The sequence below is a fragment of the Rhineura floridana genome, chromosome 8 (assembly GCF_030035675.1).
Source record: "Rhineura floridana isolate rRhiFlo1 chromosome 8, rRhiFlo1.hap2, whole genome shotgun sequence".
NCBI classification, from domain to species: Eukaryota; Metazoa; Chordata; class Lepidosauria; order Squamata; family Rhineuridae; genus Rhineura; species Rhineura floridana.
The window spans coordinates 68456296-68710171 of NC_084487.1; the positions used below are offsets into that span (position 1 = coordinate 68456296).

Here is a 253876-nt window from a genome sequence, read left to right on the forward strand (position 1 = left end):
TCTGGAAGGGCTGTAATGTAACAAAAACAGGATAAAAACCAAACCAGAACACTTGTGGTATAAGAGTTATGGGTTTTCAATAGGATATGCACTGATTAGAGATGAAGCATTGTGACCACCCCAAAATCTTTTCAGGTGCAAACAGTATTGAAAGCAGCAGCACATATGAGTGTCCTGACAGCATCATCAGCACAAATAATCATGAATGTACAATAAAAAGGAGATGTCCTCTGTTCCTAAATTTCTTTCTTTAGTCCTCTTGTGAAAGCCACAGGTAGATGTCATCAGCACAGACGTAAGGATTGCATCAAAGCATTGGAGAATATGTTCAAGTCTTCCTATTGCCGTTCCAGGGTAGTATTTATTTAGATTTATAGTCTGACCTATGAAAAGGCTTAAGACAGTTACCCAAAGCATAAACTTTCTGCTTAAAACAGAATGTTCCTGTGATGTTCCTATATATTAGTGTATATATGGTAAGTGCTGGTTGTTTAGAGTATACGTGGTAAGTAGTGAAAGAGGAGGGGGAGTGAATGGGCAATAGAATGCTTGATGATTGGCTGAATGTTTAAAATGGCTGACAGTATAAATGAAAGGATGACAGGTAAATCTGGGGGAATGTGAGGTGGTGAATTGTGGAATCTGGGGGGAGAAGAGAAAGAGTGGATTGCTTGGTGGGGTTTAGAGAGTTGTTTACCAGGAGGGAGGTGGAGTTCGGATTAGTATTGAGTAAAACCATATGCTTATGTGCCTTAAGAAGAAATCTTGTTAATCTTGTTAGCTTTGTTATCTGTAATAAATACTTAATTTGGTTTACCAAAGGCCTGATCCTTGGCTGGGGTTTCACAGACCAGAAGGGAGGGTAAGGTAATGACCAAGGCTGAAGGGGAACTGTAACAAATGGTGGCAGCGGTGAAGAGAATAACAATACCAGTATTCAGAGTCTCTGGGAATACTAGTATTGGGACGTTACTGGTGGTTGCCTAGCAGGGGGATCTGTTGAGATCTGTGCTAGAGCGGGGAGAGAAATCATAAGAGAGAGCAGTCCGGACTGGTGGAGTCCCTGGTGGTGCCTAGAGACAGGCAGTAACCACGAGCAGGTAGGAACCTGACAGGGAGAGCCAGGGAAGGACGCATCACCAGTGGTGTCAGTAGCGGTGGGATACGAACAACAGAGAATCCAGATACGAACCAAAGAGAGTCCCAAAGACACGTGGTGACAAAGGAGACTACGTCACAGGTGTTGGCTGTAGCAGTGAGATACGAATACTAGACAATCCCTAATAGTTGTGTGGCAAACAGAAATAACAAAACAAGATTTCTTGTGAGAGTGACTGGCAAAGAGTGTGTGGCAAAGAGTGAGTGAACTCAAACACCATGGCTGAATACATAAAAATGAAAAGAGAGGAGCTGGTGGAGAAGTGCATAACATTCAATTTACCTCATGAGGGTAAAGGGGTAGATGAATTGAGGGTAGCACTTATAGGATTTGCAACTGCCCAGCAAAAACAACCTGTCAGAGAAGAGACCCCAGAAGGATATTTAAGCAATCCCGCTTATATAGAGTACTTGAGAGAGAAGTTGAGGATGGAAGGTGCAGAGAAGGAAAAACAGAGAGAGTTGGAAGCTGAGAGATTGAGGATGGAGGCTGAGGAAAAAGACAAGCAGAGAGAGTTGGAAGCTGAGAGATTGAGGATGGAGGCTGAGGAAAAAGATAAACAGCGGGAGTTGGAAGCTGAGAGATTGAGGATGGAAGGTGCAGAGAAGGAAAAACAGAGGGAGTTGGAAATTGAGAGAATGAGATTGGGGTTTGAGGAGAGGGAGAAGCAACGAGCATTGGATGCTGAATTACAAGTAGAAAAGTTAAAATTTGATAGAGAGAAATTTCACTCTGAGGAGACAAGGAAAGAGAGAGATGGAGCAAAAATAAAAATTACTCCAAAGGACTTTGCTGTCTATGAGCCTGGTCAAGATCCTCAAATTTACCTCAGAACCTTTGAAAAAGCAGCTCAGTTGTGGGGGCTACCTGAAGATAAATACATGCAGTATTTATCAAACCTGATTAAAGGGGAATTGGCTGAGGTATACCAATATTTCCCCTCAGACAGGCCCGTCACCTATGCTGAATTCAAAGAAGCAGTGTTTAAAAGATTCAGACTGGGGCCTGATTATTTTAGAAAGCTTTTCAGAAACTGCCAGATACAGACAGGGAGGTCTTTTGTGGAACTGGGAGCAAAGTTGATGGATATATTTGGAAAGTGGATGAGTAGTGCCAAAGCTCAGTCAGTGGAAGAGGTGAAAAGCCTCATGATACTGGATCAATTATACCATCAGTTACCACCAGAAATAAGGCTCCTGGTCAAAGACCGTTCCCCTACATCTGTGCAGGAGGCCGCCGAGATGGCGGATCACTTCGCCTCCAATAGAACTGGCTGGGTGAGGAAAACATCAAGAGAGTTTAAACCCAGACCATATAGTGCTGGCAGAAGGGATGTGGTACCACAGCGAGTGAGTCCTCCAGTAAAATCTGAAGGGCACAGGACACCCCAGAGTGGATCTGTGTACCCTAAAAGTGAGGAGAAATTATGCTACAAATGTGGTAGACCAGGGCACCTACGTTTTCAATGTGAGGTTGCCAACCCCAGTAGTAATCCTGCTCAGACAAGGGCAGTGAAAACAGAGCCCAAGGCTTTAGAAACAGCGAAAAAGGTTCAGTTCTGCCAGATAAACTGGACAGAAGTAACAGACCTTGATTCAAGTCTGAGAGAGGAAGTGAGAGTACAAGGGGCAAATTATTGGGCATTGCTTGATACTGGTGCCGCTCAGACATTACTGAGGCCAGATTTAATAAAATCTGAGGTAATATTACCTCAGGAAACTGTGACTATCCAAGGAGCGAGGGGTCAACCAGAAAGTTTGCCTGTGGCCCTGGTGGAAATGACTTGGAGAGGCCGAGAGGGCCGATATAAAGTAGGCATTAATGCCCAGCAACAAGAACCAGTAATACTGGGAAGGGATGTAATGGGCGCCCAAGGAAAGATCTATGTAGTGACCAGACAGCAAATTGGCAGAGAAAAAGAAGCCATATTAAGGGGGGCTGAAACAAACAGGGTGGAATCTGTTAACCAGCCTCAGGTCACCATAGCAACCACTAGCAGGCCTGCTGAAGAAGACAAACTGTATCAAGTGGTCTCTGGGGAAGAAGCAGAGCAATTCAGGGAAGAGCTGCATAAAGATATAAGTTTGAAGCAGGTAAAGGAACAAGCCCTGACCCAACAGATTCCTTTCACTGACAAACTGAGGAATCAAGTTGTGTGGGAGAATGGGATTTTATATAGACTGTGGATGCCTGCTGAAAGAAAGGATGAATGTGAACCAGTGAAGCAATTGATAGTACCTAGCAAATACAGAACCAGATTGCTAGAGGTAGCCCACGATGTCCCATGTGCAGGACATCTGGGAATAAAAAAGACCAAGAGGAGATTGGCTGCACATTATTATTGGCCAAATATCTCCAAGGATGTAAAACAACATTGTCTATCTTGTGGAATATGCCAAAAGGTGGGAAAGAGTGGAGTAAAGACCAAGGCACCCTTAAAGCCCCTTCCTATAATTGGACAACCCTTTTATAGAGTGGGAATAGATTTGGTGGGCCCTTTTTCCAAACCCACAAGGCATGGCAAGAAATATCTAGTGGTGGTGGTGGATTTTGCCACCAGGTACCCAGACGCAGACGCACTGAGATCTGTAGAAGCCCCTGTAGTGGCAGAGGCTTTATTAAAAATCTTTATGAGGCTGGGTTTCCCTCATGAAGTGCTGACAGATCAAGGCAGTGTATTCATGGGAGAAGTGATGCAATGTATGTGGAAATGTTGTGGTCTAAAACATCTAAAGACCACTACTTACCATCCCGCCACTAATGGGCTAACTGAGAGATTCAATGGAGTTTTGAAGGGCATGATAAGAAGTTATGTTCAAGATCACCCACAAGACTGGGATGAACGTTTGGGATGCTTCTTATTTGCATACAGAGAAGTCCCTCAGGAGTCAACAGGCTTCTCACCCTTTGAACTAATGTTTACTAGAAAAGTGAGGGGACCTTTGGAACTGCTAAAAAATTCATGGGAAGGAACTCTGGGAGAGTACAAAACTTCTGTAGTAGATTTTGTATTGGAATTCCGCAATAAATTAACATCAATGATGGAAGTAGTGAAAGAGAATTTGAGTCATGCACAGGAGAAGCAAAGTTACTGGTATGACAGAACAGCCAGAGAACGTGTGTATGATATGGGAGATATGGTTATGGCGTTCATACCCAGGAAACATGACAAATTACAGGCTAACTGGGAAGGACCATATACCATCAGAGAAAGGCTTGACACAGTGACATATGTAATCACCACAGACCAATTAAACAAAAGCAAAGTGGTTCATGTAAATATGTTGAAGCCTTACCATACCAGGGGTGCACAGGTGTTGCAAGTTACCTTATTCCCTGAGGGAAGTGGGCCTGAACTTCCAGATTTGGTACAGGAAAGCAAAGACAAAGGAGGGGTAGATCAAGTGGAATGGTCAGAGGAGGTAGAGGAGGAAGTAAAAGAAGAGATTCTGAGAGTTTTGAAAACCTATAGGAATCTCTTTAGCAACAAACCTGGCCGAACCAGTATAGTTATACATTCCATTGATACTGGAGATCATGCCCCAATCAGATCTGTTCCGTACCGTGCGAGTGGGAAAGTTTTGAATGAGATCAAAAAGGAGGTGGAAGATATGCTGGAATTAGGAGTGATCAGGGAATCCATCAGTCCCTGGGCCTCAAGTATTGTCCTGGTTCCGAAAAAAGATGGAACGACAAGGTTTTGCATTGATTATCGGCTAATCAATAAAATTACTGTCCCAGATGCGTATCCTATGCCTAGGGTAGACGCTATGTTAGAGTTATTGGGGGCAGCAACTATTATCTCTACACTAGATCTCTGTAAAGGATTTTGGCAAATGGAACTAGACGAGCAATCCAGAGCCAAAACTGCCTTCAGTACACCAGATGGGTTATATGAGTTTGTGACCTTACCCATGGGACTAAGGAACTCACCAAGTTAATTTCAGAGGCTAATCAATACTGTGTTGCGAGGCATGTCAGATTTTGCAGTGGCCTATATCGATGACGTGGCCATTTTTAGCAAGTCGGTGCCTGAGCATGTCCAACACCTGACAACAGCATTGGAGGCCTTAAGAAAAGCAGGCCTCACAATAAAAGCTAAGAAATGCCAGTTTGGACTAAAGGAAGTAATCTATTTAGGACATAAGGTGGGGAGTGGGAAAATCACCCCCTTATGGAGCAAGGTGGAGGCAATACAAGCGTGGCCGATCCCCTTAACCAAAAAACAAGTAAGGGCATTTCTGGGTGTGGCTGGTTTTTATAGGAAGTTTGTGAGAAATTTTGGGGAAATAGCAACCCCCTTGCATGAATTGACCAAGAAGAAGTGTTCTGAGCGTGTGGTATGGACGGATGAATGTCAGAAGGCTTTTGATCTGCTGAAGCAAGCCTTGTGCCAAGGACCCATATTAATAGCACCAGACTATGAGCAACCATTCATCGTGGCTACAGATGCGTCAGACCTCGCGTTGGGAGTTGTCTTGCTGCAGGAGAGAGAAGGCACCAGACATCCAGTGGCGTATCTGAGTCGCAAGCTGACGCCGAGGGAGAAAAACTATTCGTCGGTCCAGAAGGAGTGCCTAGCGGTCGTGTGGGGACTGAACAAGTTGCGCCCATACGTGTGGGGACGAAGATTCACAGTGACTACGGATCATTGGGCCTTGTTATGGTTGCAGACTATGAAAAACCATAACACTATGCTGCAGAGGTGGTCCTGGGCCCTACAGGACTATCAAGTGGACTTCCAGTTCATCAAAGGCAAGGACAATGTACTGGCCGATGGACTTTCCAGGCAAGTGGCTGGGACTGCAGTGACGTGACCAGACAGAGGAACAAAGAAAGACATTTTCCCCATAGAGACTTTTATTTGTTAACGCGATGTATAAATCCTGGAACAGGAATAATACTCTGCCATTGTTTAAGGGGGGGAAATGTGATGTTTCTATATATTAGTGTATATATGGTAAGTGCTGGTTGTTTAGAGTATACATGGTAAGTAGTGAAAGAGGAGGGGGAGTGAATGGCAATAGAATGCTTGATGATTGGCTGAATGTTTAAAATGGCTGACAGTATAAATGAAAGGATGACAGGTAAATCTGGGGGAATGTGAGGTGGTGAATTGTGGAATCTGGGGGGAGAAGAGAAAGAGTGGATTGCTTGGTGGGGTTTAGAGAGTTGTTTACCAGGAGGGAGGTGGAGTTCGGATTAGTATTGAGTAAAACCATATGCTTATGTGCCTTAAGAAGAAATCTTGTTAATCTTGTTAGCTTTGTTATCTGTAATAAATACTTAATTTGGTTTACCAAAGGCCTGATCCTTGGCTGGGGTTTCACAGACCAGAAGGGAGGGTAAGGTAATGACCAAGGCTGAAGGGGAACTGTAACAAATGGTGGCAGCGGTGAAGAGAATAACAATACCAGTATTCAGAGTCTCTGGGAATACTAGTATTGGGACGTTACTGGTGGTTGCCTAGCAGGGGGATCTGTTGAGATCTGTGCTAGAGCGGGGAGAGAAATCATAAGAGAGAGCAGTCCGGACTGGTGGAGTCCCTGGTGGTGCCTAGAGACAGGCAGTAACCACGAGCAGGTAGGAACCTGACAGGGAGAGCCAAGGAAGGACGCCTCACAGTTCCCCCCTCAACATTTACTAGAAGTTAATTTACGCTTTTGCTGTTTAACCCTGTGCCCCAAGGCCAGCCCAGTCAGCCAGGCTAACAATGCTTCTAAAAGACCTTTAGGCTGGGACTTGGGTAAGAGGAGTTTTCTAAACCAGGAACCTCTTGTATCAAAGTAGATGAGAGGTGATATGTATTGTGGGAGATCTTAAGTGCCTCCTTCATATCACATGGCCTACTGACTGACTCATTAAAAGGAGCTGCACATTTATCCGCATCCATTGGGGTTGGCTCAAATGCAATACCTGATTTTAGTCAATTAAATGATGATGATGAATTAGACTTCTTAGCCACTTCTTACCGAAAGGTCTAATGAACAGATGAAGAGTAAGACAGGTTCTCAGCTAGCAACTACAAAGATGTCAGGATACCTCTGCACATACTCTAGCAATTCTGTTGTACATCTTAGTGATTAGACTAATTTGCCAGACAATAATTTATTGTCACTGTCACTTGTAAAGTATTGCACTATATCACATAGTTCAGTGTTGTTTAATAGCTGGCTATGATTCTAGACATCCCAAGACACAGACAAGCAATTATTGAATTATATATTTAGCCACTGTGGTTAAAAAGGTAAAGGTGTCCCCGCACTTATAGTGCGAGTTGTTTCCGACTCTTAGGGTGACGTCTTGCGATGTTTACTAGGCAGACCGTATATGGGGTGGGATTGCCAGTTCCTTCCCCAACCTTTCTTTACCCCCCAGCATATGCCGGGTACTCATTTTACCGACCACAGATGGATGGAAGGCTGAGTGGACCTCGACCCCTTTTACCGGAGATTCAACTTCCTCCTTCCATTGGAATCAAACTCCGGCCACGAGCATTGCTTTGGCTGTGTTACTGCCGCTTACCACTCTGTGCCACGGAGGATCTTGGACCACTGTGGTTAAATGGATATAAACCTGTCACAAAGTGGTTAAGGAAAAGTGATTAAAGGAAGACAGGTCAGTGGTAGCACATGCTTTTAAATGTATAAAATCTCATTTATAGGGCCAGCCCTACGGTTAGACAGAATCAGAATGAGGCAGTGCCTAAGCTAGCAGATGCTGGGAGTGAGCAGTGGCAATGGACTGGAGAACAGAGCCACGTGTACCACGAGTCCTGTCCTGTGTCCCCTAAGCTACCCTGCTGCCTCCAGGTAGAAGATGTTGCCAATTTCTGGTTGGCTTCTGTACATGGAACGCTATCTTGTTCTTCACCTCAAGCAGCAAATTGTTTCAGATCAACCTTCATGTTCAACTTTGACATTAGGGAGGCATCATCACTACTCTTTTAGATGCAGGCTGAAAACTTTTCTGTTTCAGCAGGCCTATCCAGATTTGGTTATCTCTCTTTTTAATTTTTGTTTAGACATTTATTGTGTTTTATTGCTTTTAGATGTGTTTAAATAAATGTTAAAACACTTAAATGTTTTAACTTTTTAAAACTTAAAAACATCTAAAAAGAATGCAATTTTTAATGTTTTTATCTTTAATGTATCTTTTATCACAGAAGTGTTTGCTGCCCTGGGCAAGCTCCTCTGGGAGGAAGGGCAGGATATTAAATAAATAAATAACTTCCAGATACTCCAGATAAAAGGAACTTTGTAAAAGACTGAGAAAGACTTTTGTATTGACACTATGGAGAACCAAGTCAGGTAAGGCTTTCTGCCAACCCCAGCTGGCTTTTTACTGTTTTACTCCTTTTAGGCACTAAGCCAACAGGAGTCCAAATTAGTGTTTTATTTGCTCATGTTACATTTCTTTCCTAGGGAATTAGGGAGCAGTCCTAACTTCTGGCCAGGAGTAGTGAGGCTGAACACAGCAGTGGAGCCACATCTGAGGCCTTGCTGCTTGTACTGAACATGGTGAAAGGGATGGGAGTGAAGTTTTCCCATTTGTTTTGCTCCAAGTTGGTGCAGCAAAGAGGACTGGATCAGGTCCATCACTGGTAGCTGGGATTGGCTTATGATCCAGTGGATCCTTGGCTGGACCAGATTCACTCCGTCCCATTAATCCTGTTTTGGGATTTTCACTGGCTGCTGCTTCTGGCAGCACAGCAGGGACTTCCACCTCCGAGGCAGTGGAGACTCGGGCTTTGGACCACTCTGTTAGCCAAGTAACAGTGTGCAATATTGTGCAAACCTATGCTACCCAACATATTTATAATTTTGTGTAGTCCCAGGTCTGGCTGCAATTGTTTGTTAATATTAATTTTACCATCACTATTTAAGCAGTAGTTCATAGGCAAAAATATCTTGCAGTACTTAATGAGTGACATTATCAAACCATCATGGAAACATGACAGAAATAGGATAACTGAAAATAATGGCCCAGATCCAGACACAGCCTATCAGGGTTAAGTTCCACTGATATTGATATGACAAGTTAGTTGTGACAAATTTATGGCCCATTAATTTCAGTGGGACTTCCAGAATTAACTTTCTCTGGATTTGAACCAACAATTCTAGCACTGTCTTCTGCTGTTATATTCAATACCGACAAATCTGTACCTTTTTTTAAACATGGCACTTAATGATCTCATCTTAGACATCCTCTACAACAATGGCAATGAAGAAAGAATACTTTTCCTCTACCATTGCATCCATGCAGCGCTGTCAAGCTGAGCTGTTCTGAGATGCCAGGGCTCTATTTCATCTTGGCTCATAGGGAATTAGAGGATCCTTCAGTGGCTCGTTGTGCTTTGAACTTTGTGGTTAAAATTGCTCGTATCTGTTCTGTCTTGGGTGCCGTATTAATTATAGATATAGATATGGATGTGACTTAAGTTTCTGCTTATCCTGTTTCTTTGGATACCATTCAGTTAGTACAACCTGATTATGTGGACAACATCCTTGGAGAGGTGAGACACACAGCTAGCATTCTAAATCTCTGTCTTGATTATTACATCTGGCAGAGGTAGTTGGTCGGTTGATTAGTGGAGGTGGTAAATGCATCTATGGGGGTGGAGACAGGGAGCCACGAAAGAAGCTAAGATGTGACCACTCCTTTAAAAAGGCCTCATATGATCCTGCTTATTTGTTAAAAATAGACCATTCTTCAATCTTACATACTTAGGTAATATATAGGTAATATATGGAGCTTGCTCCACAGATTTTTGGATGATACTGATTATCTAGATCCCTTTCAATCTGGAATTCAACAGTTTTTGGTTAGGGGCTTCCTTCATTGCCTGTGAATGACCTGAACTGAGAAAAGGACAAGGGAAGTACATCCTTCTTGGTTTCCCCCCCTGAAACTCTTGATGGCTTTCAGTACCATTGCTCATGGTAAACCAATGGGTCACAATTCCTGATTAGCACTAGGAGCTGTTGTTTTGTGTTTCTAGTGCTTCCTAGAAAGAAGGCCTGAGAAGGCAGTGGTAGGGAACTGCTGCTCTACCTTGTTGTCCATTGGCTTTCTAAGTACCACAGTGTTCCATATTGCTTTCCATGCTGTTTAACATTTACAGGAAATTTTTTGGTAAGAGCACCATAAGACTTGCAGTGTGATGTCATCTGTATATTGATGATACTCCTTTTTCTCCTAGGAAGTTAGTAGAAGTTCTGAATAAGTGTCTTAGTGGTAGTCTAGATGTGAGTGAACAAACTGAAAATGAATCCAGACAAGATGGCCGTACTGTCTGTTGGAAATATGTTCAAATCTGGGGTAGGTACTTTCATTCCCTTTGTGGACACTCCTCTTGGGTGACCAGGTGGTGGCCATGAGTCCCTTCTATCACCTTCTGTTTTAATCTGTACTGTACTGTTTTTGTTTAGAACAGCTTTTACTTTTTTTTATATAATTGACGTATTATATTGATGTAACCTGCCATGGGACCTTATGGTGAAGAGAAGAGAAGAAATCTTATAAATAACAAATAAATATTACGCTCATATGCTAGCTGTGCTCTTCCCTAGATTCATGCCACAGTGACATCCATATTAGATTACTGCTGTGTGCTTATGCCTTTGAAGAGTTCTTGAAAACTACAACTGGTCCAGAATATGGCTTTATAGGATGTTGACTGAGGTGGGGTAAAGAAAAATATGCCAATTTGAAAGCAATTTGAGTGGCACCCAGTTGGTTCCCAAGCTCAATTCAATGGGCAGGGTTTGACTTTTAAAGATATCTTAGGCCAAGATTATCTAAGGATTGCCTTCTCCCATTATGACTACCTATATTCTAAGAACATAAGAAGAGCCTGCTGGATCAGGCCAGTGGCCCATCTAGTCCAGCATCCTGTCCTCACACGGCCAATTAGATGCCCATGGGAAGCCCACAAGCAGGACCCGAGTGCAAGAACACTCTTCCCTCCTGAGGCTTCCGGCAACTGGTTTTCAGAAGCTTACTACCTCTGACTAGGGTGGCTGAGCACAGACATCACGGCTAGTAGCCATGGTTAGCCCTGTCCTCCATGAATTTGTCTAATCATCTTCTAAAGCCATCCAAGCTGGTGGCCATTACTGCATCTTGTGGGAGCAAATTCCATGGTAAAGAAGTACTTCCTGAGTAAAGAAGTACTTCCTTTTGTCTGTCCTGAATCTTCCAACATTCAGCTTCTTTGAATGTCCACGAGTTCTAGTATTAGGAGAGAGGGAGAAGAACTTTTCTCTATCCACTTTCTCAATGCCATGCATAATTTTATACACTTCTATCATGTCTCCTCTGACCCGCCTTTTCTCTAAACTAAAAAGCCCCAAATGCTGCAACCTTTCCTCGTAAGGTAGTCGCTCCATCCCCTTGATCATTCTGGTTGCCCTCTTCTGAACCTTTTCCAACTCTGTAATATCTTTTTTGAGATGAGGCGACCAGAACTGTACACAGTATTCCAAATGCGGCTGCACCATAGATTTATACAACGGCATTATGATATCAGCTGTTTTATTTTCCGTACCTTTCCTAATTACACCTAGCATGGAATTTGCCTTTTTCACAGCTGCCGCACACTGGGTTGACATTTTAATCGTGCTGTCCACTACAACCCCGAGGTCTCTCTCCTGGTTTGTCACCGCCAGTTCAGACCCCATGAGCATATATGTGAAATTAAGATTTTTTGCTCCAATATGCATAATTTTACACTTGTTTATCTTGAATTGCATTTGCCATTTTTCTGCCCATTCGCTCAGTTTGGAGAGATCTTTTTGGAGCTCTTCGCAATCCCTTTTTGTTTTAACAACCCTGAACAATTTAGTATCGTCAGCAAACTTGGCCACTTCACTGCTCACTCCTAATTCTAGGTCATTAATGAACAAGTTGAAAAGTACAGGTCCCAATACCGATCCTTGAGGGACTCCACTTTCTACAGCCCTCCATTGGGAGAACTGCCCATTTATTCCTACTCTCTGCTTTCTGCTTCTTAACCAATGCCTTATCCACAAGAGGACCTCTCCTCTTATTCCATGACTGCTAAGCTTCCTCAGAAGTCTTTGGTGAGGTACCTTGTCAAACGCTTTTTGAAAGTCTAAGTACACTATGTCCACTGGATCACCTCTGTCTATATGCTTGCTGACACTCTCAAAGAATTCTAATAGGTTACTGAGACAGGACTTTCCCTTGCAGAAGCCATGCTGGCTCTGCTTCAGCAAGGCTTGTTCTTCTATGTGCTTAGTTACTCTAGCTTTAATCATACTTTCTACCAGTTTTCAAGGGACAGAAGTTAAGCTAACTGGCCTGTAATTTCCGGGATCCCCTCTGGATACCTTTTTGAAGATTGGCGTTACATTTGCCACTTTCCAGTCCTCAGGCACAGAGGAGGACCTGAGGGACAAGTTACATATTTTAGTTAGCAGATCAGCAATTTCACATTTGAGTTCTTTGAGAACTCTCAGGTGGATGCCATCCGGGTTCGGTGATTTGTCAGTTTTTATATTAAGCCTAGAACTTCCTCTCTCGTTACCACTATTTCTCTCAGTTCCTTAGAATCCCTTCCTGCAAATGTTAGTTCAGGTTCAGGGATCTGCCCTATATCTTCCACTGTGAAGACAGATGCAAAAAATTCATTTAGCTTCTCTGCAATCTCCTTATCGTTCTTTAGTACACATTTGACTCCCTTATCATGCAAGGGTTCAATCGCCTCCCTAGATGGTCTCCTGCTTTGAATGTATTTATAGATTTTTTGTTGTTGGTTTTTATGTTCTTAGCAATGTGCTCCTCAAATTCTTTTTTAGCATCCCTTATTTTCTTCTTGCATTTCTTTTGCCAGAGTTTGTGTTCCTTTTTATTTTCTTCATTCGGACAAGACTTCCATTTTCTGCAGGAAGACTTTTTGCCTCTAAGAGCTTCCTTGACTTTGCTCGTTAACCATGCTGGCATCTTCTTGGCCCTGGCAGTACCATTTCTGATCTGCGGTATGCACTCCAGTTGAGCTTCTGATATAGTGTTTTTAAACAACCTCCAAGCATTTTCGAGTGATGTGACCCTTTGGACTTTTTTTTCAGCTTTCTTTTTACCAATCCCCTCATTTTTGTGAAGTTTCCTCTTTTGAAGTCAAATGTGACCGTGTTGGATTTTCTTGGCAATTGGCCATTTACATGTATGTTTAATTTGATAGCACTATGGTCACTGCTCCCAACTGGTTCAACAACACTTACATCTCGCACCAGGTCCCTGTCCCCACTGAGGATTAAGTCCAGGATTGCCGTCCCTCTGGTCGGTTCCATGACGAACTGGTCTAGGGCATAGTCATTTAGAATATCTAGAAATTTTGCTTCTTTGTCATGACTGGAACACATATGCGGCCAGTCTATGTCCGGGTAGTTTAAGTCACCCATTACTACCACATTTCCTAGTTTGGATGCTTCCTCAATTTCATATCTCATCTCATGGTCTTCCTGAGCATTTTGATCAGGGGACAATAGATCGTTCCCAGTATTAAGTCACTCTTGGGGCATGGTATCACCACCCACAACGATTCTGTGGAGGAGTCCGCCTCTTTTGGGGTTTTGAGCTTGCTGGATTCAATGCCTTTTTTCACGTATAGAGTGACACCGCCACCAATACATTCTTGTCCTTCTGATATAGTTTATATCCAGGGATAACCGTATCCCACTGGTTTTCTCCATTCCACCAGGTCTCCGTTATGCTCACTATATCAATACTCTCCTCTAAGACCAAGCACTCCAGTTCTCCCATCTTGGTTCGGAGGCTCCTAGCATTAGCGTACAGGTACTTGTAAGCAGTGTCTCTCTTCAAGTCTCTTTGGCACTTTTGGTTTGGCCTGTGGTAATTTTGCCCTTCTGAATTGATATCCTGTGCCCCTGTTCTCACAATGCCTACTTCTAGGCCAACCCCTTTTAAAATTTCCTCATTTCTTTGGTCTTTATCCCAGGGGGGAGGTTTATTCCAAACCGGACCTTCCTCAGCTCCTGTCAGGTTTCCCCCCTCAGTCAGTTTAAAAACTGCTCTGCTACCTTTTTAATTTTAAGTGCCAGCAGTCTGGTTCCATTCTGGTTCAAGTGGAGCCCGTCCCTTTTGTACAGGCCCGGCTTGTCCCAAAATGTTCCCCAGTGCCTAACAAATCCAAACCCCTCCTCCCGACACCATCGTCTCATCCACACATTGAGACTGCAAAGCTGTGCCCGTCTGGCTGGTCCTGCGCGTGGAACCGGTAGCATTTCAGAGAAAGCCACCTTGGAGGTCCTGGCTTTCAGCATCTTACCTAGCAGCCTAAATTTTGCTTCCAAGACCTCCCGGCTGCATTTCCCAATGTCATTGGTGCCAACATCCCCTAAGGCCCTGCTGCAAGATCTTCCACTTTCTATGTTTGGTAAATGGTTAGTGGGGTCAGCACCTTTTCAACTCTAAGTAGGAATTTATTATATTAGGTAGGTATTTAGGTAGGTATTTATTACATTTATATCCCAGCTTTCCTTTAAGGAGCTTAAGGTGGTGTACATGTTCTCCCCCTCCATATCTTATTCTCACTGTGAGGTAGGTCAGACTGAGAAACTGTGACTGGCCTAAGGTCACCCAGTTATGTTCATGGCTGAGTGGGGATTTGAACCCTGGTCTCCCAGGTTCTAGTCCCAGGCTCTAACCACTGCACCATACTGGCTTTCTTTACTCCTGGTTTCCAGATGCTGGGCTGACAGGTTTTTTTCAGAGAGACTTTGGAGCTCTCTGATTATCTGTTTGAGAGAAATTGTTCTTGCTCTGGGTGGTTGGTTTTGTTTTATTTTTGCTTATGTTGGGCCAAAAGACAGGGTAAAAATGTTTAAATAAATAAAGATTTTGAGAAGAAATACATGGATTGGCATTGTGCTGTTTGGCTGTTAAAATATGACCATATATACTTTGTATACAGTTTATTGGAGACATGGATGGTAGCATGATCAGCAACTGACAACAGAACTGCTTCTTTCATAGCCTGATCAACTAGTGCTGCTAACCAATGTTTCTGTCACTTTGGAAAGTAATTGCTGAACAAGTTTTCCTTATCATTCAGACCTATAATGTATTAAACCTTTTTTTCTGGAGCAAAATAACTCCCCTTATGTTAAATGTACTCACTGAAACCTAGATAAATGTCCAGATCCTTTGAGGATGTACCCATGTAGGATTTATTCCACATAAGATGAGTAAAAACAAACCCCAAAACCAAACAAAAACCACAGCAGTACCCTGAGGCCAATGTCAGTGATTCATTTAACTCTTGAAATACATAGATTAGCTGTGTCAGTAATCTTTCTAATGGTGCATATATTTTTTTGTTCACCGAAATATAAACTTAACAGCACAACAATGTTAATCTTGTCACATTTAATGCAGAATATTACTAATTCAGTCTAAGCCACAGCTTTTAACTCTCAATTTGAGTATGCCACAGGTAAATAAAGATACAAGTATTTAATATGAATATCATCGTAAGTCTCTGTTCAACACAGCTAAACACTGGTTGTAATAATTCTGATAAAACTTGTTTTAAAGCATACGCACTTGAGCCCAGCAGTTGGAACAGTAGGAGAAGCAGGTGCACTTGTAATCTTTTGCTGCCAAGCAGTTTCTTCTTATCAAGGCTCTCAAATTAATAATCTCATGTGACAGCTAAAAATAATCTGATGGAAATGTAGCATGCTGTGAGCAAAGCTCTGCCAGTGCAGGTGGAGGTGCTCTCTTAAAAGTTTACAGTATTTTATTAGGGAAATGGAGAATGTGGCATGATTAATGTTGTAAGTGAGAAACTAAGTTGTTGATTTTTTTATTTTAGTTGCTGCTAAAATAGGTTGTAGATGAGGAAATCAAGAATAAGAACGTTTGGAGAAACTGCTTCTCTTTGGTACTTGATAATGGAAATTATTTCAGCACAATTGTGAGAAAAGATAACAGTGTCAAAGTCAAATCATGTTCATGACAGAATTCAAATGTGAGCCCCTGAACTTTTTTTAAACAACATAATGACATTATATTCAGTTTTCTGAAGCACATAAAATGAAGGCAATGTTCTAGAATAATATTTTCATTATGATAAGACAATATGTTTACAGCAGCTGAGCACAAATGAGTCCTAAATTACATGTTAAAACTCAAGGATATTCAGATTTAACAATTGCTCTACAGATCTTAGGTTAATCATTTGATTGATGCACAACTACAATGATGAATTTGTACCCGGGGTGTAGGTGTCTGGGGTCGCAGGGTCATAGACCTGTTTCTTTTTTGGGAGCAGGGTCCCAGCCAGGTCCCTATGTATGAGCTAATGAGCATGAAAGGAGAGCATGTTAGCCACTGAGAAGGGCCCTTGTCCTTTCACGCTGATTGAAACCAACCTGCGTGAAAGGAAGTGAGTCAGACACTAAGAAGACTCTTCTCAGTAGCCAACACATAGCCTCCCTTTTCATGCTGATTGGCTCGTAGGGGCACCTGTTGTAATAGAGTATGGACTTGGTAGATGACAGCGAGAGGAAAGGAGACAAGGGAAAATGGAAAAGGGGGTGTGGCTGTGAGGGAGTGTGGTGTGACTATCATGAAGGGACCTTGCACTTCTGAATTTGCCACTACACTACTGTTTGTACTCTTCCCTAATCTTGTGAAATTGTTTCAGAAATTTTTAGCGTACCAAGCTGGCATACCCTAGTAGTGAGATTTATATTATATATAATGGTGGCAATATTAAGGTCCCTGTTCAGCACAAACAAAAGAATTGTGCACACCTGTTTGTATTGAATTGAGAAATCCTTGATGTGTACTATTGTGCAATTCCTGGGTGGACACAACTGTTAAAAAGGTCCATGCACTGCTCAGCTGATTCCTGCATGCATGCCCCACTTGTGCAAAATTAATACATTTGAATCAACAAACTGGACAGGTGGGGACAAAAGGAGATGGCTGTCCTGCCCGAAGTTGAGAGACTCAGACTCGACAGTGGTGTTTTCTCATTTTATTAAAGTAATAGACAGTTGCAATGCAGAGCGCCTCATGAAACTAGCTACTCTTTCAAGGAACTTGAGTTTCTCTCTAGCACTAGCTAAGCATGACTTTGTGACTACAGACATTGACTCAGCCACTGGGTCGCCCGAGTCTGCTTAAGTAGGTTGGGAGTGTGTGCGCAAACAGAGGCTCCTTAGTGGAGTCTGTTGAATTTCCTGTTTCACACATCTTTGAGAGTGGGGCAAAGGTGGAGCCTCAGCCAGTCTTTCGTCTTCCCTTCTGATGGAGGGGGGCTGCTAACTGACAGTGCAGGCATGGGAAGTGGAGGTGCTCCCAGCTGGTAAGTGTCTAACAGGCCTGCAGGGGCTGTGGAGTCCAAAACGGGTTGGGGCGCTCTCTGCTGCTAGCCCCCTCCCCAAGTGATTCATCCCAGTCCATGTCCTTATCTTGTGACTTGCCCCCGCCTGTCCACCCTCGCTCAGTGGGGGTTACAACAATGGCTACTGGTATGGAAGGGAACAAGTCTTCGGCTGCAAACGTGTGTGTGGATTGATGAGGTCGTATTCGAACGAAGAAAATATGGATTCCAAGCAAGATACAGAGCAAATGTGGATACTTCCTTGGTCCCAGCTCTTAGACCTAAGAGCCCCAGCTCATCATAGGGTATGACAGAGGACATTGTCTCCCTTCCCCCTTCCTCCTACCATTAACCATACTCAAAACCTTCTATAGAGCTAGGCTTCTGCTTCTCTGACCTTCATCCTCCTCTGGCTTATAAAGTATAAAGACAATCCTTCTGGTTGTGTTCTTTGAACCGCACCCAACTTCATTACATCTGGGCTTAATTCCCAACTGCTGGTGTGAATGGGAAGGCAAGCAACCTCAGCAGCTCCTATAGCCTCATCATAAATACTATTAGCAACTAAACAAAATAACTGAAATAGAAGTTACACCCCCACCATATATTTAACATTATTTTGTGAGAGGTTTTTTAAAATAAAAATGTGTTAAGGTTATAGCCCACAAACTCATACCATTAGTGCAAGAACTAGATTTGGGAACACAGGAAGAGGGAGAGGAGGTCCCATTGCACAGGCGGAAGTCTGTTTTTTGAATTGACATTTTTTCAAAACAAATGTTTCAAATAAACAATGAGTAAGGGTTAGACCAGTTATTTTTTTTACCTTCATCAATACTAACCAGGTTTTGCTAACCACTTTACTTCATGACTAAGAAGGACCCTGTGAATAGTATTGTTGGTGATTGATCAAAAAAGGGAAGGACTAGCATTTGAGGGAAAGGTTAAAGGATGGGGAAGAGTCAGCCACCTGTTGATCTCTTTGCCATGGTTAAGAGAGAAGTTGTGTCGCATCTGCACTGACTTAGTACATTATTCTGTCAGTGGTATTCAGTTTCTGCTAGGAAGGAATTACAAGGTTTGTGAGTTGCTCACTAGCCCACAGCTACATATTTTCAGGGGCACGCTGGATCAAAGGTTATTCAGATTATTCATTTGTCTAAAATGTACTCAGTTTCCTCAAGTAAAGGCCTAGAGGTATGACTGTTCCTTCTGTGAAAGAAGTCCCCAGTTCAGTTCAAGAGAATCCCATGTTCTCAGAGAAAGGGATATTGTACCTTTAGAAAATGTTGGGCTACCAAGAGCTACTCATCCTAAAGCGAGAGCTTCATTTTCAGAGGCAATATGCTGCTGAATATCAGATACTGGGGGATATAATCTTAGGGAATAAGCATATCCATAATGCACTGCTTATGAGCTTTCCATGAACATGTGTTTCTAAAAATGGCTAGTCAAAGTAGTGGACTAGATGGCTCCTTATTCTGATTTAGTAAGGCAGTTCTTGTGTTTTCTTGTTTGCCATTATCTTGTAGCATGTTTAGCATGTCCACACCTTCTTCATGTGGTGAAGAAGAAAAGTAGAATGCTTTGTGCTGAGCTCTGAAATATGAGAAGAATTTAACATGTTTTGGGAAACAATTTTTGTTTAAGCAGCCATTTTGCTTGGGTTAATGGGGTAAAGCTTATGAGTTTGTCTCTCAGCTGTGGGAGTCAAAGCAGCATGCTGTGCAACTGAGCAGTCATGAGACAGTAAGTTAGGCATTGTTTCTTTTTTTGCTCAAACATTTATTCGGTAGATGATTTGGCCTGAAAATAAATGTTTTTATGTTACTACAAGCCTCCTAGTCTCTCTGCTTATTGTGAGAGCGGCTGCATCCTGGGCTTGTTATGAAGCTGCAGTTTGCTGCCTAGCCAAAAAGATGTAAATGTCTTCATGGAATTTCTCTTTGCTATTTGGTTGTTAATTGACTATATTTATCAGCATACAAATCCTGCTCTCTTCCAGGTATTGACTGCAAAGTAGAGCTCCTTGCTTTGGGGTATCAAGAATGGATGACATATACAGGGCTGTGGAGTCGGTACACCAAACCTTTGACTCCGATTCCTCTATTTTTCTACTCTCCGACTCCTTCATAAATGGCAAATGTATATTAACTAGTAATAACAAATTTACTGTAGTAAAATGGTAGCACAAGGCATTTCATCACCACCACATGAATCATCAGGCTAGATTGATAGAACACAAAATACATTTATTTGATTAAAATTTCTGAACAAGAAAACTTTCCTAAATTCCTATGAAAGTGAATGCAACAAACTATGCATTTAATAATTTAAAAAAAAGGTTTCTAACAGAAACATAAGATATACCTTAAAACTAAAGAATATATAAAATTATGACTAACAGAACACAATAACAAGCTGTCCTCTATTTACAAACTTTTAATAATTACATTACCAAATGCTTTCCTATAATTTCTTTAATAAACATATGTACAAAACTAGGTCTAATAGACCACAAAATTATTTATTTGAGCAAAGAATCTGAACAAAAAAATGCTGTGAGATGAAAATATGCAAGACACTGTTACGCACTTAATATTTTTAATAAATCTATGAAGAATTTGTCCTCAGAAAAAGAATCGCCTCAGTCAGATCCTCCTTCATGGATGCCCTCAAATCTGATCTAATTATTCTAAGAGCAGAGAACAACCTCTCAACATTAACTTGGGTCGGCGGCAAAGCAGTAACCACCAGGGCAACATCTCTGACAATTTCAGGATATAAGGGAATGGCTTCTTGCACTGTTAGTTTTGAACGATCAAATTTTTCTACTTCTTTTAGTGCAAGTGAGAAATTTTGCTGAAATTTACTCAGTTTGTTTTGCGTGGGTTCGGAGGAATCCTTTTCTATGAGGCGATGCTTTGCACGCTCCTTGTGATCCAAACATTTTTCAAAATCAAATTAATCCTCATTTGATGAGGCTGAAGACATGGCAACACTAACTTCTTCTTCCTCCTGACATTTCTGTAACCCATTCATCCTAACTGCTACCTCACACAGAGCATCTTTCCCTTTAGTCAGCTGTTCATCATCCAGCAGAATCCGGTGTATTGGGTCTACATAAATAGCTGCCAAAAGAATCTTGGGGAGGGGCGTTGAAGCCATGCCAGGTCTTCCCCAGCATGACCGCAAAGGCCCGCCATTGCCAGAGCTCTTGGGTCTGACAATGGTGGGAATTGTTATATTATAAGTTTTTATTTTGAAGTCGGAGTCGGTACATTTCTACTGACTCTGACTCCACCCAAAATTGCTTCTGACTCCACAGCCCTGGACATATATACATAGAATTTCCTTGCACATAGTTAATAGCATATGGGATTCCTTTTTGGATTGCCACAAAGCATGACTTACTGCCCAATTGACACATGACAATTTTTTGTTCTTACATTTTTGCTTTCCTGGATAAAACAGAAGGCTTGATTTTCAATAATTGCAAAGAAGCCCAAGGCATCTTAATTATTAGACTCTCCAATCGTTTATGTACCATCCAAAGGTGTGATACATTATTATTAAAAGTTCTTGTATATAGCCTTTATTTCTTTTTGATTTATTTGTTATTGTAAACAATGAAAAAATCTTACTGATAAAATACAATAGCTTCCTTGCTCATTTAGCAATCGATTCCTTCCTATCACAGGAGTGGATGTTCCACATGAAGCCCATGGCTGAACAGCACGGAATGCCGGAGGCCACCAGCTTGGCCTGTGCGTGCTTTGTGGTTTACCAGCAGCGGGTAAAACGACGATGGCGCAGGCGCTGAGCCAGTTCCTAAGGAAGTGCAAAGAGTGGCAGTGCGTTCTTCTCACTTACGACGATCTCATACCTCGAAAGAAAGCTCAGGACAGGAGAGAAAGCAGTCATTGATGTCATGCTGGAGATTGTACCGTCAGGAATTATTGTTGTATCTTGAACGCATCCTTCAGGCTTTTACTAAAGGATGCCATTATTCTCCTCCTCCCAACAGAACTCAAACAACATGGAAAAAGTTTGCCTGGTATTTGAAAGAACAAGGATTAATATCTCCAGGAGCACAAACAGAAGACTCTGCATCTTGTCAATATTTGATAGACTTTAATCCTCTCAGACCAAAATATATTATTTTAGATGATAACTTTTATTATCGGAGTATGAGATATGAAGTGTACTAGTTAGCTCGCCAGTATACACTGGGCTTCTGTCAGTTGTTCCTAGACTGTCAGGCTGATGTTTGTTTAGAGAGAAATGGTCGGAGAAAACAACCGTTACCTGAAGAAACCATATAGGCAATGGTACAAAAAACTGAAATTCCAAATCCAGAGAAATACTCATGGGAACAGAACAGTCTCATTCTGAAGAGTGGAGAGTGTTCATTAGAAGATAATCTTCAGGTGCTCTGTTTGTTATCTACTGCTTTGGAAAATCCAGTGAAACCTCTGGACGAGAATACAGACAAAAAGGAAATTGATCGAGCTATTTGTGCAGCTAGTATTCTTCATCAAGCTGACCAGGCTATCAGGCGAGCTGTCTCTCAAACCATGAAAGATGTTAAAGGCAATAACCTTACCCCAAATGAGATGAAGAGCTTGGCAGACGAACTAAATAAGCTGAAAGTAGAATTGTTGGAAGATTTAAGATACAAGTCTAATGAGAAAAATAACCAATCGGATATAAATATAACTTCTTCATTCAGCCAACAGGCACATGACATTGTTAAGAAGTATTTAAGGAAGGAGTCTTAGCATTTTCTTTTGCTCAGTGAAGTGGCATCTCAGTTTGACAACACTAGATATTGCACTCTTGAGATTTGGCATTTCCAATGCCAACCATCTGAAACAGGTCTGGCTTATAATATTTATTTATTTATTTATTTTATTTTATTTTATTTATAAACTGCCCATAGCGAGTAGCTCTCTGGGCGGTGAACAAAACAAGATTAAAATACAGTATTACAATACAATCAATAACAAACAGCAGCAAATTAAACGAAAAACATTAAATATAAATCATTGAACATTAAAATGCCTGGGAGTATAGCCAGGTCTTAACCTGGCGCCTAAAAGAAAGTACCGTAGGCGCCAGGCGTATCTCCTCAGGTAGGCTGTTCCACAGTTCGGGGGCCACCACAGAAAAGGCCCTAGATCTAATAACAATCCTCCGGGCATCCTGGTGAGTTGGTACCCGGAGGAGGGCCTTGGATACTGAACGGGTAGGTTCATAGCGGGAGAGGCGTTCCACAAGGTATTGCGGTCCCACACCGTGTAAGGCTTTATAGGTCAAAACCAGCACCTTGAATCTGGCTCGGAAACAGATAGGCAGCCAGTGCAAACGGGCCAGGAGAGGTGTTATATGCGCGGACCAATGGGTCCTCATCAACAACCTGGCTGCCGCGTTTTGCACTAGTTGAAGTTTCCGAACGGTCTTCAAGGGCAGCCCTACGTAGAGCGCATTACAGTAGTCCAGTCTAGAAGTTACCAGAGCGTGAACAACTGAGGCGAGATCGTCACCGTCCAGATAGGGGCGTAGTTGGGCTACTAAGCGAAGATGGTAAAACGCATTCCGTGCCACCGAGGCCACTTGAGCCTCAAGCAACAAGGAAGGGTCAAAAAGGACCCCCAAACTACGAACCTGTTCCTTCAAGGGGAGTGTAACCCCATCTAGAACAGGATGAACATCCACCATCTGGGCAGGTAAAGAGCTCACCAACAGTGTCTCAGTCTTGTCTGGATTGAGTTTCAGTTTATTAGCTCTCATCCAGTCCATTATCGCGGTCAGGCAACGGTTCAGCACATCAACAGCCTCAACTGACCAATACTTGAAGAGACATGTTAGTAAGGAAACTTAAACGTAGACCATTTTTGTATTTAACTTTTGTAAATTGTATTTTGTAAATTGTATTGTTTTATTGTTGTATTTTATATTGTATTTTTATATTTGTGTTTTTTGTAAGCTGCCTTGAAGGCCTTTGGCCGAAAGGTGGGGTATAAATAAATGATAATATAATAATAATATAATTTATGAAGTTTTACTGACTTAGATTTGTGATAGTATGAAGCTTTAACATCTAATATTTCAACAGTTATTTGCATTAAACATGCACTAGAAGCTGTACTGCATGCTAAAGCTGCAAATCTAGTAGTAATTTTGTCAGAAATCATTATTTTCTGACTGAAGCACTTTTACTCACATTGTTACTGGTTTCCTTAAAACAGTGTTATAGATTTGTTAGATATAACCACAGCTGCCAACAGATGGGTAGAAAGGGTAGGTTTCTAGCAGGCCCAGGGCCCATTTTTTTTAAAAAAAGCAAATTTCTCCCTGCTCTAGAAAGAAAACTAGATACCAAAATGTGAGCCATCCCTTCCCCACAATTTCTATAAAATGAGCTCATCTGCTGTTCCAAGGCCCTGCCCCTTCAGGTTTTAACCCAATGAGTGAGGTCAGAGCAGTGACTGAAAATTGGACACCAGCGAATCAAAAGCTGCTGTTTTCTCCTGTCTGGCTAGTGACTTGTGTCTTTGTAATCTTCTTTGATCATCAGGTACTATGAGTTATTTTCTATACATGAGTGGATGTCAGATAGGATATTCTCCATGCTAACATTTTCCAGAACGCACTTTCTATTTTTCTCTCTATTTTTCTAGTGTTGTCACATAGGAAATGAGTAAATCTTCCCACTCCCCTCTTTGTTGGTAGCTTCCCTGCAGATCCTTTCCCTGTTGCTTTTGCCCATAGATTTTTTTCTGATTCCCCCATGTCACTTGTGCCGTCTGGGTTGATCTCCTGCGAGGTCTGCTCTTGGGGAGGGGCCCTTCCTCTTCCTCTGACTTTGCCCAGAGTTATGAGTATTTTGCACTAATTTAAAATAAAATATGACAATAAAATGCTCCCTTGTGAGCAAGGCTATGGTTTCCATCCCCCACCTTCTCCATTTGGTCCCCCCCACACCCAATAACCAGGGAAGCAAGCAGAGCCACATGTCCAGCTGTGGGCTCCAGCAGGAGTTAGCACACACAAAAGTACTCTAAGCATGTGCAGCTTGACTGAACCCACCCACCCACAGCCTAACCTATCTCACAGGGTTGTTGGAAAGACTTCATACACACACTGGAGATGTAAAAATACATACACTTCATATAATATTTATTTATTATTTATTTATTTAGTTGCATTTCTAAACCGCCCTATAGCTAGCAGCTCCCAGGGCGGTGTACAACATGATAAAACCACAATATTTAAAATACAGCAAGTGTGTATTGCGCAAACAATATAAAACATTAAATAAACAAAGTAAAAGAAAACTAGAAATAAAATAAGTAAGATTAAAAGCATAAAATACATTAAAATGCCTGGGTGAAGAGGTGGGTTTTTACCTGGTGCCGGAAAGATGACAGGGAAGGCGCCAGGCGTATCTCATCTGGGAGGGCATTCCATAATTCGGGGGCCACCACCGAAAAGGCCCTAGATCTTGTTACTGTTCTCCGGGCCTCTGTATGGGTTGGGACCCGGAGAACGGCCTTAGACGTCGAATGGAGTGAACGGGTAGGAACATAGCGAGAGAGGCGTTCCATCAGATATTGCGGTCCAGTGCCGTTAAGGGCTTTATAGGTAAGGACCAACACTTTGAATCTGGCCCGGAAACATATTGGAAGCCAGTGCAGTTGGGCCAGAATAGGTGTTATGTGGTCGAATTTCTTCATCCCAGTAAGAACTCTGGCCGCAGCATTCTGCACTAGCTGAAGTTTCCGAATCGTTTTCAAAGGTAACCCTACGTAGAGAGCATTACAGTAATCCAATCTAGAGGTTACCAGAGCAGTAATAGTTTATTGTCAGGCATTGCAGAACATTTTTTTAAAAAAAACAGTAGTAATTTCCTGCCAAATAACAGCAGTGACACCTAAGTAAACCTGTCTAATTGCTTAAAAAACAGGATTTTAAACATTTGTCTGAATGGGCAGTAGCAATGCAGGGGAGTCCCAGTGCAGGGGAGTGCTGAGGCTGTATTTCAGGAGTGGGGAAAATGGCTTGGCAGGGCAAATTGGACCCTCTGGTGGGTCAAGATTGCTCTGCAAGCTGGAGGTTCCCCACTCCTGCTGTATTTGATACAAAGGGTTTAGTAATTGGTAAACGTTTGTTTAGAGTTTATGGTTTTGTTGTCCTGGTATTTTTGTTTTGTAAGGATGAGTAGAACAAAAGTCAGTGTGTGAAAATCAGTGGGAACTATTTGCATAAGGTAAAGAGCCATGTTCATTTTCCAAGGCAAAGGCCAGTCTTCAGACAACTCTAGTGTTTCTTTAATTTAATATTAAATTGGAGTGGTTTATAAAATAGTTTGTAGGGGGCCCCTCTTGGTAGTTCCTTCCCCACTCAGAAGTTCATCTGGTGGTGACCTAGGAAAGAACATTCTCTGTGGCAGCCCTAAAGTTATGGAATTCCCTCATATTGGTACATCTGGCACCTTCACTATACAGTTTTCAGCAAATACTAAAGATGCACCTCTTTAGTTTGGCTTTTGACACCTGAAATAGGTGTTTTTAGGATGTTCCCTATGCAGCAATTTGTTTTAATTGTTTAATACTGAATTTTAAATTGTAACTCACCCTGGAACCTGCTGGTGAAGGGTGGGTAACAAATTTAATAAATAATAATGCTCCCAACCTACACTTCAGTGTATTGCTGAAATACTTTATATGATCTTTCACTTAATCTGCACATATCAGGTGCAGAAAAGTCCCGCACTTTCCCTGTAGTGTGTATCTTGACTCGCTTGCATGACTTATCCGGGGCTTCTTGACTTTGGATGCTCCTCCACAAGCACCTTTCTGCAGTCTATCTTTTCTGTACTTATGGACCGCTGCAATCTGGTTGATGGGTGGGTAACCCTGATATTGTCCAGGGTTGGAGGGGACATGCGTGGCCTTTGGGTCCTCCCCAAAACTAAGATCGTAACTGGGATACATAAACACACCCGTGTGTGCAAATGAATGGGGCCCAGTGGAATCCCCACAAGCGGACCTATAATCTGCCGGTGATATTTAGGGCTTCGGATTCCTGCTGCCTTCTCATCAGATCTCTTCCTACCTCCTTCCCGCTCGCTTGCGTGATACAGCCCGCCTCGGTCTGGTTTATCCGCTCTATCGCTCCCCCCCCCCCGGGCTCAGAGAGAGTGAGAGAGAGCGTGAGGGAGAGCGTTACCCGGCATGCAGCGGGAGATGCGTTCGCACCAAGATGACGGCGCCTCTAGATGAGTACGAGAGAGAAGCAGGCTGCGTCCCTATCCTGCACCCTGAGGTGAGGCCCTGCTGGCTTTCGGTCACCTTTGCAGCCGCATTAGCGAGAGAAGAAACTGGTAGAGCGGAGGCGGGGAGGATGAGCAGAAAGTGGTGCCCACTGCCGCCGCCCTCCTTAGCACTCCCCGGGCGGGGGCGGAGGTTGGCCCGGAGGCGCAGGGAGGGTTGTCAGGGAGGGATAAGGCGGCGGCTACGAGTGCGCCTGGTTTGCCTTGCTGGGTTAGACGAAGAAGATGAGGGAAGAGGCTGTCGAAACTGCTTTTCGAGGGGGACGTTTCCCCGACTCATTCTCCTTTCGTTCTTCTGATTCCCTCACAAGGAGAGGGGGGAGGAACCGAGTTGTGAGGTCTTTCTGGCCAATCGTAGCCCTTAAGCCGCCTTCTCTTAATCATGCCAAACGAGTGAGGGACTTCAGATGCCTTGAGGTTACTAAGAAAAGAAAAAGAGAGGGTGCTTGCTGTGGAAACCTTCAGGTCGTGAAACTCAAGCGCTCCGGAGAAGTACCACAGTGACACGCATCTCTTGTTAAACGCCATCCCTCACTTAATAATGCCTGGTAAAAGGCTTTAACCTCATTGTCACCCAAGCACGCCATTGCCTAATTTATTGGAGCTCGCCTTATTTATGGGTTGGGTGTTTCACAGATTGTAGTTCTCTGCCTGCTAGGAAAAATGGTTCAGCCCTACATTTAAACAAGAGCAACACTCTGGTCTTGTGGGGTTATTGATCTCTTTCCCCCTTATGTTGTACAGATTGGGGCCTAATGTGGCTTACATCTTGGTCTTACTTATTTATAGATGTAGAAAATAAGTAGAAATAATGGAACAATAGAGGGTTGTAATTCCTTAAAGACTTGCACATTTATTATGGCATAAACTTTTGTGGAGTGCATCATAATAAATCCTTTAGTGTATAAGGTGCCACAAGGCTCCATTTTTGCTGTAACATTAACACAGTTACCCTTCTGGAAGTTGTAGTAGTCAAACAGATTTCTTTGAAAGACTGCATTGAATTGCAGCCTTCCTGCAGTTTAGGTAAATACAGTAGTTGCTTCCCCGTAATCAGTTGCAGGGATACTGTCAATAAACATGACTGTCAGTAAAAATGAGTGTAGTGGTGTTGTGTGCACTAAAGAATGGTGCTCTGTTTTATCAATAGGCGCTTTAATTGTTTCTTAATTGCCACTCAAAAAACAAACTCCAACTGTTTCTGTTTTTTAACTGTTCTTCAGAGTATTGCATGTCTCCTTATTTTTTTTAAGTCTAGTCTTTCCTACCTCAGAAAGTTAAGCCCCCCTTTCCAGTGGGGGCAGATTATATTTTACTATGTAGATAGTGGTGGTAGAGCAGTAGCAGTGATAACCTGTGAATGTCTGAAAAATCCCTTGGTATTTTGAAATTTTCTCTTTTTTAGTCCTCAAAATATTAGCACTTCATAGGGCTCCAGAAGTTATTTGAAGTAAATGATCACTAAGAAAATGTTTGTAGGTTTTTAACTGCTGCCCACCAAGTATAAATGAAGGGCATGCTTTGGTGTGTTGCTAAAGCTTCTGTCAAAGACGTGCCAAATATCAGGGGATGTTTGGGTTTGCTCATTTTTTATTAACGGTATGTTTCTTAGTCAACCCCTTGAGTTTGAGGCAGTATGTTAAATTTGGTAAGCTTTTTCCTTCCTTATTGTTTCATCGGTGAAAATACTGTAATTAAAGCTATTCAACAAAGCATTTATTGTAAAATGCAAGTAAAATGGTACCAGGACATGGCTAGAAGAATACAATGAACTTGGAATATTTTACTTAATCCTATATTCTAGTTGGCGGAAGGAGCAGGGGAGATCACCACTTTGCTAGTGTAATGGCTGCCATAGTCTGTCTAGGCATTGTCAGACCTAGAGGTGAGTGGGAGAAAAACACATTCCCAAAATACAAAAAGTGGCATATAAATGGCAGATATGTCCCCAGTCTGTCTAGAAACACTATCACAATCTACCGGCCAGGAATTGTGCCAGCAAAGACACCAACATGCTGCCTACACACAAAGGAGTCAACGAACTCTGTTTGACGTTGGCTTGTTTCAAACAAATAGTTAACGTTAATCACAGTTTCTTGATTTGGGAATAAGCAAGCTGTGGTTAAATAAAATGGAAGCAAAAGCTTCAAGCGCAGCTGTGCTGGAGGAGGAACAGAGTTAGCGGAGCATGTGAGCCCTCATTCTCATCATGCTAAACTAGGGTTTAGCGTGACCTCCAAACACAGTCAGATAATGACATGCCTATGGCTTTTCAGTGAATTCATGGTTTGATAACTTCTGTGTTAGATGTGGCACCTTCTTTTTGGAATTAATCATTGTCTCACGGATATGTATTTGAAACCAAAACCTGGTTGTTTATATTGTTGTGCACCACCCCTATCTCTGAGTGGTGTGAGATTTCCAGGGGTCCCTGTGCTCACCCAGGAGGTTGGTTTCCTTGGAAAGAAGGTCAGTGGAGGCTGTGGTGTCTTTTTCAAATACTGTTCATTTACACACATTGCAACCTGAGTTTAAGATGGAGGAATTCAAAGCATTAGCGGTCCAAAGGATCTTTTCCATCAGGCTTACAGGAGGCACCCTAAAGCCATGGTGCAGAGAGCCAGCCTCTCTGCCTGCCTCCAGCTCCCAGCTTTTCCTTAGACTCAACTCAAAACACAAGCCAGTGTGGTGTAGTGGTTAAGGTATTGGACTACGACCTGGGAGACCAGGGTTCGAATCCCCACACAGCCATGAAGCTCACTGGTGACCTTGGGCCAGTCACTGCCTCTCAGCCTCATGAAAACCCTATTCATAGGGTCGCCATAAGTCAGAATCAACTTGAAGGCAGTACATTTACATTTTAGGATCTTCCTGCCTCATTCGCCAGTTAATGGGCACTTGATAGGCCCATTAACTCACCTGGCCACACTATTAGACTAACAAAGGGAGATGTGGCCAGCAGAGCAGATTTCTCACCTCTAGGTGCTGGGTTCCAAATCAGAGACTGGAAGTGGACTCATAGAAATCATCCATCTCAACCCCAAACCCATAAAAATAGTATGAGTCAAGGTAAAATGCTGAGTAGTTATTAAAGAATAGGAAAAGGGTTGAAGGTAGTAGGCTGGCTCTTACAGCTTTTATGAAGATATGTTGTAGTACAAAGGTCTGGAGGAAGGAAGGTAAAAAGTTGCTACTTCACACTAACTTGTACCTGAAACCTTCTTAGATAATCTGTTGGCAATTTATGGAATTATGCCCCTGTGCTCTTCTGTCTAGAAGATTCTGCCTATGTTCTAGGTGTATTGATAGAGGAAGGAAAGAGGACTTTCTGATGGGTGGGTATAAGGTGCTGCTGTGCCTGTTCAGTGAATGTGAAAAAAATATGTAGGACCGTTTATGGTTGTAGTATTGGGGCCTGTGCTCCCAGTGACATACCTTGGTCACATGGTGTAGCAGAGCAACAAAATTTAAGCATGTACAGTTAATGAATGCTGATGAAAGTTAAGAGGAAAGCACAAAAGCAGAACTACAGCTGAACGTCAATAAGACTAAAGTAATGACAACAGAAGATTTATGTAACTTTAAAGTTGACAATGAGGACATTAAACTTATCAAGGATCAATACCTTGGCATAGTCATTAACCAAAATGGAGACAATAGTCAAGAAGTTAGAAGAAAGCTAGGACTAGCGAGGGCAGCTGTGAGAGAACTAGAAAAAGGTCCGCAAATGCAAAGATGTATCATTGAACACTAAAGTCAGGACCATTCAGACCATGGTATTCCCAATCTCTATGTATGGGTGTGAAAGCTGGGCAGTGAAGAAAGCGGATAAGAGAAAAATCCACCCATTTGAAATGTGGTGTTGGAGGAGAGCTTTGCGGATACCATGGACTGCAAAAAAGACAAATAATTGGGTGTTAGAACAAATTAAACCAGAACTATCACTAGAAGCTAAAATGATGAAACTTAGGTTATCATATGTTGGACACATAATGAGAAGACATGATTCACTAGAAAAGACCATAATGCTGCGGAAAACAGAAGGGCGTAGAAAAAGAGGAAGGCCAAATGGGATGGATTGATTCCATAAAGGAAGCCACAGACCTGAACTTAGAAGATCTGAACAGGGTGGTTCATGACAGATGCTCTTGGAGGTCGCTGATTCATAGGGTCGCCATAAGTCAAAATCAAGTTGAAGGCACATAACAGTTAATGAAAAACATAGTACTTTTCCTTTTTATTTTTTTTCATGCTGTACTGCAATTACTTCTATGATAAGAAAATGGCACAAGAAACATTTAAAGAGGTCTCCAGTCTGAATTTGACATTGAATGTTGAATCATTCAAATGAGATAATGGTCATTAAAGGATTAATTTAATATATGATAAAGGAAATTTAAGATAATGGTGAAAGGTGGAGTGGAGTAGGGGTCGGATCTGAGAATGTTCAATTTCATGTGCTTTTTAGATCACACTCAAGCTTAAAAGAGATGGTGGAGCTGGAAGGTTGATGGTTGGTTTAGGCAGACTTTCTGTAAAATGTGGTTTTGATTCTAAATAAGACTTACCAAGAGCCTATTATGTATGTTTTACTATTACTGAGTCCGTGAGACTATAGCACTCTTAACATTCTCTAGATTGCTTCTGTGGGCAGAAGTGTGTGTCCTTGGCTTTCTTCAAAACACAGTTTCTTAAAATATCAAGATTTTCTTTAGGTAGGAGACATGCTGCTGATGGCCATCCAATGATTTTGAATGTTGGTTGATTCCGGTCAGACAAAAGAAAGTACTTTTTCACACTGCACATAGTTAAACTATGGTATTTGGTCCCAAAAGATGTAGTGGCAGCCACCTACTTGAATGGTTTTAGACAGGGCTGTGGAGTAGGTACGACAAACCTTCGACTCCGACTCCTCTATTTTTCTACTCTCCGACTCCGACTCCACCCAAAATTGCTTCCAATTCCACAGCCCTGGAAAGGGCTGTAAATGTCTTTTTAAATTGGAAGCTCTCATAGGAGCATTTTTATCGCTGCCTGAATATGCGCTGATCTTGGCATCACAGCATTTGTCTTCATCTGGGTCCTGTGTCATACACTGACACACAAAATGTTTTCCATCTTGAGTTATGGTGAAATGCTCAACTACAGCTGACTTCAGGGGAAGCTTCTTTGAGATTTTGAATTTATATTTTAAAAAAATTGTCAATCAAAATTTATTTTGAAGTCGGAGTCGGTACATTTCTACCAACTCCACCCAAAATTGCTTCCGACTCCACGACTCCGACTCCACAGCCTGGTTTTATTTTTTTTTTATATAATAATTTTTATTATTCAAATTTTTATAAAACAAAATACAAATACAACAAAAACAATACAACAAAAAAAAAATAAAAAGAAGAACTTGACTTCCGATTTGTTACAGATCAGCTATAAGTTTATAATATATATCAAACCTGTCTCCTGAAACATACAAAATTCACTTTTTTCCATAGTCTATCTTAATTAATCGTCAAATCCCATTTTCATCATTTCATTTTTTTCTTTCAACAAATAGTCCAAAAGAGGCTTCCATTCCTTAAGAAATGTATCTGTCGTTTTTTCTCTGATAAGGCATGTCAATTTGTCCATCTCAACTAAATCCATTAATTTCAATAGCCATTCTTCCATTGTTGGTATTGATTCCATTTTCCACTTTTGAGCATATAATAATCTTGCTGCCGTGATCATATATAATATTATTCTTCCATATTTCTTTTCCTTTTGTTTATCCATAAAACCCAATAAAAAGAATTCTGGTTTTGACTGAATATTTATCTTTAAGATTTTTTGCATCATCCTACCTATCTGTGCCCAAAATAATTTTGCCTGTTTACACGACCACCACATATGATAAAAAGATCCTTCTTGTTGCTTACATTTCCAACATACATTAGAAACATTACTATACATTTTTGACAACTTTTCTGGAGTCATGTACCAACGATACATCATTTTATAAAAATTTTCTTTAAGATTATAGCATAATGTAAATTTCAAGCCTTTTTTCCACATATTTTCCCATTGATCCATTTGTATATTATAACCAAATTTTTTTGCCCACTTAACCATACACTCTTTTACTTGTTCTTCTTCCATATCCATTTTCAATAAAAGTTTATACATTTTTGCAATTATACATTCATCATTTGTACACAAACCTATTTCAAATTCAGATTTATTTATTTCAAATCCATACATTTTCTTATCCATTTTGTATCTTTCTAACAATTGTAAATAGGCAAACCATTGAGAACTATATCCTTCCTTTATTAGTTGTTCTCTCTCTTTCATTATATATTCTCCATGCACATTTTCTAATAGTTCTTGATAAGTTAACCATTTCTCTTTTCCAGCCATTTCTCTTCTATAAAATGCTTCTTGACTTGAAACACATAGTGGTATTTTCGAAAAAAGCCTTGTTTTGTATTTATTCCATATTTTCAACAAAGGACGTCTTATAAAATGATTATTAAAATCCACATTAACTTTTACTTTGTCATACCATAGATATCCATGCCATCCCCACTTCAGGTTGTGGCCCTCCAAATCCAATAATCTTTTGTTTCTCAATACAATCCATTCCTTTATCCAGACTAAGCAACAAGCAGCAAAATAAAGTCTCAAATTTGGTAATCCCAGTCCTCCTCTTTCTTTGGCGTCTTGTAATAATTTAAATTTAACTCTTGGTTTTTTCCCCTGCCAAACAAATGTAGAAATATCTTTTTGCCATTGTTTAAAAGGTAAATCAGAGGATATGACAGGTATTGTTTGAAATAGAAACATCATTCTCGGCAGTACATTCATTTTTATTACAGATATTCTACCCATTAATGACAACTGTAATTTATTCCATTTTAACAAATCTTTCTTAATTTCTGTCCATAATTTTTCATAATTATTATGAAACAACTTTGAATGTTTATTTGTCATAATGATACCTAAATATTTCATCTTTTCTTCTATTTTAAAATCTATCTTCTCCATTAACTCTTTTTGACCTCTTAAAGATAAATTTTTCACCAACATCTTCGTTTTTTGATTATTGATCTTAAATCCTGCTAATGATCCAAATTCTTCTAGTTTATCCATCAATACTTTGATTCCTTCCAAGGGATTTTCTAATACAATTATCAAGTTGTCAGCAAAAGCTCTCAATTTATATTCCTCTTTTTTTATCTTTATTCCCGAAATCCTTTTGTCTTGCCTTATGTCTCTAAGCAGCACTTCTAGAACCAAAATAAATAAAAGAGGGGACAATGGACATCCCTGTCTTGTACCCTTTTGTATTTCACATGAATCCGTTAGATTCCCATTGACAATTATCTGTGCCTTCTGTGATGTATAAATCGATCTGATCCATTTTATAAAATTATCTCCAAAATCCATTTGCTCTAAAACCTTAAACATAAATTTCCAATTCAAATTATCAAATGCTTTCTCAGCGTCCAAGAAAATCAAAGCAGCTTGTATGTCATTTCGTTGTTCTAGATATTCCAACACATTCAAAACATTCCTGACATTATCACGTAATTGTCTTTTAGGTAAAAACCCCGCTTGATCTTCCTGAATAAATTGTTGCAATATTATTTTCATTCTTTCAGCCAAAATCATTGTAAAAATTTTGTAATCATTATTCAATAAAGATATTGGCCGATAATTTTTTGTTTTGGTTAGATCCTGCTCCTCTTTAGGTGTTAATGTTATATTGGAATTTTCCCAACTATCCGGTATCTTCCCCTCTTGTAAAATAGAGTTCATTGTATACTGTAAAGGTAATAAAAGTTCATCCTCCAAGCATTTGTAATACATAGCTGATGGTCCATCCGGTCCTGGCGCCTTTCCTAGTTTAATTTTACTTATAGCCTCAGATATTTCTCTTACCGTAATAGGACCATTAATAGCTTGTCTCTGAAAATCTGTAATTTTAGACAAATTCTGTTTAGATATATACTCTTCTATTTTTTCAGAGGGAATTTCCTGACACTTGTACAAAGTTGAATAATATTGATGGAAAACCCTTTGGATTTTTACATTGTCTGTCAACATCTCATCTCCTTCTTGTATCTTTAAAATAATATTTTTTTGTCGTTCTTTTCTTAATTTATATGCTAACAATTTCCCCGGTTTATTTGCAAATTCAAAAGTCCTTTGTTTAGCAAAATTTAATTTCCTTTCAATTTCTCTAACTGTCAACATTGACACTTGTTTCTGTAACATTTTAATTTGATTTACAGTAGAAGCTTTAGTTGGATTCTTTTTCAATTCTTCCTCTTTTTGTTTTATTTCTTCCAAAATTAATTGCATTTTCTGTTGTTTCTTCTTTTTTAATTCAGAGTTACATTTAATAAAATATCCCCTCATAAATTCTTTACTTGTATCCCAAACAATATTTTCATCTGTTCCTTTATATAAATTGTGTTCAAAAAACTCTTTTAATTTCTTCTTACATTCCTGCACTATTTTATCATTCTGTAATAAAGATTCATTTAGTCTCCATCTAAATCCAAGATTTTTTTTTTTTAAAGTCAGTATCACTGGGTTGTGATCCGAAAAAGTTTTTGGTATTACATCCATCTTGAAAATATCTTTCACTAAACTTTTAGACATCCAAATCATATCAATCCTCGAAAATGTTTTATGCCTTTCTGAAAAATAGGTAAATTCCTTTGCATTATTATTTATATGTCTCCAAGCGTCCACCAATTCCAAATTTTCCATCAATTCAAAACAGATCTTCGGCAATTTGCCCTGTGTCTCTTTAATATTTTTCTCAGAAAGTCTATCCAGTTTTGGTGAAATTACCCCATTCCAATCACCCATGACACACCATATACAAACTCTGATAATTTTTCCATAAGTCCAGTATAAAACCTTGTTTTATCTTCATTGGGAGCATAAATGCCCACTATCAAAATTTTTGTACCCTGTATGGTAATTTCAACTCCCACAAATCTACCACTATCATCCAATAATATCAGTTTAGGAGACAATTGTGAATTAATATAAAGGACCACACCATTTTTTTTTTTTGATCCTGCTGAAATAAATTCTTCACCCAAATTTTTACAGATTAAATATTTGGAGTCTTTCTTCTTAATATGAGTTTCTTGTAAACAAATTATATCCAATTTTAATTTTTTCAAATAATGAAATACTTTCTCTTCTGCGCCGAATTAGCTCCATTTATATTCCAAGTCAAATATTTGTAATCCATTTTTAAGCATGTATTTTGGAAAAGTCTGTACCTGTTGCTCCCTTTGATTCATCATCATCCTTTTCTTCTTCTACCTGTTTCTGTTGACTTTGTTTCCCAGGAATTGTATCCATGTCTTTGAGTTTATCTTCTTCCATATCTTTTGAAGCTTTTCTCAAGAAATCCCTTGCTTTTTGAACAGTATTTAATCGATACTTCTGTTGTCTGAATATAAAAATCACTCCCTCTGGAACATCCCACCTAAATTGAATTTTACATTGTTTAAGTTTTTCTGTGAAGAAAGCATATTCTTTTCTCTTTCGTAAAAGTCTAATAGGAATTTCCTTCATCACCAGTATTTCTTTACCGTCAATTTTGAAACCATTGTTGAAATGATATTGCAATACCATATTTCTAGTCTTTTTTTAAAAGAAATTAACAAGTACATCTCTTGGGATTTTTTTCATTGTTGCATATCTGGAATTAATTCTGTAAACTGTATCTATTTCAAATTCCATCCGGTCTTCATTCATTTCCAAGGATTTTGCTAAGACAGTAACAATTTTCTCTCTGATATCTCCACCTGTTTCCTCAGGAATTGCACGGAATCTCAAACAATATTCTTTATCTCTAAGTTCCATAACAGCAAAATAGTCCAAATTTTTTTCTAATTCCACATTTACACTATCAATTCTATTCTCTAAGGTTTGCACCTTATCTTTAACATTTTTTACTTCCTGTGTTAATTGCCCAATATTATTTTTAATCTCACCCACTTCTGTTTTGATATGATCTTGTAAATCTTTATAATCCTTTTTCATATTGTAAAATTCATCTTTAAATTGTTGTCTGTCCTGTTTCATCTCTTGTTTCATCTCTTGTTTAAAGTCATTAAACCCCTCCATAATTTTCTGAAACATGTCTATTCCTTCCTGTGTATCAGTTGAAACTCTTCGCTCTAAAACTTTGGCTGTTTTCCTGGTTGTCATTTCAAAAAGGTAAAACTTTTTCTATTATTAACCAATGTTCCCAAACTTAGTGGCAAGCTGTTTCTTACTTTTCCTCAACAACAAAAGAGTTAATATAATCAGGCTTGTTAGTATGATCTTAGCCAACACAGTTCTTATCTCCGGCACGTTCAAGAATGTAAAACAAATCCAGTTCTCAGCATCCAGCAGTTAATGACATACACCAACAGCAGATTCGTTAAAAAAAAAACATAATCCGAAATAGAAAGGAATAAAAAATAGTCTCAGATGTATTTCCTTCAAATAATCAAATTATCTTGTCCAATAGGTTGCCTCTTACTCGTTTTGATCTTTATAATTCCAAATTTAAGCCAGCTTTTTGTCATATAAAAAAAAGTAAAACAAGTTCTTTGTATTGCTCCCTTCTTCCTTAACTTTATGCAAAAAAAAAGTGTGATTCACCCAAGTTTCTTAATTAGCTGATTCGTAAACAATCCTCTTTTACGGTAGTAATTTAAGTCCAAGATAAGATTTAGACAGATGGAGGCTAGCTCGTTAAAAACATTTTTAAAGAGAAAACAAAGTCTGCTTACTTTCAGCACAGCATGTTGGAAATCCAAGCTCCGTCTTCCGTTGCCAGGTAGCCTTCTTATCTCAGGGGATTCCTGATCAAATCCAGCTATCTGCATTCAACGAAGTTACGTGGATAATCTTCGGTTCTCCTTTTATCTTGGAGAACATTTGCGCCAGTCATAGATTCCTCTTGACTGACTTTAAACTGAAAAAAGCTTTCTCTGAGATAGAGCTCCCTCAGAGACAGCCACCAGCCAGCACTCCTTCCGGGAAGTCTCCACAGCCTGGTTTTAGAAGAGGGTTAGACAAATTCATGTAGGATTGGGCTATTAATAACTATTAGCCATGATGGCTATATTCTGCCTCCACAGTCAGAGGCAGTAAGTTCAATATTCCAGTTGCTGGGAATAACAAGTGGAGAGAGTGCTATTGTACTCATGCTTGCCGGCTTCCCATAGGAATCTAGTTGGCCACTGAGAACAGGATGTTGGATTGAATAGGCCTTTGGTTTGATCGAGCAAGGCTCTTTTTAAGTCCTTCTTCTGGCATGAGACCTAGCAGATAAGAATAATCATAACTTCAGAGTAATCATAGAGGTAGATGTGGAAGGTGAGGAAGTGTGAGATGTCTAAGGTAGCAAATAGAAATATGAGTAGAGGTTATAATGAAAGGAGTGGGTCTCAGCTGACATCAGGATAATACTTCTTGCTAACATGGTTACTAACATCATAGTACTTGACTGTGGTAGTACTGGTGTCACAAGTAACTGACATGTCAGAAATGTACACATTCAGGGAAAAGGTTCTTAAATGCAGAATTAAGACATAAGGTTACACAGTTTTAAGGTCACTAACATGGAAGCCCTAACTCTGTGCTACAAGTTATTGTTTGTAAGCCACGATGGTATTTAAAAGTCCCAGACAGCGATAAATGAAGGTCACTGGTTTTGGAAAGTGATCCCCCATCTTTATGTATTTACAGTATCACGTGCCTCTCCTAATCAGTCATTACAAGGAAAGGGGGACAAATCATATAGATAATCCTCTCCCTTACCATTTAATATTTAGTGAAGAGCAATAGCTATGTGAGGGGAGTGCAGGGTAATCACAACAATGGCCTTGAACTTGTGGAATGAACTATCTGTGGAACTATAAAAATATATACCTTGCTACTGACCTCCTGGAAGAAGGGCAGAGCAATCTAAATGCTGGGGAGCAGTGAAAGAGGGGCTGGCAGAGGAGGAGTCAGCTGAAAGTTCCACAGGATCCTCCTCCTGCTTGGGAACTGCCGGCCTCACTGAGCGCTGGCTCCATTGGGAGCTATGTGCAAGAGCCAGCCAGGAAGCGCTAGCTTCCACGAATCGGCCTCCCATAGAGTAAGCACTCCCTGTAGGCCATCATGGAAATTGTTTTATGGCACCAGCCTTTGTCCTGGTGGAATTTCCAGGTGGAGCGGGACCCAGGGGAGGGCTCTGAACGTGAGGAGGATCTCACATAAGTCCCCCCCATGGCATCTCCCGCACCACGCCCTCAGAATGCCCCATTTTCAGGGCTTCTGTCAGCCCTCCATCCTCCTGGCGGTGCCATGGCTCAGCCACGGTGGAGGGCTGCTGTCAGCAGAGCCCTGCGCAGCCAGGGATCTGCAGCATCTAACTCACCCAGCCCAGCAGAAAGTTGACTTGGAGTTTTGTATTTCATCTGGCCTTTGAAGGTGGTTAGCAGTGTCAATTTGCTCTCTTCCTATTTTTTTTGTGTGATATCAATATATAGTTACTGAAATTCACATTTTAAATTGTGTATTTATTTATGAAAGTATTGCATATTACAATCTGTCTCAAGATGGTATAAAAATTAAAATAATAAAATGATAAAACGGTAAAATCAAAGTAATATACATTACTACTTCAACTGATAACCCAAGGTCACACCAGTGATTAATTCCTGGTATTAAACACCAAAGAACGCTTAAGTGTGCAGGTTTGTTTTTAACAAACACTGAAATAATATCATCATTTGCACTTACTAGAACTCCATAACGAAGTGATTACATAGGAAGTGCCTCCCTAATAAGAACTAACCAAAATTGTGGCAGCGCTAAAAGGACCTCTGCTGGCGAGTGCAATGCTTGAACAGGACAGTAGGGATAGAGGCAATCCTGAAGGTTTCCTGGTCCCAAGTTGTTCAGGGCTTCATAGGTTAAAACCAAAAGCTTGAATTTGTCCCAGTAGCTTATTGGCAGCCACTGCAACTCCTTTAGGAATGGTGTAATATGAGCACAATATTTTCTTTCTTTCTTTCTTTCTTTCTTTCTTTCTTTCTTTCTTTCTTTCTTTCTTTCTTTCTTTCTTTCTTTCTTTCTTTCTTTCTTTCTTTCTTTCTTACATTTACCACCTGGTTGCTAGAGCCCACATCTGCAATGCAGGAACTGCATGCCTACAAGATCTGTTCACACTGTTCAGTTGGTGTAGGTATTAATATGGCACATCTCTAGTGTACAGTATATTTTTTGAAGTAGAAATTCACAAGTGTTGGCTTCTCAACATTAATAAGCCCATTGCAAAAAACACCAGTGGCCTTCCTTCTCATCTGCTTCACATCCCTGCTAGACAGTTGGGTGAAAATAGTCTGCACTGTTTTCAAGTTAATGTGATGAATGCTAGAATGATGGCCAGGTTCTCTGTTGGAACAAAACAACAGAGGGCTGTATCCAAAGATGTTCTTCCACACCTCAAACGGACTATGGGGAACAAAGTTTGGGAACCACTGTGCTAGAGGGTTGCACTAGAAAAGTGAAACTAAAACCCTGTATAACACTATTTGTTATATTTTCCTCCATTCCAATGTATACTACCTGAACAAATTCTGTTTTTAGAAATTTTATGAAATGCATATGCTATTAAAGGGATGTCCTCAGTAAATATACGTGTTTGAAGATGTTATATAAGTATGGAAAAACAGTCTGATGAGGATTAGAGATGTGAAGGCCCAGAGAAAACCTGAAAAAAATTTGGGGGAAACCCCCTGAGTTTTTTCTGAAGTCGTCTTTGTTTTTTTTTCTGAAAAATTGAAAAAAATGCAGAAAAAATGGATTATGGAATGTTTTATTTTAGCATGATGAATAAAATGGTTCATTGAATCTTGACACACACACCCCTTTTCTCCATTCTTTTTATGGGAATGGATGCTTTATATCTGCTTGACACTGTGGAGGACTAGTGGAGACATAAATAATTTTCTTTGTGATTAATGTTGATGGTGTCTAAATTGTTTTTGCCTGCTCCTCATAAACTGGCAAAACGAAAGAGGTTCCTTACATTTCAGGTGTTGCTTACAGTTCAGGATCTTGTAGATCCATTTGTTACAAAAAGGTAAAAATTTAAAAATGTAAATTCAATTTGTAATAATTGTTTGAATAAAGTGTACTTTTAATATACCAAATGAGATAATTTTATGCCCAACCAACTTGTACATAATTACAGTTGATGTTCCTGAAGTAAAGTGACTTCAAATCTGTAAAAAGTGCTAATATTGCATTTTTAAAATTTTTCCAAAAAGTTCCATTTTTTCTGAAAATAATGGAAAACCGGTTTTTTCCATGGCTTCAAAATTTCTGGAAATTTTACATCTCTAATGGGGATACTTTGACCTTTTTACTAAATATTTAAAATGTAACACAGCAGAGTCTACAGCAGTGATTCTCAAATGGTGCACCCAGGCACACTGGTGCGCCCTAAGAGGTGGTAAATATTATGAAAGTATATTTTAAAAATGAGAAGAAACCCATTTGTATAGGGTAAGTAATAGTTTTCTATAGTTTAAGTTATTTTTATTCATAGTTTAAAATATATTATTTTTAATTTTGTACACTAAGTGCGCCAGAAAATTTTTGTATGTTCTACAGTGCGCCGCGAACCAAAAACTTTTGAGAACCACTGGTCTACAGGCTAGTGAAGTCAATGGAATATCTCCCATTGATTTTAAGGCATGAGTATTTCAGCTTGAATGAGTAAAACTCGGTGTGGTCCTTTTTAAAAAAATAAGTGACAGCTTATTCCATGCCAGCTGTGCATGAAATCACATGATGTTTCTGACCTCCCAATAAATTGTTTGGATTGAAAGCTCTGATCATACATCTGTGCATCCCTTTGTTATGCAAAAACTGCATAAGCATATTGGAGAATGTGCAGGCTTAATCAGTTAAATGACTCATTCTTGCTGAATAAAATCCCCCTATTGTTTTCTTCTGAATTATTTTTGAGTATCTTAAAACGTACAATTTTAGTGATGTTTGTTTTAACAAAATTGTATCAAATATTGTGTTTCTCCCAACTTCTGTAGTTAGTGGTTTAAAGTATTGTTTCCCTTAAAAATAAATAAATAATCCCATATGTAGTAAAACTTGTAAAAGCTTTGATCCACATACAGCAGGGGAATATGATGCAATTTCTGAGGAAATGAGCCACAGAAACGTAATTTAATATTGTAGCCTTTGTTTCGAATTCCACTGCAAAATCGTGTATGCCCATGCGGAGATGGTAGCGAAACAGTAGCCCATGTAATGCTATTCTGCTCTTTCTATAGAGATCTGAGAAGTGAGCTGATTACTCCACTTCTGTCATCTTTCGCAAGGCGTTCAACTAACTTCTATGTGGTTTTTCTTCTTGCAGAGCAAGAGCAAAGGGTGACAGAAATGTCATCAATTTTTTTAGCAGGTGCCGTTAGAACAAGATCTACAGTGATACCTTGAGTTTTAATCTGATATAGATTTTTTTAGTTGATAGTTTCACTTGTCCATTTCTGTTATGATGATGGATTTTGGATATATCAATTTTATTGATCAGTATCCTACACAAATGCTAGAATTTTAGTAGGATAATTTGATTAAGCTGTATATCTGCTTTTTATTGTTTTTATATATTCCAATTGCAAGAGATGGGTTGATTCCATAAAAAATCGTTGTGAAGGCACATAACAACAACAAAATTTGCACGGAAAATTATGTCCTCATACTGATGAGGCTGAAGTTTTTAATGAATTCCAATTCCAAATATAAACTAATGAATTCTAATTCCTAATACAATTTTGTCATGCTTGTAGTACTCAGTGGCATATAAAGTGAGCGACTGTTTTTTCAAAAGTTATTCTCTGGTTCAGATCTTAATCCAAGCTGGTCAGCATCTCACTCTACCTCTCTCATTACTGAATGTTGCCATGGAAGAATTCCAGGTACCTTAGGAGCCTGGTACATAATTTCCAGGGTGCCTAACAAGACTTCTTGTGCTTTGGATGCACCTAAATTGCTAGATTAGATGGAGGCAAGGGAGAATGCAGTTTAATTCTGAACTGAGGTGACTACACCCTGACTAGTTATAACAGTTATCCTCAGAATAAACAAGATTTTCCTTCCAGCTTATATAAAAAATCATTATATGGCCCAGGGCAGGGGTAACCAATATTGTGCTCTCCAGATATTTTGGACTACAACTCCCATCAGCCTCAGCTAGCATAGTCAATGGTGAGCAATGATGTGAGTTGTAGTCCAAAACATCTGGAGGGCAACACTTTGGCTACCCCAGCCCTAGGGACATATCCCAAATTACCCATATGCCTATGTATCTCTGATCATCAGCAAGTGTTTAAAAGCTTTGTTAACTTTCATGGAAATATTTTGAGTTGTCAAACAAAAGAAACTGAGATCTAAATCTGATGTAATTCTTATCTATCTTGGGAATATTGGTGTTATGTGTTAATTATTAATTCACAAAGGCAAGATCAATCTGTATTCATAGAAGAATGTTTGTACTAGCTAGAAAACTACAATAAAACAAGAATACAGGTTTTATTCCTGTTTCATTTTAGAAAGGATATTGGAGGGGAGGAGCAAACAGACTTTATGCTTCCCTTGAGTAAACATAAACTCGGTTACTTACAGTAGGACGAATGAGGGAGTGAGCAGGGGTGGGGGTGGCATGGCGAATGAGCGAGCGGGGGGCTGGTGGGGCAGAGGGGGGAAGGATGAGTGAATGGGGGCAGGCGGGGAGAGGGTGGCTGAGCAATTGAGCGAATGGGGCAGGCGGGGCCATGAGAGGGGTGGGGGGCGGCAGGACAATTGGTGTGAGCGAGTGGTGGTGAGGGGGTGGCAGGGTGAGTGGGGGCAGGTGGGTGCAGAGAGAGGGAGCGGCAGGATGAGTGAGTGAGCAGGGGGGCAGGTGGGGGAGAGAGCAGGGGTGGGGGAGGCAGGGTGAGTGAGTGGTGGCAGGGTGAGCGGGGGGTGCCAGGGTGAGTGGGGGGTGGGTGAGCAGGTGGGGCAGACAGGGCAGCAGGATGAGTGAGCGAGTGGGGGTCAGGCAGGGGGAGAGAGTGGGGTAGGGGGTGGCAGGGTGAGCGGAGGGGGTGGCAAGTTCAGTGGGGGGCAGGCGAGCAGGCAGGGGAGAGAATGGGGCAGGCAGGGGGGCAAAAGAGCAGGAGTGGGGTGCAGTAGAGCGAGTGAGCAAGCAGGTGGGCGGGCGGGCAGGTGGGGGCAAGGGAGGGCGAGCGGAGATGCACCATTCAGAATGAATCCGGAGTTCACTCCTCAAAGCCGGAAAGAGTAACACACACACACACGCACACACACACACATACATACACACACATCATTGTCACTCACCTCCATAGCTCTTCACCTCCATTCTGTTGCTGCCTTTTCCTACTCCTTCTTTAATTGAAAGCCACCATACTAGTGGAACTGAAAAATGGGACCCTACAGATTATGCTTGCACATTTACTTGGAAATAAGCCCCCATGAATATAGTAGGACTTCCAAGAAAGCATGCATAAGGTTGTGCTATAAATCATTAGTTTAAATACAGTAATACCTCAGTTAACAACGTACATGCATTCCTGAACATTACTTCTTTTACAGACACTTTGATACCAGAGGTAAGAATAACATGGAAAGAATAGGAAGAATAGGCTCCTACACCACAAAAAAGAGCAGTTCAGCATATTTCAGCAAACTTTTTATTTCCATCATCATCATCATTTTATTGTATTTGACTAAAAGCCATTACAAACCAAGTAGGAAAATATGTATACAATAACGAAGTACAGACAAATACAATTTAACAATCACCTGTACAATCCATTGCAGTCGCAGTCAAAGTAATTGCAGGAATATGTTTTGCTCCCTTAGCAAACAAAGCTGTTTTGTATGTAACATATGGATCACAATCTGACAGTAATCAACATACTTTCACAAAGATATTCTCACCCTGTAGAGATGTCAAAATCTGCCCCAGGAATCTCCCTGGGAATTTGATATAAATGACAGTACAGTAGGTAGTGTGAAATATCCCCTCTCTCCCCCCCCACCACAAATACAGAGTCATAGATTTCCTGGATCCTTCCATCCGAAAAGGTTGAGGGCATAGTCTGAAATCATAACTCTGAATGTGATTGCAGTTGAGGGGCGAAATAAGACACAGAGACATCAGCTTGGGTTGAACAAGGGCCGCTTTATTAAATTACAGCAAACAAAACCCAATTTAAAGTGACCTGCAGAGGGAAACCTAGGTGCGTGAACTGTCTATAACAAGTAGCTTGCCACACAGCTCTTAGGCGACCAGCCCCTGCTGGGGCAAGGGCAAGCCCATCTGCTTACCCTTTACCCCGGCCGCACCTTGTAGGTGAGTAGGGGGGCCTTCCCACGTCATCCCCACCCGGGGCTGTATAACCCCTGGGTAGATGAGGATAAGTTGGCCCCAGAAGCAGCCCATATCCTGCCCTCGAGCCGTAAAGCCCTGACAGACAGTCCTCCGGAACCGCCAATCACCTCCAAAGGTGCCTAAGGGGGCCACCTAGCTGTCCTTACCTATTTACCTTCCCACACCTTCCCGCACCTTCCCGCACCAGTGCAAGATGCATAGCCTGGTAGGTCATTGACCTGTCTAATACATTCAAGTTAGCCAAATAAGCCAAAACCACCTATTAAACACAACGCCCCCTAACCCAATTCCATCCCACTCCCATGGTGTGGAGTAGGCAAAAAACCTGCCCGCCAACGAGGGTGGGCAGGATAAAAATTCCTACTCAGCCCTGAAGCAACCCCTAGGCACACCATAAAAGAGGGAGGGCGGGGTGGGCGTCATGCTGGCAAAGAGGAAGGTAGGAGGGGCGGCTGGACTTAAATAAGCCCCAAAGCCCCGCCCCTCCACACTGCACATCGCATGCACACAATAGGTGCGACGCGCGACATTGCCCCAAACAAAGATGGAGGCGGCAGCTTCGCCCCCATCTGCAACCATGCCCCACTCGTCAGCTGCGAGGCGAGCGGGGCATCATTTCCAGTCGAGGGGCGAAATAAGACACAGAGACATCAGCTTGGGTTGAACAAGGGCCACTTTATTAAATTACAGCAAACAAAACCCAATTTAAAGTGACCTGCAGAGGGAAACCTAGGTGCGGGAACTGTCTATAAGAGCTTGCCACACAGCTCTTGGGCGACCAGCCCCTGCTGGGGCAAGGGCAAGCCCATCTGCTTACCCTTTACCCCGGCCACACCTTGTAGGTGAGTAGGGGGGCCTTCCCACATCATCCCCACCCGGGGCCGTATAACCCCTGGGTAGATGAGGATAAGTTGGCCCCAGAAGCAGCCCATATCCTGCCCTCGAGCCATAAAGCCCTGACAGACAGTCCTCCGGAACCACCAATCACCTCCAAAGGTGCCTAAGGGGGCCACCTAGCTGTCCTTACCTATTTCCCTTCCAGCACCTTCCCGCCACAAAAGGGGGACAAATCTCTATTTAGTCCCTCTTTACCCCACTGCCGAGAAGCACCTCTCGCAGACACCTCTGCAGGTCTCCCAAATATGTCGTTACCTGCATCTGACAGGTGAATGCCATCGGTCCTGTATCGTTCACCCTTCTAATGCTGAATGGGGATGCGGAATGGCTAACCCCCCATGCCCAAGAAGAGCCAACCGAATCTGCTGGTTAGCCTTCGTTCGCCAAACCCTGCGTGGGAGCATGCCCATAAGTAACTGAGGCCGTCGTAGCCTCTCCGCTGCATGTCACACATGCTCACCAACTGAGGGCCTTGCCCTGAGTAACTGAGGCCGTCGTAGCCTCTCCGCTGCATGTCACACATGCTCACCAACTGAGGGCCTTGCCCTGAGTAACTGAGGCCGTTGTAGCCTCTCCGCTGCATGTCACACATGCTCACCAACTGAGGGCCTTGCCCTGAGTAACTGAGGCTGTCGTAGCCTCTCCGCTGCATGTCACACATGCTCACCAACTGAGGGCCTTGCCCTGAGTAACTGAGGCCGTTGTAGCCTTTCTGCTGCATGTCACACATACTTGCCAACTGAGGGCCTTGCCCAGCACAACCGAGGCCGTTGTAGCCTCTCCGCTGCATGTCACACATGCTTGCCAACTGAGGGACTTGGCTTTAAGTAACTGAGGCCGTCGTAGCCTCTCCGTTGCATGTCACACATGCTTGCCAACTGAGGGACTTGGCTTTAAGTAACAGGCTGTCGTAGCCTCTCCGTTGCATGTCACACATGCTTGCCAACTGAGGGACTGGGCTTTAAGTAACTGAGGCCGTCGCAGCCTCTCCGCTGCATGTCACACATGCTTGCCAACTGAGGGACTTGGCTTTAAGTAACTGAGGCCGTTGTAGCCTCTCCGTTGCATGTCACACATGCTTGCCAACTGAGGGACTTGGCTTTAAGTAACTGAGGCCGTCGCAGCCTCTCCGCTGCATGTCACACATGCTTGCCAACTGAGGGACTTGGCTTTAAGTAACTGAGGCCGTTGTAGCCTCTCTGTTGCATGTCACACGTGCTTGCCAACTGAGGGACATGGCTTTAAGTAACTGAGGCCGTCGCAGCCTCTCCGCTGCACGTCACACATGCCAGCCAACTGAGGGCCTTGCCCTTACGTAACCGAGGCCGTCGTAGCCTCTCAAGCTGCATGTTGTCCCATGCCTGCCAACTGAGGGTCTTGCCCTTAAATAACAGAGGCTGTCGTAGCCTCTCAAACTGCATGTCGTCACCTGCCAGCGATCTGTGGGTCTTGCCTCAAGCAACTGAGGTCATTGCCACCCGGGGGAAGGACCACCATTTGTGAAACCGTCTGTACTGAATTATGCTGGAATAAAGTGGGTAGGAGCCTATCCAAACGCATTCCTCTCCGGCCACGCCACTGTATTGCAGCCCATCGACTGAGGCCCAACTGTGAGCCCATGCTTGATTTCAAGGCCCTCCTGGCTGCCCAGAAGACTATGCTGAGGCCGCCTATTAGGATACGCGTCTGCTCCGTCCCCGTCCAGCAGCCTGTCAAAATAATTATAACTTGTTAGGCTTCTGAATTCCCAGGCCCTCTAAAAGGGGTGAATATAGCCCTTATAAACCTGAGGACGAGCGTCCAACAGCCTGCACCTTTGCCTGGGAAAACCCAAGACCTGCTGCCGTAGAAGCAGCTGTAAAAGCCCACTTTGTGAGCACCCAAAACTGGTATTTTGTGAGGGGGTCCTCGCTTGCATTGGGGAATAAATATCCTTCTCCAGATCCCCCTGGCCAATTTACAGTCTGCCCCATACATCTCTGGTCCGTCTGAGACCTTCACAATTGTATATTGGCACAACCCCCCCATCCACGGAGACATCTGATAGCTGGAGGGCACGTCGAGACAGGTCTCACTTGGATCCAGCCATCACCTTACCTATCCTAAAAGCTCCAAAAAAGCCCAGCATAAGGGCTACTGCCTGAAAAGTCTGGCTTCATAGCCGGAGGAGCATACTGTATTTCCACTGGCTCACCATACCCAATAAAATGTCCAGTGAGAAAGGGCGATGGGGATAGGGGAAAAACCACCAGCCTGGCTATGAAGGAAAGTCCCGCCAGCTTACCTTGAAGTGCTTGGACTAACAGGCCCCTACTCCTGCCATCCACTGGGAATTTCAGCTGGTGACACAACGGAAAAAGCCATTCTGGCACATAGTCCTTGCCGGCCCAGAATTCCTGAATTGCCCTACCTGCTCTGTGGTAGCTGGCGAGCGTACTGTGGGCAATGGAATCTACAGGAAGTCCAGCGCGCAGTTCACAAGAATAGGCCATGTTTGCACAGCCCCTACAGCCCTTTCAGCATTCTGAGAGCTGGTGATCACACTAGGGCAATGGATAGGCTTATGGCCATCTCCGACTGGGGTAGATCATCCCTACTCCCAGCTGTCAAGGGAATCCCCAGGTACATAGCCATACTATAAGCTGTGACCTCAGGTGCTAACATGCATCCCAAAATCTGCCATACCCCTGAACAGCCAATCACACAGATAGTGCCCCACTACTTCTGGGCCCACACGTCTCCTGATTGCTCCCTCCCAGAAGAATCTGAAGCACTCCATGTAAGAAATATAGCAGTCCATAGGCAATGTTCTGCCGCATAAATGCATAAGGCACCTCTGCCACATGCGCACACCATGTTAAATGAAGTGTAGTGCATGGTACCTAGACTATCAGGTATGAACCACTTACAGCCGAACCCGTTCAATAAGACTGGTGGTGAATCAGGTGTAATTTGCATCTTTACACTCTGTCCCTGGCAAATTACTGCCATAACGAAAACAGATCAAAGATTGTAGGCCATGAAGGCCAGCCTGGAGTTGGAGGCCACGAAGGCCAGTCGGGAGTTGGAGTATGGGACTAGGAAATCAAAAGGAAAACACCATAACAGACAAACCTTCCCTTAAACCGGGTAGCCAGCAAGCAAAGTTCGTAGTAAATTGAGTCTAACCGGGGAGGGACACATGTCCTTGAGCAGCTTATGCTGGGGGCTTCTACTTACCCCTTTGAAGGGCTCTTGCCTCCTATCTCACTGTTGCATATATCCTTCTGCAAAAGGGAAGGAAATCATTTATGAGTAAGTACACTTTACCAACTACTAGTTCATTGCAGCTAACCCAGTTCCCTTAAAGCAGAGACTTCAGGTAATTGTTATCAAAAATCCCAACAAAGAAAGGTTTTGTTATTGTTGTAAAGTCATCAGGAAAGGGTGAAGAGTCTGCCTGTATCTTAAAATGCAGCCTCTGTGTCAAAAACAGAGTCTAAGCTTGCATCAAGGCAGCCCTTGTTTCAGTAAAGTCCAAGATCTTGGAAATGAGGATAAGATCCTGATAAGTGATCTGTCTTTCCTCTTTATTGCTATCCACCCATTCAGCCACGCTATCATCTGCAAGACCTGCAATTCCCTGCAGAAGTTTGCATGTCCTTCTGTAAATATAACAAATGCCATATGCCTTGTTTTTGATATGAGACCAAATTCAAATAAATGCAACTTCTCAGAGTTAACAAGGAATGTGTAACTGACACTTGGAAAAGGATCACTGTCACCTAAGTAGTGGTTGTGATTTATACATTTCCCAGCAAACCCTGTCATCTGTGCACACCATTAGTATCCAAATATGAAAGGCCCAAAGGCTCACCTGGCCCCTCAAAGGCCACATGTAATATAATAATAGAATTAACTACCTCAACCTGCTATATTCCTGGGCCTAGCAGGAAGTCAGAAGCCTAACCAAAGAGCTCCACCCACCCCCCAAGCAACCACGATGTAATAAAATTAATAGAATAAAGTACCTTGAACCTAATATAGGCCTGAGTCAAGCAAAGGCCGCAAGCCTAACCAAAGAACTCTTCACAACGGCCAAGAGAGGCTGCCAAGGCCTCACCCACATCCTTCACTGTCTTGCGCCCCCTACCTAGGCTGAACTCACACCCAGCCTTGGCAACCAAAGGGGGGTAAATTGGGCCTGTTGAGACTCGAAAGGCTTGTGCAGCCTCCTCTCCCGTAATTAGTTCTGAGCCTGCAGCCCATGGCTGTTGGGGAGATTTCAACCCCAATCTCCCGGATCGCAGTCCAAACACCTCAACCACTATCATCCTGCCATGTACGTTCTGCTACGAAGGCCCTCCTCCGGGTTCCAACTCACAGGGAGGCCCGGAGGGTGATGACAAGATCTAGGGCCTTCTCAGTGGTGGCCCCCGAACTATGGAACAGTCTCCCTGAGGAAGTACGCCTGGCGCCGACTCTGCTTTCCTTCCGGCGCCAGGTCAAAACCTTCCTATTCTCTGAAGCATTTTAAGTTACATTGATCTAGTTTTAATAATGTTTATTGTATTGTTGATTGTATTTTAATATTATTTTGTTATTCATTGTATTTTTATACTATTTTATGTTCACCGCCCAGAGAGCTATTGCTAGTCGGGCGGTATATATAAATTTAATAAATAATAATAAAAATAATAAATATCAAAACCTATCCCATGCGTATGGGGTGGTGGTGGTTTAAAATTGCCCAAAGACCTGCATTTTATGAGGGGACCTTTCACACACACCTCTTTTCCTTGCTTGGTTGGCATGACTACTTAAATCCTCCCTGGCCTATAATAAGAATTATGAGACCAATTATAGTAATAATAATTATTATTATAAGCCACCAACTGCAGAAACACCAGCACAAATACCAGTATTGTAAGCTGCTAACTGTAGTAAGTCACTGTCTGCAAGGTCTGATCCTTTTATTCAAAACCCTGCAGCTCTTTTGCTCTAATTTATTTTAATTACTGATTTATTCCAATTACTTTATATTATATCGCTGCTCTTATACAATATTAAATGTGTGTGTGATCTTGTTTAACTGGCTAGCAATAGCCCTAAGGCGGTGCTGCTGGAGGACACTGAGTGCCTACCCCCCCCCAGCCAAGGGGGAGGGGGTTTCCACAGCATTCAGCCCAGCAAGCCCTTAATAAAAGACCCGCTCCAGCCGCCGCCACTCCTCCAGGCTCATGACCGCCTGCCTCCTCAAACTACCTCCACCAAGGAAAATAACTGAGGCCTAATCGGCCCACAAACATGGCCTAACTGGCCTGTAAATGCGGCCTGTGCCGCTGCAAACAAGCGCCTCCGAAATGGCACCAACCACGCGGCCGAGCCAGAATGGCCGCTGCCGCTCTTCTCCTTGCTCTGCTTCGGCCCTCGTCGTCCTTCAACATCACGCTGGCAAAGAGGAAGGTAGGAGGGGCGGCTGGACTTAAATAAGCCCCAAAGCCCCGCCCCTCCACACTGCACATTGCATGCACACAATAGGTGCGACGCGCGATATTGCCCCAAACAAAGATGGAGGCAGCAGCTTTGCCCCCATCTGCAACCATGCCCCACTCGTTAGCTGCGTGGCGAGCGGGGCATCATTTCTTAGAGAAGCAAAGGTAAGCATTTGTAGATATTGAGCTCTTTCATGGTTTGTCTTCAACAAACAATATCAATAAGAAAAAATTGAGGATTTGATTAAATCTAAATCCTGATTATTATCCATTCTGTATATCCAGTCTCTCAATTTATTTTTGATTCCTGGGATGATAAAAATATCCAGTGGGAGGTTTTTAGAGATCAATGACTCTTGGCATAACTTGACCCATCCACGCATCTTCCATTGTTCTCTCAAGCATTGCTTAGGAAGGTGGTCTTCTGTCATATCCAAACCCCTCTTATAATACAGAAGGGCTGCCTTCTGAGCCCTAGCTTTAACCGATACCACACCTGTCTCTGTCCTAAGAAAAGGGGCTGGGGTCCCTGGGGGTACTGCTAATAAGTATCTTAGAAACTTATTTTGGCAGAGCTCCAACTCCTTCAAGTTGTTCTGCCTTATCCCCCAGATCTTGATGCCATATTGGATTTGAGCGGCCACTTTCCTGAGGAACACTTTCAGTGCTGGATTTACCAATCTGCCTCCCCTAGAATAATTTTTTTTTAGAATAGCTCAGATTGTTTTCTGTGCTGTTATTTTAGCATTTTGTAGGTGAATATTCCAAGAATTTTTCTCATCAAAATATATTCCAAGGTACTTAAAGGGGGAAACCTGTTCTATCTTGTTCCCACCTAGACTCCAGTTATTCTGGGGGAGAGGGGTGTCTGCCAAAAGCCGTCACTTTAGATTTAGCATAATTAATTACAAGCTGTTCTATTTGACAATAATCATAATGTTTATTCAAACTTCTCTTCAGCCCAATTTTGTTCGTAGATAACAGTACCAAATCATCTGCATATATTAATATAGCAGTTTTTGATGGAGGGAAATGCTCTGGGCAGTTTAAATCCGTTACCATGTCATTAAATACAAAGATTAAACAGGAGGGGTGCTAGCAAACAGCCTTGTTTAACTCCATACAAATTCTGTCAGTTTTCTGTCTGTGCTGATTCTTACCCTCGTAATTGTATTTGTGTAAAGTTCCCAAATCAGAAACAACAGTCTCTTATCAATATTAGTTCCTGCAAGCTTATCCCACAATCAGTTCCTGCTGATTGAGTCAATCAATAGGAAGTCAATAAAAGCAGCACAAAGCCTCCTAGAAGGACTGCTGGTATATTTATGAATTAAATTCTGTAACACAAAGATCTGGTCTAGTAAGCTATGGCCTTTCCTAAATCCAGCTAGTTCCTGATGAAGAATATTATATTAATCTGCCCAGCCTGTCAACTTCTGGAGGAAGTGACTATAAATCTAATTGCTCAGTAGTTCTGAGGTTCAGATTTATCTCCTTTCTTATAAATTAGAAGTATTATACTCAATTTCCATCCCTCGGGGAAAACCTCTGTGGTATTAATACAGGAAAATATTTTAGCCAAGAGAGGAGCCCACCATTCAGAATTACTCTTACAAACCTCAGGTGGGATCATATCCTCACTAGATGCTTTACCTGCTGCTAGGGCATGAATAAGTTTGCTCACTTCTTGTTCTGTAACTGGGGCCATTCTGGAAGTGCTGCCAGCAAATCCAAATTAGGACTTGGACCGTTAGTACCATTGTTTTTATCACTTCCAAAGATGTTACTGTAGTAAGTATGCTAAGCGTTTGCTGAAATACATGACTCCAATATTGGATTTAATCACTTATCTGATGTTGAGATCATATCCCAAAACTTTCTCTCATTCCTTTCCTGGGCTGCCATCCCTAACTCTTTCCATTGAACCACCATGTATCTTCTTTTTGTCTTTCTGAGAAGGTCCTTATAGGCTAAGCGGCAAAAAGCCGGTACCTCCAGGTCCACTTGCAGCTTCACCTGCCTTACCCTCCTAGTTAATTGAGCAAGATTCTTGCTTGCTTGTCTGCATTCAGTATCATACCACCTTTCTTTATGGGAGGCCATTCTAGACTGGTGAGCTGTTCTTGTTAAGAGCAGCCTTAAAGCATTAGAAATAATCAAAATACCTTTTATTGGTTCTAAATGTCCTTCTACAATATTATGATGCACTTCCAAAAAATAAGAGCTATTCAAATGATCCTGGACTGACTGACAGAGAAAGACCATCTTAATTGTTTCCCACTATTAATTGTTCCCACTGTTATGTCAATGAGTATAGGACACAATAGGGGAACTTGTATAAAAATGGACCAGAGTACAGGTATAGGTGGATGATCACTTTCTGGGCTATCTAAGATGTTATAATTTGCTTTGTAGGACAGTAGTTTAGATAAACAAAAAATATAGTCAATAACACTGCCTGACCTACTATTAAGAAGTGTGAAATATCCATTAGACTTATCCTGCGGACTACCATGAAGGCATATCAGCTGGAAGCAGGACATTAGCTCTGGCCTTCTGCATTAGCTGCTTTATCCTGTGAAAGACAGTCATATGGAAAAACGTCACTACGGTCCAAGTCAAAAACATTTTCCTTTTCATTAGGTCCTGTACCAACACAGGCATTAAAATCTCCACAGACCACTGTACTTGCTTCCAGATACTGTACTTCACAGAGGTTCAAAATGCCTGCCAGTTCTTCCCAAAGTATCTTTGAGCTCACAGTTTTATCAGGTGGAAAATATACATTAAGACAAATTAAAGCGCCCAGCTCACACACACACACACCCCATTTCCTCTTACCAATACTGATAGTATAAAGTTAGATTTGGATTGGTAAATTACCTCAGCCACAACATTGAGTTTCACCGAGACTAATGTGGCCAAGCTTCCCCTAGTTCTCCCTTTCTGATGAAATATTATTGCAGGTAGCAGAAAAGAACTATAAACCCTTGCAGCAAAAAAGTTGATGTATCCAATAACCAAGTTCCTTGGAGACAAAAAAAGAATTTACTAAACTCTTGATCTACACACTTGTTCTGCCACCCAGCAATATTCCATGATATCACAGAAAGGGAAGAGTGTAGCACCATTCTATCTAGTCAGGGGGATTGTCAAAACACACTGGGTATTAAAGGGGGGAACTCAAATTTTCTTCCTGCTTTTCTTAAACCCATGTCCATCTCCTGGGTCTGGGAGATTATTTGATCTTTTACTTGTGTCATATCTAGCTCTATCCAAGTTATAATTAGCTTGGGTACTCCTAACATAATTTCTGGGTGGAATAAAAGTATTATAAGGGGTGGACATAAGAGGTACATCTTCTCTGAGAACAGGGCTGTCCCCATGACTCTGCCATAAAACAGAGATGTTATTTGGATAAATTACATATGAGGGTATGCCTTCCTTAGATATACTGCATTTATGGGGGGGGCTCTTTAAGAGAATGAGCCCTTTTGTGTCGATTGGAGAAATGGCTAGGGACTTTCTTTTGTTGAACAACTTCTTGGTATGAATACATAAATTTAGATCTTTGTCCCAATGTATCCTTACCCCACGTAAAAGACATATTACTATTTTTAAAATAAGAGAAGAGTCCAAAAGGTTTGGCAATGCTCCAAACAAGTGAAAGTCAGTTCAATTATACCCCTTATTCTCCCATGTCCCTGGGGGTACAGATATGTACAAGTCATTTTCCCTACATCCTCCCTTAAGATCCCAGCTGCAGGTAATAGTTCTGATAACGCCTCTGCACCTTTTTTCTGTGAGCCATCCATCTGCTTCAGTGGCCAATTAAATATAGAAATACAGAAATTGGTCTTATCCTGGGGCTCTTTTATCTGCAGAGTCCCTATTAATTCATTATCTGCCTGTTTTGGCTTCTTCCTCAATTCCTCACTCTCACCTTCAAATCCATTCTGCCCCGTAACTTTGTCTAACCTATTGAATTCTATTAGTGAGTCCTCTTGCCACTCATCTAATACAATAAGGTTAGGGTCAGAAAGAGTAAGGTGGGAAAATTCAATAATGTCATCCTGGATTTCTTCCACATCTGCCATGTCTGGCCATATCGTACCCTGTCTTTCCCGGTCCATCAGGAAGCAGGGCTGTGGAGTCGGAGTCGTGGAGTCGGAGTTGGAAGCAATTTTGGGTGGAGTCGGAGTCAGTAGAAATGTACCGACTCCGGCTTCAAAATAAATTTTGATTGACAAATTTTTTAAAATATAAATTCAAAATGTCAAAGAAGCTTCCCATGAAGTCAGCTGTAGTTGAGCATTTCACCATAACTCAAGATGGAAAACATTTTGGACCCAGATGAAGACAAATGCTGTGATGCCAAGATGAGCGCATATTCAGGCAGCGATAAAAATGCTCCTATGAGAGCTTCCAATTTAAAAAGACATTTACAGCCCTTTCCAGGGCTGTGGAGTTGGAAGCAATTTTGGGTGGAGTTGGAGTCGGAGAGTAGAAAAATAGAGGAGTCGGAGTCGAAGGTTTGTCGTACCGACTCCACAGCCCTGTCAGGAAGTCACACATGATCCCCAAGATCCTGGTCATCAATGTGGGAAATATCAACCTGCACCTCTGTTAAGACAAAGTTTTTATCGGCTTCTTGACTAGGCGGTACTGGAGCAGGAGCTGTTGTTAGGATCCCAATCTCTATTAAGCCCACTGTGACCTACATATTGGCCTTAAGACCAGAGAGCTCCTTCCTTAGATTGTCTAGCCTCTGGAATATTCTCTCATTAACTTGGGCTGTGAGAAATCACTGGTCCCTGAGATATTTATATACTTCAGCAAGGGCTACCTGACTTTCCTTTTCTATGCCCTTAACCAGTGAATTGTCCTGCTGTACAGTACCAAAATTATACAAAGATGCGCCAGACAATAAATAAGAATTTCTACATATGAATTCTGGGTCAAGAAATCAATTGCCCATCTGTTCTTGATCACAAATATGTGGAAACTCTCCCAGGTGGGGATCTCTACTATCTTCATCATTCACCGAGGAAATAAAGTTCAGTGAGTCTGCAATAACTGGGGTAGAGTTGTCCTTACTTAAATTTCTTTCATTAAATGTTCCTTCAATTTCGACTTGTAAGAAAACTCACAAAATACTCCAAATTGGAACATGAGAGGGGCCAATCGGTCTCACCTCAGGTTGTAAACTTTAAACTTTAGACTCCTTAATCACAAAACACTAACCAAAATGTTAAAATGCTAAAACCATAAAACCATAAAATAAAAATTTAGAACAATAAAACCAGTAAATTAGGAGGGAGCCATGGAGCTCACAACAAAGCAACCTCCTCTGTCCATAAACTTCTTATTAAAAACTTAAGTATGCATGTCTGAAATGAACAACTAGGTTCAGTAAGCTTTGCATACAGACCACTTGAAGACTTCTTCCAAAGTGCATCCAGGATGCCTGCCTTGCCTTTTTTCTCTTATCATGTAGCATCTTGCTATAGCAATCTACAGCTTTGAGCACAGTTCTCTCCATACACTGGAGCAGGCAGGCAAGGGGCATCCACCACCACCCTGTGCTTTCTTGCTCTCTCTCGCTCTCTCTGTGCCATCCTCCCCTGCACTCGAGCAAACATGTCTTCAGTAAACAGTACTTCCAAGGCATCCAAAGTACTGTTTACTGTGGAGATGCCTGCGCCACCTGGCAAGGAGCATCACTCCAGTTTCGTGTGAGAGTGCTGCCTGCAGCAGCCTCAGTCCAGTACACAAGGAGCCACATTCTGACTATATCAGAATGTGTGCCCCCCATGCCCCCTCCACCCAAAAAAGACTTTGTTAAAAGGAGCTTCTTTCCTGGAGGATTTGTTAACTGAGGTATTAATGTATATATCTCTGAGAAAGAAATACCTACTCTTCCCTAGCACGTTTACCTTGGTAAGCAGGGTGGTGTTTGTTCATCAAAACATGCTGTTCTTTAAGGCCTTCGTAATTATTATACATGCCAAAAGACCATATTTGCATATAAACAGCAAACTGCAGAAAAAAGTTTGGTAAGCAAATAGTCACATTCATTTCACAATAAGAAGTGAAATCAACTCTTTCAACAAAATGATTTGCTGTTAATCTATTCTGATAGCTCATTTGCTCCATGTTAAATATATGCTTAAATATCAGACAGAGAGAAACAAAGTCTATTTAGTTTTTAAAAAATAAATATGAAAGTTGAGTGCTGCTTCAGATATTTGCTCAATTACTTATTCAAATAAAATATGGAAGATTGTGGATGATGAAGCAACTTTTGCTTGAAAACGATTCTGAGTAAATGAGCTTATACGTCTGATATGAGTGACTATAAAAAGCAATGTAATTATGCAATTTTCCTTAGTATTAAATGGATGAGATGACAGTGCAAGTTTAAAAAATGTCAACAGTTTTGTTGCCATGGACTTCACAGTAAATACAAATTGCTAAATATTGTAATTGCTGTGACATTAGAAATTTGTCTGATTCAGAAGTAGGTAAGTTTTATGAACAATGAAGCAGCTTTATTGAGTTTGTTTGTAAAAATGATGGGGCTTGCAAGCCTCCAGCTTCGCATGGTCAGGTTTGGCGGTCCTTATTGGGATAATCTCTGTAAAATAATACACGACAATAATGAATTTAATTCATACTTACCTCCTCTTACTGATTTCTGTACTATTTTTTCTCACTGTTGTATAAGTTATGTTACATTTGTTTTGTATTCTGTTTTATTCAAAACCAATTAAAACCTTATTTTTTAAGAAAGAAATTTGCCTGATAGTTAGGTATGCGAGGAATAGGGAAAGAATTCAAATATCTGTTCCCCTACCCTTGAAGATGCAATATTCACTGATACTTTGCATTTTCGTGTTTTGGGATTGAATGATTATGAAGGTTAGTTTATAAACAGTATTTAGAATAGCAGTTGCATGTTGAAAGCGTTGGAAGTGCTACTTTGTTTTCTTCTCACTTAAGCCTTAATTGCTGAATGAGGAAAATACTTACAAATGCCCATCTGTTGGATGGGTGAATTACATATAACTATTTTTTCATGTATAAGCTTGAATTTTACATTTTTATCTAATGAGGTTAAGTATAAATATGTTTTGCCAAGACAGCATGTATTATTTAGAAATGCCTTTATTTTTTAATATATATCCCATACTAGCTTTCAGAGTTTTCTCTTTCATTGACTAGGAGAGGAAATATCAGTTACAATATGACCAAGCAATGACTATTCTGAAGCCCTTTGCTAGGGACAGGGGAGACTTTTGTTTGATTTGCATTTTAAGCAAACTGAACTAATTCACACCTCCTGGACTAATACACAGATTGGATCATCATTATCTTTCAGATTTTGCCATTCTTCAAATTTTGTGATACATTTCTCAGCTCAAAGTGTCAAATGGCTTTTTAAAATGCGTATTTTGGGATAAAATATGTTTAGAAATGCATACATTGAGATAAAATACATATTAAAATACAAATTTTGTATATACTTTTTAAAAGTTGCAGATTATTCATAAGATTGTTCCACTCCTGCATTTAAACACATATGAAACTGTTACATATTGGAAATAGACTGATCTGTCTATCCCTATCCTTTGCTGTCTCCATGTGTGCAAGTCCTGTGTCCTAAGCAGGTGACTTAACTTGGAAACAACGTGAAATTTGGCTATTATACTTCTAATATGTAGATTTTAATTAAAATTTCATTTTAGTGACCAAAACATTATCCACCATATAACTTTGACATGTGCCTGGAGAAAACATCAAAAATCAATCGCTTCATTTTTACATATAGAACATACAGGATTCAGATAATATTCAGGATAATATTTGCATCCTATGGTCTAAACTGTGGTGGAGGTATAGAAAATAGGTAGACTTACAGCTTGACACATTGAGGGCAAAGTTTCTAACATTGCTTTATCCCTCCATGGGCATTGCAGTTTGGAGCAAGTGACCTGGGCTGTGCCTATGGAATGCAGTGAGTATGAGGCTACAGTCTAGTCTCAAAAAAGAAAATACAGCTGCTTTCTTTATGCCCAGTGGAAAGACAGCAGCTTGGTCTGATAACAGATTATCAGGCTAGGAACAAGCAGTGTGCCTGCAGATTTATAATAATAATAATAATAATAATAATTTAATTTGTGGGTCGCCTATCTGGCCAATGGCCACTCTAGGCGACGTACAATTTAACAACAATACATTACATCATAATAAAATACATCGTAAAATACAATATAACAATAAAACAATAAAACAGTTCCAGTACAGAGTAGTAGGCTATTCGTCGTAAAAATTTAACCCTCCCCGTAAGTCCCAAAGGCCTGTCTGAAGAGCCAGGTCTTCAAAGCTTGGCGGAATACATTCAGGGAAGGGGCATGTCGAAGGTCATACGGGAGGGAGTTCCAGAGAGTGGGGGCCACCACTGAAAATGCCCTCTCTCTTGTCCCCGCCAACCTAGCTGTTTTAGTTGGCGGGATTGAGAGAAGGTCCTGTGTGGCTGATCTTGTTGGGCGGCATGGTTGGTGGCGCTGGAGGCGCTCCATCAGATAAACTGGGCCGAGACCGTATAGGGATTTAAAAGTTAATACCAACACCTTGAATTGGGCCCGGAAAATAACTGGGAGCCAGTGTAGGTCGAACAACACTGGGGTGATGTGTTCCCGGCGGCGACAGTTTGTAAGTCGTCGAGCCGCAGCATTTTGTATAAGTTGTAATTTCCGGACCGTTTTCAAGGGTAACCCCACGTACAGCGCATTACAGTAATCCAACCGAGAGGTGACCAGGGCATGTACCACCAGTGGGAGCTGATGAGCAGGAAGGTAGGGCTGCAGTCTACGAATGAGATGCAATTGATACCAAGCTGCCCGGCTCACTGCCGAAATCTGAGCCTCCATGGACAGCTTGGAATCAAGAACAACCCCAAGGCTGCGGACCTGGTCCTTCAGGGGCAATTTCACCCCGTCGAACACCAGGTCAACATCTCCCAGCCTTCCCTTGTCTCCCACGAGTAGCACCTCAGTCTTATCAGGATTCAACTTCAGCCTGTTCCTGCCCATCCATCCACTCATGGATTCCAGGCACTTGGACATGGTCTCCACAGCAGACTCTGGTGAAGATTTAAACGAGAGATAGAGCTGAGTGTCATCTGCATATTGGTGACATTGCAGGCCAAATCTCCTGATGATTGTCCCCAGCGGCTTCATATAGATATTAAATAGCATGGGAGAGAGGATAGAGCCCTGTGGCACACCACAATTGAGAGGCCAAGGGTCTGAAACCTCCTCCCCCAATGCTACCTGTTGATGCCTGTCGGAAAGAAAGGAATGGAACCACCGTACACCTTACTCTTTCCTTTTCCCTTGTGTGTCCACCTTTGGTGACAATAGATCCTGGTTTGGAGAGAGCCCTTAAAACTACCGTTGCTTGGTTCAGACAACACAGGAAACTGTTGTTTAAGAAACCAGTATACTGTCATTAGAGTTGTGCGTGTGAGGGAAGGTGTGAAAGGGAAGGACAAGGAGTAACTAGACCAACACACAGTTTGTTCCTGAACTGATAAACAATGGTTTATTGGACTGAGATCCCTACATCACAACCGAGCCTCAATCTGCAGTGCTATGTGCACTTTCACTTGGGAAGTAAATTACTTCTGAGTAACTATACATAGGATTAGACTATTGGCTGTATACGATTTTATTGATCTGCTTTTGTCCTGGCATTACTTAAAGACACTAAAACAAATAGCCTTTTGATTTATTTTTTTGAGGGGGATGTAGAAGTTTATGTGTGTTAGCAGCAGTAGTAGAAGAAATGTTTCCTGAAGTGATGTATGTTTTTTCATGCTTCCTTGAACTCAAAATTTTAAAAAAATCTACAATGCCATTTTTGAGGTGTTGATAACAACAACATTATTTTGGTTTCTTTTATAGAGGAGAGATGAAATTATAAGCTTTTCCCAGCATTGGTCACTGTCAATGGTTCTTTCACAATGGCAGTTTTTTTCATTATGTAGCACATTAAATACGTTGGATAGTACTATTTATATCTAATACAGAATTTAGTGAATGTCACAGCTTCTGTGCTTTGTTTACAAAATGGCTGTAGATCATGTAGCTCAGTTGTTGAGGTTGGCATACAGAATTTTTGGAATTTCATTAGCACTGGAATTTCTCAAACAGAAGTGATTTATTTGAAATTTGGTTACAGCAGGCATGGGTCATCTTTTTCAGCCTGAGGGCCACATGCATATAAACTGTCTGGGGGCCCATGCCAGTTGTGTGTGGGGCAGTACTCTCATATATACATACGTATGCATTCATACACATAACACCCCCTCACTTGCCCGCCCACCCCGTCTATTGGGCTTTGGCTTTTTTCAAACATAATTACTGGAGGTAATTACTGGAAGGGTATTCTATCTTCATGGAGACTGCAGCTGGGGAGGGAAGGGTTACCCTTTCCTTCCTCAGCTGCGACCACCTCTCTCTCCCATTGTACAAATTAGACTTGAAAACTGTCTTCCCTTGGCTTCTGCCCCTGCTTCTCTTCCAGTTTTTGCTGCCATTGATTTCTTTTGGTGGGGATGTCCTCTTATGATTTACTAAAAGTTAGTAACATCAACTGCTAGGAATTCTGAAATTTAATATAGTTTGTTTATTACATCATCAGCTCATATTCCTCTTTTTTAAAACATTTATTTTCTGCTTATTGATCTAAAATCAAATAATATTCTCAGTTTGTTACAAAGCCTGTTATTGAACAGTGAACTGTATTCTGTGAGTTCTCATGAAGATTCTTTTTTGGGATACAAAATTTGTCAATCTCATCTGCTTTTTCTTTTGCAGCCAAGGCAGCAGTACATTTTCTGTAAATGCTGCTTATTTACATGTTTAGAAATAAATTGTATTGGTGTTGAATGATTTGTCTTGCTGTGCTGGTTTTCATAGGTAATTAGTTCCGTTACAATTTATTGCCTATATCCAATAACTCACAATTAATTTTTAGGTGTGGTTTTTTTTCTTGGTAGATTCCAGAATGGAAGAACTCTAAGTGAAAGACAAGCTCTGTTTCAGTATGGAGATAACTTCCTTTGAAGGGGAGCCTGATCAAGCTTTGGTGAGTAATTTTTGTACATAATGACTGGCAATGGTTAAAACCTAAACAAAGGGAATTTCCTCAAACATTCATGTAGCCAATCCTACACAGGTCTACTCTGAAATAAAATATATTGAGGTCAGTGGGATTTAATTCCAGGTAAGTGGGAATAGGATTGCAGCTGAGGGATTTTTATGCCCTTTCCTTTTTGCAATAAACATCAACAATCTATCCTACTGGAACAGTGTGGGAAGGAATGCTAGAGGGAAGGAAAAGATTGAGCACAGATCCAAATCACCAGAAGTCCCCCCATCAAAAGGGCTTAAATTTGCACATAATGTAAGCCACAAAAGAGGAGGCATTTTAGTAAAAAGTGTAGACTGGATTATTATTTTTTTCTTGTTAAAGAAGATGATAGTGACCTGAATATCATTTCAAGAGGCAATTGGTAAATAGGAGGAACTGGGCCAACTCTGTTTCAGTCTTTTCAAATAAGAGATGTTGTATGAGCTTTTTTTTTTTTTGGTAAATATACATTTATATGTGAAGAAGCAGGGTCTGAATATCTATTTACATCTCCTAAATTGAAAAACCTAGTGGGGGGGAATATATTCATAGTTAAAATTAGATTTGATGGAACCTAGATATAGCAAAATTGCAAGAGACATGGGGACTAATGTTTAATTCCTGAAAAGAATGATCCTGGATATTAAACAATGTTGCAAAAAATAAAATAAATTATTACTATTAACTTTTTATAAAATTACATTCTACTAGTATTTACTATCTAAACTGAAGCACACATGCAGCCTCTCCCAGGATAATTGTCAGCATTATCAGTCTTCTCATACTGACAAGTTTTGTATTATCTGGTTATCTAATATGAAGATTTCTGGAAAGAGATACTTTGATGTGCTTAAGAATGACAGAATATATTGTCTAACAAATAGTTTTGTATCATAGTTCTGTATAAATCATAACCAGGGCCCTTGACCCTGGTTAAGAATCTTCAGCTGGTGCAAAATGCTGTGGCCAGACTGCTGATGGGGGCACATGGCTGCCAACATGTGACGCCACTCTTAAAACATCTGTAGTGGCTGCCCGTTCACTACCAAGCAAGGGTATTGCATTAATTTACAAAGCCCTGAACAACTAGGTCCAGGGTATCTTAGGGACCACTTGAAACCTTGTATCCCAGCTCAGTCATTGAGACCCTGTGCAGGAGTGGCTTTGGTCATCCCCCGAACTGGCAAGGCTCATTTAACATCAATATGAAAATGAGCCTTCTGTGTCATCGGCCCATTTCTCTGGAATGCTCTGCCAACAAAGATTCAGCAGATGCCTTCTGTTTTACCTTTTAAATGTCTGCTGAAAACCTTTTTGTTTCATCAGGCTTATGCAGGCAATTAAGAAAATGTCTTTTTGCATTATTATTATTATTATTATTACATTTTATTTATACCCCGCCTTTTGGCCAAAGGTCTTCAAGGTGGCTTACAAGGAAAAATAAACATAGGTATAAAAATACAATAAAATACAATAAAAATACAATAATAGCAATACAATTCACAGAAATTAAATTAAATAACAAATAACGTTATCATTATCGGCATCGCCAAAAAAAGAGGTGGTGTTAGTGGGGGCAGCAGCTCCCGAGAGGCAGAAGGGCGACAGGCATTTGTTACAGCGAAGCTGTTTGCTGTTTCAATGTTGTCTTCCTCTCCATGTCCTTGAGCTCACTCAGCTGCTGCTCTCCAGGCTTCTGTTGATGCTGGTGGTCTATGTCGGGGGGTGACTGCGGGAGCTTGGGCTCAAAGACCTGGGCCTTGCCTGGAGCAAGAGAAAGAGAAGGACGTGGCGGTGGCGGCTGTTGTTGAGCAGGAGACACCAGGCTGTTGTTGAGGAGGAGGCCCCCGCACCAGTAGGCCCCGTGCAGGAGGCCTCTGTTTTTACGATATTTTTAATGGTTTTTACTGTACAGGTTTTTTAAAACTTGCTTTGATGTATTTAAATGACATAGCAGTATACAAATATATTTATAAATAAATAAAAGTCCTGTAGGAGTACTACTTTTTTGTGTAGTACTTACATGACTTGGCAGCTTTTTTATAAGAAGCTATAGTGCAGGGGTTGAGTAATTGTAAGGTCAGTACCCTGCCTTAGATTAACATTTCCCACCCAGTGATGTGGAGAAAGCTTGCATACCACAAATACGGAGCCAGAGTCCTGCATCACTCATTTGTCACTGTCTTTTGAACAGTCTTGAAATGTAGCTGCCTATTGCTGCTCTAGAGTCTCCTTGAAGACTCCTGCTTGTACTGCAGCATTTTGATCTCTGTTATCTCCTAAAAAAGAGCAATTGGCCTTGAGCCTAAGATTTTTTTCCTAGCCAAATGAACATTTGAATAAGGGTGGTTGTGGAGCAGAGAACTTTACAGTGGTTCACAACTAGAATACCTACATTTTAAAAAACTTCGTAACAAATTGAATATAAATTGTACTATTATAGACTCTTATCCTGATTCAGCAATAGCAATTTCATGTGGCAACATGGCTGTATGCTACAGATTTGCTGCTGTGAAGATGATGAAATGCTGACATCCACTGATGCACAAGTACCCTATTAAGATTCATGATATAATTGCCTGTCCTGGATAGTTACAGGCACAATTGTTTGTTCTTTTATATCTTTTATATATTTGCAAGTCTTCTTGAGCTGGCTAACAATGTAAGAACCATAACTAACAAATATTTTAGAGATTAAAACAAGTAATGAATTCAGCACTAGTGGCAGAGTTGAACCTTATTAAAAGCGAAAGGAAAAAGCAGTATATTCTAATTTTGTTTAATCATTGTTACCTGTTGCCTTCCACCTCTGAAGACAGTTCTAAATAGTCAGGTTCATGTGGGAACAGGTAGTGTGTCAAATGCTTTTGTCCCAAACCATTTTAGCCCCGATAATTTCAACTGAGCTAGGAAATAAATTTGTTAGCCAATATAGTTCTTTTTGTACTGACAAAATGTTTTCTGTTATTAGCAGGCAGCCTAGCTGCTATATTTGCACTGGTTACTTTTGCAGTGTGCACATAGCCTTCTGCTGTGGTTGTGGATTGCTTGATCAGGATATCCAAATGTGCAACTCTTAAGTGTGGTGATATACTATACAGTATGAAAAATTAGTTCTATCAAGTGGAAGACTATTGTACATCACATGATTTTTGGACAGAACAGCTTTTGATCATCTGTGCAAAACTGCTTTCCCCAAACCCCTTCAAATTTTGAAAGTGGACCTTGTCAGAGTAAAATTTGACTCACTTGCTGATTTTTCAGGGCACAGTAGCCACATATGGACATCACAGTAACCATAGCTTAGTGTGACATGAACAAACCAAGGCAGGCTTCAGCTTTCCATGCTCTCCCCATGGGGCCATGGGGAATTCAGAATTCAGAATCTTTCACTTCCATTTTTGCTTAATCACATTCAGTTTTGTCTGAACCAGTCACTATTAATTATACTTTATTTGAAAAAGCCAATTTAAAATGGTGGTCGACTTTTTTGAAACAAAACACAGCTAAACATTCGGCACAGTTTGTTGGTTCTGACAAAACAAGCTGTGTGCAGTTAAGCAAAAACCTTACCATGGCTAAGCATGATGTCCAAATGTTGCCTTTGTGTGACCATAGTATATACTAAGCATAAAATATTTCTCTTTCTTGTGTTTGTATTGTTTTAGTTAAACTTGCTTATTTGAATCTAGTATATGTTTCTGTATTAATACTGCCAAACTTCTGTGCACAGCTGAACAATGTGTTAAAACTGCTGATTTTAGATGTGTCATCTTGGCTTGGAAGCAATGAGCTGTAATAGTAAAATTATAATAATTCTTATTCCTGATGGGTTTTGATCGCAAACCATTCACTGAGTGCTACTATTTGGACCTTTTGGCTGTCTGATACAGTTGTAAATCTAATTTGAAACCTTGATACAACAAATTCCTCTATGTAGGTTTACTCAGGATAACCCACAAATAATATATACTTACTTGGGCACTTTGCTGGTTTTTTTCCTTTTTCACGTTTAAAAAAGACCTTCTGATGTGATTTAAACCAGCAGTTGCCAGCCTGGTGCCCTCCAGATCTGTTGGACTACAACTCCCATAAGCAGGGCCGGCTCCAGGCATGCGGGGGCCCTTGGGCATCACCCTTGCCCCCCCGGTGGGTGGGTGGGTGTGCGCCCGCGTACATGCGCCCGCGCCCCCTCACGGCCCCCCTACCTATCTAGTCTTTACCATTGCCCTTAATGAAGATAGTGACTGTGGTTTCCCTAAGGGGAATGAAGCCTCCGCCGCCATCTTTGTTGATGGCACACGTGCGTGCTACATGCACACATCTCTGCCATCAACTAAGATGGCGGCAGCGGCTTCAGTACCTTATGGAAGCTGCGTCTGCCATCTTCATTAAGGGCAATGCTAAAAAGCCGGCTGACAGGTAAGTGGGGGGGTGGGGATCGTGGAAGGGGAGCGGAGGGCCCCTCAGGTGCTCCTGTAGCTCTAGGGCCCTCGGGCCAGTGCCCAAGCTGGCTGCCCTTTAGAACCGGCCTGCCCCTAAGCATGGCTGTGCTTGGGTGGGGCTGATGGAACTGAAGTCCAAAACTTCTGAAGGGCACCAGATTGCTGATAGCTGGTTTAAATTGATCCAGTAGCAAACTGTTGTTGGACTTTGTAGGAAATAACAAATAATAGGGTTATACAAGAAGTTGATAATCTAGTAGCTGTAACAGGAAATTGTAGTGGCAGATAAACAGATGTGAAAGCAATTGCCTTCCATCACGTAGTAGTTTGCAAACTTTTGGGATATTGGTTAATAGAAAAACCATAGAAGAGTTCAGCGTTCGGTTCAATTGTCATTCTGAAAATTGGGCTGCTTTGCTTGAGCTATATGAAAAGTAAGATTGAGATAGCACAACCAAATTGGAATATACTTCTAGATTTTTTCAGAACCTACGCTATTCTTGTGATTGAAATGTGTTTTAATTATTTTTAATACTGTATTTTAGATTTTGTAACCTTCTCTGGGAAAGGCAGACAATAAATATAATTAAATAATAATATATTTAAAGCTTCAGTTCAATTTAATGATATTGTGGAAGGACAAAAAAAATCAAAGGCAAATATCTTTGGCTAGGGGAATTATTTCTTCTTTTCTTCACAAATAGATATGGTTGTATTCCTGGCTCACTTGTAATCAATCTGAGATTTAGACAAATGTAACAAGTGAAAGAAATAGCTAAGTCTCCAGTTAGACATGACAGAAGATAACTGTTGAAACCCAGTTCTGGAAGAAGGCATTTTGTTCTACATAATTTGTATTATTTAACTAGTAAACTGATAAATTGTAAAAGTTTGAAAAACTAAATGCTTGCTTATATTCTGCATTAATATGAAATGAGACATTTACATTGTCAACATCAAATAGTAGGCTAGGTTTCTTTTTTTTTTTTTTCAGGCAGTCCAATATACATAGACTTCTGTGTTAGCCTGTTGCTTAGGAGCTCATTGAAAATGATTAGCTATGCAATGCTGAAATATTTACATACTGGACATTATAATAATCTTGAGTGATCAGCTTTTATCTGCTTTACTCAGCTTTCCTCTTTCAGTGCTTCTGTTGCTGGCATTTGTTCAATTGTACAGGCTTGTGGAGGTCTTAGTGCCTAGACTATTCTCTGTTCTATTTCATCATGTAAGTACTGATAATAGTATAGTGGCTGCATTGAAAAACTCATCTGAGTCATTTATGCTTAAGATGCTATTTCTGTCTTCTCCTTTTTCCTTCAGACCATTGCATGAGAGATGACATGTAGTTATAATGATGAGCTTGGAAAGGCTTCATTTAGTCAGTGATCGTGTTGGTTGATTTGTGACAATCTATTGTTTCATGCCATTTTGAGTTGCCATTTTTTAAAAAAAGCTGTAAAATCTTTAAAAAGGCCATTAAAATGTGTAATGTTACTCTCAAATATGTTATGCAAACTTCAAACAGTGCCTCCCTAGCTTTACTAGTGTCTAAAATTTCAAGATTGTGGAAGATACATCTGGTTAAGCTATAGCCAACACAAGGCAAAAGTTCTCTTGTAACCAGTTGATTTTCAGCCTCTTTACCTGCCTTTAACCTGTCTGCAACATGGGCAACATGGATGATTTTTATTTTTATTTTTGACTGTGTACAGATCTTCTCCTTTTCTCAGCAAAAGGTATTGATGTTGCTGCTGTTACCCACTTCAAATTGTGAGTGATCAAGCTGTGGAACATGGGAAGCTGCCTTATACAGAATCAGGTTGGGACCCATCTAGCTCAGGGTAGCCAGTGGTGGTATTCTCCAGATATTGTTGGACTTCAGCTTGCACCATACCTGACCAACAGCTGGTTGGCTACCGCAATCTAGTTCACTATTGTCTGTGCTGATTGACAGTAGCTGTCCAGGGTTCCCTATCTGGAGGAGTTGGGGATTGATCCTGGAACCAAAGCACATGGTCTACCACTGAGCAGTGGCCCTTCCCCTAAAATTTCATTTAAATTGTCACATTTTAATTTCCTTCACTAAAGATAACAGACAGGAAGTATTTTGACTATTTACTAGATTTGAGGTAAGGTTTTGGTTAATACTGTAGCTTGAGCACAATAACTTTTTCATAGGCATGTTAAATACTATACGTTAGCATAAATGTCATAGTGATACGTCTTTATGCATTCATTGCTTCATAGAACATGTAAGTATTCAGCCATGTAACTATTTAGACAATGACCTATTAAGACAGGTACAAGGCAAGTGTAGACTAAAGTAGCAGATTTTTTACTTTTGACAAAAGAACACCCCAAAAGAAAGGTAGTATTTAAAAATCACACATTTCTGATTGCAACATTTTTTTTCTGTCATCACTGAAGCACTGGATAATGATGAACTGCTAGTGACAGGTGTATTTTGCCTTTCCATCTCTACAAGGGCCAAAAGAGATGTGTAATGGTCTGTGCATATTTTAAAATTAACCACAGAAGAGAGACTACTTCCCCTTCCTCTAGACATTTCTGTTCAGAATCCCTCATAAGAGTAAAAAAACAGGCTTTCATCTCTTCTTACCCTTACCCTCCAGCAATTGGTGTAAACGCCCCCATGCGGTACATTTGAGTAAGAGGGTGGGGAGGCTAAACTAGAAAAAGCTGATCAGCTTTTCCTGTGTTTATACTGAGAGCCTCACTGTATAGTTCAAGAAAGGGAGTTGTTAACCTTGCAGAATATTCCCCAATCCTTATTCTCACCTGCTTCTCCAAGCATACTTAGGGACTTGAGCAGGCTATTTTCTTTCCCCCTTGCTCCCTCTTTTTGGCTGACCTTGTTTTGCTTCCAAGCCAATTGACATTCAACTATCTCAGTTTGCTATTGAAAGAAATTATTATACCTAGTTAAAAATCCAGTTTTTCAATATATCTTACAATATTGTATACAGTAGTGTAGTGGCAAATTCAGAAGTGCAAGGTCTCTTCATGATAGTCATTCTGTGCCCCCTCACTCGCTTGTTTGCTGCCTGTCCTCATCACCACACTCCTCGGTCCTTCCCATGCATGCCTTTTTTCACACCAATAGCTGTTCCTAGGAGCCAGTCAGCATGAAAGGGAAGTGTGTTAGCTGCTGAGAAGAGTCTACTTTGTGGCTGACTCACCTCTTTTAACTGATTGACTTTTCCTGCTGATTGGAGCCAAAGAAGTATGATAGAAGACTCTTCTCAGTGGTTAACACACTTTCATGCTGATTGGCTTGTAGGACTTTGGAGTCATTGGACCCTGCTCCCAAGAAAGTGAGGGGTCTAGGACCCCCTGAGGCCCTGGACGACTACACCCCTGATCATATACATCTCTTGAATTGCTTCCATTTTTTAGAGTAAGATTCCATTCTTTCCTCACTGAATTTGATGCAGTATTATACAGCAACATTTAATGAGCTATTGAAGGTAACGGCTTGATTTCCAATTCTGCTGCTACTTGCTATAATTAATATACTGGAAAAAAAGTTTAAATTCATCTCTTGTTCATTTTCAAGTTTCTGATTTGAGTTCTAGCAGACAATTGGAGTTGGCATATTATGTGATAGATAAATGAAAAATAATTTTGAAAAGTATTTGTACTTCTGGAGGAATTTGCCATTCATTAACTGTAGCAAAACTAACAATGGCCTTTGCTAAGCATACTTGCTTCATTTTTTTCTGTTTTGGAGCAGTGGTGTTCTTCAGAAAATTCTGTCATCAGGACTGATGTGCATGTTGTTGTTTTTATTTCAAATTAACACGCTGTTTCCCTTGTTCTTTCCTTGTGTTGTGGCTGCCTCCTATGCTGTGCTCTCCCTCTCCATTTTTGGCCTTACTGCCTTTGTTTGCTGTTCTGCGTACTCAATTGCACGCCACCTCAAGCATCATGATGAAATCAAAGACTGCCAGGGACCCTCAAGTAAGTAAATGATTTCTGCCGCAACATGTGAAGAGCTATATTCTCATGAGGTCAAATTGTGACGTGATTAGCCTCTTCCATTAGACTAATACTAGTGCCAAGCTTTTAAGAATGAACAGATGCAAAGTAACAGGATGGTAGAATAATTTAATCTGTGCGTGTGCACGCACATGCATGTGTATAAGCCTAAGGCTGATGTGACATAAGAAGGTACATAGCAGGTGCCCTGCGGTTTTTGGAAAATTAAATTTAAATCATATGCTGATCTTGAGCACATTTACATGGTTCCAGTGATTAGAGGAGAATTTAGTTCATAGTTACTTTTTTCTAGAGTCTGTTTTAACACCGCAGTGGAAGTTACTAGCCAGCAAAGAGACAGTACAAAAATAAAGGATTTGGGAAGTTGATTATTTTAAAGCACAGCATTGGGTTGTTTTACGTTGACAGTTGGTTGTCAGTAACTGTTCTGTATTTAATTAGTAAATTTAAATAATAAATCAAAAATAGCAAAAGTTCTGTTTGGATTATGTATCAGTATATTATTGGTATTATTGTATTGATATCACTTGATTAAGGGAATCTTAGTCAATTTAACATAAGTTTGCTATAAATCTGCATATGTTTGGATATGAATAAAGCAATAGCTTTGAAGAAAAATGCATTGGCCTTCTTTGCATGAATGGTAGGGCAAACTTATGGATATGCGACTGTGCGGGCTTCCAGAGAATTGCACACAGCTACTTTGCTCCTCCCCAGTCTTCTTTACTCCTGCACTGAGCTCAGCCAACATTTGGCTTAGCATGTCATCCAAACCCAGGTTTGTGCTGAAGTTTTCTCATCAGTACCCATGAGCTTGTAGCCAAGGTTTGTTCTTGGCTACAACACATAGTTCATGAGGAAACAGCTTAATCAAAAGCCCAGGTTGGGGTGACACATACAACTAAACACATAGCTCAGTGTTGTGTAGTAGTAAAAAAGACTGGGGATGAGCAAAGAGTCTGTGAATTCTTCTTCAGGCCCCGAAACAGTTCCAGTAAGCTATAATTGGGGTGTATTATGCCGTGTGAGTCATGCCATTCTCTTTGAGCCAAACTATGTGTTACTTTAGTCAAGCTTTTTAAAGGGTGTTCTTAGTGCTGCTACTCCTATTTTGAAGGAAAAGCAACTGAGGGGCCATGATTCAGTACCATGTTCCTAATGCAGACCTGGGATTCTTGCTGGTTTCCCTCCCCAAATTGTGGGTGGTCTGGCTTTAATGCTGCACTGGGGATAAAACCTGATAATGGGAAGATAAATGAAAAATATAGAGAGAGATCTCAATTTTTTCTCTTGGAACTATAAATAAACAACGTTTTGCTGTTCCTGTTGGAAGATTGCTAAAAGGGACTGTTAAAGACTTCTCAGATAGCTGATACCATCCTGCTGAAGAGCTCTTCTCTTACCTAATTGTAACATGTTACTATAGTTAGCAAGGGTTGGCAAGATCCTTGGTTATACATTAGTTCATACTGGAAATTTGTCTTGAAACATCTTCTGTAGATACTGGGATCCAAAGAATCGCACAGCTAGTTCTATTGTGTGAATTTCTGCTTTGAACTTGTACTACTAAAATATATTAGGCACTCTGTAGTCATTTTTTAAAACATGCACAGTTGTGGAAATCAAAGTTTCTGCCCTAAAATGCAATATTCCCATAACAGAAATTATTCATCTTCCCAGCATTCAAACACCAATATTTCGTCACTGGTCCCCCGATTCCAGTGTGTTTGTTGATACTGCTGTGCAAGTGATGAATGGAATGTGGTCATAAGTGTTTCATGGGACTCTTGTTGGATAGCATCTGGTCATTTGGTGATAGATACAACTCCTCTGCCTCCATGCATGTACTTGCTTCATGACATAACCTTTTGTACTGTTTCTAGTGTTCAGGAGAGAGTATCTACATTTACATAGCAAAACAGCAGCATCTACATGCAAGAGGGGAGGTATCAACAGATTCAGGGTAGGGAGAACTCAGAGGTGTTTAGAAATACAAAAATCTTTGTAGGGAAAAAATCTTAAGAGCCCCACCCAGAAAACAATGCGGTATATGAATACATCCAAAAAATTCATAGGGTCACCATAAGTCATAATCGACTTGAAGGCATATAACAACAAAGGGACTGAGCATGCTTAGTTGGTATAGAATGCTGACTGAAGGGGGCGGGGAGACTAGGTGGAAAGGGAAAGGGAATGGAGTGGCTGGAAAAGAAGAATGGAGGAAAAAATGAGAGAAAATGCATAGAAATGGAGAAAAGGAACCATTTCATTGTCTGGGTATGACATTTCCTGCTTCACTACTGAAAAACTATATTTAAATCTCCCCTGGGACAGAAGTTAATAGAGAATATTTTAATGCAGCTCAGACTGGGCAGCAGTATGTCCACTCCTCTGCCTCCCTCCAGAATTGCAAAAGATAGCGGCTAAGAGAAGAGTTCCTGTTCTTTCTAACTCAGTTCTTATTTAGTGTGAAACATTTAAAAATCAACTCTGATAATCCAAATTCCAAGGGAAATGCAGTTCATTGTCCATATTAGAGTTCGAACATGCTTTGTTGAGAAAGGGTGACGCTGGGCCGTTTAGTTCATGCTGAATACTGCAGATTGGCATCTTAAGTGATTTACAACAGCCCTGCAGTATTGTCCAGCAGCATTAGACCACATTGGGAATTGGGCTGAAGTAGAGAGAGTAGCTTACAACAAACCAGCAATATAATCAGTAACTTTTATCCCCATATTGCATGGTGTGAAGCAAGTTGTTGTATACTACTCAGAGTCTAATATATAGCAACCCTGTTGTCATTGTTATGCACCTATTGCAGGTTGGAGGATGTGCGAGAGAGAGTAGCTGCCAACTGGCCTGCAGTATAATCCAGTGTTAATATTGCAGGCCAGAGGTGAGGCTGATTGGATTCCAGTCAAAAATCCCCCAATTCTCTCAAGTTGCTGCAAACATCAATCAAATTAAATTGCCCTCTCAGGCAGAGCATGCTCAGTTTGGGAGTGGAGAATGCAATGGAGCATCCTGAAAGAAGATGTGGTTGGCTGGCTAGAATACTGAGCAAGAGCACTCAGAATTGCAACATTTGTTGCAGGTCCCACTTACTTTTAAGAACTTGATCTTTCTCTATTTTTTACAAAATTATTTAGAGGTCAAAGCTGCTGACCCAATCATTATGTGAAGATAGGATATGGCAGTAACAGGAAAAAAAATTACTTGTTTGGACAGCCCCCTGCTCTTAAACATAACTAGATAAATGCTTTATTGTGTGTGTGTGTGTTATTTTCCTTCAAGTCAATTAAGACTTATGACTGCCCTATGCATCAGCGACCTCCAGTAGCATCTGTTGTAAACCACCCTGTTCAGATCTTGTAAGTTCAAGTCTGTGGCTTCCTAGTGTCATGGCCCCATCAGAGGACTCCTTCGATGAGGATGACTCGGGAGTAACAGCAGCAGACCCAGGAGCAGCAGACCCAGAAGGAGACACGGAAGAGACTCCTGAGAATCCTGCTCCTTCTCCCCCTCAGCTGCAGAGCACCCCAGATACAGCGGAAGCCCGGCAGCCAGGCGCAGACAGTGAACAGGATACTCGCCCCTCACCTGCAGAACGTAGACAGCAGAAGGTCAGGCAGAAGAGAGGCAGGCCTGTCCCTTTAAGGCCCAAACGCTGAGGGCTCACACCTGCTCTTTATAAGGCACACGGCTGCAGCTTGTTGCTGACTGCAACGTCAGGCGTGGCTTCGTGTATTCCTAGTTTCCCTGCAGCATCTCTTGGACTGACCCCTTGGCAATTGATCCCGGACCTCTACTGACCTTGCTTCTGGACTTGTGACATGGCAAGTAAGCTTCAGACAGGCCTGGCCCTTATCAGGTTCCCTCCTCGTTGGCCTGGCAGATTTACAACCAGTCTGCCGGCTAAGGACTTCCCTTCCCTGCTAACGACCCAGGAATTTCCAACCCCCACTGCTGACTCAGTGCAGAGCTGACACCTATACGGAATCAATCCATCTCTTGTTTGGCCTTCCTCTTTTTCTACTCCCTTCTGTTTTCCCCAGCATTATTGTCTTTTCTAGTGAATCATGTCTTCTCATTATGTGTCCAAAGTATGATAACCTAAGTTTCATCATTTTAGCTTCTAGTGATAGCTGTGGTTTAATTTGTTCTAACACCCAATTATTTGTCTTTTTCACAGCCCATGGTATTCTCAAAACTGTCCTCTAATACCACTTTTCAAATGAAAATCTTAATTAATACAGTTTAAAAACAATTATTTTAAAGTCCCATCAGGGAATAGGTTTATGATTGTGAATTTTAATCTTATTTGAGTACAGTTGCCAACTGACAAATGCTCATGAAGTTCTGCTCATAGCAAATTCATCCCTAACTCCCCCCCCCCCAATGTATTTAGCAGGAAAGTCAGAAGGAGGCTTCTAAGCATGTTCAGCCAATTTGTTTATCCTTCAGGCCTTCCCACTTAGTGTGTGAAGATTGGGAGTGGAGCAGATATGCCCAGGAACTTTTGGGGCGGGGATGACCCACTCTCCCTATGTACTTTATGCCCTTACATATTCCTTTGAATGCATGAACCCTCTTGTCATGCTGTCTAGTCTTGATTGTATATTCTTGTTGACAATGAGGAACCACAAGTTTTTTTGCATGTGGTTTTTATTTTGTTGTCTAATTTATGTTATATAATGCTATTCATATGCAGTAGCTATTTTCATGTGATGCTTCTATATGGAAACTCTATGATTCTATATTTTGAATACAAAGTAAAATATCTAGATGTATTGTTTACATGTGGCTTTGAGCAAGTTCCAGTCTGAGCCTGAACTGCATCCATTATGGAAATGGAAATAACATTGGCATACAAAAGTAACAAATAAAAGCAGTTGTGGTTTATTTTAGCTGCTTAATTTTATCTCTAAAAGCGCTCCTATCCAAGGCTCCACCTCATAACTCAATACTGAATCCTTCCAGCTGGTTAATCGCATGCCTTTTAAGTATGAGACCAAACTAGTTGTACTGCTTGTTAAAAAATAGTGCCCTTACTAGACTTGTTTTAGAGCTGTGGGAGTTATTCCGGAATTAAGGTGTAAGGCATTCTTTATTAGAACCACAAATTATGTTCCTTTATAAAAAGCAATATGACTCATAATATCAGTATGAAATTTGGAATGGAGGATCCCTTGGGTAAGAGATGCAAGCTCTTCAAGTTCAGAATAAAAATGACCATACTATAACTGTTTAGAAAGTGGAGGCTGCAGCTGTTCGTGCTGGGTATGTTTCACTGTTTTTATGTTGAATGAGGAAACATTGTTCAAACTTGCCAGTCATGGGGGTGTTTTCAAAAAATTAAATATGCCTTTTAACTTTTTTTAAAAAAACGTCTTGCGTTCTTAATGTTGTTAGATTTTTCAGTTTCCATGTTAAATCAATGAAGAAAAGTACAGGTGTGGTTTGTGTCATATATGCAGGATGGCAGCTGCCACTAGGAGGTGCAGTGGGTATACATAACTGAGTTTGTAACTGGGAGGGGAGAGAGTAATTTGGTTAAGAAGAGTTCCACTCACAGAAAGGAGCGCTGTGCTTAAGTGCAAAAATGGTATTTGGTGACTGCTTCTTTTTTCTGGATTCTCAAACACAAAATGCAGAGCTATATTTCCAGGGGAGCATAAGAAGAATTGGGTGAGTGGCCATGGGCCATGCAGAAGCTCTCCTTCAGTTCAACCTGCCCCTTTTCTTAGTTCAGGAAGAGTATTGATCAATTCAGGAAGAGTACTGAGAACCCTTAAAATTATGGAGTTTGCTCTGCTTTGGCCACTTTGTAGTGAGCATGGGGTTAGGCTAAAAAGAAAAAGTAAAGGAGGTACAAGGTGGACAAATGACACATACTTTTGCTACCATGGTCTGAGTTGCTAGTTTCAGTAATATATGGTACTTTCTATGATGGTGGTGCTCAACTTCTAAACTTCAAGTAACTGCTCTTTTTTCCTACAAGGAAATGGACATAATTTGTATAGTTGTTTTGGGAGAGGTATTACACGATTTTAATATCCTCATGAAGTTATTTCGGTCAACAGATCAGAAATAAAATAAAAAATAAAACCAACAACACACCATAATCTTTAATACAGAGCAAATTAGAAAGCAAAGTATAATATACATAGCCTTAGGTTTACATGTATACTGGATAATTAATGACCTAAGCAGTCCCAAAACAATCCTTCAACTTCAGATGGTTAATTCCTCCTTGTCCCCACATCCAGTGATTAAACTTTGGCCTCTTCCAATGATGCCCATCAGATTTTTATCTCCCAGTAAGTATTTAACATAAAATTGAGCTGACCTTCCTAGAAGTTTTGCCAGTAAAGGAGCAATTATTTGCTGATGAGCTTCAGCATAAAAATTACAAAACAAAAGAATATATTCCACAGATTTTACCTCCTGGTTCTTATAAGGACAGACCTATAAGGTGAGAGGAACACTGATATACTACCCAAAAGTAACTGAGAAGGCAGCACATTAAATCTGGCCAGACTAAAAGTCCTACAATATTTAAATATAGGCAAATTCCTAAAATAAGCAGCTAACTGAAAAGCATCATAATAAGAAATGCCCAAGGAACAAGGTGAGCTGGCTCTGCACAAGGCAGCCAAAAGGTCATGAAAGAAATATCCCATAGACTTTGCTTTACAAAACCTGTTGCTTTGAGTAGTTTGCTCTGCAATTAAGGTTATCGTGCATTGTAGGTTTTATTTTTGGTCTTATCTGTGGTCAGTTGACCATAATAAATTTATGATGAATATTTGAATATTGAGAGCTGTGATATTTTCCAAGGAAAGAGTAGGATCTTTAATGTTTGAAGATCTGAGGTAATTTGCACTACCATAATGAAGTCTCTAGATGGCAGTGTAACAATGTTGAAAGATTGAAAGGGGGGAAGCCACTAAACAATTATTTTGATGAGAAGACATGACATTAGAATATGCAATTCTCATTAACAAGTGGTACAAAAAGGCAACAATATTACAAAAAAACTTTTTTTAAAAAAATTAGATTTTAAGTTGATGCTCTACAAACTCTGTATGTGTAGTTAAACTGTAGAATTCACTCTCAGAAGAGGAAGTTCTGGCCGTGAATTTCGATGGCTTTAAAAGAAGCTTAGTCAAGTTCATGGAGGATAAGGCTATCAGTGGCTACTAGTCATAGTGGCCATCCTCTGTCTCCATGATTGGAGGCAGTATGCTTCTGCATACCAGTTGCTAGAAACCTCGGGACCGGTGGGTGCTGCTGTGCTCAGGTCCCGATTGTGTATTTTGTATAGGCATCTGTTCGGCCACTGTAAGAACAGGATGCTGGAGTTTATGGGACACTGGCCTGATCCAGCAGGCTCTTCTTATGTTCTATAAGTGATGGTAGGAAGTTTTGAGTATTAACTAGGCTGTTAATCAAAAGGTGCATGACTCTAGGGGAGAAAAGTTTGATTTTTTAAAACATGCTGGTAGCTGCCCTATTTTTAGATGCAACTATTTCATAAGCTTTAGAAATTTAATATTGGGAAGATGCAGTCTGAATAGTTATACTAAGATGTGATTCAAGATATAAGCAGGACTCAAAATGTTTTACTAAAATAATTCTGAAATTCATGGAGGAGGACATTTTATTGTGAAATTATTTCATGGGCAATCTTTTTCACAGAATGTAGAATACTGTGAAGAAGTAAGGGCTCTTTCTGAACAACTGAAGTAGGAAGCAGCTGTGTTCATAGGCTTGTGTCATATGGCCTGACATGATCTTGTAATGTTATCAGAGTGGCATGGGAGGGGCACATGGTGCAGCAGCTCCCATATTTCCTTTAACTGGAAGAGATGGTTAGCTCTTTACCCTTAGAATGCTTTAGGGAATGAGGAATAACTTATGCATTATGAAGGGGGAAAGCCTCTTTTTTTCTAAAGAGACCTACTCTCTGTCTAAGAGGAAAAGAAGGGTAAGTTTGGCAGTGCATGCCTTGTGTGTGCAGTCTGCTGGATATGCCTCTAGTCTGGCCTTTACCCTGGCTTTTGACACTTGAGAGTTATTTTTAGGATCCACCCTATTCGTGTGACTAATTTGTTTTAAATTATTTTAATGTTGTATTTTAAATTGTTGTGACATGCCCTGGGACCTTATGGTGAAGGGCATAAGAATGGTGGAGGATCTCGGGGTCATTTAAAAGAAATTATGAACAAGCACTTACAAGTGAAGTAATAAGTCCCTAATCTGGCTTCCTGTCCGCTCCCAGATCCAGCACAAGTCCTTCTCTTTGCATTCAAAGCCCTCCATGGCCTTGCACCCCTTATCTCTCTTCTCTTATATCCCAGTGAATCTCTGCCAATGATCTTGACTTACCCAGTTGTGCCACCTGTTCTCTCAAAAGATGCTACCGTTTCTCCAATGCTATCCCATAAATTTGGAGCTATTTTCCAGAACAGCTGTGTGATCATGCCACCTATTTTACTTCCTTCAAATTCCCCCTCAAAACCCACCATTTCTGTGAAGCCTTTGGTGCACCCCTCTAGCTCCCATGCTGTATACTCAACCTGAGCATGTGCTGCTGAAACTATGCTGTATAAAATGCCATCTTTGGTGAATAATTAATTAAATAAATTATAATCTCTTTGTTTTCCAGCTGTTGTAACAAACAATGATGAATCTCATATTCGGACTTCAGGAAAGATGAGCCAGCGTCAGGGGAAAGAAGGGTATCTTACTCCAACCAAAGATCTACACCAGCCATCATTCAGTCCAGGAGCAGTTCATGGACATGGTAAGAAGCATTCAGTTATATGAATGGAATGTCAAACCAGATGTTAGTGCTTTCAATAGTTACTTCAGCACTTGCACCAAATGTATTCATTTCCATGTCAGTAAAAAATTTTTTTTTTGTAAATATGGAAACCTTTGGGTGAGCCAAAATAGTTTTTGGCTCTTTGCCATTGGCCTGGTTCAGTTATCATTTCTTGCCTTAATAAGTATGTAAGTTTATGTCTTCCTTTTAAGTCTCCTTTTTCAGGTTGCACTCATATGCATGTTAAAAGCATTTCTATTACAATTTTGAACATGAGTTTACATTTCTTACCAATTACTAAAATTCCGGAATTTTGTAAATAGTATGAAGAGTCTAAAGTGTAAAACTGGGACTTTATGCCCTTGTACTGTTTTAAATCCCTTGCAGTTTATGAACACTTTCCACGTCTAGAATTCAATTCAGAATTGAATTGAAATGATTTTGATTAATGTGCGGGAGGGAACAAATTTGTTTATTGAATTAATACCCTCTACATAAGTTTAGGGATGGGGAGTGAGATGTTGGTGGACAACTATCATCATCCCTGACCTTTGGCATACTGGCTGCAGTGATGGGAGTTGGAGTCCAGTAACATCTGGAGGGGCACAGATTAGCCCACCCTTACATAAGTAGTAGTAATCCAAGGCTGTAATCCTATGCAAGCCTACCTGAGAGTTCTATTGAAGGTCATGGGAGTAAAACATGCTTAGGATTGTGTTGTGAAGTTGCTATCCTATGCACAGTTATCTAGGAATAAGCCCCATAACCCACAATAGGACAATACTTCTGAGTAAACATGCATAGGACTGGACTGTAAGTGTTCCATGGACATATACTTGGGTCTTCAAGTCATATGGCTTGGGGGGAAATGAAAAAATAATGAAAAAAGCATACAGTATTTAAATATATGCAAATTAAGTGAACAATATTTAGCTATTTCCAGTCAGCTCTGAACTCTTTTTTAGAAAGAGGAAGAGTAATTCTACCTTTGAGGAATATTTTCTCATTCTTTCTGATGCAAGGACTGATCAAGAGAGAGAAACTTTAACTTGCACTGTTGGAGAAATGTGCTGCTCATTTTTTGTAGCAAGGATTATACTTACTGTGTCTCCAGGCAAAATGCAAACTACCAAGTATATGGAAGTATTTAAAAATAATTTTCAAATGCCAGATGGCGATTGTGTATTTTTCAAACTGTTGTGAAGAGGTATTATTATTATTTTAGACAATATTCAGCTCACATGTTTCCATTTGGGTACCCTTAGTTTCCCTTTCTTTCCTTTGTCTTTATTTCTCTCCCATTGTCACTGTTTAGACTGCAAGCTCCTATGGATAGTGTCCTATGGTTTTTTTATTATAACAATCTGTAAAATAATCTAAGTGTGTGCATAATGTAAACATTTACATCTGTGGACTTGTTTTTGGACAAAACTTGAGAAGATTGAGCAGGCAAAGCAAGTTGCAAATAGTGTCTTGCCTTTCTCCAGCATTTCAGATAATTTAGAATAGTGATAACCAAAATTGTGCTCTCCAGCTTCCATTAGCAGCAGCCAGCATGGCTAGTGGACTGGGATGATGTGAGTTGTAGTCCAATAACATCTGGAGGGTGCCAGATAGGCTAACCTTAATACAGAATATTATTTCTTCAGAGGTAGTGAATACATGCTATAGTGGGTTATAGCGCCCTCTCGTGGCCAGAGACAGGAAAACACAGACTGGACTTTGTCCCTGGGGAACGCAACCCCCTAGTCCATTTTCCTATCTTGGTTTGGAGCAGACATGTGGGTTTTTTGTTCCCTGTCTGTCCCTACCTCAGACTTGTATTTATAATTTCTTTGTTTTAGGGGGTGAATGTCTGTGTGTTTGGTCTTTGTCCTGTTTATCTCTGCTGTAAGGTTTCTGTTTTGTTTTTTATTCATCCCTTAAAATCCATGTGTGGTAAAACTTTTCCCCATCATCATCTCTTCAAACCTGTGTGTACTAAACTTTTCCTTCTAAATCTTTGTGTTGTGTTACCATCCTGACCTTTGTGTGTGTGTAGTATTTTTTAAAAATATCTTTTGTCTCCATGCCTGTGGTATGAGTGTTTGTGTCCTTCTCATTCATGGTAGGCTACGGGCTGAGACATGGAACAAAAGTAATCATTGTTCAGTGGTTGTCACAGCTGTTGCTTCACCCGCTTCTCAGCAGACTATAGAGAAAGTTTCAAAGAAGCCTAAGTGCCACATTGCTAGGCGTTGTTGAGTCCCTTAAGTCCAGCTCATACTTCACACATGTTGGTGAGTGTTGGGGGTGGGCAAAGGACAAAATGGCAGGCACAATCGTTATAACTGAAACTACTTCCAACACTGTTAGTTTTCAAAGTGCTGCAGGGATCCCCTCCTCAGTGCTGCAGTCAGCTGCAGCTAGTAAGACTCCAGCAGCATTATTAAACTCAAGAAAAGCACTTTACATGGGGGAGGAGATTATTAAGCACCCTGACTTCACACAGTGAAGTTCCTCAGGCAGCATGGAGATTGCTGACAGGAGTGCAATGGAGCTTCTGTCTGAGGAGGAGAGTACCATGCAAACAAGTGTCATGCTGTTTTGTGCACTTCATAATCATCTGGAGATGAATTTGAGGGTTTCCATGTCTCCCTACTTAAAAACAAACAAACTGGTGTGGCTCCTGGGGGGAAGCCATCGGAGACTGTTGAGCACACAGAAGCTATTTGCTCAAATTGTCAAGCAGGGCATGGGCACTGCTAGTTGTTGAGCACCTGCAGTTCAATGATAATCTGCTACAGCAGAGGCTTTTTTAGGAGATATATCTCAATAGCTAAGAGGTCTGGCTGCTATGGAAATATCATCGGCACCAGTGCCTGGGTCTCAGTCAGCTAATTCTGTGCCCCCAGAAATACAGTTACATTCTGTACAGCCTGCAGTAGCCCAATCTTCTAATAGGTAAGCTGATCACACAGTCACAAGTCACTGCTTCCAAGCCATCTCAGAAAACAAGACACCTAAAGAGTGGGTGCAGTCACGCAAGGTTTTTAATTCTTATCAAGTCTATAATTCTTCAGATGATGAGGATAAGGAGTCCCCAGACCCACATGCTGTCCCATGGGGTTGGGCTCCAGAGTGCAGACAGAATACTGATATTGGAACAGATCCCATTGATTCATTTATGACACCAGATATTGAGAAAGGAGAATAGAGTGTTGGGGTAGAGGTTGAAAAGAAATTTTTTCACAGACTGTTTAAACACTTTATCCCATTTTTCTGTAAAACATTAGTAGCATTAGATCTCAGTTACAAAAATCCTGATCCTGTACCTACCACTTCTAAAAGTGCAGCGGTGCTGAAAGAGCCTGCTTCGAATGAGAAGGCTATTTTAGTACCAGCACCATTCCGAATGGTGACCAAGGCTGAGTGGGATTCTCCATTACAGTCCAAGAGGCTCATATCTTTGGGAATAAGTACTACTTATTGGATTCATAGTTGCTGGCACAGCTCTGCCTTCCTCTGATTGATTCTCCAGTTGCTGTGTTTGTTTCCAAAGTTCTTCTGCCAAAAGGTGAGGCTCAGCCAAAGGATATAACTGATAAGAGGATATACTTTATATTATGCAGGGTGCATGAGGCTGCTGCATTATCAATTTGCTCTGCATGTGCAGCTTCTGTGTTTGCTAGGGCCCCTTTAGTGTGGATTGATGAATTATTGGATGATCCTGAGCAAAGTCAAAAGAGAAGGTGGTAGACATTATTGAAGATCTCTAGAGCTGCAGCCTTTGTGGCAGATACTGCAGTAGACATTACCCAATTTGTGGCTAGGCCACTGTAGTGGTAGCCCATTACTCCCTGTGGCTGAGGATGTGGGATGCAGATCAGTTAAGGTTAAATTTGGCTACAGCTCCATGTGTAAGTGGTAAGCCATTTGGAGAGGAAGCTTCGAAAATGGACTGGTGGTTCCAAAAGAGAAATGTAGATGTTTGGTGTCCTTTTCCAGAAGGGATGATCAGTGTGGTACCCATTGGTACTCCCTTCACCAGCAGTCCTTTTGTCTGTATTGGTACTAAGAAAGAGGTGCTAAATCAGGCCCCACAGGTTGGTCTGAACTCTGGTTCCAAGGAAGTGATCAGCTGAACAACTACACCAAAGTTGGAGCTGAAACCACGGAAAGGGAGCTCATACGTTACAATTCTGATGTCATTGTGTTGCCAGTGGGAGATCACCTGCAACATTTTCATCTGGTGTAGAATTCAATCACCACTGGCAAGTAGGTCCTGAACTTGGTCCAACACGGATTGCTTATAGAAATGAGGTCAATACCACCTCATTGCTTTCTCTCATCTACAGTATCGAGGTCTCACAAGAAGCAGACAATAGTCATGGAAGTCATTCAACACCTACTACAGATCGAGGCTATTGAACCAGTTCCATCAGGGGATCATTACTTCAATATTCTATCTTCTTTGTGGTCCAAAGAGAAATGGCTCTTGGTGGGCTGTGTGAGACCTCAAATTCCTGAATCAGTTTGTGGTTTACAGGAAGTTCAGGCTGGAGATGTTAGTTTCTATCAGATTCTACATATAGGGAACCATTTGACTTCAATAGACTTACAAGAGGCGTACCTCTACATTCCAATACGTCCCCATCACAGATGTTACTTTTGATTTTCATACAACCACAAACATTACCAGTTGCAGGCAATGCCCTTTGGGATGGCTTTTGCACCAAGAATTTTACCAAAGTCATAGTGACCCCAGGGTCTCCATATGTACCAGCAACATGTCCTCTCGACCCTTGCCCTTCTTGGCTTATTAAAGCTTGCCAAGGGGGTTTGACCGAGTGGATCCAGGATGTGGTCAACGCATCATTGTGGGATGGAATGGTTCCAGCCACCCTGAAAGAGGTGGTGATCTGACTGCTCCTGAAAAAGCCCACCCTAGACCCATTGGTCTGCAACAATTACTGACCGGTCGCAAATACCCCTTCTTAGGGAAGGTGATTGAGAGGGTTGTGGTGCAACAATTGCAAGTACTTTTGGATGAAACAGGTTATCTTGACCCATTCCATTCTGGGTTCAGGCCTCATTATGGGACTAAATCAGCCTTGGTTGCCCTGATGGATGACCTTTATCGGGAGAGGGGGAGTGCCACCCTGTTACTCTTACTTGATCTCTCAGCAGCTTTTCATACCATTGACCATGGTATCCTTCTGGTCTGATTTGGTGAGATGGGTATTGGAGGCACTGTTTTAGAGTGATTCCTATCCTACCTCCAAGGTGGTTTTCAGAGAATAGCATTGGGTGATTTTCTTTTGGCCCCTGGCAGTTGTGCTGTGAGGTGCTGCAGGGTACCATCTTGTCCCCCATGCTGTTTAACATCTATATGAAGCCCTTGGGAGTGGTTATCAGACTTGGGGTGAGGTGTCAGCAGTACACTGACAATACCCAGCTCTATTTCTCTGTAATATCTGAATCGGGAGAGGCCATGCGATCCCTGGACCACTGCCTGGACTTGGTGGTGGGCTGGATGAGGGCCAGTAAACTGAGTCTAAATCCTAGCAAGATGAAGGCGCTGTGGGTTGGGGGTTTCCGAATTCAGATAATTGGTCAGTTGCCTGCTTTGGATGGGGTCGTACTACCTTTGAAAAAGCAGGTCCATAATCTGGGGGTGCTCCTGGGTCCATCTTTGTCGCTAGAGGCCCAGGTGACCTCCATGGCTAGGAGTGCCTTTTGCCAGCTGTGGCCATTTCTGGACCGGGATAGCCTGATCACTGTTGTCCACACACTGATAACCCTCAGGCTGGATTAATGCAATGCGCTGTACATGGGGCTGCCCTTGAGGATGGTCCAGAAGCCGTAGCTGGTGCAAAATGCATTGGAGCAGGGTATTACCAACATGTCACCCCACTGCTTAAAGAATTGCACTGGCTGCCCATTTGCTACCGGGCCAAGTTCAAGGTTCTAGTTTTGGTGTACAAAGCCCTATACAGCTTGTGACCAGGACACCTGAAAGACCGTCTTATCCCTTATATATCAAGTCAATCACTGTGCTGTACAGGTGAGTGCCTCCTGCAGATACCATCTTATCAGGAGGTATCTTTGGCACAACATAGAAAACGGACCTTTAGTGTGGCAGCACCTACCCTGTGGAATTCCCTCCCCTTAAATATTAGACAGGCACAATCTCTGTTATCTTTTTGGCGCCTATTGAACACCTTCCTCTTTCAACAAGCCTTTTAAGTTGAGACCGTATCCCAGTCTGCTTTTGTGTTGCAATTGCTTTTTGATATGTTTTTAAACCTTAAAAAAACACAATTGTTTTAACCTTTTTTTAAAGATGTCTTAGAAGATTTTTAAAAATGTTTTTAAAGATGTTTTGTTTTAATGTATTTTAAAGTCTGTTTTTATGATGATTTAAAGTGTTTTTAGTGCTTTTGTTTGCCACCCTGGGCTCCTGCTGGGACGAATATAAATCAAATAATGGACAATCTTATCAGGTCTTGTTCATTTCAGAGAATGATCAAGGATGTACAGTTGGCGACTTCTACATTGGAAACCTGTGGGTTTGGAGTGAATTATGGAAAAAGCGTTTTGAGGCCAACAAATACATTAGTCCATCCGGGAGCATTACTGGATACCCAGAAGGAGGTGATTTCAGTATCCCCAAAATGTGTGAACAAGTCTTACAATTAATTTATACAAAATCAGCAGATCTAATGTATTTGGCAAAGACACTAGGGCTGTTGACATTGGCAATTCAGTTGCTTCCATGGGTGCAACATCATACCAGACCACTCCAATGGACACTTGTACTATTCCAGGAAACAGAAGTCTGCCAGAGACATATGTTGGTTCCATTGTCAGCAGGAATGCAAATCTCCCTGCATTGGAGTTCTCAAGAAAAAAGCCTGACAAGAGGTATTCCAGTGATGGAGCTGGACAGGATTGTAGTCATGACTGATGCGAGCCTAGCTGAATGGGGAGCACATTGTCAGGGATGTTACATTCAAGGTCATTGGAAGAACAGTGAGTTGAGTCACAATGTGAACTGATTGGAATTGAGGGCAGCAAGATTGGCTCTTCATCTTTTTGCAAGTGTTTCTTCTCCAGCTTGTCCTTTTGCACACTGAAAACAACATAGTGAAAGCACATGCAAACAGGCAAGGAGGAACTTGTTCATGGAGTCTCCAGAGAGAGACAGCGTTGTCGATGAACTGGGCGGAGTCACATCTGGAATTGTTAACAGTGGAGCATGTAAAGGGCAATAGGCTGATTGGTTAAGCAGGAAGCAAATGCATGCAGGAGAATAGTGACAAAAGTGTTTCATTGCCTTCAATGAAATTGAAATTGATAATTGGCCAGGTAGTGCTGGATCCCTTCATGTCACCATTAAATCATCAGAGGTTTTATTCCAGGTTCCATTGCCCACAGCCAGAGACAGTAGATGCACTGTCAGTGAGATGGCCACGAGAATACCTTTATGCCTTTCCCTCAATCCCACTGTTACAGCGTGTGCTGAGGAAGGTCAAGGTGAAAAAAGCCCAAGTTATTCTAGAGGTGCCTTTTTGGCCCAGGAGGCCATGGATGTTGGATATTCTGAATTTGGCAATGGCATGTCTATGGCAGGTTCCTTTACAGCTGCACCTGTTGATGCAGGATCCGTTGGTCCATCCATGTCCAGAATGGTTTCAACCAATGCCTGGAGATGGGAATTGATGGAATCAGTTTGTTTAAAGCAGGTGATAGTACATTGTTGGTTTCATGCCATTCATCAATGATACGAATATATCAGTCAACTTGGAAGATCTTCGTACATGGTTGGCTACCTGACAACTTAACTTACTGAGTGTTTCAGTGCCAGTTGTACTGGATTTTTTACAGTGCAGCCTATCAGTGGGCTTCAGACCAGCAATGTTGAAGCACCAGGCATCTGCGATAACTTCAATCTTGTCTTCAACATGTCTCAGCCTCCAGGATCGCATCTGCTTAGTAAAACTTTTTTTGAGAGGAGGTTCACTCAAGTGTCCACCAGTGGTTGATAGAGTCCCAAGTTGGAGCTTGAACAAAGTGGTATTGCAGAAACCACCCTTTGAGCTATTACATATGTCGCTCTGGAGAAGGGACTATTGTCCTTACTTGAGAGGTGCTGTTTAGAGGTGAATGTGACATCCTTCCCCAGCACCACCAGTGAAGCTCTCACTTGGGGCTACCAGCAGACAGTAACATCAGGTTTATTCTTACCCTTTACAGCTCTAGCACAGATCTCCCTAGATCCCACTGCTAGGCAGCACCACCAGTCACTTTCTGTAACCCAGACTCCCAGAGACTTTGCCTAAGTCTCTCTATAGCTTGTTACTTTGTGACTGTGTGCCTATGCTGTTCCCAACCCCCTTGTATCTTTATATTTAAAGCATACAACTCTGGGTTGCTCTGGATACGTGACTTGTTACAATCTCTCCCTTCACCGCTGCCACCGTTAGATACAGTTTCTGTTCAGCCTTGGTAATTACCTTGCCCTCCCTTCTGGTCTGTATATTTCCCCAGCCAAGGATCAGGCATTTGGTAAACCAAACAGGTATTTATTTAATATCAGAAATAACAAGATTACTTAAGGAATGTTTCACAAGCGTATGGTTTCATCTATATTCTGTTAGGTACTTAACTTCTTACTAATTGCCTCAGAACTCTGACTCACTTTCGAACACCACCAAACCTCAAAACCTCCAACCTCTATCTCAACCTCTCAAACACCCCCTCCTAAACACCTTCTCAACACCACCCCGATTCAACTGTCATTCTTCCATTTATACTCCCAGCCATTCAAACACTCAGCCAATCATCCAGCATTCTACTGCTCATGTACTCCCCCCCCCTTTCACTCTACTTACCATATATCTTCTATATAACCAGCACTTACCATATTTACAATATAAGCAGGAACATCACAGTGAACACATGTCATGGTCCCTCCTATGGCAATTATTTATAGATGGTAATTTGTTATGTAAGGTTTGGGCATGTTTCATCATTAGTTTGTTGTCACAAGATATTGTTTTACATTATTTCCTTGCGTAAATGTGCTAAGATTTTGCTTCTTCACTGCATGAAACTGGGGGGGGGGGGATTCCCAACGGACAAAGAACAGTCTGTGTTTTCCTGTCCCTGGCCATGAGGGGGCAGTGGCACCCACAATGCCAGGTGTTCCAATACCTCTGAGAAACACTTTTCAGATAAGAACAACGATCTGTTCTAATAAATTTTGTGACTTCATTTCTAGCAGTCAGTGTGGTTCATTATTGTCAAATAATGGCGATTGCTTTGTCTCAGCAATCATGCCTGAGGCTGATTGTGTTGCTTTAGAATTTCTTGAGTGAGGGCATTTTCAGACTGCTGCCATTTTGGAGTAAGATTAAATCGCCTACCATTAAATTCAGATTGCACAATTAAAGTGGGTTTGCTCTTGCGCAATAAATCCACTTCCTCAAAAGTTTGGACTTTTTATGTTAAGGAAAGTGATAGGAAAATGCAGTGTGCTTGATACAATGTCTTCTAACCTTCTTGCAAACAAATCAGAATAAATGCTTAATAAATAGCTGATGTGTAACCTCCCTGCAAACAAATCAGGATGAATGCTTAATAAACAGGTTGTCTAAAAGCAACCCAAGTTGTTGCACATTCTATGAAGTGTGCACCATCACGTTACCTTGCTCTCTGCAAGAAAGCACAGCAGTGAATTGAGTTGGGATTAGAAATCACATGGAGGTAACGTGAGAATGATTTTTGCCATCTGAAAGTGTGGGCTATTGCCTTATGTTTTTATTGTCAGGTTGGGTTGATGTAAATGAATAAGAAAGTAGGCTAATTTAAATCAGGCTTCTCACAAATACTACTTGATATATTTTCTAAACAGTGGTGCAAATTTGACCATTAAATTAGGTTAATTTACAACTAAATAAGAGTATTATTTACACCAGGGAGGGGAACTAGGGATACCAAGGATGGGTGGGGCCAGAGCTAGTAGTGGGCCTCACATTTTCATTCTGCCACCCCTCCCCTCCATTGCAGGAATTAGGCTTAGGAAAAGAGTGAATGAAACCTTTTTTCTAAGCTGAATTATTGTATGGGAAGGTGGTTTGTTGGAAGCAGCCCATAAGGGGGGGAGCCTTGATCCTTCCCTCCCCACCTGTCAACTCCCCCAAATCCTCAAAACTACAACTCTCAAAAGCCCTAGCGAGCATGGCCAATGGCCAAGGATGATGGGAGTTGTAGTTTATCAACATCTGGAGAGCCAGATGTTCCCTACACTTGGTATAGACAATACTGAGCTAGAATAGCTATTGGTCTGTTTCGGTATAAGGCAGCTTCCAATGTTCCTATGTCCCCATCTCTATCTACCATACTTTCATGGCCATCTTAGAATCTTATTATATGGCACTGCTCTCAGAGTGGGTCACTCTTGGATCCATACATTTTGCATGAACTAACCTTGCTGATTCCCATAATAGTAGTGGCAGAAGGGACATACCGTGCTCTTAGCCATCATTTCCATTTAAGTTCCTTCACACATGCTAAGCTTATGCTTTGGTGTAATGCAGATTTAAAAATAGCGGGGCAATTGGTCTTACTGAGAACATGAATCAACAAACATACTTTCAATCTAGACCAACTTTAAGACTACATTCCGCCTCCTTTTCACAGCCAGTTGGTAATACTTGTATTTGCAAAATACCTTTGCTACCCAGTATGGTGCTGGAGACTCCACCAATTGGAGGACTTGATCATTCTTCCCTGCTCTTCCAAATGCAAAATATTTATGCACAAATGATTCTCGTAGAGTGTCTATATATTAAACCTCTTGGGGAAATTGTAACAGAAAACTAAAATACCCAGCATAAACACCAGTGCATCTGTTCTGAAACTTTTTTTTGCAGGCCACTTAATTTGTTTTGTTTTACAGATGAAAGTACATAACTCATATTTTAAGAACACTTTTTATTTTGCACCAGCATCATCAAACCAACACCATATTGTATAATCAATGGGTACTGCAACAAGGCCTTATTACCTTGTTTGATAACCTAGCTCTGGTCAAAACAACCTTGATCTCCCTCAGAAAAAAATCAATGAAGTGCAGGACCAAGTACAGATATTGGCTGTTCTGCATCCGTTTGTGGACCTCTTGAATATCACTTGTGATTCATAGGCCACAGTTTGAGGACTTCTCTACCAATAATATACAGCTCTTGCCTCCATCTTCTTTTTAACACTGGACCTTTTAATTGCATTTAATCCATACAGGACTCAGAACATACAGGACAGTTCAGATTCTTCAAAAGAAAAAACACACACACCTTGGAATTGATTAAATGCTGGCAATGTGGATTCAACCCTGACTTATGTTTATGCCTGATGTGGCAATGCCTACTATTTCTTAGAAGTGTGCATTCAGATAAATCTTGTGGAAACTGCCCTGAGGTTCACCAATATGAACATCCTTCTGAAATATTCCAGTGGTCTGAGGACTTTCAGAAACCCACAAGAGGGAGATGCACATGTACTGCTGATTGCCAAATAGGCTAGTACTCCAACACTTGAAAGACAAACCCTCTTCATCTATTTACCAAAGAATAGAAGTCTTGAGTGCTCTGTCCATTTGAGCACATGGCATACTGCCACCACCATCTCATATGTATCTATTCAACTCTGTGGACATAATCTTTATGTACAGTATGTTTTCTTGATGTATCTATTTTTGGCTCATCTTCCCTGAGAAGTGATCTCTTCCTCTTCTCTCTCCCCCTCCCCCTTTTTCAACTGGATCTTTTCTTTATGTCCCATATGACTTAAAAACTACTGAAAAAATGACAATAAAATGTAATTTTTTAAAATTTCTTTTGGTTTCCCATTTACGTTTTTAAATTGAGATTGCAGCTGCTCAACTGACAGTTATAACATTCTCTAATACATTAAGAAGGCATGCCCTTTCATATTTCTACTTGCAGTTGACATACAACTTTTTAACAACTTTGTGATATGCCTCCTTAAGTATTGCTGATTCTAAATTGCTTAATATTAATCAAACTAGCAGAAAGCCAGCTTCTGTTTTTTGACCATGCTGATGTGTTAGTCAGCTTAATCTACTAAATGGGAATAATAATAAAAAGCTTATAGTTGGTTCACATGTCTTTGACTGTAATAAAATGCCTATTGCCACCTTGGGCTCCTGCTGGGAGGAAATTTAGGATATACATCTAATAAATAAATAAATATGTCATAACTATTCTATCATGCATACTGTACCACATGTGATCTCAACATCTATACTGTTTGACTAGTCTGTCATATGATAGTGTAACTTCTCAACTAAAATGTATTTTGTGTTGTAAGCAAAGAAAACTGTGAATAGAATTGTGGGTGCCAATTAATGAGTGAATGGTTCTTTAACTGGAAGGAACTATAGAGCTAAGAAATGCTTACATTTTTGTTGTTTTAGGTCGATCTATCTAACAGTACGGCAAAATTAAGTGTACAGTAGGGCCCCGCTTTCCGGCACTTTGGTTCTCGGCACTTCGCTAATGCGGCGGTTTTGAATTGTATCCATGTTCCATGTTTGGCGCTTGTTCCGTTTTTGCACTGATTTTGTGGCATGATGCGAAGAGCTTGGAAAAGAGAGACGCTGAGTGCACAAATTGATGGCACCTGACGCCCTGAGCGTGCCATCAGAGCTTGGAAAAGTTTCTTTTTTAAACTATGGTTGGGCTGATGGGAGTTGTAGTTGAAACAAGATGACGTGCTCAGCAGCTGAGTCTGAGAAGAGCGTTGGGTGCCATTTTACAGTATGGGGGAGGATGAGCGAGGGAGGCGGTGGAGAGCGCACGAGCGAACAGGCAGGGGGAAGAGTGAGTGGGCAACGGGAGGACAAGCGATGGAGGTGGCGGAGAGCGTGTGAGCGAACAGGCAGGGGGGAGGACGAGCAGGCAACGGAGAGGATGAGCGAGGGAGGTGGCGGAGAGCGCACGAGCGAACAGGCAGGGGGAGGGTGAGCGGGCAATGGGGGGATGAGTGAGGGAAGCAGTGGAGGGTGAGTGAGCAGACTCAGGCAGGCAGCTCCCTCCCTGCAATCCACAGCTGGGAGCCTGCCACAGAAGGGGAGCACTACTCCCCCACCATAGCGAGGGTGAGTGAGCGAGCGAGCAGGGGGAGAGGGCAATGCATGGAAAAGTGGAACATTGATTAGCTGTTGCGCAGGGAGCTTCAGGGGCCAAGAGCTGTTGGCTTGAGCTCCCCGCACTACAGCTTATCGGTGTTCCGCTTTTCGGCAGGGATCTGGTGGTCCCTTACCTGCCGTATAAGTGGGGCCTTACTGTATATTATTGTTTTGAGTATAAGAAAGACCCAAACATGGGTCTTTAGAGAAATTGTGTTAGTTCTGCTGAACTGCTTTATGTTTGAAAGCTCTTTCACTCAATTACCACAACCTAAGTACTTAACAGAACTCAGTGCCCAAACCTAGGGGGGTTGGACTTTGTGATCAAGAAAATTTTGGGACACAGATCCATTGCCAGAATAGGCACTAAAGTCCTTATCCTAATAGCTCTAGGCGTTACCAAACCATGATCCGTGGACCACAAGTCGTCTGCGAGCTTCATTCAGGTGGTCCATAGTGTGTCTGCATCAAATATTCATCTTGATTTGAATTGTATTTTAATTGCTTTTCTTTCTTAAATTGTATTTTATTGTATTACTACTTGAATTCTGTGGAATTCAAATTATAATACAATATAAGAAATAAAAAAGTAATAATAATACAATTCAGAATCATACAGCATCTAGCACAGTGCATTACAATCGCTACAACAGGCAGAAAAATCATTAAGTGGTCCGCCAAGCTCCTCAGCAGTTTTCAAGTGTTCTGTGGGAGAAAAAGTTTGGGAACCAGTGCAACAGGATAATGGAAGCAGACATGCTCAGTCTCCTAGGTTCTGTGTGATCACATGGAAGCTTACTTCACATCTTTATGACTCTACCTTGGGGAAAAGGTCAATTAATGATAGACCATAGTTGCAGAACACAGACTATTGACTGCCTGAGTCCACACCTTAATTGACTTAGTTGTTTAGGCAAAAAAAGGCTGCAAACAGGAGAAATGCAAAAATGTCAAAGGCTTTTGCTGATGGCTAGATAATTAAAATGTTCTGTTGTTACTGAGCTAACCTTGTATAATACTTGTGGGTTTTAAAATTTATTTTTTAAGAGAGATTTGGGAATATGGAGCAAATCCCAGGTGCTGAGTTATCATCTGGTTGCCCGAGGGGCAGTTCTTGTGAGAATGTGTTAATTACCAACCACTAAATATTTTCCAAAAAGCTGAAATTTCATCTACGTGCAAATTAAGATTTTCACTGGTTATTAGAAACGTCAGAAAGTTAGACATTTTTAACATCTTTCAGCTTGATACGAATGTATTTCCTCAGAGGCTAGAACATGAGACAGAATGTTGAGCCAAGGTATTTTTCATTGCCACTTCAAACCACTACATCGGACTTGGATTAAACTAGTTCTTCCCCAACTAGGTGACAGGGGAAGGGAATGGAGAATGAGATACAATGTATGTTTAAAATTGTGTACATTGCAACAAAATCCGGACTGCATACATACACTGGCTGTGTCTACATTAGCTGTTACTGCTCAAGAAAGATAATATATTGAGTTCATAGAAGGCAGGTGACTGAATGTCATTTTGCTATGCTGTGAAGTGTAAAAAGTCAAAATAATGTAATTTTTAAAAAAGAGATTGAAATGGAGAATCATAATGGCATTGTGTAAATATGTAGCTCATTTGTATTTAGGAGATTGAATGCAGTTTTGGTATCACATCTTTTAAAGGATATTGTAGAACCGGAGAACGTAAAAGAGGGGAAAAACTAAAACAGGAGTTTCATCATATTCCCAATAATGAAAGACGTACAGTGTTGGAACTTGTTTTAGTTTAGAAAAGTCATTGCTACAGGAGGATATGGTGGAAACTTATGAAAATACTACGATGCAGAGTGTGAATGTAAATTAACATTTTTTTAAGTCTCAAAATACTGAAATTCTGGATTATCCATGAAATTTATTGCTGTGTATTGTTCTAATATAATTGAATATTATTACCACAAGGTGTAGTGATTGCCGCTAAATTCATATCATTAAGAAAGTTAAATGCATGATGGAGGATCAAGTCTATCAAAGGATGTTAGTGTTAACATTCTCATCCCCGAAAGAGACATGACAGCAGAACCAGATTCAGCCAGATCCTATAACACTTATCTGGGAGTCAGCCCCATTGAACTCAGTGGCCCTTACTTCTGAGTAGACCTGCATAGGTTTGTGCTGTAAATCATGTTTAAAAGGGTTTAGTATTATGACTATTTATTTCAAATTTACAACCAAACCTTCCTCCCCAAAAGAAGCCCAGAGCAGCTCACAATAATAAAATGACATAAAAATCACATTAAAACAATTTAAAACAACTCTATAACACATTGCTGGTTAAGAACAAAAGGAGCATGTGGCTGAGGAGAGCTCCTGTGCTTGCTGTCTCCCTTATCACTACGCTTCGTCCTCAGGTTCTTCTGGTTCACATCTGGTATTGGAGTCCAGCAGAGAGAAGTTTTGGGTCAGTAGCTTGCAGAGAAGCAAGCTGCAGATACATGGGGACTTTAGGGTCCCTCATATCCCCTTACCCCAGACATCATGTTCTGTGTTATTATAAACAGGTGAGGAAACATTGGAGATGGCTGTCCTCATTAACTTCTGCTTCTATGTTGGGCCTTGAGTCTGATCCAGTCAATGTTGATAATTAAAATAAAATCATACAAGTGAGACTGCTAGAAAATAACAAAAGGAAACAAGGCTTAAGTTATGTCATCTGTATAGAGTCATCTGAAATAGCGTTGTACCGTGCCATCTGTATCGTCATCTGTAAACAGTGTCATACTAAATGAGGGGATAGAAAAATTACTATCTTACTCCCTAAAAAGGTTTAGACCTATGCTTACAAAGACTAAATTAGTACTTGAAACAATATTGACTAAGTCTGAGATGTTGAAACCCTTGACATGTAGACTGTTTTTAAGTATCTACAAGGATGCTTTGAACAGAAATGTGTGTGCTGTGTCTAACCAATTTTATTAAGAATATTAGCCGAGAACCCTGTGTATTCTCAGCTATGTGCATAGAGCAGTGGCAGAGCCTGCTGCTGAGATCCTGTTTTCCCCCTCATATGTGCTTGTTCACCCTGGATATATCATTAGAACAGATTTTTTTGTCTTAGCTTATTGTTTATTATAAAGAAAATACTTTTCACCAAAACTTTCTTTGAGAATTAAATTTAGCCATTTTGACCCATTTGAGTCTAATCTGTTGTCCTTGGCAATTCAGAGGTCTTGCTTGGGATAAAATAACTGAAACCTGAGTAGTCAACAAGTGTGTAGGAGGAGCTGTGGAATGGAGCAGTTCAAGATGCAACTCTACAGCCAAGTGAGATGTAATGAGCAGGAGGCTGCTTTTATAAAAGCTGTAACCCAATGTACTGAAAGGAATTGTACTTCAGAATAAACTGAGCCTACTTTGATATTTTCAAGCCTGGAAATACTAGTTGTTATGCTGTAGAACATTTTGACATTCTTATAATATAAACTGGTTTGTGTTTTGGATTTCTGTTTGTGTGAATTGGACACATCTCTGAAGGCAAGTATATCTTAAATATGTTGATTCTGATAGGAGAAAGAGTTGGGTTGCATATCATGCAGCGGACCTTATTTTTGAGCCAAATTCATTGTGTGAGGAAGGCCACATGTTGCAGATGCATATAGGTAATGTGAAGTTATCTACAGATTTCTTTTAAAGGTAATTTGTTGATTTAATAAGATTGTATAGTGTTATGTTTAATCATATTACTGGCAAACAGGCTTGACAGTAGCAGGACTAATAAGCTAACCCTCCTCTTCACTACCACCTTGAGACAGAGTCACAAAATTGATTTTGTGTGCTTTCTTGGATATCTTAAACATCTGACATGTTCTAATGTCTGGTACTGCCACAGCAGCAAAAGGATTGGTTTTTTCCTGGTACTGGTTTCAGAAAGTCCTTATGTTTGCCGTGTATCATATTTCACAGCTATTTCATTTTCCTCTTATTGCAGCCTGTGCTTATAATTTTGAAACAGAAAGCTTGCATTTTTAACAAGGCATTGAATTTTAATACATTTCTGGATAAAAATTAATTGACCAATGTAGAAATAAAATATGATAATATGCCAGGTTACAATACAATTATTGTTGCATGGTAAAAATAATTAGTAGTGATGGAATCCAAATTCATCTGAGTCACTGTCAGGAACAGAACATTAAATGTATTTCCAAAATAAGCAGTAATTCATTAGACCTTGTTCCTAAAAACGTGGAGGGAGCAGGAAGTAATAACAAGCTGGCTAAATAACTGAAAAGAGTTGGATGCTTTTCCCAGGCTTTTATACGGTGGAGGAATTTAGATCAAGGTACTAGAGCAACTCCTCTAAGGGGAAAGGTTACAATGTTTGGGGATGCCCTTTTGAATGAAGATTTGGAAAAAAGCCAAGCAAGGGGGGACATGAAGAGAGATGTATAAAATTATGCATGTTGTAGACAGGGAGATAGTTTTTCTCCCTCTCTCCATAATAATAGAACCCAGGATCATCCAATGAAACTAAATGGTGGGAAATTCAGGACATACAAAAGGAAGTACTGTTACACATAGCTCATAGCTTAAGACAGCCTTTCCCAACTAGTGTGCCTCCAGATGTTGTTGGACCACAACTCCCATCTTCCTGACCATTGGCAATGCTGGCTGAGGCTGATGGGAGTTGTGGTCCAACAACATCTGGAGGCACACTGGTTGGGAAAGGCTGGCTTTTAAGGTATGGAATTAACTACTACAATAATAAGGGATGGTAACCAACTTGGAAAAGACTAGATAAATTCATGGAGGATAAGGTTGTTAGTAGTTACTAGTTACAGTGGCTGTATTACACTCATTATCAGAGACATACTGCATCTGAATACCTGTAGCTGGGGAACAACAGTAAGACCGTTGTGCTCATGACTTGCCTGTGGACTTCCCATAGTCATCTGGTCGACCAGTGTCAAAACAGAATACTGGACTAGGTAAGCTTTTGGTCGGATCCAGCAGGGCTCTTTGATGATTCCTACAACATCGTGGCTGCAGTCCATGTTGAATGTCAAAACTGGTGATGTCCAGTAACAACCCCCTAGAAAATTGTGTTCTGGAAGCTGCTCTTTTGGCTGAAAACAAGCAATGTATAATATTTGTTAAGTGTGAACATTTTTCTTTTTACATAACTAAAAACTATAAGTATCTCATTACAAAGAAGTCTAACTATATCAGAAGCTGTCATCACTTTCAGCTATACTGATTTTTGTAACATGTAAAAGGAATAACAAAAAGGCAAAGAAAAATGATTAATTACTTGTTCTAACCAAACTGGTTGTAGTTATTTTCAGTGGCAGAAGCTCATGCTAAGAGAATGATATAGCAGTTCTGAATACCTTTGTAATAAATTTATTTTGTATGTAAGGACACCAAAATGTTCCAGCTTTGCAAATTTTATTTTATTCTGTGTCGTTCCCCCACCCCTTGTAGCTAAGGATATTGTTTGAGTCAATCTGTGTGTAACAGTGTAAGATGGGCATTCCCAAAGCAGGACTCCCAGGTATCAGGATGTCTACAGTTCTGTGCCCTGGCACCTGTGAGACTCTCACTCCCTCTCACACCTGGATGTCCTCCCCCAAGCAGGTGGTGGTGCTTCTGTATGGGAGCTGCTTAGTGGTGGCCATTTTAGAAGCCCCTAAATGCATTGTCTGGCAAAGCATTTTAGGATTCTAAAATTGTTCCCATCCTCATGAGGTGAGGTCATGTGGCTTCATCTGCTCTGGTAAAGAAATGTGGGGTAAGGACCTATGGGGGGGAGTGAAAGCAAAGTAATATTGTGAGGAAGGGAAAGTTGGAGGAGAGGAAGGAGTAGCCATAGTTGGTACAGTGGTGAGAGAGTTGGTTGGGTATGATTCTGAGAGAGAGTTATTTTAGGAAGGATGTGTGTGTGTGAGAGAGAGAGAGAGAGTGAGTGAGTGAGTGAGTGAGTGATCCTGAGAGCGGTAGAGTTTGCAAAGGGTGATCCTGAGGGGAGGAGAGGCAACAATTTTAGCCATTCCTCAAAGGCAACCATTATATGTTGATACCCATGTCAGTTTTTTCAAAATTCCAAATTGCCCTCAAGCCCAAAAAGGTTGGGGACCCCTGATGTAAGGCCTTGAAAGTAGTGTCTTAACATGTTTTGGTCATTTTCTTCTGTATTCATTTTATGCTGCCCCTAAAATTAAGTCTTTGTGTAGATCATGATAAACTATGGAATGCTTTAAAAGAAATGGGGGTGCCACAGCATCTGATTGTCCTGATGCACAACCTACCCTCTGGACAAGAACTGTAAGAACAGAATATGGAGAAACCAATTGGTTCCCCATCGGAAAGGGTGTGACACAAGGGTGTATTATATCCCTATTTGTTTAATCTATATGCAGAACATACCATATAGAAAGTGGAACTGGACCAAGAAATATCAATCATTTAAGATATGCAGACGATACCATACTACTAGCAGAAACCAGTAATGATTTGAAACAAATGCTGTTGAAAGTTAAAGAAAGCACAAAAGCAGGACTACAGCTGAACATAAAGAAGACTAAAGTAATGACAACAGAAAATTTATGTAGCTTTAAAGTTGACAGTGAGGACATTGAACTTGTCAAGGATTGTACGTTGGCACAGTCATTAACCACAATGGAGACAATAGTCAAGAAATCAGAAGTAGGCTAGGACTGGCGAGGGCAGCTATGAGAGAACTAGAAAAGGTCCTAAAATGCAAAGATGTATCACTGAACACTAAAGTCAGGATCATTCAGACCACGGTATTCCCGATCTCTATGTATGGATGTGAAAGTTGGACAGAGAAAAAAGAAGGTAAGAGAAAAATCAACTCATTTGAAATGTGGTGTTGGCAGACAGGTTTGCAGATACCATGAACTGTGAAAAAGACAAATAATTGGGTGTTAGAACAAATTAAACCAGAACTATCACTAGAAGCTAAAATGATGAAACTGAGGTTATCATAATATGGACACATAATGAGAAGACATGATTCACTAGAAAAGACCATAATGCTGGGAGAAACAGAAGGGAGTAGAAAAAGAGGAAGGCCAAAGAAGAGATGGATTGATTCCATAAAGGAAGCCACAGACCTGAATTTACAAGATCTGAACAGATGCTATTGGAGATGCTATAACAGGTGCTATTGGAGGTTGCTGATTCATAGGGTCGCTATAAATTGTAATCAACTTGAAGGCACATAATAACAACAACAATTTTTAAAATTCCTTTGCTGATTGGGCTTCATTAGACAGATAATCCTGTATGGCTCTGTCTCACTGGATAAACATTACGATCTTTATAATAATGAACCTAAATTTTCAAGATGCCAGTCACCTGGCTGGCTGAAGGGATTTATAAACTTCCATTTTTTCACCAGTAACCATTGCAACAGTTTTTTGCTTGAAATTGATGACTTCCATGCATACAGTAATTGTTTAATGCCCATCAGGTTCCCTCCCACTTCCATATAGTGTGCAGATGCTATAAGGGAAGTGTTTCACACATATTCGCATTGCAGGTCTGTGGAGTTTCTCCATGACTCACTTGCATTTTAGTGAGGTTTTGGATCAATATCACATTTTTTACTTGTTTCAGTCTTTAAAGTCTGGATTCCCTCTGAGTGTTTTGTGTATCGCCATGAAAACTTAAGGCGTTAAGAAAGCATTTCTGAGTTCAGGATTATATAGTTTGTAAGATTTTATTTTAGTCAAGAAATCAAAAGAAGGCTAGGACTGGGGAGGGCAGCTATGAGAGAACTAGAAAAGGTCCTAAAATGCAAAGATGTATCACTGAACACTAAAGTCAGGATCATTCACACCACGGTATTCCCGATCTCTATGTATGGATGTGAAAGTTGGACAGTGAAAAAAGCGGATCAGAGAAAAATCAACTCATTTGAAATGTGGTGTTGGAGGAAAGCTTTGTGCATACCATGGACTGCAAAAAAGACAAATAATTGGGTGTTAGAACAAATTAAACCAGAACTGTCACTAGAAGCTAAAATGATGAAACTGAGGTTATCATACTTTGGACACATCATGAGAAGACCTGATTGACTAGAAAAGACAATAATGCTGGGGAAAACAGTAAGGAGTAGAAAAAGAGGAAGGCCAAACAAGAGACGGGTTGATTCCATAAAGGGAGCCACAGACCTGAACTTAAAAGATCTGAACAGGGTGGTTCATGACAGATGCTCTTGGAGGTCACTGGTTCATAGGGTTGCCATAAGTCGTAATCAACTTGAAGGCACATAACAACAAACAACAAAGTATTTTCTTTTAAAATTAGGTTATGGGAAGCAGCAGAATGGCAGGGTGTATTTTTAATTTAATATAGCGGATTCTGAAAAATCCATGCTGGCTATAGTATACAGCCACTGTGGTGGCTGTATAATTAAGAGGGCAGAAATAGCAAAGAAACAAGAATAGGTGTTTGCCAACAAATGTGTGCTCTAGTTTTATTTGAAGAATAATAAGAAAACTGTTAACACTCAAATGAGTTTTCATAGTAAAAAAAATCTGTAAAGAGAAACCAGCATATTGGAATCAGAATACACAGTGGAACCAAGGCACATTGCAGTTTGTTCCCTATGCCTTCCTGAGCTAGAAACCGCATAGGAGGATGGGGCAGTAAAAAGGGAATGGAAGATGGATATCAATAAAGGCATCAGGGAAGAAGATGAAGATGGATTGGAAGGAAGTGAAGCCTGGGAATTTGGAGTAGAAATATGAATTAAGGAAATAAAAAGGAAGTTAAGAGGAAAAGTTGAGAGATACTTGAAACTGAAAGGGAGAACAAATGACTGAATGAAACAATTTAGCAGTGGAAATGGATAGAAGGATCTGTTTAAAAGTTCACTTGACAAATTTTGCACCTGTATTCATTAAATAAATAAAAACTTAATTTTTTTACTTATATCATTTTTATATGTAAAAGCATTTACATATATATCCTTCTATCACTTTGACCCAAAAACTTAAAAGTAGTAAATTTGTGTCTTGCATGTACCATTTCAGACTGCAACATGGAATGCAGCTCAATTTTTTTAAAAAAAATATCTTACATACAGAACGCTGTAACAGATCAATACCATACATTTAAAGCACATCCAGTGCAGATTTAAGTAGCACAACTTTCCCCAAAGAATCCTGCGAACTGCGGTTTTCCCCTCACAAAGCTGCAAATTCCCAACAACCTTAACAAACTACAGTTCCCATTATTCTTGGGGAAAGTCATGTGATTTAAATGCATGTTAGATGTGTTTTAAATGTGTGGTATGGATCTGCCCAGTGGCAGAGAAGGCTTATAATATATACTTTTACCCTGATATGATAGTTTTCTATATGTAGGAATCTCTTGTCATGATTGATCGTTCCATCTTGCATGTGTCTGTCTACAGTTAAAAGTGGCACCTTCCAAACACATATTTACACCTCACCAAGAACTAGGTCTGAGTATGAAGCCTTGCTGCCTTTCCAAGCAAACATGCCAAATCACCAGTTGATTAGAGACTTCTTTAAGTAGAAATAAGATTATTTATTTATTTATTTAATTCAATTTTTATACCGCCCATAGCAAGGCTGTCTGGGCGGTGTACATCAAATAAAAATATATTTACATTCAATTTAAAACCACCTAATCACCAAATCAACAATTTAAACATATAACAAAAGCAAGATTAACATAATAAACCCATATTAAATACAAATCAAAAGTAATTCAAAGAAAAAGATGGAACATATAACTATCTTTACAACATTAAATACAAAAGCTGAAATTATTAAAAATTATTAAAAAAGATATTAAAATAATAAAATATTAAAATGCCTGGGCAAAGAGGAAGGTTTTCACCTGGCGCCGAAAAGATAGTAATGTAGGTGCCAGGCGTACCTCGTCAGGAAGGGTGTTCCATAGTTCGGGGGCCACTACCGAGAAGGCCCTCTTTCTTGTAGTAGCCTTCCGGGCGTCTTTCTGAGTAGGCACCCGGAGGAGGGCCTTCGATGTTGAGCGTAGTGTACGGGTAGGTTCATATCGGGAGACACGTTCCATCAGGTATTGTGGGCCCGTGCCGTGTAAGGCTTTATAGGTTAAAACCAGCATCTTGAATCGGGCCTGGAAACATATAGGCAGCCAGTGCAAGCGGGCCAGAATCGGTGTCACATGTTCCGACCGTTTGGTCCCGGTTATTAATCTGGCCGCTGCATTCTGCACAAGCTGCAGTTTCCGAACCATCTTCAAGGGCAGCCCCACGTAAAGTGCATTGCAGTAGTCCAATCTTGAGGTCACCAGAGCATGGACAACTGAAGCAAGATGTTCCCTGTCCAGATACGGGCGTAGCTGGGCTACCAGCCTAAGTTGGTAAAAAGCACTCCGTGCCACCGAGGCCACCTGCGCCTATTATTATCCCAATAATAGGGATTAGTTTGTAATCTCAAGTACAACACATGAAGAAAAAACTGTAGAAAATATTGGTGCTGTAAGAAAAGAAAAGCCCACAGAATAACAATTTTATGCTTCAGACTATCAAATGAGATACTGTATAATTTAATAATGATGCCATTTTGAACTAAAATATTAACCATAAATATAGGCACACAGTGATTCCTGTTTATCCCCTTGTCCTATATTGAGTATTGAATATGACAAAGATTTCAGACACAACCCTTCTTGAATTATTTATTTATTTATTTATTTATTGCACTTGCATACCACCCCATAGCCAAAGCTCTCTGGGCGGTTTACAGCAATCAAAAACATTAAAACAAATATACAATTTAAACACATATTTTAAAAACAATTTAAAACACAATTTTAAAATTTAAAACAATATAAAAACAATTTAAAACACATGCTAAAATGCCTGGGAGAAGAGGAAAATCTTGACCTGGCGCCGAAAAGATAACAGTGTTGGCGCCAGGCGCACCTCGTCAACAACATCATTCCATAATGTTTTCCTTGCTTTTGTGTTTGCTAGAATAACAAGAATATAGGGTGGGCAGCACTTACCAAAAAAGGTCAGTGGCAAGAGGGAGGGAAGGGAGGGGTGCTTAATCCTCTCATGCCTGCTCATTTTTTTCACAAATGCTCTGCCAGGCCCTTTTCTTTCCTCTCAGTTTCACAGCCTGGCTGGGGAAATTAAAAATTTAAATGACCATTGTGGGAAAATTTATAGGGTAGAATTGGTGGATGGAGAATGGATTAAATACTACTCCTCCCCCATCCACTAATTTTCTCCTGCATGTGCCCCCCTTTCCTACTTCAGCGTTACTAAGGAAACCATTGTTTCTCTTGTAACATCTAGTTCCGCCCTTCGATCCCTACACTTGAGAACAGGTTCTGTGTCGTGTTAATGTTATAATCTTTATTATAACAAATTATGAAGCTGAAATGTATTTTATTTTCTAAATAGCATGATATTTCCCATTATTAAAATAGTATATTGTGTGTGTCTTTGTAGTACAAAAGTTATAACAGATTGTGTCCATGAGAAGTAAGCTCTATCATAGCTTTCAGTTACAGTTTTCGAGCTGTTAAAGTGCTTGAGCTCTGCCCATATGTAGGGGCATATAGATTTCACGTACAAAATGAGAAATTGAGAACAAGATGCACAAAGAGTATCCAAAGCAGAAGATTTTACTGGGGAGTGTTGGCACCATCCTGCTTCCACTCTGGAAAAGCAGTCAGGAGGAGGAGGACCCTAACAGGATGTGTGACCTTCTGCATGAGCTCAGAGGATGAGAATTTCCCATGCAGTTAGGGAGGGACAGTGTACTAGCAGCTTGTGTTCTGTAATGCTTCAGAACATTTTATACCTAGTAATAAAAAACAGGTGAACCATACCAGAATGATGATGGGACCCTCTCTTTTCTTTTTAAAAAATTTACTACTTTGGAAGATGATTGTCTGAAAAACAGGATAAAAATTTAGTAAATATGTAAAAATATTTTTATGGTATGACTTAAACCTGGCAGTTGCCAGATTAAAACAAAAAACCATTTTTTAACTGCTGTGTAGGGCAGATAGTTGGATCAAAGTCATTTCTGTTGTGTTAGTCAATAACATTAAATAGGCAGAAATCTAAGAACTTTAGCACAGTGGATCAGCTGATATAAGAAAAGTCTTTATCAGTTTAACTTTATTTCCACTGGACGAGCTTTTAGATTTTTGGGGGGGGGGGGCTGTATTTCATTATGTGAAGTCATGTAAAATTATTCTGTGCTAAAATCTAGAGTTTTCTAAGAGGAGCCATGACTCGTGCATCTGAAATGATTTTACCAAGGGTCTGTTTGGTGGTATTGCTTAAATAATGTTTTGAGTTAGTGTCTGTCTTCTAAAATGCACCTTTAATGTACTTACTAATATTGCATTCAAAATAATGCATTTTCTCTGAGAGCTTTTTATGTGAGTTTCTATAGAAATTTTTGCTGGCAGATGCTACTTAAACAAGACCTACAAGAAAAACTACTGTATATGGGTTTCCTTTTAATAAGATTTTTTTTTCTGATTCTCAGTGTTGGTGTTTATTTTGCCTGAATTTTAGAAATATACCCATGAAAATAATCATGCATTAAAATAGGATTTGAATGATTAGGCAGTAGAGGAATTACCTTTATAACTCCTCCATTCTGATGTACTTTGTCATGACAATTGTCTGGTGCCTGCAAAACTATGAGGAGTAACAGCTTGTCTCTGGGCATACTGACTGAAATATGGGAGGAGTGATAACAGCTTGAATTGAATTCATAAACATCTCTTAGCTTTGTTAGCAACTTCAACACCCTCGAGTATATTTCCTCGTTCAAAGTGTGCATATGGCACTTGATCTGTCTGTGTCTCTTGCATGCTGCTAATCTGAATGTGAGGGAAAAGGCTTTCTCTGCAACGTTCTTATTCCCATCAGCCTTCTGAATGACAATAATCATTATACAGAGCATCTAACTCATGAAGGAAGAGGGTCCACTGCAACGTAGGTTTTCTTCATGTGCTGGAGTTTCGGTTCCTCTACGAGCTGATGGTCGGAAACTTGTCCGGAATGCTTCATTCGGAGGATACAATGAACTTTCACCAGTCTTTCGAGGTTTGTTTTGTCTCACTTTTTAATGTTGTTGCAAAAATAGCTCTTATTATAAAAGCTTTTACAAACACTACCTTTTAAAAAACACAGTTTTGTAAGATCTTCTGACAAAGCAACTGGATTCATGTTGAATAAAATGAGATTTGGAAATAGTAATTCATGATTGATATGCATCCTCTTGACAGCGCTTTCTATAGGCTCAGTGTAAATAACTGGGTGTGGTGCATTGTAGATTGAGTGTGAGTGTGATTGTACTTGATCAGACAGCTATTTTACTGAATATGGGCGATGTTTTTCTTATCTGCAACTAAAGAGAGTTCCCAGTATACAGAGATCTACAACCATATGCTTTCCAAGTAAATGGAACATTACTAATTCTGTATGCAGGTCCTGAAGTCAGGAGAAGATGACATACAGGACTTTCTAGCCTTTTGACTGTAAAAAGTCATTAAAATATATATATAAAGGCTATCTTAGATCAGTGTTATGTGCTTTACTCTTCACATCCTTTCATAACAAAGAACTTGGAAACACTCAAAATGATGTATGTCTGGTTTGCATCAGTTCTAATGGACTTCATCGGTCTTCAAAGTTTACATATGCAAGGGTACTGTAATGGTGTGAGTTACTACTGTAGTAACTTTATTTACAATGGTTTATTTAAAACGATTGCAATCTTCAAGCTAATTTCATTTTAATGTACCTATTAGCGGACTACTTTTTCTATTGAGTCAATAGTTTGACCACAAGCATGCTGTCACTCCCCTGGAAATTAGAAATAACACCCTGTTTTCATATTTTTTGTGTAAGTAATATACTTCTGAACAACAAAGCAAAGGTCAAATAGAGTTACTTTACTTGTGCAATCATTTACTGCAAATTTCTGAGTAACTACAACACTGCCTGTTTCCCTTTTGTGGTTTGGCTGTTAGGACATCCGAACCAAGCCAGTAAGTTGTATAGTGACACTCTTAAGGACATATGTTATTTATTGACTGTGTTTTTGCCATATTTTACTGAAAGTCCAGTTTGGCATGTAAAATGGTTAATACTTACAGAATGAGCACTTGTATGCTAGATCTCAAATGCAACTAATCATGAGAACAAGGTAATGTAGCTAAATGTGTACTCTGACCTTACCTTAATTATAGCCTTTTACTGAATTATCTCACTAAGAAACCCAATGTCTGTTGTTTTGAACTTCATGCTGTCTAATATCTTGGTAGGTGGCATTTGATTCATATTCTTTTTCATCAGTTTGTTTGTGTAACTTACTTAGTGGCTTTCTCCAGAGCATAGAGCACCAATCTAGAGGATTTTATTAAGTCAAAGAATTGTATTTTAACTGGCAGATACTCCACAATGTTTGAAATTCACATTAATTTTAAGAATTTAAGTTTTCTTACCACAGGATTGATATTTTCTTTTTTTCTTTTCATTAAAATCCGTACAACTTTTTGAGGTAGCAAGTCCCATGAAATTCAGTGGCACTTAACATTTGTGTAAATGTAATGAAGTTTTTGTTACCAAAAGAAAAGTGATTAGTGTGCACAGGGTGATATGTGTTTACCCTCCCGCAGAACAGATGTTTGCTTGCCCAGCAGGACTTCCTCCTTCTCCCTCACCTCCTATGTACCCTCAAAATCTGCTGGGGGGGTTGTTGAGGCTCAGGGGCTGGGAAGGTGAACGATAAGATGCTTGTTGCTTTAAGGCTGTATTATAGAGAAAACTCTGGAGAGAAATAGCACAGCAGAGGAAGGAGGAGGAGGCAGCATTTCTGATCCCTCCCCTACTCAGTGAAATAAATAGACTGATATTTATCAGTTATAGACTGATTTTCTTTGTTACTATTGGATTTAAGCCTCCATATGCATACTTGTTGCTCAAAGTGAGTTTCCTTATGGACGGGTTGTTTCCATGAGGCTGGTAGAGTACTAGAATATAGCAGTCTTATAGTGAATGCCCACCTCTTAAGACAGGCAGCTGTATGAGACTAGACTGATGGAATCTTTCAGCAGGAAAATGAATAGGTTTGCGAGTGAGCAAGAAAATGGGAAAAGTTAGAGAAACATGCTTAAAGTTAAATTTATGACTTGATACTTTACTATATGATAATACAGGATCAGTAGATAATATTCCTTTTTGGTCTCCCCTGCCTCTAATATGCCATCTACCTGTAGATATGGTAGACCTTTCTGTGTAATATCAATCTGTGTGGCAGTGTAAATTAATGACATTATACATAATGATCTGCACAAAAAATGGAAAAATATTTAAGTTTTCCACCTGATCCTGCTGTTGAATCTTCAACTTCAGTGACAGCTGAACCTAAATCAGAAAGTTCAATGGTTCTGACGTACTGATTTCAGTACATGATTTGGCCAGGAAAAAGGAATTAATTCAGAGAAACAGTGACATGAATAAACTAAGAATTATTATTTTACCTTCTCAGAGCAGTATAATTTTTCTTAGGCCTGTTAAAATTAAATTTGTGAAAAGCTTTTGTGTGGGAACTTTGTATAAATTTCTTCTTAATTACATGCATTAAATGTTTAAGCTGCTTGCTTCTCAACACTGAGTCTGCTAATTTTAATGTGTTGAACCCAATGTCACTGGAGCAGAGTTCAATATGTGCAATGGGATTTCCCCTCTCTTCCACCTTTGCAAACCCCCACACTTCCCCCAGATCTGCTCTAGGAGGTCCTTCAACCTTCCAGAGCAGATATTTTGGGCACATAGGGGAATTCACAAAGGAGGGAGAGAAGGGGAAGTCCTGTTGTGTGAGTGGACCTCTGTTCTCCTCACGTAGGGACACTGCTGGATGCAATCCAATGTCTTTTTTGTTCCTAAAATGTCATTGCTTCAGTGCCTCTCTTGTGACATTGAAGGTACATATTCTAGATGTGCATAATTTGCATTTTTCAATATATTGCAGCAAATAAATGTTTGTAAACGGTACATACCACTTAGAATGAGTTTGCATGATCAAATGTAGGCCAAAAGAATGCGTATGGAAGACTAAATGTTATAACTAAATCTGTGGTTGAGATTCAAAGAAAGGGCACACCTTTGTGTGAGACTAGGGCACCCCCAAATGGGTATAGTCTTTCCCTCCTGTTGTTTGAGCAAGAAAAGAGTTAATACTCCAAGGACTCTGTTGCAAGCTCCTCCCAAGAAGTGTTTTTCTGTTTCGCTTGAGCATAATTAATGAATTTATTAAAGAATTACATCATTAATTATTACCACACAAAAAATTACTTATTCACAAACTCCTGATAGTGGTGAAATGCTCAAACATTTAAAAAAGAGCTCATCAGCGGTCTTTAAAGAAGTCAGAAATACAGCAAAAGCAGCAGGAGAGGCAGGCTCAGTGGCATGGACAGCCCACTCGGAGAAGGGACAGGCAGTTAAAGATTCAAGCCATGATGGTGTGGCTTAATACTGCTGCAGCAGTTCCTGGAATTGGGGAGATGGGTCCCATTGTAAGTGAACACTAACTTGCTTGTTCAACTTGGAACTGCTATGGCAAAAATAGCAAGCAAAACGTCATCTACATGTGGTTGTCTGTCTTATACTCTCTCTTTATGTTAGAATCATGGAATCGTAGAGTTGGAAGGGGCCTGCAAGGCCATCAGGTCCAACCCCCTGCTCAATGCAGGAATCCAAATTAAAGCATACCCGACAGGTGGCTGTCCAGCTGCCTCTTGAATGCCTCCAGTGTTGGAGAGCCCACTACCTCCCTAGGTAATTGGTTCCATTGTCATACCGCTCTAACAGTTACAAAGTTGTTCCTGATGTTCATTTGAAATCTGGCTTCCTGTAACCTGAGCCCATTATTCTGTGTCCTGCACTCTGGGACGATTGAGAAGAGATCCTGACCCTCCTCTGTGTGGCAACCTTTCAAGGACTTGAAGAGTGCTATCATATCTCCCCTCAGTCTTCTCTTCTCCAGCCTAAACATGCCCAGTTCTTTCAGTCTTTCCTCTTAGGGCTTTGTTTCTAGTACTCTGATCATACTCATTGCCCTCCTCTGAACCTGTTCCAGTTTGTCTGTATTCTTCTTAAAGTGTGATGCCCAGAAGTGGACACAGTACTCAAGATGAGGCTTAACCAAAGCGGAACCAGTACTTCATGTGATTTGGAAACTATACTTCTGTTAATGCAGCCTAAAATAGCATTTGCCTTTTTTGCAGTCATATCACACACTGTTGGCTCATATTCAACTTGTGATCAACAACAATCCCAAGATCCTTCTCGCATGTAGTATTGCTTAGCCAAGTATTCCCTGTCTTATAGTTGTGCATTTGGTATCTTTTTCCTAGGTGAGAACTTTGCACTTATCCCTGTTGCATTTCATTCTGTTGTTTTCAGCCCAGTGCTCCAGCCTATCAAGATCCCTTTGAATTTTGTTTCTGTCTTCCAAGGTATTAGCTGTCCCTCCCAGTTTTGTATCATCTGCAAATTTGATAAGCATTCCCTGCACCTCCTCATCCAAGTGATTAATAAAAATGTTGAAGTCCACTGGGCCCACAACCAAGCCCTGCAGTACCCTGCTTGTTAGCTCCCCCCAATTTGAGAAGGAACCATTGATAAGCACTCTTTTGAGTACGATTCTGTAGCCAACTGTGGATCCACCTGATAGTTCTTCTATTCAGCCCACATTTAGACATTTAACTAGCTTGCTAATCAGAATATCATGATGATTTTTGTTATATGAAATACAACAGAAATCAAGTTGCAAGTATTGACCCTAGATGTTAAATGTGGTATCATGAGCCCTATTCAGCCTTGCCGGGCAACGGCGTGGGGCGGGGGGGCTCTGGGTGTCACCTTCCTCATGGTGATTCATATATCACATGATATATGAATGCATGGAGCAATGGGATGCTGCCCACTGGCTGTACCCCACAGCCATGACTTCATACAAATCTCAGGAGACCCTGTGCATATAGAAGTTGCTGCCTAATCTCCAGTTAATTTCAAATTGCTCCAGGGAATCTTCCAAGTTCCTGGTCAGTCTACCAGGAAAATAGTGTTTATAGCTAATAGTTTTCCCAGCAAAGTCTGAGTAAAGTAGTAAATACACTTGTTGCAATGAGGAACGTAGTTACTGAAATCTGCTTTCGTTTACATGAAGAATGGAAGTTAGCCTCCTTATTCAGCTTTGCACAAGGTCTACTTCATGCTGTTTATAATGCATTGATTAGTTCACACCCCTGGATGTGTGTGGTGATATGGTGTGAATATGATGTTGCCTTATCCACTGGATGACGTATTATGCCAGGAACTTATTCTTTGGTTACATTTCCTTCTCATTTTCTGATGAGAAAGCATTGCTTTGTTGGAGCTGCTGAAAGCTGGGCCTGGCCTGGCAAACCAATTTACCTTTTGATTGAAACTTTCTATAGTTATTATCTACATGCTTAAATGTGCTACATGCTACTGATAATTGGATATTTTGATATCCAAGTGAGTCATATCAAATACCTAGAAGATAAAAAAAGAAATTATTAATGGGTGGGTTAATAGCTATTATTTTATCCTTTGAAATGTGTAGGACAGCTGGCTATAAGAATCAGGTTAACAGGTTGGGAACAAGAACCATTTTTTTTGCTGTAGGTCTCCCACAACATAGTCTTACTAGTAAACAAAAGTTTCCTAGTTGCAGCAGCATCACGTGCGGGGGGGTGCGAACCTCCGGTGCACGCCCTCGAGGCCAGCCACCCCATCCATGCCCCTGGGAGGGCGTGCGCCGGAGGGGCACCCAGCCGGAGAAGGCCTGGGAATGCTGGCGCGCCTCCCTCACCCCGCCGACGCTGCTCCCGGTCTCGCCCGCCTCTGAAAAGGAGTTGGAGCAGCCTTGCCGGGCAACGGCGCGGGGCGGGGCGGCTCTGGGTGTCACCCCCCTCATGGTGACACCCGGGTGCAGAACGCACCCTCCACACCCTGGTAGTGACGCCCCTGCCTAGTTGTAAAGGAATTATGAAACCATTTGGTGAAAAAATGATGACATATGCATCACATTCCTGTACAGGAGTTTTGTTTAAGATGTTTATAAAAACTTTTCTTAAGGAGCCAGTGTGGCATAGTGGTTAGAGTGTTGGACTACAACCTGGGAGACCAGGGTTTGAATCCCCACAAAGCCGTGAAAGCTCACTGGGTGACCTTGGGCCAGTCACTGCCTCTCAGCCTCAGAGGAAGGCAATGGTAAACCCCCTCTGAATACCACTTACCATGCAAACCCTGTTCATAGGGTTGCCATAAGTTGGAATCGACTTGAAGGCAGTTCATTTTATTTTCAGAGATGTTTTTAGTGCTTTATCATTTGTTATCTGCCACCCTAGAAGGAAGGGTGGGATATAAATTTAATAGCAAATGAAATAAAAAAAAATCCTAAGCATATTTAGTTAGAATTTAATAGTTTTGTCTTCTTCCAACTAAGCTTGGTATATTTAGGATTTTGTCCTTAATACACAGAACTGTTGCAACCATCTCAAATTCTCTTTTAAGGTTTTGACAGAGGGAAGGATGATGCATCACAAAGTAAAGATGATTCTGCGCAATCAATGTCAAAAAGCAAGGTAAGTGTCTAGCTTTCAGTCAGTATAGTACAATTTGATACATCTAAATGAGTTTGGGTACTCGGTTGCAATTTAATTTTTTCCATAGTTGCTCCATTGTTTCAGTGCTGAATTCACAGTACACTATTTTCTAAATACCATAGGTATGTATTTAATAAAGAAACACTTGAAAATCAAAGAGTGTAGGTACTTTTAAAATCAGTTTTTTCAATTAAAATGTTGTTTGCGTCCAGTGCTACCTCATACTAGTACTAGTAGAAAGAAGCCAAGTCCTCTTTGGGTCATGATTTTGCAACCCTTTTCACCCCTGACTGAGATGTTATTCATGATGGCATAATACTGTTCTCAAGTAACATAATGTTGAATGAGGGAAATGCTTTAAAAATATTTTGCACACTACTTAAGTGACTTATTTAAAATAGTAAGGAGAGTCTACATGTAGTCCTTGGTTATAGCACAAAAGCAAGCACTAATTAATACTTATTTTAAAAGTCAGTTTGTATGAAAAAAGTGAGTGCTGCTCAGGGGTTCCAGTAGTCCTCTACTGAATTCTTTTAGCTACTAGGTTAAGATAAGTCTGAGGCATATGATGTCGGATTGTTCACCTGAAGAGAAAAAGTTCCTACTGAGAAGTGCTGAGGCCAGCAGTTTAGACCTTTATTGTTCCCAGTGGAGGAAAAGCTGAAGTGATTTTCCTCAGCCATTGGAGTGAGGGGGGCATTTGGCTTGAAAGTGGCTTGCTTTATTTCAGGGGTGGATAATCTTATTCCTTAACTATCTGAGATTTCCCTCCTTCTCACTGACTTGCCTTCTTCTTGGACCACAATGACCACTGGTGAGTCCTCTGCTCTGTTGGCACATCACACAGTCTCTGCTTTCGCATTCTCTCTCACATGTATATCAGACTCAAGTCTTTTTTCAACCACACAGACCAGACTCACTCTCTTTTTAAGTTCAGATAATTAAAAAAACCCAAATCTTTAAGCAATACTTGGAAGCTTGGTGCTGGGCATGTTGCATGTGCTTGCAAAAGCATATGTGTTCTGTATTTACAGCACATAGGCACGCTAGAGACCAAATAGTGCAATATTTTTAAATGCTTCCACTCCTCCTCTGATTACTACACCTTCATGATTCCCGATTGTATGAGCAGACCCAAGGAATCAGAAACTGAATTGATAAGATATGTTCAAAGAGTAGGTCATAGTCTTACAAATATATATCTATGAAACAAGAAACCAAAAGTAAAAAAGGAATGAAAGTATAAATGGAAAGAAACCAGTGGGTATTTAGAAATACAGTTAATAATAACAATATTTAAGAGCCAGTGTGGTGTAGTGGTTAAGGTGTTGGACTACAACCTCAGAGACCAGGGTTCGAATCCCCACATAGCCAACTGGGTGGCTCACTGGGTGACCTTGGGCCAGTCACTGCCTCTCAGCCTCATGAAAACCCTATTCATAGGGTCGCCATAAGGCGGAATCGACTTGAAGGCAGTACATTTATTTATTACATGACCTTCCTTATTTTTTCTGTCTTTATCCACATGGAATCAACATTTTATGGGTGCACTATGAAGGGAACTATTACATAAGATAATTGATGTTTGTAAACCTACGTGCATGAAGTGTCAAAAAGAGGAAACGTAGTTTCTTCCATATGTAGCTTATGTTTTCAGTTGGAATAAAATTCTAATGAAGTTTAGTTTAATAACTGAAAGAATAAGAGGAATACAGTTACCATTGTCTTATACAAAAGATGTACTGTATAATTATGATTTATTTATTTGGGTACTTGTAAACTACTTCTAGGCCATGCAGCCCCCTCAAGGCAGTTGACATCCTGAAACGAATTAACAGTAATGTGCAATCTTCACAATAATACTTTAGTCTAAATGCCAGCAGTATAATAATAGAAAATAGAACAACCAAAAAAAACACAAAAAAACAGCAGTTAAATTACAGGCCAGCCTCAAATTAATAGATCAACAGCAGATGTAAACAGCTAAGAGCCCGTCTTTTTATAATAGTGAATGAGGGAGCCAAGCACATTTGCCACAGGAAGGGGCTCCGTGTTAATGGGAGCATCACTGAAAAGCCCCTTTTCTATCCATCAGCATAACGGACCTTACTGGTGGGTGTGCAAACAGGGTCTGCAGACTTATGGGTCCAGGTGGTCCTTCATATATGAAACCTGGTTGCAAGCTGTTTAGGGCTTTCAAGCCAATAGCTAGTACTTTGAATTGGGCTCTGAAGCACAGCGGCCACCAGTGCACTTGGTACAGAATTTGGAATGACATGCTGTTATTGCTCGGTCCCTGTAAGCAACAAGGTGTCAACATTCTGCACTATCTAAAGCTTCCAGGCAGCCCATACAGTATTGCAGTCTGGTTTTAACTAAGGCATGAATGACTGTGGCAAAATCTGCTTTCTCCAGATTATGGTGCAGGTGAATCATTTGCAGCTGATAAAAGTCACTCCTTTTCAACAACTCCACCTGTACTTTCATTGTTAGTGCCAGATCCAGATTTCACACATGAGAGCTGCTCCCTAAATAATCTTATGCAGAACATTGGGAGAATAACCCTCTGTCTTCATGGTATCTTAGTGGGGAAACAAACTCTATGAATATGCCATTATTAGTGTCAGTGCTGTGTTATTTTCCACGAGCTGCAGTCTTTGAACCATCTTCAAGGGTAATTCCACATAGAGCACATTGCAGTAGTCAGACCTGGAAGTTACCAGAGCATGGTTTATGGTAGCCAGGCTATCCCAGTTCAGGGAAGTCTGTTACTGATGAACTAACCATGGCTGGCAATAGACACTTAAGCTTCCAGTGACAAGGTAGAATCCAAGAGTATCTCCAGACTATGTACTTGAGCTTTTATAGGAAGTGTGGCTCACACCAAGTCGCAGAACTTCCATCTGATCAGGGTTCAGTCTCTCCTTATTGGTCCCCATTCAGCCCATCATTGCATCCAAGGACCAGTTCATCCCCCAGACAGCTTTACCTGATTCTGATGGAAAGGAGATAGAGAAAAGTGTTAAGAGCATATTGATAACAACTTGTCCGAAATTCCCTGTGATGGCACCCAGTTGCTTCATTTAGATGTTAAATAGTGCAGAAGATGGAATTTTGCAGTTTCATGGGGCTAAGCAGAAATCTCCCAATGCTGCCCTCTGAACCCAGTCCAGAAAATAGGAATGGAACCACCCTAAGAGTGCCTCAAATTCCTGGGAGTATTATGGCCAGTGGTATCAAAAACCACCAGCAGATCAAGGAGAAGAAAAAAGGTTGCAGTCCCTCTGTCCCTCTACTGATACAAATGGTCAGTCAGAATGGCCAAAGCCTTCTTTGTTGCAAAACCAGATTTAGAAAAGTGTAACACTTATGTGTACTTGTGAATGAGTTTGGTGAATTGGAGCCTTTGACTCATCTTTTTATACTGGAGTTCTGTGTATTTGTGTGCACATATATAAATTATATGACACTTTTTTAAAAAAAATGTAGGAATGTTTTTTCAGAACATTAGCCTTAAATGTAGCCAGAAGATTTGACTGCTTCTTGGACATCTTACTATTAAGCAATGGGTGTCAATAAAACATATGTTTTGATGTACAGAGAAACATCCAAAGTTTATTTTTAGTCAGTCAGTTGTAACTCATCCAGAATTTAGTTTTAGTCAGTAGCAGATGCTGAGAAGTTCCTAATGAGTTAACTTGGTTACAATATCAACTACTGTTGAGTGATGGACTGCTAGAATAGCTCTGCAACTCTGCAGGGTTCACATGTCATTCTCAACCAGTTTCTTTCCCCCAGCTATTGGACAGAAGATGCAGAGAAACCATTTTTAGACCTTTAAAGACAGGATAATTAAAAATCATCTGATGCCACAGCAATGTGTTTAATAAAGAATTATTTGCAGTGGTATAGCATTTAAGTAAGGTAAATTTATGTACCTCTTAAAGCATGGTGTTGGGAAAAACAAGCTGTAATAGTGATTTTGAATAGCACTGATATACCAAATTCAGTGAACACATCATAGTTTGGAGAATTTCCATATTTCCCTTGATGGGGTGGGCGGGGGGGGTGTTCATGCATAGGTGGCCTTGGACAAAAAAAGAGCTATTGTGCTTGCATATGCAAATCTCAGTGGACCATTTTTGTTAAACTCTGTACTTTCTTTACACTGTATTATTATTGTTAGACTATGGCAGAAGAAGCCAAAGACTCGAAGTACCATATGAACACTTCCTTGAGAATTCATTTACAATCTCTTTGTATGCCCTGATTAAATGAAGCAACATAAATAGAAAACTTAAGAGCTTCAACCTGAATAACATAGTGGTTTTCCTATTTCATTTAATTGAAGTTTGACTGAAAAGCAACTGCTTTCATCCTGTGTTCATTATTTTCTTCTGTGATGTATATTTTCAGTCAGAATCTAAGCTTTATAATGGCTCTGAGAAGGACATCACTGCCTCCTCCCCCAGTTCCTCTACTACCAAGCTTACAAAGAAGGAGTCTCTTAAGGTGAGTTGCTTTCCAAAATAGCATATCTACAATCTTCAGCCTATATAACATTGCTTTCAGTGGACTCGGAAGCTAAATATGAGCTACACAAGAGCTTTAAAGAAACATCAGAATGTTCTAGGATATGCCAATGCTACTTCAGCCAGTGTCATAATTTCCTGCAGTAAAAATGTTTTTGACAGAATGCATCTTCAGAATGCACTCCTTTCTCTACCATGAACATAATCCTCCAGTTCTAGAGTGTGGGAGATGGCACAAAATAGGCTAAAGTGCTTTTTGTCTTCTGCAGGCCAGTTGCTGGAGGTGAGAGTGCTCTTTGCACTCAGGCCCGTGTTTGCGGGCTTCCTATAGTCATCTGGTTGGTGACTGAGTTTGTAGGCCTATGGATGGGCTGTACCACATTTTATACAGGAGCATTCAAGCTTGTGGGCTCCCAGCTGTGTTCTAAAGTGGTGTAGCCTAGACATGACTTTACTGCTTTGGTGAGAACTAGCCACAGATAAAGTAGGTATGGTATATTGGGTGTTGCGGCTAGGGTTGAGAGTGGTTACTTGGACTGAAACAGTTCATCACTTTGAAAGTGGCACGACTATTTCTGCTGAAAATATTGTGTTACCAGCCCGTTACTGCTAAGGAGTGGTATTGGGACCTGTGCTTTTTAACTTGTTCATAAATGATCTAGAGATAGTGGTGAGCAGTGATGGTGCTAAATTGGTCAGGGTTGTTAAAACAAAAAGGGATTGCAAAGAGCTCCAAAAGGACCTCTCTAAATTGAGTGTATAGGCAGTAAAATGGCAAATGTAATTCAATGTAACAAGTGTAAAGTTATGCATATTGGAGCAAAAAATCTTAATTTCACATATACACTTATGGGGTCTGAACTGGTGGTGACTGACCAGGAATGGGACCTTGGGGTCGTAGTGGATAGCTTGATGAAAATGTTGACCCAATGTGTGGCAGCTATGAAAAAGGCAAAATCCATGCTAGGAATCATTAGGAAAGGTATTGAAAATAAAACCGGCAATATCATAATGCCATTATATAAATCTATGGTGTAGCTGCATTTGGAGTACTATGTACAGTTATGGTTGCCTCATCTCAAAAAGGGTATTGTAGAGCTGGAAAAGGTTCAGAAAAGGGCAACCAAAATGATCAAGGGGATGGAGTCTATGAGGAAAGGTTGCAGCATGTGGGTCTTTTTAGTTTAGAAAAAAAGGCAAATAAGAGGTGACATGATATAAGTGTATAAAATTATGCATGGCATGGAGAAAGTGGATAGAGAAAAGTGTTTCTCTCTCTGTCTTGTAACACTAGAACTCATGGGTATCCAATGAAGCAGAATGTTGGGAGATTCAAGACACACAAAAGGAAGTACTTCTTCACACAGCCCATAGTTAAACTATGGAATTAGCTCCCACAGGAGCCAGTGATGGCTATCAACTTGGATATCTTTAAAAGAGGATTAGACAAATTCATGGAGAAAAAGGCTATCATTGGTTGCTAGCCATGATGGTTATGCTGAGCCTCCATAGTTGGAGGTAGCATGCTTCCAAGATGCTGGAAACTGCAGGAAGTGAGAGTGCTCTTTGCTCTCAGGTCCTGCTTGCAGGCTTCCTATAGGCAACTGGCTGGTGCCTGTGATGCTGGATTAGATGGGCCATTGGCCTGATCCAGCAGGCTTTTCTTAATGTTCTTATGTAAATCTGTATCCTGTCTCTTCATAAACACAGCCCTATCTACTCATAAACACAGCTGTATCTCCTCCAGAACAATTTCCTATTTAACTGTAAACTGTCACTTACTCAAGTGTAAACCAACATTCCATCTCACCCACTCCCCCTCCCTTCACTAGCTAGTTAGCATACACAACCTAATACCAACTGCTACCATAAATATTATAACATATACGTTGGAGCATCATGAGGGCCTGCAGATGTTGCTGGGCTACACCTTCCATTATCCGTGATCAGTGGCCATGCTTGGTGGGGCTGATCAGAGTTGTAGGGTCAATATCTGAAGAGTAACAAGTTCCCCCTTCCAGATTTATATGAAATTAGTTTGACATGCGTATTATGTAATGTCATTTCTTACATTAGACAAACAGCTATTATAAAACTGCTCTTTTTTCTTTGTACTTTTTTGAACTGATTTAATCATGTTGCAGTTCAGTTTCACCTTTGCTTTAAGTCCATCAGTCCCATATACTTGTTTCATGCCTTCTGACTCTATTATTCATTTATTTACAGGTTCAAAAGAAAAATTACAGGGAAGAGAAGAAAAGAGCCACAAAAGAATTACTTAGCACAATCACAGACCCATCAGTCATTGTTATGGCTGACTGGCTGAAGGTCAGGAACTGTGTGTAATATGAATGAAAGCTGTAGCTGTTCTGCTGTTTATTTACTAAAATATAAAAGAATTCTGATCCTATTTGGCTGCTTATTGATGTTTACTGCTAGGAAATACTCTCTTAATTGTATCCCAGAGACTGGGTACTTGATGCATAGGGAACCAAGGATACCATGCTGCTGCTTTCCTGTGGTTGCCATGGCTACATCTCTCTGCAGTGACTAATTGAGTTGGTAGTCATTTTGTATTAAATATGATGTGAATTACAAGGGATTCCTCTATTAACAGGAGACTTATTTTAAAACCCTTCTTGCAGACTCACTGCTTTTCATACATGATAGCATAAAGCTTTGGGATTATGAATAGCTCCAGAAAGAAGACATTGTAAAAGCAGCATGGGTATCATATAATTTGCTCAGTATGTATTTTGTGTGTCACAGGGAAATAAATTACACCTGCTGATCAATAAAATATTTTGTCTGGACTGTTAATGTTTGTACCTTGTTTTCCTGTATAGGAAAAAGTGTAAGGGCTGGTTAACATACTACTTTTTTCATGATTGGTTATGTTTGTGTCCTGCTCTTCCTCCAAGGAATTCAGGGCAATATTTTATTCTCACAAACCCTTGAGAGTTAAATTAGAATGAGAGAGAGTGATTCGCCCAAGACCACTACGTGATCTTCATTGCTGGTGAGGGATTTAAACCTGGGTTTCACATTTCAGCCATACTCTAACCAGTAGGCCATACTGGTGTGAATTAAGACACCTCCTGCAGACTTGGGAATCATCCAGGTTCCTACATTTATAATGTAACATAATATCTGATACAAGATTTCATTTTGGAGACTATCTGCACGTTATACTTGATTTCTTTTAGTAACCCTGCTTACTATCTACTATTGATTAACAATATGCAGATAGTAAAATGTGTTGTGGCTGTGAATAATCATGTGAGATTTTGATATTTGATTGGTACTTAGAAATATCTCATCTTCAATTTTGAAATATTGTACTGATTGTGTATATTGTAAGAATATCCCTAGGGGGGAGGGATCGAGACTGAAATGTACTTAAAATAATAATTAATTAAACTCCTCTCTCTTTCTTTAAGATTCGAGGTACACTGAAAAGCTGGACCAAACTTTGGTGCGTGTTGAAACCTGGAGTATTACTTATTTACAAAACTCCTAAAAATGGCCAGTGGGTGGGAACAGTACTTCTGAACGCTTGTGAACTCATTGAGCGGCCTTCAAAAAAGGATGGATTTTGTTTCAAACTTTTCCATCCTTTGGAGCAATCCATCTGGGCTGTTAAGGTAAGTGAATATGTATTCTTAATGCAGGTGGTGCCGAATAGAACATTACACCAATGACACTAAATCTATCTGCATTGTTAAATATTAATGATTCCAATGTGCTTATGGTTGTCAGTTCAGCTTTCCCTTTGCTAAACTTGCCTGATTTTCCAAAGCCTGAACAGTGTGGCTGTTCAGTTGCATTGGATACTCAGCCTGGAAAATTTGGAAGGGGCAAACCTGACCTGGAATGGGTACATTATACTGTTTTCTTGTCGTGGTCCTTGCTGAATCCAGAGAGCCTAGTTGGAAGTAAGACAAGAAATTCACAGAGAAGGGGTGGTGTTGTATGAAATTGACTGTACCTCCATTTATGTCAGATTACAAAACTGGTTAATTTAACCTTTGTGTTTGCAAGTGTGAAAGTAACTCCATTATGAACTGAAAACTAAGATACCTAAAATCCATTATGTTTGTCCTGTTACGGCTAGAATACTTGACACAGTCTATCAAGAAAAAACATTGGATGCTAATTCTTATGAAATCCATATTGAATTGCTGAGTGATGAGATGCAACACAAGCAGACTCTCCTCCAGATAAGATCCTCTCCACCTCACAAGACTTTGAAGACTCTTGACATGCCTTTAAAACAGTGTGTTGATTAAAAAAAATATTCTTATCAAGTACCACAAGAAGCTGAAGAATAGCATACAGAAAATATTTGGAGGAAGAAATGTGTATGCAATGTAGTTCATTTTTAGCCATAACATTTGTCTACCTGTTCAACATCAGAAACTGTAGTAAAGTAATTTTCCACAGGAGGACTGCCATCAAGTGGGTAACATAGCTCCACCTATCATCCAAAGGCAAGAATGTTTTGAAGTCAAGACTAGGGGCATCAGGCCCCTCCCACTCTCCAGTTCATTCTTGCCTTTCGTCCGTGCAAGTTGGAGTATAAGATAGCGTAGATAAGTTCTGTTATTTAATCTAGTGTGTGTGGGACTGATTGTTCTTTTTCTGTCTTTGTTTTTTATTGTCCTGGGGAATTTCTTTGGGGGGTTGTTCTTCGCCCTTGTTTCCTCAGTCCCTGCCTGAATGGCGACTTACTGGGAGACCGCAGCTGCGGCTCTCCCTTCCTCAGGCGGCGGATGCAGCCTTAATCCAGGAGCTTGCGGCTGCAGCTTCCTGCTCTGCGCCTCTGCTGTCTCGTGTATTTTATAGATTGCCGCCTACTTTCGCGGCGGCTCCCTTGGTCTTTCCTCCCCAGGAGCCTGCGGCTGCAGCTCTTTTTGCCTTTCCAGTGGCCCTTTATTTAGTTGGGCTGCTCCGTCTCCCTCCCTTCCCGGCTCGTTCCGCGGCATTTTAAATCTCGCCGCGACTGACCTCAGGAGCAATAAAACAGTACAAAGGCAATAAAAAGTAGAGAAATACTTATGTAGCTAATATATAAGTTTTGTTCCAAGAACAATGTTGCAGCACTGTAGAATGGAACCTTGGATACATGCTGTATTCAGTTCTGATACCTCTGGCTGCAGTTCTGTAGATATTTACAAAAGAGTAGGCCCCATGGACCACAATTGCTCTGAGTAATTGTGCAAAGGAACTTGAGATTTTGCAGTTTTACAATTGTCCTTTTTCATCTGGACTACTGTTAGTGTTCCTTGCTTTCCTTGCTTTCGACTGTGTTTGCAATAGCAGAAAAAGCAGCTTGATTTTCACAATACCAGGCTTTATTTATTGTCATTTATTAAGTTTATATCCTGCCCTTCCTCCCAGGAGGAGCCCAGGGTGGCAGACTTCCAGTGACAACTGACTTGTGACACACATTGCAGACAGGTGCTGTTGTGTTAGGCTTTTTACCAAATTAGGACTGCCCCACACATTGTTCCTTTGTTTCTGATTTTAAAAGGCAAAATGACCCCTTTTCATATTGCACAGGTGGGAGCATGCCTTATTACTCCATGAGATGTCCATGTTTCAGGGATGTTCTTATATGATATGATAAAACACTAAAAATGAACAGTATCTTAGCACATTTATTTATTTCATTATGGGTACATGCATGCACTTAGTGGGGAGGACTTTTTTGCTCTCATAACAATTAATTTAATTAATGAAAATATTTATTAGCTGCCCTTCATCAAAAGGGTGAAGGTGTACAATTCATGAGCTGCCCCATGGAGGGCAGTCCAAATTTGGGGTGCCACCGCAGAAAAGGCCTTTTCCTTTTGCCTTTTCCTTTTGCAGAAGCATAGTATATGTCTGCTGAAGAAGGTACTTGGAGCAGGGCTTCTACAAAATATCTTAGACACAGGCAGGCAAAGCAAGCACAGTCATTTCTATACACCTATCCTATAGTAAGACTTTAGTGGACTCCATCTTTTGCTTCTGTACATATTGTTAACTCTCAAATACTATTTTATTTTTTTTGTTAGTTCCTAAAAATGTTGACTGCTTTGTTTGTACCTCTGCTTTGGTTTTATATTGCCTCTATCTGAACTAAGCAGGTTGAGGTACATTTATGAAAAGTCTCATCCAGACATTTCAGGGGGTTGGGGTTTTTAATCAGGCTGATATTTATTGCCTCTGCTTGGGATGCAGATTTCTCAGTGGAGAAAAGAGTCTGACATAAGGAGTGTTTCATTATTATTACTACTACTACTATTAACAGTGTGGTATGGTGATTAGAGTGTTGGACTTGAACCTGGGAGATCAGGGTTCAAATCCTGCTCAGCCATGAAGTTTGCTGGGTGACCTTGGGCCAGTCACTAGCTAGCTAGCCTACTTCATAGGGTTATTGTGAGGATAAAATTGGGAGGGGGGGACCATGGGGGACCATGTTTGTATGCCATCTTGAGCTCCTTGGAGGAAAGGTGAAATATAAATGTAATAAATAAATAAATAAATATTATAACAAACTTAAACAGGTCTTTGGTAAAGTAAGTTAGTCTAAACCTGTCATATTTAGAGTCTTCTAATCACAGTTATGACAGATGCTTTTGGAGGTCACTGATTCATAGGGTCACCATAAGTCATAATCAACTTGAAGGCACATAACAACAACAACAACAATCAGAGTTACTTTTGGATTGGAGATGTTGAATGAATGCATGCACATTTATATTATGCAATAACTTAGTTGAAAAAGGGCTCACACAGGACTAGAGCGTACCAAGGATACAGACAGAACAAAGATTTAAGGCATGGTTCCTATGCCAACAGGATATATAGAAGTGACACAGGCAAAGAGAAATAATGGGAGTGTGTGATTTATAAAATGAAAATAAATATTCAGGCACAATTGTAATATAAGGGTGAAGAAAGGAGCAGGCCTCTGCATAATCATAATCTTTAATATGTATACAGCCACTGATCATAATCTTTTCCCATATAAATTTTGCACAGTAATGCTATGTAGCGCTTCCTACACCAGCTTTGCTGTGCAAAGTGTTTATGGAAAAAGATGATTAGTGGCTGAAATCTCAGTGACGACTACTTTGTTTCTTTCTAAGGTATCAAAGTCATATCCAAAATCCTTTTGTTATATCTTCATTGATGCCTATTTTATTATCTTTTAGGCATTTGATTAGTGTAGTGTCATTCTCTTCGGGATTTTAATGGTTTGTACTTTAAAACAGTATTGGGAGGATGCTCTTTTAAAACACTAGAATTGCCATGTTTTTACTTTGCTGTTCTAAATTCCTTTTTTAACAGCTGTCATCTCTTCCTTGTTTTCCACCCCAGTGTGAATGAATAATTGGAGTTTTTAATGCCACCAAGATACTGGTCTCTACAAATTACGATGGCAGTTTTTTTTAAAAATTGCAAAAGTGTGTGTGTTGCGGGGGTGGGGAACAGTACTTGGAAATGTTTAATTCTAAAGGCCTTTTAAAGGGAGGGGGGTCCATAATGGGAGATATTATTGAAATTAATCTGACAGTTGGTCACAGCAATTGCTGGCTGACAACAGAGAATCTGCTTTTTTATGTTTAATTAAAAGTTTCATTCAAGTTAGTCTAAAACTCTTGCATCTTTTGTTTGTACTTTAAGGGTCCTAAAGGTGAAGCTGTTGGCTCCATAACACAGCCATTACCCAGCAGCTACTTGATCATCCGAGCAGCTTCAGAATCAGATGGTAAATAAGCTTTTTCAGTAAATAATACTTTCTGAGAAGGGTGGCACAGCAAATCCAAATGTGCGGTTTCAGGAAATAATTTTTTCATGGCAAAGCTGTTTCCAGGCCAGATTTTTCTGCCCACAGCTTTCTTTTTTAACCACAGATGATATATGTGAATCAATAAATATGAAAACTAGCAATTGGAAATACAAAGACAATGCAATGTAGGCACAGTTTCCCCACAAAAGTCTTCAGCCATAGAAGCCTTAGACTGAGACACCAATGGTTGAATGCATGTGACTCTATGATTCTGTGACTATATTTTTAGTTGCCATTTTAGAAGGTGATTCCAGAGGACCACAAAATTACTGTTAAACTCCTGCAGGATAAAAAATAAGAGTACAGAGATTGGTGTCAGAGCTATTATGACTACAACGTTTAATTAGTTTATCACTTTTATTAACTGATATAACAGCACAATCTTATGCATGTCTACTCAGAAGTAAGTCTTATTGAATTCAGTATGGCATACTGTCAGGTAAGCAGGCACAGGACTTCAGCCTCAGTTTTTTAATTATTAAAAAAAGTGCCCCTGATTAACTGGGTAGCAGACTGTATTATATTTTAATAGAAATACTTATAAAAACTGGAGATAGCAAGCACAATCTTAGGAGGCAGTCTCACAGTTTAGGAGATTTTTCTCTCACATAAGATGGAATTTCTCTCTTAAGATAATGCACATGTTATAGCAGACATCATCTAAAAATTAAGGAATTAGGCTTCTTGCTTCAGAAATACTTTCCCCATATGCAAATTTGTCAATAAACTTACATTCATATGATTTTAAAATGCGTAAGATCTGATTGTATATGTATATGTTATCTTATATGTATTTATTACAACCCACTCTTTCTTTGGGAAGCTCAAGCACTTCACAAAGGGCTCCCAGATACTGACTAGGCTGCTGAAATCTATTTAGTTTTTAATACTATATCAACATCATGTTTTTTCTCTCTAGACCAGACCTGGCATTGGCACCCAGCAAATGGCATGGTTCATTGGCCCTAGAGTTCCTGTTGTTGATATCAGCCTCTTTTTTGTGTACTTTTTTATAGACTAGCACTATAAAGAGAATTAGGCATAATGTCACATTAGGCAGGGCCCAGAGGCACTGAGAATAAGGAAATGGTGGCAGTGGCAGTTGGTGCATCACCCAGCACCTCTCTTTAGGGGTGGTACCCAGAGGTATTGGAGATAAGGATGATGGCAGCAGTAACTGCCTTGCCCAGCACTTCTCTTTACAGTGTTGGGCTGAGAGAGTACCAGGCAGTTGGAGCTGCACTGCTTTTACCTGTCATCCCTACTGTCTGCTGTCTGTCTTCTCTGCTGCCTTGGTAAAGTTTAGGAAACCCACTAGGGAGGCACTGAGACCACCTTGTCAGGGCATCATCAAACCTAGGACTAGCCCTGCATCAGGCAGTTCTCTGATAAGAAAATATCCATACACAAAATGAGAGGTTATGTAAGGGGTTGCCTCCTGAGGATGAGATTTGGAAGTGGAGGGATCAGGTTCGTGTGCAGATGTTTTAGGCAGCCTTCTGGGTCTCAGTGTTTTCTTAGAATTGCAATGTTTGCTTGCAAACTGATCTAAGTAGATAATTGTTCACAGTGTTAGGTTCTTTTTAATTTTAAATTTATGACTAACCAAAAGGAATATTAAACTACTGATGAAAGACTTAAATGTCTTTTGTTAAAAAGGCATTTCTTTGGTAAAGATTTGAGATACTGAAGTCTGAAAAAACATATTATGGGGTTGAAAGAGATGTTTATAAATTTTTAGCGCTGTATCCAATGAAGTTGTCCCATTAGCAAAACTCTTTCTGCCTGTTCAACAGGACTTCCTCCCCCCCTAAATGCTCTGGGGGGTTTGGGGGAAACAGATTGGAAGGGCACAAGAAAAGGGAGAAGAAATCTCATTGCGCAGGCAGAAGTTTTACGCTAATGGGATGATGTCACTAGATACAGCCCAAAGTTCAATGTCTTGTATTTCAGTATATCAGAAGCTAGGGCTGCAGTCCCAAGCATACTTCATATGTTGAAGTAAATTAGACTTATGAGAAAATATGATTAGAATCTGGCCATAAGAGATCTGTTGAAAGAGTTTTTTAAGAGCACAAAGCATCTTTTCTGGTCTTGAAATGACAGATATAAAAGTTTAGTTCAATGCTTTAAAGGTACACACTTCTGAAATGAAGATCTAGCATCCTGTTACAATTGTGAAATCGAAAAGGTTAGGTATTATACTAATAATATTTATTTATTTATTTATTTTTAGGTAGGTGTTGGATGGATGCATTAGAGCTGGCTTTGAAGTGTTCAGGTTTGCTCAAGCGTACAATGATTAGAGAAGGTAAAGAGCATGAAGTGACCTTAACAGAGGGTGCACATGTGTCTTTCTATGGCCTGCTACGTGCAAACAACGTCCATAGTAGTGAAAGCTTCCCGTAAGTCAACCAAATTTTTAACTTTTATTATAAAGGGAGGGGGGAATCTTGAAGCCTATTCAAAGTTTTAAAAAAACTTGTGGTTTATTGAATGGTTTTCAAGGTGTTTGTTTTTGTCCTCCAACTACTATTACAATTCACTGGGGGGGGGCACGCTTGCTAGTTTTCATCTTTCAAAGTCCAACTGTGTATTCTTCACTGCCTTGCTCTACTGCTGCTGAGGTGCATTTGCACCATGCTGACTCCCCCTTCTCCCTCTACCTCATGATAAGCAGCAGCACAACCAACCAGAGGTCAGGTGAGCACCAGCACCCCACATGCCATCCAGTACTGGAGGAGATCCCTGTCTGAAATCCTGGAGAGTTCCTGCGAGTCAGGGTGGACACTACTGAGCTAGATGGACCAATGGTATAAGGCAGCTCCCAGTGTCCCTAAAGGAGTGAAGGCGAGCAGTTGGGCAGCCTGCACCATGACTTGAGAACTCAGCCATTATGTCTCAGCCAACCCAATGAGTTCTGTTCTACAGTTGCTGAGATCTGAAAATACTCACTTTTTGTTCAAAACCTGCCTTTTCATGAATCGTGTGCGTGATCGAAATAGTATCTCTTTGCGCTTGACATGTAGGACACAGTTGGCTAGAATGTATGTTTGTCTCTTTCACCCTCTTGGCAAAACTGTTCTTTGTTAAACTTACTGAAAAATTTGGAAGAAAAGGTTTCATAACAAGCCACAGTATGAGAATAATGGCATCTAAAAGTCAGGTTTTACTCTCTTTATGTATTCACATTTTAATCTGTTGAGTTCAGACATGCTTAAGGGTGTGGATGTAATTGTGTTCATGAATGTGTTAGTTTATACTTGTGGAAAAGGCCAAGTCAGATTGAGGGAGCAGACTTTCATCATTCCCTTTTGTCTTGATATCCACCCCACAATTCTTCTCATAGGTTGATGGAGACCTAGCTGGAGGGCACCTGCAGATAGCATGAATGGGCAAACAGAGGGTTTGAAAGCCTCCTTCTGGCCTGTACCCGGCAACATCACAATTTTTTCCTGAACCCTGCTAGCTCAAAAATGTTTTCCTTTTTAAAAAAGTTTCCCTCGGGAGTGAACCTTACTAGATCAGAAAGTGCTTGCTATCAATTCTGTCATTACCATTATTGTAGAGCCAACTTGTAGGGAGACCTGAAAAATTGTGTGAACAGGCATTTATACCATACAATGAGGCTGCCATCTTCCCATTCGCAGCTACTTTTATATAATTAACTACCACTAATGCTGTGAGAGCCAGTGTAGCGTAGTGGTTAAGGTGTTGGACTACAACCTGGGAGACCACGGTTCGAATCCCCACATAGCCATGAAGCTCACTGGGTGACCTTGGGCCAGTCACTGCCTCTCAGCCTCATGAAAACCCTATTCATAGGGTTGCCATAAGTTGGAATTGACTTGAAGGCAGTACATTTACATTTTTTAATGCTGGAACAAGGTTAGCACCACAGCAGCAGTAAGGAGAAGCTGTCCTTATTACTCCATATAAATCATTGAGAGCCAGTGTGGTGTAGTGGTTAAGGTGGTTAACTACAACCTGGGAGACCAGGATTCAAATCCCCACACAGTCATGAAGCTCACTGGGTGACCTTTGGCCAGTCACTGCTTCTCAGTCTCAGAGGAAGGCAGTGGTAACCCCCCCTGAATACCACTTACCATGAAAACCCTATTCATAGGGTCGCCATAAGCAGAGCTTGGAAAAGTTACTTTTTTGAACTACAACTCCCATCAGCCCAATCCAGTGGCCATGCTGCCTGGGCTGATGGGAGTTGTAGTTCAAAAAAGTAACTTTTCCAAGCTCTGGCCATAAGTCAGGATCAACTTGAAGGCAGTCCATTTCATTTTCCATAAATCATCACCTGAACACATCATAATAAAATGTTATGGGAGGAAGCAATTTCCCAGTTTTCTTCCTTAAACTTAATTTTGAAATGACATTACTAAAGAAAGAAAGCTTTTGCTGGATCTTAATAATTACTGGCCAGTTGCTAATACTTCCTTCGTGGGCAAAGCACTCAAGTGGCTGTTGACTGTTTATTTAACAGTATTTATATACTGCTTCATCATCAAACCCTCTAAGAAGTTTACATAAAAACCCAAGTGCTCTTGGATACGGCTGAGTTTCTAAATCTGTTTCATTCAGGAATCAAAATTTGGAACCAAGACTACTTTTGTCACTCTGATGATGACCTATGCCAGGAGAAAGAGGGAGCACTGCCTTGTAAATTCTCCAAGTGACTTTTCAGCAGCTTTCAATAACATTAACCATGCTATCCTGGATAGGCTGTCTGGGATGAGAATTAGAAGCACTGGTACACTGATGTTCACTGCTACTAGAATGGCCAATTCCAGAAAGTGGTTCTGGAAGATTCTTCTTGAGTACTTGCCATTTAGTATCTCTTGATAGTCGTACCCTACATGATTTTGTCTAATCCCTTTTTAAAGCCATCTAAGTTGGAGGCCATTGCCACATCTTGGGGCTTATCTAAGAAGGGCCTCCTTTTGCCTGTCCTGATTTTCCACCCTTCAGCTTCATTGAATACCCCTAGAGTCATATGACAGGAGGAAAAAAAACTTCCTCCTTTCTCCACATCCTGCATAATTTTGTACGTCTCTATCGCATCCCCCCTTTAATTGCTTTTCCTCCTAAGGGAACTGCTTTGCCTGCTGTCGAGACCCAGGGGGGCCTGGATCAAGAGGTGAGGGAGCCTCAGGACCCCTTCCCAGCACAGAGTGATTCGGGGGGGGGAGTGCACACCCCCAGCTCTGCAGATGGGAGAGATGTCAGATGGGGAGAATGTTCCTGAAGATCTGGGGGGAGGAGACATGCCCAACTGCTCTCTGATTCCCACGGGAATGTTGCTCGCTCACGTGGAGACCCCTCCTTTGCCGAGTGTCCCAGGAGAGCCATTGGAGCAAGACCTTGCGCATGTGGCAATTCCACACACCTCCGGAGTCCTTGGCTGGCCCTTCAAATGCCTCCCTGCCAGAAACGTCTCCTCCCCCTTCAATGGAGCCGGCACCTGAGTAGACTGTCCGATGAACAGACGTGTGCGTGCCCTCTTGTCACCCCGAGCAACACCGAGAAAAGAGGCTTGGTCAGAAGGAGGCACCGTGCAGGAGTCAGAGGTTGCGAGCGAAAACCTTTCCTATTTAAGCCCGCGCGCCCCTGTTGTGGGTGCTGAGTCAACTTCCCTTACATGCTGCAGAGTAAGCCTGAGTAGTTAGGGATTACAGTGAGCTAGTTAGTGACCTCTATGAGACATCTTGCCTTCGATGTTACTTTAATAAAACAAGAATTGATTCCAGTCTCGCCTCCGTTTCATGATTCATACTCTGGGCAGGACACCTGCTCCCCCAATCTTCCACATAGTCTTTTAAAGACATTGTGGAAACCGCAGAATGTGACAGTAGATTCAAACTGGGACTGGGCATGATGACCATATTATGCCTATGTTATGCTGACTAGCTCCTCATCAATTTCTGGGCCCATTTCAAAAGTGCAGATATCTTTTTTTTTGACATTCATGACTTGAAACATGGTATTTGAAGGATTGCCTACCTTCATATGCAATTACCTGTAAATTAAGATCTTCTGATCTTCTATAGAGACCCTTCTAGGAGTGCCTGTGGCTACCAGAGGAAAGGATTTTCTTGGTGGTGGTGCCCCTGTTGAGGAATATTGTCCCCAGAGAGGTTCTCTTGGCACCTACCTTATTGTCTGTTTGGCACCAAGCAAAGATCTTTCTTATTTTCCCAGGATTTTTAGATAAAAGTTTCGTCTTGCTGTTTTATGTATTTTGTGCTTTTAGTTTAGTATTTTTTATTTTTATTTTTGTAAAATATGAGACTATGATTGAAGAATGGTATAAAATACCTCTTAAAAATGTTTTCCAGAAACCAAACTGAACAGTTGTTGTTATGTGCCTTCAAGTCAACTACGACTTATGGCAACCCTATGAATCAGCGACCTCCAACAGCATCTGTCGTGAACCACCTGGTTCAGATCTTGTAAATTAATGTCTGTGGCTTCCTTTATGGAATCAATCCATCTCTTGTTTGGCCTTCCTCTTTTTCTAGTTTATCTGAAGGACCGCCTCCACTATCACCAATTAGGCCGCCTTACAAGATCAGCCACACAGGACCTCCTCTCGGTCCCACCAGTCAAAACAGCTAGGCTGGTGCGGACCAGAGAGAGAGCGTTCTCGATTGTGGCCCCCACCCTCTGGAACTCTCTCCCTTACGACCTTCGACATGCCTCCTCCCTGTCGAACTTTCGCCAAGCTTTAAAGACCTGGCTATTCAGGCAGGCCTATAGGAACGTGGGGGTGGAGTAGTAATTTTGATGTTTTAATTGATGTTTTGATGTTGGATAAATTGATGATTGTGTTTCGATTATACTGTATTTTAATTATTGTTGTGAGTCGCCTAGAGTGTCTGTTAATTTGGACAGATAGGCGACCAAGAAATAAAATTTTATTATTATTATTATTATTATTATTATTATTATTATTATTATTCTACTCCTTTCTGTTTTTCCCAGCATTATTGTCTTTTCTAGTGAATCATGTCTTCTCATGATGTGTCGAAAGTATGATAACCTCAGTTTCATCATTTTAGCTTCTAGTGATAGTAAACTGAACAGTAAGCATGTATAATCAAGTGACTTCAAATAGAAATTGTTGGCACACACATACTTCTCTTTAGTTCATTGTTCTGTTTCAGTCACTCAGTACAACTGCAGGAGCAGCAGACTAGGGAGTAGTGATTGGTTGGGTTCGTTCTGTGTCACAATGCCAGTACTTACCAGTGACATAAACATGATTGTACCACTCAATCCAAAGATAAATTATCGCAGTAATTTCTTTTATTGCAGTGTTATAGGTGTATGAACCCTTCTGTATTAACTCATATTGATGTATTTTGCAAGAAATGCTGTATATTTTAATACTAAAATTCTATTTATATAGTAATAATAATCATCAATTTTAATTAACTAAGAGCATTCTTAATTAGATCACTACCTATATATGTGCTAATATGTGAGACTATAAATGTAAATGTGTTTTAAACATCTCAAACTGGAAGTATGGACTGTTTCCCTGAGTCCCTGGGATAAGGTATGCGATAAATGTAAGAAAGAAAAACAGACACAATTGCAATCTAAGCAGTAAATCTTGCAGCACTTTTTATATGCATAGTTAGTCATTTATGTGATAAAGTAATGATCCTATAGAGGTAAGACTTATATGAGACGGTTGGGAGTTGAAGTTGCATAAATTAAAACTTGGGAAGTATCCTAGACAAATTTAAGTTCTTTTATGTCCCATTGATTTAGATGCGCTTTTAACCTCTCCACGAAACTAGTGAGACTGAAAAGTGCTTATATTTGGCTTCATTATGCCTGATGTTTACTGAGCTGATCACTTAAAAAGCCATTAGTTGAGTGAGCTATAGCTTCGTATTTGCTAAATTGCATAAAGGAAAGTGGAAGGCCCCACAATTGAAATGTATTTCTTCTTTCTCCTTTCCTTTCCTTTAGGTTAAATGATAGTGAAGTTGAAAGGCATCATTTTAAAGATCCAGATATGTATTCTGATAAATCAGATAGGGAAAATGATCATGATCGTGATGAATCGGATAATGATGGCTTGGGAGAAAGTGATACTGATACATCTGAGCGGCAGGATGACTCGTATATTGACCCTGAACCTGATCATATCAAGGAAACAACATATTTGGAAGAAGTTCATGAAGAACTTGGGGAGGTTAAAAAAGTGTTTTATATAGTAGTAATAAATATTTTATTAGTATTTTGAAACTGAAATCAAATATTAATGGAAAGCAGTCTTGGGAAGACCTGAGATTATCAGTTTGGCAATATCTGAATTGCAAAATGGGGGGGGGTTGCCTTCATAACTTTACTTTTCTTGTTGTCTAATGCTCCTCTAGCTGGAGGTCACTTTTAGAACCATTGGAAAGTTAATTATTAAAGCATATCTAAGCATAAGGGGCTCCCATAAAAGCAAAATAGCCCAGCAGAACTTGCCCAAGGAGCTGTGGCTGGCCAGAGTTGACACTGTGCGAAAAAGAGCCTGACAAATCAAAATGCTAAGAGCAAGCCATTCACCTGAGCTGACACAGAGGTGGACAGAGACTAATCTAGAACCATACCTGAAATAAGCAGCATGAACATATCCAAGGGCAGTGATCAGTGGGAAAAGTCTGAATCTCATGGTTGAGTTGGAAATTGTAGTGTACTGGTCTGATAAATAGCTGGTGTTTATATAGACTGCTTTTCCTAAGTGTGCAGTGAATTGCTTCACATGTTATATTGGCCCTTCCTCAATCAGGGTTGCAGGCTGAAGGGTTTGACTTTTTTAAAAACTGCTGTACAGGGAAGCTGTTCAGTTTGTTCCCAATTCCAAAGCTGAATCCTGAAGAGCTTCCTCTGATTTTATTATTATTTATGATTTGGTTTGTATTCCACCCTTCCTCCAGCAGGAGCCCAGGGTGGCATTTGTTCTTTGTGGTGGCATATAATTATGAAGGGGGGAAGGTAAAGCAAGGGCACTGATTAATATGGCCTCTGACCTATGCAAAATCTATTTGAATTCATCCTACATTATAAGAGAGAGGGCACTGGCACTTTTGAGCCACAGTGTCCCAAACCACAAAACCAAATGCCTTCTTCAAATACGTCCTGTAAGTTACTATCGTGCTCATCTTCCATTCTGCTTTGTATTTTTTAAGGCAGGAGAAGCTTCCCAAACAGAAACTGTATCAGAAGAGAACAAAAGCTTGATCTGGACACTACTGAAACAAGTGCGCCCAGGAATGGATCTCTCCAAGGTGGTGCTACCTACGTTTATTTTGGAAACACGTTCTTTCTTGGATAAACTCTCTGATTACTACTATCATGCAGACTTCTTATCTGAGTGAGTTTATTTTATTCCTCTACAGTAAAAATTAACTTGATGTGTCATCTCAGTGTTTTATCTTCAAAAACATTTTCAAGAGGATGAATGTGGATGTGGTAGTCCTCTTTATCTTATAACATGTAGTTCTATTCTGAGATCCAAACTATACCGGCCACTAGTTTGAGACCACAAAAAATGATTATTGACATTTATTTAATTTTACAATTATGTGTGTTTTCTGAATTCTGTCATACAGAATTTTGGTTCCAAGGGGAGAACAAAGGATGAAAAAAATGTCCTGGGAGGATGCAAGTGAGGGCAGATAAGAGGAAGATCCAGTAAGGTTCTGAGAGAAGAAACTTTAAAGTGTTTTTAGTGCTTTTGTTTGCCGCCCTGAGCTCCTGCTGGGAGGAAGGGCAGAATATGAATCAAATAATAAATAAAATAAACTGAATCTTTACATTATAGATATTTTTTGGAGTGCTGCAATTTCTGGCAATTCTTGAGAAAAGGAAAAGGGGATTTATTGGACTATTGTATGTTTATAGAGAGGGGCAGGGAATATAGGCCAAGTATATTATCATAGAATAGTAGAGTTGGAAGGGGCCTATAAGGCCATCATGTCCAACCCCCTGCTCAATGCAGGAATCCAAATGAAAGCATTCCCAACAGATGGCTGTTCAACTGCCTCTTGAATGCCTCCAGTGTTGGAGAACCCACTACCTCTCTAGGTGGTTGGTTCCATTGCAGTATGGCTCTAACAGTTAGGAAGGTTTTCATGATGTTCAGTCGAAATCTGTCTTCCTGCAACTTGAGCCCATTATTCCATGTCCTGCAATCTGGGACAATTGAGAAGAGATCCCGGACCTCCTCTGTGTGGCAACCTTTCATGTACTTGAAGAGTGCTATCATATCTCCCATCAGTATTCTCTTCTCCAAGCTAAACATGCCCAGTTCTTTCAGTCTCTCCTCATAGAGATTTATTTCCAGTCACCTGATGATCCTTGTTGCCCTCCTCTGAACCTGTTCCAGTTTGTCTTCGTCCTTCTTGAAGGGCAGAGACCAGAACTGGACACAGTACTCAAGGTGAGGCCTAACCAGTGCTGAATAGAGGGGAACTAATACTTAATGCGATTTGGAAACTATACTTCTGTTTATGCAGCCTAAAATAGCATTTGCCTTTTTTGCAGCCACATCACATGGTTGGCTCATATTCAGCTTGTGATCAGTGACAATTCCAAGATCCTTCTCACATGTTGTATTGCTGAGCCAAGTATCCCCAGCATGTCCACAGCATTCCCACAGTCTACAAGGGAGGTTACCCGATCAAAAAATGAGATAAGATTAGTTTGGCAGGATTTATTCTTCATAAATCCATGTTAGCTTCTAGTAAGCACTGCATTGTTTTCAAGGAGTTTATAGATTGACTGCTTTATAATCTGCTCCAGAGTTTTTCCAGGGATTGGTGTTAGGCTGACAGGTCTGTAGTTCCCCAGTTCCTCCTTTCTGCCCTTTTTGAAGATAGGGATATTAGCTCTCCTCCAGTCATCCGGCACTTCACCAGTCCTCCTTGGTTTCGCAAAGATAATAGCCAGTATTTCTGAGAGTTTTTCAATACTCTAGGATGCAGTCTACCCCCTCCGTGGTCGTGTACTGAGCCTGTTCGGGTCTTTACATTCTGCCCCCTCTGTGGCCGTGTACTGAACCCATAGAGAATATAAGATGGCGGAACAGCCAGAGACGTCTCAGACAGCCAAGCCAAAACTATCTAGGGCGACCAAGTATAAGCATATCACAATTACAAGGCATGCTGTCATATTTTACTCAAACATAGTCACCGCCGCAAGTCCCCGCCATACCTCAGCACAGTATGGTCCACTATGCATCTAATGAGGCAGACCCATCATATTTTGACATTGCTAGGGGCAGGTTTGTCGATGATGTTTCTTGTGGGGAGGAATTTCATTTGCTGTGCCAGCTGAGGAAGACGAATGGAGTGATCATTCGGCACATGAGGAGGATACATCTTACCGCCTGTTTGAAGCCGCAGATTACTAGCCCCTTGCTCGCAGAGTGTTTAACACCCCAGGGCTCCAAGCTACACAACCTACAGCTGCCACTCCTGCTATTCATGGAGCCGGGGTCTTGAAAATCCCCCACGCCAGCAGAGCACTACCTTCCTGTACCAGATCCTATTGCCTAACTGACCAATGGCGAATGGTCTCATTTATTACAAACACGCCGTTTCAACGCCCTTGCGGACAGGCTTTACTCCTTGGCTCTGGACTTTACAAGCCGGCTGGCCATCTCTGGCATAGACGAGCTGATCTCCAGGAGATTCGCATTTATGAGACTCCACTTAGCGGAGGCTGGACTTTGCCTTACGCAAGAACCATGAGGCCACCGTTTTCTCCATGAGAGCCCCTGCATCCGCTTCCATCCCTTCCAGGGCAGCGATGATGTGGCTGGATGACCTCTTAGCTGACCCTAATCTTGTTTCGATCTCTCTGTGGAGGTCACTGATGAAATGGCGCAAGACGGCGGATTAGGTGGCTATGCCACCTTGGACGAAAATTAGCTGGGAGCACGAGTTATGGTAGCTCAGTTAGGCGCTCGACGGAACCTCTGGCTTCGTCCCTGGCAAGCGGACTCTGCAGCCACAGTTAATGATCAAGGGCATCTTATTCCGGATTATCACTCTTCAGCGAGGAAGCCCTAAAGGCAGTGCTTGTTGACCCCAAGGAGGCTCGAAAGCCTGTCTTGGCCACTGTCCGGAATGCAGATCGTAGGCCTTTCAGATGTTTTCTCCTCATATCGCACGACCCTGCCCTTTCAGGGAATGCGGCCCGGGCAGCAAGGCCGCGATTTCCAAAACTAAGTTTTCCGGCCCTTCAGGGGAGCCTGGATCAGACGCTTTCCAGGCAGAGACACCCTTCACGAAGGAGATCTCCTGGCTTCCATTGAACTAAGGAAGCGTATCTCCATGTGCCTTTTTGCATAGCCCACAGAAAATTCCTTCGGCTTGCTTTTGGCCACCAGGATTTTCAATACCGGCCTCAAGGGGTTCATAGATGCCAGTCTCCTCGGCTGGGGAGCCCACTGCAACTCTCAGTTCGTTCAGGGGGCTTGGAACACAGCAGAGCAGACTCAGAGTATCAGTTGGCTAGAACTAAAGGCTGTCCACTTAGCTCTGCTTCATTTTTCAGTCTCTGTTCCACTTGGACCATGTTCTCATTCGAACGGACAACACGTGTGTCAAATCTCATTTGAATGGACAAAGGGGGACCGGGGACCGTCCTCTGCAGAACCTTGCTTCCCTCATCTTCGACTGGACAGGGCAACATCTGCAATCGTTAAAAGCAGAACATCTCAGAGGAATTTGGAATGTGACAGCAGACTGGGTCAGCAGACAACAGGTCTTTCCGGTTCGATGTCTTCTCAGTCGATCTATTTGCCTCCAGTCGCAATTGCCAGCTACCCAGGTACTTCGCTCGATACCTGGACACGACAGCAGAAGCAGTGGATGCCCTATCGCTACTGTGGCGGGATGGCCTATGGTGTGCCTTCTCTCCAATATCACTGTTGGATGCTCCCAGTCAGGCCGGACCTACTAGCCCAGGGTCCAGTATGGCATCAGGATTCCAATTGGCTCAGGCTAACAGCGTGGCTTTTGAATGGGGACATTTGAGGGCTGCTGGTCTGTTTGACGCAGTTATTGACATTATTTTGGCCTCAAGACGACAATCCACCACCCGTATCCACATACTTGGGTGGCATTCTCCAGGTGGTGTCAGTCCCACCGCCTAGATCCTTCCCAGGCCACAGTACAACAGGTACTACAATTCCTTCATAGGGGCCTCCTGATGGGACGTAGACCCAACACCTTACATAGACATGTGTCCACTCTGTCGTCCATTCTCTCAGTGTCCTCCCCTGGTGATCCTATTGCCTCGCACCCGTTCATCAAACGCTTTCTGAGGGGAACTGCGTTACGCTCACCGGCTGTATTCCACCGTTTTCCCTCATGGGGTTTGTCAAAGGTCCTACAGGCCTTACAACGCCCTCTGTTCGAGCCACTTAGGACTGTGCCTTTACGTCTGTTGTCATTCAAGATCCTGTTCCTGATCGCGATCACCTCTGCGAGACGTTTCGGAACTGGGCGCATTGTCTTCTGTCCGCCATCTCTGTGTCTTTCACAAGGACTCTGTTGTACTGAAGACTGATCCTTCCTTCCATCCCAAGGTCAATTCAGTTTTCCATTGCAACCAGGACATTGTTCTTCCTTCATTCTGTCCGAATCCTACCCATCCTCTAGAGAAGGCTTGCCATTCGTTGGATGTTCTGAGGGCTCTCAAGATCTACCTGTCTAAGACTCAGGAGATATGACGAACCGACTCTTTGTTTGTATCCTTTCATCCACGTTCTATGGGCCATAAAGTTGCTAATTCCACTTTGTCCCGCTGGTTATGTGCATGTATTACTTTAGCCTATGAGTCCCTTAAATTTAAAGCCCTCCTGATGAACTTCTCCATGCTGTGGCCAAACACATTCTTCCCAGTCCTTGTGAGATGCAACCAATCACTTGCCAGCAGTCCATCTTCCAGGAAGCATAGCCCCTGGTCCCAGAATCCAAATCTCTCACGTCGGCACCACCTTTGTAGCCATTTATTCACACGGAGTATTTTTCTTTCCCTTTCTACTTATTTTCTAAGTACTGAAAGGATGGATGAAAAAACTATCTGGGTCCCAGAGTCCTTGAGTTTCCTTCCCAGAGCTTCAAAACCTGATGTGATTTCTTCATAGCTCTGTTTGGCAGTATCACTTGTTCCCAAATGGATGAGGAGAAAGGGATACCTGTCAGTGGGCTTGATGAGTGATGGCAACCCTTCCGTCACATCTCTAATCCATCTGCCTGGTAGACAGCATACCTGGCGAATCCACGGATCTTCTCGGCATACTTGGGTTTCGATCCCACGCAGTAGGGAGTCTCCCACTACTAGTAATCTTCTCTTCTTGTTGTGGGGCATGTTTTCATTGCCCCTGCTTGATTGAGCTTCAGCCTCTTGCATGTTGTCACACAGGGTCTCCTGTAATTCTTTCACCACAGGCTGTCCTCCAGTCTCCTCCTCGAATGGTTGAAAGCGGCTCCATAGCTCCACTGGTGAAGGGTGTCTTCTAGCTCTTCTGCTCCTAACTGTCACCCTTACCATGGAGTTTCCTCCACTTCGTTGTTCCTCTCCAAAACATTCTCCTCTTCTGCTACCACATGCTGTTGTTCTTCCTCCTCCTATACTTCTCTTTGCTGCTGTCAGGGCTGTGGAGTCGGAGTCGGAAGCAATTTTGGGTGGAGTCGGAGTCGGTAGATATGTTCCGACTCCGGCTTCAAAATAAATTTTGATTGACAAATTTTTTAAAATATAAATTCAAAATCTCAAAGAAGCTTCCCATGAAGTCAGCTGTAGTTGAGCATTTCACCATAACTCAAGATGGAAAACATTTTGTGTGTCAGTGTATGACACAGGACCCAGATGAAGACAAATGCTGTGATGCCAAGATCAGCACATATTCAGGCAGCGATAAAAATGCTCCTATGAGAGCTTCCAATTTAAAAAGACATTTACAGCCCTTTTCAGGGCTGTGGAGTTGGAAGCAATTTTGGGTGGAGTCGGAGTCGGACAGTAGAAAAATAGAGGAGTTGAAGTCGAAGGTTTGGCGTACCGATTCCACAGCTCTGGCTGCTGTTGTTCCAGTGTTCTAATAACTCTTCATCTTCTCTTATAGTCCTCAGTGTGGCCTCCTGCCATTCCAGGCCTCTCACTTTTTCTTCCAACATTGCCACAAGCTTGCACTTGTTGCTCGTGTACGCCACGTTGTTCTCAGGCAAGAAAACAAACATGGCACACACTTTGTAGGTCGCAAACACTGGAGTATCCTTCCCGTTCATACTCTATCTTTTGTTTCTTTTTAACTACTTGTTTTGGAGTGGCCTGTGCTTTGTCCTGTCCTACTTCAGGGTAAACTTGAGAGTCCCATTGGTATGCGGTGTGCCGTACAAGAAGAATTAGTAATATATTTGTTTGTTTGTTTTAGGGACCTCCCCCTTGACCTCCCCTGTCGAACTCCTTTGTCAAACTCCTGTTTGCTCTCCCTGTTCACTCGCTGTGTTTGCTCGCTCTCTGAAAGCTGGCTTATTTGTATCTCCTCTCCTGTGGACCAGCTGAGACAGTTCCCTCTGCTCTGCTCAGTTAGGAGTCAGGAAACAGAATGAAAGTCCCAGCACACACAGCTGCTGCTTGTTGCCCTCAGCTGGCCACACCCTTCAGCTAATAGCTATCAGGCCACACCCCTTCCAGTCAAGCTGCTTACAGCACATGGCTCCAGAGAACACGGCTTCACAGTCCTCTTGGCCGTTTTCTTTTCGTCGCCAAAGCTCCTTTGTCAAACTCATGTTTGCTCTCACTGTTCGCTTGCTCTCTGAAAGCTGGCTTGTATCTCCTCTCCTGTGGACTAGCTGAGACAGTTCCCTCTGCTCTGCTCAGTTAGGAGTCAGGAAGCAGAATGCGTACAGGAAACAGAAGTACTATGTGTAACTCTCTTTTCTGTTTCTTCATAATCACTAAAAACTGCAACAAATGTACAGCTGTGTTCCTTACCATTCAAAGCATTTAGCATGTGTTTTTAAATTGCTTTAAAAAATGTGTTTTTAAATTTGTATATTTGTTTTCAATGTTTGTAATTGTTGTAAACCGCCCAGAGAGCTTCAGCTATGGGGCAGTATATAAATGCAATCAATCAATCAATAAACAAACAAATAAATAAATGTTCTCTGCTACTGCTATGAAGCCAAGTTTTTAAAGAAAAAATGGTTTTTCTACTAATTTCTAAACTTTCAGTCCTGGAATAAATCATACCTAAAGCAGCTGAGGTTTTCCCTCTCTTTCTGGCTTATTTTTAAAGCCCTAAATGCCTTGGGATCCAAATAGCTAAAGGACTGCCTGTTCCCAAACCACCCTGCCCAGGGCTTACGTTTGCCTGGAGAGGTGCTGTGCCAGGTTCCCTCTTTAATTAGAGGTTCATTATGTTTTTACAAGGTAGACGGCTTTTTCTGCTGTGACACTCTAACTTTAGAATATCCTCCTAAAGGATTTCACACTATAAGCTTTTCAGTGCCATATGAAGGCCTTCCAATTTGCTCAGACATGTTAGTTTTTAGATTATTTTTGTTCTAGTTTGAACTTGAGTAGTTCTGTGTTTTAACGTGTTCTGTCTTCTACTTTGTTTATTTACTGCCTTTACATTGTATTTATATCTTGTGTGTAAATCCATACTTTTGTACACTGACCTGAAACATTTTGATGAATGGCAATTAAAAATATTTTAAATAAGAAATGAAATTAAATACTCCTAAGCATAGGTTTCCTTTGCTTTTCTTGTGTTTCCTATGTTTTTCTTAATATGTTCAAAATCTGAGTGGAGGTTGAAGCCATAAATGGCATGCTACATTGATTTAAAACAAAGATGAATGGGAGTAACATCCAGCTTACATACACTCCTTGTAGCTGAATAGGTGGAAGCACTTCAGGTCTTAAAGAAGTATGGGAGGCTGATTTAGGGATCCCCACTAAGGAAACCTGTTAGAAAATATGCAGTCCAAGCACCCTATTAAAACTACTTGCAACCAAAATTCAGGAAACAGTGCTTAAACCAGGTGTTCACAAACTCTGATCCGTGGACCACCAGTGATCCACTAGCTTAATTTAGGTGGTTTGCGGCATGTCTGTGAATTTGTGGTTGCAGGTGTGAGATGGCACATTCATCACATTAAATGTTCATGCAGATTTTTATTGCTACTTTTATTTCGTACATTGTTTTATTTTGTTTCTTACATTTTATTTCTTACGTTCATAAGAAATAGCAGAAGCAATAAAAATGCAATTAAATACTTACGGCATCTAGCACAGCACATTTACAACTGCTGCAACAGGCAGAAAAACCATTAATTGGTCCACCAAGACCCTCATCAATTTTCAAATGGTCCATGGGGGAAAAGTTGGGAACTACTGGCTTAAACATGTACATCACTGGTATATGACTCTCAATACATTGCATTGCATCAACAGTATCATGTCTCCACTCTGCTGGAGAGGATGTTACAAGAGTCATATTATCTATGTGGTAGTATCGTGCCTTTTGTGAAAGAATTTGGGGGATCTGTGTTCACAAAGGTGTCAAATCACAAGCCAGGCGAGATGGCCTTGAACCATCTCAATCTGTGAATGCACAGGATTAAGTGCTTCTTCCCTTGGTCTGTATAACAGATAACTTATGTGATAAACGTTGTGGTCACCTGAGCCTCCATGGTTTTTGCTAGCAGTTAGGTCTGTCTAGGGCAGCAAACCAAGTGGGTGGAGATCCCACCTAAGAGCCTTTTTAGGTCTAGGGACATCTCAAGTAAATAATAGAAGATCAATAACTGAATTCCTTATCAGTTTCTATGTATAATGAGAGCCAGGGTGGTGTAGTGGTTAGAATGTTGGACTACGACCTAAGAGACCAGGGTTCAAATCCCCACACAGCCAAGAAGCACACTGGGTGACCTTGAGCCAGTCACTGCCTCTCAGCCTCAAAGGAAGGCAATGGTAAACCCCCTCTGAATACTGTTTACCATGAAAACCCTATTCATAGGGTCGCCATAACTCAGGATCGACTTGAAGGCAGTTGTCCCGTCCAGAGCCGAAAGAATGAGGCGGGTACGTGTGTGCGAGTAAATCTCGTTTTATTAGAGTAATAGATACATCAAAAGCATTGCGCTTCATAGGAAAACCTACACTAACTCACTAAAGTCCCTAACTATACTTTAGACATGCTCTGCAACATGTGAAGGAAGTTGACGCAACGACTCCCCACTGCCAACGGCTGGCTTATAAAGGAAATGTCTTTGAACGTAATCTCTGACTCCTTCGTAATTCCTGTCTCTGCCCTGTCTGTTTCTCGCGGCGGCGGGAACGGGGGGAGAGGGGGCGCGCCTCCAACTGCTCATCGGAAGACAATTGCTCTCGAGCAACAGGCTCGAGGTCAGCGGGCGGCGCCACACTGGATTCCTCATGGGAACTGCTTGGGAAAGGAGGAGCTGGTTCTAACTCTGAAGCTTCCTCCCACTGATCCTGGGCATCGACTGGGGGTGGCGCGCTCTGCTCCTCTGCAAGAACGTTACTCATGGGAACTGGCTGAAAAGCAGGCTGTTCCCCTCCTCCTCTATCCTGCTCAGACACAACAATCTCCAACTCTGCTCCTTCTGACTGCGGAGGTGCTTGAAACTCATGCCTCCCCCTTTCCTGTTCCTTCTGAATTGACTGTCTCACAACATCATCCCCCCCTCCAGGCTTTAACCCTTCCCACCCCTGAGGTCTGGGTTTCTCTGGATAAGCCTCGTGGAATTCTCTCACCAAAATCAGAGCGTGCACATTCTCCTCTGATTCCCAGGAACGTTCAGTTGGATCGTACCCCTTCCACTGAATCAGGTACTGAAGACGCTCTCGGCGTTTTCGTGAGTCCAAAATCTGTTCTACTTCGTATTCCTCCTCCCCCTCTACCAACAACGGCGGCGCGGGCTCCAACCGTGGGCAGTGAGAATCGGGGCCAGCATCCTTTGTCAACAACGCCCTGTGAAAGACTGGGTGCATTTTAAATGTGGATGGCAATTTCAGTCTGTAGGCCACGGGGTTAATCTGGGCCTCCACCTCAAAGGGTCCTACACGCTGATCCTGCAGTTTACGACACCGACCAGGCATAGCTAGAAAACGTGTAGAGATCCAAACCTGATCTCCCACTCGTATGAGGTCTCCTTCCCTCCGATGCTGATCCGCTGTGCGTTTGTATAATCCACCTTGGCCTGTTCTAGTTGTTCTTGAAGTATCTGTTGCATTGCGTGGAATTCCTGCAAGTAATCCTCAGCGGCAAGGACTGAAAGACTGTCTTTTGGGGCAGGGAAGGCTCGGGGGTGATATCCAAAATTGGCGAAGAAGAGAGTCTGCTGTGTGTGCGAATGCACAGCATTATTGTAGGCAAATTCTGCTAAATGTAGGTAAGACATCCAGTTGTCCTGCTGTGATACCCCACAAAACAACGTAAATATTGTTGCAACACTGCGTTAACCCTCTTGGACTGCCTGTCTGTTTGGGGATGATGGGCAGAGGACATTCTCAGCTCACTTTGCAGTAACTTCCACAACGCTTGCCAGAAACGTGAGGTGAATTGTGTGCCCCGATCCGAAACCAGGCTGTCTGGCAGACCGTGCAGCTGACACACATGTTGCACGTACAATTTGGCCATGTCTTGAGCACTTGGGACCCCACGCACGGAATGAAGTGTGCCATTTTTGAAAAGGCATCAATGACCACCAACACTGTGGTTTTCCCCTGTGAGGGTGGAAGGTCTGTTATAAAATCCATAGTAATCATTCGCCAAGGTCCCCCAGGGGAAGGGAGAGGTTCCAGTAACCCTGGCGGCTTCCCAGTGGCATGTTTCGCCCTCATGCAAGTGGGGCAAGAGCGAACGTAATGCTCCACGTCCTCCTTCACCTTGGGCCACCAGAACTCCTGAGCGACAGCTTGAATGGTTTTAAAAACTCCAAAGTGGCCTGCCGTGGGGGCGTCATGGCACTGGCGTAATACCCTCACTCGCAGTTCCCCGGGGGGCACATAAACAGCTTCCTGGTGGTGCAGTATGCCATCCTTCCATATAAGGTCTTTCTGTTCTGCCTGGGTTAACGCGCTCTCTCCGACCCGCTGCTCTTGCGCGAAAGGGTCCTATTGCTGCGCTTCATGCACTTCAGCCTCCCAAGAGTCTTGGCAGGCTCCTACTACTGCCTGTTCAGGAGGGATTATGTACTGTAAAGGTTTTGGGGTGGGGTTCCTCAGAAATTCTGGCTTCCTCGAAAGGGAATCAGCTCGCTTATTCTGTGCTTGGGAGATGTAATGGATTTTGAAATGGAACCACATGAAGAACTGAGCCCAGCGCAGTTGCCTCTGATTGAGTTTTCGGGCGGTATGGAGACTCTCCAGATTACGATGGTCCGTGCGCACCTCAATTTTGTGCTGCGCTCCCTCCAGGTGGTGTCTCCAGGCTTCAAAGGCATCTCTAATGGCTAACAACTCCTTTTCCCACACAGTGTAATTATGTTCAGAGTCTGTTAACTTTCGGGAAAAGTAGGCACAAGGCATCAGTTCTCCCCCTTTTTGACTCGGCTGTGACAAAACCTCTCCGAGAGCTATGTCTGACGCATCAGATTCAACCACGAAAGGGAGCGCCGGGTCAGCATGCTGTAGTATGGGTTCAGTAGCAAACCGTCTCTTCAGGCATTCAAAAGCCTCTTCTGCAGCTTCTGTCCATTGGAAAGGCCCTGAGCCCTTCAGGCAATCCGTGAGCGGTGCGGTCTGATGGGAGTAGCTGGCTATGAAACGACGGTAGTAATTTGCAAAGCCCAAGAAGCATTGCAAGTCCTTCTTGGTCTTGGGGGGTTGCCATGTGAGCACACAACTAACTTTTTCGGGGGTCCATTTCTATTCCTGCTGGAGAGATCCTATATCCCAGAAAGTCCAACGTTGTTAGGTCAAACCCACACTTCTCCAGCTTTGCGTAAAGGCGGTGTTCTCGTAACTTCTGTAGCACTGCGCGCACGTGTGAGTCGTGTTCTTCAAGGGTATTCGAGTAAATCAAAATATCATCCAGATAAACTATCATGAAACGGTCCACAAAGTCTCGGAATATGTCATTCATGAAATTTTGGAAGACTCCTGGCGCTCCCGACTGTCCTTAGGGCATTACTAAATACTCAAATTGACCGTAACGGGTCTTAAAAGCGGTTTTCCATTCATGACCCGCCTTAATCCTCACCAAGTTGTAAGCTCCTCTCAAGTCCAGTTTCGTGAAAATTTTGGCGGAGCGCAACCTCTCCAATATTTCTCTAATGAGCGGCAACGGGTAGCTATTAGGGATGGTGAGCTGGTTTAAGCCTCGATAATCATTACAGGGACGGAGTTCCCCCCCTTTTTCTTCACAAACAGCAGGGGTGCACCAGCTGGGGACTGTGAAGGGCGAATGAAGCCTTTCTTCAAATAAGCATCCAGAAACTCTCTTAACGCTGCCAACTCCGGTTCAGATAGAGAATAAATCCGCCCTGCGGGGATGCGTGCTCCAGGCACTAAATGGATGGCACAATCATAGGGTCGGTGTGGAGGGAGTTGCTCCGCTTCCTTTTTATCGAAGACGTCTCGAAAACTCTCATACTTGCCGGGTAAGGTTATCTCCCCTGAGGGTGAGGTCCCAGCCAACACTTGTGGCTCCCCTTCAGGCTGGCAATGTTGATGGCAGTACTTGGAGGTGAAAACCACCACAGCTTCATCCCAAAAGATTGTGGGGTTGCGCCTAACCAGCCAAGGCATACCCAGGACCACTGGAAAACACGGCAAGGACGCCACATAGAACGACAGATATTTTCGATGCCCAGGGACCTTCACCTCCACTGCCTCAGTCACCCGAGTCACCCCTCCAGACTTCAGGGGCCGGCCATCTATAGTTTCTACCGCCAACGGCTGATCCAGTTCCCTTGTGGGAATATCATGGTGTAGTGCCAAATCTCGATCTATGAAACAGGAGGATGCTCCGCTGTCGATCATCGCCTTGGCAGAGAAACTCGTGCCTGAGGGTAGAGTGATGCAAATGGGTAACAGAAGGGCCCCTTAGGAGGGAAAGGGTCGTAACGGAGGTTCAGTGTTTGTAGCTCCCCCCAACTCTCTAGCCTCTACGAGAGCTGGGATTTGAAGTTTTCCGGCAGCTGGGGTTTTCCGGTTTTGGCTGCACAATTTCTGGCGAGGTGCCCCAACTTCCCGCAATAGAGACACAGTCCTTCCCTTCGGCGTCTTTCCCTCTCCTCCTCTGTCAATCGCGGTCTAGCCCCCCCAATCTGCATGGGCTCCTCTCCCATGACAGTAGGGATGCCAGGCGTGGGCACGGGGCACGCGCAAGGCAGCGGAGCAGCAACCTGACTTCGAGACGGCTCCATTCTTCGCTCCAACTTTCTTCCTTCTAAGCGGCTGTCTATCTGTAAACTCAGTTGAATCAAACCCCTCAGTGAGTCGGGGTGGTGGTGGCACGCGCCAGTTCATCCAACACTTCGGAACTCAGTCCATTTCTGTAGAAGTACATCAAGGCTGGGTCATTGTACTTGGTCTCCTGCGACAAAACTCGAAAAGCATTCGTATATTGTCCTACAGACCTTTCCCTTGTCTCAGGGTTCCTAATTGGTGAGCCACCGTCTCCTTCCTCTGAGGGTCTCGGAACATGTCCCCCATCGCATTCTTGAAAGCGTCAAACTGGCGCAATATCTGGTCGTTGCGAATCAAATACGGGGTGGCCCATTTTGCCGCTTCCCCTTCCAATAAACTGATGATGAACGCCACCTTCGCATCATCCGTTGGAAACTCAGCTCTGTGCACTTGAATGTACAACTCACATTGGGCTAGGAACATGGCAAACTGTTCACTCTGGTCCCCGTATCGCACGGGGAGCCCCACTGGAGATTTCACAGGGACTGCCACCCCGGGAGGCGCAGCCTGGACTTGAGCAACCAAGGCACGGAGATTCTGGTTATCCACCTGTAAGGCTTGTGTTGCGGTTCTGAGGTTTTGGTTCTCGGCTTGTAGGGCTTGTGTAGTCACTCGGAGGTTCTGGATATCGGCATACAAGGCTTCCATGGTGATAGGTACTCCCCCTCTTGCTCCGTTCTGGTCCATGCCATCTGCCATGGGAACAGCTTTGAGTAGGGATGGTGGTTGCGTCAATCTGTCCCGTCCAGAGCCGAAAGAATGAGGCGGGTACGTGTGTGCGAGTAAATCTCGTTTTATTAGAGTAATAGATACATCAAAAGCATTGCGCTTCATAGGAAAACCTACACTAACTCACTAAAGTCCCTAACTATACTTTAGACATGCTCTGCAACGTGTGAAGGAAGTTGACGCAACGACTCCCCACTGCCAACGGCTGGCTTATAAAGGAAATGTCTTTGAACGTAATCTCTGACTCCTTCGTAATTCCTGTCTCTGCCCTGTCCGTTTCTCGCGGCGGCGGGAACGGGGGGAGAGGGGGCGCGCCTCCAACTGCTCATCGGAAGACAATTGCTCTCGAGCAACAGGCTCGAGGTCAGTGGGCGGCGCCACACTGGATTCCTCATGGGAACTGCTTGGGAAAGGAGGAGCTGGTTCTAACTCTGAAGCTTCCTCCCACTGATCCTGGGCATCGACTGGGGGTGGCGCGCTCTGCTCCTCTGCAAGAACGTTACTCATGGGAACTGGCTGAAAAGCAGGCTGTTCCCCTCCTCCTCTATCCTGCTCAGACACAACAATCTCCAACTCTGCTCCTTCTGACTGCGGAGGTGCTTGAATCTCATGCCTCCCCCTTTCCTGTTCCTTCTGAGTTGACTGTCTCACAACAGCAGTCCATTCTATTTATAATGAACATATCCAATTTACTATATATTTTATGCTACTTGTGGACATAGCCATATGTCAGGTCTTACACATCACATACACAAGGGATGTATACCAACATATTACATTTCAAAGTACAGCATATATCACATTAAATTTCCATCAGTAAAGGAGTAATCTCCTCTTCATTGTGTATAGACCTCAATACTCAGAGTTAGAAGGTTCTTCCTTCTTCAAATAGTGTCAGGGGGAACTGGTAAAAATCCCTAAAATTGTCTGTCTTTTATAGCTTTTGTTTGTAACTATCTATACTTTGTCAGTATAGCTCATATAAATACTATACTCTTCAAGTTTTTAACTTACAGTTGAACTCTCATCCTAACTCTGCACCTTGATGCTAATATTGTATTCTAATATGTTCTCCTGACGCACCCGTTAACAGCTTCAGCCATACATAGACACGATTGTTGGCTGAATGTCTGGACTCCTTATCAAATGTTGATACTTTACAGGGAGCATTTACTTTAGAACTCCAGTAAGCAAAACTCAAAGAAAAAAAAGCTTTTTAACTGGCAGTTTGTCCTTTTGCTCTCATTTCAGCTTGTATTGTTTACATCACCACTTTTCCACATAATTTTATATAAATCAATAATAGAGAATGTTAAATAAATTAATTATTAAGTGCTCAGGATAGCCTATTAATATTAATATAGGTGGCCTATGACACAGGTCATAAATGATTTGATACTGTTATCTATGGCATCAGAACAGCAAACTCACCTTGTCCATTAGGAGCTAATGCTCTTTATGATTATGGTACCTAGAACAGTGATAGCACATTATTGGAAGAGCTCTGAGGTTTGCTCAGCTTTGGAAAATTGCAATTCTGTAGAAGTTAATTCATCATAGAATGAACAGACATGTATCAAAGCATGGTTACTTTATTGATATGTGATACCCTTTTGTAGTTCATTATTAAAGATGTCTGGACTCTGGGTCCCCTAATACTTCATATCCCAGTGTGGAAAGATGTAATGCCATGTTTGCAAGGGAAGGAAGCATTAGACAGGTTGATGGTATACATTGATGTAATGTGTCCTTACTGTGTATGGACAATATCTGCTTTGTACCCTACATGTTGATGTTTTGAATTTTTGTTGTATAGTGTTGTTTAATGAAAGTAAAGACTATATACAAAAAAGGTTGTACTTACATTTTTATAACAAATCTGGTAACACTCTTTTTCCAGAGCGGCTCTTGAAGAGAATGCTTATAATCGCATGAAACAAGTTGTGAAATGGTATTTGTCAGGATTCTATAAAAAGCCAAAGGTAACACTTTCCGGACGGTTTTGCTTAACCTCTCCTCCCCCCCCTTCTGTGTTTGTTTCAGTGCAAATCACAACTCACCTATTTGCTCAGGTATTTGTAGATAGGATACTTCTATATGTTAGTTTTAGTCAGCCTGTAAGATAGAAGGATGGTGGCTTTAATCATGGTGTGTGTTGCTTATATCAGTAGCTGACAGGATGGGTTAAAGAGTTCTAGTGGGTTGTCTTCTACCACCCTTCACCATCCTTATGCTGTCTCATCACACAGGAGGTTTTCTTGTGGCACTACATTAAGACTGAATGACATGAGAATTTCAGACTTCTTATTCTGGATTTGGAGTGCAACCTAAAGAACAAGATAAAGATATTCATTCACAACCATGTTAAGACTTTCACTAGTAGGCATGCTACAAAACATCTGGGGTTGCTTTGGAATCTGAGGTGCTTTGTGGGGATGAAATGGGTTGGGTGGTCAGTGTTATAGTTGAAGATAAGTGGGAGGGCTAAGCACCCGCTACCAGCACACCACTTCTTAACTTCAAATTGCACCTTCCATCACCACTTTGTGACAGAGAAGATGTGTCGCTTAAGATTTGTGAGCTCAATTTGTCTTACCTATATAGTCTATGCAATTCCTATGACAACCTTCTTCTAGAGGAGAAGAGGCACTGGTTTACAAATGCACTGAAATATAAATAATTAAGCAACCCATTCCTACTTAAAATCAGGTTAACCACCTCCACACTACCAAGGTGTACCTTTTCATGATGCCTCCTTAAAATCTATGAAACAGGTTGGTTATTTTCAAATTTTGCTTTGATATTTTTCATTAGTGATACAATCATCATCGCAATGATGCCAGGAAACAGGATTACAAGCACTATGCTCCAAGTCATTGAGTGATACCAGTCTGGCACCTACTACAGGTGTCTCCCCATCTCTCACTCTTTAACCCATCCCTCCAGGTACTGATGTAAACAATAAACAGGAGTTGGTCAATTCACAGGAGGATTCGTCTAGCAATACAGTAAGCCTCAGATGCTTCATTAGGCTGTACAGGACAGTGTGAGGCACCTTTGCTAGTCCTACACACTCCATCTTCAGGTAACTTGGACTAGGGCCTGAAGTACCAAGGAAGTGTAGGGCCATGGAGGGTAAAGTTGTAAGGAAGCACAAGTTGTGACACAACATCATTGCTGATCACATGTTGAGGCACCAGCCTTAGCTTCCAGTTTCTCGGCTTTCTGCAAGTTGAGTCAACATCAGAGATCTTAACTCTGATGTTAAACCAGCAGAGTTACTTATTATTGAATTTACCTGGCTTTTTTTAAAAAAGAAAATGTATTAAAATGTTAGTGTCTGTTAAAACATGAATGTAGCTGCTTTGTAACTATTAATTGTTGAATATAATTGGTGGTTCTCAATTGTACATGTGCTTCCAGTCACACTGAAAACTCTATACTGCACTGCAACCTATTGTGAAGGAAACATTTTGCAGACCGAACTGCAATTCTCAGTTGAAATGGTGTCACAGTATGATGTTGAACAAACCTTGGTATAGCGTAGGGGTGGCTAACCCCTGAGTGGGATATGACCTGCAAAGAGTTTTGGGCCCATGGGAACTCGGCAGCAAATTGGCAGCAAAATAAAGAAATCCCTGAAATCCCATCCCCTGCAGTTCCAACAGTTACCTACTTTCATTGGGCTTCCCAAACTGTCTTCTGTTGTTTTCATTATTTTTTTTAATCTGGGGCTTCAAAAAACACCATAAAACATGCCCTTCCTGGTTGCAGTTTGCAGCATGTGCTATTAACTGCTAATCGGAAGCAGACTGTGATGCCATTAGCAACTAAAGATGAAGAGTGATTGTGGTTGAAGGCATCACAGCAACACAGAACATTAATTACACTAATTAGGTTAGCATTCAGGCAAACATTAATGATTTTCAAAGGCATCACAGTGCAATTTGTAGAGCAAACTTACAGCAGTGAGCATAATGTAGTCAGCAGGTTATTGGTGAGTATTACAACTTTATTTTGGGGGATTTTAGAGAGGGAGCATTACTGGAAGTAAGGAGAAATATTGAATTTAATATAAGATAAAATACCGAATTAAAATAAGCTTACAGTAAAATATATATTTTTATTTTTTATTTTTCAAATTAAATTTAAACATGAAATGATATTAGATAAAGAATTATGGCACTGTTAGTTTAATTATGTGTGTGTTACCCTTAATAATTTTCTCCACTTTATTAGATTTATATACACATTACTTACTTTATTCACTTTTCTAATTAGTTACTTATTTGTAAATCAACCTTGAAAATAATAACAAGGAGGATGTGAATTAAGGCTGAATCACCCACATTTGTTCAGGTGTAAATCCCATTGAATTCAATGGGGTTTACTCCCAGGTACGTGGAGTTAGGATTGCATCTTTGGTCAAACTACTTGGGTTGGAAGAGAGAAGAAACAGAAGGGAAGGGAATGAAGATGAATTGGAGGGGGTTAATGAAATGAAAAATGGAGGAAGGAACTAAAATATATAATAGAAGCAGTTGATTTTAATTAAAATCTAATTTAAAAATGCTAATCTCTCCCATGGCCATGCCCACTTTTCTTCAATGACCTTGGCCATGGCCACTATACCATGCAGCCACGGAGGGTAGGTCATTGGTCAGTGTGGCCCTTGACCCAAAAATAGTTGGCCAATGCTAGGCTAGAGAAACTACAAACAAGACATTACATGAGTAACTGTGTGCAAATGAATAGATATAACCTGCTATATTCAGAAAGACTTACTACAGTAGAACCTTGCTATAATGTGGCTCGGTGAACCGCAGATTTGGATATACCACAGTATGATGATGTTTCCTGAGTAAAATACTGTTTATAGAATGCAGCATTTGTTATAATGTGGAAGCCCTATAATGTGAGCATGTTCTTTGTCCTCTGACCCCCACATTATAGTTCTACTGTACTTACACAGGATTACATTATATTTTATTCTTTTACCTCCCTACCCTCCCTTAATCAGTGATCTTTTTGGCAGACTGACTCCCTCAAACATCAAAATAGCAACTGTGTCAATGTTTTCCAGTGATACAGGAAACTAAACTAAGGCATTGCACACAGCATCCACTAGCTGGCTTCCTCTGTGAGCATTGCACTACTGGCAGGGCCTTTCATTTTTTGATCTGCCAGTATTTTATTTTCTATAGACTTTAGTGGAGCAAGAAAATCTTAATAATTCTTGAACCACTGCTCAAAGCTTCACCAAACTGATGCAGGGCTGCCTTTCAGGTGAATAAAGAAGATCAGTAGTTTTCCATAGGAGGAATGCCATCATGCTGGATTATAGCTCATCCTATCGTCCAAAGGCAAGAATGTTTCTGAAGTCAAGACTAGGGCGTCAGGCCCCTCCCACTCTCCAGTTCATTCTTGCCTTTCGTCCCTGCAAGATCTTTAGCTAGTGACTAGATAAGTTTTTTGTCTTTGTGTGATAGAGGGTGGAGTTTTGTGTACGTTGTTTCGTCTCGTTCCTTCCCTTTGTCTCATCCCTTACCATGGTTTGTGTGTTGTGTGTCAATTTCCTTGTCAATTTCTCGTTTTCCCGGGGGTGTGTTTTTTACTCCCAAACTACAGAGACCGCGGCTGCGGTCTCTTTCCTCAGCGGGGCCAGGAGCTGCGGCGGCAGCCTCCGCCCCCCCCCTTTTTTTTGTTCTACCGATCCTCCTTTTGTGCCCTGACGATTAGGAGCCCGCGGCTGCGGCTTCTTTCGTACTTTATTTTCTCCAGTCCTTTTGCCATTTCCCCTTGTGCCTTGACGATCTGGAGCCTGCGGCTGCGGCTCCCTTCGTCGTTCATTTTTACGGGCGGCGCTTCATTCGCCCGTCAGGAGCTGATGTCTGCGGCTCTTTGCCTTCCCCTTTTTTAGCGACTTCTCTTGTTTGGGCTGCCTTGTCTCTCTCGATCATCTGCGGCGCTTGGTTCCTTGCGGAGTCAGTCCCTTCAGCCCGCGGCTGCGGCTTGCCTGTTGGCCGATTCTCTTCGGCTTCGGGAAGTCCGCTAGCTGTCCTGCCTCCTTCACGAAGTCTTTTTCCAGGCTAATTTTTTCAGCCGCGATTACCTTCTTAGTCCCGCGGCTGTATTTCTACCGTGGGCAGTTCCATTTTTACAGTTAAAATTTTTTCCCACCTTGCTCATTTCTTCATACAACGGTTGTTGCTGGGCAAAGTATCCGTCATTTTTGTTCGAATTTTCCAGCTCTTTTTACGGGCGCCATTTTAGTGGCCGTTTTTTCCCGTCCCTTTTGAGAACCCACTAGTATTACAAAAGGGGATTTTTTTTCCTTCACGGGTTGGGGCTTGCAGAGCCCAGGTTCTTGTCAGCTCCCTCTGTGTGATCTGCTCCCTATGTGCTGCAGATAGGATTTTTACCTCTACATAAGTTCCTTTACCACCCCCATCTCTGAGGCTGACCCTGGCAACCACTGGGTTACTGTGGCTTTCTACAATCACTGCAACTACTGTGCACATGTGACTTTTCATCAAATTTACTAATACTGCCATAACAGTGCACCAGGCCACCTGTTAGTGCGCAAGTCTATTGAAAATATACAAAGCTATTTGGACTATACTGTGCAAGTTGTGCAATATCACCTTTCCTCCAAGTGTACATTCTGCCCCATCGTGACAGTGTACCTACCATCAGCCAGTGCATTCTGCCCCAGTCGTGTGCCCCAGTCGTGTGCCGTGTACTGTGCATGTTCTAAGACTGTTCATAGCATACATTCTGCCCCATCGTGGCAGTGTACTTTGCCATCTGCCAGTGCATTCTGCCCCAGTCGTGTGCCGTGTACTGTGCCTGCCCGGGTCTGTGCATTCTGCCCCAGTCGTGTGCCGTGTACAGCTACCCTTATTATCTATATGATGGCAGAACAGTCAGAGACAACCCAGGCAACCAAGCCGATACAACAGCCTGTGACAAACCAGATGACCAAGCCTAAACCTCCTAAGGCGGTCAAACATAAGCACTCTAAAGCGGTTGCCAAAACCAAACAGCCACAGCACAATCAAGCGGCCCCGCTATGTCTCTGTTCCAGTGCCAGAGGACTCAAATCATGCACAGTTAACTACTCTCTTTCATTCTCCTGCGGCTTCCTCTGATGAGGAGGACTTTCCTGGATTTCCTGTACAGCCAATGTCCAGCCAACCCAGAGCTTGCTCTTCTTCACTACCTGTGGGGCCGTCTACAGTTCCGCCTATCCAAGAGCAACCATCTACATCTCCGGGACTACAGCTTTCCCACGAGTTCATTACACAACTTCAGGGCATGCTGTCCTTTTTTACTCAGAGTCAATCATCTTCACAACCTCCCGCTATCCCTCAACACAGCGGGGTTCAAAGTGTACACAGTGAGACAAACCCATCAGGTTCTCCAGACCCATTTGACGTTACCAGGGGCAGGTTCGTTGATGACGCCTCTTTTGATGCAGAGTCCGCATTCGCGCTGCAAGACCAAGCGGACGAGTGGAGTGACCATTCGGAACCAGAGCCAGAAACCTCCTATCGCCTCTTCGACTCTCCAGATTACCAGCCCCTGGCGCGCAGAGTCTTGAACGCCCTTGGTCTTCAATCCACTCCAACTGCAGCTTCCACTCCCGCTTTAAAAGGGGCCAGGGTATTGAAATCCCCTACGCCAGCTGAAAACTTCCTCCCTGTCCCAGACCCCATCGCTAAACTGGCCAAGGACGAATGGTCCCACCCCTTACAGGCACGCCGATTTAATAACATTGCGGACAGACTTTATCCTTTGGCCCCGGACTTTTCTACCAGACTGGCTGTCCCTAACATCGACGAGCCTATTTCCAGTTTAGTTTCCAGGTCCCTCTTGCCGAGGGAAGGGGACTCTCATCTAAAGGATGCCACTGAACGGAGACTGGACTTTGCTTTACGCAAGACCCATGAGGCCATCGCCTTTTCCATGCGTGCATCCACATCTGCCTCTATTTTCACCAGGGCAGCGATGATGTGGTTAGACGACCTCATCGAGGACCACAATCCAGATCCTGCCTCCCTGCGCAGATCGCTACTAAAACTGCGTAAAACAGCTGCTTTCGTGGCCGACGCCACCTTGGACGCGAATCAACTAGCAGCACGCGCCCTGGCGGCTCAGATCATTGCCAGACGGACCCTCTGGCTTCGTCACTGGCAGGCTGACTCTACTGCCAGAGTTAATCTTTCACGAGCACCTTATGCAGGCTCATTACTTTTCGGGGAAGAGGCATTAAGGGCAGTGCTTGTCGACCCTAAGGACACTCGAAAGCCTGTCTTGGCCACCGTCAAAAATGTCGAGCGCAGACCCTTTAGGCGTTTCTCTTCATATCGCATGTCTCAGCCCTTTCGGGGAACCTGGCCCGGGGGACGAGGCCGTGACTTCCCAGCATTTGACTTCCGCTCCACCAGAGGAGGCTGGAATAGACGTTTCCCCAGTAGAGGTCAGTACCAGGGCCGCAGAGGCTACTCAACGTCCTCATACAGGGGAGGGTCTCGCCAACGCAGACAATACTAAGGCAATACCAGTTGGGGGCAGATTGATTCTATTTGCCGAACTTTGGCTACCTCTGACTCAGGTCCCATGGATCAGAGACCTCTTTTGTTATGGATATGCAATTGAGTTCTGGGCAATACCTCCAAACAATTTTCATCCTTCCCCTTGTCCCAGGGCACTAGACAGGCGCTGCATCATGCAGACTGCGATACAGCACCTTTTGGACATAGAGGCGATAGAGCCAGTCCCCAATGCAGAGAGGTCGGAAGGGGTGTACTCCCTCCTATTTGCTGTGCCCAAATGCGATCTCTCATGGAGGGCGGTTTTGAACCTCAAGTTCATTAACCGTTTCGTAAAGTATCGCAGGTTCAAAATGGAATCCCTCCACTCCATTACAGACAGCCTGCAGGAAGGTGACTTCCTTGTCTCTATCGACCTAAAGGAAGCGTATCTCCATGTCCCTATTTGCACAGCCCACAGGAAATTCCTTCGTTTTGCCTTTGGCTCCCAGCACTTCCAATATCGAGCAATGCCGTTCGGACTCTCATCTGCCCCGAGAGTATTTACCAAGGTGCTACTTACCCTAGTGGCTTACCTCAGGCTTCAAGGGGTCCATATCTACCCCTATCTGGACGATCTCCTAATACGCGCAAGGTCTAGGGAGCTTACTCATCGTCATCTAACACTCATGCTCCATATCTTACAGGCCCACGGCTGGCTAGTCAACTTCGACAAAAGCCATCTACAACCAACCCAACGCCTGCAGCATCTAGGGGCAATGTTAGACACACTGCAAGCGACTGTATTCCTGTCCCCAGATCGCATCACCGCTATCACAGACATCGCAAGGTCTCTGATGCACAAATTTTCTGCAGATGTCATGCTTCTAGCCAGGGCTCTCGGAATGTTGGTATCCACCATCCATATTGTGCCATGGGCTCGGGCACATACGCGCCAGCTACAGTGGGCCCTGTTGCCATTCCAACATGACATTGCCAACTCAAACCATCGAGCAATCCCCCTGAGTCCCACACTGCGCTTGTCTTTCCGCTGGTGGACAAGGGTACAACATCTCACCCAAGGCACTCCGTTCAGAGAACCCCACCGGACTGTCATTACCACCGATGCCAGTCTCCTGGGTTGGGGAGCCCACTGCAACTCCCAGTTCGTCCAGGGAGTTTGGAACACAGCAGAACAAACTCAAAACATCAACTGGCTGGAATTAAAGGCTGTCCACTTAGCTCTGCTTCATTTTCAGTCTCTCTTCCACTTGGACCATGTCCTCATTCGAACGGACAACACGTGCGCCAAATCTCATTTAAACAGACAGGGAGGCACCAGGTCCAGACCTCTACAGAGCCTAGCTTCCATCATATTCGACTGGGCAGAACAACATCTGCAATCCCTCAAAGCAGAACATCTCAGAGGAATTTGGAATTTCACAGCAGACTGGCTCAGCAGACAAGTCTTTCCGGGAGAATGGAAACTTCATCCGACTGTGTTCCATCTTCTCCAGCATCGATTCGGCCCCTTCTCAGTCGACCTCTTTGCTTCCAGTCGCAATTGCCAGCTACCCAGGTACTTCGCTCGATACCTGGACACGACAGCGGAAGCGGTGGATGCTCTGTCATTGCCGTGGCCGGAGGGACTATTATACGCCTTCCCTCCAATACCACTATTAGCCAAAACCTTGCAGAAGGTACGTCGCGAGAGGGCACAGCTGGTTCTGATAGCACCATATTGGCCCCGTCGACCGTGGTTCTCGGATCTCCTGGCACTGTCGGTGACGGATCCCTGGCCACTCCCAGTCAGGCCAGATCTCTTATCACAAGGCCCAGTATGGCATCAGGACCCCAAGTGGCTCAACCTAACAGCGTGGCATTTGAACGGGGACATTTGAGATCGGCCGGCCTGTCAGACGCTGTTATTGACATTATTTTGGCCTCGAGAAGACCATCCACCACTCGTATATATCAGCATACTTGGGTAGCATTCTCCAGGTGGTGTCAGTCTCAACACATCGATCCTTCCAAGGCTACAGTACAACAAGTGCTGCTATATCTTCATAGGGGCCTCATGTTGGGACTTAGACCCAACACATTATGTCGACATGCGTCCACCCTGTCGTCCATTCTTTCAGTATCTTCCACTGACGCCCCTATTGCCTCACATCCGTTTATCAAACGCTTCCTTAGAGGCACTGCTCTACGCTCGCCGGCTGTAGCTCACCGTTTTCCATCATGGAGTTTGTCAAAGGTTCTACAGGCCTTACAACGTCCTCCGTTTGAGCCACTCAGGACTGTGGCTTTACGTCTGTTGTCTTTCAAGGTCCTGTTCCTGATTGCGATTACATCGGCGAGAAGAGTCTCGGAACTGGGCGCATTGTCTTCTGCTCGCCACCTCTGTGTCTTTCACAAGGATTCTGTTGTGCTGAAAACTGATCCTTCATTCCGTCCCAAGGTCAATTCAGTTTTCCATTGCAACCAGGACATTGTTCTACCTTCATTTTGTCCGAATCCTACTCATCCGCTCGAGAAGGCTTGGCATTCGTTGGATGTTCGGAGGGCTCTCAAGACCTACCTGTCCAGGACCCAGGATATACGACAGACTGAGTCTTTGTTTGTATCCTTTCATCCAAGGTCTATGGGGCATAAAGTAGCTAATTCCACCTTATCCCGCTGGTTGCGTGCATGTATTACCTTAGCCTATGAGTCCCTTAAGATTCCAGTTCCGCCTAGTATAACAGCTCAGTCCACTAGATCAGCAGCCACTTCGGCTGCTTTTGCTACTAACGCTCCTGTTGCCGATATTTGTAGAGCTGCTGTTTGGTCTACTCCACACTCGTTCATAAGGCATTATAAAATAGATCGTTATGCCTCTGCCGATGCCTCATTTGGCAGACGAGTTTTGCAACAGGTTCTTAATGACGACTAGTATGTGGGTGGTCCCTCCCGGTTATGGGCTGCTTTGGTACATCCAGCATGATGGCATTCCTCCTATGGAAAATGGACCATTGGTCTCACCTGAAGGGTGATTTTCATAGGAGAATGCCATCATGACCCTCCCAGTTGGAGGATAACTACATAATTTTTGGGATGGTTTATATATTACAGTTCGTCATTATATTATATTATATTACATTAAATTTTAATTCTCTAGTGAAGTCAAGACTTCTATTACTGTTTTCGCTAGGTTAGAGTCAGATATTATTAATGTTACTATTATTATGTTATGTTCTTGCTGCTAGGCCCGTTGGCCTTTTTTCCTGCATGTTTAGATATATCTCTTTGGACTCGCTGCGAATGAACTGGAGAGTGGGAGGGGCCTGACGCCCTAGTCTTGACTTCAGAAACATTCTTGCCTTTGGACGATAGGACGAGCTATAATCCAGCATGATGGCATTCTCCTATGAAAATCACCCTTCAGGTGAGACCAATGGTCCATTTTCCCCCAAACTGGAAAGAAATACATGATACGCTTTTTCAGAAAATCAAGAAAAAGGCTCAACTTTCAATTTTCAGCACTTTTTAACTTGCTGTATCTCTGGTATATTTTGGCAAAGCAATTTGAAATTTGATAAATTCATAGACCTCATCAGGTAGATTGTATACCATGTTTCAAATTATTAGTTCAACAGATGCGATTTTATAAGCAACAGAATTTTGAGTGTTACAATGGTGGAATCTTGTTTTTGCTTCTCGTCTTAATTTGCCATGCTCCTGTAATAAATAAATAAAATTAACTATAGGGCTGTTTGGATGCCTCTTAAAATGAAGTTTACCCTAACTTATCCTGAGAGAGAATATCACTATAAAGCTTTCATTTAAATATTTGTGTATTGAAAGATATTAGGCCCTTCCTTTTTGGAAATAGAATGTATTTTCTATATTTTAAAAACCTTGCATCTTTTCAGGGACTTAAAAAACCCTACAATCCTATTCTTGGCGAGACCTTCCGTTGCTTATGGATTCATCCAAGGACAAATAGCAAGACTTTTTACATAGCTGAACAGGTATTACCAAAGATATTTTCTTTGAATAACTAGCAGCATTTATTCAGGCTTTATTTGTGATATCAAATCAATTAAGATGGCCAGAAGAGAGCTCAGCATACTAGTATCCTAATAATATCATAACATTTCCATTTTAGCAGGGCGTTTCATTTTATCTTTTTCCCTTTCCCATTCCAGAGACATCAGGTGGGTTGTATTTATCATTATTTTAAGCTTGAGGCTCTGGCATATGAGCTTAAAAGGATGAATGACAGTTTTCCAAGTCACTTGATTCAACTTCTAATGTGCAAAAGGTACACAAGCTCCTGCATCAGAGGGCCAAACTAGATATTTTGAGGGAATGAAGGTCATTTGCAGAGAAGAAATTCTGCAATGTGTGGGGGAGGAATTCTCTTCCCAATTCTAGTTATTTGCAAAGGTTATTTCCTCCAAGCTGGGCTCCAGAACTAGAATTGAGCCCCAGGTGAGGAAAACTGGGGGGAGGGGATTTGTAGGGTGAATTAAATGCTAAAAATGGTTATAACCAATGGAAAATAAGCTCATTATCAAAGGGAAGATATTCACCAAATTTAAAGATTAGTCTACAGGTCAGCAACAGGGGAAAGGTTAAGGATCCTTTCCCTCATGCATACCCTCGCCTGTATGTGGCCCCTGCATGTGGGACTGGTACCATACCTTTGCTAAAAATGTCTGGTTTGGTAGTGAAGCTCACCACATGTATCCATGAGGGAGCTGGGATCCCCTTTATTGGAGTGATTAAGTGCTAGCTACAGCCAAAATGTTTTGCTACCAGGATCCAAAGGATTGGCTGACAAATACATTTACATAGGACAGCCATTTTATGGTGGAAGGCCTTTCAAACTTGGGATATCTATAAAGCATATTTTCCCAAAGAATCTTCATAGTACAGGTTAGACTGATGAAGTCCCATTTGTGCCTTCCCATAGACACCACTGTGAGAACCGGGTGCTGTACTAGGTGGGCTACTGGCCTGATCCAACAGGCTCTTCTGTTCTTCTTACTGATGGCATTAATTCCAAAACATTCCATGTGGCATTGTAGATATCTCCTTAAAATATCAGCACAAATCTCTCAGCCAACTTTTTCCCAAGGCTTTGTTGAGGATAAATTTGAGGTTCTGATATGCTAGGTTGATCTTGATGTTTTCAAACCCATGAACAAGTTTCATAAGATTTGATAATGTGAAGGCAGGAGTTGTGGGGCTACATCTGTCTATATGTAATCAGCTTACTGAGAACTGACTTATGAAGTTTGAGAAGAACTGTTCTCTGTATTTGGATGTGACCTATTTATATTTCCCACTTTTTGTTAAAAATCTCATGTGATAATTCTCAAATTATTTGGGCAATATGTGAATTTTCCTTTGGAAGATATATGAGTATCCCAAGTTTGATGAGTTTTCCATAATAGATTATTAATCGATTTTATGAATGGAATGCTAATTCAAGGCCAAAATAAGAAACAATGGTTAAAGAAAGATGGTGACCCAAGTCTAGTAATAAAACTGGTGCCTGAAATGCAATGGCTAGGTGTGTGCATGTGCGTCTCAGTCAGAGTTCCCTGCAACTATTGGTTGTTACTTTCCCTTTAACAATAAGCCAGTTTTCATCAGTATTAACCAAATTTTTAGCTGTTGAAGGTTTCTAATATTTAGCTTAATTATGTAAAATTATGTGTACGTAAGTACCTCCAATAATTCTTTGATAGATAGTTGGATATTTAATTTATATTCTGCCCTTCCTCCTGAAGGAGCCCAGGGCAACTCCTCCCAAATGAGCACAGTGAATTACACACACTTGCACGGTGATTCAGATTTAAAATTACAGTTCTTCTGCGCCCATTTCTTGTTGCCACTGATTTTCACAACAGTTCACTTGCCGATATGGAACTTTATTGCTTTCAACAGGTCTCTCATCATCCTCCAATATCTGCCTTTTATGTAAGCAATCGAAAGGATGGATTTTGCCTTAGTGGTAATATTTTGGCCAAATCCAAGTTTTATGGTAAGCTCTTCAAATACTACATTTTTTTCCCAAATGTCTACAAAAATATGTCAATTTTTAATGAAGTAATTGTGTGGAGTTAATGTTTATGGAAACTAAGAATCAAAACTTGATGAAAGTATTGATGAAAATTAATTGAAATAAGTTTTCCTCCACAAAAAAGAGTGTCATAATACTATTCTTTTCAGTTAATATCAGTCTACAGGATGTTCTGTAAGGATACTATTTAGTCTGGTAAATCTTTTGTTTACTCTCTGGATGTTAACATTGTATTGTCTTTCAGGAAACTCATTATCTGCCATTCTGGATGGTGAAGGACGACTGATGTTCCTAAACAGAGGAGAAGAGTATGTAATGACCATGCCATATGCACATTGTAAAGGTAAAAATACCAGCTTGGCTTATCAGACAAGTCTCTATCCATCCTAGCTACCAGTCCTTCCCCTGCCCTCTGGTAAGCACAGACTGCTTGGGAATGAGGCAAAGTATGGTCTGACTGATTAAGATAAGAAATTACAGAAGAAATGGCCATGGTTTATTTATTTATTATTAAATTTATATGCTGCCCTCCCTTCCAGTAGGAGCTCACGGTGGCAAACAAAACACTAAAAACACTCTAAAACATCATAAAAACAGATTTTAAAAATATTAAAATAAGCATCTTTAAAAACATTTTTAAAAGTATTTATTGTATATTTATTAAATTTGTATCTCACCCTTTCTATTTTATTTTATTCACCACTGTTTCTATTTTATTCACCACTGTTCTTTTTTTTATTCAAACCATAGCTCAAGTGAGAAAAAAGATTACTAAAAGAGGACTACTGCTTCTTTGACCATGAGGAATCATGGATCAGAGCATGACCCAGTGTTCACAAAAATGTCCACTTTTATGGGAATTTGATCCTTTCCTAATTTGGCAGGCACATTCTGTCTGCTTGCTTTTACTTACAGATTTGTCAGCTTTGAATAGCACTTCTAAAATGCAAACGTCCTTTAATAAATATTTAGTTGTATTGCAATACATATTTAGTTGTACTGCACAAAAGCAATCTTTTAACTGTGTCCTATATTTCTTGTAAACCTCACTAATGGGGGTGGACATGATTGAACTTAATATATGCTGAAATCCTCCTAACCATTGCAAAAGTTAATCTTATGTGCAGAAAAACAGTCCTAATAGTTTGCATCATCTCTAAAAGAGGATTAGGCTTTGAGTGTCCAAGGAAAGAGAAATTGATAGCTGTAGGTCATTCTGAATTATGCATACTGATCAAATATTTAGGGGGGCATTCTCTGTATATCTATGGCACTGCTCTTCAATCAGATCTTGATGGACTTCAGATCCCATCATCTCTGACCATTGACCATGCTGTCTGGGGATTATAGTTGTAGTCCAACAACATCTAGGTACCCAAGGTTGAAGGGCCAGTGATCTAAGAAGTTTCAACATAACAGGATAATGAAGGACACTATGCTACATACAATGGATGGTAGACCCGTTAAAATCAATGTCATACTACTTTGTGCATTACTTAGTTGGATATCACTCAGTAGTAATGCATATCTGAATGTGTAAACAGTTTGAATTTCTGCAGAGAAGATAAAGCAGTAGAATAAATCAAAATCAGAAGTAGCCAATTTAAGAGCAGTGTTTCCCGTGAGGTCTTTGATTTTTTAAAGATTTCTGCTAACTCTGTCAATAAGATTCTTATTGTCTTATTAGAATAAAGGCTGTAGCCTTCAAAGAATTGATTGACTTATGTTTTGATGTGATGTCATTATATACTTATAGCTTCTAATCTCCCACCCACCCCAGTTTTGTTCACAGACGCCTGAGGGTTATGAGCCATTGATAGACTGTTGGCTATGTTGATGGATTTTCCCTCCTCTTATCAAGCTTGGTGTAAGATAATGTTGTTACTTTGTAACAAAAGGCTTAGTCTTTGATATATGGTCTCTTATGTGTAGAAATGGAAGCACTAAATGAAGGTAACAAAACTAGATATAAAATTATTTTTTTCTTACAGGAATTCTGTATGGCACAATGACTTTAGAGCTTGGAGGAACTGTTAGCATCACATGTGAGAAAACTGGATACAGTGCTGCACTTGAATTCAAACTAAAGGTTAGTTGAACCTTTTATAGGCACTAGATGATCTAATGTTGGAAAATGGGTAGAAACATTTTCCAAAATAGTTTCATAATGTTAAGTTAGGGTAACATAGATATCAGTCATACACTGTCATATGTTCATTCTATTGGCTCTACAGAGAAAGTGAGTTGTCTTTTATTGGCCCATTTTATCTTTTAAATGCTAGAAGCATTTGTGTGGTGGTTATGATGATCCTAGTAAATCATCATAATAAACCTTCCAATAGACTTACTTTGCAGTCCTGTGCACACTTATCCATTGAAGTCAGTGGGACATATTTCTGAGTAAATAGCACAATCTTAAACGTGTTACAGTATTAGACAAAAATCCACTCTTTAATCTGAAGAATTCTGCTCAAAAAGTTAGCTGTCCACCAAATAACAAATTATTAGTTGGTCGATCATACCATATACCTTTTCAGTATTTATTAATCAGCAGCAGATCATCACATAGCATTTATTTAGAAACTATGTAGATTAACTTGCAAATCACTATTTCTCCATTCATTTAAATCAAAGGTGGGGAACCTGTGGCTCTCCAGATGTTGTTGGACTCCAGCTGCCATCAGCCTCAGCCAATTTAGCCAATCATAAGGAATGACGGGAGTTGTAGTCCAGCAGCATCTTTAAGGCCATAGGTTCCCCACCACCAATTTAAACCAAAGCTAATAATGGTGTAGCTTAGAGGGAGTGCCACAGTTATTAGTTACACTAGTCATGTGTTCTGTGTACTTTCAGCATAATTTTTGTTTCATGCTTAATTTTCTTCAAATATTTATCATAGAAGAAGAGTGCAGTAGTTGATTCTACATAGTTCTGGGGGAATGATGACAGACATTATATTTGAAATAAGTTAGGCTGACACTTCACAAATCTCTTAGCAGCTTTTAGTGGCCTGGTTTGCATGTCACATTAAACAATAATTTAAAATAAACAATGGTTTAATGTGAACAAGCAGAATGTTGGTACACACTGCTAAAAAATTCCCTTGGTACTCATCTCCCACTCCTACTGCTGCCATGCTGCAGACAAAACATGCCAGTATCTGGCTTGTTGTGTCTTCCAGACCTGAGCTTTTAGTTTGTTTCTCACTGAACAAACCACAAGCAGTAAGCCAAGAACAAACCTTGGTTACCATTTGTGATTTGGAGAGGACAAACCATTTGTCCAGGTTAAACAACATGACAAACCACCCTCTAGCTTGTTTCAACTGCAGTACAAGAGGATCAAGGGGGAAGCACCATGGGAACTTTTCACATTTAAACCAAATGTTTTAAACTATTTGTATAATATGATGTGTGAACTGAGACATCATTGTATAACGTGCCCAAGTGCTACACAGCTTTCTCAAACAACTAATCTTTTTTCCTTTAAAATAGCCATTTCTGGGCAACAATGACAGTGTTAATCAAATATTGGGGAAAATTAAACTGGGAAAAGAAGTACTAGCTACCCTGGAAGGCCACTGGGTGAGTAGCATATTTGTGTTCAAATGCTAAATACTCTTTAACTTTTGTTTTATGTTTAATGAATTATGATACATAATGCTGATAACCATGACACATTCCCCCCCAAAAACCCCACTTTGATTGCCCTAATTTCTGTTCATATCTTGTACATTATCAGAGACCTGACCAAAATACAAACTACGTCTCCAAAAGTGAAAATTGTATATACATGCCAATCCAACTATGCAGGAGGAGCAGTAATGTTAATCTTTGCAAGCTTCCTTATCTTCTCCCAGCCTTACAAAGTGGGACTAATGGTTGTGAGCCAGGGGAAACGGAGCTAAGAATGCAGTAGAGCAAGCTGATGTCAGCACACATGATGAGTGTTACGACATTGAACCAATGAGACAGAGGAGAATTTAACATGGGGTGCCATTTTCTGTGGTAGTCCTCTTTATCTCATAACATGTAGTTCTATCCTGAGATCCAAACTATACTGGCCACTAGTTTGAGACCACAAAAAATGATTATTGACATTTATTTAATTTTACAATTATGTGTGTTTTCTGAATTCTGTCATACAGAATTTTGGTTGCAAGGGGAGAACAAAGGATGAAAAAAATGTCCTGGGAGTATGCAAGTGAGGGCAGATAAGAGGAAGATCCAGTAAGGTTCTGAGAGAAGAAGCTTTAAAGTGTTTTTAGTGCTTTTGTTTGCCGCCCTGAGCTCCTGCTGGGAGGAAGGGCAGGATATGAATCAAATAATAAATAAAATAAACTGAATCTTTACATTATAGATATTTTTTGGAGTGCTGCAATTTCTGGCAATTCTTGAGAAAAGGAAAAGGGGATTTATTGGACTATTGTATGTTTATAGAGGGGGGCAGGGAATATAGGCCAAGTATATTATCATAGAATAGTAGAGTTGGAAGGGGCCTATAAGGCCATCATGTCCAACCCCCTGCTCAATGCAGGAATCCAAATGAAAGCATTCCCAACAGATGGCTGTTCAACTGCCTCTTGAATGCCTCCAGTGTCAAAGTGCCCACTACCTCTCTAGGTGATTGGTTCCATTGCAGTATGGCTCTAACAGTTAGGAAGGTTTTCATGATGTTCAGTCGAAATCTGTCTTCCTGCAACTTGAGCCCATCATTCCGTGTCCTGCACTCTGGGACAATCAGGAAGAGATCCGGGCCCTCCTCTGTGTGGCAACCTTTCATGTACTTGAAGAGTGCTATCATATCTCCCATCAGTCTTCTCTTCTGCAGGCTAAACATGTTCTTTCAGTCTCTCCTCTTCCAGACCCCTGATCATCCTTGTTGCCCTCCTCTGAATCTGTTCCACGGCGGACACCAGAACTGGACACAGTACTCAAGATGAGGCCTAACCAGTGCTGAATAGAGGGGAACTAATACTTAATGCGATTTGGAAACTATACTTCTGTTTATGCAGCCTAAAATAGCATTTGCCTTTTTTGCAGCCACATCACATGGTTGGCTCATATTCAGCTTGTGATCAGTGACAATTCCAAGATCTTTCTCACATGTTGTATTGCTGAGCCAAGTATCCCCAGCATGTCCACAGCATTCCCACAGTCTACAAGGGAGGTTACCCGATCAAAAAATGAGATAAGATTAGTTTGGCAGGATTTGTTCTTCATAAATCCATGTTAGTTTCTAGTAATCACTGCATTGTTTTCAAGGAGTTTATAGATTGACTGCTTTATAATCTGCTCCAGAGTTTTTCCAGGAATTGATGGTAGGCTGACTGGTCTGTAGTTCCCCAGTTCCTCCTTTCTGCCCTTTTTGAAGATAGGGATATTAGCTCTCCTCCAGTCATCCGGCACTTCACCAGTCCTCCTCGGTTTCACAAAGATAATAGCCAGTATTTCTGAGAGTTTTTCAATACTCTAGGATGCAGTTTATCACGCCCTGCCAATTCCTTGACCATTTCTCTATCAATCCCAAGCTCCAATCCTGCCCCCTTCCACTTCATGTTTCCTGGGAGGGACATAGACCCTTTTTTGGGAGAAGACTGAGCCAAAGTAGGAATTGAGCACTTCTGCCTTTTCTTTGTCATCTGTGATCATTTTGCCATCCTAATTTGCTTAGCTGTGCCACCGTTTCTTTTCTCTGTCTTTTATTATGGACGTACCTGAAGAAAACTTTTTTGTTGCTTTTAGCATCTCTTGCTAACCTCAGCTCATTTTCAGCTTTAGCCTTCCCCATGCCATCTCTGCAATTTTGTGATACCTGCCTGTACTCTTCCTTTGTGGACTGTCCTTCTTTTCACTTCCTGTATGTGTCCTTTTTTGTTTTCAGGTCATCTCTAAGGTTTTTGTGAAGCCACATTGGCTTCTTCTGCTGTTTCCCCCCTTTTTCCCTTGTTGGAATTGCTTGCCATTGCACTTTTAGTATTTCCTTTTTTAGAAACTCCCACCCATCTTGGACTTCTTTTCTCATTAGGGTGGCTTGCCATGGAACCGTACTTACAATTGTTCTGAGTTTATTAAAATCAGCTTTCCTGAAGTCCAGGGTGCGCGTATGGCTACTCTCAGCTTTTGCTTCCATTAAAATAAAGAATTCAAGTATGGTGTGGTCACTTTCCCCCAGAGTTCCCGCAACTGTCACTTTATCCACCAAATCATCTCTATTGGTTAAAATCAAGTCCAGGATAGCTGATCCTCTAGTTGCTTCCTCCATTTTCTGTAGGAGGGGCCGTGTATGGCAGAATTTGTCTCCCAACAGATATCTTTTTTTTTTTACAATAATTTTTATTCAAATTTTCATAAAACATACAAAACAAAATCATAAAACATTCAAAGACAAAAAACAAAACAAAACAAAAATAATTAAACAAAAAAAAATAAAATATTGACTTCCCATTTGTCACAGATCAAATCAGTTATAGGTCTACAATATATAACAATCCTGTCTCTTAAATCATATTATAAAATCACTTTCCTCCAGTAGTTATCTTAATTAATCATCAAATCTCATAAACATTACTTTATTCTTTCCACAAAAAGTCAAAGAGAGGTTTCAATTCTTTAAGAAATATATCTATCAATTTTTCTCCAAATAAACATGTCGATTAATCCATCTCGTTAATAATTATAATAATCTTATTGTCATAACCATAGTCCAAATAAACATTTCGATTAATCCATCTCATCAAAATCTGTTAGGTTCAATAATTTCAATAGCCATTATTCCATTATCCCTATTAGTTCCATCTTCCATCTTCAATAGTCCTGTTAAGTCCAGTAATTTCAGTGTCCAATCTTCCATTATCAGTATTCCATAATAATCTTGCTGTCGTAGCCATAGTCATATAATAAGAGTCTGATGGGAATTTCCTCTATCCCAAATATTTTCTTGCCATCCATTCTGAATAAGTTGCTGAAATACTGTTGTAAAGTCATATCTCTGTTCTTCTTTTTTACAAAATGCACTGGCTCATCTCTTGAGAGTTTTTCCATTGTCACATGGCTGCAGTTAATTCCATAGATTTTCTCTATATCAAACTCCATCACGTCATTCCAGTCCAAAAGATTATCCAAGCCATTGATAACTTTATCTCTAATATCTTCATTAATTTCTTCAGAGATAACGTTAAATTCCAAACAGTAGATTTTATTTCTAAAATCCATAAACTCCAGATCTTTTTCCAATTCCACATTTGTTCCAATCTCCAGGGCTTGTATCTTCCCTTTATTTTTTCTTTTCTCATCTCTGATCTCATTCTCCTCTCTCACAGGATCCCCTATTTCTTTAAACTCCTGCGTCATTTTGCTCAGTTCAATTTTCAGCTCCTTACTACCCTGTCGCAGGGTTTGTTTCGTTATCTCAATCTCATCCATTATTTTCTGAAACATAGTTACTTCCAGATTCTCAGCCACTTTCTTGATTGCCATTTTTAAAACCACGAAAACAAAGCAAAACAAAAATAAAGAAGAACCACTTCTTATTTCAGCAACAATTGGGTTAATATTCCAGGCTTGATGACATCACAGTATAAACAGAGCAGCCTGCCTTATCTCTCTATGTTCAAGAATGCAAAACAAATTTAGTTCCCAGCATCAAAACAGTTAGTGGCGTCGTGAAGAAGCAGATTCGTCAAAATAAAATAGACCAAAAAGAGAATAGTCCCAGACAATATAATATTCCTCGGAATAGAAATCAGGAATAGAGATCCCTCTTCTGTTTATATCTTTAGAATGCACTTCCAGGACAGCTTTTTGCGACAGAAACAGAGATAAGCTGTTAATTTCGTGAATAACAGAGAAGAGTTATAGCTCACCCAGAAGTTGTCCAAAGCCGATCAATCTGACAAATCTCCTTTTGCTGCAACAATTTAAACCAAGTAAAAAAAATAATAGAAAGAAGGGTGCTTGCCTGTTAGTCCGTTCTCTCTTTAAAGAAAAGATAAACGTATCGCTTAAACAGATAGAGCTTGTTCGGAAGTCCGTCCGGCATTGTTGGCTGGACCTTATCTCATAAATTAATGAAATCCAGTCCTCCCAACAAAAACAGGCTTTTGAGGTTGATCTCTACGTTTCTCCCTGCCCGGGAGAAATTTCATCAGTCAAAAAAAAATGTTCTGACTGATTTATATCTGAATAAGCTTCTTTTGAGGCGGGAGCCCGTCCCAAAAGCAGGCACAAGCGAAGTCACCCTTCCCGGAAGTCGTCTCCCAACAGATATCAGGATAATTGAAGTCCCCCATTACTACTACATCATGCCTCCTCGAAACATTGGCAATTTGCTTTTCAAAAGTTACATTCTCGTCTTCTCCTTGATTGGGTGGTCAGTAGTAGACTCCAAGCACCACATTCCTTTCATTGCTTACCCCATTAATTTTAATCCAGATACTCTTGGTGGAGCTAACAAGCTCATCTTCCTGTATTTCCATGCAGGCATATATATTTTTAACAGATAGTGCGACTCCACCTCCCTTTTTATTCCTTATGTTCTTTTTGAACAAGTTATATCCTTCAATTGCTGTATTCCAGTCATGGGAGTCATCCTACCAAGTTCCAGTTATACCTATCAAGTCGTAATTACCCTCCTGAATTAAGAGTTCAAGTTCGTCCTGCTTGTTTCGCATGCTCTGCGCATTAGTATACAGACATCAAAGACCGTGTGATATATGGCTTGGCTTCCTTACTATATTTTCTGAGGACTGTTACTGGGCCCTATTAGAACCGATCTCTCTGTTCCCGTTACTGTGCACAAGCCTTCATCAGTCGTTACCACCAAGTTTACGTCTCCCTCCCCCTTAGGATTCAGTTTAAAGCCCTCCTGATGAACTTCTCCATGCTGTGGCCAAACACATTCTTCCCAGTCCTTGTGAGATGCAACCAATCACTTGCCAGCAGTCCATCTTCCAGGAAGCATAGCCCCTGGTCCCAGAATCCAAATCTCTCACGTCGGCACCACCTTTGTAGCCATTTATTCACACGGAGTATTTTTCTTTCCCTTTCTACTTATTTTCTAAGTACTGAAAGGATGGATGAAAAAACTATCTGGGTCCCAGAGTCCTTGAATTTTCTTCCCAGAGCTTCAAAACCTGATGTGATTTCTTCATAGCTCTGTTTGGCAGTATCACTTGTTCCCAAATGGATGAGGAGAAAGGGATACCTGTCAGTGGGCTTGATGAGTGATGGCAACCCTTCCGTCACATCTCTAATCCGTCTGCCTGGTAGACAGCATACCTGGCGAGTCCACGGATTTTCTCGGCATACTTGGGTTTCAATCCCACGCAGTAGGGAGTCTCCCACTACTAGTAGTCTTCTCTTCTTGTTGTGGGGCATGTTTTCATTGCCCCTGCTTGATTGAGCTTCAGCCTCTTGCTTGCTGTTGCATGGGGTCTCCTGTAATTCTTCCACCACAGGCTGCCCTCCAGTCTCATCCTCGAATGGTTGAAAGCGGTTCCATAGCTCCACTGGTGAAGGGTGTCTTCTAGCTCTTCTGCTCCTAACTGTCACTCTTTCCCACGGAGTTTCCTCCACTTCGTTGTTCCTCTCCAAAGCAGTCTCCTCTTCTGCTACCACATGCTGTTGCTCCTCCACTTCCACGTCTCTTTGCTGCTGTTGTTCCAGCGTTCTGTTTAAGAACTCTTCATCTTTTCTTATAGTCCTCAGTGTGGCCACCTGCCGTTCCAGGCCTCTCAATTTTTCTTCCAACAGTGCCACAAGCTTGCGCTTGTTGCTTGTGTACACCATGTTGTTCTCAGGCAAGAAAACAAACATGGCACACACCTTGCAGGTCGCAAACACTGGAGTATCCTTCCCGTTCATACTCTCTTCTATCTTTTGTTTCTTTCTAACTACTTGTTTTGGAGTGGCCTGTGCTTTGTCCTGTCCTGCTTCAGGGTAAACTTGAGAGTCCCACTGGTATGTGGTGCACCGTATAAGAAGTAGTAATATATTTGTTTGTTTGTTTTAGGGACCTCCCCCTTGACCCCCCCCCGTCAAACTCCTTTGTCAAACTCGTGTTTGCTCTCCCTATTTGCTCGCTGTCTGAAAACTGGCTCGCTTGTATCTCCCCTCCTGTGGACTAGCTGAGACAGTTCCCTCTGCTGTGCTCTGCTTAGTTAGGAGTCAGGAAACAGAATGTGTACAGGAAACAGAAGTATTATGTGTAACTCTCTTTTCTGTTTCTTCATAATCACTAAATACTGCAACAAATGTACAGCTGTGTTCCTTACCATTCAAAGCATTTAGCATGTGTTTTTAAATTGCTTTTAAAAAATGTGTTTTTAAATTTGTATATTTGTTTTCAAGGTTTTTAATGGTTGTAAACTGCCCAGAGAGCTTCAGCTTTGGGGCGGTATATAAATACAATAAATAAATAAAATAAAATAAATAAGATAAGCCATGAACTAAGGAGGGCAAAGGCAAAGAACAGTTTGTATTCAGTGTTTGTTCCACTCACTTTGAATTATTAACATTAACTAATCTTTCATCAAATCAAATCATTCTTGGCTAACGGAGGTTCATTTGCAAAAAAACAGCTTGTGGCAGTGACCCAGCCCAGAATTACTACAGCAGAACACTTCCTTCAGAAGGTGATCATCCTACTCCAAATCCATATGGTTGCCTCCATTTAGTGATGTTAAATGTACTTTTCCTTGGTTCCCAAAAGAAACTTCTTAAGAAGAAATATAGCTTTTTTTCACAAAGAATGGATGCTTTAATAGGAGTGTTAATCCCACACTCTGCAGTAATGGTTAACATTTAGGTAGATTTATTATTCAAACTGAAATTCTTACAAACCTAAAACTGGTTAAATTGTCCGCTGCAACACATCAGTGAGTTTCAGATGGTGCACTGAGATCCACAAGTAGGTGACTATCATTAGTAGTTTTCACTTTTAGAGGTAAGAACTAATTAGCAGGTCCTTGTCAAAGACCAATTTCCATTGATTGCAAAAAGTTTTGCAAAAGTACTGTACTTCACCAAAGGTCAAAACCTGACTAAAAGTGAATCCAGGTTCCCTTTAAATCAAGTTCTTGGTGCTGAAATAAGACATCTATTTTCAGATTTGACTTTCAGCTGTCCCTAGCCCTGTGTGCCAAAATGGCAGAACAAACCTCTTGGTTGCAAAAAATGACTTCCTGAAGGAGTGTTTGTTCTTAGCGACTTTGTAAGATTGTTTACTTTTTAGTAGTCAAAGTAATTTAATATGTTAAACATTACAGGACAGTGAAGTTATTATTAGGGATAAAAAGACAGATGTTTCGGAGACATTCTGGAATCCAACACCTGATATCAGACAGCGGAGATTAAGAAGATACACAGTGAAGTTTGAGGAGCAAGGTGACTTTGAGTCAGAAAAGTAAGTTTACACTAAACCTGTTTTCTTATAGATTAATACATAGCAAGACTCATATAGCTAATAGCTGGAAGCAGAGAGGTTGGAGAATAGAAAGCATAGCCTAGAAAAAGAATACAGGAACTTCAGCTATCTCCTCCAGTAAATTGGAGAAAGCATTCCTAATACAGGAAATAGAAGGAAATAATGCTTATGGGGAAATTGTAAGGTTTTGTTTTTTAAAAAAAAAACTGGATCAGATTGCTTTGTTCTGGTGATGCAGCAGAAATAAACTTGCAGTGAACAAGCATCTTTTGACCAGTGTCTGATTCTTACAGCTGTTTTCCTCTTCTATGCTAGACTTTGGCAACATGTGACCCGAGCTATAAACAACAAAGACCAAGCAGAAGCAACTCAGGAGAAATGTATTCTCGAAGAAGCACAGAGAAAGGCTACCAAAGAAAGGAAACTCCGGGATGAAGAGTGGATGTGCAAACTGTTTGAGCCAGATCCACTCACAGGAGAATGGAATTACAGATATGCAGAGTGAGTTATAGTGGTTGGATTTGTTTGTTTATTTTTACTTACGTTTGGTATACTACCAAACCATTTTGAAACAACTTGTCACATACTACACAGTGGCTATAATCCAAGGCAGATTTGAGAACACCTAATTCTGCATTGAGTTGTGGACTATATCTTAATAGTTTCAAGACAAATAACATGCATTTTAGGAAAGTAGCATTTGTTAAAAGATTTCTGTTTTATTGTAATTTTAAATGTCATTCAAGCTTCTGAATAAATTGCTAACTATTGTTATTGTTAATTGGTTTCAGTGGAGCCTAGCTTAGAATATTCTTGACAAGTTCAACACACTTTGCATTATGGGTGAAGGAGTTCCAAAATGACAAGTTTGGATACTATGTGTTGCTCTTACATTTGTGAGGTTGGTACTTGGTTTACTGCTCATGATTGGTTTGGGGAAAACAAACCACAAGTGCTGGTTCGCACAAAATGCTAAACCAGTACTCTGGCTTGTTTCCTCTCAGCATGGCAAAGTCAGGAGCGAATGAGGCACTGCTGAGCAGCATGCACTAGCATGCTGCTCATTCTGTTTAAAACATAGTTTATTTTAAACTTTAGCACTACATGCAAACCAGGCCTTTATTTACATATGTATACACACAAACAGTGATACACTGTTAAATTTTCCACAGGAGGACTGCCATCAAGCGGGTAACATAGCTCCACCTATCGTCCAAAGGCAAGAATGTTTTGAAGTTAAGACTAGGGGCATCAGGCCCCTCCCACTCTCCAGTTCATTCTTGCTTTTCGTCCGTGCAAGTTGGAGTATAAGATAGCGTAGATAAGTTTTGTGTATCTGTTAATTAATGTAGTGTGTGTGGGACTGATTGTTCTTTTTCTGTCTTTGTTTTTTATTGTCCTGGGGAATTTCTTTGGGGGGTTGCTCTTCGCCCTTGTTTCCTCAGTCCCTGCCTGAACGGCGACCTACTGGGAGACCGCGGCTGTGGCTCTCCCTTCCTCAGGCGGCGGACGCAGCCTTAATCCAGGAGCTTGCGGCTGCAGCTTCCTGCTCTGCGCCTCCGCTGTCTCGTGTATTTTATAGATTGCCGTCTACTTTCGAGGCGGCTCCCTTGGTCTTTCCTCCCCAGGAGCCTGCGGCTGCAGCTCTTTTTGCCTTTCCAGTGGCCCTTTATTTAGTTGGGCTGGTCCGTCTCCCTCCCTCCCTGGCTCATTCCGCGGCATTTTAAATCTCGCCGCAACTGACCTCACGAGCCTGCGGCTGTGGCTCCTTCCTGTTTTGCAGCTTTCTTTGCCGATTGCCCCCCCCCCCGCTAGCTGCGACTGTCTCAACGACTGTAGGGATTTCGCAGGCCGTTCTGCCTCCTCGGCAGTGATTTTCACGGCTGGCCCTTAAAGCTGCAATTGCATCCTTCAGCCCTACGGCTGTGGAGCTTATTTTGACGCCGCTCTGCTGCAGTGTTTTCGGTCGGCCCTGTTTCAGCTCACTGGTGTTCTTCGGTGACCGCCATTGCTTCTTCCTTGTCCCTATGCTTTTCTGATTGGCTTATTTTCCCTCTCTTTTAGCGGGCGCCATTTTATTCTTTCCCCCTTTTCCCGCCCTTTCTGTCTGTGTGTGTGCTGCAGAGTACAATAATAGAGGATTCTTTTCAAGACCTTTTTTGTCAGTTTCTGTGTGTGTGCTGCAGAGTAGAACACAGGTCTCTCAGCTCAAACTGCTGACTGAGGCTGACTACTGAAGCTGTTTGGAACTGTACATTCTGCCCCATCCGTGGCCGTGTACCAAGCCTGTTCGAAATTATACATTCTGCCCCATCCGTGGCCGTGTACTAAGGCTGTTTGGAACTGTATATTCTCCCCCATCCGCGGGCGTATACTTAGCCATCTGAGCCGGTGCATTCTGCCCCATCCGTGGCCGTGTACTGAGCCTGTTGGGTCTGTACATTCTGCCTCATCCGTGGCCGTGTACTGAACCCCCTCAAAAATATATGATGGCGGAACAGCCAGTGACAGCTCAGGCAACCAAGCCTAAACAATCTAAGGCAACCAAGCACAAGCACACCAAAGCAGTTGCCAAAACCAAGCATATATCCAGCCACAGCACAACCAGTGGGCACGCTACGTCTCTGTCCCGGTTTCTGAGGAGGCGGGCCAAGAACCATTAACAAATCTCTTTAATTCTCCGGCCGCATCCTCCGAGGAGGATTTTGCAGGGTTTCCTGACCAGCCAGCAGCCAGCTATCCTCCTCCCATATTACCACGTAGGGCTCATTCATCTTCTCAGCCTGCTGAACTGCCCATATCTTAGCCTCTACAAGTGCAACCATCTCCCACACCGGGGCTGCAGCTGTCTCAGGAGTTCATATCGCAACTACAAGACATGCTGTCGTTCTTCTCTCAAACGCAGTCACAGGTCACTGCCATGCCTCAGTGGAGTGTTTGCAGACAACCCAATGATATGAGCCACTATGCACGCAATGAGGCAGATCCATCATGCTCTCCAAACCCTTTTGACATTGCCAGGGGCAGGTTTGTTGATGACGTTTCTTGTGGGGAGGATCCATCATTTGCTATGCAAGCCGAAGGAGACGAGTGGAGTGATCAGTCGGAACAAGAGGAGGATACATCTTATTGCCTGTTTGATGCCTCCGATTATCAGCCCCTTGCTTGCAGAGTATTGAACACCCTTGGTCTCCAATCTACACAACCTGCAGCTACCACTCCCGCTATTAAAGGGGCCAGGGTCCTGAAATCCCCCACACCAGCAGAGCACTACGTTCCTGTGCCAGATCCTATTGCCAAACTGGCCAAGGACAAATGGTCTCACCCATTACAAACACGCCATTTTAACGCCCTTGCGGACAAGCTTTACTCTTTGGCTCCTGATTTTACAAGTAGACTGGCCGTCCCCGGCATAGACGAGCCAATTTCCAGTCTAGTCTCTAGACCCCTTTTGCCAAGGGAAGGGGACTCACGTTTAAAGGACGCCACTGAGCGGAGGCTGGACTTTGCCTTACGCAAAAACCATGAGGCCACCGCTTTCTCCATGCGAGCCTCGGCATCAGCCTCCATCTTTTCCAGGGCAGCGATGATGTGGTTGGATGACCTCTTAAATGATCCTAATCCCGATCCTGTCTCTCTGAGGAGGTCACTGGTGAAATTACGCAAGACGGCGGCGTTTGTGGCTGATGCCACCTTGGACGCAAATCAGCTGGGGGCAAGAGCTATGGCAGCTCAGGTAGTCGCTTGGCGGACCCTCTGGCTTTGTCACTGGCAAGCGGACTCTACAGCCAGGGTTAACTTATCAAGGGCACCTTATTCGGGCTCATTACTCTTTGGCAAGGAAGCCCTAAAGGCAGTACTTGTTGACCCCAAGGATGCTTGGAAGCCTGTCTTGGCCACTGTCAGGAACGTTGATCGCAGGCCCTTCAGACGTTTCACCTCATACCACACGACCCAGCCCTTTCGAGGAGCGTGGCCCGGGGCACGAGGCTGCGATTTCTGAACCAATGATTTCCGTTCCTCCAGGGGAGCCTGGAACAGACGTTTCCCAGGCAGAGGTCAGTACTAGGGATGCAGAGGTACCTCAACGTCCTCATATCGGGGAGGGTCTCGCCAGCACAGACAGTACTGATGCGATACCGGTCGGGGGCAGACTGCTTCTGTTTGGGGACCATTGGCTGCGTCTGACTCAGGTCGCCTGGATCAGAGATCTTTTTTGTTACAGCTATACACTAGAGTTTTGGGCAACCCCTCCAGACAGATTTCATCCCTCTCCTTGTCCCAAGGCACCATCCAGGCACTGCATCATGCAGACAGCCATACATCACCTCTTGGACACAGCGGCAGTAGAGCCAGTCCCTACAACAGAGAGGTCGGAAGGGGTGTACTCCCTCCTATTTACTGTGCCTGAACGAGATCTGTCATGGAGGGTGGTGTTGGACCTCAAGTTCATCAACCGTTGCGTAAAGTATTGCAGATTCAAAATGGAATCCCTCCACTCCATTACAGAAAGCCTTCACGAAGGAGACTTCCGGGCTTCTATTGACCTAAAGGAAGTGTATCTCCATGTGCCTATTTGCATAGCCCACAGAAAATTCCTTCGGTTTGCCTTCGGCCCCCAGCATTTTCAATATCGAGCAATGCCGTTCGGTCTCTCATCTGCCCCGAGAGTATTTACCAAGGTGCTACTCATCCTAGTGGCTTACCTCCGGCTTCAGGGGGTGCATATCTACCCCTACTTGGACGATCTTTTAATACGGGCGAGTTCCAGGGAGCTGGCTCATCGCCATCTAAAGCTCACGCCCCATGTCTTGCAGACCTACGGCTGGCTAGTCAATTTCGACAAAAGCCATCTCCAACCAACCCAACGCCTACAACATCTAGGGGCGATGTTAGACACCCTGCAGGCGACGGTGTTCCTGTCTCCAGGCCGCATAACCACTATCATAGACATCACACGGTCTCTGATGCACCACGCAACCGCAGACGTCATGCTTCTAGCAAGGGCTCTCGGAATGTTGGTGTCCACCATCCATATTGTGCTATGGGCTCGAGCTCATACTCGCCAACTTCAGTGGGCTTTGTTACCGTTTCAGCAGGACATTGCCAGGTCCAATCATCGAACAATCCCCTTGAACCCCGCACTGCGTCTTTCATTCCGCTGGCGGACGAGGGTCCAACATCTCACCCAGGGCACTCCGTTCAGAGAACCCCGCAGGACTGTTATCACCACAGATGCCAGTCTCCTCGGCTGGGGAGCCCACTGCAACTCCCAGTTTGTTCAGGGGGTTTGGACCGAAGCAGAGCAGACTCAGAGCATCTATTGGCTGGAACTAAAGGCTGTCCACTTAGCTCTGCTCCATTTTCAGTCTCTGTTCCCCTTGGACCATGTTCTCATTCGAACGGACAACACGTGTGTCAAATCTCATTTAAACAGACAAGGGGGAAACAGGTCCCGTTCTCTGCAGAACCTAGCTTACCTCATATTCGACTGGGTAGAACAACATCTACAATCCTTGAAAGCAGAACATCTCAGAGGAATTTGGAATGTGACAGCGGACTGGCTCAGCAGACAACAGGTTTTTCCGGGAGAATGGAAACTTCATCCGACCATTTTCCATCTTCTCCAGCGTCGGTTCGGTGTCTTCTCAGTCGATCTGTTTGCCTCCAGTCGCAATTGCCAGCTACCCAGGTACTTCGCACGATACCTGGACACAACAGCGGAAGCGGCGGATGCTCTGTCGCTACCGTGGCCGGATGGCCTATTGTACGCCTTCCCTCCAGTACCACTGTTAGCCAGAACCTTGAGGAAGGCACGATGCGAGAGGTCCAAGCTGGTTCTGATAGCACCATTTTGGCCCCGTCGACCGTGGTTCTCGGATTTCCTTGCCATGTCAGTGACGGACCCTTGGACTCTCCCAGTCAGGCCAGACCTCTTATCCCAGGGCCCAATATGGCATCAGGACCCCAATTGGCTCAACCTAACAGCGTGGCTTTTGAACGGGGACATTTGAGGTCGGCTGGCCTGTCTGACGCTGTTATTGACATTATATTGGCCTCGAGGCGACCATCTACCACTCGTATATATCAACATATATACAATATAGGCAATTTAAATGAATTGTAGGCAATTGCGGCCTACCAGCGGGCAACAGAGGCAGCAAAGAGGCAATTTTTTGCTGCCTCTATTGCGTCGGCAGAGTGCTGTCCCAGGAGGTTGTTCCAAGTGGTCCGAAGCCTGGTCGGTCCAGTTGCACAGGAACCTATGGAACACTCAAAAGCCTCCTGTGACACATTTGTAAAACACTTTGCTGATAAAATCGAGCACCTGAAGGACAAGATTCCGTACGTCGTGGTTACAAGTAGTGGTCCAGAGGTGGTCAGTTGCAGTCCGGTCTGCTGGGATCGGTTTCAGCCTCTTCTCTCTGATGACGTGGACAAGGTGCTTTCTACTGTGAAACCAACCACTTCCTTGTTGGACCCTTGCCCGTCATGGCTCGTTATGAGCTGTAAAGCGGAACTGGGTAAAGGGATTAAGGCAATGGTAAATGCGTCCTTGGAGGAGGGTGCAATGCCATTAGCCTTCAAGGAGGCAATAATAAGACCTATTCTGAAAAAGTCCTCCTTGGATCCCCAAGATTTAAACAACTTTCGCCCAGTTTCCAATTTATCATTCTTGGGCAAGGTGATTGAGCGTGTGGTGGCTACACAGTTACAGACACACTTGGAGGAAGCAGATTATCTAGATCCTTTCCAGTCGGGCTTCAGGACTGGACACGGAACTGAAACAGCCTTGGTCGCTCTAGTGGATGATATCAGGAGGGCGTTGGATAGGGGAGAACACACTTTCCTTGTCCTCCTGGATCTCTCAGCGGCTTTCGATACCGTTGACCACGGTATCCTGTTAAGTCGGCTGGAGGGGTTGGGAATAGGAGGCACTGTTTTACGGTGGTTCCGTTCCTATCTCTCCAGCAGATACCAACGAGTAGCGTTGGGGGATGAGGTTTCAGACCCTTGGCCCCTCAACTGTGGTGTGCCACAGGGTTCTATCCTCTCCCCCATGCTATTCAACATTTATATGAAACCACTGGGAGCCATCATCAGGAGTTTTGGGCTGCAGTGTCACCAATATGCGGATGACACGCAGCTCTATCTCTCATTTAAATCCTCACCAGAGTTGGCTGTGGATACCTTGTCCAATTGCCTGGAGTCTGTAAGTGGATGGATGGGAGAGAACAGGCTGAAACTAAACCCCGACAAGACCGAGGTGTTACTAGTGGGGGATAAGAGAAGGCTGGGAAATTTGGACCTGGTACTTAATGGGGTGAAATTACCCCTGAAAGACCAGGTCCGCAGCCTTGGGGTCATTTTGGACTCCCAGCTGTCTATGGAGGCTCAGGTTTCTGCAGTGAGCCGAGCAGCTTGGTACCAACTCCATCTGGTACAAAGGCTGCATCCCTTCCTTCCTTTACATCTGCTCCCACGAGTGATACATGCCCTGGTCTCCTCTCGATTAGACTATTGTAATGCGCTCTACGTGGGGTTACCGCTGAAGACGGTCCGGAAATTACAACTGGTACAGAATGCGGCGGCACGCTTAATAAAGCAGAGCCATCGCCGGGATCATGTTACCCCAGTGTTGATGGAGCTACACTGGCTGCCAGTTGTGTACCGGGCCCAATTCAAGGTGTTGGTACTAACCTTTAAAACCCTATACGGTTCCGGCCCAGTCTATCTGAAGGAACGCCTCCAGTATCACCGAACATGCCGCCAAACAAGATCAGCCTCACAAGGCCTTCTCTCGGTCCCACCGGTGAAAACAGCTAGACTGGTGCGGACCAGAGAGAGGGCCTTTTCGATCGTGGCCCCCACCCTCTGGAACTTGCTTCCTTTTGACCTTCGTCACGCCTCCTCCCTGATGGCTTTTCGCCAAGCTTTAAAGACCTGGCTGTTCAGGCAGGCCTATGGGACTTCTGGGGTGGGTTAGGTTTTTATATTGTATTATTGAAGGATGGTTAGATGAATTGCTGTTAATATTGTAATTTGTTGTATGTATATGTTTTTATATTGTATTTATATTGTGTATGTCGCCCAGAGTGTCCGTCTTGGCGGACAGATGGGCAACTAATTAAATAAAATTTTATTATTATTATTTATTATAACATATTTGGGTGGCATTCTCCAGGTGGTGTCAGTCCCAGCACCTCAATCCTTCCCAGGCCACAATACAACAGGTGCTGCAATTCCTTCATAGGGGCCTTATGATGGGGCTTAGACCCAACACCTTACGTCAACATGCGTCCACTCTGTCGTCCATTCTCTCAGTGTCCTCCGCTGGTGCTACTATTGCCTCGCATCTGTTCATCAAACGTTTTCTGAGGGGAACCGCTCTACGCTCACCGGCTGTATTCCACCGCTTTCCCTCATGGAGTTTGTCAAAGGTTCTGCAGGCTTTACAACGCCCTCCGTTCGAACCCCTTAGGACTGTGCCTTTACGTCTGTTGTCATTCAAGGTCCTGTTCCTGATCGCGATCACCTCTGCAAGACGAGTTTCGGAACCGGGCGCATTGTCTTCTGCCCGCCATCTCTGTGTTTTTCACAAGGACTCTGTTGTGCTGAAGACTGATCCTTCCTTCCGTCCCAAGGTCAATTCAGTTTTCCATTGCAACCAGGACATTGTTCTTCCTTCCTTTTGCCCGAATCCTACCCATCCTCTAGAGAAGGCTTGGCATTCGTTGGATGTTCGGACCCAGGATATATGACGAACTTAGTCTTTGTTTGTATCCTTTCATCCACGTTCTATGGGGCATAAAATAGCTAATTCCACCTTATCCCGCTGGTTGCGCGCATGTATTACTTTAGCTTATGGGTCCCTTAAGCTTCCTGTTCCATCTAAAATAACGGCTCATTCCACTAGATCAGCGGCCACTACGGCTGCTTTTGCTACCAACGCTCCTGTTGCTGATATTTGCAGAGCTGCTGTTTGGTCTACCCCACATTCGTTTATAAGGCATTACAAAATAGATCGTTATGCCTCTGCCGATGCCTCTTTTGGCAGGCGAGTTTTGCAACAGGTTCTTAATGATGATTAGGATGTGGGTGGTCCCTCCTTGTTATGGGCTGCTTTGGTACATCCCGCTTGATGGCAGTCCTCCTGTGGAAAATGGACCATTGGTCTCACCTGAAGGGTGATTTTCATAGGAGGACTGCCATCACGACCCTCCCAGTTGGAGGATACCAAGATATTTTTCTGGGGTTTTTATATATTCCTGTTACGCTATTATATTTAGATTTACTAGTGAAGTCAAGACTGCTATTACTGTTATATCGCTATGTTAGAGTCATATTATTATGAATATTGCTATTGTGTTATGTTCTTGCTGGTAGGCCCGTTGGCCTTTTTTCCTGCATTTTTAGATATCTCTCTTTGGACTCACTGCGAATGAACTGGAGAGTGGGAGGGGACTGATGCCCCTAGTCTTGACTTCAAAACATTCTTGCCTTTGGACGATAGGTGGAGCTATGTTACCCGCTTGATGGCAGTCCTCCTATGAAAATCACCCTTCAGGTGAGACCAATGGTCCATTTTATCTTACTTAGGAGGTTTCTTACTACTTCCATTCTTATTTTAGTAAGAAAACTTTACATGACTGACTGTTTTGCTGTGAGTTTCTGTGTGGCTGACTTCTAAACTCATAAGGTTACATATATATTGCCCGCTGATGTTTGCAGTACGTGGCTACAGATCTGATAGATAATATGATCCTTCATGAATATATACCAAAGAATGTTTTCCCTTTGCATCATTACAGTGAATTCCTTCTAAATCTAGATACTGTGGTAGATGTTGTTGTTGTTGTTATGTGCCTTCAAGTCGATTACAACTTACGGCGACCCTATGAATCAGTGACCTCCAAGAGCATCTGTCATGAACCACCCTGTTCAGATCTTGTAAGTTCAGGTCTGTGGCTTCCTTTATGGAATCAATCCATCTCTTGTTTGGCCTTCCTCTTTTTCTACTCCCTTCTGTTTTTCCCAGCATTATTGTCTTTTCTAGTGAATCAGGTCTTCTCATGATGTGTCCAAAGTATGGTATTCTCAGTTTCATCACTTTAGCTTCTAGTGACAGTTCTGGTTTAATTTGTTCTAACACCCAATTATTTCTCTTTTTCACTGTCCATGTTATGCGCAACGCTCTGCTCCAACACCACAAAACCTATCGTTTTGCACCGCCTGCAGCATGTACGACTATCTGCCTGTTGGACAGAAGTCGTGGGTGTGCTCTCGGTGCAATGAGCTCCTGGCTCTCCGGGAACGACTTCATTTCCTTGAGGCCAAGGTGGCGGACCTGGAAAAGCTGAGAGAGGCAGAGAGGTGTGTGGAGGAGGCCTTCAGGGACGTTATAGCTGTGTCCCACTCCAACGATGATAGCTCTCCTGCTATCATGGACAACGATGGTCTCGGGGAAGGAGAGCATCCAGCTGAGGAAGAGGGAAACGATCCCTTAGAAGGGACCCATTCCTTGGGGGATGAGCAGCTATCCTCTCGTGCCGAGGATATATCTCCAGGGGCTGGAGGGATCCTTGTAGTGGGTGATTCGATCATTAGGAACATAGACAGTGGGGTGTGTGATGGGCGTGTAGACCGCAAGGTGTTTTGCCTGCCTGGTGCGAAGGTTGCGGATATCGCCCGTCGTTTAGATAGTTTGGTAGACAGTGCTGGGAAGGAGTCAGTGGTCGTGGTGCACGTTGGCACCAACGACATGGGGAAATGCAGCCGTGAGGTCCTGGAAGCAAAATTTAGGTTGCTAGGTAGGATGCTGAAAGCCAGGACCTCCAAGGTGGCTTTCTCTGAAATGCTACCGGTTCCACGCGCAGGACCAGCCAGACAGGCCCAGCTTCGCAGTCTCAATGCGTGGATGAGACGATGGTGTCGGGTGGAAGGGTTTGGATTTGTTAGGCACTGGGGAACTTTTTGGGACAAGCCGGGCCTGTACAAAAGGGACGGGCTCCACTTGAACCAGAATGGAACCAGACTGCTGGCACTTAAAATTAAAAAGGTGGCAGAGCAGCTTTTAAACTGACTGAGGGGGGAAACCCGACAGGAGCTGAGAAAGGTCCGGTTCGGAATAAACCTCCCCCCTGGGATAAAAACCAAAGAAATGATGAAATTTTAAAAGGGGTAGGCCTAGAAGTAGGCATTGTGAGAGCAGGGGCACAGGATATAAATTCAGAAGAGCAAAATTACCACAGGCCTAACCACAAGTGCCAAAGACACTTGAAGAGAGACACTGCTTACAAGTGCCTGTACGCTAATGCTAGGAGCCTGCAAACCAAGATGGGAGAACTGGAGCGCTTGGTCTTAGAGGAGAGCATTGATATAGTGAGCATAACGGAGACCTGGTGGAATGGAGAAAACCAGTGGGATACGGTTATCCCTGGATATAAACTATATCGGAAGGACAGGGAAGGACGTATTGGTGGCGGAGTCACTCTATACGTGAAAGAAGGCATTGAATCCAGCAAGCTCGAAACCCCAAAAGAGGCAGACTCCTCCACAGAATCGTTGTGGGTGGTGATACCATGCCCCAGGAGGGACTTAATACTGGGAACGATCTATCGTCCCCCTGATCAAAATGCTCAGGGAGACCTGGAGATGAGATATGAAATTGAGGAAGCATCCAAACTAGGAAATGTGGTAGTAATGGGTGACTTCAACTACCCGGACATAGACTGGCTGCATATGTGTTCCAGTCATGACAAAGAAGCAAAGTTTCTAGATATTCTAAATGACTATTCCCTAGACCAGTTGGTCATGGAACCGACCAGAGGGACAGCAACCCTGGACTTAATCCTCAGTGGGGACCGGGACCTGGTGCAAGATGTAAGTGTTGTTGAACCGATTGGGAGCAGTGACCACAGTGCTATTAAATTAAACATACATGTAACTGGCCAATTGCCAAGAAAATCCAACACGGTCACATTTGACTTCAAAAGAGGAAACTTCACAAAAATGAGGGGATTGGTAAAAAGAAAGCTGAAAAACAAAGTCCAGAGGGTCACATCACTCGAAAATGCTTGGAAGTTGTTTAAAAACACTATATTAGAAGCTCAACTGGAGTGCATACCGGAGACCAAAAAAGGTACCGCCAGGGCCAAGAAGATGCCAGCATGGTTAACGAGCAAAGTCAAGGAAGCTCTTAGAGGCAAAAAGTCTTCCTTCAAAAAATGGAAGTCTTGTCCAAATGAAGAAAATAAAAAAGAACACAAACTCTGGCAAAAGAAATGCAAGAAGACAATAAGGGATGCTAAAAAAGAATTTGAGGAGCACATTGCTAAGAACATAAAAACCAACAACAAAAAATTCTATAAATACATTCAAAGCAGGAGACCATCTAGGGAGACGATTGGACCCTTGGATGATAAGGGAGTCAAAGGTGTACTAAAGAACGATCAGGAGATTGCAGAGAAGCTAAATGAATTCTTTGCATCTGTCTTTACAGTGGAAGATATAGGGCAGATCTCTGAACCTGAACTAACATTTGCAGGAAGGGATTCTGAGGAACTGAGACAAATAGTGGTAACGAGAGAGGAAGTTCTAAGCTTAATGGACAATATAAAAACTGACAAATCACCGGGCCCGGATGGCATCCACCTGAGAGTTCTCAAAGAACTCAAATGTGAAATTCCTGATCTGCTAACTAAAATATGTAACTTGTCCCTCGGGTCCTCCTCCGTGCCTGAGGACTGGAAAGTGGCAAATGTAACGCCAATCTTCAAAAAGGGATCCAGAGGGGATCCTGGAAATTACAGGCCAGTTAGCTTAACTTCTGTCCCTGGAAAACTGGTAGAAAGTATGATTAAAGCTAGATTAACTAAGCACATAGAAGAACAAGCCTTGCTGAAGCAGAGCCAGCATGGCTTCTGCAAGGGAAAGTCCTGTCTCAGTAACCTATTAGAATTCTTTGAGAGTGTCAACAAGCATATAGATAGAGGTGATCCAGTGGACATAGTGTACTTAGACTTTCAAAAAGCATTTGACAAGGTACCTCACCAAAGGCTTCTGAGGAAGCTTAGCAGTCATGGAATAAGAGGTGAGGTCCTCTTGTGGATAAGAAATTGGTTAAGAAGCAGAAAGCAGAGAGTAGGAATCAACGGACAGTTCTCCCAATGGAGGGCTGTAGAAAGTGGAGTCCCTCAAGGATCGGTATTGGGACCTGTACTTTTCAACTTGTTCATTAATGACCTAGAATTAGGAGTGAGCAGTGAAGTGGCCAAGTTTGCTGATGACACTAAATTGTTCAGGGTTGTTAAAACAAAAAGGGATTGCGAAGAGCTCCAAAAATACCTCTCCAAACTGAGTGAATGGGCAGAAAAATGGCAAATGCAATTCAATATAAACAAGTGTAAAATTATGCATATTGGAGCAAAAAATCTTAATTTCACATATACGCTCATGGGGTCTGAACTGGCGGTGACCGACCAGGAGAGAGACCTCGGGGTTGTAGTGGACAGCACGATGAAAATGTCGACCCAGTGTGCGGCAGCTGTGAAAAAGGCAAATTCCATGCTAGCGATAATTAGGAAAGGTATTGAAAATAAAACAGCCGATATCATAATGCCATTGTATAAACCTATGGTGCGGCCGCATTTGGAATACTGTGTACAGTTCTGGTCGCCTCATCTCAAAAAGGATATTATAGAGTTGGAAAAGGTTCAGAAGAGGGCAACCAGAATGATCAAGGGGATGGAGTGACTCCCTTACGAGGAAAGGTTGCAGCATTTGGGGCTTTTTAGTTTAGAGAAAAGGCGGGTCAGAGGAGACATGATAGAAGTGTATAAAGTTATGCATGGCATTGAGAAAGTGGATAGAGAAAAGTTCTTCTCCCTCTCTCCTAATACTAGAACTCGCGGACATTCAAAGAAGCTGAATGTTGGAAGATTCAGGACAGACAAAAGGAAGTACTTCTTTACTCAGCGCATAGTTAAACTATGGAATTTGCTCCCACAAGATGCAGTAATTGCCACCAGCTTGGATGGCTTTAAAAGAAGATTAGACAAATTCATGGAGGACAGGGCTATCAATGGCTACTAGCCATGATAGCTGTGCTCTGCCACCCTAGTCAGAGGCAGCATGCTTCTGAAAACCAGTTGCCGGAAGCCTCAGGAGGGGAGAGTGTTCTTGCACTCCGGTCCTGCTTGCGGGCTTCCCCCAGGCACCTGGTTGGCCACTGTGAGAACAGGATGCTGGACTAGATGGGCCACTGGCCTGATCCAGCAGGCTCTTCTTATGTTCTTATGTTCACATTTCAAACGAGTTGATTTTTCTCTCACCCACTTTTTTCTCTGTCCAACTTTCCCATCCATACATAGAAATTGGGAATACCATAGTCTGAATGATCCTGACTTTGGTGTTCAGTGATACATCTTTGCATTTGAGGACCTTTTCTGGTTCTCTCATAGCTACGCTCCCCAGTCCTAGCCTTCTTCTGATTTCTTGACTATTGTCTCCATTTTGGTTAATGACTATGCCGAGGTATTGATAATCCTTGACAAATTCAATCTTCTCATTGTCAACTGTAAAGTTACATAAATATTCTGTTGTCATTACTTTAGTCTTTTTGACGTTGAGCTGTAGTCCTGCTTATGTGCTTTCCTGTTTAACTTTCATCAGCATTCCTTTCAAATCATTACTGGTTTCTGCTAGTAGTATGTTATCGTCTGCATATCTTAAATTATTGATATTTCTCCCTCCAATTTTCACACCTCCTTCATCTTGGTCCAATCCTGCTTTCCATATGATATGTTCTGCATACAGATTAAACAAATAGGATGATAAGATACACCCGTCTCACACCCTTTCCACTTGGGAACCAATCGGTTTCTCCATATTCTGTCCTTACAGTAGCCTCTTGTCCAGAGTATAGATTGTGCATCAGGACAATCAGATGCTGTGGCACCCCCATTTCTTTCAAAGCATTCCATAGTTTTTCATGATCTACACAGTCAAAGGCTTTGCTGTAATCTATAAAGCACAGGGTGATTTTCTTCTGAAATTCCTTGCTCCGTTCCATTATCCAACATATGTTTGCTATATGATCTCTGGTGCCTCTTCCCTTTCTAAATCCAGCTTGGACGTCTGGCATTTCTTGCTCCATATATGGTAAGAGCCTTTGTTATAGAACCATATGAGGAGTCAAAACCAGCTGAGCCATAGTTCTTAAATGTATTTTGATTACTCTCTTCCTTTGCAACTATCTTGTGATTCTTCCTCCTATGGATTGGTTACCATTGATTCTCACACTTTTTTGGTAGTGGTTAATGCCCATTTATTTATTTTACTACTGTAGATAAACTACTGCTGTAGATAAACTATTGAGTCATCTTTGTACCCTGTTTAGTCAGCTTGGATTGCCATTACAATTACTGACAGTAGGCCTAACTTTGCTATCATGAATTTCAGAGCATCAGTGTATGGCATGCTCTGTGCAGTTTTGGGCAGCCATATAAACATGTATTATTTACCAACCTAACCTCTTTTGAGTCACCAGCAGTAATAACGTTAATAACTTATCTACAGAAACCCACAGTATGTGTTAGGTCAGGAATCTCCACCTTCTCTTTTCACGAAGAGGCCCTTGTGAAGCTGCTTGGATCTTTTACATCCTGAAGTTGTCACAAAATTCAGACGGAAGAAAAGGTTTTGTGGTCCATTATCAGCCAAAACTGTCATCACCATAGCTTCCAAATTAGGGACTTAGTTTGGACATAAACCTTTATTATTGATGTAAAAATAGGTGTTTACCGAGATTTTTAAAAGCACAAGACCTGTTTCCTCTATTGTGAGAACTTCTGATGGGAGAGAGACATTGAACAGCTGAAATCACTTCAGTGTGGATGTTCCGTTCTAATGAATGAACATTCTTGTGGTATGGTGCCTGGTGTTTTGTTCTTTTAAATATCACCTGGCTTTGAGAAGTTCCAGAAAAACATGTTTCTGCCTGTTTGTGGCAAAATGCTGCACACAATACATTGGTATGTTGGAGGAACACTTTTTCATAATTAGGTTATTTTCACCTCTGGATGAAGAGACCCTCCAAATCAATCCATATGAATGATTGACAAATTCCTGTCATGGTCTTCTGTATGAAATGCTAGTACCCTTCATTTTGGAAAGGTTCTAAGTTATACTTTTCTGGAGGTTAACAGGATGAATGTGGTTCTCTTCTTGAGTAGTTTTATCTAACTTGCATTGTGTTCTTGAGTAGTTTTAGTTAACTTACATTGCGTTCTTTCTCTGTCGCACACAGCACAAGACCATGGGATCCACTGAACGATATGATACAGTTTGAAAAAGATGGTGCTATCCAAACAAAAGTCAGACATCGGACGCCAATGGTATGCTCTTATAACATTAGGTGGGGCAGAAAGAATTGCAGATAATCCTTTAGAATTCAAGCTTCAATATTTGGTTTGTGGGTTTTGGTCAGTTGCTTTTGAGAGAGTAAAATTTTAATGGAAGGTGCACTCTGTAAGAGAATTGAAGAAACTAAATGATGGTAGTTCTGACTTTTTAAAACATCAACTTCATTATAAATCCAGTCAGCATAACTCTTTCCCATTCTTGAATATCGCTTTTCTTGTCTAACATTTCAAACAGGAAAGCAGGTTTTCTTTTTGTTCTTCGGTTTAATGGTGTTGCATGGCCAATAGGAAAGGCCCTATTACTGCAACCTATCGGCAACAATATTCTTACAGTTCACTCAGTTTTTTCATAAATCCTTATATCTCTGAAAATCTCCAAAGAGTCTCCAACACTGAGCCCTGGGGATTTTTATATTGAAGGGCAACCCCCAAAGTCAAATTTGCAATATCCAAATCACTAAACCTATGGAGGACAGGCTTTCTTTGTTCCTTATACCTCTAACAGTCCCATATAACAAGGTCAGCTGTTCCTTCCTACAAACTTCACAACAACCAGCATCAAGCCTCCCAGCCTTACAGAGGTCATTCCAAAGAGCGGAATGCCCCTTCAAAATGTTAAACAGACTGGCTTGTCTCACATCAGAGCAGGTTGTCAGACAAACAGCTCTTGTACAATAGCAAGTCTTCTATTTGTTTTGTTTCTGAGCAGATAAGTCTTACAGGTTTATGAATTACAGGTTAGTGTTGCAAAAATAAAGAGGTCTGCTAAATCAAAGAAAGGAGAGTGTGGCTTCTCCTCACCAGAACCTGATAATCAGGACTCCTCTGGTAGTGAAGGTAAGTGCTATATCTTTTCTCTATATCCATTTCTCTTTTCAGCCACATTTATTCAGTAATTAGCGTTCAGCCACATTTATTCAGTAATAAACACATGCCTTAATTTTATTCTCCTTCAGGCTAAAGATGTTGGGTTGTAAGATAGTGCAATTCTTTTAGCATTAGGTGCTAAAAGTTATAAAAGGGGGGAAAGAAGAAAAAATTGACTGATCTTGTTTGATGAATTTATATGATTTTACTTTCTTTAACCTATCTTAACATTATTTGAATTACTTCTGAAGCACAACTGAAACACAGTGCAAGAATTCGAAAGAAGACACTAGACCTTGGTGAACTGCAAAGTGCCATTGAATCTATAAAGCAAACACAGGAAGACATTCGGAGGTCTGTTTTTTCAGTGTTTTTCAGTTTTTATCATGTGCTTTGTTTCAAATAAAAATACCACTTTTTTACTGTTTGGTTCGATTTCATTGATTACATGAACCGGAGGAAACACAGGAGATCACCACTTCTTGCTTATGTGAGGCAATGGACCCTGTAACCTGCCCTTTGTTTTTGGATAGTTAAATAGATTATTGTTGCCAACCTGGATATATCTTCAAATTGTAGAATTGGAAAATGTACTATGACTTTAGTAAGAGCTGAACAAATGTTATTGTGTCTCACTTTCTCAACAATTGCCTGACACCCCTTTTCTGCCTTCCCAGTTGTATGTCTCCCCCCCCCCTTTTTTTTTTACTCCATTCTGTTAGTTGGAATTTATTTTTATCTTGTAAGTTTATATGTTTTGGAAAAATTTCAATAAAGATTAAAAAACACCACTTATTTATACATTAATCAAGTGCTGAATAAATGCATTATATCAAATTGTTAAAATCATCAACGCTCAGAGATGTGAATCAGCCTTCCTTAGCAAGGCATGAGCAGCTGCTAAGATGAATGCAAGATAATCTCTGAGCTTTCTTTAACCAGTTTCTTTGTACTTGTGAATTGGATCAGGGATACATTAGTTTTATTGTGTCTTTGCTCATATTGTGTTAAATAATGCTGTGGCCCAATGAGAGAAGGAACCGTTTTACTCACCAGAAAGGTGTTTCTCTGTAGGCACCAGGACATGGCCAAGTGGATATTGTCTTCCTTGCTAGTGCTTGAGGCAGGGAAGAGTTAACACTCCAAACAGACCATTACTGAGGCCCCTCCCACGGAGTGCTAGTTCACCATCTGGCCAAGCTTAAAAAATAAAACTTATACACATATAAAGGCACTGACAACATTAACCATAAATAACATGAAACAAACAACTTGCACACCTTCAGATGTAATAAATAACCATTCAGTCTCCACACAGACTGATTGTAACCTCTACTGACTTGTGCATACGCTAGGTCTGATCATTGACCCTTCAGTCTCCACCCATTTCATTATAGTGTTTACTGTCATTTGCATTCCAGGGTGGGCCTTGGCGGTGTCCTGGTGCCCACAGAGAAACACCTTTCTGGTGAGTAAAATGGTTCCTTTTCCAGTGGGCACCAGGACACCCACAAGTGGGATGTTCCAGAGCTGACCTATTGATTGGGTGGGTACATAACCTTTCAATGATCTTTCAGCACCTGCTGAATAACTCACCTTCCGAAGGCTGCCTCAGCCGATGTATAAATATCTTTTTTATAATGTTTAGTAAAAGTATTTGGGGTTGCCCAGGTGGCTGCCCGACGAAGAGGTACATTTGTTGAATAAGCTGCAGTAGCAGCTGCTGCTCTTGCCAAATGAGCAACGATACCTGAAGGCAATGGTATGTTTAGAGAACTGTATGCAAAGGCAATGCAGCCCTTAATCCATCTTGCTAAAGTAGGACACCTTTTTACCCAGAGTAGTTGGGTGGCAAGAAACAAACAAGGAATCAGTGTGCCTTATCGGCCTTGTCCTATTTATATATACCTTAAGTCCTCACATCTAATGAATGCCAAGCACGCTCTAGCGAATGCTTTGGTGAAGGAACAAAATGTTGACAATACTAACTCCTGCTGATGGTGAAAAGCTGTATTAACGTTTGGAACAAAGGCAGAATCTGTTCTCAGTATGACTCTGTCGGTATGGAAAATACATAGATGTTTTGCTACTGAGAGAGCTCCCATCTCAGACACTTGTCTAGCTGATGTTATTGCTACCAGGAATAACACTTTGAATGACATTATTCATAATGTAGAAGTTTTCAGTGGTTCGAATGGTGGTTTTTGGAGAGCTGACAAGACCTTGTGAAGATTCCATGTTGGAAATCGATGATGAACAGGTGCTGACAACAGAGAAGCCCCTCTTAAAAATTGTTTCAGATACAGATGAGCTCCCAGTGATTCAGAAGAAAACTTAGAAAGCCCTGGACAACACAGATGCTGGTCTTCTCAAAGTATTGGATCTCAACCCGTGCTTCAGACCCTCATTTAAAAATGATAACACCTCCATAATTCCTGACTTCTGAGCTGTAACGTGGTTCCTACTACACCATTTCAAAAATGCCACCCAGGTATACTGGTAGTTTCGTATTGTGGGCGGTCTTCTAGATGCCAATATTGTGGTTACCACCTCAGTTGGCAATCCAGCTCTCGGCAGTTTGCTCCGCTTAACTTCCATGTGGTTAAGCTCAACCATTGCAAATTGGGGTGTCGAAGTGGCCCCTGTAGCAGCAAATCTGGGCGAAGAGGCAGAGACCATGGGGGCCCAACAGATAGGTCAACTAGCTCTGAGAACCATGGCCTCCTTGGCCAATCTGGTGCTACTAGAATGACATTGGCCCTCTCCATCCTTTCCTTTTTCATCACCCAAGCTAACAAGAGAAAAGGAGGGAAGAGGTAAAGTGTTCCTTTTGGCCAAGGGGAGTTTAGAGCATCTACACTCTCTGCTCTCAGTGAAGGGTACCGAATTTATTTATTTATTTATTTATTTATTGTATTTGTATACCGCCCCATAGCCGAAGCTCTCTGGGCAGTTTACAGTAACTAAAAACATTAAAAACAAATATACAAATTTAAAACACATCTTTTAAAAACAATTTGAAACAATTTAAAAAATTTAAAATTTTAAGTGTAATACCTCTTCAGTTGATGATTGACATCTGAAGCAAAAAGGTCCACATCCTTCCAAACCTCTTGCGGATCTGTTTGAACACATCTTTGTGCAGCTGCCACTCTCCCGGCAACACCTCCTGTCTGCTTAACCAGTCTGCTTGTACATTGTCTACTCCCTTTCTATATTCTGCTGTCAATGATTGTAGAGCGTGCCCTGCCCAGGAAATCAGTCGTGATGCCTCCAGATGAAGCACCAGTGACTTTGTCCCTCCTTGACAATTTATGAACGCTTTCACGCAGTTGTTGTCTGTCCTCAGCAGCACATGCTTGAGATGGAATAAAGGCACAAAATGATGCAGCGCCAATCGTGCTGCCCGAAGTTTCAGTAAGTTGATGCTTGCTTTGATTCCTGAGGAGACCAAGATCCCTGCAGTGTTTCACCTCTGCAGTGAGCTTCCCACCCCTGGAGACTTGCATCTGATGTCACAGTGTCTCGTGATGGGTCATTTAAAGGAACACTTCTGCATAGGTCCACTAACAAAGAGCAGTCCTCAGTCGCAAAGTCAGTGCAACCTGGAGATGTCTGGAGTGTGCTATCTGCCACTGGTATGGTAACAGTGTCCATTGTAGAGGTCGAACATGAAATCTGGCCCATGATGTAACTTGGATAGTGGAAATAAGCATCCCTAAAACCTTTGCTAAGACGATTATCTCCTCTGCAGTCTTCCCTAGCAATGGTTGAACTGCCAACTTTATCTTCTGCACTCTGTCTTCTGAAAGAGATATTGTCTCGCCTTCCGTATCTATCATTGCTCCCAAATGCTGTAAACGTTGAGGGAACAAGACTCTTCGGTATGTTCACCAAGAATCCGTGATCCTGGAGAACTGCTAGTATGGTGTGAATGTCCTGATAAACTGACTGTACTGTCTGCGAACGAATCAGAATGTTGTCTAAATATGGGTAAAGGTGCAAGCCCTGTTGACGGAGATGAGCAACAAGGGTCACCATTATTTTCGTGAAGACCCTTGGTGCTGACACCGAGCCAAAGGACATTGCCCAGTACTGATAGTGTTGATTGTTGTAAGCAAAGCGGAGGTACTTGCAGTGCTGTGGATGGATTGGCACATGTAAATATGCCTTGGTTAGATCTATGGAAGCTAAGAAATCTCGAGTCTGAAGTGCTTCTTTTATGGACATCAATGTTTCCATGCGGAATTTCCTGTATCTTACAAATCTGTTGAGGAATTTTAGATCGAGCACCGCCCTCCAATTGTTCTCTTTTTTCAGCACAATAAAGAGGACAGAATAAATGCCACAAAATTTCTGGTTCTGCTGAACCAGTTCTATGGCTGGTATCTGCAACAGGTGTTCTATTGCCTCTTGTAGTACCCTGCACTTCTCTGGATTCACCAAAATAGGTGACGGAATAAATCTGTTTGGAGGCATTGCCTGAAACTCTTATCGGATACCCGTACTGCACGGCATTTTTTACCCAGCTGCCTGATGTTGTCAACTGCCAAAGTTGTGCAAATCTCAGTAGGCAGCCTCCCACTGGTATCAGCAATAGATCAGAACTGTTTTTGTTGCCTTCCACCTATGTGGGTAGCTGAGCCTGTATTTCGTGCTGCTGATTGCTGTTGGTTGCGCAACTGGAATCATGGACGACCACAAGCTTGTCTGTTAACATGGAAATCTCACCCCCTTCCTCCAATTCTAGATGGACGAAAGCGCTGGTATGGTTGAAAGCGGCGAAAAAGGCGACGGTCATCTCGTCTTTTACTTGTTACTAGCATTGCCTTCTTTTCTTTTGTTTCAACTAATACGTCGCTCAGCACATCCTCACCAAACAACTTCTTGCCTGCATATGGTTCTGTAGCCAACACCATACGGAAAGAAACATCTGTCTCCCAATGACAAAGCCACAAAATGCGCCTAGCTACCACTTCAGCAGCCATGGCCCTGGCTGTGAACTGAGTCACATCCATTGTCGCATCTGCAATGAAAGCCTCTGCTCTTGACACTTTCAAAATTGTTTTCCTAAGTCTTTCTAGCTCCTGATCTGAATTTTCCAAAACTTTGTCTAACCACAATAATGCAGCCCTTGAAAACACAGATGCTGCAATAGATGCATGTACAGACAATGCTGTCGCTTCATGGACCTTTTTAAGTGCCATATCTAACTTTTGTTCTGTTGTTGTTGTTATGTGCCTTCAAGTAGATTACGACTTATGGCAACCCTATGAATCAGCGACCTCCAAGAGCAACTGTCATGAACCACCCTGCTCGGATCTTGTACGTTCAGGTCTGTGGCTTCCTTTATGGAATCAATCCATCTCTTGTTTGGCCTTCCTCTTTTTCTACTCCCTACCGTTTTTCCCAACATTTTTGTGTTTTCTAGTGAATCATGTCTTCTCATGATGTGTCCAAAGTATGATAACCTCAGTTTCATTGTATTAGCTTCTAGTGACAGTTCTGGTTTAATTTGTTCTAACACCCAATTATTTGTCTTTTTCACAGTCCATGGTATGCGCAAAGCTCTCCTCCAGCACCACATTTCAAATGAGTTGATTTTTCTCTTATCCGTCTTTTTCACTGTCCAGCTTTCCCATACATAGAGATCGGGAATACCATGGTCTGAATGATCCTGACTTTGGTGTTCAGTGATACATCTTTGCATTTGGGGACCTTTTCTAGTTCTCTCACAGCTGCCCTCCCCAGTCCTAGCCTGATTTCTTGACTATTGTCTCCATTTTGGTTAATGACTGTGCCGAGGTATTGATAATCCTTGACAAGTTCAATGTCCTCATTGTCAACTTTAAAGTTACATAAATCTTCTGTTGTCATTACTTTAGTCTTCTTGACGTTCAGCTGTAGTTCTGCTTTTGTGCTTTCCTCTTTAACTTTCATCAGCATTCCTTTCAAATCATTACTGGTTTCTGCTAAGAGTATGGTATCGTCTGCATATATTGATGTTTCTCCCTCCAATTTTCACACCTCCTTCATCGTAGTCCAATCCCACTTTCCGTATGATATGTTCTGCGTACAGATTAAACAAATAGGGTGATAAAATACAACCCTGTCTCACACCTTTTCTGATGGGGAACCAATCAGCTTCTCCATATTCTGTCCTTACAGTAGCCTCTTGTCCAGAGTATAGGTTGCGCATCAGGACAATCAGATGCTGTGGCACCCCCATTTCTTTTAAAGCATTCCATAGTTTTTCATGATCTACACAGTCAAAGGCTTTGCTGTAGTCTATAAAGCACAGGGTGATTTTCTTCTGAAATTCCTTGCTCCGTTCCATTATCCAACATATGTTTGCTATATGATCTCTGGTGCCTCTTCCCTTTCTAAATCCAGCTTGGACGTCTGGCATTTCTCGCTCCATATATGGTAAGAGCCTTTGTTGTAGAATCTTGAGCATTACTTTACTTGCATGGGATATTAAGGCAATAGGTCGGTAATTACTGCATTCTCTGGGATCCCCTTTCTTTGGAAGTGGGATATATATTGAACGCTTCCAGTCTGTGGGCCATTGTTTAGTTTTCCATATTTTTTGTCAAAATTTGGACAGATTCAGTCTCAGTAGCTTGTAGCAACTCTATTGGTATGGCGTCTATTCCTGGTGATTTGTTTCTTCCAAGAATTTTAAGAGCAGCTTTCACCTCACATTCTGAAATTTCTGGTTCTTCATCATATGGTTCCTCCGTGAATGAATCTGTCATCCTTTCATCTCTTTTATAGAGTTCTTCAGTGTATTGCTTCCATCTTCCTTTTATTTCATCTCGGTCAGTCAGTGTGTTCCCCTGTTGATTATTCAACATCCCTACTCATGGTTTAAATTTCCCTTTAATTTCTCTAATCTTTTGGAATAGGGCTCTTGTTCTTCCCATTTTGTTGTCCTTTTCTATTTCTATACAATAACTATTGTAATAGTTTTCTTTGTCCCTACGTACTAGTCGTATAGTTGCATTTAGGGTTCTGACCATGTTTCTATCTCCTTTTGCTTTTGCTTTCTTTCTCTCTTTAACCATTTTAAGAGTTTCTTCAGTCATCCATTGAGGTCTTTCTCTCTTTTTAACAAGAGGTACTGTCTTTTTGCATTCTTGCCTGATAATGTCCCTGACTTCAGTCCATAGTTCTTCTGATTCTCTGTCAACTAAGTTTAAAGCCTCAAACCTGTTCCTTATTTGATCTTTATATTCTTCTGGGATGTTATTTAAATTGTATTTTGGCATTATGAGTGATTTTCGATACGATCAGTTCATGATCTGTACGGCAGTCTGCTCCTGGTCGTGTTTTTGCAGAAAGTATGGAACTTCTCCATCTTCTGTTTCCAATTGTATCAGTTTGATTCCTGTATTGACCATCTGGTGATGTCAATGTGTACAGTCGTCTTTTTGGTTGCTCAAAAAATGTGTTTGCAAGAAACAAATCACTGGCTTCACAGAATTCAATAAGTCTTTCTCCTGCTTCATTTCTGTCTCCTAAGCCCGATTTCCCCACAATTCCTAGTTCTTCTCTGTTCCCTACTTTTGCATTCCAGTCCCCCATGATTATCATCATATCTTGTTTTGGTGTGTGATCAATTTCCTCCTGTACTTCTGCGTAAAATCTCTCCAATTCTTCTTCTTCGGCATTTGAGGTTGGAGCATAGACTTGGGTTATGTTAATAGGTTTCCCGTTTAATCTCATTGATATCACTCACTCAGACCTTGTGTTGTAGCTCCTAATTGCTTTTGCTACATCACTTCTCACTATTAAAGCAACCCCGTTTCTTCTTGATTTCTCATTTCCTGCATAAAATATTTTGTAGTTGTCTGATTGAAAATGTCCCATTCCAGTCCATTTTAATTCACTCACACCAAGCATTGTAATGTTCATACACTTCATTTCTTGCTTGACAATTTCTAACTTTCCCTGGTTCATGCTTCTCACATTCCATGTTCTTATTGTGTGCGTCGTACAACTCCGGACTCTCCTTTCGCATCTGTGCGCATCAGCCTCTGGGCTTCCTTTTGGCTTTGACCCAGCTGCATCATTAGTCACAGCGCTACTCGTACTTGTCCTTCGTTCTTCCCCAGTAGCTCGGTGAGTGCCTTCTGACCTGGGGGTCTCATCTTCCAGCACTATCTCGTGTTGCATTTTGGATACTCTGTTCATAGGGTTTTCGTGGTAAGAGATATTCAGAGGTGGTTTACCATTGCCTTCCTCTGAGTTTGGATGCATCTTAGTCTGGTGTCTCAGCTTTGACCATTCCGCCATGGGTGCCCCTGCTAGGAGTCTAGCCTCTTCGTCTTCTTCAACACTCTCAAACCCCCTCACCACGTTAAGGTGTGCATCCTAAAGGTGGTTTCGTTCTATAAGATCCTTCAATTGAGCATCCCCGTCTTTTGAAAGGAAATTTCTAGAAACTAAAGCAGAAATCATAGAATCAATGGCTAGAGTTCTCAGCTGCTCCATAAACTCTGGCTCCAGTAAGTATAGTTTCTTAGCAAACATCAGTGATAGACTGAACTGGTGAGTCCCATTCAGATTTCACTATTTTTCTTAGCAGTGATGGTACCTTAATCACCTTATCACTGGACTTTGTTTCTGGAAGAACATATGCTCCCCTTGAGGTAGAAGGTGTCTGTTCTGTAACGGCATAATTCAAATCTAAAGCCGCCATAGCCTTGCGTAGCAGAGGCATGTAGTAAGTGCTATGAAACAACCTATTGGAGTGATGCTCCTCCAGTTGTGAACCATCACTCCATTCATCTGTTTCCTCTTCCAGATCAACCACTGAATCATCGTGCATAAACTGTTGCCTAGCAGAATTTGATCTGTCAGGTCTGTAAGCTATGAATCCCTGCGCTCTACCCCTGGCCTCATCATGTGGATCTGGTGAGCCATTTGTACTTTCCCTTTGCAGCTCCTGTTGCTCAACCTCAGGCATACCTGCCTGACTTATCTGAGCACTGCACTGCCACATACTGTGTTGCAAGTGACTCTCCTGTTGCACGACTGCGCTGTTGTGACTGTACAGGAACCACTTGAAAAGAATGGCGAAAAGCAGCTAGTTCTGCTGAAATATCACCCATGAGAACTCTTCTAATATAATTTAATTCTGCAGCTCCTAACTGAAGACTCCACCTGCTGAAGTTCCTGATTTGAACAAGAGATGGCAGCAGAGCCCATCTTAAGTTACTGTGCAGAGTTCATATGATGCTGCTCATGCTTATTTGCCTTAAGCAAAACTCTCTGCTGCTGTTGATGACTTTGCCCAGAGGCAGCATTATTACTCAAAGGCACCGTGGCCCCACTGCTCTGTGGAACTTCAGGGTGCTGAATATTAAAACCTGTGAATTCCTCATCATCTTCCTCAGAATCTGAGCAAAAGGGACTGAAGGGTCTGGAACCCTCTCTTCCTCTGAGAGCATTTCATCATTTACTGCACTTCACTGCTGGGTTTGCTCTCCCACATACAGTGCCCTTCTGCCCTGTAACAACGTTGGCAAGGGAGCATCATGATTATAATCTCTGGTTTCCTCAGCAGCAACCCTTCCTGATTGCTCTGCTGCAGGATTCACAGTATGTTTTGTTTTAGTCACATGTTTGCGCCCTGATTGCTCTGCTACCGCATTGCTTACAGGGTTTTCTGCACTTTTAACTGTTTTCACATTTTTGCGCTGATTGCTGTGCTACCGCACTGCCTACCTGGTATGCTGTATCTTTAACTGCTTTCACATTTTCCCACCTTGATTGCTCTGATACCTCATCGCTTACAGGGGAAACAGCGGCGTGCTGTTGATTAACGGCCACTCTCTGTGCTACCGTCAGAGTGAGTGGGCCACATGCTGCCTGTGAGGCTGTTTGAGTAAAATGGCGGCTGCCTCCGTGCGTGCTGCAACGGCTTGTCTTTTTAACTGTTGGTTTGTGCGAGCAGGTTGTAGGTGCTACCACATCAAGCACTCCTGCCACTTGCTTAGAGAGCTCTGAGGAGCCCTTACTTCGCTCCTTAGGCATTTTGCCTTCAGCAGGAGAAGCTTATCTAGTGTCTTTTGTGGTCCCCTTGTATTTGTTTTATTTTAATTAAGCACAGCGAACCGCTGATTGCAACACAGAATCAACCCTGCAAATTTATAAAGGGTGGGGAGAAAGCAACCACTGAATTCATTAAGTGAGGGGAAAATCACCCAGGAAATCCATTAACTGAGGGGGAAATCATCAAAGAAATGCATTAATTGGGAAGAAAATCACAGAGGAAATTCATTAACTGAGGGGAATTATTAGGCTAATTAATCTCAGTAGCTCAAAGGCATACTAGTGAGGTATGCTAAATGGACTAATAAACACTTAACTGCCATTCAGGCACTTGCTGCGATTCGTTAGCAAACTACATACAAACACCCATACAGATTCAGAGACAAGTAAACTGAACGTTAATTACTAATAAATAATTTAAACAGACAAATAAATAAAGACATAACTCGGACAGACTGAAGATCAAGGTGAAAATAAGTACTGCTCAAGCGAGGCAGGAAAACAAACTAGCTCTCCATGGGAGGGGCTGCAGTAATGGTCTGTTTGGAGTGTTAACTCTTTCGTGCCTCAAGGAAGACAGTACCCACTTGGGGTTGTCCTGGTGCCCACTAGAGAACATTCGTTTCATGGGGTACCTGTCTCAGGTGCTTCACTACATGCCTTGGATCGGCACAATTCTTACCTTTTTTGTTGCATGCGCTTCTCTCAGATTCCATAATGTTCTATCAGCAATATTTGGCATGGCTAGCTTTTTTGAGTTTAGGAAGGCTACCTAATATAATCTTCGGTTATTTTTTGCTAGATATGCTACTTTTTAGAGCAAGAAGTTCTTCTTACAATATTACAACTCAGGGCCATACAATATAGCTGAATGTTGGAAGATTCAGAACAGACAAAAGAACATTACTTCATGCAGCACATAATTAAACTCTGAAATTTGGTAACGAAACTTGGATGGCTTTTAAAAGAGGATTAAGTTTATGGAGGATAAGGCTGTGTCTGTCTCCACTGTTGGAGACAGTATGTCTCTGAACAGGGTCTGTTCTAAAGGGTGGCCAGGTTGGGCACTGGCCCAAGGGCCCTGGAGCTACAGGAGTCTCTGAGGGGCCCTCCGCACCCCCCCCGCACCCCCACTTACCTATCAGCTGGCTTTTTAGCATTGCCCTTAATGAAGGTGGCGGCCGCAGCTTCCCTAAGGTACTGAAGCCGCTGCCACCATCTTAGTTGATGGCAGAGCACATGTGCCATCAACAAAGATGGCGGCGGAGGCTTCATTTCCCTTAGGGAAACCACGGCCACCATCTTCATTAAGGGCAATGGTAAAGACTAGACAGGGGGGTGCACATTTGTACACCCACCCACTGGGGGGCCAGGGCAAGCTGATGCCCAAGGGCCTCTGCATGCCTGGAGCCGGCCCTGTCTCTGAATACCGGTTGCTGGAAATCACAAGTGGGGTGTGTGCTGTTGCACTAGGTCCTGCCTGCAGGCTTCCCTTATGCTTCTGGTTGGCGACTGTGAGAACAGGATGTTGGATTAGATTGGCCTTTGGTCTAATGCCATAGGGCTCTTCTTAGGTTTTTAAGAATCTTGATAGCTAAATAGACATTTTCATTATTTATTATTTTTATCTATGGCAAATGAACAATATAAGGCTCATCGTCCACAAAGAAGAAGATTTGGATTACTAGAGATTTCCATATTTTCACTATGGTAGATTAACTAAAGCTTTTGTTGATTTATCTGGTAATGAAACTGAGTCCATCCAATGTATATTTCTCACCTAATCCCTTTGAAATTAATGGCAGCTTTATAGGAGCACTGCTGAGAAGATAGTCATGTGGTATTTCTTTTTGTTCAGTCTTCAGTATCCCATCATCAGTTATCTTTTGCTTTACTGGTGCCCCAAATAGCCAAGTAAATGCTTTGTTAAAATTGCTTCAGAGCAGAAGCTTCCAAATACTATACTGTTGGAGCTTGTAGAAGTTAGGGGCCACATGTTAGTGCCGTCCCTGAAGTGAACCCCACTCCTTTTGTTTGCCATGTTTAGAACTTGGGGATTCACCCCCAAGGCTCCCACTGTGGCCTGTCGTGCTGGTAGAAACCAGCACGTTAATAATTTCTCTAATAAGTGAAACAAATCCTGATATAACTGCCCATGTATTCAGTATATGCCAGTTTTACAGTTTCTTAGGTGCTGACTTCAGAATTGGCTGTCTCTTGAATTTACTTTCTCCGTTCTTACATTTTGTAGAGACATCACAGCTCTAAGAACCCGAATGACTTCGAGCTCACAGACTCCAGATAATAACTTCTTTAACTTCAAGCACTATGTCTTCATTTTCCTGATGATTCTCCTGCAGCTTGCAATCAATTACTGGTTTAAATAGAATGCCTGGACAGAAGAATATATGAAATGGAAAGATTATGTCTTCGTGGGACCATATTTTCAGCTTGGTTTGGTTTCAAATATGGCAATGTTATCTTAAAACACAGGGACACAGAAGATTTAGGTCTTGGCCTCAAAAGGTTGTGCTCACATGGAGCAATGTCTTTTATATTCCATCCTATCAAGATGACATGGACAATGCTTACATGCCAGTACCTTTCTCTTTGCATCTTTAAATGCTGAATAACTGCCTTGCATATTCTAAAGTGTTGTAGACTGCCATGATAAATACCAATACAGGATATGGCAGTTCGGGGAATTCAAAAGACATCTTTTTTTCATAACCATAAAATCTCCAGTGATCATATTAACAAAACAAATGAATTCTAACCCAAGACTTCTTCAAAGTTTAATGGGAATTATGATCTTCATTCATTAGGAAAATTATATCTAGTGATGTCCATTTGGAAAACTAATAGTTATACAATGCCTAAATTACTCAGTTGTTCGTCGCCATTAACAAGTTTAAGCTATTAGTCCAGCATTTCACAAACTGTACATTTCAATGATCGTTACTTACCTGTTTTCCTTAGTTTATGAAAACGGAGTTCCATTGATAGCATGAGTTAATTAAGGTGAAATTAAGGAGCCTGGAGAAGTCACAACCCAGCAACATTTTCACCCATTTGTTTCCAAACAGCATCTCCACTTGACAAATTGCAGGCTTTGTGTTATATTCTGAACAGTTCCAGATACACTTTATGTTGAGGTGCAGATGGTAAGAGCTGTGAAGAGGTTGCTGTTTGGGTAGAAAAAGTTGTATTAGATGACAAAAAAGGCTTTCTAGATTGATGCAAACATCAGACAGCATAATTTCTTTTAGTTATGTTTCTGCAAACATTGGGCTTAACAGAGCAACTTGGGCCATCAGAATATAATTGGGTCAGAACATTAATGCTGTAAATACAATCTTGGGTAGCAACCTCATGATTTCAAGAATAACTCACTGAAGCCAGGTAATTTCCACTCAGTGTTGTTTAGCAACATTTGCTGGGGTGGGGGGTGGGGAATCCTGGCTCATTAGCCTGTGCTTAATATACGCTGAGCTTTTGATTTGTTAAATTTCCGTCTCTAAGTCAAAATACCCGTTCTGCAAATCTGATTGGATTCTTACAAAAGACAAATATGTTTAAACCCATTTGTTAGTTCTTTTGTTCTGCTTGTTTACATTACATATATAGTACTAATTTAAGATTCAGTGTAACATGCAGAACAGCAGGAAGTTCCAGTCTTCAGTGATCTATGTATTTTTATAGCAAATATAAATCCATTCACTAAGACATGCATACACAGTTGTAGGATTCAAATGATCTTTACGAAGCTGTCAGTTCTTCTGTTATACTATTTAAAATGGCTTAAGCAGAGTAGGATAACCTGGGTTCAAATTAGACATACTTATCTATCTTTCTGATTTTAATCTTTGCCCAGCAGTGGAGAACCTGTGGCTGTCTACATGTTGTTGGACTTGGACTCCCATCTTTCCCAGCCAGATTGGCCAGCAATGATGGGAGCTGAAGTCCAACAACATTGGAGGGCCACAGATTCCCCATCTCTGGTCTTGCCTGTCTTTTAATCTTCTCCTTTTGTTCTGCCTTGTGGGCTTCTTGCCAAATCCATTTTTAAAAGATCATATTTAAATAGACATTAAATACACATTTAACACACAATTCCATAACAAATTAAGTTGTTTCTAGTGCTGCAACTCATAAGTTAATATTTAACATAGTTGTAGTTGTATACAGTTTAGTTATATACAGTTTAGTCTGTATAGATCCAGATGCTTTACAGATTGGCTTGGATGCTTTCATATTTATACATGCAAGTTGTTGAAAGATCTCTTGTGACAGTAGCACCAGCAAATAGTTATACTATGAAAATGTTTATGTTCTGATTTGTATGTATTGATGAGCATTTGGGACAACTAGCTATTCTTACTGTGCAATACCCAATGGTCAAAACTGTTATATTAACTTGCTTTCACTGGACTTTGGCCCTGTCTGCTTTACGTGCATATAGTACTATATTATACCTCTGCCCATGTTTTGTTTGTGCATTTATTTTGTAGAGTTAGAAATTATATTCAGTTTCTTTCTTTGGGTATTTCTTATTTATTTGTTTTTAAGAAAATGTTCTGTGACAAAGTTAAATCACAAGATTCCTTTCTTCTGCTGTCTCAAATGTAGAAAAACACAGCTCTTAAAATGTAAATTCTTCCTTTGCTGCTTTAAAGAATTCCTCGGGTGAGCAGAACAAAGGAATTGATTGCCTGGTTAATTTTTTTATACAATGTGGTTGATTATGGGCCTAGGCTATGAAATGTTTATCCATATATAATATTTAGCCGTGTGTGTATGACCTTAGATTCCATCAGATTGACTGTTTTCTGCACATAATTATAAAAAACCCTGATTGTACAGTTTGTAGAACTCTGAAGGCAATGATGTCCCTGTTAATTTTTAGTATTTAAAGCAAGCACTTGATTTTTCACTTGATTATGTGTATTTTATGTACAGAAGTAGAAAATAGAACTGCTTTTTACTGCCATATTTATGGCTGTTTGTTTAAAAGCAATGCACTATAATCCTTTAATATTCCATGTAACCATTAACATACCTAAAAAGTAAATGTGTTGTATGTAAAGTAGTAAATAGAATTCTGGCAATACACACACTCTCTTGTATCTTACGTGTTGGGTTAGTTTATAACTGTTAAGCATCCTTTATAAGAGTATAGTATGCTTGCTTTTCATAAAAAGTTCATTCTGATAGCTAACAGTTATCAGTTCATTGCCCTCCTGTGCCTTTGGGAAAATATGTTAATGAAATGGAATGAGAGTTAAATACGTTTGTCTCATCTACCATGATGGTAGTTATTTGCTTTAACAGCTGTTTCTTCTTCATGGTTTTTAATATAATACTTAACTGCTGAACTCTTATGAGTGACTGCTGTGTTTCTACTGTATCCTCAGTTTTGGGCATCTTTTGAGAGTAGGCCATCGGATACTTGAGTATTGTAGCAGTGCCTTGATGGAGTTCACACAGAGATCAGATGTGTGTGTATATATAATAATGTTGTCAAGGTTGTGCCATATCTATTCATTAAACTTGGAAGCTGTTATGTTTCCAATATTAACTTTCAGACAGATAATTGGAAAATGATATGGTACATTTATAGAAAAACACATCCTTTTTTCCCCTTTTAATAACTCTAATGACTGGGACCCAACAAGATTTCTACATATTGAAGTATGTCTTTTTGTCCAATGAAGCTGCAATGCTTTGTTTGTGATACTACAAAATAGCCATAATAAAAACCATAACATCACAGACAGATTATTTTGGCTTCACTTTTGTTTTCAAGGGTCAAAACTTTCTAAGAAAATAAACGTCTGTGAACCAAAGTTTGTGTGGGATGTGAGGAGGAAAATTACTGAGAATCTAAAGACAATTAGGTATCCAACTTGTGATGGAACCTGTGGAAAATCACTTCTGATGAAATAGCTTCCTCGTGTGAACCAAGAAACACATTTAGTGGTTTTAAACTGGCTCAGATCTGGAAAGCACTTTTAAATTTAAAGCCTTTTGCTGTTCTTGAATTCTTGAACTCTTGTTCACTTTTTTCTAATTTTTGAGCTTCACAGTTCCCACCACATTTTTTTATTTTTTACTTTAACACATTGCTTGGATTTTTATACTGTTATACTTTTTTAAACTGAAAATGAGCTGTTGTACTAAAGCGGTGGTTAATCCATTGCATACAATATATATATATATATATATATATAAGGAAATGTCAGAAGTTATGACAAAATGAATGTGAATGCACTTATTAATATATATATATATATGAAAACACTATTCATGTAAGTGTTTTTGTTTCTACATATCATGTAAAATAGCATTATTATCATTGCACTTTTCTTTTTAAAAAAATCATGCTTCATGCAGTGTGATACGAGAAACAAGTAATAATTCCTTTAAAGGAACTGGAAATTGTGTGTTGCATGCTTAAATGTACAGCTGAGTTCAACAACTTGTTTAAAAGGCCATTTGTAAATTTAAAGCTCTACCATTGGTCAGTAGTTTTGTACAATTAAAGAAATAAAGTGCTGTGATCAAGATTAGTATGCTGAGTAGTTTTGTATGACAAACTAACGCAAAAAACTGTTAGTACTCTTTGAGAAGACTTAATTTAGAATTTTAAATACAGAATTAAAAAAACCTGCTATTACACATTCATGACAAAACTGAAAGGCAGGGTTAAAGGTTCTTTTTCGTTGGACATCTTGTGCACCTCTACATTAGTTTAGCCAGGTAGCTGGAGGACAGTGGAGAAAATTCCAGTTGGTAGTGCGCTGGTAACAAAGCCCTCCCCACGTTTACTTCCCAGAGGCAGGGATGGGTCTGTCATATTACATCCACCCTCTTCAGTATAGTGATGGTGGGGAGGTCAATGTGATATGAATGATGATGAAAAAGAGCAGATTGCCCACTGGGCATCCTTGATTTATGTTACCACACTATCAAAAGGGCATCCTGCTACATGCAGCAAGCAGCTATGTGGAGAAAGACCATCTCACCCACCCCTTCCCTTAGCCCACACTTCTAATTACTTCCTAGTAGGGTTACCAGGGGTGATGTCACAGGGGTGGGCCAGAGTGATGTCATTAAGCATCAACCACAGTTGCTTGGAGCATACAACTGAAACAAAAACATTTTTCTGATTGGAAATTAAGAAATCTTAGCTAAAAGATGGAGCCTGAGTAGGGAACATTTAATCTAGCCTACTTGCTTCTGGCAAGAAGGGTTTAAGTGCCCTCAAGCCAGGCCAGTCACCAGAAGACCATTGTAGGAAGAAAGGAGTCTAGTGGGGGTGTTAGATGGGAGCAAGAGTAAAGATGGATGCCCCTGAAGGTTGCAATTCTAAACATACTAAACATAGAATTCAATAGGACTTATTTCTGAGTAGATATAGTTTGGATTGTGCTGTTGGTAATGCTTGACTAGGGATCCTCTGCAAAGATATCCAACCCCAAAGCAGGTTGGCAACATCCTGCCTAGAATGCCCTACCCCTAACTTTTAACATTGCTGCTCCAAACATCTTCTCAGATTTGACCCTTCACTTTAGAAAGAGGTTTGATATATGAGTAAGAGTCAGAAGATTTGCTTCTACTTCCTGCCTACTCTGTGGGGTGCTATAAGCTCAATTTAATGGCCAACTCAATTCCAGTGAGTAATTACTGACAGAGAGAAAACACACATGGTTAATCTATCTTCACAGCCAGCAGCATGGGAACAACAACAGCGCAGCCACACTTCCCCGGTTTAAGGGTGTTGAGCTGAGCACATAGAACCAGTGTTGTTGCTTCTATGGATGTAAGGGAGTAGGGTTAAAGGTAAATGAAATGCAAATAGAAAAAAAAGCAAAAGACGATTTCCTAAATGCAATACCATATCAACCACAACAAAATTTATATGAGTAAGGCAGAAGACTCGGCATCCCACAACCAATCAGGATTCCTAACCAAAAACCAAAACTAAAAAAATCCTGGCAGCGAGTCAGCCAAGGTCACAGAAATCCCCATGCAGCACAACCTGACTTGGGCTGCAGTTAGTCCAGAATGCTGTGGCACAATTGCTGACATGAGTGAGACCCTGTCAGCATGTAATACCTCTGCTCTGAAATCAGCACTGGTTGCTGATTTGCTACCAGGCCAAGTTCAAGATGTGCTTTCCATGTTATGGGTGTCACACTGTACTTGCTCTGCTCTTGTAAGAAATTGATCATTTAGTGTGGCAGCACCTACGCTTTGGAACACCCTGCCTATTGCCATTAGGCAGACACCTTCATTGTACTCTTTTCAGCACCTGCTAAAACAGGCAAGCCTACTCAGGCATGTAGAAGCTATTATGTTTTTATCTTTTTAAACTCGTTGGTTTTATTATTTTGAATGTTTTTAAATATCTGTCTTTAACTGTTTTTGCCAATAATTTTATTGCTTTAATTCCTTCTACAAACCACTTTGAGATTTTTTACAATAAAGCAGTACATAAATGTTGTAAATAAAATACATAAATAAATGTTGGAGTCACTGTGACCCTTGGGTCTCTTTCCTCTTTTAGGAACAAAAGAATATGGCTTATACTGGCTCAGGCTATTTGGTACCATCTAGTTCAGTAATGATGACATGGACTAGCGTTAGCTCTCCAGGATTCCAGGCAATAATCTTTTCCAGAAATTGAATTTTGGACCTTTGCATGCAAAGCATATGCCTTACTACTGACCTTCCCTTGTTTTAAAAAAGTATATTTTAAAATTGTTCTTTTCAATTCACTAATGAATACACATCATACCTAGGGCAGATACACACCGTTCATTTAAAGCACATTCAAAACACATTTGCCAGCACATGAATCACACCACAGAATCATGAGGACTGTAGTTTAAGGGTGGTGGGAACTTTAACTGTGAGGGGGAAATTACATTTCCCTGGCTTCTTTAGGGGAAGTCGTGCTTTAAATGAAGAAATGTTTATATAAGCATGACTGTCAAAGATGTATACTATTTACACAACCTATAAATATATTTGTAGTGCAATCCTATGTTTGTTTACTCAGAAGCAATTCCCAATGTCTTCAATGGGGCTTACTCAAACAGGGAAGCATGCACACAACTGCAACCTCAGGTGATAAACTTCACTCACCCAACCCAAAATTCACAATCATGCCACTTTAAGCTGTTTTGCAGCTGTTTATACTTGTTTTTATCATTACTGGATTTTAAAGGGATTTATTTCTTGTTGTGAGCTGCCCTGGTTTCCAATCACAAACCCTACCTTACAGGGCTGTAGGGAAGTCTCCATACACATACACACACACACACACACACACACACACACATATACTGGAGACGTAAATATGGTATTGACCTACAAAGCCCTACACGGTGTGGGCCCGCAATACCTGATGGAACGCCTCTCCCGCTATGAACCTACCCGTGCACTTCGTTTGACATCTAAGGCCCTCCTCCAAGTACCAAGTCTCGAGAAGCTCGGAGGGTAATGACAAGATCCAGGGCCTTCTCTGTGGTGGCCCCCGAATTGTGGAACAGTCTCCCCGAGGAGGTACGCCTGGCGCCTACATTGTTATCCTTTCGGCGCCAGGCTAAAACCTTCCTATTCTCCCAGGCATTTTAAATGCATTTTAAATACATTTTAAATATATTTAATATATTTTTATGTATTTCAATGTGGTAATTGCTCTTGTTGTTTTTAATATTGTTTAGTGCATCTGTATTTTATATCGAGTGATTTTGCTGATTTATTGTATTATTATACTATTGTATGTTGTACACCGCCCAGGGAGCCATTGGTTATGGGCGGTTTGTAAATGAAACTAAATAAATAAATAAATAATAGTTTTCTTGTCAAAACCAATTGGTCATTGCAGAACTTTAAAAAAAATCAGTATTAGTTTCCTACATAATAAAAGCAGTGATCCTAAGTAAGCCCTTCCTAATTGCTTTAAAAATTAGGATTGGAATGGGAAAGGCAGATTTACAACACAAAGACAATTCTTTGCTATGTTCACTCACAAGTCTCATTGATTTACAGCACAAGCCTAAACATGTCTACTCAAAAGTAAGTCTTATTGAATTCAATGGGGCTTACTCCGGATATGTGGGATTAGCATTGCAGCCTTACTCCCAGAAAAGCGAGTATTGGATTAAAGCTTCATATTGGGAAGGTTTTCAAAACACTGCCCTCTTCAACAGCTCTGGGAACTTTAAACTTGTTAGACTCTTGCACACAAGAAAAAAGACTGAAAGCTATAGACTTACTCAATTTATGAAACAACAGTTTTCAGGCCTGCAATGTGGTCTTGGTACTGCCTGGAGGTCCACACTTATTGGCTACAAACCTGAAAGGGTGGGATTGGAGCTTGGGATATCTGAACAACCTATTTACTGTATTAAATCTCTCTTTGGAAGCATCCAGTTTCTGAAGTAGCATTCCTCTGTGAGATTGTGGCAATCTGCTCCTTTTCAATATCACCCATGTCAATTCACCTCATGGGTCCTAGTGGAAATTGCTATTTTAATTTCCCACAATGCCTCAAATCAGGGATCAACAATGTGGCAACCGTGGCATCTATGAAGCTATTCACTGGTGCCTCCAGTGAGGGACCCCGTATTCTGACTTTAAAAAGTCTGTAACCCTTGTAAAAGAAAGTTATGAAGCAAAATGTGCAGATATCCTTCTTGGTAATTTCTGTGAGATGACCCAAACTGGTTGGTTGTGACTGTTGGTGTTTTTAGCCAATGAGTGTACGGAGTTTGAACACCAGATGATAGTAATCTCTAGGGACCTAAAGAGCTGCTATTTTCCTCTCCCCTTTAGTGCACTTTTCATGCTTCTGCCTTATTTTCTAGTCCTTCCTTTCCCCCTAGCTACCAGGATGCATCTTTCCCATGGTGGGTTCATCTGAGAACAGGTAGTTCCTAGATGTTATTTTCCATAAATATTACTACGCAATAAATGTGGGTGGTTATTAAATAATTCCCTCACCCCAAAAGGCAAATGTGAAAACTTTGTGAAGAGGCTTAGGCATGTCTCTTTACAGGAGCTAAAGACCAGCCAATCCTTAAGAATTCACTGTATAGTTAACTTACAGTACAATGGTATACATGTCTACTCAGCAGGGCCGGTTCTAAGGGGCGGCCAGGTTGGGCACTGGCCCGAGGGCCCTGCAGCTACAAGAGCTCCTGGGGGGCCCCTGAGGGGCCCTCCACTCCCCTTCTGTGATCTGTGGCATGAGCTGTGCCACGGATCACCATCCCCCCCGCTTCACCTACCTTTCTCTGCTGTTTTTTGCAGCTGTGCACACTGCGCGCACGGGGTTGCCATCAATCAAGATGGCGGCCGAGGTTTCTGTAAGGGACTGAAGCCTCTGCCGCCATCTTGGTTGATGGCAGCAATGCGCGTGCTGAATGCCATCAACCAAGATGGCGGCAGAGGCTTCAGTCCCTTACGGAAACCTCGGCCGCCATCTTGATTGATGGCAACCCTGTATGCGCAGTGCGTGCAGTCGCAATGAACAGCAGAGAAAGGTAGGTGAAGTGGGGGGGATGGCAGGGGGTGGTGGGTGGCTTGGAAGGTCTTGTGATCCACGGGATCGCAGAAGGGGAGCAGAGGGGCCCAGGGCAGGCTAATGCCCAAGGGCCCCCGTATTCCTGGAGCCAGCCCTGCTACTCAGAAGTGTCTCTTTGTATTTAATGGGATTTACTTCCAGAAAAGTGGGTACAGGATGGCAACCTAGGCTTTAGTTTAGGGTTGGCATTGGGGGAAAACAGAATTCTTGTGCCTTTATGTAGGGCAGGCAGGTTAAGACTTCTTTCAAATGGAAACAGATGGGGAAAGCTTCACATTACTGTACTTGGGAGCCATGTTGTGTTATGCCACACCCCCATGTCAGCCACTGTGTGACTGGCACCCACAGAATTCTCTCAAATATTGAAATGTTCAATTTCAAAAAGGTTGGTGACCCTTACCCCAAACGAAATTGGCTGTATTTGCAATGGGTTTTTTCCAGAGCTTGGAAAGAACTCGTTACAAATACAAACGAGCTAGAGGGAGCCCCAGCTGACAAAGCATCAAGGCGAGTTAAGCAGCAGAGCGAAAAGAGGGTAAGTAGCTCCCATTTATTCCATTATTTAATTGAAGTAAAACAGCTCAGAGCAATAACTAATAAGGGCAGCCCAAGGTCACCCTGAGCTAGGAGCCAAATCCTGAAAGAACCTATATCTTAGGAGACAGATCCTAGGAAAAGGAAGCGTATAGAAAGCTAGTATTCAACACCACCCTAGCAGGAAAGCTTCAGGGGACACTGTAAACAAGGCTAAATTCCAGTCGGAGAGAAGGGGGGAAAGAAAACTCCACCGATACATACAGGGAGAGAGTCAGCTCAGTCCTTGCTAAAAAGGGCAGCTTCAGCCTTCCTGAAACACAACCACAAGCTCTGTTTCCCTAGGTTAAAGAAAGGTCAGGCTGTTCTAGGTGGGAAAACAACAAACACAAAAGACTTGCCTGGAAGGCGCAGCCCCTTGCTGAGATTAAAAGCAGCCAAAAGCTTAAACAGCCCCACCCCTCACTCAGGAAGGAAGCCTGAGAGAATACTAAAGACTTAAGCCCCAGCTGATAGCCATCAGCCTCAAGTAACACATCATTGGCTGGCAGCAGTAGCTGGGAGGAACCAGCCACACATATAAAGTCAGAGCACCCTGGCGAGGGAGCCTGCTCCACAAGCTAGAGGGAGCCCCAGCTGACAAAGCATCAAGGCGAGTTAAGCAGCAGAGTGAGTTCGGCAGTAGAGCGAAGAGGCCAGGGCCCCCCACTCTGCCCGTCTGTTCCCTGACCTCAACTAAACCGCAGTCTCCAACCCATTGATGTAATAAACCTTAAACAAAACTATGCAGGTAAGAAGCCAGCAGGGGTGTGGGGGCTTTCCAGTGTTTTGCACCACCAGCAGCATGTACGACTATCTGCCTGTTGGACAGAAGTCGTGGGTGTGCTCTCGGTGCAATGAGCTCCTGGCTCTCCGGGAATGACTTCATTTCCTTGAGGCCAAGGTGGCGGACCTGGAAAAGCTGAGAGAGGCAGAGAGGTGTGTGGAGGAGGCCTTCAGGGACGTTATAGCTGTGTCCCACTCCAACGATGATAGCTCTGCTGCTATCATGGACAACGATGGTCTCGGGGAAGGAGAGCATCCAGCTGAGGAAGAGGGAAACGATCCCTTAGAAGGGACCCATTCCTTGGGGGATGAGCAGCTATCCTCTCGTGCCGAGGATATATCTCCAGGGGGTGGAAGGATCCTTGTAGTGGGTGATTCGATCATTAGGAACATAGACAGTGGGGTGTGTGATGGGCGTGTAGACCGCAAGGTGTTTTGCCTGCCTGGTGCGAAGGTTGCGGATATCGCCCGTCGTTTAGATAGTTTGGTAGACAGTGCTGGGAAGGAGTCAGTGGTCGTGGTACACGTTGGCACCAACGACATGGGGAAATGCAGCCGTGAGGTCCTGGAAGCAAAATTTAGGTTGCTAGGTAGGATGCTGAAAGCTAGGACCTCCAAGGTGGCTTTCTCTGAAATGCTACCGGTTCCACGCGCAGGACCAGCCAGACAGGCCCAGCTTCGCAGTCTCAATGCGTGGATGAGACGATGGTGTCGGGTGGAAGGGTTTGGATTTGTTAGGCACTGGGGAACATTTTGGGACAAGCCGGGCCTGTATAAAAGGGACGGGCTCCACTTGAACCAGAATGGAACCAGACTGCTGGCACTTAAAATTAAAAAGGTGGCAGAGCAGCTTTTAAACTGACTGAGGGGGGAAACCCGACAGGAGCTGAGAAAGGTCCGGTTCGGAATAAACCTCCCCCCTGGGATAAAAACCAAAGAAATGATGAAATTTTAAAAGGGGTAGGCTTAGAAGTAGGCATTGTGAGAGCAGGGGCACAGGATATAAATTCAGAAGAGCAAAATTACCACAGGCCTAACCACAAGTGCCAAAGACACTTGAAGAGAGACACTGCTTACAAGTGCCTGTACGTTAATGCTAGGAGCCTGCGAACCAAGATGGGAGAACTGGAGTGCTTGGTCTCAGAGGAGAGCATTGATATAGTGAGCATAACGGAGACCTGGTGGAATGGAGAAAACCAGTGGGATACGGTTATCCCTGGATATAAACTATATCGGAAGGACAGGGAAGGACGTATTGGTGGCGGAGTCGCTCTATACGTGAAAGAAGACATTGAATCCAGCAAGCTCGAAACCCCAAAAGAGGCAGACTCCTCCACAGAATCGTTGTGGGTGGTGATACCATGCCCCAGGAGGGACTTAATACTGGGAACGATCTATCGTCCCCCTGATCAAAATGCTCAGGGAGACCTGGAGATGAGATATGAAATTGAGGAAACATCCAAACTAGGAAATGTGGTAGTAATGGGTGACTTCAACTACCCGGACATAGACTGGCTGCATATGTGTTCCAGTCATGACAAAGAAGCAAAGTTTTTAGATATTCTAAATGACTATTCCCTAGACCAGTTGGTCATGGAACCGACCAGAGAGACGGCAACCCTGGACTTAATCCTCAGTGGGGACCGGGACCTGGTGCAAGATGTAAGTGTTGTTGAACCGATTGGGAGCAGTGACCACAGTGCTATTAAATTAAACATACATGTAACTGGCCAATTGCCAAGAAAATCCAACACGGTCACATTTGACTTCAAAAGAGGAAACTTCACAAAAATGAGGGGATTGGTAAAAAGAAAGCTGAAAAACAAAGTCCAGAGGGTCACATCACTCGAAAATGCTTGGAAGTTGTTTAAAAACACTATATTAGAAGCTCAACTGGGGTGCATACCGCAGATGAGAAAAGGTACCGCCAGGGCCAAGAAGATGCCAGCATGGTTAACGAGCAAAGTCAAGGAAGCTCTTAGAGGCAAAAAGTCTTCCTTCAAAAAATGGAAGTCTTGTCCAAATGAAGAAAATAAAAAAGAACACAAACTCTGGCAAAAGAAATGCAAGAAGAAAATAAGGGATGCTAAAAAATAATTTGAGGAGCACATTGCTAAGAACATAAAAACCAACAACAAAAAATTCTATAAATACATTCAAAGCAGGAGACCATCTAGGGAGACGATTGGACCCTTGGATGATAAGGGAGTCAAAGGTGTACTAAAGAATGATCAGGAGATTGCAGAGAAGCTAAATGAATTCTTTGCATCTGTCTTCACAGTGGAAGATATAGGGCAGATCCCTGAACCTGAACTAACATTTGCAGGAAGGGATTCTGAGGAACTGAGACAAATAGTGGTAACGAGAGAGGAAGTTCTAAGCTTAATGGACAATATAAAAACTGACAAATCACCGGGCCCGGATGGCATCCACCCGAGAGTTCTCAAAGAACTCAAATGTGAAATTGCTGATCTGCTAACTAAAATATGTAACTTGTCCCTCGGGTCCTCCTCCGTGCCTGAGGACTGGAAAGTGGCAAATGTAACGCCAATCTTCAAAAAGGGATCCAGAGGGGATCCTGGAAATTACAGGCCAGTTAGCTTAACTTCTGTCCCTGGAAAACTGGTAGAAAGTATGATTAAAGCTAGATTAACTAAGCACATAGAAGAACAAGCCTTGCTGAAGCAGAGCCAGCATGGCTTCTGCAAGGGAAAGTCCTGTCTCAGTAACCTATTAGAATTCTTTGAGAGTGTCAACAAGCATATAGATAGAGGTGATCCAGTGGACATAGTGTACTTAGACTTTCAAAAAGCGTTTGACAAGGTACCTCACCAAAGGCTTCTGAGGAAGCTTAGCAGTCATGGAATAAGAGGTGAGGTCCTCTTGTGGATAAGAAATTGGTTAAGAAGCAGAAAGCAGAGAGTTGGAATCAACGGACAGTTCTCCCAATGGAGGGCTGTAGAAAGTGGAGTCCCTCAAGGATCGGTATTGGGACCTGTACTTTTCAACTTGTTCATTAATGACCTAGAATTAGGAGTGAGCAGTGAAGTGGCCAAGTTTGCTGATGACACTAAATTGTTCAGGGTTGTTAAAACAAAAAGGGATTGCGAAGAGCTCCAAAAAGACCTCTCCAAACTGAGTGAATGGGCAGGAAAATGGCAAATGCAATTCAATATAAACAAGTGTAAAATTATGCATATTGGAGCAAAAAATCTTAATTTCACATATACGCTCATGGGGTCTGAACTGGCGGTGACCGACCAGGAGAGAGACCTCGGGGTTGTAGTGGACAGCACGATGAAAATGTCGACCCAGTGTGCGGCAGCTGTGAAAAAGGCAAATTCCATGCTAGCGATAATTAGGAAAGGTATTGAAAATAAAACAGCCGATATCATAATGCCGTTGTATAAATCTATGGTGCGGCCACATTTGGAATACTGTGTACAGTTCTGGTCGCCTCATCTCAAAAAGGATATTATAGAGTTGGAAAAGGTTCAGAAGAGGGCAACCAGAATGATCATGGGGATGGAGCGACTCCCTTATGAGGAAAGGTTGCAGCATTTGGGGCTTTTTAGTTTAGAGAAAAGGCGGGTCAGAGGAGACATGATAGAAGTGTATAAAATTATGCATGGCATTGAGAAAGTGGATAGAGAAAAGTTCTTCTCCCTCTCTCATAATACTAGAACTCGTGGACATTCAAAGAAGCTGAACGTTGGAAGATTCAGGACAGACAAAAGGAAGTACTTCTTTACTCAGCGCATAGTTAAACTATGGAATTTGCTCCCACAAGATGCAGTAATGGCCACCAGCTTGGACGTCTTTAGAAGAAGATTAGACAAATTCATGGAGGACAGGGCTATCAATGGCTACTAGCCATGATGGCTGTGCTCTGCCACCCTAGTCAGAGGCAGCATGCTTCTGAAAACCAGTTGCCGGAACCCTCAGGAGGGGAGAGTGTTCTTGCACTCGGGTCCTGCTTGCAGGCTTCCCCCAGGCACCTGGTTGGCCACTGTGAGAACAGGATGCTGGACTAGATGGGCCACTGGCCTGATCCAGCAGGCTCTTCTTATGTTCTTATGTTCTTACCTTTTAAAGTAATGAGTGGGTTACTTCATTACATTTTCCTAGTAACAGAACGACTAGTAATTTCCTTACTTTTCAGCAGCAATGGTAATGTTTCCAGCATTATTTTTGGGCATTACTTGGGGGGGAGCAGGCGAAGTCTTCTGCTCCTCTGATTGGTGGACAAAAGACATGTGCCTTACACTGGGCTTCTGCGCAGCATCGCTTTTCCCTCGTGCTCTGTGTTAGGAGGCATGAGGGAGGAAGTGGAGAGAGAGAAAAAATTGCTAGGAAAATGGACGGTGGAGGGAGAAAGCCGGAGGGCAAGGATGAAGGAGGAGAAGGCAGAAGCAGAAAGGAGGTGAAGAGCTGTGGAGGTGAGTGACGATGATGTGTGCATGTGTGTGTTACCCTTTCCGGCTTGCAGGGGTGAATTCCAGACTCATTCCATATGGTGCATCTCTACTCGCCCTCCCTTACCCCCACCTGCCTGCCTGCCCGCTTGCTCACTCCCTCACTTGCAATACTGCCCCCTACCCCTGCTCTTTTGCCCCCCACTCACCCTACTGCCCCCAAACCCACTCACTCTGCCTGCTCACCTGCACTCCTTTTGCCCTGCAGCCCCCCACCCCTTCTCTCTCTCCCGCCTGTCCCCCTGCTTGCTCACTCGTTCTGCCACCCCACCACTACCACCTCTCTCTGCCCCTGCCTGCCCCCACTTGCTCAATCGCCCTGCTGCCCCCTCTCTGCTCCGCCTGCACCCTGCTTGCTCATTTGCTCAATTGTCATGCTGCCCCCCACCCATGCTCTCTCCCCCCTGCCACCTGCTCATCCTGCCATCCCCACTCATCCTGCCGCCCCCCGCTCACTCACTCATCCTGCCGCCTCCCCTCTCTCTGCCCCTGCTCGCTCACTCCCTCACTCGTCCTACTGTAAGTAATTGAGTTTATCTTTACTCAAGGGAAGGATAAAGTCTGTTTGCTGCTCCCCTCCAATATCCTTTCTAAAATGGAACAAAACCTGTATCCTTTTTTTATTGTAGTTTTCTAGCTAGTACAAACATTCTTCTATGAATACAGATTGATCTTGCCTTTGTGAATTAACAATTAACACATTATTATTTCATATAACACCAATATTCCTAAGATAAATAAGAATTCTGTCACCTTATGTCAGATTTGGATCTCAGTTTTTTGTTTGGCAACTCAAAATATTTCCATGAAAGTTAACAAAACTTTTAAACACTTGCTGATGATCAGAGATGCATAGGCATATGCGTAATTTGGGATATGTCCCTAGGGCTGGAGTAGCCAAAGTGTTGCCCTCCAGATATTTTGGACTACAACTCACATCATTGCTCACCATTGACTATGCTAGCTGAGGCTGACGGGAGTTGTAGTCCAAAATATCTGGAGAGTGCAATATTGGTTACCCCTGCCCTTGGCCATATAATGATATTTTATATAAAGTGGAAGGAAAATCTTGTTTGAGGATCACTGTTATAACTAGTCAGGGTGTATTCACCTCAGTTCAGAATTAAACTCTGCATTCCACCACCACCCCAATTTAGCAATTTAGCTGCATCCCAAGCATGAGAAGTCCTGTCAGGCACCCTGGAAATTGTGTACCAGGCTCCCAAAGTACCTGGAATTCTTCCATGGCAACATTCAGTAATGAGAGAGGTAGAGCGAGATGCAGACCAGCTTGGATTAAGATCTGAACCAGAGAATAACTTTTGAAGAAATAGTTACTCACTTTATATGCCACTGAGTATTACAAACATGAGTAGATTGTATTAGGAATTAGAATTCATTACTTTATATTTGCAATTAGAATTCATTAGTTAAAAACTTCAGCCTCATCGGTATGAGGGCACTATTTTCCTTGCAAATTTTGTTGTTATGTGCCTTCAAGATGATCATGACTTATGGTGACCCTATGAATCAGTGACCTCCAAGAGCATCTGTTGTGAACCACCCTGTTCAGATCTTGTAAGTTCAGGTCTGTGCCTTCCTTTATGGAATCAACCCATCTCTTGTTTGGTCTTCCTCTTTTTCTACTCCCTTCTGTTTTTCCCAACATTATTGTCTTTTCTAGTGAATCATGTCTTCTCATTATGTGTCCAAAGTATGACAACCTCAGTTTCATCATTTTAGCTTCTAGTGACAGTTCTAGTTTAATTTGTTCTAACACCCAATTATTTGTCTTTTTTGCAGTCCATGGTATGCACAATGCTCTCCTCCAAAACCACATTTCAAATGAGTTGATTTTTCTCTTACCCTCATTTTTCAATGTCCAACTCTCACATCCACACATAGAGATCAGGAATACCATGGTCTGAATGATCCTGACTTTAGTATTCAGTGATACATCCTTGCATATGAGGACCTTTGTTCTCTCATAGCTGCCCTCCCCAATCCTAGGCTTCTTCTGATTTCTTGACTATTGTCTCCATTTTGGTTAATGACTGTGGCGAGATATTGATAATCCTTGACAAGTTCAATGTCCTCATTGTCAACTTTAAAGTTACATAAATCTTCTGTTGTCATTATTTTAGTCTTCTTGATGTTCAGCTGTAGTCCTGCTTTTGTGCTTTCCCCTTTAACTTTTATTATCGTCATGGTCTGTGGGTGGGTAGGAGGCAACAAGGGTGGAGGTGGAGAGTGAGATGGAGTGGAGTGGAGAAAACTTTTTTTAAAAAATGAGTGGAGGGGAAAGGAGCTGGAGGGCAAGAACATGGATAAAGGAGAAGGAGGCAGCAGCAGAATGGAGATAAAGAACTGTGGGGGTGAAAGATGACAACGTGTGTGTGTTTACACTTGGCACACAAAGTGGCCTCCACTACCCTCTCTGGCTACTGTGCTGCATTTGCACTATTTTAACTTTTTTGCATCTTGGGAAAATGTTTGCTTGGGTGAGTGTCCCTTAGTTGGTGTAAGGGCAGGTTAAGTGAGAGAGAATTGCTTGCTGGCTGAGAGGGGGGGTTGCACTTGGTTTGACATGCAAAGATCTGAGTAGTGGTCTCTGTCTCCCTCCCTGCCTCCCTTACCAGCGGAGAGACCACCATTGCTATCTTATGGATAAAAAGAATTATTCTACTACCTCTGTATGTGCTTTTTTTTAATGTTGTTTTAGGCTACTTAGATGTGCAGTTGCCAAGGCCAGCACCTTGTAGGTGTTTTTTTAAAAAAGCAACTGAAATGTAACTGTAGTGATTACTTTTGAGAAACAGCAAAGTAATCAGTTACTTTCAGAGCAATTGTAATTGTAACAGTAATTACTACTTTTTGGGCCATGTAACTGTAATTTATTACTTTTTAGAAGTAATCTTCCAGGCTCTCTTTTTTTCTGGGCATTATTTTAGTTTAACAACAGAGGCATTTCAAAGTCTCCAACATTAATGCAATGAACCCTGCCCCGGAATCCAAGAGAAAGTGGAACCAAACCTCCAGACACTCTTCCACTACCATAGCTGTATCCCATAAGTTTTGGCGGTTTGTAAACGTTCCCGCCATCTCAACCAGGTGAGAACGCAACCCCTCCTGTGCCAAAGAGAGAGAGTTAAAATAAGAGCCACAACCCCCATCACTTCCAGTTCCCGATTGCAGCTATTGCAATCATTTGCCTGCGGAGAAAGAAGTAAAAAAAGAAAAGAATTGAGGATAAAACGGTAACACGGAGCTAGAGGTTCCTTTTCTTTACTGCAGCACTTTGAGATAATCATGCCTCTAGCCAGCTTCCTCCTCGACTCCAGTAATATAACTCTGCTGTTGGCGAGTGTGGGATGGAAGGCGACGGAGGGGAAGCTAAGAGCTGGAGTTCAGTAGACAACCTTGATTCGTTATAAAATAAAAAATGATGAAGAATAAGCGTTTTGGAAATGCAGTGTTCCCAGCCTTCTTTCAATCCAAGTAGTGCTGCTTTCCAACTAGCAGGATTTAAAGCCACGGAATGGTACGCAAATCCTGAATAGCCTGCAAGGAAAGTGCTATATCTGTACAATGTGTCTCAGAACTGGAGAATTTAGAATTTTAGGCAGGCTGCTTGGAAAGGTTACCGAGAAAGGTTACCAAGAGAGGGAATATGCTTTGGCATTAGAAGTACAGCGTTCGGCTTTGACAGGAAAAACTTTAGGCAGAAAGTCAGCAGGTGCTAGTTTTCCCATTGGCATGAGGGGACAATTGTGCTCCCTTACTCTTTTCACTCTGTGTAAATGGACCCCTGCTCTTTCCGGCAGAAATCTTGATGCTTTAAAAGCATTGTTGCACAAGGGACCCTGCAATTCATGTCCCTTTGAAAGCTAGACCTGCAAGAAGAAAATCATTTTGCATCACCGCATCTCTCTATGTTGAATTGCTGCCTACCATCATGAGGTTTTTAAAGGTACAGGAATTCTGTAAGGAAACATTTCCGTGTTTATCTTTCCCTTCATTAATATGTAAAGCACTGCAACTGAAGGGATCCTCTAACCCCGCCCCGTCTTCGCCCTATTTCCATTTACTGCTCTTGTACTGAATCAGAAGCCAGAATAAATGCTAGCAAAATAGCCTGCCGCTCCCAAGTCCGAGGTCCTTGCTCTCAGACCTGGAAATGGCTGTTATTTCCTCTTTGATACGCTTGCTTCAGGTTACTGAGTGAGTCGCATGATTCTGCCCTCTAGGGCTGAATACGAGGAAGTAATAGGTCCCATTCGTATGTTCAGTCCTTTTATCGTGACATTTTAGTACTGCTGTTGCTCTGCAGAAAGCCCATCCCTGATGCACCCACTGCGTAGAGAATGGTGACTGCTGATGAGTGCCATATCCTTTCTACTCAACCCTACCTGCTTAGGAGGAAACCTTTCTTCCTACTTCAGATGTGTGGGATTTGCTTTGTCATTACTCCTAAAAGGCCTTTTCAATATTCTAGCAGGCTATGTCCTCCTTAGGGTTGCTAGGTTCATGGCCTGAGGCTGATTCTGTATCTTTCGGCAGGGCTGGCTCCAGGAATGTGGGGGCCCTTGGGCATTAGCCTGCCCTGGGCCCCTCCGCTCCCCTTCTGCAATCCCGTGGATCACAAGACAAGACCTTCCGAGCCACCCACCACCCCCTGCCATCCCCCCCACTTCACCTACCTTTCTCTGCTGTTCATTGCAGCTGCGCGCACTGCGCACGCAGGGTTGCCATCAATCAAGATGGTGGCCGAGGTTTCCGTAAGGTACTGAAGGCTCTGCCACCATCTTGGTTCAGCTTCAGATCTGTCCAGATTTGTTTTACCTGACATGAAGCCAGAACTCCCTTGTTTAGATACAATAGGGACCTCTGGGTTAATGCAAGTCAAGATCCCCATGCTGAAACTGGCATGCAATAGGAGGAAGAAGGGAAGGGATGACAGAGGAATGATGTGTGGCTGTGGTGCTTGTCCACAGCTTCATATACCAGAGCTTGGAAGTAACTCGTTACTTTTAACAAGTTACTTGTAATTCGTTACAGTTTTAAATAACGAGTGGGTAATTCCATTACATTTGGCAAGTAACGGAATGACTAGTAATTTCCCTACTTTTCAGCTGCAACTTTAACGTTTCCACGTTAGGTTGCACGTTACTTGGGGGCGGGAACAAGGGGAAGTCAGCTCCTGGCTGTGATTGGTTAACACAAGACATGTGCCTCACACTGATTGGACCTCTGCGCAGACTGTCTCTTCCCTCGTGATCTGTGTTAGGAGGCACGAGGGAAGAGGTGAATAGGCAGGGCCTGCTAGCGTCTGAGAGGAAAAAATGGACGCCGGAGGAAAAAGCCAGGGCAAGGACAACGGAGGAGAAGGCAGCAGCAGAATGGCAAAGAGCTGTGGAGGTGAGTGACAATGATTTGTGTGTGTGTGTGTGCCCCCCGCGGCCCCTTCTGCCCCCATGGCATTTTTGCCCCCCCTGCCCCCCCGTGGCCCCTTCTGCCCCCCCACTGCCTCTCCTTGCCTCGTTGCCGCCCCCTCCATCAATCACAAGGCACTTCCGAAACTTCGGCCTACATCAGAGCTTGGAAAAGTTACTTTTTTGAACTACAACTCCCATCAGTCCTAGGCAACATGGCCACTGGATAGGCTGATGGGAGCTGTAGTTCAAAAAAGTAACTTTTCCAAGCTCTGGCCTACTTCTCTTCCTTCCCCCCCTTTTTGAACTCTCCCCCTTGTTCCCATGTATAGCTGTGTGCTGTATTTATCCAGACAGAGCACTCCTGCCTTTTAAAATGCCGGCTAGCTTTTTATTGTATATTTATTTGAACTCCATCTTTCTTTTTATTTGTATTTTTGTCCTGTTTAATCACAAGACTGAATTGTATGTGGGACAAAAACTGTCTCAGTAATAATAATAATAATAAAAATAAAAAATCATTAGACATATAATAAATGGCTTAAGGCTGATTTTTTTGTTCTTGGCAGAGATGAGGTGAGAAGTAGGGTCCTTGCAGCTCCTTCTCTCAGTCCCCCAGCTCTCATGTTCTGTGAGAGAGAGATTCCCAGTCCCAGAGAGAGATAGACTGTTGACAATCTCTGCTAATATCTATACAAATGTACATAACATCCATCACCTGAACTCACATGATCTAGAGTTACCTTAGATCTTGCAAGATTTGCAAATGAGAAGCAATAGGGTTTTATATTAGTTCTGATTGTCTATTGGGCTATCATAGGTTATATGTTTTTTTCATTTTCTATGGCAAAAACTCCAACTTCAGTGGAATTTATGTGATGTGTTCTAATCATTTGAATTTGGCTAATGAATGCTTTATTCTTTCATCAGAACTTTAGCAGTAGTACTAAAATATTAATAAAAAGAAAAGGGAAAGAAAAAATACTTTACATACATCATTCAGCTGTATTTCTAATTATAGATATAGATATAAAAGATAAACGGCATTTTGTCAAAAGTATTTTTGTCTACATTTTATACCTCATCCTTGGTTTTCCAAGCTTGGCATGGAATGCTTCTCATACAGAATTAATTTGAAATGCTGCATATTTATTATAATAATCATCATATTCAAAATAAAAAATATATGTACCACCTTCAAGTTGATTCCAACTTATGGTGACCCTATGAATAGGGTCTTCATGAGGCTGAGAGGCAGTGACTGGCCCAAGGTCACCCAGTGAGCTTCATGGCTATGTGGGGATTTGAACCCTAGTCTCATTTTGTTCTCACAACAACCCTGTGAGATAGTAGGTTAGACTGGCCCAGGCAGGGTTATTCAGTGAGCAAAAATGATGCAAATAGGATCTCTTTTAATTGTGCTATCGACCTGCTTACTTCCACTGGGGATCTTCCACTGACTGGGGGATCTTGCAGCATGGGGAAGAGATGGGGGCACATCACAGCTGAAGTTCACCCATATAGGAGCATTATCTCTTGTTTATTACAGAGACGCCTGTTGCAGGTTTTGCTGCTGAGAGCAGCAGTCAGTTAGTGCGGCCACTTGAGTCACAGCTTGTTGATCCTGAGGGGGCAAAACTAGAAAGTGAGGTTCAGAAAGGAGGCCCTGTGCATGAGGAGGAGGAGGGCATGAAGCAGTGCCAGTTGCCCACAGCCACATCTGCAGAACAGCAAGTACCATGGTTTGGCTTTGAGAAAGCTTGTACATTTGTGAGCCAGAGTGGGAAAAATGTTGTTGTACGATGCAATTACTGCCTTCCAAGGATCAAAAATCTGAGATCAGCTGTTTCCTCCTCATCCAATGTGAAGAAACATTTTGAGGTAAGCCTTTGTCATGCTGGTTCTCAAAGAGTGTCCATTGTCTATTTATGTTTAAATTGTGAAGTTCCTCTTCCATTTTTTCTTGGATTCATGCTTTGTTCTTCTTCCTTAGAGGGCACACCCTGAGAAGCTGAGAGCAATTGAAGAAGCAATAAAGGCAAGGAGATGTGGCCTTCCTGAACCAATGCATGACACCCCTCCTCCCAAAATGCTGAAGCAGCAGCAGACAACCCTTGAGAGGTGGGGATCTGGCAGGGAGCCTGTCACCCAGAGCAATCTCGACAGGAGAATCATTGATTTCATTGTAGAGGAGACATTACCACTTCAGACTGTGGACAAACCATCATTCATTAATCTGGTTCGCATTGGACTCCCCAAAGATCTCACCATCATATGTGCCAAGACTCTGAGAGACAGAATTGAGAAGAGAGCATGCCACATGAGAGAAACTCTTGCAAACCGAATGGGTGCTGTGGCATATATAGCAACCACTGCAGATTGTTGGACCAATGGCAAGAAGAGTTACTTTGGGGTAACAGCCCACTGGATCAACCCAACTACCCTGAAACGTGAGGTTGGGGCCTTGGCTTGTAAACGTCTGAAGAGGCGCCATACATACGATGTCCTTTCAAAAGCACTGCATGATGTACATGTGCAGTACAGGATCCACAACAAAGTTATGTGCACTACTACAGACAATGGCTCCAACTTTGTGAAAGCGTTCAGAGTTTTCATGGCCAAAGAACCAGTGGAAGCTGCAGGCACCAGTGATGATGATGGTGATAACCAGGAGGAGGAGGAGGCTGAGGTGGAGTTTGTGTCTATCTGTGAGATCCTGGACACAGGACCTGAGGCAGAGGAAGAAGCTGCAGACTCGGGAGAGGATTTTGTTTTACCACCACACCAGAGATGTGCTAGCCACACCCTCAACCTTGTGGCAACACAAGACATAGAGGCCATGCTTTCTGACTCCTCCAAAAGTAGTCTTCTTGGTCCTTTCAAGAAACAGTTTCGTTCCTTGATGGGAAAGTGCAGCAAGTTGTGGTCCAAGCAGAACCAGTCAGCCCAGATTGCTGAGTATATCCATGCGCAATGTGGTGTGTATCTGAAGGTACTGAATAAGACCAGGTGGAATTCCACCTTTGATGCGTTGAAGCAACTACATGAGCTCCTGTCAACTGTGCCACTAAAAATGCATGCCATAATGGACCGCTGCTCCTTGTCCAGGATCACAGCTGCTGAGATTGAAGTGGTACAGGAATACACAGAGATTATGGAGCTACTAGCCCAGTCCCTAGATATCCTGCAACGGGAGAACGGCATGTTCATGGGGTATTTGCTACCAACGCTCTGCAATCTGGACCGCAAGTTAGAAGGACTGGAAAACAAACCTGAGAGGTACACATACTGTTTTCAGCTGCTGAGAGGTGTGCGCGAAGCCCTAAGAAAGCGGTTTGCAGCTATCTGGGAGGACAAGAGGCTTCTTCTGGCAGCCTGCCTACACCCTCGCTTCAAACTAGATTGGCTGGAATCGTGTCAGGCCACCACCCATACCAACAAGTAAGAACATTAGGGAAGCCCTTTGGGTGGATTACTCCTAGGGAAATGCTGTCTCAAGGGAGGCATCAGAGGGCTTAAGGTGGTAGGCAGGGGCTGGTCCTTTTCTTCCTGGGGCTCCTCATCACAACCTTGGGTTGCTGCAGGTAATCCTTAAGGGTCTGCTGTGCTGCCCCATGAGTGTGGTGACTTGGTCACCTTCCTACCTTCCATGTCATCATCCACAGGCTCAGGCTGGACCCTGAACCAGGGGACATGACAAGCATCAGGAAATGAAGAGCAGATGATGGTTTCCTAACATATATGTGTTAACATATCCTCTCTCTTTCTTAGATACACAATGGAAGCCTTGTTGAAAGCTGAAATAAAGATGGGTGTACTTATTGAGGACAGTGATCAGTCTTCAGATAAAGACCAGGAAGGAGATGACTTAGAAGATGACTTCTTTAACTTTCTGCCCCAGGGCAAGAAGTCAGCAGTGGACACTGCTGAGGAGGAACTGGTGAGGTACCTGAGGTCTCCCAGCAGGGAAGTGTCATCACTCCATGGCTTTCCATGTGTGCTGCGGTGTTTTTTGCAGCACAACACAGGCATGCCTTCAAGCGCCGCAGTACAATGCCTGTTCAGTACTGGTGGCAACGTAATGACTGTAAAAAGACATTCCTTGTCTGACATGCTCTTTGAGCATCTTGTTCTTTTGAGACATAACAGAAACATATTATAAAAGCAGTTCAAGTGTAAAATTTGATTTCAAGAGTTGGGGTATCTTCATTGCTTGGGGGTATGTGAGATTCTGTTATGCCATTATGTTAATCTTATGGATAATTTTTTTTATTCTACTACCCTCTGTGTGTGTGTGTTTATTTTTAATATTGTTTTAGGCTTCTTAGATGTGCAGCAGCCAAGGCCAGCACCTTGTAGGAGTTTTTTTTAAAAAGTAACTGAAATGTAATTGTAGTGATTACTTTTGAGAAAAAGTAAAGAAACCCTCTTTGGACCCAGATAACCTGAACAACTATAGACCTGTGGCGAATGTTCCGTTGCTGGGCAAGGTGCTAGAACGGGTGGTTGCCGGCCAGCTCCAGGGGCTCTTGGATGACACTGATTATCTTGATCCATTTCAATCCGGTTTCAGGCCCGGTTTTGGCACCGAAACAGCCTTGGTCGCCCTGTATGATGACCTTCGTCGGGAGAGGGACAGGGGGAGTGTGACTCTGTTGATTCTCCTTGATCTCTCAGCTGCTTTTGATACCATCAACCATGGTATCCTTCTGGGAAGACTCACGGAGTTGGGAGTTGGGGGTACTGCTTGGCAGTGGCTCCGCTCCTACTTGGTGGGTCGCCGCCAGAAGGTAGTGCTTGGGGAACATTGCTCGATGCCCTGGACTCTCCATTGTGGAGTCCCGCAGGGATCGGTACTGTCCCCCATGCTTTTCAACATCTACATGAAGCCGCTGGGTGCGGTCATCAGGAGTTTTGGGGTGCGTTGCCATCAGTACGCTGATGACACGCAGCTCTATTTCTCCTTTTCATCCTCTTCAGGTGAGGCTGTTAACGTGCTAAACCGCTGCCTGACCGCGATAATGGACTGGATGGGAGCTAACAGACTGAAGCTCAATCCAGACAAGACCGAGACGCTGTTGGTGAGTGCCTTCTCTGCCCAGATGGAGGATGTTCATCCTGTTCTTGATGGGGTTACACTCCCCTTGAAGGAACAGGTGCGTAGCTTGGGGGTTCTTTTTGATCCTTCCTTGTCACTTGAGGCCCAGGTGGCCTCGGTGGCACGGAATGCTTTCTACCATCTTCGCATGGTAGCCCAGCTACGTCCCTATCTGGACAGTGACGACCTCGCCTCAGTTGTTCATGCTCTGGTAACTTCTAGACTGGACTACTGCAATGCGCTCTACGTTGGGCTGCCCTTGAAGACTGTTCGGAAACTACAACTAGTCCAGAATGCAGCGGCCAGATTGCTGACGCGGACCAGAAGGTCCGCTCATATAACACCTGTTCTGGCCTGTCTGCACTGGCTTCCTGTTTGTTTCCGGGCTAGATTCAAAGTGCTGGTTTTGACCTATAAAGCCCTACACGGCATGGGACCACAATACCTGGTGGAACGCCTCTCCCAATATGAACCTACCCGGACACTGCACTCAACATCTAAGGCCCTCCTCTGAGTGCCATCCCATCGAGAAGCTCGGAGGGTGGTGACTAGAACCAGGGCCTTTTCTGTGGTGGCCCCCGAACTGTGGAACAGCCTCCCCGATGAGGTGCGCCTGCCGCCGACGCTACTATCTTTTCGGCGCCAGGTGAAAAACTTTTTATACTCCCAGGCATTTTAAAGTGTGTTTTAATAGCATTTTCATCATTATTTGTATTTTGGATGTTGTTTGGTTCTTTTATTGTTTGTTTGTTTTGTTTTCTTGATTTATTGTATTTATACATTGCTTGTTTTTTATCTTTTTGTACACCGCCCAGAGAGCCTTCGGGCTTAGGGCGGTATATAAATTAAATAAATAAATAAATAAATAAATAAATAAAGTAAACAGTTACTTTCAGAGCAATTGTAATTGTAACGGTAATTACTACTTTTTGGGCCAAGTAATTGTAACTGTAATTTATTACTTTTTAAAAGTAATCTTCCAAGCTCTGTCATATACCATGGAGTATGAAGACACAGATGAGTGTTTTAATGTGGCCAAAGAGACAAGCTGGAGCCCTCTTGAGGTTTATAAACCACTGATGGTTAGAAAGAAAGGCCACATTTAATCATTTATTTTTAATGGAGTATTTGCCATTACAACCATTTGCTACCGGGCCAAGTTCAAGGTTCTAGTCTTGGTGTACAAAGCCCTATACAGCTCAGGACCAGGATACCTGAACGACCATCTTATCCCTTACACACCCAGTTGATCACTGCGCTCTGCAGGTGAGGGCCTCCTGCAGATACCATCTTATCAGGAGGTTCGTTCTGTACAATATAGGAAACGGACCTTTAGTGTGGCAGCATCTACCCTGTGGAATTCCCTCCCTTTGAATATTAGGCAGGCGCCATCTCTGCTATCTTTTTGGCGCCTTTTGAAGACTTTTCTTTTTCAACAAGCCTTTTAGGTTGAGACCTTATTCCAGTCGGCGTCTGTGTTGGAATTGCTTTTTAATATGTATAGGAGGAAGGAGAAGGGAGGGTGGGTTTGATTGTTTGCATACTTTTTGAGTTCAGTGGGATTTATTTCTGTGCAATCATGCTTGAAAATGGAAATGGACTGCCTTCAAGTTGATCCTGACGTATGGCGACCCTATGAATAGGGTTTTCATGGTAAACAGTATTCAGAGGGGGTTTACCATTGCCTTCCTCTGAGGCTGAGAGGCAGTGATGGCCCAAGGTCACCCAGTGAGCTTCATAGCTGTGTGGGGATTTGAACCCTGTTCTCCCAGGTCATAGTCCAACACTGACCCGGGGGAGGAGCAGGGAGGGAAGGAGATTGTGTGAGTGGGCACTGGGCAGAGGGGAAGCCCCTTTCCTTTCCAAAAGGAAAACATTTTGAACTGTATCATTGCTTTTCAGCATTACCCCCACCGTTTTATTCTACAGCACGCACATGTAGCCTCCCACCCAAATATAAACCAAAGCTGTCCCTGCCCACATCCACACCAGACCTTTATTTCTCTTTAGACAGTCATGGCTTCTCTCAAACAATCCTGGGAAGTGTAGTTAGTGAAGGGTCCTGAGAGTTGCTAGGAGATGCCCTGTTCCACTCACAGAGCTTCAGTCAGAGTGGCTGACTGTTAAACCACTCTGGCCACTGGAGCTGTGTCAGTGGAATAGGAGTCAGCTCTCAGCACCCTTCAGAAACTACACTTCCTAGGATTCTTTGGGGGAAGCCACAACTGTTTTGTGAAATCAAAGTCTGGTGTGGGTGTGGCCCCCTGATTAGCCAAGCCCAGTAGCTGTGAGTCTGGCATTTAGAACACTTACAGTTGGTTCTTATTGAGCATGCCAGACATTATCATTCAGTTCAAGCCAAAATTTCTTAAATTAATTAAAAAATCAGCCAGGCATTTTTTAAAACTTTTAAATTGCAGACGATGAAGGTCAGAGTATGGGGCAAGGTCAGTAACAGGATTACAGGTACTCTGTGAACATGGCTGATTTTTAATGAATTTCAACAGTTTATGAGAACTCTGAAAGAAAAAAGTCCAAAAGGGCTCTGGGTTTCCCCCGTCTCTTTTTAGACTTTGAACTCTCTATTCTCTCTGACTGTTTTGTGTATCGCCATTGAAAATTTAGGTGGTTGTTAAGCAAGCGTTTCTGAGTTCAGGACTATAAGTTTTGTAAGATTTTGTTTTGAATTGAGCTGATGGGAAGCATCAGAATGGCATGGGAGTATTTTCAATTTAACATTGCAGAATGTGAAAAATCCATGCTGGCTATAGTATACAGCCACTCTCGCGGCTATATAATTTTAAAATCTTTATTTTATTTATTCATTATATATTTTAAGATCTTTGTATTTATTTTATTGTACTTTAATTTAATATTTATTCTAAGATCTTTATTTATTTTTATTTATTTTACTTTGTTTTCAATTTTTAATTAATTTATTTTCAGATCTTTATACATCTTTATTTTAAAGATGTTACATGAAGTTCCAGTAGTAAATGGAAAGCTAACTTTCTACAAAAAGACCTTGCTTTCTTCTTTTCCATCTCTGAAGCAAAAACAGGCTAGCTGGAACTTACAATGGGTATTCCATTATCCATAAGCATTTTGTAATTTTAACTTTGAGAAATTACTACTTATGTTTTTTCTTTTTTATTCAAGTGTATTTATAATTGTCACAATGCTAAAATATGGCAGATTTATTATTTATTTAATCAATTAAATAAGCAGATGTGAACATGCACTTGCAAGTAGGTCATCACAACATGACCTGCCTGCCAGTCTTGAGTCTCCCCCCCATACCTTAAAAACAGTTCCAGGGTCCCTGCCCTGCTTCCATCATCATACTGCCATGTTGGCTGGAGTCTATGGCAGTTGTAGTCCACATGCATCTGATGATCACAGAGGACTTCCAGGTGGCATGTTAAAACTGTAAATGGGTTGATGAGATATCACAAACAGGTTGTTGGCAACTGTTTGTTTTTTAATTTAACTTTTTGGATTTTTCCTGAAAATGGGAAATCCAGATTAAATGGAGAGAAATACAGGCTGACATTTTGATGCCAATGATGTGTGGATGTTGCAAAAAACCTTGCATGTATAAGCAGCATCGATCCCATAATAAGCATTCATCTGGAAGCACCCATAGTCCTACTGTGGATCTCTGTGTTGAACTGACAAGGAGACTAGTGCTGTTTGGACAAAGTAGGTCAAATGTTTTATAAGTCTGGACTGGCAGTCTATCAAGGATTTCCAGTTTTGCTGGGAAGCCAGCAGACAGGATTTTTTATCTGGAGTTGCACTAGTTTTTCAAAAGGGCATTGGACACCTGAAGGACATTACGCTAGCCTCATTTTGATTAGGGATGGGATCCACATTTTAGTGCCGGTTCAATTTTTGCTTGATTGAGCCTCCTTTTGGTACCACTTCATCAGGGATCAATGTTTGCTATTTGCTATAAATACCATTTTGTTTCCCCCCCCACAAAAATTTAAATATTGACATCAACACTTTTAAAATATCAATTTTTCATCGATTTAAAAAATATCAATATTTTAAATGAAACATCAATATTGATATTTGGAGGAAGATTCAATATTAATATCAACATTTTGAGGAAAATATCAATATTAATATCAATATTTTTGGGGCAAAGCTTTAAAAAAAAATCTGCTTCAGCCGCAGAAAACTACTAGAATAAAACCTGATCCGTTGGGGGGGGTGTGAATAAATCGGAAATCCAATGTCAAATTCAAATTTTGTGAAATTTGAGCACATCCCTAATTTTGACAGAGCAAAAACCAAGCTTTGAAAGCCTGGCAGGTACCTCTTGCACTCAGAGTAGTAGTGACTAATTTGATTAAGGAATTGGATTGACTACAAAGATTGATAGGAGTGAATGGGCTATATCTATTATTCCTGTTATGGATCCCTGTGGGTGATTTCAAGGTGACCATTAATCCAGTGCTGAGAAGAGAACACAATTCCTTATTTCATATTCAGGACTTCTTTCCTTTTGCCAGAGAGAAGCAATTCAACAGACTGTATATGGCAGAGGCCTATCACCAAATGCAGGTAAGGAAGGAGGAAAATAAAGGTTCCGATTATCAACACTCTAAAAGGTTCCTTCTGGTATAACCAACCATATTTGGAGGAGTGGTACTTCACCTGTAATTTGGTCTGCTTGGAATGAACAGGTTTAGTTTAATGAAGTTCACTTAAATGGTTCAAAAATCTCTGAATTACACCTGAAAGTAGTTCCCATAATTACCAAGTGAACTGAAAGTGAATTAAGTTCATTTTAGGGTAGAAGTCTGAATGATTTCTAGTTTATCTTTAAGTTCATTCTCTTGTATGTGTTTTTTACTCTTTAGACACTTTGGGCCTTTAAGCTGAAAGATAATAATTGTTGGGGGGAAATAAATTTGATTCAGATTTCAGTATGTGTGTGCATGTTGAAGTTTTCTGAGTCTTCTAAGTATATTTTATCCTTCAGCACAGCAGTTTGCAACATTCTGAATGCTGGAAAAAAATGTTGATCATTTGGATGAACTTGAACCGTGAACTGAACTAATTCATTTTGTAAAGGGATGAATGTGAACTGGAATTAGTTCATTTTTGGACATTTCTAACTTGAACTATTTCCTTCTAAAAATGAACTTTCCAAACTCTGAATTTGATAGAGGGCTATGCAGACAAGTTACTCCAAGGCCTACCAATCTGTAGATCTTATTCAAACATAGTAACTGCTAAACATCTGCAGGCAGAAGCCTTTCCTTCTTCCCTAGACAATTTAGAATCTTCATCTTACAGAGTTCAAAATTGTACAAGGAGCTTGCACAAATGAAGCCAGCTCCCTGCTGTAGAAGTTTGGTGCCCAACACACAGAGTGCTGCTGCAAGAGCATTAGTAATGATGTGAGGGAAGAGGAGGAGCCAGAGAGAACATAGGGATGGAAAGACCTGTCAGGTTCAGTTCTTTCACTTTCTCATTTCTCCAATCTTAAATTCAGTTCTCCTAATTTCTGCAGCAATTTGCATTTAAAAAAAAATCCTCAGGAAAATTCTCCTGCATTTTAGTGCACCTCCTAATAAACATATTTTTGTAGGCAATTTTGACTAACATACACATTTTTGCAAGCAATTTCTCATCATATAATGCATTTTTGTATGTTCTTTTTACTCATGTATTATTTTTATGCACACTTTCCCTTAACATATGAATTTTTGTAAACATTGGCTGGCAAACTGCACTGCAAAATGTGAATTAGTGTGAATTTTGAAGGATGGCTACTTTGGTTCTCATATTGTTTTGGAAAGTGTGAATTTGATAGGTTCAGCTTGAAATGGAAACTCAGTCTCGCCCATCCGTGTACAGATATATCCTTTCCCTGAGCTCTGTCTATCAGTGATTCTTCTGTTCCCCTTTCTCAACATTCCACATGCAGGATTGGCTAATGACAGAACAGGGTGGAACCTAGGCCTGTCCATAACAGTCACTTCTTAACAAGTGATAATGCATTGCATCCTACTTTTGGAAATCTCATTGGCATGTTATACTTCAACCTGTAGAATTGGAGAAATGATTTCCCACAGAATGCCTGTTAGACTAGAATGACCCAAAGCTTTTGCTTCCACATCTTTAAATCCTGCAGAATGCAGCTATGCACAGATTGATTGGGAAGTACTGGTTCTCATCTTGTGAGTTAAGAACAGCATTACCTGTCTGGTAGAAAATTTATGTGACATACATCACAAACCTTTACTATCTACTTTCCATCTTATCAGGGCTCGTACTAGGCATGACTGGGCCCTAGGGCACCACCCTGCCCTGGGCCTGCAGCACCATAGCCCAATGTCACCCCCCAATACAGGTTGTGCGAGGCTAATAAGCACACCTACACCCCCACTTACCTCTTGGGTTGTGTGAATGACACGCATATGCCTGCCATCAACCAAGATGGCAGTGGGGGTGTCAGCCTCTTAGGGAAGCCCCCCGCCATCTTGAGTGATAGCAGGCAGGCATGCACAGTGTGCACAGCATTTGTACTGGTGAGAGAGGCAGGTGGGACAGGCAATCAGGCTTATTGAAGACTGCACTGCCTCAGGGGGAGTGCCAGGGAACTCCCTCTCTGCAATCTGTGATAGTATCGGGTTGTAGGACCTAATGCTGCTGTGGACTGCAGAATGGAAGCATCACCCTCCCACCTCTGGGCCGCAAGGGCCTTCAGCCAGGGCAGAACCTGGCCACCCTTTGGCTCTGGCCTTCATTTTACAAAAGGCAATCCAGAGATGGCTACTACCTATAAAATGGGCCATGTTTTAGGACCTTAATTGTTATAATCCTAAATTTAATAAAACAGTCCAGTGTTGTAATGCAGATTGCCACTCATAACTGCCATTAATGGAGCCATGGAGTGGCACATCACCACAGAATGAAGTCTATGCTGTCAAGACATTCAATCCAACATGACACAAAATAGCATCTTGCCTATCATGCCAGCAGCGTTGAAGTGGATGAAAAGCAAAGATCACATCCTCAGCAGAGGGATATGAAGCTACCTTAAAAATGATTCAGTCAAAGGTTTTTTTTAGTGTGTAGCTGGACACTGAGGAATTCTATAAAAGAGATGACAGGATGACAGATTCATTCACGGAGGAACCGTATGATGAAGAACCAGAAATTTCAGAATGTGAGGTGAAAGCTGTTCTTAAAATACTTGGAAGAAACAAATCACCAGGAATAGATGGCATACCAATAGAGTTGCTACAAGCTACTGAGACTGAATCTGTCCAGAGTTTGACAAAAATCTGTCAAGAAATATGGAAAACTAAACAATGGCCCACAAACTGGAAGCATTCAATATATATCCCACTTCCAAAGAAAGGGGATCCCAGGGAATGCAGTAATTATCAAACTATTGCCTTAATATCCCATGCAAGTAAAGTAATGCTCAAGATTCTACAACAAAGGCTCTTACCATATATGGAGCGAGAAATGCCAGATGTCTAAACTGGATTTAGAAAGGGAAGAGGCACCAGAGATCATATTGCAAACATATGTTGGATAATGGAACGGACCAAGGAATTTCAGAAGGAAATCACCCTGTGCTTTACAGATTACAGCAAAGCCTTTGACTGTGTAGATCATGAAAAACTATGTAATGCTTTAAAAGAAATGGGGGTGCCACAGCATCTGATTGTCCTGATGCGCAACCTATACTCTGGACAAGAGGCTACTGTAAGGACAGAATATGGAGAAGCTGATTGGTTCCCCATCGGAAAGGGTGTGAGACAGGGATGTATTTTATCACCCTATTTATTTAATCTATACACAGAACATATCATACAGAAAGCAGGATTGGACCAAGATGAAGGAGGTGTGAAAACTGGAGGGAGAAATATCAATAATTTAAGATATGCAGACGATAACATACTACTAGCAGAAACCAGTAATGATTTAAAACGAATGCTGATGAAAGTTAAAGACGAAAGCACAAAAGTAGGACTACAGCTGAACGTCAAAAAGACTAAAGTAATGACAACAGAAGATTTATGTAACTTTAAAGTTGACAATGAGGACATTGAACTTGTCAAGGATTATCAATACCTCGGCACAGTCATTAACCAAAAGGGAGACAATAGTCAAGAAATCAGAAGAAGGCTAGGACTGGGGAGGGCAGCTGTGAGAGAACTAGAAAAGGTCCTTGTGACGTCCTTCCCTGGTTCTCCCTGTCAGGTTCCCACCCGCTTGTGGCTACTGCCTTTCACTAGGCACCACCAGGGACACCACCAGTCAGGACCGTCCTTTATATGGTTTCTCACTCCACTCTAGCACAGATCTCACTAGATCCCACTGCTAGGCAGCACCACCAGTCACTTCCTTTAACCAATACTTCCAGAGACTTTGCCTAAGTCTCTCTATAGCTTGTTACTTTGTGACTGTGTGCCTATGCTGTTCCCAACCCCCTTGTATCTATATATATAAAGCATACAATTCTGGGTTGCTCTGGATACTTGTTACAATATCTCCCTTCACCGCTGCCACCATTAGACACAGTTTCTGTTCAGCCTTGGTAATTAACTTGCCCTCCCTTCTGGTTCTGTATATTCCCCCAGCCAAGGATCAGGTCTTTGGTAAACCAAATAAATATTTATTTACTAACAACAGGAAATAACAAGATTACTTTAGGTATGTTTCACAAGCGTATGGTTTCATATATGGTCACTCTTTATGTTTCTGTTCATATATATACTCTTTAAATATCAGCCAAATACAATCCAAACTTCCCTCAGAAATCTGCCAACCAACCCTCACCAAACGACCTCACTCCAACCAACTCAACAACTTCTCCCCCCCTCATCACTCACAAACCTCCATTTATACCTTCAGCCAGCCAGCCACTCAGCCAACCATCATCCAGCATACTTCAGCTTCTCACCCATGTACTCCCCCTTTCTCTCTCATTCAATTACCATACATCACCTAATAGACCTGCACTTACCATATTTACAGATGCTTAACCTACAGGATCATCACAGTCCTCAAATGCAAAGATGAATCACTGAACACTAAAGTCAGGATCATTCAGACCATAGTATTCCTGATCTCTATGTATGGATGTGAAATTTGGACAGTGAAAAAAGCGGATCAGAGAAATATTAACTCATTTGAAATGTGATGTTGGAGGAGAGCTTTGCGGATACCATGGACTGTGAAAAAGACAAATAATTGGGTGTTAGAACAAATTAAACCACAACTATCATTAGAAGCTAATATGATGAAACTGAGGTTATCATACTTTGGACACATCATGAGAAGACATGATTCACTAGAAAAGATAATAATGCAGGGAAAAACAGAAGAGAGTAGAAAAAGAGGAAGACCAAACAAGAGATGGGTTGATTCCATAAAGGAAGCCACAGACCTGAACTTACAAGCTCTGAATGGGGCAGTTCACGACAGATGCTGTTGTAGGTCGCTGATGCATAGGGTCGCCATACGTCGTAATCTACTTGAAGGCACATAACAACAACAACAAGCTGGACACAAAATGTGGAGTTGAAAAAAATGTTGTGCAGTTGGAAAGCTGATCACATGAAAATAGGGGAATTAGACATGGTAGGCTTATGTGCACTTAAATGACAGGCAATGCCAGTGACAGCATGTACACAAATTATGCAAGGGTAGAATGTGCTGTTTCCATACTTAAGACTCTGCCTCAAGCAAAAGCTTAGCTTATGTAGGAAATGAAAAAGTCTGTTACATTATGGTTTTTTTTAAGTAATCCTGTTTTGTCCTAGAGCTCCTCTATGATGATGTTAGAGAAAATGGAGCTTTCCTTCCCCAGTTGCTTTCTCACTGCAGGGTTCCAGATGTGTGATTACCCTGGCAAACACACTTGTGTAGCTTGGGATGGCTTTGAAGAATGGTTTCAGTCTATCTATCTCTCTGTCTAATGTAATCTCTAAAAAAAATTGTGGTTGAGTAAAATGTATTTGTCCCTGAAATCTGAGGATAAGCTAATGCATAGAAGGTGAGACCTAGTGATCTGTGCAGCTGTTGTCATGACGCACCACCTACACTGATCATTAATTTCCCAAGCTATTGCTCTGCAACAGGGGTTGCTTATGCAACATGTAATCAGCCACTCCTTCTCTAAATATATCAGTATAACTTTGCAGTGAACAGGGTTCTTCGATGGCAAGAATTTCAACTCCTGGTTCCATCATAACACTCAGAACAATGGATGGGTCAGTCTTGGGATCTGTCAGGGTGTCTATCTTTAACATGTCTGGAAATATATAGAATTGTGTTGCTTTCTGGGTCTCTAAAATCAAAGTCAAATGCTAACATTCAAGGCCATTCAATTAAATGTGAGAATTCAAGCAAATAAAAATCATCTCTATGCTCTCTTCTGTTATTTACCTTGGTGAATTCTATTTATATATTATTATTACATAAGTCCTGCCATTTAAGACAAGAGAGACTGAAGTGTTGTCCAGGATAGCTGTATAAAAAAATGTTGGCTTTATATGACAGCATAAAAGGTACAGGTGTCCCCACACTTATAGTGCGAGTCATTTTCGACTCTTAGGGTGACATCTTGCGACGTTTACTAGGCAGACCGTATATATGGGATGGGATTGCCAGTTCCTTCCCTGGCCTTTCTTTACCCCCCAGCATAGGCCGGGTACTCATTTTACCGACCACGGATGGATGGAAGGCTGAGTGGACCTTGACCCCTTTTACGGGAGATTCGACTTCCTCCTTCTGTTGGAATCAAACTCTGGCTGTGAGCAGAGCTTTGGCTGCGTTACCACCGCTTACAACTCTGTGCCACAGTTACAATTAAAACCATGAATATTGGGATCTTTCTATGGCAGCTGCAAAAGTATGAGCATCCCTTAAGCAGCTTTTTGTTAATAGCCCACATATTAGAAATCTCCAGTAATGTAGTGGCAAATTCAGGAGTACTGGGTCCCTTCATGATAGTCACAGCCAAACCCTCTCCCCCCTTTTTTTCCCCTTTTGCTGCTGGGCTGAGAATGAGATCCTTGCTAATGCCTTCCCCCATAACAATAGATGTCCATAGGAGCCAATCAACATGAAAGAAGTCAGTTAGCTGCTGAAAACAGTCTTCTCAGTGGCTGACTCATCACCTTTCACTCTGGTTGGCTCCAATCAGCAGGAAAGGACAAGGAAGCAAGTTAGAAGATTCTTCTCAGTGGCTAACATATTCCCCTTTCATGCTGATTGGCTCGTAGGACACTGGAGACATAGGGACATATGCAGATTCAGAATAATAAACTGGGGACCTGCAAAGGTCCAAAAAAGTAAGTGGCAATCCAAAATCTTGATAGACTGGAGCCAATGGGGTCCACCCATCCCACAAGAATATATTTGCATTGCAAATATGCAAACAAACTGAAAGTTAAGCAAATGAACCCCTCTTTTTTGTTTTGCCCTCCCAAACAGCCTCCCTGGCTCTGTAGTCACAATGGGCAGAATGTGGCTTGCACAGAAGTAGTTACAATGGCACTCCACATTTAGTAAACTGAGATTATTTGTCCTGATTTGTAGCCTTGCAGTTGTAAACCATTATCCTGATATGCTACATCATGATTCATGATTCATGAGGTGCACATAGGTGGCTTTGCAGTGACTGAAATGTCATTATGAATCTCTGTAGGGCTGCAGTCCAGTACACATTTATCTGGGAGTAAGTCCCATTGAACTCAGTAGAGCTTACTTCTGAGTAGACATGTATTGGATTGGACTGCCTGCCATTCACAGTCCTATCCCTGTTTTCCCCCCAATCCCATTTCAGTGTCATATAACAGTTTTGTACACTGCCACTGTGCTGCATTAGATGATGATAGTATAACAATAGTCTCATTCCACAATATTCTGTCATGCCTGGATTAGTTTGTACATCGTGATGTAGTAGTGAACTAGATGAGTTTGCATGTTGTGATGCAGCAGAAGGAAGTGGTAAGCAGGAGGGAGGCCATGGGGAGAGGCACAGAGCTTACTACCAGCCCCCCTACTCCCTTGCAGAAGCAGTTGTCTCCAGGAGGCTAGATTGTTCTCTGGGAGATACTTAATAACAGGATTAAGGGCCACTGAGGTGGGATTCCATCAGTCTCGGTGGCTGTAATTGGCCAGAATGCTCCCCAAATGAACACTTTGCATTGGTGCTAAGGAAGGAGAAAATATAAGCCAAGCCTGCCAGAGGTGGTGGGTTGCTCTGGTGGTAGCAGAGACCCCAAAGGGGCAATACCAAAAGGCACCACCTTTTGGGGTTGCTTCTTTGGGGTGTGATAAAGGTGAGGGCTCACCCCCTTTCATTAGTTTTATACGGCAGGTTTTTTTGTGTGATATTGTTTGTTTTTTCTTCTGGGGGAGTGTGTTTAGGCCAAGGGTTCTTAACCTGTGGCCCATGGACCCCTAGGATGGGCTTCACATGGTCCGTGAACTGGGCACAAAAAAAAAAAATCAATTTCCAATGGAATAAAATTAATTGTATGCAAAGTTTTGTGTGTATGTGTTTATGTGTATTTTTTTTAAACAAGGGACTCCATAGCTTTCATCATATTCTCAAAGGGGTCCATGACCCAAAAAAGGTTAAAAGCCACTGCTCTAGACCATGTCCATTGAGATGGTCTGCCCTTGGAGATTTAATGAATCTGATATTCCTGGGGGATTTTCTAGCTGACATGGCTGGTGCTTCTGTTGAGGCTATTCAGGGCCGGCGCCAGAGGGTGGCCAGGTTGGGCCATGGCTGAGGACTCCTGTGGCGCAGAGGGGCCCCTGAAGGGCCCCTCATTAAGGTGGGAGGGTGGTGCTCCTGTTCCATAATCCACGGCAGTGTAGGTCCTGAAACCTGACCTTGCCGCTGATTGTGGAGAGGAAGCTCCCAGGCACACACACACCAAATACAGACAGCATGGGCTTCAGTAAGCCACAATGCACATCCTGCCTACTTCTCCCCTCAGTGTAAATGCCATGCGTATTGTGTGCGCATGCCTGCCATCACCTAAGATGGCAGTGAGGGCTTCCCTAAGTGGCTGATGCCCCTACCGCTATCTTGGTTGATGGAAGGCATGCATGCTATGCGCGCACATCATTCATATGACATAAGAGGTAGGTGGAGCATGCAGGTGGGTTTATTAGTCCCGCTCTGCCTGTATTGGGGGGGTGTTGGGCTATGGCGCCATGGGCCTGGGGCAGGCTGGTGCTGGCCATGAGGCTATTGTGTCACTGTGGAATGGTGAGATGCATAGAGCCATTGAGACAATATCTCCTGAGTACACTCGCCATCACTATGAAGCACGTAGGTCACCTTGGTACTCTAATGACCTGATGGGAGGGTCAGGAGCTAGAGCACAGGTAACATAAATCTCAGTCCAAACATGACTGTACACAGGTGAGATTGCACTACTGCACCTACCATGTGGCGGTGGTGGCAGCAAAGAAAGCTTACTTCTCTGACATCATTGCATCTGTAAATAGGTGCCCAGCAGAGCTTTTCCAAGTGGTGAATGGTCTTTTATCATCTGACTAAAAGAGAGTTGCTCTGACAACCTGAGAAGCCTGCTGTAACAATTTTGCAAGGCACTTTAAGGACAGAATCACTCAGATTCAGACAGAGTTGAATGCTACAATTACAGCAAGTCCAAAGGAGGCATCCACAAGGTTGCCTGTTCCATCTGTACTGGATCAGTGTTTATTATAGAGGCTTGAGGATGTGGACAAACTGCTTGAAGACGTATAGATGACCACCTGCTCCCTTGACTCCTGTCCATTTTGGCTTCTTAGAGCTAGCTATAGGGGGTTGTCTGGATGGGTCCAGGAGTGATGAATGCTTCACTGGAGTACCATCTGCCTTTATGGAGGCTGTATTGCATCCCTTCCTTAAGAAGATCCCCTTGGACCCAGAAATGTTAAACTATCACCCAGTGAACATCCCCTTTTGGGGCAAGATGCTTGAGAGAGTGATAGTGGTCCAGCTTTAGGTACGCTTGGAGGAAACTGATTACCTAGATCCATTTCAGTCTGGCTTCAGGCCCATCCATGGCATTGAAACAGCCTAGATCACTGTGGTTGATCACATTTGTCAAGAGAGAGATGGGAGAGTATGACCCTGTTCATTCTCCTTGATCTCTTAATGGTTTTCGATACTGTTGACTACATAATCCTTCTGGAGCATCTCAGTGAAGTGGGGGTTGGAGCACTGCATTTCAGTAGTTCCACTCCTACCTCCAGGGCTGTTTCCAGGAAGTAATTATGGGAGGCCATTGTTTGAATTATGGAAGCTGTCATGTGGTGTTCCACAGGGTTCCATCTTGTCTCCCATGCTATTTAACATTTATATGAAGCCCAGGGCCTGTCATTTGGAGTGTGGTGTCATCAGTACGCAGATGGTCCCAGCTCTATCTCTCTGTTCCATCTTAATTAGGAGAGGCAGTTGAGATACTGGATCGGTGCTTGAAGATGTTGATGGGGTGGATGTGGGCCAATAAATTGAAGCTGAATTCTGAAAAGACAGAGGGGTTATGTGTCTGAATTCTCAAGTTTGGGAGGTAGGGAAACAGCCTGTTCTGGACAGGGTTGCACTCTCTTAGAAGGAGCAAGTCTGTAGCTTGGGGGTACTCCTGGATTCATCACTCACTGGAGGTTCAGGTGGCCTCAGTTGCTACGAATGCCTTTTGCTAGCTATGGCCTGTTTTGGAGAGAAATGACTTGCCCACTGGATCATTTAATGAGGCTGCCCTTGAAGATGACTCAAACATCAGTTGGTCCAAAATGCAGTGGCCAAATGACTGACAAGGGGTACCATTTAGATCTCATATAACCCATTTTAAAACAGCTGCATTGGTTAGCAGTGTTTAAAGCCCTAAATGATTTAGGCTCCAAATATCTGAAAGATTGCCTCCTTTCCTAGACCCTCTTGGGTGTTAAGATCAGCAGAGGGAGCTTTCTCGGTAGTTCTGACACCCTCAGAATCTCAGAGCTTGGAAAAGTTACTTTTTTTGAACTACAACTCCCATCAACCCAATCCAGTGGCCATGCTGGCTGGGGCTGATGGGAGTTGTAGTTCAAAAAAGTAACTTGTCCAAGCTCTGCAGAATCTCAGAGTGGTGCTGACCCAGGAGGGCATTCTCTATGGCAGCCCCTACATTGTGGAACTCCCTGCCCACTGAGGTGTTTCAGGCATCTTTAGTGTAGTTTTCATCTAAAGTTGAAAAATCACCTCTTTACACTGACCTTCAACACTTGAGATGTATGTATTTAGGACCCACCTTACTCTTGTAATTGTAATTTGTTTTAGACTGTGTTGTGTTGTATTTTAAATTGTTGTGCCCACTCTGGGATCTGGTGAAGGACAAATAATAAACCAAATTAATAATAATAATGCAATGGTAGTTGCACCTTGTACTACATACTTTCTGTTTCAGAGGCACTGGGAAGGACTGCTGGGGACCCTCACTGCATCCTGTGTTTCCCACCTGCGTAGAGGTAGGATCAGGGCCCCAGTCAATAGGGCTTGCCAACAACAAGTCAGGGCTTGCCAGCGTCCCTTCCTCATGGGATGACCTGATGAGACTGAAAGGAAATAGCTGGGAGAAGACACATCTGTTGGCTTTGAAGCTTCAGGACTCATCACTCAGGAGAAAAGAGGACCAACATCCCAGCTGAACAACAGGCAAGCAGGGCAAAAATGCTTGGAGGCTGGAGTAGCTGGCTACGTGGGGTAGGAGGGGAAGTGTAAGACTGCAGGTTATGTTTAACCTGCACCACGGGCTAAGAAGTTGACTGCAAGGAGCTGAAGGTACCAGGGGCCCTAGTGAACTGCAGGCTGTGCCCAAAGAAGGGAGCTGTCCTGGGTTCCTGAAGGGGGAAAGCACACAGACACAGACCTCATTCAGTGGACATCTTTCCCTCAACTGCCAGGGTGGTAGGATGGTTCTGGAAAGGCAGAGTCTTTTCCATTCTGCATGCCAGCACTTAGGAAAGCAGAGATAAGGCTGCCAGACAAGGAACTGCTGGACTGTATTTACTGGATACCAAAATGCTCTTGACTGGACCTACTGGCTGATATTGGGGGGAAAGTCTAAATACCTAATCCAGGAAGGCTGCCTTTCCTAAACATCCCATTTAGACTATTGTAACGCGCTCTACGTGGGGCTGCCTTTGAAGACTGTTCGGAAACTTAAACTGGTACAAAGAGCTGCAGCCAGAGTATTAACAGGGGCTGGTTACAGGGACCGTACAACTCCCTTGTTACAACAGCTCCACTGGCTGCCAGTTTGTTTCCGGTCACAATTCAAAGTGCTGGTTTTGACCTTTAAAGCCCTATACGACCCAGGTCCAGGCTAACTGTCAGACTGTCTCTCCCTATACAAGCCTGCCCAGGCCCTGAGATCTTCAGGAGAGGCCCTTCTCTCAGTTCCAACACCCTCGCAAGTGCAATTGGTGGGGATGCGAGATAGGGCCTTCTTGGTGGCTGCTCCTAGGTTCTGGAACTCCCTTCCTAGGGAGGCATGAATGGCCCCCTCCTTGCCATCCTTCCGTCAGCAAGTAAAGACTTTTTTATTCCGACAGGCTTTTGGGATAGAAGGTGTTTAGGATTGGGCTTTACAAGGCTTGTTTTATTGTTTTATATTATTATCTGTATTATTTTAAATTGTTTTTAGATTTTTAAGTGCCTTTTAAAGTTTTGAGGTTGTGCATAGTTTAATTGTATTTTAATTGTATGTTTTTCTATGTTTTTAACTACATGTAGTTTTATTTGTAAGCCGCCCTGAGTTCCAGTTTGGAAAAAGGGCGGGGTAAAAATAAAGTTTCAATTCAGTTTCAATTCAATGATCAGGAAGAGGTATCTCTGGCACCATTGGAGCAAACTATTGGAGTGTGCTGTAACACTTAATCCTTAATAAAGCTGTGATCTGAACATCCCCATGATTGTGGCCATTTGGACAAAAGAGGAAGAGGGCTGTGGGAATGGATATCGGGCCTTCTGATGTATCCTTGACAATGGAAGCCCAACAGGTACTTATGATCATGAGTTGAAGAGCTGGTCCATGTTCTTCAGTTGTTTTTCACCTTGCTGATATTTTAATGCCCATTCCAGTACATTCTTCCATCAGTCTGGACAGGATATGCTTGATTTAGAATAATAGTAGAGTAGGAAGGGACCTATAAGGCCATCAAGTCCAACCCCCTGCTCAATGCAGGAATCATTTAAAACCAGCCTAAAAGCTACCTGCAAATAATCTGATAAACCATTGGTCTATGGCAACCTTCCTCAATTTACTGCCCTATAGATGTTTTGGACCTTAAGTCTTATTATCCCTATTGGCAATGCTGGCAGAGGCTGATGGGAATTATAGTCCAAAACCTCTGGGCAGCATCAGGTTGGGGAAGGCTGGTCTATGAGAAGTATCAGCTTGGCCACTTTCAGCTTTTTTTGTTGTTGCTTCTCTCGATGGCTGTAAAAATAATTTCTGCAGGGTATTTTCTATCAGCACAGGTATCTGGTAGCCAGAGTAAGTCTGGGCTGGAGCTGGAGCTGGGCTGGGTCTGTGGCCTTTCGGCGGGTCTGATGCCACGGCCTGTCCCTGGGAGCACCATGCTGTTGCGATGATCTTTCGGTGAATGCTGAGGGCGGGGGAGCGCCCCTGCAGCCGCTACTATCTTACCATCTGACCTCTGTCTGCTTGCCCTTAATATCGGCAGTGTTTACATCTTAATGCCTTTGTTTTTGGCTTCTGAAGAGAACTTCCCTGTTAGTCGCGACTTTAAGGGGTTTGTTTGCTGCGCCCCACCCCCCGCTGAATGTACTGGATGTTGGATGCTGAGATCAAGAGGGGGTGTTGTTTTTCGGTCTTGCATATGGACTATCACCCACACCGGTCTTTGTGCAAGGGTGGGAAGACTCACATCACGAGTTTCCATCTGAAGGCGCACATTTTGGACTATACAGATGAGAAGCCTTATTGTAACTGAATTAGTTTTTATGTTATTGTTTAGCTTTCTTGCTTAGTGTTTGGTGTTTTTGATGTTTTATATGTTTTTTGCTTTGTACGTCGCTCAGAGTGGCTGGGTAGCCAGCCAGATGAGCGACTAAGAAATCGAATAAATAAATAAATAAAATAAATAAATAAATAGAAGAAATGCTTTCCTTGACATTTCCGATATACTGAATAGGGGTGCTGAGTAACATCACGTAGCTTTATTACAGGAAAACAATATGACCCAACAATGCAGTAGGATAATATATATCTTACTGTAATAGCAATTTTATTCAAACATGCACACACAAAGAAAAAGAGATCACTACTTCAGGTACTAAGACATATACTTAAATATGGTGTAGTTCTTGTTTAGCCACATGAGTTTGGATGGATGTCTCAGGATTGTTGCTGTTGAATTGTTGTGCAGTCATTCCCCTGAACCCCTTCCTTTATGGACTTTGGGGTAGGCATAGGATAATGATGACATACTGAGTGACCACAATTAGGGTAACCTAACGTCTCTCAGCTTAATTTACTACATAGGTGAGCTTTATGGTGTAAGACATCATCCTGTTGTATGTCTCCCTGCCCCACCAGCTAACGATATGAAGCGGGGTGGGGAACCACACAGTGCTCAATATTGCATTTAAAAATTAGAACGAAAGCTAAGATTAGAAATTATATCTTTTTATTTCTAACTGTAACATTAAATTGCACTTTCATAGAAAGCCCCATTTGAGAATAATCTTCAATGTGAAAGACTGCTGTTCTAAACCGAATGCTTTACTAGTAGATTATTAGGAGAAAATTAGCATTCAAATTTTGGAAGGTGAATTATTTTAGGACACCTTCAGATTGACTTTAATTTATATACTTTTCTGTAACATTGTAGTTCAGATTTTACACTACCAAGAGGAGTTTGTTGTTGTTATGTGCCTCCAAGTCGACTACGACTTATGGCGATCCTATGAATCAGCGACCTCCAAGAGCAGCTGTCATGAACCACCCTGTTCAGAACTTGTAAGTTCAGGTCTGTGGCTTGCTTTATGGAATCAATCCATCTCTTGGTTGGCCTTCCTCTTTTTCTACTCCCTTCTGTTTTTCCCAGCATTATTATCTTTTCTAATGAATCATGTCTTCTCATGATGTGTCCAAAGTATGATAACCTAAGTTTAGTCATTTTAGTTTCTAGTGATGTTGTTATGTGCCTCCAAGTCGACTGCGACTTATGGCGACCCTATGAATCAGTGACCTCCAAGAGCATCTGTCACGAACCACCCTGTTCAGATCTTGCAAGTTCAGGTCTGTGGCTTCCCCTATGGAATCAATCCATCTCTTGTTTGGCCTTCCTCTTTTTCTACTCCCTTCTGGTTTTCCCAGCATTATTGTCTTTTCTAGTGAATCATGTCTTCTCATGATGTGTCCAAAGATGTGTATGCCAGGCTTTTTGATGGAGCACAAGTCCTGCTCCACTATAAAAAATGCATTCAGGTGCAGCTGTCACCCCCCCCCCCGGCTCCTATAAGTGCTGCAGGAGTTATAAGTGTGGGTAGACAGTGGCATGTGCACAACAGTAAACTGCATATGGGTATACAATTCCAAACTCCTGCTGCACTTTGTGATTTGTGTGCATACTCAGTGAGGTGAAAACAGGCAGTAGGTGGGAAGCAGAGAAAGGGGGGTCTACAGATACAAAATAGTCACAATGAGTCATGCACTGCCGACTGACGTTGACAGGATACAGCAGATGAAAGGACATACAGTTCAGAAAGGTGAAAAATGCTGGGCTATCACAAATTCTGATTAGAATGAGGAAGAAAAGAAATTGGCAGAAGGCTTCTGTGTAGAAGCACTTACTATTAGAGATAGTAATTAATAATTACTATTTCACAAAGTCCAGGGCTGAGCCCTGAAACAAAGCAAATTCTGGTGCTGAGCCCTACCATAAATTAAGGATTGATGTAGATCAGGGCTCTCCAACCTTTTTGGACCAGAGAGCAGATTTTGAATTTTGAAAGAGTGCTGAGAGTACCAGTCACAATGTGGCTGCCATGGGGGGGCATGGCATAACACACAATTAGAGAGCGTACAGTCATTGTTGCTTCTCTCCCCCCCCCCACTCCCAACAACTTCGTATTTACCATGGGAAGTCAGCCATGTCCTACTTGTCTTGATTGTGGAGATACAGCTGTTAAAGGCACAAGAACCCTGTTTTCCTCAATGCCAATCCTAATCTAAAACCTAGGCTGCCATCCTGCACCTACGTATCTGGGAGTAAGCCCCATTAAACACAAAGATACTTTCTTCTGAAGTAAACATGTGCTCTGTTGTGCTGTAAGTTAACCTCACAGTGAATTCTTACAGAGTGCCTAGACATCACTTCCTGCATAGTATTAGACATGCCTAAACCTCTTTGCAAAATGTTCACATTTTGCATTTGCCATTTGGGGAAGGAATTGTTTAACATCCACCTGTGCTTATTTGTGTAGCAGTATTTGCAGAAAATAATCTCAGACAAACCCACTACAAGAAAGGTATATCATGGTTACTAGGAAAACAGGAAAGGCAAACTATGCAGATTCCAAAGGCTACTAGAAAATATGACAGAAGCAGGAAAAGTGCACTAAGGGGGAGGGGAAACAGCTGTATAGGACCCCAGGGATTCCTTTTGCCAGGTGTCCAAACAACTTCCTTGTCAGTCACAAGTCTGCTTTCACAATGGCTAAAAGGACTTACAGGCAGCCAGGCTGGCCCACTTCAAAAAATCACTTAGAAGGGTACCTGCACTTTATGCTTCATAATTTTATTTCTAGGAGGGCTAGAGACTTAAAAACAACACCCTCAGAGTCTGGCGCCCCTGCCGGAGATGCCAATGAAGCCCTATACAGGTCGTGCTGTGTTTATCAAGGAGTGTATTCAGTGCTTAATTGTGCAAATGAAAAGTGGTTAGGCTCAAGCTTGCTTTGATACTATTTAGGGATTATTCCTGTGGTTGTTCAAGGGTGTGAATGCTCACAGGCATTCAATGATGGTGATAATCAACATTGTGAAGCTATTTCTGCAACAGATAAAAGGCTGAAAATTAGTACATGTGTAGTTTAATAAACTCTGATAACAAGAAAAGTCTGAATATAGGACTTTCCTCTCTCCATCTAATAATAAATCAAGATTTTAAATTTGAGTGGTGTTAATTTCTCCTGACTTCTGTTGTCTCACTTTAGGTCCCCTTATGCCTACCCAGCATTCTGCTTTGATCATGTGACACCTTGTTTAGAGTCCTACACTGCCTTCCTATCCACTCTGATTCAGCAGAAGCTTCTCTTTACCTTCAAAGTTTCCCGTAGCCTTGCCCCTTCTGATCACTCTGCTTTAATATCCTGTATATCTCCCTATTTATTTATTTATTGGCTTATGTACTGCACAATAAACAAAGTACCTAGCAGTGAACATAACACACCCATAATACCACATAAAAATTCTTAGTTGCCATCTGGATAGTAATACACAATAACCAATGGTGGAGCTGTACATTTGAAAAGTCCTGTGTAAACAGAAGGGTCTTAAGGAGGCATCTGAAGCAAGGCAAACATCATGTGGCACCCTTAACAGTGGGTGCATCTCATCTACACAGGGGTTTACTGTGTGTCTGGTGCTACTCACAGCCCCTTTTAATTCTTATGGTTCACATGACGTTACTGGCAAATAGAAGGTATCACACAGTTTCCCCCCTATAAATCTGTACTATCCCAATCCTCTGATAATCTGAAAAGGGAAGGAAAAAATGTCTTCACCCCATATCTCTAGGGCTTGCAGATGCTTTGCTCCAATGGTTTTAGGTGGGTGTGTCAGTCGTTCCTTTCTCCATGCCCACTCCCTCCTCCTCCCTTCATTCATTTCATTTCCTGTGGGCTGAAAAGAAATTTCTGGCTGCTCTCTCCCATTTTGGAAGCCTTTTTTATGTTGCTGCCAACAGTGCTTTATTTTTCTTTTCTCCCTAGCTTGTGCACAAAAGCTTAACACTGTTCAAACAAAGATTTGTATTTCAGCCGCACTGCACCACTGAAAATACAAATAATCTCACTTCCGTTTTTTTAAAAAAAATGAAACTTACTGGTAGAACAAACTGAGCATGCTCGGTTGCCAAGTAACCAGAGGGACTGGAAATGTTAAATTACAGGGCGTGGTCATTAGGAAGCTGCATGATTGATCCTTCCCTTCAGTGTGAATAGAAAACACTATGTTTGCAGCTGGCATTGAGCCCTTACTGTGGATGGTGCAAACAGAAAACGGAGGTAAAAACAGCATCTTTAGCACGAAGTTATGCTCCCATGTGGATAAGCCCAGTGTCTCTCTAGCTAAATGTAAAGATTGAGCAAGTTTTTATGTGGCAAGGCAGTCCCTCAGGTAAGCTGGTCCCAAGCTGTTCAATATACTAACAGAAAGAGGTTGAATTTAGCCCACTAGCATATAGACCGCCAGTGCAGATCTTTATGCAGAGGCGTTATATGATGATGATAGGAAGCCCTCAGCAGCAGGCCCAGGTGACCTCAGTACTTAGGAGTGCATTTTACCAGCTTCGGCTATTTCTGGACCGGGATAGCCTGACCACTGTTGTCCATGCACTGGTAGCCTCCAGGTTGGATTACTGTAATGCGCTCTATGTGGGGCTGCCCTTGAGGTTGTTCCAGAAGTTGCAGCTGGTGCAAACTGCAACGGTGAGACTGCTCGCTGGGGCAGGGTATCACCAACATGTCACCCCACTGCTGAAAGAATTGCACTGGCTGCCCATTTGCTACCGGCCAAGTTCAAGGTTCTAGTTTTGGTGTACAAAGCCCTATACAGCTTGGGACCAGGATACCTGAAAGTCTGTCTTATCCCTTATATACCCAGTTGATCACTGCACTCTGCAGGTGAGGGCCTCTTGCAGATACCAGGTCTATTCTGCACAACATAGGAAATGGACCGTTAGTGTGGAGGCACCAATCCTGTGGAATTCCCTTCCCTTAAATATTAGACAGGTGCCATCTCTGTTATCTTTTCGGCGCCTATTGAAGACTTTTCTCTTTCAACAAACCTTTTGAGTTGAGACCTATCCCAGTCTGCATCTATGTTGGAATTGCTTTTTAATATGTTCCTAAACCTTATTTTTTAAAATGTTTTTAATATTAGATGTTTTGAAAGTTTTTTTTAAGTAACATTTTTGAAGATGTTTTGTTTTAATGTGTTTTAAAGTTTGTTTTTATAATGATTTAGTGTTTTTAGTGCTTTTGTTTGCTGCCTTGGGCTCCTGCTGGGAGGAAGGGCGGGATATAAATCAAATAATAATAATAATAATAATAATAATAATAATAAACACAAGGGAAACTCCACATTGAGTGCATTGCAATAATCTAATGTTGAGGTTACCAACACCTGAAGCACAGTGGCCAAGCTGTCTCAGTCTAGGAATGTTTGCAGTTGTCTTACCAGATGAAGTTTATAGAAAGTACTCGAGTCCTAGCCACTAAGACCACTTGGGCCTCTACTGATAAAGATGAAGAGGAGCACCACCAGACTTCAAACCTGCTCCCTTAGACAGAGCACAACCCAATCCAGGACAGCTGTTTGTCTGTCTCCTGAACACAAAAACCACTCACCCACTGTCTCCCTCTTACTGGGTTTCAAGCTCAGTTTATTGGCTCTCATCCAGCCCACCGCTGCATCCAGGCACTGGTCCAGGACTTGCACAGCCTCACCTGATTCAGATGAGTGTCATCAGCATAGTGATGATATCCAGTTCCAAAACTCGTAATGAAGCTTCCAGCA

At 42.0% G+C, this 253876-nt stretch overlaps 2 protein-coding genes and 1 pseudogene across 5 annotated transcripts; all 3 read left to right on the forward strand.

The window, feature by feature from the left end:
- The first annotated feature begins 8452 nt into the window (after window positions 1-8452).
- Window positions 8453-22318, forward strand: LOC133363336 (L-seryl-tRNA(Sec) kinase-like; annotated as a pseudogene).
- Window positions 22319-26742: 4424 nt separating this feature from the next.
- On the forward strand, window positions 26743-208663 carry OSBPL8 (oxysterol binding protein like 8). 4 transcript variants are annotated; one of them, XM_061639701.1, is made up of 24 exons: window positions 26743-26867; window positions 62789-62877; window positions 71318-71354; window positions 80065-80202; window positions 113042-113112; window positions 117550-117645; window positions 119892-119993; window positions 121106-121309; window positions 125340-125424; window positions 127742-127910; window positions 133498-133723; window positions 134709-134893; window positions 150611-150692; window positions 161159-161257; window positions 163185-163281; window positions 163565-163663; window positions 165312-165409; window positions 166815-166904; window positions 174587-174723; window positions 175060-175245; window positions 191054-191141; window positions 191906-192005; window positions 192287-192389; window positions 204346-208663. In XM_061639701.1, exons 2-24 carry the CDS (start codon window positions 62836-62838, stop codon window positions 204479-204481), a joined length of 2670 nt encoding a protein of 889 aa, XP_061495685.1. In that variant the 5' UTR covers window positions 26743-26867; window positions 62789-62835; the 3' UTR covers window positions 204482-208663. The 4 variants fall into 4 exon arrangements, with proteins under 4 accessions (XP_061495685.1, XP_061495688.1, XP_061495687.1 ...); XM_061639704.1 differs by lacking the exons at window positions 26743-26867; window positions 71318-71354 and having other exon boundaries at window positions 62791-62877; XM_061639703.1 differs by lacking the exons at window positions 26743-26867; window positions 62789-62877; window positions 71318-71354 and adding an exon at window positions 106387-106534 and having other exon boundaries at window positions 80113-80202.
- LOC133389968 (uncharacterized) lies at window positions 156919-160666 on the forward strand. Its single transcript, XM_061637805.1, has 2 exons — window positions 156919-157192; window positions 157952-160666. The coding sequence occupies exons 1-2, from the start codon at window positions 157043-157045 to the stop codon at window positions 159143-159145; spliced, it is 1344 nt and encodes a 447-aa protein (XP_061493789.1). The 5' UTR covers window positions 156919-157042; the 3' UTR covers window positions 159146-160666.
- Window positions 208664-253876: the final 45213 nt, after the last annotated feature.

Excerpts from the sequence above, each read along its gene's own strand:
- LOC133389968 (XM_061637805.1), top strand. The coding sequence starts at position 157,043 with ATGTCGAGCGCAGACCCTTTAGGCGTTTCTCTTCATATCGCATGTCTC. Across the intron at positions 157,193-157,951 it reads TAGACGTTTCCCCAGTAGAG|GCCCACGGCTGGCTAGTCAA; the intron begins GTCAGTACCAGG and ends CATATCTTACAG.
- OSBPL8 (XM_061639701.1), top strand. The coding sequence starts at position 62,836 with ATGGAGATAACTTCCTTTGAAGGGGAGCCTGATCAAGCTTTG. Across the intron at positions 121,310-125,339 it reads AATCCATCTGGGCTGTTAAG|GGTCCTAAAGGTGAAGCTGT; the intron begins GTAAGTGAATAT and ends TTGTACTTTAAG. Across the intron at positions 165,410-166,814 it reads CACTTGAATTCAAACTAAAG|CCATTTCTGGGCAACAATGA; the intron begins GTTAGTTGAACC and ends CCTTTAAAATAG.